A 273,345-nucleotide genomic window follows, 5' to 3' on the forward strand; every position below is an offset into this window, starting at 1 on the left:
TTCTTCTAGAGTAGTTCTTTCAAAAGTTGTTGTTCCCTTTGCAAAACTCAACGTTTTTTGGAAGCATTTCTGCTTTCTCCCATCCTGTGGTCTGTGGGTCTCACCAATAACCCTTTTTTTCTCATGCTCTGCGAGTTCAGGGCCTGTTTCAGAGCTACCGAGGGAGTTTCTTCACCCTGGGTTTCTACCTTAGAAATATCCTGCCGGGCTGTGGCTTCCTGCTGGGCTGTCCTGTGCTGGGAAAGAGGCAGGGCAATGGACAGACCTCTCGTGACCGATTGTGGGTGCTCATCCTGCCAGCAATAAGTACACCAGACATCCTGGGATAAGAAATGTTGGAATGACACTGTGACAGGGAGCTGTATCTTAGTTAGCCAGGAGCTTTGTGACTCTTTAAAAATTTTGTAGTGCACTATGTTTAATTAGTTAAGGAATTTGTGATTTTAGCTGGTTTTGATTTAGAGATGCGTTGGCTGAGTGACAGTAAAAAAACCCTGAGAAATTACCTCACTGCACCTGCAGAAAGGAACTCCATGGATCCATACCCCTTAGAGAACTTAATCAATAGCTGAAGGACAAAATTCAATAGAGAATTGTTTAATGGTTATCATATAACAACAGATTAATTAGATGTCACACAACAATAAAGTTAACTAGAGGAAGTTAAGGCATCAAAGGTCTATACACCCCAGAAAACTTGATTAATACATTGCAGGTGCAGTAAGGGACTAATTTCATAGGGTTGTACACCTCAGAAAACCTTATCAATCGTAATGGTCTAACCAGGACAGTGAATTTAATAAAGCACTGTTTAGCTGGATAAAACTTGGGTCATTCATTAAACAAAGATAGATGAGATACTCTGGTAGTAATTAGTAGAAACGAAACACCTATGCCATGATGCAATAAATTGGGCAGACTTTTGGGAGTGTTTATAAAAAAATCTTGGGTGTTATAGTGTCTATAAATGTGTAAAAACTGTAGTTTCTTTAAACATGTCTATGGTGAATAAATTCCCAATATGTTCCAAATTTTGACTCAAAATTGTTATTAGGAATGTTTGTCTAATAGCTTTTTGCTGTTAGATTTAAAACATTTTGTTTCAACTGACAGATGAAGTAGCAGATATTTGGGTTTGGGACTTCTACATATCCAAAAGAAAGGATAAAATCTAATGAAAGAACAGGCCCTGAAACACAGATGCATTCATCAATACACAATTTCATTCAACATTTTGGGCAAGGACTATCCCTACTTCCTTCACTGGGTCTTGCCATGCAGGCCACAAAGACCATAAAGGTCATCAGATATACATAACTGGGTCTCAAGAACATGTATTGGTTGGATGTGAGGAGAAATGCACACTTTGATTTAGGGACACCAAACCTCAGACTGGTTTGGCACAGAACTTTCTGCAAACAAAGACAGGTTCTTGCAAACCACCAGGGCAGTTTCATGGGACATCCACTTTAACACAAAACTCACTGTCAGAAGCTCCCCATTGCCCCCATCTACAGACTAGAAGCTGATTTGAAAAAAAAAAAAATTAAAAATGCATTCTTGTTGGATGGTTTCCCTTACCGTATTCCACTTGAACACCAGGAAATTATCTCACAGGAATTAAGGGGAGTTGCCCTGGGAAGGCGACACAGTTGGCAGCCCAGATGAGGTGCCTTTACACCAGTGCAGGCAGTCTGGGCAACCAACAGGAGGAGGTGGAAGCCAGTGTGGTGTTAGAACACTGTGATCTTGCTGCCATGACTGAAACTTGGTGGGATAAATCCCGTGTGCAGCTGTGGATGGATACAGGCTGTTCAGAAAGGACAGGGCAGGAAAGAGAGGCAGGGGGGGTGCCCTCTGCATCAAGAGGTGGATTGAGCATGAAGGCTGTCTTTGAAGAACAGCCATGAGCAAGCTGAAAGCCTGTGGGTAAGGATCAGGGACTGAGGAAACAAAGGGAACCTTGTGGCTGGTGTTTATTATAGGCCCTCATCAAGAGGTGCCTGTTGTTGAAGCTTTCTTGCTCCAGCTATGGGAGGCATCTCACTTGTAGGCTTTAGTTGTGCTGGGGCACTTCAACCTCCCCAACATCTGCTGGGAAGGGAGCACAGGGAGCTGTAAGCAATCCAGGAAACTCATGGAATGGAGGATAGCTTCCTGAGCCAGGATATAGACAGCCCTACCAGAGGGGATGTGGTACTGGATATACTGGTCTCCAATGCAAAAAAGATAATTGGGGACATCAAGAGTGAAGGCAGCCTGGGCCACAATGACCATGCATTGATGGAGTTTTAGTCCTGGGGGATGTGGTCAGGCAAGGAGGTAAAGGTTAGGAACTGAACTGAACTTTAGGAAAGCAAAGTTCCAGCTTTTCAGGGAGACCCCCTGGGACATTGCCAATAGGGACAAGAGATTGGAACAGACCTGTCAGAGGTTTAAGAACATCTTCCATAAAACACAAGAGCTAGCAATCACTAGGAGCATGAAGTCAGGCAAGGAAGGCAAGAGACCAGCATGGCTGAGTAGAGAATTGCTGGTCAAACTAGAGGGAAAGCAGATGCACAGGCAGTAGAAGCAAGGGCAGTGAGCTGGGAAGAGTATGGAGATGAAGTATGGTTTTGCAGTGATCAGGTAAGGAATGCCAAGGCACACAGAGAAAGGCAGGAAGGGCTCCTATGGGTGTGTTGACGAGAAAAGGAAAGTCAAAGGTGCAACCCCCCTCTATGTCCCTTGTTCCCCTTTGGCCTAGACAAGCTTGAGGGTTGGGTCCATGGTAACGTTATAAGGTTTAATAAAACCAAGTTCAAGGTCCTGCTCCTGGGTCAGGGCAGCCCCTGGTACCAGCCCAGGCTGGGCATGAGCAGCCCCAGAGCAGCCGTGCCCAGAAGGGCTTGGGGGTGCTGTGGGTGAGAGGCTGCACATGGCCCAGCCATGGCACTCCCAGCCCAGAGAGCCAAACGTGTCCTGGGCTGCACCCAGAGCCCCGTGGGCAGCAGGGCAGGGAGGGGATTCTGCCCCTCTGCTCTGCTCTGCTGAGACCCACCTGGAGCCCTGCATCCAGCCCTGGGCTCCCAGCACAGGAGGGACAGGGACCTGCTGGAGCCAGCACAGAGGGGAGGCTGCTGAGAAAATCAGAGGGCTGGAGCACTTCTGCTGTGAGGAAAGCCTGAGACAGTGGGGGTTGTTCAGCCTGGAAAAGAGAAGGCTTCAGGATGACCTAATTGTGGCCTTCCAGTACCTGAAGGGAGCCCACAAGAAAGATGGAGAGATTTTTTGCAACAGCATATAGTAACAAGGGTGAATGCCCCATCCCTGGAAGTGTTCAAGGCCAGGCTGGATGGGGCTCTGAGCAACCTGGTCTAATGAAAGGTGTTCCTGCCCATGGTGGATGAATTGGAACAGTATGATCTTTTAGATCCCTTGAACTCAATCCATCCTATAAATCTATAACCTGACTCACTGGCATTAATGTCTGCACAATGTACTGACAAATGATGAGCTCTGGCTATGTCCTTGAAGTTATTGTCAGACAAATCAGACATAAAGGCTTTCAATTTTTTTCTTTTTCTTTCCCTAATACATCTTTTCAGCCACTGAGTTCAAAACAGGGTCTCACAAAGGGTTGCACTGTCACAATCCACATCAGATGAACCGTGGTGCTAGGATTAGGCAGATGTTAACTCCTTAAACCAGCTTTATGACTGCAACCAGTATGTCATGGGAGGGTGCCTTCACGCATGTCAGAAATAACAACAACAGAAATCTCCCAGTGATGCCTACAACATGGGCCAGAGAGAGGATGCTACTGAAATGAGGGAAGAAAAAAATGTCTGCTGTTGAATATTCAGCCTGACCATTTACTGAGAACTCTATTCTATGAAGAATATTTGCAATAAGGCAGCATTAACTTGCCTTCAAAGACATGACTTAAATCTCTGGAGGGAACTCCCATGTATATTCAGGACAGCTACCCAAACTCACTTGCAGAATTTAGAAGTCTCCTACTGAGAAACATTCCAGCAGATGCTTCCTGACATTTAATGCTAAACATGTTATTATGGGGCTATAAACAGCCTTTCACTCTGAAACACATGAAGGAATAGCATAAGGCCCCAGGGAGAGACAGCTCTGTATAAAATGGGTTTGTTGTTCCTGATTAGGATTCAGACAGCCCTCCCTGGTGTTGTTAGTACTGGTTTGATTTGTTCTAAGGCATGTCGGATGTTTGTTGCACAAACAGACTCCCTGATGCTTTCATCATGATGGAAAATTAAAAATAAGAGGTGTTAAGTAAAGAACGGGTGCCACAATCTGAGTCTAAAAGCAGCACATGGTCATGTAGTCACTACAACCCACTGCTGTCATGAGAACTCCTGACCAAGGTTTCCTTTTTAACTTTTGCTATAGTGTGGTTGTCAGCTTCCTGTGAATTTCAAGAAGATTCATGTTCCTACTTCCCTTTGGCTGCTGTGAAAAGTCTCAGTTTCTGAGCAGTTTGTGAGAACATCAGTGACATAACCTTCAAAGCAACAATTTCTAAGGCTTCTGGGAAAACTGACATTTTTCATTCATGGCTGAATAGAAAAGAGAAAACTTCTGGCTCTCTGACCAGTAGTTAAATGTAGAGAACATTACAAGAAAAGGACATTAAAAGCCATGAGAGGCATAAGCAGCTACAGAACAGTAACAAAAAAATCTGGCCCAAATAAAGGTGAAACTCAACCTCATATAGGGGTTGATGGCCAATTCAGAGCTGATTTCGTTAGAAGTAAGTCAAGTCTTGTGCAAGGAAGGTTCATCTCACTTTTCCTGTGATTGAAATTAACATCATTAACATGAGCCGCAATTCACATCATCAGTGTGGTTCATAGGTAACATCATTAATGTGACAGGACTTTGAATTTGCAACAGGATCATAAATTAGAATTTGACCCTATGGGCCTAACAGTGCGAGCAAACAAAAGATCACGACACGTGTTAAGCTTGAAATCCTTGAACACACATTAACTTCTACAATGAAAACATTAAAAATATTATTGCAAGTGATGGCTGACATATGGCATCATCCACCCTGAATCGGTCAGGGAACTCTAGAACATCACAAAATACTTTTGTTTAACATATCCCACACACAAGCACAACAGTGTTCCTTGAGAACAACATAGTGCATACAGCTTTAATCCCCCACAAGAGCAGACTCAGACATACCAAAACCCATTATGGCAGAGGAGAAATTTTGGTGAAGGACTTCTAGAAGCTTAATGGCTAACACGTTTGTAATAAAACCTTTAAGTTAAAACACTCCCTCAGCATGACAGGCAAAGCAGAGTGCGTGAGACTCAGCTTCCCTTTGTGGAACGAGTTACTAAGGGCCATTTTCTGACCCCCCTGAAGTCAATAATGAAGCTAACATACTATGTGCTAACTGAAGATTGGCCAAAGGTTTTGTATTTTCCAGGCCACGTGTCTGTTTCCAACCTTCAGTATTAGGCAGTCAGTGCCAAGGGCCCCCGGTGAAACTGACCTGCAGCTTCACCATAAGAGAATACATCCCACTGCTCAAATTTCCCAAATTTACTGAAAACCTTATGCAGGTTTTGGCTTTTCATAATTTGATGTGTCCCAAGAGGTGCTTGAAGTTTCCAAGATTCTGGAATAGGTTTGGGGAGGAAAAACTAGGCAGGAATTATATCTTTCTAAGACTTTTCACATATTCCCACGTTTCCATCTCCTCCCAGGACAATTTGAGTTAAGGCAATATCACAGACATACCTAAAAGCTTCCCTTTAACCCAGTATTATTATCTATTATCTATTATCTATTATCTATTATCTATTATCTATAATATTACTTTGAAAAATACCATCTGACAACTAAGAACAAGAGAAATAATTGCAACATTGATAAACCCAAGTACAGTTTTAACTGTCAGGGGAGCAAGTTAAATAATGATGTTACCTTTTTAGCATCGTGTCCCCTTTTCCCTACATGTTTTTGGAGTGCCTCAGTATGTTCCTTGCATGCTGGGAACGTCAGCTGTTGAGAGATGCAAATTCAAAACCTCTGTGAAGATGTGTCTGATATCCCCCAGCTACAGAAATAGACTTTTGGTTTAGGTTTGCAAAATCATCAAACTTCCTGTTCTCTCCTCTCAAGAAAAGACAAATGCTCTCTATAATAGGTGCCCTACTTACCTAAGGCTTTGATCTCTCCCAACTCTCTGCTGGCAGATTTCTGGAGGAGCCCCAGCGTACGTGAATTTACAACACAGCGAGCTGCTGTGCTTTCCAAGAGAGCTGGTTTCAGCACTGCATCTGTAAGACTTCAAAGGAGAGGGGAAAGTTATTTTTCTGCTTATCTCTCCAATTTCCCCCTCCACTGCCTCTGGACACTGTCAGTCCTAGGAGATCACAGAATGGCTTGGGTTGGATGTGACGTTTTTCAGGACAGGCTCTATGCTGAACTTCAATGAGCCATATCCGAGGAGAAATACACTCATGAGATGCTTTGGGGTATTTTTTTATTTCCTTGCAGGAGTCAGAGTGTGAAATAGTACCCCTAGATATACTGCCCTTTGCTTCAGACACGCAAACACACATTTATGTGTTATCTTTCACTTTGAAACGGCTACCTGAACCAGTAGGCAAGTGTTTGACTAAGCCAGCACTCTCCTTCAATCTTGTGGGAAAGGTGCTTAGACCTTGGCAAAGCATGGACAATATTTTGAGGGCTTGGATTCCTGCCCCCTTATTTAACTGCAGTGACCAGTTCACAAAGATTATGTCAGTTGGGTCACCTGGGAGCCTTTCCAGGTCTCCAGGCACGAATGATGGCTGCATGCCAGTTCTTGCACTACTGAGTATTGCCTTCACCTGTAATCTCTCACCACCTTGAGAAACTGTGGATAGATTATGCCTGGAAGTGTTCAAGGCTGGGCTGGATGGGATTCTGAGCAACCTGGTCTGGTGGAAGGTGTCCCTGGCCATGGCAGGGGGCTGGTACAAGATGGTCTCTAAGGCCCCTTCCAACCCAAATCATTCTGTGATGACAGAGCCGCCCTTCCAGTTGTGCCTTCAGTTCTGGTGGTTGATTTCATGCCAAGCATTCAACACAGGGATACACACCATGATTGCACAGCCTTTGGCACCACTGCAGGCTGCCATGAGGAGCCAGAAAAGTCAGCTTGCCTGACAGCGTGAAAATTACCCAAAATCCGTGTCATTCTTCTGTTAAAATAGCACTTCATGCTATTTTAACAATTGTTATTTTACCAATGATTTTATATATGTAGCAACACTCTGACATTTTATTTTTCCAAGACAATCGTGATTTCTCATGATTTTCATCATGTCTCATGAGCCTTTGTTCCAAGTTCTTTATTAATGAACTCATTGTGGTGTGCTGCAGCAATAGCCCTGCCAGACCTGGGTCCAAAGAAACGTAATACAATTAACCTGGCAGGGAGAAGCCTTTGGCTGGCTGGAGGGGCAGTGGGCCAGCACGGCCACAGCAGTCCCAGGATCTGTCTACTGCACAGACCTGGACTGTGCACTGTCAGCCTGCCCAGGTAGGATCCTAAGAGAGACAGGACCTTAAGCAGTGATGAAGGATGTGTTAGTCCTGGCTGAAGGCCCACAAGCAGGCCTTCAGGCCTGCTGGAGTAGCAGGTCTGTAAGAATTCTGCTTATTCTCAGACAAAAACGAGGTTTGCTTTCCTGACATTGGACAAGAAAATTTTATCCTCACCAAATACCCAGCGTCAGTGTTTCTAGTTCTGCAGAGGGGTCCATTACATAGTTGCAAAACAGCTGCTCCATGGAAATGACAAACCTGGAAAGACCCCCAAAGGCTTCCCACAGACCTGTTCGATCTAGGTGAGAAATCCACCCAAATCAAATCCATTCTCCAAAAGTGACAAGATATGAAAGAAATGAAAGCAAAATTTCTGCTGTAGGAAGTTTTGCTTCACACATTTGTAGGTCAGTGACCTTTTTTTATTTGCTTGTTTGTTTGGCAACATTTGAAGAAAAGGGGAAATTAAAGAAATTCTTCCTAGGTTTCCTACTCTGCAGAACTCTCTAGTCAGATCAGATGCTCTGAGGAATAGGTTGGTGTAGATGAGAAGGTGGTAAGAACACAAACCACTAATTAACAAAAAATACCTCAGTTCTCAGAGACCTGACCTGATCATCCCATATGGAGAGAGTCCCTGTAAGATCTATTTATTAGATAAGTGAGTCCTTATGGAGAGAGTCCCTGTAAGATCTATGTGTGGGTCCTAGTTACTCCAAACGAGCTACAGCTGCAAAGTCCTTAGTTGGGCAGCAGCTGTAGCTCATGAAGGTAACTGGAATAAAAAGGGGTGGGTCGAGAACCCAGGAGGAGCCTCTGAGAAGACATGAAGGACTGTGCTGCAGGGAAGAACAGCTTGGTACAGTATGGGACTCGAGAAATATGAATGCAACAGGAAGACAACAATCCTGGGCAGTGGGATTAATTGATAGGCCTTCTGCAGGCCCGGCTTTTTCATGGAGAAAGCTTTACCTGGGACAGGGATGCCAAAGGAGCTTGGAAACTTACTTGAAGACAAGCTGGGTGGAAACCCCCTGCGTCTCCAGTCAACATGACCTGGAAGAATACTGCTTGCTCCCAAATCCATTAACCAGTATGACCCTTTGAATTTGACTGAGATGCCCAGGCCTGGTTCCAGCTGGGATCAGAGGGAGGGAGTGCAGCCAAGACATTGTGGAATTCAACACCTCTTCATGTCATTGTCCCATTGGGGAAAGGGACACTCACTTCCAGGAAGAAGGATGTTCCTTTCTAGCTGGGAGGAAGCCTTGGGTGGAGGGGAAGACAGGTTGGTATTTTGCCACAGGCTTTCTGTGTAAATAGTTTCTTTTTCCCACACCTTTTGTTATTATTATCATTGTTATTGTTCACTTTCTTATCTTGTTGCTTTTTCCAGTAAATTGTTGTTATCCTTTGTGTTTTGAGCTGGAAGTGTTTGCGAGTGTAAGTGAGTGGTAGTGGGTTTTTTGTTGTGTGGGGTGGCTTTTCGTTTTTGTTTTTTGTGTTTTTGTTTGATTTTGAGTTTTTTGCTGTTTGTTTGTTTTGTGGTGGGTGTTTGTTTGGTTTGGTTTTAGGTTTTGTTTTTTCTTAATTGAGACTACTAAATTGTGGAAAACCATTCCTAAACCATGAGACGCAGCAACCAAATGTCTCAGAAAAGGGAAGCTTTGAGGTGCCTATAAACCATGGAGGAGAGTGTAAGGTCAGCTCTGGTGCTTTACAGAAAAGGTAGGAGGAGGAAACCTGCATTTAGTTTTAGCGTATTTCCAACCAGCTGTTCAGTGAGATGGAGATGGGTAGGATGCTGCCTGATCCTTCCAGGAGGCTTCTAAAATACATGGCCTGGCAATGGAGTGTTATCTCATGGCATTTCTTTCTTTGTTCTGGACTGACTGGGTCCGTTTGGATTCATTTCAGCCTCTAATGCTGCTCTGGGAAACTTGCAGATAGACAACACCAGTTAAACTCCCCCATTTATTTGCTCTGAACACTGGACCTTCTACCACAAGTGTATAATAAAGAAGTTCTCAAAGTCTCAAGCCAAGTAAGTGAATTTTAGAAAACTAAAAGCTCCCAAACCATTAACCAACAGGGCAAAATACCAAGAGCTGATCTCCATTTCTTAGAGTTTTAGCAGCATGATAAAGAATATTTTTCTGGTAGAGTTGACAAATGCATCCAAAGCCACTGAGCTGAATTCAGAGTTCACTGGTGGTGTACTATGACCTGGGCAGCGCAGTAGATGAGGTGAAATGACGTGCTGGTCCTTCCCTTGCTCTAATTTTATGGATGTTTTACAGAGAATCATAGAATCACAGATTCTATGTGGTTTGGGTTGGAAGAGACCCTAAAGATCATCTCATTCCAATTTCCCTGTGGACAGAGATGCCACACACTAGGCCAGGCCTTGAACAGCTCCAGGAATGTGACATCCTGCAGTCATCATTGCTGAGGTGAATATAAGAAAAGCCTGCAGTGAGCTGGACAGATGGCAGGGTGCTAAATGATGAGAGAGGTAGTGGGCCCTTCTCTCACACAAAGTTGATGACCTTAATTAAAACTCATGCTAGCAACGCTTTCTGCCAAGTCCCACTTCTCTGTCAGTGTTCTCAAACCACATTACAGGACTCATGAACCCACAGCATGGGCACAATTGGCTGCAGCATCATTAGCTCTTGGTTTACTGTTGCTCACAGAGGTGGTGCTCTGCAGGGCAGATGTGAGCTCTTACCAAGGGTGAGCTGTTACTGCTTTGGCACCAGGATGGCACCAGACAGACACTGGAGACTGAGATGTATCAATTCCAAGAAGTAAACTACATTTCTTTATTTCCCATTTCACCATCCTATATTGTGCAGGGAAAACTAAAAGTGGATATCCTCAAGTCACATTACCCTTTTGTCCCTACTTCCCCTAAGTTCAAACCTCATACATATTAGGCAAAAATTTTGAAATTTCAGCAAAATGACTGATTGCTACAGTTAGTCCAGATGGCATGGAAGAATCCTGCTGACTTTATGTCAAAATCAAAATTCTGAACACAGGTACAACTCACCTTGGCTATCTGGACAAGAAAAATATTGTGACATACAAGATAAAGCCAGTAAATGACTGGTCAAGGGCAGAGAGGAAAAAGACTTCCCAAGCAAAATGTATCAGTCTCCTATTGTTTATTGCTGTTTTTAGTGGAAAAGCATTTGTTGACATTACTGCAACTGTGAAATTTAAGGGTTTTATATTGCTTAAAGAGGCATCTTTTTATTGTTAAAGATGGTGGACCAAATCTCACTAGCAAAGGGTGATCACCAAGTGCCATCATGCCAATTATCAGATGGCTGCTGGGAAGTGTGGCTTGTACCTGCTGGCTTATGGGAATCTGTGCTTTTACAGGCACAGAAATTCAGGAACCATTTGAACATATGAGGTTGTGAGCTGACCCAGTGGGAGGGGTTTGTTTTGTTTTCCTGGGCTTGACACACTCATGTTTTCCCTTTTTCAAGAGTGCTCCCTGGAAAAAAAAGTCTCCAAGGGCTACAAATCTGTGAAGCAAAACTTCCTCTGGCAGAGATTTTGCTATAATATCTTTGATAATTTGTCTCTTTCAGATTTGATAGTGTGCAGCACTTGCCTGGTGACTGAAGCCTTCACTTCAGACCTCCTTCATTTGGGGAATAATGGCAGGAGTTTAGCTCATTTGGGCTCCAGCTGAAAGAACAAGATATTGTTTTTCCTGCTTCCAGTGTTTTTCCTGCTTCCTTGTACTCCAAGGCGGGAGTAGAAGCTCCCTTCTGCAGAAAAATGTGCAAGGGCTGCTCTGCAGGGCTATCAGGTGCTGTCAGGAAAGGGTGGCCTGCAGGAATCAGCTGCTCCAAATGCAGCACTGGCCACGCCCCCCCACTTCTGCTCGTGGCTTTTTTGCTACTTCCAGTGGGGAGATGAAAAGCAAGGAGGAAAATGCCCCAAAACCTTCACATCTGTAGCACGTGGGGATTGAGGGTTTTTGTAAAAGGCTGTGTGGGTTTGTTGGAAAATGTTTCAAAAGTGAGCATGGAACTTTACTGAAACACAGAGGGTGTTTATGTCTTCAGACTACACACACACAGGCACAGAGACACACACAAATACACACAGGGGAATAAGCTATTGCTGCTGCCAAGCTTTGAGAGAAAACCTTGGTTTCTATTGTGTTTTTATTGCATCTGTGATGGTCATCCTCAGAAATTTCCTCCTTTGATGAAACTGATGACCTAGGCTTGACTCCAGGCACATGAAAATAATTCCAAATAAGGACCTGCAGCCTGACAAGCTGCTGTGCTCCAGAGAAGGATAAACTGACCATGTTTATCAGCAACTTAAATTAAAGAAGGGTTTTTGACTTCATCACCCCTTCCAGCTGCCAAAGCCATACACCTCTCTGCACCTCTAACTGTGATTAGGGAGGAGACAAATCACTGTAAATTGTATTTTCTGCTTCTGGGGATGCTGACAGACAAGGCTTATGTTCCTTAGTTTGCTGAACACCAGTGGGTCATGAGGGAGCCTTGAGAAAGAGCATCTCAAGGGCAGAGGGTGGGGGAGAAGAGAAAAAAAGATGCACAGCAGGCAGTGAGAGCACTTCTTTCTTTGTAGAATTCAGTTAATTCAGATGCACTACCTGTAGGCTCATTCACAGGGTTGGTGCTCTCATATTATCAGAATTATGGAAAATAGATGAAAATCTTTTTGGCTGACAATTGTCATTACAGGAAAACAGCATCTCAGCAATTGGTGAATAGCTTCTATTAATCATGGCACTACCAGATGTGACAGCTGACAGGTTTTGTCACTACACAGTCACAGAGATGATAAAAGGAGGTGTTATTCTGGGTTTAGCTCCAAGAAGAAGCAAAAACACTAGAATACTGGAAAGAGTAACTTATAAAAGCACTGTTTTCCAGTGAATAGTTACCTGTAGTTGATATGTAAGGATTAGTAAAGGGTTTTTGATTTCTGAAACAACAACAAAAGACTTCACATAGCAAAATCAAGTAAAGATAAATAACAATGGGTTAAAGTCCATCTGAGTTAATCTTGCCAAGGAAACAGAGAAAAATATAAAGATTCTTTGAGGTGCATAGATTGAGAGTACTGAGCACTATATACCTTGTCATGGCAGACCTTGGAGCTAATGTCTTTGTCTCAAAGTGAAACAATTATTGGACTAGAAAAAGTCTTCAACACAGTTTGTGACGAGTACTGCAGGCCTGTGGATATCCTGAGTGCTCAAAAGCCCAGACTTTCTTGTAGCATTGTGTGTGCTATACAGGTTTTATTGTAAAGTTGGTTATTTTTTATAAATTGAGATTTTGGTTTGACCGTCACTTCCCCCCATGTTCTCCCTCCTAATGGTTTGTTCCTCCCACCAGTTACCTGTCCATCATTGTAACCCCCTTCATTTCGAGAATTTTCTATGTCAATCATCCCTTACTTAACATATGATTTGTCCCCTGAGCCTTCTCCCTCCTTTGGGCCATTCTTATTGGTCCAGTTGTGTCCCTCGCTCCTCCCCTGGGCTTCATTCATTGGTCCCTCGTGGCTCCTCATGTCACGCCCTTCCCCTTCATAACTGCCTCCCCAAAGGTTTTTCCCTGACGCCGTTACTGGCCTTGCCTGGGTGAGGCAAGTGCCTCAACATGTACACATGTGTCTGCTCCTTCCTTCCTTCCTTTGCCTCAGTGCTTTGCAGTCCTGCTGTCACCTGCATCACCACACAGCAGACGGAGACACTATTCAGGGGTTCTCGCGGAGAACCTGGGAGTGCTGGGATTCGTGGTCTCCGCCGGTCACTCTGGGAGTGGCCAGCCGGCCCGTCAGCTCCTGTGGCTGCGGGACGAGACTGCATGTTACGTGGTATTCATTGGTCTTTCACTATGTGCTTATATTATTTGACACAAAGTGTTTTCTATTGTACTGAAATAATCCATGTTGCACTTGCAGACTTCTTGTCACTTTGCTGGCTGCCAAAAACCATCGCTCTTCTTTCCCAGAGCACGAGTGCTCTGATTCTCAGTGTCTTTTGCAGCACACAAAATGTGCAAAGGAATCAGCTCAGGCATCTCACAAACTTGCTACTGCTCAGTGTTAGGCAGGGTTGTGGTAGCAGAGGTCCCCAGGTGAGAATGACAGATGTCCCCAGGGTCTGGATTGGAGAAGCACATTTCACCTGCGTGCTCTTGTGCCCCTCTCTGACTTGCACGCGTTTAGGACAGAGGAATTTGCAAAGGCAGTTGGAGTGGTTCTGGTTTTCTCCTTCCTCATAAATCATCATGGCTTTTTGAGATTTTAAGCTTGCTGAATTGATGCTGGAGAGTTTCCTTGGTGTTTTGGTGTGAGGCAGTTCCTGGGGACCCTGCTGGGTGTAAAACCTCTTCTGTTGTCATAGTGACTGAGGGACAGGTTTCAAAGGGAACCTGGTGTTGTCCCTTCTGTCACATGCTCTTGGTCAGGAAGAAGGTGGGCAAGGACAGGCAGATGGAAAAAATGTCCCACGAAAGGACTTCGCATCAGACGTCGCCCCCAGAGAAAGAAACAGCCCGAAACAGAAAACGAGGAGTAGAATATACTGTGATATGGTCACCAGAAGTTCAGAGGGCTCAAATTCCCCTGATCCACAGGAAAGGATCACTTCCATGTTACACTTCTGCTAACACTTGACGCGTGGAACTGAAGGCAGAGAGGATCTACGCATGTGTGAAGGTGCAGCTCTTGTCCAAAATATATGCAATATCCAAGTGACTTCTTCTGATTTTTGCAGGTGATTTGAGCAGCATTTCAGGCTTTAGAAGTCTTGAAGAACAGTAAAAGGAAGGATGGAAAAGAAAGTGGAGATGCAACATGGCTTTGGCAGAGCTAGAATGTGCAGAAGCAGCTTAATCCTGGCTCTGATCAGTGATTTTTCTACACTAACCTGTTCAAAGTGTACATTTCTGAAAATTGGCTCCATTATTTCTGATGGGAGCAGTGGCTGCTTGCAGGAATAAATACATGATGGTAAAAGGCATTCAGTGTCATTTGTGAGCCAGCTGAATCTTCCCACACATTGTGGGTGAGCAAACTTAATTTCTAGGTACATATCTGAAAGCTCAAATCTAGATGAACTCAAAAAATCCCCATTGAACACAATGGGAAAAGGGAAATCCTGATGAAAGGATTATGGGGTGGCATAATAGAAATGTGCAGAGAAATATTAGAAGTCTACAAAGGCAGGGAGTGATAATGAACAGTACTTCTTAAAGCTAGGGGAAGGTGGTGCTAGAGGTTGTACATTAGAGAAACAAAAAGGAGTTATGCACATGGGACTGGAAATGGAGAGAAACTGCTTATGAGCAAAAACCCAGCCCTTGTCTGTTGCAGCAGAACAAAGTCTAGTGAAGATGACAGTGTTACCCAAGGAGACTTTACTGTGATAAAAAACACTGGTGCAAGAACAAATATTTCTACATTGGACGTAATACCAGGCAACAACTGAGAAGATAAAATACCAGAAAAATGAGATCCTGAAAAAAATCCTCCAGCATCCACACTCCTAGTTTAAAAGAGGGCTCTGAGGAATTATGTACCACAGCCCCCAGGAAGGGCTCAGACCCATGGCAAATGCTCCACCAAGCTCCAGGGAATACTGCCAGCCTCATCAGGCTATTGCAGATGTTCACAGAGCTGTGTCCAGAGACTTCTCGTGAAGGGAGGAAATGAGAGCATAAGAGCAGAAAAGGAGGAAGCTGACACGTCTGGAGGAAATCCCATTTCAGCCTGACCTATCCACTGCCATTTCACTGCCCACTCCCTCCCTGATGCTGTCCAGAAACTCAATCCCACATTTCAAGTGCTGTCTGCCTTCTCGGTGTCTATGCTGGTCATTCCCAGCCTACTTATCTCCATCCATCAATTTGCTAATCTCTTCCAGGAAGGCTGATAAACCACCCTTCCCACTCCTGCCCTTGGGTCCCTGCTCTCATCCATCACACATCCAGAAACACAACATCCTTTCCTATATGGACCTTTTATCCTCACCATGTGCTCACACAACCACACATCATCCCTCTGAGACTGGTTATCTCCCTCCTCCAGCAAAGTTTTCTGATGATGTCACAGACCCAAGTTAGCCACAGCTTTGAAGGTGATTTCCCAAAGATCAAAAAGTCTCTGAAATCCAAAACCCAGGCTTGTTTTCTTTTTCCCTATTCATACAAAATTATTTAATATTTTAAAATATTAGAAGTCTAGAAATGAAAGTATTGTCAAAAGATCTCAACCATTCACCAGTTCTCATCAGAGTGAGCTCTTTTTTTCTCAGCCTGACTTCCCAAGCTGCAGCAACCTCTTCAACTTCCTCTTTTGGGATCCTACGAAAGGTCTCTGTGTCTCTGGGAAGGTCTGACACCATCTCTGCACCTCCGAGCAGCTTGACAACACCCTCTGATGAAAAATGAAAGTGCGTTTTGCTCTTAAACTCTGATCCTCAAAAGGCTTCCTCCTGGAAGCTGGTCCACATTTTGCATGGTGGATGCTGTTCTGTCCTAATATTCCTGGTCCTCACAGCTCAGAAATGATCCTTTAAATGGGAAGGGCTCAAAGAAGGACAAAGACTATCAAAGGACACTGCCACCCTAAAAGAGCAATGGCTGGGTTGAGTAAGATAGAGATCTACAATATCTCCATTGCCAGGAGGACAAGCACTTTAGCTTCTCTTTGAAAAAAATAACAGAGGATGCCACATTAATTTGTTGGAATCATGTGCAAAATAAAAGATAGGTCATGTTCTAGAAGAACTTGTAAATCCATGGAACTGCACTAAGAGGGATAGGAAACAGATAGTTTAGACTTTATTGGAGAGGAATAATGGAGTTAGGAACAGCTCTGTTGTTAAAAATCACCAGCAGCACGAAGAACATCTGAAGGAAACCTCATTAAGTTTATCTTGTCCTTTCTTTTCTCTGGACAGCTGCTCTGGACAGTACCCACTTTTAGAGGCAAGGTTCATAGTCTGAAACCAGTCACAGGTCTCACAGAAAGCTTCTGGGCAAGAACTGTGAGAACACTGGCAGAATTCGCCTACCTGCTTCGAGCATGCAGTTCTCACCTCCTTCCTGTGCTGCTGAAAATTGGTGTCTCTGCATTCTGCAGATGATTCCTGCATGGAACAACTGGCCATTTACCACTCCCTGTCATCTTTGCCACAGTGCTCCTGGAACAGTCTTTTCCAGCTAAAGGCAGCCATTTCTACCCCAGGTACACCAGCATATAGATACTCACAAAATAAGTATTCTATCTGGTCATTTATTCATTATTACATATATTATGCCTACAGTGCATGTCCTACATCTAGCTATTATTTTGAGGAATGGTCAAAGACATTCATGTGCACACCACAGTATTGTTGCCATAGGTAGCAGCAGAAGCCTGGTTGTAAACTGCAAAGCTTTTCAGGCAGAAAGGAAATCTTCAAAGCATCACAATAACTGTGAACCCAAGAAATGAAGCAAGATGAGCCAACAATTTTAGGTAAACATGTTACAAAGAAATGCTTGTGGAAACTGATGCTATGATTAAAAAATCTCTCAAGCTTGGATGGCAACAGAAGTGGTAGACTAGTGGATAAACAGTACCTTCAGCAGAGTTGGGTGCTGGGCTTTGTTGTTGTGAAAGCCAGGCCTCTTTGCCCTGTCCAGGCCCATTCTCAATGGTTACAGGCAACCCTTTTTTCCTTTAAATTGCTTTGTATTGGTCTCTCTCCACTGCAGCACCTGCTGAAGTGATGACAAGCAGGAATTCTGATGAGTTAAAACCTGTGAACCACCTGACCAGGTATTGAATTAGGGCTTTAAAGTCATGCTTTAAAATACACACCTTTCAGGACATGCCATCAACTTCAGCAACTTCCCCATGACAAAGGCAAGACCTTGAGTTGCACTTAAGTTAGCTGAATTATGTAATAGCTGTAGGACCATAGAATAATTTTAGTAGGAAAAGACCTCTAAGATCATCAAATCCAACTATTAACCCAGCATTGCCAACTCCACTATTAAATGATGTCCCCAAGGGCCAAATCTACACATCTTTTAAATACCTTCAGGGGTGTTCACTTCACCATGTCCCTGGACAGCCTGTTCCTGTGCTTGTCAACCCTTTCAGTGACAAAATTTTTTCTTAGTATCCAATCTAAACCTTCCTGGGGCAACCTGATGCCATTCCCTTGTTACTGATTACCTGGGAGAAGAGACTGACCTCCACCTGCCTACATTCTCCTTTCAGGTTTGTAGAGAGGCATAAAGTCTTCCCTTGAGCCTGTTTTTCTCCAGGTAAACACCCCCAGCTCCCTCAGATGCTCCTCACAGGACTTGTGCTCCAGACCCTTCCCCAGCTCCTTGCCCTTCTCTGGACTCACTCCAGCACCTCCAAGTCTTTCCTGTAATAAGTGGCCCAAAACTGAGCCCAGGATTTGAGGTGTGGCCTCACCAGTGCCCGGCACAGAGGGGCAGTCACTGCCCTGTTCCTGCTGCCCACACCATTGCTGATACTTTCAGGATGTCCTTGGCCTCCTTGGCCCCCGGCACCCCCAGCTCATGTTCAGCCACTGCTGACCAGCACCCCCAGGGCCTTTCCCACTCAGCAGCTTTCCAGCCACTGTCCCAGCTGGAGCTGCAGGGGCTGCTGTGACCCAGGGACAGGAGCCAGCACTTGGCCTGGTTGAACCTCACACAACTGGCCCTGGCCCGTGGATCCAGCCTGTGCAGAGCCCCCCTGCCCTCCAGTGGATCAGCACTCACACCCAGCTTGGTGCCATCTGCAAACTGCCTGAGGGGGCACTTGATTCCCTTACCCAGATCATCAATAAAGATAAACAGGACTGGGCCAGCACTGATATATGGGGACACCTCTGGTGACCAGCAGCAACTGGATGCAGCACCATGCACCACCACTCCCTGGGCCTGGCCATCCAAGCAGAGAACAGTGAGTAGCCATGAGCAGCCAGATTTTTCCAAGAGATGCTGTGGGAGATGGTGTCGAAGGCTTGGCTGAAGTCCAAGCAGACACATTCCCAGCCTTTCCCTCACCCACCACATGGGTCACCTTGTCACAGGAGGTGGTCAGGTGGGTCAAGCAGGACCTGCCTTTCACAAACCCATCCTGGCTGGGCCTGATCCCCTGGTTTCCTGTGTGTGTCCATGATGGCACTCAGGCTGCTCTGCCCCATGACCTCCATGGCACTGAGGCCAGGCTGCCAGGCCTGTGGTTCCCTGGATCTTTCTTTTGGCCCTGCTGGTAGATGGGCTCTGTTTCTGCCAAGCTCCACTCAGCTGGAGCCTCTCTGGTGAGCCAGGGCTGCTGGTAAATGATGGGAGAGGTCTGGTGAGCACTTCCACCAACCCCCTCAGGGCCCTTGGGTGGATCCCATCTGCCCCACAGACCGGTGTGCATCCAAGTGCTGCAGCAGGTCACTGACCATTTATTTCCCTTTGGATCACGGGGGCTTCCTTCTGCTCCCCATCCCTGTCTTCCAGCTCACAGGGCTGTGTACCCCCAGAACAACTGGGGTTACTATTACAGACTGAGGCAAAGAAGGCATAAAGCACCTCAGCCTCTCTTATCCTTTGTTGCTATGTTTCTCACCACACCCAATATAGGATGGAGCTTGTCCTTAGCCCTCCTTTTGTTGCTCATCTATTTGTAGAAACTGTTTTATATGGCAGTAGCCAGAAAAAGTCCTAGTTGGGCTCTGGCCCTTTCAATGCTATCCCTGCATAATCCTACAATTACAAGTCCTTGCTGTTGTCCCAAGCTGGCACTTCTTCCAGAGGTCAGAAATTTCCCTTCCTTCTCCAAGTTCCAGCCCAAGTTCTCTGTTCAGCCAGGCTGCTCTGCTTCCCTGGTGGCTCATCTTTTGGCAAATGGAGATGCCCTACTCCTGCGCCTTCTGTCTGAAGATTTACTTCTTAAAGAATATCCAATGTTCCCTGATTCCTTTGCTCTTCAGGACTGCCTCCCAAGTGACTCTGTTGCTAAGCATATGCTAACCAAGGAAAAAAATGGCATTTCAGATCACAGAAATTCAGAGACCCACGTTATCATGAAATATGAGTCTCCAAGTTATCTGACCTTGTCTGCTGCAAATTGGCAGAATCCCCAAAAAATGAGGAGGGGGAGCAGTTTACTTGACATCAAGAAGGCTTATGCTTTCATCTCTTGTGCATGCCATCTAAAGAGTATTAATGTTCATAAGAGGCTGAAAGTTATGAATCAAGTTTGGTATATAATTATTTTTCTTCATCTACTATTTGCAAAGTATCCAACTGCCTTGTCTGAGCCTTTCCATTCAGCACCTTCAGGAGACGATCCTGAGTACAAAGGAAGTGTAACTTAAAGGCCAGACAAGAGAAAAAAAGTAAGTAAGCTATTTTTCATGCTTTTCCATGATGTCTTGGAGTATTATCAGAAGCCAAGGACTTCACGGAAAGATGTCCCAGACAGAGGCACCATGGAGGAGGGGGGAACTGTCTGACTCATACTCCTTGCTAGGCATCTAAAGCACTAAAGAAATCTACATGCTAAACCTGAGTAATTTCCAAAGATGCAGCAGTGGCTCTGCCCTCCATGGTTTGGGAAACCCAATCACAGTTACACTCCAACAGACAAGTCCAAATGCTGCTAAAAGAGTTTATTAAAGACCATACTAACAGTTCTCATAACAATGGCACGTACAATGATTCAAAATCATGACAAATAGTGTGGAGTTTTGAAGAGCATTATTATAACACACCATGGACAAGAACAAAGCAGATGTGCTGTCTCAGAACTCTACAAGCAGGCCCATGAAATACAGGAGTCACATCATACAGCTACACAAGTGTCAGAGAAAATAGAAAGGAAAAAAAAGTCATTCAATATGCAGTCCTTGAATTTATTGACAGTATTACAGTACTTTATGGGCAAGGACTGGCTTGTTCCAGCTGCACTTTCCAGAGCACAAGGGCAGCTGGAAAAGCAAAAATATCCCCAATAAAAACCCTCCAACAAACATGCCTCAGGTGCAATCACCATTCCAGACCTTCCTGCTCACTAATTTTCAGTCAGAAATTCTGACCTCCCTGCAATTACTTTGCTCAGGACAGTGTTTTGTTTTTTTAACTAAACAAAAGCAGGATGCTTCTTTAAGACAGTGCAAAAATATTTCAATGGTATTGTCAATGGTATTATAAGATTAATGACAATCAGCATGGATCAACCACAGCACGGCCAACAGCGTCTCCAAGATCAGAAGCAAACAGACGTGCTGCCCTTGACCAGCACTCCAGACTGAAGGCTTGCAGAGGGGAGGTGTGTTCCTCCCTCCCAAGCAAGCCATCATTTCTGGGTTCATAGTGAGGAATGGTCTTAGCTACTCCAGGGTAATAAAATGCTACAGAAAGCCTGCAATATTAAATTATCCAATCCTCTGTCAAGCACTAACAAAAGAATATTGAAGTGGAAAAAGCGCATAGCAGCCATGTGATTTGTAATGGCTCTAACTCTACAATTCTAATGCCGATCCCTTCCTGACCGTGTCGGTCACGGCAGCTCGAGCGTGCCTTGCGGAGCCGAGCAGCTTACAGCACTCCCACGGCCATCAGGGACTCCCAGCAGCACGTGGGGATTTGTATTCTCCGAGACACACCAGCTAATTACAGCTGCAGCCTGCTCCTGCTGCGCTGCCTTTGCAGCTTTTGGCTACGAGATCTCAGGCCCCACCCCGGGCTTGCGGCCCTGGTCTGGCCTGTGCTCACAGCAGCACATCCGTGGAGGTACATTCACTCGGTGTGCATCTTCAGAGCATCTGCAGCCTCTTCTTCTTTAAGATGTTGAGGTGAATGTATATCACGTTGGCATAATCTGTGTCAGAAGATCCCCAGGCAGCTCCACAGTACGTGTATTCAATGAGAGATAACTGTGCTTTGTCAAACCCCTCAAATCATCTCCTCCCAATTTCCACACAGTTGTGTTTGCATCGTAGTGTGATTACGCAGAACCTTTTTAATGCCTGCCACATTCAGAGGATAAAATCACAGTGCTGCATATCAACAAAACCCAGCAATTCCAGCCTCCAATATAAAATAATTTATATACACAAAGCAGAATTTACATCTTAAATAAGAAGAGATTGTCTCATTCTCTACGGTGTCTTACCCAGCTACTAAAAAATAAATAATTCACATCAGATTGATGGATTTGTTTCCTATACAGCACACGTGCGCTATCGGAGCTGACAAAGACAACATGAAAAAACCTTTTGCAATTAATAAAAGAATTGTTGAACACTTGCACATATTGGCACAAGGCAGAAGAGGAAAGAGAACAGCTCAGCTCAGGTGCCTTCCTCTGTGGAGCGGGACTCAGATTTCAGCTTCACAAATTCCTTGGCAACTTCATCATTGGTTCTCTGAGAGAGAATCCTCAGGATTGTGAGTCCAGTCTCATCCATGTGAATCCTGCGCCCGAGGGGGCACCAGCAAGCACAGCTTCCTTTGTCTGCTATGTCTCTGAGCTGCATCACTGCTATCCCCAGAACCCGGTCCTCCCGGGCAAAGCAGTAATCCTTCACACAGACTTGGAGCTCGTAGGCATCAGGACCATCTTCATTCCCCAGGATGCTGAAAAACACACACAAATTCACTTACAGTGTCTGGACTGCAAAAACAAAGGTGCCAGCACCTGACTGGAGGGCTGTGGTAAGTCACAGGAAACTCCTTTCTACAGAAAACCCTGGTCAGAGGGAGAGAAGTAAAACCTGCAGCATGTGGGCATTTTTGCTGATTTATAGCAGATAAAGAAAACATGGTTACTGAAGAAGAAAAAAAACAAGGAACCCCTTTCAAGCTGCCTTTGCAACTTGTGTGTTTGTGTGTGTGTTAAACTGTGAAACGAGAGGAGTGGGAAACATTAAAGCCATGCTAATCGATTTTCAACTCAGATGACTTTAAACATTTCTGCTTCTGCTAAGGATGGGTTCATTTCAGAATTACTATTTTAATTAGATGAAGTTTTTGTTAAAGATTCAGGACCTTCCATTAATGTGAAAGCTAACAAAAATAAATCCCCAACCCTTCTGATGTTTCTAAAATTAAAAGAATAAAAGGAAGAAAATCTCTTCACTTAGAGGAAGCTTGCTTTTCTTCAGAGAACGGAACAATTATATGAACACCCCTTTCTCTCCCTTCTCCCCCAGATGTTTATAGCCTTTTGCTGGTCAGTTCTCATCATCTCATTTTTATATGTACAGCTGAGAGAGTTCAAGCCTGCAGCTCCTTCTGTTAAGCCTCCCAAGAAGGAATATGTCCTTGTAGTAATGAAAGAAAATGAAATAAGAAGAGATCAATACTCAACACTGAGAAACACAGCAATTTTAGCAGTGCAACTTGCTACCAGTTCCAAGGGCTGTATCCTTGGAAACAAGTTCCGAAAGCATGTCCCACAGGTCAAGTTGGGATAAAAACGCACATTAAGATTAAGAAATAAATAAAAATGAACTTTTAGCCTCAACTCTACCAATAAAAAATACGAAGTTCATTAAAATGACAGAGTACAGTAAAATGTGTTCATAGGGCACACACAGAGCATTTCAGAAGGTGGCCAAAGGACACTGCTGGTATAGAACAAACCTCTGCGTCCCACCCTCAGAAAAAAAACTTCCATAATCCAGCTTTTCTGCCAAGACATCAAAGACAGCACCAAGCTACTGGTTCATGTTCTCTTCTTGGCCCTGTGCAGACGGTCTGGGGACACTGGACAACCCTATCTGTCCCTCTGCATCTGCACTTGCCATGCCAGATCCTCAGGATATTTTTGAGACTTACAAATGAAACGTTTCATTGTATTTTGGAGCCCAGTTGTTGCTCTTTGACTTGGTTGTGAACTTCCTCTTCTTGTCACTCTGGTGGGGCCCAATCATGGTGATCTCAACAAATGGACGGAACATGCCAGACGTCTGCCACTTCAGGTCATTGGCTGCCACAACTGCAAAAGAGAGTCACAACCTGGTTCACAGCAAATACTCATTTGTATTTTTTGCTCTGGACATCCTTCGGCTCTGCTCTGCTTTCAGTTTCTTGTTTCTATCTCAAAACATGACAGTGTCACAACACATATGGGCAGGACTTTTTTGTAATGCAAGGACATGCTTTTTTGATCTAGGTAAAGTTCTATGAAGGGAATTTAATGTGTGCATTAGTATGTAACTTCTGCCATACAGATTGTCAAGAAATAAACCCAAGAAAACAGGCATTCCTCCAGCTCCGGGCAGGCTGCCCTGTTCCATGCTTACATCACCATTATGTCTGGGATAAGAAAAAAAGGGGCATTTTGGAGGCCAATATTAAAGTCTCTGTTGAAAAGGAAAATGGGATTGCAGGTAAGAAAAACAAAGCCCATGAGCTGCGTGTGGTTTCAGGATCCAGAATTATTAGCTTTTAATTCTCATTCTATCTCAGGTCACTGCAGGGAGCAGACTGAAGCAGAGGAAATAGCTCTGAATACCAGCTTTTGCACTTCAGTGTAGATTTAACCAGAAGAGAGGCCCAAAGAACTGTTTATATAAATCTTCAGAGGAAATTGAAGTAGTTAAGTATGCTGTATTCAAGTGAAGGAGACGAAGGAGGAAAAGGAACCCTGGGATGAATCACTGCTTTGGTTGTTTCCAGAGTGGCTGTTCAGGGACCAGTGTGGCCTTCAGGACTGGGGAGAGGAGCCTCTGAGCTCTCAGGGCGTACACTGAGCAGTTTCGCAAGATCAGCCTGCCCCACAGACTAAACTGTGGCGCCTGGCGAGAGCCACCATCTGATTTTTGTTTACTCACATACATCACTGCCAATAAACAACCGGGCTGTGCGCTGCCATGTCACCAGCTGGACAAGCTCATTTGCTGTTTCCCTACATGTCCCTGATGTGAAACAGAGAAAACAATCCTGGCCTGCGATCCCACGAGCTAACACAGAAATGTCCTGACTGCCAGCTGGAGATTGGCCCCGTGGAGCCCGAGCAGCAGCACGTGCTCTGCCGTACCTTTCACCGTGACCTTGTGCTCCCCGGTTCCTGGGTGGGTGTACAGGTCGATCTGGATGGACACTTCTCCCACGGGATCATCCACACCAGAGCCTGTTGGGAGGAAATGGACACCCCCCCATGCACACATGGATTACCGGTCATTGGCACAGGTCTTTATGGCCTCAGGAAGACAATGTGGTGTTTTCACAGCACATCTCCCAGAGCCAGCTTTTCAGTCAGCCCCGAGAATGTCACAGTAGTGCAAGATAACATCAGGCTCACATGCCTAACACACATAAACACCAACACTTCTTCCGGGTCCACCAAAGATTGTATCCTATTGAGAACAGCAGTGAAGGCTTTTAAAGAATTTAAAAGACCTCAACAGTGGACCATCATGGGGAGCAAGGATTTTTCAGAGGTTCCTGCCAAGCTACTGTGTATACATGCAGGCATTCCAGTGGTGGACATTGGCATTCTTGTCTGCTCAGGGAAGAAGGGAGGACGAAAAAAATCAACAAGAACAGAAAAAGAAGAAGAGGACATCACACAACAGAGGAAATATAGGCAAAAAAAAAATATAGGTATTAGTGATTTGCACAGAGCCATAATGCAGTCTCACCCTACAAGAACCTTCCTGCATGTTGTACATCATCTACAAGTTGTCATCCTGACTGTTTATCTGTTTCCCTCTGGCAGATGATGAGAACCCCTTCTTTGTTGTGCATCAAAAATGATGAGAGAGAAGCACTCACAATTTGCATACTTATTTCTCTTTATCAATTAGCCAGGGAGAAAACAAGATGTAGTTTCAGAGGGAAAAGATAACATGTTCATAAAAGAGGGAGATCTCATGAACATTACAATTCATACATTATGATTTTTTTCAACTTTTAAACTTTTAATCATAATTATCATCATGTAATATATGGAAATGACATTTATTCTGGGTAATAAAGTTAAGATGTCATGTAAATTACAGAAAATGACTGCTTTGCAAAATGAAAATCAAGTTTTGAAAAGAGAGTGAGATTTTTCTGACTTTCTCTTTGATAACTGCCTGACCTCAGGTTGACAATTAGCAATGCTGTTGTAATTGAGATATCTAGAGGGTAATTGAGTACCTATGAATAGCAGTTGTTCTGTCAAATTTGAGGGTAAGATACATCACTAAGTGAAAAACTGGTCTGTTTGAAATTCTAGCTAAGGAGATTGAAGGATATCATTACACAAACATTTTGATTAGACTGATCTAACAAGTCAACTTTCACAAGAATGGTCTGCAGCAGCAAAAACCACTCATTTAAAAACCAAGAGGTTGAGTGCCAACCAGTGCAATTCTCTGAGGAAAACTATATGCCACAGAACTGTAGGCAGTGAAAGTCAGATTAATATACCAGTAAAAACATCTGAGCAACCAAAACAGAACCTCAAATTATTACCTCGGGGTAGGTTCTCATTCTTGACCTGAGTACATTAAATAATCTTCAGGGTGCAACAAATATGGTCTTGAACATACTGTTTCCTCCCCGCTTAGAAGGGCAATATTGCTTTTTTTCTGTGTATAAGCACAGAGTTTAAAAATTGGTAGGCTTAATTATTGACCTGATCCATCTGCTGGTGTGGGTCTGTCACTTCATTGTTGGCATTTTCCACAGGAAGAGGCAGAATTTCCATCAGTATGCAATGGCCATATCCACAGAAACATCAGCCACCAAACATTCAGATCTTTATTGATCTTTAGTGTAACTAATAGGTTTTAAAGGAGATGCTGATGCCTCAGAAGAATAAGAGCAGAATCATCCCACTACCTTTGAAGAAGACAAAACTCATACTACAGTTTTTTTCCTACCTTCATTCTTGTCTTTTCACATAAAAAAATCTTGTTCTATGAACTGATATTTTCAGAGACATAAAACTACTCTGAAGATGGCCAACAAAAATATTCTGAGCATGTATATCTGTGCACATACACAAACTTGTACGTTTAGTGACAAACACATTTAATTCTTGACATGAAAGCCTCACTGGTATTGCAATGCTGAAAGGTGAAACTGCAGAACTGAGCTTGTGCAAAGGGTTATAGATGTGTTTTCCTGAGATAATAAAAAGACTTTGGACAGCAAAAAATAAATTAAGAGATGAAACACTGCAAGACTTAATATATATAGGGGTCTCCTGGGCATTCAGACCTTTAGATAACCCCACTTCAAGCCAGATGGTTCAAGCTTGGCCATAACCTTGAGTGCATATCCAACATTCCCGTGTATTACAGTAGCCCTTCTCAGCAGACCACACGCATGCAAGCCCAGGACTTGAAACACACACCCCATGGTAAAGGGAAGGGGAACAAGTCTGCAGCATCTCCCAAAAACCAGTCCATTTTCAAGACAGCTTTCACATCCCATGAATAAATCTCAAGCATGGGAACAGGTTCTCAGGCAAGGTACAGACTTCCAAACCACACAACCTGTGGCTCAGTCTGTGGGATGCAGGCATTCAGTGGAAGTTCACTTCTGCAAAGGAACTACAGGGAACAGGACTCTGGAAAAGGTTTCTGAGCATGGGCAAGATGATTTGAAAAGCAAGGCAGTTGGGTAATGTTGTTATGGTAACAACATTAATCTTGAACATACCCTTATCAGGAAGAATGTCCTCATTAGCGGTAAACCTTATACCTTTCCCATCATGCACTGAGACATGAATTCAAAAGGCAAGAAAGCAAGCAGGATAAAGAGAGAAGAGTATGAATTACAACACAATTAGCAATGTCACTTAAACACAAGGCAAATATTCTAGCTCTTAACAGACAAAATATCCACCTTCTGCACCAGGATTTGGAGAGCAAGGCTGTCTGCAAGTAAGGCATAGTCTGGGTTAAAACAGAACAGAATTTGTGCTGGCATAACTAAACGGCAGCCCAGATCCAATCTGCAGAGCAAACGTTTAGCAGCACAGTGCCACATAAGCCTACTCAGTAATGACATGAAAGCAGTAGGTACCTCACAAACTGGAAGGTGCAACCACTGAGCCGGGAAGTAAGAGAAGCAAACAGCATTTTTAAATGATACTGCATGAAGCCATGTCCTCCCAGGAGATTGTGGCACTTATGCAAAGGGAAACCTCAGTCACAGAGCTCTGGTAAGCAAATGTGAGCTGTAAATAATAGTGCTGTCCCTTCTGTCCCTCCAACCTGTGTGCAGTTCTCCAAACCCATCTACCAGCCATAGTTAATGAGAAGAGTAAGCAATTAATATCCTTCTTTAGCCCTAGTGGGAGAGAGGGACTCACAGAATCACAGAATATGCAGAATTGGAAGTGACCCACAAGGGTCACTGAGTTCAGCTCCTGGCCCTGCACAAGACCATCCAAAGAGTGACACTTTCTACCTGATAGCATTGTCCAAGCATTTCTTGAACCCAGGCTTGGTACCGTGACCACTTCCCTGGGGAGCCTGTTCCAGTGCCCAGCCACCCCCTGGGGAAGAACCCTACCCTGATATCCAACCTAAACCTCTCCTGAGCACTGATTCTGCAGATATTAGGTGGCATAGCACAAATCTTTTATTCCCCAAACAGGATCCAAAATTCTCAAGCCTTCTAATGTACAAGATACTGATTTGGACCAGTGGCCAGCTGCCCAGTACTTGTTCCCTACAGTGGCTTAGAATTAGTCACAAAGAACTGTCATCAGTCAGCTTTGAGATCTAATTGATGACCTCATAACGTGTGTATATGATGCCCTAAACTGAGAACTTCATTCTTTCTAAGCTTCTTAAAAAATACATAAATACCCATGCACCCACTTCTGTGGCAGCCTTGTATATTCCTGCTTCTGAGAGGTAATGATAATGTTCCATTATCTTTGTGTTTCTGCTAAATACTTGCCCTCAGTGAAGTTTTACAGTCAAATCATGCATTGCATGAAGCCACTTTCTCATATCATCTTTGAATTGTCACTTTTGTGTCTTCAATGGAGCACTTTCTTTTCTCTAATTTTAAGTACTCCAGACTGTAGTACAGACTGCAGGACATCAGTGCTGCACACTTTCTTGTACCTTAGCTCAGCATTTATTTAACAGTAATTTAACAGTATCCACATAAAAAACTAGCTTGGATATCTAATTGGAAATATGTGCAGGGAACAGCAAATATTGTAAGCATTCACTCAAATGTGCACTCAAGTTCCCCATTAAAACGTGGTTTGTGTAAGTGATGGCAACCGCCAGGTTCCTGGAGTCCCTAGTGGATGCAGCAGTCTTTGACCTGTCTGGCCACTGGATGTCATCATTGCTCTGCTGGGACACAGTTGCAGGACCATTCTCTCAAAGGTACAGATTTTTAATTTAATTTCAGTGTTTTAATGCAGTATGTTTGAACATAAGGAAAACTAGACTGTGCTGCTTTGGGCAAAGATCACAGAACCACAGAGCCATCACAGCTGGAAGAGACCTGCAAGGTCATCTAGTCCAACTGTTAATCCAGCACCACCAAATCATCCCTAAACTATGTCCCCAGATTCCACATTCAGACACCTCTTGTACACTTCTAGAGATTGTACATTTCTCCACCACCTCCCTGGGCAACTTATTCCAATGTCTAGTCACCTTTTCGATGAAAAAATAAATTCTAGTATCTAACCTGAACCTCCCCTGGTACAACTTCAGGCCATTTCCTCTCATCCTTTACCTGAGACATGGCAAAAAAGACCAAATTGCACTTCACAATCTCCTTCCAGGTAGTTTCAGGTCCCCTCTAAGCCTCCTCTTGATGACTCAACCCACCAAAACTGAAGTAAACTTTCCTCTTTAGAAACAAACCCTGCTTTGCTCCCAGAATCTCTGAACTGTCTACACTGCTAAGGGAATGCCAGTATCAAGCAGCCTCATTTGCACACAAGGGAATGTATGTGAGCTAGGGAGTGCTGTCCCCTTGATGCTGGGACTTGGTGTGATGACCTGCTGGCAGAGCTAGTACAGTCTGTGGGGTTGCCAGCTCTCTTAGGCTTGGAAGGATTGAACAAAAAGGATTCCATTCAAGGAGATTGCAGAAGGACAAGCCAGGGAGTTGTATGACTTTGCTGCTGGGATGAAGTAGCTTAATACAAGGCTTTTAATTAAACAGCCTGAAAACACAAGAATACCAGGTTTTGTTTAGACCCAACCCTTTGTAGCATCTGTCTCCTCTTACTGAGAATAGTGACATTCACAGTCAGCCAGTGATGGTCCTTGACTGGAGACCAAATTATTCTGTACAATAATATGGAGGTGTTCGCATGGAAGCAACAAAATTAACTGTTTACCCCTCCACATTCAATGAAACAGCACCACAAAGCCATAAGACTTCTCAGAGAGTCACCAAACAGTTTGGTGACCCATCCTAGCAGCTTATTAATATGTTGTGTGAAAATCTGTAATCATCTAGCTCCCACATACCCTGTACTGGCTGCAGACAAAACAGTGCATTTGCTGCTCACCTCAGAGACTTCTCCCTTTACAGGCAGCCTGTAGCTCTGTGAGTCACCACGTTGCTGTCACTCAGCCTTAGTCAGGGCCACTTGGGCTGTGCCACATACACAGGTGGCTTGTGACACAGGCACTGACAGGTTTCTGCAGTGGTGTCTTGCTGAAATGGTGCCTCACACCACCGCACAAGCCTCAGTACAGTAACTTCAAATTTCATTTAAGCCACCCACCCACATTAATTCATGAAACGTGACTGTTAAGTGAGGACTGCAGAGAAAAAAAGACCACAAACACCCCAGGCCTTATGTTTCACATATTTCTGCTCTCCCCAAATGTAGTCATGGAGTGGCAAATAACCCCCTTTCCCTCTTTTCCAGTTTCACCAGCTCCAAACTGTCACACTTTCAGAAATGCTACTGCCAAAAGCACTCTTACAGACTGGCAGTACAAGGGAGAGGAATTATGAGCAGAGCCAAGAGCTCCATTGAACCCTGCCAACACAAAAGAGTCTTACCCTGAGCTGTCTGAGACTGGACAAACGTTTTGATGAGAGTGTCCGTGGTCTGAGTGTAGAGGGAGAGAGCATATCGAAGTGACTGTAGGTCTGGACTCTTCTCCAAGAAGGTTTTCTTCAGACCATTCCCACCAGCATGGAAATATTGCTAAAAGCAAAAAGAAATGGGAAAGGTACTGAGCAAGAACTGCAACCAGCAACCAACATGTACGAGCAGTTGTGCATACAGATACAGCTGGAAAAATTCACGAAATAGCTTCTATACTGGAAACCCAGCCCTCAGACCAGCTGATACCAACTAGTCATGGCATTCCTCTTCCAAAGCACTTAAATACGAATATGCTGACTCGCAGCACACCAGTCCCCTGAACCTCTTCAGGTGTACACATACATAGCAGTACTCACTTAGAGCCTTTATCACTGTGACAGCAGGGACAAACTCCTGCCATCTCATAAACCAGGACAGGCACTGTCCTCCCGAAGAAGACTTGGGGATGGAGTTGGGAACAGCAGAAACAGAAATGGAATCACTTACTTTGATTGTATCCAGTGCCAGGTCCAGAACAGCACACTGCTTTGGAGTGAGGCTCCTGGTTTCTTCTCTCACCATATGATCCTGCAAACAACCATTGTATTTGACATAAGTCAGTTGTCAGAGGCTATAGAAAAAGGAGTCCCCAGCATCACCACTTTCTCCAGATTCAAGCTGTATCTGCATGGTGGCAGCATTAATTCAGCTGTTCAAGGAATGCTTAATGGAGTCTCTCAGAGTCGTTTATTATAGCTTAACTCGGAAATAAACTATTTTTCTCTCTTTCTTGCAGGCACAGAAGACATAAATAAGGAAAGAACTGGACAAAGGTAAGCAGCAATTTAAAATCACAGTTTGTCTCTCGAGAAAACCTTAACAGAAGCCTGCCTGACACCACTGTCATTCTAGAAAAGCCACAACAAAACTCTCCAAATACCATCTAAATCAAGGAATTCTGAGAACTAGGCATTAGTGAAAGTTGTTATGTGTCTGTTGTTTGTGGATTTTTTAAACTCTTCCAACTACAGAGGTCACTAATTCATTCCATCATTTGTGAAAAAGAAGAAAAAGAAAATAGATTTGCTAAAAGAAGACATTGTTCCCATTAAGACCCACCAACTCTAACAGCAAAAAGCCAGTAATCACTTGGGAAAGAATTCCCTTTTCTGCAGTGGAAGCACATCCCTGCTAGAGTCCTGGCTGACTACAAGGATATGCCTTCACTAAGCTCTTTCTCTGATGCTTAGTCTAGACCCCAGGGGAAAACAGTGTATTTTAGGAAGCCAAAGCTTTGCACAAACCCATATTCTAACTGAGTAGCTGGAGGGTCAGGCCAGTTGACTTCAGGTTGGGGCCCTAAAGCATTCATAAAAAAGATGTAAGCCAATCAGGCAAAGGCTTTATCCCTACTTTAAACATGTCCTAGGCCCTCTAGACACTTCCCAGGAGACACATCTGCTAAACTGCCTCTGTGTAAAGCACACCTAGTGTGTGGTATCATGTGTGGGTTTCACAGGGACAAACCTGCTGGCTGTCTTGCAGCTTGCTGATTCTTCACACTGCCTGATGCTGTCCCATTCATTATCCACTGCAATCCATCTCCTACCTGATGGAGACAGGGCTCTCTGCAGTCTAGGGGCAGCCATAAAGCATTTGCCACACTTCTCACAGACATCTAGCTATCAACTTTACACAGTGAAGCCTTGAACTGCACTGAGGATGCCTCTCAAGCTGTCAGTTTCTCAGACAAGTTCACACCCTGCTTTCTTGAGTAGCAGAGATGTGCCTCAGTGTGCCTCTTCCGCCACACAGGATGTCCCTGGTCTGGGGGCTGTGTGCAGGGGCACAGTACTTGGTGAGCTGCAGTGTGTGTGCCTTCTGCTGTGATATGCTGTCCTGAGGGGAGCAATAGCTCTCCTCCTTTTTCTTCATGAGCTGGGGGTAATTCAATTGAAGATGATGTGGCTTCACACTTCAGTACACAGAGACTTTAGTGCACAGAGGGTAAAGTGTTCTTTTCTCTGTCTCACAGTCAGATTAAGCACAAAATCAGACAGAGCCCAAGGCCACATTCATGGGAAAGGCCAGTTTAGTCAGGGTAGCTGTGCTCCCAAGGCAGAGCTACTTTCACATCTGTTAAAATTACTTTCTAGGCCTGCCTGTCATATTGCCCCAACTGCCACAGAAACCAGGTGGTCAGCACTTTTCTCTCAAACACCTACAGAGCTCATTCGGCCCCACGGAGAGGCCACTCCACCCGTGCCCATGCTGTCAATGCACAGCAACACATCACTGCTTTCTCTGAGTTTCCCAGTGTCATTTCCTTCAACACATTATGTAAAAATAATCCAGAGACTGGATTGGTAATACTTGCACCTACTCAGAGAGAAGCCCACGACTGTCATTCCTGTGCATACCTGCCCTCTGCAAATCCCACACTGTTCCTATAAAGAACTGTGCACAGTGCTACCTTGTGCTCCCCAGACTGCCAGCCAGGAGCAAGAAACAAATATTTACATCAAATAATTATGCAAGTTCAAGCAGAAGAAGTAAAAAAACCCAAAGCTACCCCAAACAACCCAACAAACTTTTCCTGATCTCTCAGCCTCATCCTTGTACTCTCCATAAGTGTTTTCAGAAGAAACTCTGTGGTCGAAGCCTGGCTGTTTATCCTGGGGACAGCACAAGGGAGAGAAGGCAGCTGCTCCCTGCTCCAGTTGCTGGCTATTAAGTAAACTGAGCAGAAAGAGTTTGATAATAAGTGGGAGGCAGATATGTCGCACCAAGGAGTCAGGTTTATGGTTGGCTTTCTGAGCATTTTAAAATACATTGTGAAATTGATTTGTCATCAGGACGAGAGCCTGTGCTTGTCAGGTCTGTCAGTCTCAGTTTTCAGCTGAGTTATCTGATTCACTAGGGCTCTGTTCCCCCTGTCCTATTTAAGACCAATAATGCTTAAAATCCATCCCATAATTTTCCCAGGCTTTTAGTGGAACTGAAAAATGCAGAGGAGACAGGTCTGAAGAACCAAGCCTTCCCTGTTAGCTTGTATGTGCCTGCAAAAACAAAAGGATAAAAAATAGAACATCCACAATTCTTACACAGACTCCAACAATTCTTACTCTTGTAGCACTCCTATTCTACTGGAAATTTTTGGACACAATGTAATTTTCCTTATGGTCTCCAAAATTCAGGCACTTTCATACTTGGGCACAACTGTCTTGCCACATGTAAAATCCTGTGTACCTGTACTGCTGCAGTTCTATATGCAGATATGCAAATAAAGGCTTGAACACACACCAGGGTTTGCCTGATTTGAATGATTACATGCATTTCTAAAAATGCAGCCCAGAGTCACCAAAGTTAAGCTTTACAGTAACTGAACTGAAGAAGGGCCACTGCTGGGGGACAGCCTCCACCCAACCAGTGCAAATGGAAATCAGCAAAGCTTCCAACCCATTCCTGGCAAAAGGTGCCCTGTACACACTTTGAGATTCCAGTAATGAGAAAATGTGGAACAAGTAAAAATAACAGTGAATTTCAGTGGCCACGCCCAAGAATGCAAGCAAACCACAGGAACTCACAGACTGTCCTTGTGACCTGGGGGAAGAAACAGCAAATTCAGAGCTCTGCCCTCAGACACCAGGAGTACATGTGAAAGGCAGGAATGGCTTCTTTTTCATCATGTGGAGACATGAGTCCTTGCTGATGCTTTTGCAAGAGAAAAGGGAAACTCAGGAAACAGGAGTCTCATTTGGATGCTGTGCTTCAACTGCCACTCTCCCAGGCTGGCTACAAAACTCCTTTCTCCCCATTTTTCCCATGGAAGCAACAGACATCATTCCAGGCGCAGGAAGCGGGGAAGGAAACGCAATCCTCATGAGACACCATGTCACCAGGGATGACAGCCTGACCGTGGGAGTGCACAAGGCCATCACTCAGCACAAGTGACAGCTATTCCCTCAGGAGACACACTTGGAGGCTTATGCTAGGTGACTATTAACTGCTATGTACCAGCCTCACAATGTAGCTGGAGAACAGGTGCACATCTAGTGACATACCTGCAAGCCCTGATCACTTGCTAGATCTGCTAATCAGCACTGCCTTAAATGAGCTGTGTACTGGCGACATAAAATGGAAAATGTATCTGCTGGGCAAGGGACACAGGTGTATGAAGAGAGCTTTATTAGTGTGCAAGACAAAACCAGAAAACTACAGGAAGGGACAAATGCCTTTTCAAAGTGCAATAATCACTTAGGACAATATCCTTTGCACCAGGAAGATTTCCTTGGTCATGCTCTGACACAGAGTTCAGGTCCAGCTCCATTCCCTCGCAACAGCCTGTGCACTGTGACACTTGAGATTCAGACCTCCTTCTCTTGCACAACACCAGTCTTGTAGCACCAGTGCAACCACAGCAGAGCGCAATCTGAGCGCTGTGAGGCGTCACTATTTTCATACCATTCCTGTCGTGATCGCTGAATTAGTGCTTGATTCGCTTATGATGAGGTGGCGTGCACTTCATAATGCTCATGTCATGCACTGTCACGTCATGCACTGTCAAAACACATCAACAGAGCCTTCATGCTAAATGCCAGCTTGCCTGTGAAGGGAGCCCACGCAGAAGGAATTTACAGACACGGGCTCTCTTCCATAAGCAACAGTTATTTTTTTAACAGTCCATGTAATTCACCCACAGCTAACGCAAGTGTCTTTCCAAGCATTAGGGACTCCCTTTTATAAATGGGGATACGGAAGAGCTGGCCAGATATTGAGAAATTTCCTTTTTTCATTTTAAACTGATGTACCAGACTTAGCACTGTGTATGTAGAAGAGAAAAACTACTTTGATGATTAAACGCACAGTAAGATTAAATGTTAAGCACTATGCTAATGTTAGTAGAATGCATTTAAAAGCACATTTACTGCATTTAAAGGCATTTCTCTACAACTGCATTCAGCGACAAACCACTGGAAGCACAGGACATGCTATGCACTACCACATTTCCATGCTTACACACAGGGACATTAACACAAGCCATGCAGGACAATACCTTCAACTTTGACAAGTGTCCCAGTTCCTTAGCAGCACTGAAAATCAACTGTGTGCCCTATGGTTGCAGAAGTTAGAAAAGAAAGGAGGGGGGAAAAAAAGGTTACAAACAAGCTTCACATATTTTTCCTTTGAGCAAGTCAAGTCAGTTCACAGCCACTTCACATAACCACACCAAGGCCAGGCACAACAACTGGACTCTCCTTGCCAGTTTATTACCTAGTACAAACTCTGGCATTTCTGTGGATACCACAAAAGCTATTTCAGAGCACAATGTCTTGCTAACCAGCTCACTCTTGCTTACAGCAACCACGCACACAGGATGAACCTTCAAATGGGCTGCACAGGGTTGGAGTGAAGGCCATCTCCAAACTCTCCTCTAGATTTCACATCTAAATAGATGCAAAGACTGCAAAGACTGGCCACAGCAAAGGATCACACAACCCCAAGATGATGAGAATCTGTCCACAGTCATCATGGTGGGAGTAAGCACAGATCAGATCACAAACAAAACTGGACCTCAGCTGCTCAGGGATGAGAGATTGCCAAAGTCTTGTGAATACTACAACAACACCTTCAAATGCTCTATAGCTTGGCCAATGGCTCTTCTTCCCCCACTGTGCCTTACTAAAGCTGTATAACCAATGAAGAAACACAAAGGGAAGATGAACCCAGTGACAGGAAAACTTGCTTCAAGTCACTCCACCAGTCCCACTGTAAAAGATCTGTTCCTTTTATCTAGCCTAAATCTACTCTCTTCTGGTTTAAAAGCTACATATACCTATGTACCAACTGGTTATTTAGGCATTTGGAAAATAAATGTTAACAGATAAAACGTGTCTCAACTAGCTCAGAGCTAGTTGCTCAGAGCCCCATCTAACCGGTGATGGTTTACCTGCGGTAAATCCAATTCTCCTTCCCTCTCCATTACTATCCTTTCTTATCTTAACAGTCTTCAACACTCCCACTTAACCACAACAGCCTTGACCACACCCCACCCCAAAATACCTCAAACTGTAATGAAGTAAGATGTAAACCCAGAATTATTATACTGCCCTTTGGTAATGTCATTCAGCTTTCCTTTACTGCCTTCCTGGGTATTTGTTCATTGCTCGTTAGGTCAGTACTCTGGAACAAGAACTATCCCACACAGAGATTTGCAGAGAAGACTCTGTGAACTGGCTACTATTGCAAAGATCACTGCTGAAATGAATTTTTTTTAAGGATTAAAATGAATATAGCCCCTCTAAAAGTTTCCCTTCAGCAAAAAGTCTCTATACCTGTTCCCTGGGGTACCAGGAAAAAAACAGACAGCTTATAGATGTAACACTGGAAAACTCAAGACTTGCTCTAGGGCGACTGGACACCCTCTGCTAATTACAAGAGCAGCCCATAACTGAATGTTTAAGGTGAGGAAAGGCCTTTTCTTTAGTTTTTCCAGCTTTGGAAATTTCTTCAAGCTGAAAGACTCTGTGACCGGAAACCAGAGATCACCTCTTGATTTGCTCTACTTGTAACCACCAGCTAGCCCTCACTGTTTCACAGCCTTTTATGTTTGTTGAATACAAACTGACACAGAATGAACATTATTGATTTTCTAGCTAAACAGAAGCTCTTGATAAATGATTAAATTCACAACTTTTGGCAGGGATGGAGGGGAAAGTGCAGGCAAGCACAATGAATCTACAAAGGAAAGGTCCTGAAATGAGAAGGAGAGCTTTTCTTGCTGTCAGTATCCAATGGGTAGTGTTGAAGAGAACAGCCCTCTAATCTGAAAGAGCACAAATTTCCATGTATTTCCAGCAAGGAGGGCTGAGCATGACTGCACACCAGCAGCAACAGAGAGATTTCACTGTGGGTCATGCCAAAAAACCGACCTGAATACAGGGTTTCACCAGCCTCTTCTACCCAACAGATGTGCCTGCTGTTGTGTACAATTTGCCATGAAAATCTGTTGACTTACAGGGTCTTAAAATTTAAGGTTTTTGAGTCTATTGACCATGCAGTAAACAAAAATGAAAACATTTTTGTATCTGGAATTTTGAAAAAGGGAGTAGTCTCAAAACACAGTAACATCAACCTTTCTTAATTCAGTATTTTCAGCATTCACTGGACACTTTTTTTAATATACATTTGAACAACAACATTAACCAGCTCAGGCACGTAGTCTTCCTGCCTCAAGCTTCTAAGGAGGGCAGGTCAGTAACACTGAGCAATAGCTTGTGACTGGACATGCTTCGTGGAACAAAGCTGCTCAGATAACTCCCAGCTCTTGCACGCTAAGAAAATCCTTGTCAATCAGTGCCAATCTCTGTCAATGCATCTGCAAGGAGAAACTATTTTGCTGTTACACTGAGTTTGTCATCAGTGCTGGCAACATCTAATGAAAATCTGGACAACTCCTTCCTCTGCCAAATGGCATTCTTGTAAACAAGATGCCATACTCCTCAGAGAAGTTATTTATGATGGAAAACGTATCACAAAGCTCTACAGACAGCACTTATTCCAGTTGTGCCAGAGAGTGAGAACAACTGAACTTAAATTATCAGGTAGCTTTGAGAAAAGCTGCCCACAATGGAATTGATTAAAATGTCAAGGATAGAATATGAGGAAATTAAATCCTTATCATGAATCATGCGCAGCTCTGCAGCAAGCACAGCTGGAAAGGGAAGGAGCCCTCATGCTGGTTTTCCTTGCTCTTCCATGATGTTACTTTTGTAAACTCTTCAGACACAAGAAACACACCTATAGTCCCACCACATAGAGATTTTAAATTCCTTGTTAAGGTTCTGGTGCTTTTTTGTGCCTTCAGTGAAAGCATGCAGAGAAAAATCATCTGCTGACTCAAGTCTAATTGTTGGAAGCAAGAGGATGGCACAGATTTACACTCCAACTGACTCAAACCCTCAAAGCTTAACTGTCCTACTGCTCAGCTGACAAAGCTGGGAAACAAAACCCTACTGCAAGTTTTTTGGATTCCAGTCCTTTTTTGGAAACTGTATTATATGTGATGCTTATTTTTCTGAAACGCAACACTGAAAGGAAGTTTTATCTCACATTGTACATTTATTTCCCATATTTTTGTAATTCCTATGTTCGACAACAATGAGATCTGATAATTTAACAACATTTAAGTTCATTTTAAAAACGCTGTTGTATCTGGCAACATCTGTTAGCACACATTAAGATAAAACTATATTTTAGTTGTTGTGGTGTATTAAACCACAAAAATTGACAAAATAAGCTTAAAAGTGGGGATGAAAAGAGGAAAATAATTACCTGTCAGTACAGAGAACTAGGCACATATGCAGTTCACAGACCATAATTTTATTCAAGGTTAAGAAAGCTTTTTCTCCTCACAGAGGCAGCCTTCAACTTTTCTGCTCCAAGCTAGCACAAGGGAGAGGATGCATTTAAAATAACAGAAGTTTGGAAAGGTTCAGTAAACATCTTACAGCCACACTCTCCTCCACCACACAGCTCTGGAGCAGCTCAGGCAGAGGGGCCTGAAAAATAGGCAGTCTGGAAGTCAAATGCAAATTCTGTCCTCAGCTTAAAGAAAACTTAGTTTTTATCCTGGAAGATGTTCTCATTTAGTGACGACAAGTCTGACAAGTAGAAAAAAGTACAGCAGGAGCAAGCACAAACAGAGCCTCACGTGAATGGCTGCAGGGTACTATGTGAAATAAATAAAGGAAAGACTCCAAAGGAATCACCTGGGTGTAAACTAAGCACTTCTTCTCTCACCCGACTAGTCACTGATGGCATGGTACAGTTTCATCGTAAGCAGTTGAGAAAGAAATGTATAACTGTTCTGTTAATATCACCGAGCGTTGTGCACTGAACCCCAAAATACAGATTCCCAGAGTGTATATCCACTCAACCAAGACAGAAGGTGTTTAATTACATGCTGGATCTTAAAATTAGTGAGGTGTGAATTACTTGGTGAGTTACTGGGATCATATTGCCGCTAATCTCACAAGCCACAGGCAGAGAATGCTCAGAGAAGTCACCCATCTGGAAGCCATGAAGGAGCTGCAGATCAGGTCGTCAGAGTGGGAGGCTGTAAAACTGCCCTGTCCCCGCTGGATCGCTCACAGTGCTAACACTTTCTCACCTGAGCCCCACACCACAGAATCTTCCAGAAGCGGATTTAAGTGGAATTGTTAAGTGTGGAGAGAGGTATTTAAGCACTGTGCAGAGGCAGGGTCACGCAAGTGAGAGGTGAGGCAAACTGCAGGGTGACGGGAACCTTCTACCTAGAAGGTTTCCATGACCTCCATCTTTAAAAAAGACTTCTGCACCTCCAGCAGTTTTGCAGAAAGAAGATAAAATATTCCATAAAAGAGATTCTTTTCTGTCATGAATATCTGCTACTTCTTAAGGGCTGTACATGAGTTTTAGGATGGAAATCCCCATCAGTGGTCTTTCAAACACAGAGAGGCTCCACTAGGGCATTCTGTTGCTAAGGGCTGGGAGGAAAGTGTGTTACAGTGCCCGAGGCTATTTGTGTCTGATGTTCTTGCAAAAGAAAACAAAAAAAAAGGAAAAAGAAAAAAAAGGCAAGCCAAATTAGCTAAGAGTGGCTTGGCACAGAAGTAGAAGAGCAAAAAGAAAGTACTGCTTCTGCCCATGCTGGCAGCCCCAAAATTTTCCTTGCCTTGCCCAGCTAGCCTTCACTGAATGATGAAAATCTGGTGGTGACAGAATAAATGGCTATGCCCCAGAGAACAGTGGAAGCAGCTCTTTGTCCTTGCAGCTCACCCAGCCTCACCACCAGTGCCCTGCTCAAGGACTGCAGACAAGGCCACTTTAATCACTGCATTGTTCGTAACCATCTTTCTGGAAGAGCAGCTCATTTCCAGTTTAGACTAGATCAGCCTCCTTGCTACCATACAGCTAATTAGACACCAAGAAATCCAGCTATGAGCATTTTGTGTTATCTCAGACAAGAAAGTATATGCTTCAATTTGCTTCTCCATTTGAAACTGAAATGATGGCACCAAGAAACTATGAAAAAAACTTTAAGTGGCTTATGGCAATATCCTGCAGGTTGGAAGAATTGGCTGATCACAGTTATTGCCTCCTTCATGATACAAGTACTGAATCACTCTCCTACTCTGCCTTTGAAATCCAAAACTAGCAAGTATAAAGCTCAAACAGCTCCTCCCTAGTTCTGAGGCCCTTGATCTCAGTGATTCCTTTCCAAATGGGTTATGTTAATGCTGCTTCTACATGATGATTTTAGCACCTGCCCCCAAAGACTCCTTTTTAAAAGAAATTCAACCAAGACAAAGAAATTTCACCTCCGTAAACTTATTTGCTTTTTCTTCTTTACAAATCATAAAGGCAAGCAGAAATGATTACTCCAAATCTGAGCTCAGAGAGAGCAGTCTTCAGCAAATTACACCTCATGCTAATTTAATGGTTGTAGGTATAACAGTGCACTTCATCCCAGCAGTTCTATTTAAAATCATCATCATCAAGGCCAGAGACAACGGCCTTCCCTCTCAGAGCAAGAGACACTTATAGTAAGAGGCAGGTTTGCATCACTTCCCTGGACACTGCAACCCAAGAATCCCAGTGCAGATATGTGAGGGAACTGCTGAATAGTGAAAAGTACTATTGTTCTACCCACCACTGGGAGAAAAGTAAGGCTGCATAACTGAACCACAGACTGCAAGTTCACTCTAACAGCCAGATGAAAAGAGGTTTTGGATCATCTGTAAATAATGAGGTTACATCCCAAACTTCACACTGCTTCCAACTGAGTGTCATCCCCCAGAGCAGATAGGCATGCATGACTGACATTTAATCAGTTTCTCTGGTTTCTCAGAACTGGGGAGGAGTTAATCTTCCATTGTTAAAAGCAGCACTACATTCACAACACACATCCATCCAGCATGTCCACACAGCTGAACAATTATATAAAAGACTGCCTTTGAAGAAAAACTATCTGGACTCACTTCCAACTTCCCAGCATCACAGAGAAATCCTGCCAGCCAATCCTGGCGTTAAAACCTTCTGTGGGGGTAAAATGGGGGATGGTTGATTTTAAAAATCAAGCTGAAATCAACCACATCTATAGAGAGAGACTCGGGCTAACAGATGATAGGGCAAAAGTGGCTGCAGGTCATGACATAAGGCCATGAAGCCTAACTGTTCCATAATTCCCACATACACAGACAGCTCTCCTTAGAGGATTGCGAAACACTAATCAGTGCAAACTGATACACTGGACAGAAACTCCTTTTGGATCATGGATTTTGAATTGTGTTTTCTTCTAGAGCGTGCTCTGTATCTTGAAGCCCTACCATAAATAGAGATGCTCCCTTTCTTTACCAACTTACAGACATGTTTTTCCATCCTCAGGCAGGCTACATGCAGACAAATTTACCTGGATGGATGACTCACCAGGTCAGGGGGATGAGTTACACAGGCAATGGCAACACTTTCTGGTATGAGTCAGGAAGGATAAAAAGCTTTACCGTATGGTCTGTAAGAGGAGGCAGCACAATCAGCTTCTCCATGGTGTTCATTACCACCCTCCAGAGCTCTTTCAGCACCCGTTTCAACACTGTCTTTTCACACACAGTTGCAAACAGTGTCAGGCTGCAGGGAAAGAGCAAGAACTGAGTAAGTTCAAAGAGCACAATACGCATTGAAAAAGGAGCTGCATATGGAAGATTCAGTGCCCTATCCAAAGCAGTGTCTCGTAACAATTGCTTTAAGGGTAAAAAAATACTCCCTTTTCTAAAGCATAGAATGTGTCCTCACTGTTGGAGTTCTAGCACTAAAAACACTAAAACCACAAAATGGATGATTGATATTTTTGATCTCAATAATTTCTGTTTCTTGACCTGGGGATTACAGAAGGTGTCACTTGGTGATAGGCAGAATAATACATATAATAATAATTGGAATAGTACATATGATCCAAATAAGAGCAGTTACCATTGAAGAGGATCCCTTTAAGAAGACATATTTGGTTTATAGAGTATACAGAAAAAAATTATAAATATAGAATGGTATGTTTTAAGCTTCAAGGGGTTACTATAATGATTTTTGATGAATGCCTAAATTAACACCTCCCAGAGTGTTGTGCAGAAATTCTTGCATAGCTTCTGAAAGCTGCTGAAGTTTGCTAAATCTTTCACCTCTAAAACCACCCCAAAATATTTCTTAGACAACTCCATATTTTGTCATGACTGCATTCACCAATCACCTGCCATGTGTTTATCTGCTCTAACACAAGGAGCTTTATTTCCCTAGGTTTTCTTCCTTTATTGTTGTACAGGCAATAAAAAAGGCCAAAAGTGCTAGAATCTTCTTTGAAACATTTGCTGAACTTCAGCATGTACTGATCGCACTATGAACAGGAACTCTGTGGCCAGTACCACTAAGACAGCTGACTCCTCTCCACTGTGTAACTTCTTCTCCCAACTTCCCTTCTTCCCACAGCTGGTTAGACAGTAAATGAACAAAACAAACAGGGACATGGGTGGGATGCAGGAGGCACTAAAAAGATACACTCCTTCTCTAAAGGAGGGAAGAAAATAATCCAAGCGTGGATTACTTGCTCCACAGCTGGATGGCAAGCCTGTAGCAAACCACATTCCCAATGGTACAAAGGAATATGGATTTTTGGGGTTCATGAAGGCAGGCATGGAAAATGATCAAATGAGAAGGCTCCTAGATGTAATGACTGCTGCAGAGAGTCACTTAGAACACAGTGACCCAAAAAAAGATAGGATAATCAGCACTAAGAGCAACCAAACCCCTTATGTTTTAAACTTGTAAAGCTTCATATCTCTTGCAGCATTTATTATGAAAATTGCTGGTCATCCCTTACTAAATGAAGAACTGATGTGCATCAGCATTAAGCTTAGCTTGTACAAAGATAAAAAACTGTTTCTCTTTGCAGTTCAAGACTTGGCTTGAACATTTAACTTGTCCAGCTGAATCATGCTGCATGGCACTAATGCAACAGTTAATTAAAGCAATGGATCCACCATGTTCACGTCCCATCATTCAGAAGCTTATTTGCTAGTCAGAACAGCAGCAGCAGATATGACTAGAATACACGTCTGACAGGACTGTGATATGAGTAGAATATATATCAAGTACATAAGCACTGTTTGCAATATGCTTGTTAATTGGATACAATAAAATCTCTGTAGAAAAAACCCACAGCTAGAAAATTTAGAATTTCAGTCTTTTTCATTCCTTGATCAGCAGTGTGTTTTGCTGATTGCTATAATTGCCAGAGGCAGAAAGAATAACTGGAGTGTGCTTTGGGTCATAACTGGATTGAACGGAGGATGAAGAGCCCATCCATGGCTTGTGAGAAGCAGATATGGGAAGAAAAGCTATTGATTATTCTTGAAAATTTGGAGACTGGAAATCTCAGTGACAATCCAAGAAAATGGAGCTATTTTCCCCTCTGTCTCATTCTTGTTCCAATCCAATGAACTGTATGTGTAGCATATATTTGAACACTCCCTTACTTTCCATCCAGGAAGTCCATCAGTGGCCTCAGGACATTATCTGCATCTTGTGCAACTGTGTTTCTGGCATTAGCAGCAGAATTTGCTGTCCCTTTCACTTGACAGAGGATATCAGACATTTGCTTGACACATTCATCAATCCGTGTCTGAAAGCTGCACAGATAGGAGAGAGGCAAAAACAATTATTAGAGGCAGAAATACAAGGTAAAAAATTTCAAGTTCACTCAGTCTCACACTTTTCTTTCACAAGACTTGCTGCTCTTTTCCTTACTGTATTTGTTACCAAGGGGCATGATCTCCAGTTCCTTATGCCCGCCACCCACGCACAGCTGACCACCTCTAAACAGGAGACACAAGTATATTTGAGAGAAGTTTGTTCATTCATCTTGCAGCAAGAAATGATCCTTTTCTGACCTCAAGAAACACTGTTATCCCTAGTTCAAAGCACCCTGCTGCACCCTTTGCTTTCTCCACCACAGAGACTGGAATATCACATGGAGCAATGACAATGCATGCCCTGCTCTGAGCACCCAGGAGTCCATCAGCAGAAATCCAGTTATGACCCATCATAGCTTAAGTCTTTAAAATAACAGAGAGAGCCTGAAGGCAGGCACCAGCTTAAACCAGTCCACTGCCATACAGCCCATGCCAAATGTCAAATTGGGATGTGGGGCCCAGCTGTGCAAAGTGCAGTCTCCCTGTAACGAAGTGACACACAAGGTATTAAACCACAATTACTCTTCCACCTCTTACTGCTAAGAGGAGATTCAAAATTAAATAATGCAATGATTAAAAATTATGAATAGATCAGCAGAGCTGACAACTAATCAATTCAGCAAATAAAGGAAAACGCTTTGACATTTAAAAGAACAGTTACTAACAACAGGCACTACAAGTGACATTTAACTATCCATTAATGGCACAGAGGTTTGAAGCCAGGAAGAGAAGCCAGTGTTAGGAGCTAGGGTAAAGATTTAAGAGGAGGTACAAAAGTTTGGAAGCCAGCTTTACATCTGCATAAATGACCTGAACTTCACCAGGACAGCTATGGGTTGGGTGTGAATGTCCCATGACTCTCACCTTCCTTCTCCACCTGGTCACCTTTCCTGCTCTGCTACCTCTAGCCTCGTGGTCCTTCTTGCTCAATTCTAGCTTGCCTCTCCCTGGAAAAAATCCAGAGCTGTCTCCCATGTGCCCTCTTTCTAGCAGAAAGAGTCCTGCAGCACTCAGTTGTGGCTGCAATGTCAGCTTAACCAGAGACCTAAGCCACATCAAATAAAAGAGCATAAAAAATTTCCTGTGCCATTAACAGTTCCTGCTCTGTCACAAGCCAATCCCACCCCACAGTTCTCCCACTGCCTCATCAATTGCAGGGCCTTGCTTCAAGATGCTTTAAACCCCCCAGGTCAAGGATGGAAAATAACAATGGCCTCATGGATAAAATGTGCTATGAGTGAAAATGGTTGCCAATTTTATGAAAAATAACAGATCAGTTACTGTGGCAACAGGTTCACCTGAAAGTGAAGCTTGTGTAAATGTACAGCTTAACAGGAGCCCTTGGCAGCAGCAAGCTAAAAAAACAATTTCACCTATGCTGTCAGACAGGCCCTGCTGCTCCCTAATTCCTCCAGGAATTCCTTCCTTCACTCCTACAGCCTCCAAGAACAAACAGGAGCTAGCCTTGCATGAAGGATAAATCCTTCCAAGACTTATCTCCCCTCAAAGTAGAAAATGCTTCTGTGTCCAGATGAAATCCTCTCTCAGCACAAGGGTAGTGAGGCTCTCTGGACATGTGCTGCCTTCTCATCAAATACAGCTAATCTCACACAGAGGAAGAAGAGTTAAGATCTGCAGTGTCAGGTGTGCACGGAGATGAAAGAGTACCTGTTTACAGACTCTGCACAAAATATTGCAGATATCTGCCTTATCTCCTAAGTTTCTATCCTTTAGGAGATCATGCTTGTATAGTGAACTGCAGCTCTACTTTTCACTCTCTAAGACTGTTAAAGAATAAATTAAGCACCTGAGACATCTGACTGGCTGCATCTCTGGCTGACTCATCTCTCTAAAACACTCCCCAGTATGTACACTGATACTGGATAATCTCTTTAAATCATATTATCATATGTCAAGATTGCCCCCAAATTGTTTTGTAGCAATGGCACCATGGAGACAATATTCAGATTAAAAGAATTCACCTCCTAATCATTACTTCTCAGTCACTCTGTGCCTAATTATGAACTTTGCTGATTCCATTCAGTTACAGTTTGAGTCTTTCCATTTCTTGCTGTAGCATTCATTACTGGCCATGGGAACTGCTCACTCATCTCCCTGCTTAGCTTTGTGTGGTGAAATTCAAACAGTTTTTGACAAATCCCACTATGATTTTTTAGCCATATGAATTGCAAACCTGTCAACCCCAGGAGGCCAGGTTGGTACAATTTTCTCTGCCTAGCCCATGTTCAAGCTACACTACAGTTCATGCCTGCATTAATCCTGTTATGCAGCACAACATGAAATGAATGGGGTTTGTAATGGGAAGTGGTTGTTTTCAAAAATCAGTCAGGAGTTCTGTATTTTAGATTTCACTTAACTGATATGCTCTGTAGTTCACTACTAAAGTCTTATAATGTTGAGCTCATTTTATCCTCAGGTAAATGAAAACATGATTTGCAATAAAACTTAATTCTCATCAATTTCTCTGGCAATGCTTAAGACAGCTCCCTGAAACACTAGATAACATTTGCAGAAGCTTTAGAACAGGCCAATCTCAGATTCTAAACCTGTTTCCTTCTTATTCCATTATTCATTTAACAATCAGAAATCAGTCAGCTGTTTCATACATTTAGAGCAGAATGTTTAAACAAGAATGCTGCTCCATAAACGCTAAGCTGGAAACTGCTTTTTGAGCAGTAAAGGAGCAGGAAATTCTGTTACAAGAACTACTTACTGAAAAAAAAATCACTCTGTGTAATTCAAATAACATTTCACAGTTGAGAGATCTCTGTGCTACATTTCCAAGCAGAGAAATACAGGAAGAGAAATACTTCAAAAATGTTTTTCACTTCTATAGATAGTCTCTGTATATTAAAGGCCATAAATTTAGGAAAAAAAGAAAAATACAATGCAGTTCACAGGAGTTTCTTTTCTTTTGTAACCTGACTAAATGAGATTAGATAAAAGAAAGGAATGCTTCAAAGACAAGGACTTTGTAGTACTGACCTGTTACCAAACACTGCACTGAGCTCATCCAAAACATTGTTCAGCTTCACCTGGAGCTCTTTGAGATGGTCACTTGCTTCTGCATCCAACTGTGGATGAAAAAAAAAGCATTTAAGTTTGAACACAGAGGGCAGTCTGCTGTCCTCTGCAGTGCTTCCCTTCACTGTTGAGGCTACACTTAATAAGCAGGTGAACTATCCCCACTGGACTCTGCCAGGTAGGATGCTCTCCTCCACTGCGTGTTGCTGCTGCTACAGAAGCTGTGGAACAGTCAGCAGATATATGCCTAAAAAGCAGCAAGTAATTTCCCCAGGCTCCTATAACCCTTCAATATCCTTACTGATGTTTGTGAAGTTGAGGAAGAAAGGGAATGTGAACTCCCTGTGGCCAAGAGTGTATGTAGGGCTGAGAATCCATCAAGTACTGTGCTCTGCCCTGGGCTCACAGGTCATGTCACCCCTCTGAGTCTAGAAGGACACAGGGCTTTGCAGACTGGTTGTTACTACTTGTGCATTTCTCCATGTATGATCTTGAAAGAAGCTATTTCACCTTCCTTCCTGCCATCAAGTGTTTTAACTGAAGATTGACTCAGTCACTGCTTTCAGAAGGTTGGACCCCAGCTGTTTTGAAAATCTGGCCACGATATCATGGCAGGAGCTGTTGTACACTTTTGTTGATCATTTTTGGAAAGTAAAATCTCAGCTACTAGTATTGAGCAAACATAGCCCTACCCGCACATGGAACCAGACAGCTTTTTGTACACAAGTGTTCAGAGGAAAACAAAAAACAAGTTCCCCAAGCACTACATGAATGCTGTTGACACCTTAGCAGGTTCTGTCAGGAAGTGCTTCCTCCATTCTTATCAGTGCAAAGCCACCTGTTTTTAAATTGAACATTATTTGCAGAGTCTTGTATTCCAGCTCCCCTCCAGCCATCACCCCTCCAGCCTCAAACAAGCCACTTCTGAGCAACATACCTGTGGGTACACTTAGCAACACAGGATGAATGCTTTGGCATCATTTGCTCATAAAAAGTAACTTGTAAAACAGATTTGCCTGTGTATGCAGGCAAACAAGACGTTTGTAAAACAAAAAGCTTCCTCCTAGGCAGAGCATCTCTTCAGGAATGTAATGAGCCAGGTACCAGTACTGTGGTTAAAAATCAGTTTAGACTTTTATGGTATATCCATCTATACAGGATTTGAACACAACAGGAGTTCCCACCTCTAAAATCAGTGCTGAAGCCCTCTTCATATTGCTTCAGCATCTGTCAGAGAAAGCTGAGCCTTAGGGGATTTGGAATCTGATCTGCTCATTTTCCTGTTGTAAGCTGGCATGGAAAATTGACTCTATTATGCATTTGAACCTGTGCTAATAAAACTTCTGGATCAGAATTTTAAAAGTAATTAAAGTAAGACCCAACAATCAAGCAAATGATGATTACTTAGGCGTTGTAACTTTAGGCATTCCTGCCTCTGATTATTTTTCCTTTATTAAATTTCTTTTCCTATCATCTTTGCAACACTCTTGCGCTCTGACGGCAGAAAGAAGCTAATGTCATGACAATCAGCATTCATTCTAGCCAAGCTTGTAGGTAACAAAATAAAAACAGCATTTGGTGGTGGTGGTTTCTCTTGCCCTTACATTAATCCTTCCCTCCTACTGCGTAAAGGCACAGTGAGTCACAAGCTGCCTGATTTGCTCTACTATTAATGGCACTGAATTGCCCTCTGATTTCAGCCATTTCTGACAGATTTGAGGTAGGACCAGTTCATGATTCATCAAAACATTTCAATTAACTGCTTTTCCAGTCAGGGGAAAAAAAAAGCCAGAAGAATTTGGCACAAGACAATTATTCTTCACTATTCACTTCTACTTCATTATAAGCTATCAGATGCAGAGCCTAGATGATGTTTGAGGTCAGGATTAACAACTTGTTGCCCTGGTTCGTGAACTGCACAGTCCATGATTTATTTTACTGTGAGGTGGCCTGGAGAGCTCCCTGGCTACCTCGAAGCTTTCCCCTCACTGTTATATTTCACTGCAAACTGATCATTCTCATAGCAAATGCATTGTTGTCTCAGTACTGCAAGAAGAGACAGATGACACAACGCTTTGCCAAGGGGAGCTCCACTGTCTGTGGTAAAGAACTCTCACTCCTCCAGAACACGAGCTCACACACAGCTCTCTGGGTACAACTGGCAAGACAGCTGCCCACATCTAACTTTGAGGTGCCCAGCCTCATTCTCAAGAAGCCAAACCCTGGTAGTAAGCATTCTAAGTTCCCTGTCATGCTAGAAAAGCTGTTGTCTTGTCAGCAACTGCTTCTAGGGAGCAAGGACTCCACATAACACATTACTGATGGTTAATGCTTAGGGACTGGCCTGCTTTGGCTCAAAAGCAAAGTCTGGGGAATTATCTGAGTGTGATATAAGTTCATTAGGAAGGTGCTGGTAGGTGTGTACTGCTGTTTCCCACACATAAATCACATGTCAGTTACTGAGTACTGCAGCATGTGGTATTAACTGCAAACCTGGCCAATGTGGTGAAGCACTGATAAGAGTGCTTAAATGAACCCACAATGGTGCTGCTGTTGCTGCTCAGTCAATGAATTTTAAGCATATCAGCTATCACTGATAGCAGGAAATGTACTTGGACTGCATGATAAATCTGGCTGGTATAGCAGAAAACAGGATTAGGCAGCTGGGTCACTGCCACATGTCATATCCACATCCATTTCTCTCAGAAGGCTTATGATCTCTATTCTGTGGGTATATGAGAGATAACTCAGAGGAAGAATGAAAAGTTCTCTGTGCAAAACATGGGCCAGTAGCCACACTGAGGTAGCTTCTGATCTCTGAGGAAATGTTTCAATTCCAGTAGAAATAATGTCTGGCATAGCTACAGTTCTGTGTCTGAGGCTAAATGTGTGATGCTGAAAAGTGAGGTGCAAAGAGGGAAAAGCTAATCCCATATTAAACTGCAGGGAAGAAATCAAGTCTCCGTTAATTTGCTGAAAATATTTGGGATTTGGCTTTTGAGAGAATCTGGGCCTCAAAGTCTCATCTGAACCCATTTAGAGCTGGAACCTCAAGTCCTCTGCTCATCTGAATGGTGGCATTTATACCAAAGCACTATCAACTTGAATTTAGGATGATCTTCTCATCCTTTCCTCATGCATGAAAAAGAACCCCTGGGCCTGAGAATTTGCAGTGATGAGCTTCCAAATTTTCCAGGAGATGGAATTAGTTCTTCTTTGGTTTCCGCACACACTGGTGAAGTGCGAGTGGCCAGAACTGGAAGGCTTTTCTGTAAGTGGTGTAGGTGGAGAGACATGACTCTTGCCTCCTAGAAAGCTAAAGATGTTAATCAATTCCTGTCTATAAAAGGCAGAGACCATATGAAATCATCAGGTCTGATCTGGCATATCAGCAGCTGAAGAATTATGCCCTGCTAACATATTTTAGCTTTAGCAAGTTATGGAGTTCATCTGCCTCCAGTTTGAAGCTGCTGATTTTTGGTCTGCCTCCCTCCACCAGCCCCTGGGAGCTCAGCAGCTCCAACTCCCCTTTAAGGACATGCACTGAATTTTCAGGCATCTCCCCACTTTCCTACAGGATTCAAGAGTAAGAAACATGGAGCACTGAATCCAAACAATAGCTGCCAACTTCTCAAACACTAGGGCAGCCTTACTATGGCATGCGGGATGCTAAAGAGGAGCAAACACTAGATATCACAAATCCTTTGAGTATATTTCTATGTAAGTCTTGGATGTTTCTAAGCTGTCCCGCAATTTGTTATTCAGGTGGTGAACTCAGGATTTAAAATGTGGGCTCACCCTTGCAAAGCATTAAGAGGAGAGTTTCCCGAAGCTTTAATTGTGAAGATTAGTTTTAAGCCAAAGGCATGAAAATTGTATGATGACAATATGCTGCTGCTCAGCAGCTAATTCCTTGGGTTCCTTAGGCAGTGCTTGTCTCTGATACTCAGCTCACATGCTTCCCTTGCAGAAAAAAGGTGTAGAAATGTTTTAAACTAGTCTTTCACACTACATGTAGACTCCAGCAGTGTGCAATGCAGTACAGCACCTTTTAATTTCACTGCCATGAGTTCATTACTCATGAAAAGCTAAGCAAAATTATGGACTGCAGGCTGAAGTCTGATGGAAAACCACAGAGGTGGGTAGAAAATGCAAGTCACATTAGGTTTTATTAGGTAAAGTATGAATAATTAAATAAATGGGGCCAAGTTCAGGCAAACACTACCACTGAATGTGTGTAGCCCATCCCAGCAGAGACCTAAATTATAATCTCTGCTCTGCTGCTGTATTGGAGATGGTTCAGAGAAATAAAAGGTTTCAAAAGATACCCAGGACTCACCCCCAGTTTCACAATTTTCATTACGCTTTTAATGCTATCTGCCGCTTCATAAACACTGCCTTTCCAACACATGCCTTTGGGATGTCTGAGAATGCTCCTGAGTCATGATGAAACAGTTCTGATCCCATGAGATCAATACAACTCAGAAGGAAAAGAAAAGCATTTATCTTAATTCCTAAAATTTATTTAAGGTATTTTTCTCTGTGTATGCATATGTGTTTACTCTATAAATATTTGCCTCGACCCAAGGGAATCCCTCCAAAGAGAGTTTCCTAAAGCTCTGCGGCTGTCCTTACTGCTTCTGAGGAGTAATGTTCACAGACCACATGATGTTCACATTAAACTCAGAGATGCTGGGCAATTTTTGCCCTGTTTTGAGTACTACAGTTTAGAAAAGAATAAGAAAAGTGAGGGAAAAGGTACCATAACTCAATGGGGGCAGGGGGTGGAGGAGAGTGTAAAGAAAGGCACTATATCCAGGGCCCAATCCCAATAAATAGTATTGGGCAAGCACTTGTGTTCCATGTTATGCCACTACACTGCAGGGTGACCACAGGTGAGCCCTGTCCCTTCATTTCCATCACTGCAAAAGGGAATAAGTGACCTGAATTTCCCTAGGGGTGTGTTCTAGACCCACTGGCAAAGAACACCACATAGCAGCAGTATTTCAGAGCTTTCCAGAACTGTGCAGTGCTACAGCTACAGCTGCAGATGGAGATGGATCTGGGAACCAGAAGCAGATGAAGCCACAAGCACACAGTAACTGAAACCAGTCTGAAGGTCTGGCTGCACACATGGCACAAGGAACATACCTGCCACAGGAACAACAGAATATTTGGTACCTGGCTTTCAAGAACACCTTTGAGAACACAAGAAGTTGAACAGCTGAACACCAGGGCACACCACTATGGTAGTTTCTTACTCTCTCAAGGAAGTTTTTTTTGCATAGAGCAGTCAGAATAATGTTTACTTTTGTGCAAGCTACTGTGTCATGGACAGATGACCATGGAATAAATCTGTCACAGAAATTAAGAACTGTCCTTCCTGAAGGAGGACAGAACCCACAGATGCATTTCCAGTCAGTTCTATTGTCAAAACTGTTGTCTCACCTATTGTTACCCAATTGTCAGGTTCAATCTGCAGCCAACAGACTATGCAAACTAGGACAAGACCTTGTTTACTCTAGCAAAACAGAGAACCTGGCAGTTTTTGAGTCAAGAAGCAATGTACTACACAGTCACCAAGTGGGAAACCCCCGGGGACAGCAGATAGTGCAGGCACCTAACACAACACAATTTATTTCTGGTGATCAGCGGCAGGCCTATGAAGTGCAATAAGCACCATTTGAAAAGAAAATGAAAAAAAAAACAACCAAAAAAACCCAGCTTCTCAGTGTGTTTGCCACATTTCTTCCTGTTTTACTCTTCACCCTCTGGGTTTCTCTCCCCTTCCAGTCTTTTGATTCCACAGTGGATTCATTACCCCTTTTTTACCTTACTTACACCTCCAGTGGAAGGTTTTAAAGGGTAGAATGCAGAGAAGAGATTTAGTCTAGGGACAGTAGCCAATAACCTCAAGAAACACCTTTTTACTCTCTTTATTTAATACAGTATCAAGGGATATTTTCAGTTTTAAATATAGGGAAACCCTCCTTAATGGCTACCACTACGGAAAATAGTAGCAAACTAATTCCTCAAGGGAAATTATATGCACAGGCATTAAACTTTTATAGGCCACTTTGCAAACATTTCATCACAAGTTTATTCTTTTCCAAAAATGAGTATTTAGCTACTGCTGCTATTACAGCAGGAAGCATATAATGCTAGTTCTTGATGCGGGACTCAGAAATTAGGATTATTGAGGTGACATGTGAAAGAATGACAGCAGTTTTCCTTGCCTCATGGGGTAAATCTATTTGTTGAGATTTTTGCCACTTCACAGAATTCTGCCACTGAGCACAAGCAAGATTTAGAAAAGCAATATAGGCAAAAACTGAGCTGTCCATCAGCAAAGCTGATGTTTCTCTTGGCGTACAGGTCATAGCACAGATTCTATCACAACACAACCAAAGAAAATGCACTAGAAAATAATTTTTCCTAACATCAGCATCAGCAGGCTTTTCTTCATCTTCCTGAATCTTGAAAAGCAATGAAAAAAGAAGAGAAAAGAAAAATATACATATATTACAGCAGAACAAAAACAGTGACCTGGAGGAGTAAAATATTATTTCTGTAAAAATTACCATCTCATAACAAATGGACACATCTGAATATCCCTCAAAACACAAGCAGAGAACTCATTTGCATGTCTGTAATGTATTACATACTGGACATTTCATGCTAAAGGCACTGCCCCACATTTATATGACATCTAAAATGATTCAATGCCCACAGTACAGAGACCTCCACCAGCCATGCCCATGTGAACACAATAGCCAATCTTTTCTTTCCTTTTCTATGCTATTCTGTACTCCAAAATATTTGCTCCTGCATTTGATGACAGATTGTGTCGGGAAGCCTTCAGTCATGGCTGTCTCCCCACACTCACAGTGCCAGGTGTCCCAAGGCTCTCCTCATGACTGCAGTCTTCAAACAACCCAGCAACAACAGTGCAGAGGAATGAGGATAACACCCAGACTCTGAGTTCTCTTACCTCTTTACCACCCATGGCTTCAAACATCTTCTCCAGCTGCACCCGCAGTTGTTGGATGTTGTTCATCAGGATGCAGGGCTGAAGGGACAAAAGCAGGTGACTGCTCAGGATGCCAACACACTGTCACCAGTGGGAGACTTTGTGCCTCAAAACCCTTTCCCAAGTACCACCAGATCTGAGAGTTACGTAGGAGGCACTGCATGCAGAGATTTCAGCACTCACATGTATTTTAAAAAATAATTTAAAAAAAAAAAATTTTTTTCCAGCTTGAAATGGTATGGTCAGTTCCCATTTTCAGAATACCCAGATGAAAAGACCTCTCTAAGTACCAGACCTACAGAGCAATCGTGCCCACTTTTGGGTTTTTTTAATCACACAGTGTGTGATTAAACTTCCACACAGTGTGGAAGGTAATTTCGAGGGGACCTGACAGTCTCCATGCCCTGCATATCATCTTCAGGACCTGTTTTTATTTTAGGTCCAAGCCAGAATTTGAACTTCAAAAGCATCCAGATGATGATAAAAAACAACACTGAAAATATTTACACCATCACCACGGTCAGGTGCAGTGTGTGTCTGGTTTCATCAGGACAATTATATGATTCTTTGAGGGAAAAGGGAAGCTCAGCATAACTCACCAGTTTCTCCTTGGAACAGTAGGACTCAAAGCTCTTGGAGAGTATGTCAGCATACTGCATCAGCACTTTCCCAATAGTCTGTGAAGAAAAGACATGAGCACTGTTACTTGTCCTCTACCACTGCAGAAGAACTCCAGGAAGCAGAAAAAAAAAATCATACTCTCTTACAGCCCATTAAGAAAAGATAAACATCTGGATGCTGAGGGTATTACCTTTGCAAATCTCCTATTGTAGTGGGCAACAATGACAGGGTCTGGGCACTCCAGCTTCTTAATGATCTCAAAGCTCTGGTTGAGCTGGGTGAACACATCCACCACTGAGCAAGAGAACAGAGCGTGCTCGGATGTTTGCTGGAACTAAAAGAGAAGCACAGAGAATCATTGTCAAATGGAAAGATCTAAAATAAACCCACCCATGGGTGTTTCCATCATCTGCCACACTGAAGGCACAGTAACTTTACCAAAACCTACATCTTCCTCAGAATTAGTAAAAAACTCTTAAGAAGACCTAGAGGAGATAAATAGCCTATTTTGGTTGGATTATAAATTTACTGTCCTTCACTAACTATGATCGTGACAAGCACCAGGGAAATGTATGAGGATGTTGAGGTCCTTAATGCAATGCATGGTTTGCCTGCCAGTTAATGAGGAAAGAAGGAGAGAGTAAAGAGCTATTTTAATTTTTTTTTTAGATTTAGCTATTAAACAGAATGTTGCATGAGTATCACAGACTACAGTACCAACAGTCACTGAATAACAGGAAAGCTCTTCTCTGCATTGGCAATACTCAGCAAATTAAGAGTAAGATTGGTCTGTCAGTGGATTAAGGTCACATTCTCACTGCATGACTAAGTACCTGCTAAGTGCCTCAATTTTCAATTTCAATTACTTCTTCCTAACAGAGAGAGCTGAGAGAGCACCAAACCACTGGCTGATAGATTAACAGCAGCAGAACAGACAGAAATGAATGATATGCACCTTGCTATTAAAAAGTTCTCTGTGACCTGTAAAGTGCTAAAATAAATGAGTTTCCCTGTTGTCTAGGTAGCAAAAAGGACCACATCCTCCATTTATAAGACAGCTGAATTTATAGTGTTTTATTTGGTTCTGTGCACTGTATGATGTAGCACCAAGTAGTGACCTACATACCCCATCTTTTTTATCTCTCTCCAGAGCACCGTGCAGGAAATCTAAGGAAACTTCTTCATTTTCATCCAGCCACTGCATCACAAACTGCTCAAACCACCTGCAGTGGAGCAAAGACAGCAAGTTACAGCAGGAAGAGGAGCACCTAAGCCCAGCAAGGCTTGTGAAAGCTGCTGTCTGAATGCTGCTGCCCATGTGTGCAGTCCAAATTCCCAAATATATTTGCACCTCTACACAAGTTAACAGGGCCTGTTACCATCACTTGAGCTGTTCTTGTCCTTCTTCCTGTCTGTTCTCTTCTTGATACCTTCCCTTTTAACTTTGCTTCACCTCAAAGCACTTTGTCATGTTTTTCCCTTCCATCCACGTTCCAGACAGCACAAGGAAGACCTCCAGACCCACAGGCACCTGTCCTGCTGCTCACTTGGGTGTACCAAACAGGCAGTGTGAAAATAGGCAAGCTGAGAAGCAGCTTCAGTGATGGGATCCGACAGCTGGTCGCTCTGTCCTCGGCTCCAAGGGACACACAGAGTACAAAAGGATGTGTGTGTGTTTTTGTTGCCTGTGTTTAAGCAGTAACACAGCACTTACAGCCTTATTTATATGTCTGTCTAGAGGTTGTTGCATGCAAGTGCCAACACAGCACAGCTGAAGCAAATCTTCATTTCAAATATTACTAAACAGCATTCACAAACAAGAGAAAGAAGTGTTCACGTGTAATTCAGTCCAAACAAAAGATTATTATATGAGCTTTACAGAGTACAGCCTTCCCTACACAGGCAGCTGTGTTCATAGAGATTGTGCTAATTGTGGGCTGAGTTTGCAAAGAACATGAAAGCATGTGCCAGACATGAGAGGGAGATCAAGAGCAAATTCACAGGCAGAGCATACTAGATAGCCTTAAATAATCTCTACACTTTGAAATATAAAGCACATCAATGCTAATATTGGAAATTGTAACTGACACTGTTAAAATGCCAACAGCAACCTTTCTATGTAGACCTATTTATTATAGACAGCAACAGTGGAACAATGTCACAGACATATGGACTTCCTGTATTCTGGAAGAATTCCTTTTGAATGGCACTTCAGGCTCCTAAAAGTCAGCATATGTTGAAGTCTGCTGCAAGTTTCTCAAGCTTTCAACGTTTTCTTTTAAACTGCAATTGTGTATTTTAAACAGCTTAAGCCTTACAAAGGAACTCAGGCGCTTCACAAGGAAGCAACTATACATCTTCCACCTGTTTCACAGCTCCCAGGCTGTGAGCTGCTGACTGCTTCACATGTCACAGGTCAACGTGCAAGGAAGATTACTTGCTTGTGCCATAAGCCACAGTTTTCACTCTGAGAAGGAGAGCAACTTCCTGATTATCATTCATCCTTAGTTATTGCACCACATTCACAAGAAAGAGCCATTTGCTGTTGAGAACACTGCCCATTTTTATGGATAGCATATGTTGCTACACAAAATCAAGTGCCTAGGTATACCTAACTGTCTTGCCAAATCGTCTAAGCAAAGGTGGTAGAGAAAATTGTACTGTTGGGTGGGTAGGAGTGGTGTATTTGCTTCCCCCTCTAATAAAAGGAATCATTACCTTCAGGAAGATGTTTATTATGAATGTTGAATGAACCACTTAGATCAGGAAATTCTGTAAGTACATCTGCAAAACCAGCCTCAATTTTGTCCTCTGGCTGACACAAAATCCTAAGAGATGCAAATAATTTACAAATACTTCCAGTCTATGTCTACATTCAGGGCCAAACTATGCTTTGAGCTGTAACACAGACCTAGAACTATCTTTGGCCAAATACCTCTTTTACTATCAGCTTGGGCCGCTGAGCAAGTCAGGGGACTCCGAGGACTGTGAAGGCAACATACCCAGAACAATATGCAAAATTATCTAGCACAGAAATGAATAAAAATAACCTGATTTCATGCAGAAATAGCTTTGAAATGTTGTTATATGGCAAATATCTTCTCCTTTCTCTGCTTCACCTATTGGTCAGGAAGCAAACACTGAAATGACTCACCCACCAGCACACACAGCAGTGGCTCAAGGTGCTGCTTCAGAGACATTCTGTGCTCACAGGGGTCAGCACAGCCTGGCTCCAGATGGCACAGTCAAACACTCAAACAAGGTCTGCACATAATACACTTCAGTCTTGCCTGCTGGGAAAGGCAGCAGCACTTCAGGATTAAATGCAAGTTCATCTTTCCTGGCTGCACAACAGTGAGGTAACACAAAAGGCTACCATTTCAGCTTGGCCATGAGCCTGGCTCCCTCATGGTCACACACTGCAGGTGAATTAATCTTGCTCATTTGCTGTGAGTATCTAAGGAACAATCCCTGTGCCTCAGCAAAAATGGAGGCAAGAAGGCAGGTAGGGTTCCTATGAGCAAAATAATAAATACTGTGTTTGGTGAAGAGAGCCAGAATAAGTGAACAGGATCTCAAAGGAAGGAATATCTTCCCCCACCAGAGAGGAGGCAGTCTCCAGTAGATCCACAATGCTACCTGCACACTAGGATCAGTATTTAAACATAGCACGTATTTACACACTTAAAAAGCTGGGGTTTTTCAGGAAAACTTCACAGCTTTTAGCTGGCAGACAGGAAATTTTGAAGATACACTCCTAGTTATATAGCTACGTCCATTTCAGAAAATGCTTCTGAGCTTCTGAAAATACAGGGAGTATAAAAACTTCAATTTCAATACTTTGCACCCTGCACTTAGTTCAATCATATCTCAAGGCTACCAGGAACATGGTGTCTCAGAGTTTATAAACTGGAAAAGTGAATTTGTGGATGGCCTTTTGCCTTACAAGTAGACAGACAGCAATGCCTTGTAAAGGCTGATCTAGAACAGAGGCTGGATGGAGTTAAAGAATAAAGTAGGTATTTATTAAAAGGCCTCAATGGATACACCTTGGGCAGCGCAAGAGCCCAGCCAGGCTACACCCAAGATGAACCCAAAATGGTCATAAAATGAAAGACCAGTCACAAGGTCTCTCACTTTTAGAAGTTCTGGTCCATTAGCATATTGGAGTTAATTGTCCAGTTATAGCTTTAGGTTATGAAGTCCCATGCTTCTTTTTTTTTTTTCTCTTCATTCTGCCATTGTTTGTGCTCTGGGGCCTGAGATTTGGATCATTTGTCCTTGGTCCCCAGCAAGAAAAGGAATTGTTTGGTCTCCATACTCTGTGAAGAGAACTTACTATCCCCTAATATGAACCTCAGATCTACACACTAAAGCAGTACAGAATCTGAAAATATAAAAGCTAAAACCTGAGGCATCAACAGCCTAACCATTGTCTGGAGAGCAGCAATTTAGTTTCATCTAAGGAGTTTACCAGTATGCAAACCTGATGTGTGGACTCCTTTGTTTAGGGAAGTTCTGTGGCTAAAAATAATTGTGATGAAGCAAATCAAAGGACAGTTCATATCAGGGGGATACTTTGTGAGAGGTGAAGGTTACAGTTGAGATAAACATCACCTATGTCTGACAATGTGGCTATTGTACTGAAACAGGAGGTGAAGTAACAAAGCCAGTGGCTGCAAATGCACATGAGCACTGAAGCTCTACCACAAAGGCCAGCAGAGCAGAACAGACTGCAGAACAAAACCGAGCATCATTATCCTGATTACACAGGAGAAAAAGAGAGATTAAGAATATCTGATGGCTTGCATGAGACTGCCCTGACTCAGAGGCACAGCAAAGAGAAAGGGGCTTCTGAGACTGCCACTCTAGCATCCTGCTCAGCGAGCAGCTTATGTCTCTTGCTGACCTGATTTCTTAATCAGGCCCACAGCCCACACTGAGCAATTATGCCCAACTGCCTCAAGTCTGATTAGCATGCAGCTAGCACCAGGCTTGAGGGACTGCATGCACAACAGCATGGCAAGAGAATTCAAAGTGCCAAACGGGAAACACAGTCCAGGAATAATGTGTTTGTTAAGAGGGGTAAAGTGCTGCATTTAGACAGCACAGAACAGTCATGTACGGGGTGGGAAGAGCAGTGTTGTGGGGCACAATGCTGAGGGTGCCAGTGGCCCACTGGGAGCACCACTAGCCAGCAATATCTCTCAATAAAAGAAAATAAAAAAGGTTGCTTTCAACACAGCACATGACACATGAAAGCAACAGCACTGCCTGCAAGGCAATGCATGGCAAGGTCTAGATGAAACATCAATATTTAAAGCCAGCTGTTACGTTCAGACACAAATTGTCCTGAAAGGGTGAGTAAGCCCCACTTAGAAGGAAAGCTAGGAACAAACAAGAACCAGCAGAAGACCATAAAGAAGCATGAGAATAGCATTTTACTACTGTAAAGCAGAACAATTTATTCTCTATGTGCAGCCTATATACAGGCTATAACAAGTTCAAACTGAAGCAAGAAAGATTTGGAGGGGGTGAAAAGGAGAGTGTATGTTAAATCCTTAAACCCAGTGAAGGAGTAACAGTGAAGCACAGGATAAAAGGAATTGTGAAGCAAACATCACTGAAAGCTTCTGAAAACCAGATAAAACACTGCTAAGACCCAGGATACCTGCTGTTGCTTGAGGCAGGGGTGGGACTCTAGCTACACCATTTTCCCCAAGTTGTTCAGACAACCTTCTGGTCTCATACACCTTCTCACAACCTTTTGGTCTCATACAACTTCTCCAGGTCTGAAATCTATTGTTGCTCTTTTAAAGTTAGAAGCTGCAAACAACTGCTTAGAGCTCAAGAGCAACAGCTTATCTGAAGCTTCCAACTAAGCCACCCAGTCTTACTAAGAAAAATATTATCTTTACTTACAAATCCTGTTGTGTGTGTACATACGACATCCATGTACAGTATATATTCATAAAGCATATGGGTAAGCACACATCTTCTATTCAAGAACTGCCCAAACTGCAGGCACAGAGTAGCGTGAAGTCTGTCCATGCCATTGCTGAGCTTTGGAAATGTTGGGAGATATTGTACAATAATGGATTGAGCTGGGTGAGGGGCAGTGGCACAGAACACCACAGGGGAAAAACATGCACACAAACACAGAAAACTGAGAGGTAAGAAACGATGTATCTTGAAGGCAGCCACAGGAGATCCAAATGGCCACCCTACCGCCAAGGTAACAAAAGGAAATAGATAGTGGGGATTTACTACAGGAGACTTAAAACACTCACGCTGGATATTCAGGCACTTTTCCCTTGAAGGCAGGCAAATCACGAACGTATTCATTGTACAGCCACTTCACTTTGAAGTGTAAATTCATATAGTCCGCACTTTTGCACAGTCTGTGTTTCTCATGCTCTGTAAGGAAGGGGAAAAAAAGCAGTTAGGTCTGAATTCACCACTGTAACCACACCAGGCATGGGAGGGACTCATGAAGCAGGTCTGCAGAATGCAAGAGTGTTGAGGATGAAGCACCTATAGAGCTACAAAATCTTCACAACACAGGGTTTTTGCAGCAGGCAGGAGTTCTTGGAGGTTGGGACTATTGGGGCTCTAGAGATTTTTCTGTATCTCTAATTAATACTTCCATTTGTTGAACATTTTTTGTTGTCAAAGCAATAAAAACAGAGCAATGTCTCATGGCCTTTTCATTTAACATATCACAGTTGAGACTCCATCTTTGCAGGGGAAAAATCAAGGCGAGCAAATCTGTTCATTCTTGGATATAAACAAAGGCAATAGCAGCATGTTACATTACATTCCCAATGAGATAACAGTAGAAAGCACCAAGAGTTTGACAGTGTGACTCAAACAAGATCAAATGAGCTACACAGGAACTGCAGCCTTCCCTGCTCCCGCTTGGAGAAATTAATATTTCTCTTCCACAAAGCAGGGTCTGCTGCTGAGCTTGTTCCTCCTGCCAGGTTTCCTTATGTTTTTGTACCCAGGAAATGCTGGGAAAATGCAGTTTCTCCCTGTATAATGCCCGTACCTCCACAACACAACCCTTCCCACACACCTACACCACTAAAGCACTGGCCCTACGTTTCTGCAGAGATCATCTCCACAGACCACCGTTCCCCTTCCTTATCAGGAGAAATGTAGGGTCCACGTCTTTACTCTCAAGGCTCTTCACAGCCTACGTCCACACTACCATCTTTCAGTAATTGACTCCCACCTCTGATCAGCCAACAATTATGTATTTAAAATACTTACTAAATTCTCCCAAAATCAGCTCAATGCTTTCTCCCAAGCTACCTCTCATTGCTTACACAGGCAGATCCTTTTACTTGCACTGCTTTTCTTCCAAATCTTCCTTGAAGAGATTAAAATTAATTCCTTTTTCATGATATGAGGACTCAGCAGCTGACTTTTCCCTGCACTGTGACCCTGCATCATCAGGTGATCAATTCTGCACTGCTGCTCCCCTGTGCCTCCTGTTTGCATCCATCTCTTTCTTCTGCCAAGTTTCACAGCAGGAATACATTTTGTGCCAAGCTTCTTTGTTCACTCTAGCACCATAGCAAGCTGCTAGTCCATGACTACAATGTGAGATATTACACTAAAACATACATGATTTTGGCTTAGCCTCAGGTTTTTACCCCAGTATTTCACTTTAGACTCTTCTTTTGACCTTTAACGTGTAAACCTCATCAATGATGTAACTTTCCAAGGGCATCACTGCTCACATGCAGACAGGTTTCAGCTATGTTAAAAAGACTGAGTATTTTTCTTAACTCTGAATGGCTTATTAACTGATAGGCATGCCTATCTTGCAACATTATCTATTTTCAGGTAAATGTGAATTCTTGCAACTAATTCAAAACATTGAGAAACTTCCACATCTCTCGTGAACCTTCATCAACATGACAAGAATAAAGTCCAAATCAAGTGTGAATTACCTAACTGAAGACACAAAATCCAGAGAAATGTTCATGCCAATATTTCCATAAACTTTTGTCAACTATCAAGCAGTTGAATGTTCCAGTGGTTTGTTTGCAAGCTTTTGTAGGAGCGTAATACACATTTTCCCCTAGCTCACATCACAGATCCACACAGATACAATCTCAAAAAAAAAAAAAAAAAGAAAAAAAAAGAAAAAGAATAAAAGAAAGAAAGAGAAACCCAATCTTTGTTTTGAAGAGATTAAAATGCCTAATATCTGAGACATAATCCTCAGGACTGATGGTTCAATGGACAAATTACATGTACTATGGTCCATTTCACTCCACAGGGAACTGTGTGAAGTCCATTCCTGTTTTATATTAATAACCTCATATCTTTCTTGAGCACTAAGAAAGCAGAAGTATACTCAGCATCTGAACTGCTGACCCTCTGCTATACTTCGAGCAATGGTAGAAGAAAATGAGAACTCCCTCTGCAGAACTAAAACTGGAAACAAACAGAGCAATAACTGTGCCTGCTCTGCTCCCTGTGAGTGAGGAAACTGATGGACAATTTTAACTTCATTAACTCGGATGTGTGCTGCTGCCAGCTGCTGCTCCCGCACATGGAAAGTGCTGTTCCTGCTGAGGAAAGGTCTGACTTGTATGTAAAAAGGACTTAAATCAGATTTAGTTCCTCAAAATTAAACAATGCAATAAAAGCAAGCAATTCAAGCTTCTTCCTGTTTTCTAGGACATCTAAAACACTTCTAAGCTGCAGAAGAAGAAGATGCAAAGCAGTCACAGAAGCATAAACCCAAGTACAGCTGCTAGGACTACCTGGCTATCTAGGCACTAAAGGAGACACTTGACACTAAGAGATAAATCACAGGAAACTAAAATAAAGGAGAGGTCTTACCACCATAGAAGAGAACTTTACGTATTCGAAAGAAAGGAGGGGCTTGTGACAGAGAGAAGACAAGAATGAATAGCTCAAACGTTCTGGAGGACAACGAAAGCCAACAAAGACCCAACCTCCCCCATCCCCAGCTTGCATCATCTCCCCTTCCCCTTTCAATGGACCTCACACAGTTTTGATCAGTTGCTTCCTTTGTAAGTGGAAATGTTTAAGACCACCTGAAGGTGACATCGAAACACATCAGTCAGAGGCACACATTGAAAACTCATTTTAGAAGAAGTAAAGTGAAGATCATGGCAGCCATCAGTCTTAGAACATTTCTGTTCTGTTCTATAACCTGCTGGCTTTAAAAGAGCTTAGCAGCAGCAGCAGCAGAACAGGACACAGATACCGTGCAGCAACTGCTGTGTTTTAACCTGAAAAGACCACAGAGTTCTGTAAGTCTCCCACACTTCCTTAGCAGATTTCAGCTAGAAACAGCCTTCTTCAGAGAAAAGCTTTTGGAGTAACCAAGGCCATATTATTGAGGCATTAATAGGGAACTCATGCCTAGTAGCACACTTTCTGGTATTATGTCCACTTCTCCTTTTCAGGCAGAGAACAGGACTTCTACCTACACACTCCTCAATCACAGATTGCTTTTTTTCTTGATTGTTAGCCTATTTTTTATGGGTTAACATCCAGCAAATAATGCGAAATTTCTGTACAGAAACTCTAATAGGTATCAGGGCTGTTGAAGTGTCAACACTTTAGATAGCTGGCATCTGTGTGTGCCTCTGATCCCTTTCTCCTTATTAGAAGTGAGAAAGTGGCAGAATGATTTATTTCAATCCTGCCTGCCAAGTCTACTCAGTCTCTTTTCCTATCAGAGATGTTTCCAATTTGCAGCTCTCCTAATACTAATGTGTCCAAACTAAGATGAAATGTTGCTGTCAAGAATGACGTTGATTTTCTATTACTATCTTTTAAGGTGTTCTAGCAAAGAGCAGAAGCCTCTTTGCTTGGGGTGTTTGTGATTTCTGGGTGCCAGAGGTTTCAGGGAGGTCAACGAGAAAACTACTAACTACAGATAGTGCGCTAACAGAGAGGATATCCAGCTGCTTGAGCACTGGTCAGTGTCCCAGGGGTGGAGCCAACTGTACAGCTTGGAAAATCATCCTCTACCCTACAGTGACTCCAGGGTGACATGAGCCTGCCAAGCAAGTCTGGGACATGTGTATCTAACCTGTTTTACTCTTGGGCTGATGGGGAACAAGGCACACTTCTTAAAGACCCAGCAAACAGGGAAATGCTGTGCATGGTGCCTTGAGTAGTCACTGCTTTGGGGGAGAGAGAAAACAAATGGGGTAGATCCTGGAGATTCTGCTGTGCCTCAGACACTGAGGCTCCTTTGGACAGCCAAAGGCAAAATATCCAGCAGTCAAGCACACTGCTGCCATGCCTACTGCTACCAGCTGCTGATTTATACAGAGAATAGGTGTTTCATTTTTATGATTCAAAATTTTACATAATAGCAATCTGACGCTCCAGAAGGTGCCAAAAGGACACACTGCTGCAGCATCCACAGGCTGGCACGAACTCCGGGTCTGAATCCCTCCACATTCTAGGTATAAATTAGGATTTATACATTGTCCTGCACAGGCCGCATGGTGTATCTGGGGGTAAGCTCCAGCTACTGGAGAGCAGTGTGGAAGCAACAGGCTGGATGCAGGGAGGCAGGCTGGGAGGGAGGGAGCAGTTTCACGCAGCCAGGTCTGAACTCCTTCTCCTCCAGAGTCTCCTTACAGCACATGCCCTCCATTTCTACAGCAGCAGTATGGTCTTTCAAGTCTTCTTTGCAAGTCTGTTTATTGCTGGCATAAAAACTACAGAACTCTAGAGCTAGTGTTACATACTACATCCAAAGTGCTAAAACTATGGGTAACAAATAAAAGTCTTTGTCTACTCACAGCTACAAGCTCCATCCAGGAGCATGAACTTACCACTTGGTGAGGTGAATGAGCTCATGTTATCCAGAACTTAGGAATAGAACATAAGGGAAAACACCATGAAGAAAATTAGGGGCAAGTAGTGTACTCTGTGCTTATGTGCACATATCCCCAAAAAATAGATTATTAGCTTTTATTGCACAGCTCCTGATCTCAGAGCAGACAAGAAATGTACCCAGGGATTATGCCACAAATTGGGAAAAGGAATATGAAACTCTTGGTGCAGGTTAACTGGTAGGAAAACCAGCAGCTGAACCTGAGAAATGACAGAGCCAAGAGCTGAGGCTGGCAAATCTAATTATCATCCTACACATCATTTAATCAGTTTCCTTTAATCCCTTTTCCCCTAGTTTAAAAAAATGCAGCAAGCTAATGCAATCATCTGTATTTAAAATGTATGTAGTAAGGCCTGTAATTGAATTATTGTAGAGCTTGTTCTAAAGGTTATCTTCACAAGTTTCTGGAGAGCAGAGCAGTGTGAGGAATCACACTTGCCTCAAATAGAATTCTGCACCCTAAGCATTTCTTGAATATATATTTGGAAGAGACACATCCTAACACAGACTCTATCACTGTTCAACCCTCCTGCAGAACTTGAACAGTTAGACTACAAATAAATTACCAAGCAGTTTTTAGATTTTTGTTCAAAATGCAAAATCCCTGTCCACCAGCTGCATTTGTATCTACTTCTGTCACCAAGAAATATTCTGAAGAGGGATGCTCTTTTCAACAAGCATTTACTATGCACCGAGGAACTCATTGGTGATACCAATGCTTGTCTTAAGAAGCTCACAAGTGACCAGAAGGAGATCAGGAAAAGGTAAAATAAGCCCAGAGTCATCAGTGGGGACATGGTATGAGACATGAAAAGAGAAAACTTGGGAGACCAAGCTAATCTGGGCACTGGCAACCAAATAAAGAAAAAAAAAAAATAATGTCCCCTTTGACAGTCATACAGCTGCACTTCGGATGCAACAGGGAAAGGGATTCTTAGGAAGGTGAACAACAAGATCTGGAGACATGCAATTGCAATTCTCACTGCTGCAGACAAAGGAGGAAGATAGGGCACTTTTAACATGTATGAGAGGAAATTGCATTATAAATTCCTGAAGAAGAGCACACAGGAGTAGAAAGAACCATAGAGTGGCTTGGGTTGGAAGGGACTGTAAAGACAATGTCATTCCAACCCCCTGCCACAGGCAGGGACAATTTCCACTAGACCAGGTTGCTCCAAGCCCCATGCAACCTGGCCTTGAACACAGCCAGGAATGGGGCAAAACCAGCTTCTCTGGGCAACCTGTGCCAGTGCCTTACCACCCTCACAGGGAAGAACTTCTTCCTAATACCTAATTTCAATCTATTCTCCTTCAGTTTGAAGCCATTCCCCCTTGTCCTGTCACTATACACTCCTGTAAAAAGCCCCTCTCCGTTGTTCTTGTAGGCTCCTTTCAGGTACCCCAGGTAGGTCATCACCCCAAAGGCTGAACAATTGCAATTCTCACAGTCTTTCTTCATAGGAAAGGTGCTCCATCCCTCCTAGATAAATAAGGACAAAATTGAAAGGGGAGCTAAAATGGTTTGCAGGAGCAAATGGTTTCTAGGGAAAAAGACCATGAAATGATCACCATTGCCTTATCTCTAACACATGAGCAAGCAGTGACAGTCACTATAGAAGAGACTCTTCAACACAGTTAGTAGGTCACAGTCCTTCTTCCCAGTCTCTGTTCTTACATGAGCTTGACCTCACAAGACAAAGGCACTGTGGGTTCAAGGATATATAAAATGTTCCTAACACAGAATTGAGAACATTTCATCCAGCCCTGCAGCATGTCAGATTCAAGCCTTCACCTGGCAAAGAGTGTTCCCCTACAGCACAGTCTCCACATCTGTTGCAGTGACAGAGATTAATAAAATAAATGGAGTCAATCTTTTCACCTACAGAGCAACCCCACAGACTTGTTTCCAAAGAACAAAATGCAGGCAGCTGTCTTACTGGCGGCATTTTTTCCCAAGCAATCTGAAGAGTCTAATTGGCTGTCACTCCTGTAAGTGAGTTCAGGTCACAGTGGGGACAAGTGGATTGAGCAAAATTTTGTAAGTGGTCAAAAGTAGTAGCTTGACTTCAGTTTGGAATATAAATACAGCTAGCACACTGCAGACAGCCCTGGCACTTCTGTTTTATCACAGTCTCACCTTACGAACGATCATAAAGCCCAACCCTGCAGGAACAGTGGGAGCTGGATGCTCTCTGAAACTTGTGAAAAGTTGGTGAGATTGTGAAAATCAACATATAGAACTAAAGTCAAGTTCAGAAACCAACCATCAGAAGAGTACTGCAAGAAGAATTCTTTTGTGGACATTTGCTGGGTTTTGCATGCCTAACTCATTTTCAGAAACAGTAAAATTTTCTCCTTACTTGCAGATGGAATTATTGCAAAGACTAATTGGAAATGAAGATGTCTGCAGCAGGAATTATTATAACAGCATCTTTCTGCCAATGGCTTAGACAACTTGTGCTGTATTATCCAGGGAACCAGAGCCATGGCACAACTCAGAGTGCACCAACTTCTCCAACCCTTTCTACCACAGCACAATGGAAGATGAAGCTGCTGCTGGCTGCTCATCCAAGCCATCGTAACTTCTAGGCCAAAGGGAACTTCTGATTTCAAACCAGCTGGAATGTCATTGAACAGCTTGCAACACAGCCTGACATGGAGGTCTACAGCTTATGCAGATCTCAGCCTCAGTTCTGACCATAAACCAGCTGTGCACCAACAAACAAACCACTAAAAATCCCCACTCCCATCAGCAATGCTACTCACAAGCTTAAGCCTCATTTTCACCAAATTGATGGAGAACAAGAGACCAGCAACAAGTCAGCTAACAGCAGTGAGACATTCTCTTACCTTCCATGGCATATTTCATATCCTGGGCAAAAAGACTCCACATCACCTCTGCGCTGATCTTCCCAACTGCAAGCTCCTGAGGAAACCTGAGGGGATATTTGGAAAAGGCTTTGGCATATGTCAAAGCAAAGGGCTCTTCCTTATTTAGCTCTGAGCTATGCTACAAGCTAAAAAGCTCAACTTTACAGATGCTTCTTTCACCCTAATGGACCAGGTGAAAATCAGAGATCATGGACTAGACTCTGTGGTACACATAAAAAATTTATTTAACTCAGAAAGACAAGTCGTGCATATCTTTCCTAGAAGAGGTGCACACAGTTATTCTGGGAATGTGATCTCTATGCCCTTGGCACCTTTTTCCCCTTCCTTGTCCATTTTTTTTTCTTTCTCCTTTTTGAAAGGAGAAAGAAAAGTTACTAGGCTGAGAGGTGACTGCTAATCATGTTAGATCAATGATGATTAGGGCACAATCCAGGTCTCTGTGTGTAATACCTTGTAGGATCTCTGTCTCTCTCTGCCCTGTGGGACTGTAGGAGAGGTATCCACCAGCTGAACAGACCCATTTCAGGGTCCTTTCCAGTGCTATGCAAACTCCACCCAGTGCAATCTCCCAGTGCTGCACTGAACACCACGTTCCTAAGCCACAGTGTAAGGCACCACAGCACTACTGTGTGCATTAATGTGCACCCCAGAACTGCTCAACATCAGAAAAAACCAAAAGAGCTCTCACCCCATTTTCAGGTGCCTCCCTGAGTTCAGGATTGTAATAATCAGGGTGTTTGTGCTCGAACGCCATCGTAACTGAACCTTTTGAAACTCTTCCATCCCAATCAAAAAGTTATTTATATAGACAGAGACAGATAAGACAGAAAGACAGACAGACAAGATAAGTACTTCTATAAATGCACAAGTGACAGAAGAGATAGAAAGCAGTTTAACAAATAAAGCAGAGCAGACACAGACTAGCATTAGCCAAACATGCCATGGAGGATTCTTACTGATTCAGGACTGGGGTATAAGAATTCTTGTCCTCTTCTATGATGGAAACTATCAAAGTGATGAGCTTGGGCCAGAAATCAAGGTTTCTGATGCTGGGGCCCTGTTCCTCGGCAGGAAGGTCCTGAGTTTTGTTCTGAGAAGGAAGCCAATGGAAAACCAGCATAAAATATAAGTGCAAAGAAAAAGCAATGGTAATCTGGTAAATGCGGATCACCATGCAAACTCCAAGCACACCTGTGGACCCTCTCATCCAAAGAGCTTAAAATTATTAATGATTGCTGGCAACTTGTCTGATCTAATGCAAAACACAGTAACAAGCCAAACCACGTTGCTGACTGGTGGCCTCAAACCCACCTAATCCCTGTTTTATCATCTACCACACCAGGTTTGTCATCTACCTCAGCCAGGCTCCAGGAGACCTGCTGAGACATCATTTGCCCTAAGCCTATTCCAAATACTTGCTCTTTAGGCACCTGGTTGGTGACTGTATCCCTGTTGACATGTTGTGTATGCATTATTACAGAGAGGCCAGTGGAGCTCTCACACACTTGAGAACAGTTTGTGTCTAGAGGCACCTCCTAAACCCAGTGCAGGATACTGGGTGCCTGAAAACAAGGCAAAATCTCACTGCTTGAGGTTTACATATGCTAATGACAGCTTCCTTGATCAGCCTACATTTGTGTAATTGGCTTTTGCTCACTCAAAGCTACATCAAACCTTCCCTTCACAAATAACTGCTGAGGCTGGCAAAACACATCATAATTAGTTAGTGTAAAACAATTATCATCCTCCCCTTACTAATTAGTGCTCATTAATTGATTACAGATTTTCTGCATTCAGAAGATAACAAGTCACGCAACTTTGTTTGGGCTGGCTTTTTGTATCAATTATTATTCTTGCTATTATCTTAAGAAAATACGAAAAATTAAATTTCTGCCTGCTTATCAGCTACTCACAGGATCTGTCTGGTACTCCCGACTGTACAGCTCATGACAGTTGTTGAAAATGTACTCGTAGGTGGAATTGAGGCAAGCTTTTACACAGTCCTTCACCACCTGGCTAGCTCGGGGTGGACTCTGAAGCTCTTGGACCTGGCAAGGGGACAACAAAGAGAGTCAAACAAAGCACAGTTCGTAAATCAAACAGGGAAAGAACACATCAGTGTTTTGGAAACCACTCAAGGCTTGGTGGATCTGCTTTAAGCAACTTGTGACCTGAAACCACAAACGGGTCACTCTCCACAGGCATAAAGAAGCAGCGACAACACTTATCTCCCCACCGACCATTTGAAGCATAAAAGAGATTTTGATGTGCCAAGGAAGATTCCCCAGAACAGACAGATCATGTGGCTCGATATGTGTATAATTTGAGCCAAACACACAATTTCTGCTGAATTTATAGGACTTTGTTACAAAGCCTGCAGGCAATCTTCCACAGCATTGGAAGAATGTGCAACAGGCCAGCAGAGCAGTTTACATCTGATCTGCAAAGTCTTGTCAAAGACCATTCGTCTGCCTTTAAATACAAAAAACTTTCATTAAGGACATCTTTCATCACTTTATTGAATTTTAAAGCAACCAGAATCATTAGGGACATGCAACTGATACGCCTTCTCCTCTTGCAACAGCAGCTGTTTTCATTATTTCACTGTTACACTATTTTAGGAAAATGCTGCAGAGGTACTATAAACTAAACTGACAGGCAATTGTCACCCTGCAAATACAACTATAACCTGACAATTTTGATATTTTCAGTACCTCTAAACTTTTCAGAGTATCTCTATAAATCAAGCTTCCAACACAGACAGATGTCTGAATGAATACTCTTAAAATAAAGATCTAAATCATCATTTACACTAGGGCTTATGTGTAAAAATTTAAGCACTTCTTGAAGTAGCTCAGATTAAGCACTTGCTTTGTTTTTAATAAGATAAACATTTTTAAGTGGCATGTACTAACCAACAATATTAGGTTGTAATCTTTTAAAAAAGTTTAGAAGCTAAAAATCAGGAATATAAAATAATCTCATTACATATTGCTAGGACAATAAACTTCATTCTGAAACCAGCACATTAGCATTCATAACAACCCTCCTGGATCTGTACTGAGATATATTATCCCATTTTAGTATCTCATCCTCCACAAGAGAACTCTAAAATATTTACTAGATAGTGAATATCTTTCCTAATGTTATTAAAAAAGCAAATTATCTTCTTAAAACTAGACAATTCCCTTTATTCTTCCTCCTCTCCAATTTTTTTTCTGTTTTTTTGCAAGGGAGGGTGGGAGAGAGTTGTGCCATTTTAGGGAAAAAGCAATTTACATCTTCATAATGCAAAATACAGAAAACTAAAGACAAAATGTGGATGTTTATACATGGTCAGCAGATTATTTCCATTTTCCTTAAGTGTCTAAAGAAAAACAACATGAAACAATGGTTTGAAAATGGGAAATCAACTCCTGGGGGGGAAAAAAAAACTGCAGAGATGCCATTCCCATCCCCACCCATATCCCTACCTTCATCCTGAAAAAGGTGATGCTGGTCAGCAAATCCACTGTAGACTTCAGGTCCTGCAGCCGCTCACGGCTGCTGGCTGGGAAGTTATTCTGTTGACAGAAAAGGGAAATCCTGTTTGAAAGCACAGTCAGATCCATGCAAGGCTTCAAGCATGTGCTAAATAAGGAAACTGTCTTGGAAACATTTCCTGCTCAAGAAGCCTGTACCAGTCAAAACAATGCTCAATAAATAAGGCCTTTTTGCTGCAGAAGCTTATCTGTTTGCTTAATTAAATAGCTTCTCGTATAAATGTAAAGTCTGTGGATGCCAGGAGACTGACAGGCCTTGGTGGCAGGGATGGTCTCCTTGGCTGCAGAAGGAGCAGGCTGGGAACAGCCTCACCACTGGCAGCCCTGGCCTTTTGCCTGGGGTTAAGTGAGACCTTTCCTTTCTGCACTCAATGCTCCGTTTTTTGGCTTCTCTTCTAAGATGCCAAGGGGTGTGGTGTATTCAACAGCTCTCCAGAGAAGTAAACAAGGCCAAAAAGGAAAAATTAGCACAGTTCTCATAAGACAGTACTGGAGCTAGAACCCTGTGAGATGCCATATGTAAATACATATGCTGAATGCAGCTAGCTTTGCTGTTTGCACAAAACTCTTCCCTTTCCAACCTCAGGCACTGTGCCCTTTCCAGCATTCCCACTGTCTCCTGTGGCTATGTGTCCTTTAACAGCATTCATGTTCCTCAGCATGTTCTTACATTCAAGTTCATGGGATTTGTTTTGCTGCAAGTAAAACAGCAGGAGCAACCTTCTCTTCACATAATCTCATCATATCTGCATGTTCAAAAATTATTAGATATGAAGGTGAAAAGAGCAGAAGGAAACAGTTTTCACTTTTTACTGAGGACTTGCAGAAAAATATGCTGTCTCTTGACAGTAATAATTGAGTATTACTGAAGTTCAGCTAACCACTGAAGGCAATGTGATGCTTTTTGCAGTCATTTGTAGATGGTCCTTCTCAGACAACTCTCCTTTTAAAAGTTAAGCTGTCCACACATGGGTTCTCTGGAACTCAAGTTATTTACCAAAATCAAAGACTTCCATGGTTAAAGATCTAAATACAAACTATTTGAAGAATATAAATTGCCATCTCCTGTTTGGAAAGCTGCAAACTAACACTTTTTCTTTCAAAACTTAACCTGCCCTTTAGGGTTTTAAAATAATTACTAAATGCTCCCATAATGCTTCAGCCATTTCTCCAAATATAATGTCAATTAGATTCCACCTATATTATTTAAACTACACAAATCTTTCCTGGTCCTTTATGTAAGATCTTGTTAGTGCACATTTCAGTTGCATTAGCCACCAAAAAGCAGCTTTTACTGAACACCAAGCAAACAAAAAAGGCAGCACTGTTACAGATTCCTATTGTCATGGGTTGATAATTTTCCCTCTGCTATTCCGTGGATCAGTTGCCTCTATTTAGACCTTTCCTTTCTAGTAATGTAGCTTTAGAATAGCTCTTCACACAATATTCCTTTTATCTTCTTTTGCACCTTTCCCCTTTTCCTTTTTTTTTTTTTTGTCTTCCTAATGCACTTCTCTTTATCATCTCATGTTTTTCTCCTCTATATATTTTTCAGTGTTTCAGATAAATGCTAAAATCAGAAATGGATAACTAAATAAAATCTAAGCTCACATTTTGCCACAATTTTTAAACTTTTCAATGAATTAGTCACAGACTGAAATTATATAGCAAGGAATTTAAGGGAAAAAAACAGCCAAGTCACATGATAAGATAATATTGACTCAGAAGTAACAAGGAAAGAAAGTGTAGGGTTCATCAAGCTTGTTGGACTAATGCTAATATCTGAAACTCATCTCTTCACAATCTGCTGAAGTGGGATCTCAAACCTGACCTTACATCGTGATTCGAGTTCGCCAAACCTTAAGTAACTGACAACACAGTGCTCTAAAATATTTCTTTCATAGTAGGGGAGAATAAGTCTATTTTCTCTTTTTACATGATACTTGAAGTAGCTGATAAGAATAATTCAAATTATTTTATCCAATCCAACTTGGATTGGAAACTTCTGGGGAAGTATCAGAGATAAGCACAGTTCATAATGCTCAAATTATTTCAAAAGTCTTGAGCAAATTACAGTGGAAATAAAAAACAAGGTCTAAGCTCGATCCATGAACAAAACAAAATTTGAACAACAACTTTTAATGACAATTCCTTAAGACACAAACTACGCAAGAAGTTTGAAATGTAAGAGAACTCCAAATGGTGTGTTTCCATTCTGCCCACCAGAATACCTGAAAGGATTCTGTTTAATCCCACTCACCCTGTACATTGAGAGATCAATCCGAAGTGAATTATGAAGCTGATCCAGAAGTTTCACAAATCGTTCTTTCTGTTGAGCAGAAAGCACCAATAAACATTCACATATCACCACTGGCCAATCCATGTTCAGCAAAGTATCAGGTAATCAGTGTCAGATCTCATGAGAGCCGGAGAAAGCAGTATGGATACATGGCATTGTGCAAACAGTATTTTCTTTCAATTCTTGGATTTACTTTAAAACTGTAATTATTTCTGTAGTCTGTGAAACATCACAATTGTCAGAAAAAACACTCCATTGTCACTCTGAACTAGAGGCAGAACAGAAACCATTCTGACTTTCCGTCTGCAATTTACACCAAACTTGTATTTGAGAGAAAATACTTATTCAGAGATGAATAAATTACAGGCAGAAAAGGGTCTAACTTTTGAAAATACTTTTCCAGCATACTCAAGTCCACCACAAATTATATACAAAACATTTTAATCATTAAGGGGATAGACTTCTTTTGTGGTGGTGCTTTTTTTCTCCTAAAGCAGTTTCTGTTTTCAAAAACAAAGCTCTGAAATTACGAGATCACATGGTATATTTTACCAACAGCACTAACATGCAGAGTTAGTATTGTTTGCTCATTCCATACCATCTGTGCTCCACTGTAATGTGAACACAAAGAATCAACATCACAATTCATTACACTGATTGATATCTGAAATGTGTGATGATGAAGACAATAAACCCATGGTCTTTGTCTGGTGGTCTTTGTCTGGTATAAGAGTTCCACTTCTTCGAATTCCTCAAAAATTTAATGTTCTTTAAACAGAACGAATCAGTTACTCAAGGGTGGAAGCACTGTAGCAAATTAAAGAAGTCCAATCACAACATCACCAAACCCACAAACCTACCCCAAAATTGGAGGCTGCAAAGCGGTCCGAAGCAGACACATTTGTGGAGGCAGTGGTGTGTGCATAATAAGCATTGATATTGGCAAGTAAGGTGCTCATCACAGCTGGCACGCCTGGGCACATGTATTTAGAGGAGAGACATGCAAAATGCCTGCAAAAGGACAGTGATAAAAGTCATTCTGGTCTCTTTTGTGCAGCAGGACTTGACTTTACCCCTTTAACAGACCCATTGTGCTGGTGGGCACCATGAACAGATGGAAGTTACGTTTCATTACGTTACAGAACTCCAGCATCTCAGAGCTTTATTCAGAAAGGTGCCATCTAGACAACAGCTCAAAACAAAGAGAAATCCCTTCACTGCAGCCATTTCCAGATCATAAAACAGCTTCTCAGCCATTTGCTGCCGACAGTACGTGACTTAGTGATGCCCTGGGTCCTGATGCCAATTCCTAGAACCAAGCCTGACACAAGGAAATCGACACGATTTGCTGCTGCTTGAGGCAGACACAGGTTCTGAGGTGTCATGAGGTGGCAGCAGCTGGAAAGCATTAATGGCCACTGAGAGTACATGCTAGTACTTCTGTGCTGCACTGATATGTGTGATTCCTTATGGCTAACCCATTCAGCCTGCAAGAAGTGTGCACGCTCATTTGCATTTTCCCATTCTCTCATTAAAATCAGGGAACCCTCCTTCAGGGAATCTCAGAATTATGCTAGGAGCATCCAGGCTTGTGAAATGATTGAAAAAGTTTAAAAAAAAATAAAAAATTCAGAGCTTAAGAGGTCTTATATCATGGGAAATGGCAAGTTCATTTCAGTAGCCAGAAGAGATGGGGCATCTTTATGCAGAAATACTCACTGAGAAATTTAATCTAATTGGGGAACCACTTTACAAATGTAACTTTCTCCCTGAGGGACTCATAGAATCATAGAACAGTTTGGATTGGAGAGGACCTTTAAAGGTAATCTAGTCCAACCTCTGCAGTGATCAGGGACCCACCGCTCCAACTACACCAGGCTGCCCAAAATTCCATTCAAGATGACCTTGAACCTAAGCTTCCAGGTTAGGCAGGACATCTACCACTTCTCTGGGCAGCCTAGCCTATCCATGCACTGTTTCACCACTTTCACTGTAGAAGATTTTGTCCTTTTATCTATCCCAAATCTACCCTCTTCAAGTTTAAAACCATGCTTGTTACATAACACTTACATACCAATTGGTCATTTAGGCAATTGGTAAATATAAGCACATGAAATGGATTCATTTAGCTTTAAGAAGAGAAGCTGTGAGGAATGGGGGTCTAATCAGAGAGGCTTCCACCTTCATCCTTGGAAATTTTTCACATCCCTGAGCAGCCTAGTCCAACTTTCAAGATAGCCCTGCTATAAGCAGTGACTAGACCTCCAGAGAAACCTGCCAATTCTTTTCCATTTTGGCTTAAACCAATAGGCAGAAAAGCTGCTTGCAAGGTGACATAAATGCAGCTCATAACTCATCTAAGGACTCATAACCCAAAACTTTTAGCTTCTAATGTGAAAAAGTTCACTTTTGTGTGCTACATTTTATATTACATTTGAAATAAGAAATGAGCTAAGTATAGCAATACTAGTCTTTAAGAGGAAGAATGACTAATCCCAAATCCAAGTAAAAGTATAGTGACAAGGAAAAGGGTCTTTGAAGATACAGAACTGCATTAACCTAGCTCCAAAGAGGACAAATCAGTGGCACCATTACTGAAACTTTCTGGAAGTGATTCAGCAGCACCTGGGAAATCAGTGTCTTCAAAGAACTGTAACATTTGCCACAACAGACGTACAGGATAAATGTTTCCACAAAACCTCATCCCTTCTCATATCATCAGAAACCTTCAGTGGGAACCTTGAGCAACACCTTTTTAACAGAAGAGCTCTCAGAGAGATTGGGGAGTCTCAAAACAGAAATGGCAGACAAATAATTTTTAGACTTTGAGGACACTAGTGATTAAAAGACAGGAAGTCTCTTCCCATTCACAGTAAGACCCGTAAGGAGCAGCTGCCACTGCCAAGCTTTCCATTATAGATACACTTCATCTGCTAAACAGTGAGAGTAACATCCATCAGTTACACCAATTATCTGCACTAAGGAACACAGGAAATGCATCTTACGTCATGGCCTGGTATATTGACTCAATGCCATAACGCATTGCAAATTCATCCACGATCTCTTGGGCTGTCTCATCAAAATACACCTTCCATGCATCATCTCCTTTGGCATCAGGGATCTTCACCACCCCATTCCCTTGCACATCTGTGAGATGGTGAAAGAGATTCTGAAAAACAAAACAAGGACAAGTCTGTATGTGAGGCTGCTGAAGACGCTAAGATTCATGAAGAGCATGAAACTGCTGATGTGGTGGCACTATCACAAATTTCTTTGTTCTCCTCCTCTTTTTTCCCCCTGCCCACTCTGTATTTTCTGCTTTTACCTTCCTTTCTTCTTGAACGAATCTCATAGCTGAATTTTTCACATGCATACCTACAACTTTACCCAGCAGACAATGTGAATGATTCAGAAGAGTGCTCCAGTGCACTGAAACCATACACTAATTAGTTTTCCTGAAACCTACGCATTTCTGCCCTCATCATGAAAATGCCTTAATATGGACAAGCTATTTAAACTAGCTGACGTTACAGCTCTGTATTAGCATTGTAATTATTATCATACAGAACAGTCCAAACAGATTTCTCTTCCTGAAAAGGATACCCTTAAGATTGCTCCTAACAACTAGAGACTTGCATTATATTATTCAACATAACCTTTCACTTTATCTAACACTGCAAAAGTTTTCAGCTATCATTGCTATGCAGAAATAGCACATTCAGCTCAGTGGGCTTCTCAGTAATCCTCAAATTCATGTCACTTACAGATTCATCAGCCTTTCAGAGAGTGGCTCCCTACAGTAAGCGAGGCAGAAGTCTAATGATCTCATTAGTAGCTAGAGGACTCTGCTTTACAGTACTATTTTTCCTGATTATATTATTCTTGCTGCAAATCATCTTCATTTTAGAATACACAAAAGAAAAATGTGATAGTTAAAAAGATACCTATTTGCAAAAAAAAAGAGCAGCAAATGAACATGCATGTTCAAAGACAAAATCGAAACAGCTTACCAAATAGTAGCCATCAATGAAATAAAAAACAATAAATATGTATTGAAGGATACAACACAGCCTACTAAGAGAAGCCTACTTTCTGAGCTTCATATTTATCTTAAAAGGGTTCCCTGGTAAGGGCAGAAGACACCACAGAGCTCCTCCAGTTCACTGGCTGGATAAAAATGCTGTTCCTATAGATGAACATTCCTGTCTGTGATACAACTGTCCTTCTCTGTGTAAGATGAATTTGCTTAAACCTCACTGACCTCAGGATATTCTTGTATACAGGGTTCTGACTACCCTTCCTTATTCAGGCACTTTTGAGTTTGACCCTGCTGCCTGCCTTTTCTTTGACACAGACAGACTGGGCATCTCTCCAAGACAGGGTTTTCCCTTTAGTCTTTCTCACAAGTCATCTTTGGATTTCTCCCAACTTCTGCAGCACTGCCTGTCTAGCTCAGTCCATCCTGAGCAAGTCAGTACCAGAAACCTCAGCTTATTCTTCTGCATCCCAACAGCTGTTCATAACTACACACCACTGCAGCAGGATAAAAGAATTTATACCACCAATACCTGCATCACCTCCCCAAGACAGAGACTCCTCAATCACAATTTACTCATAATGCATTTTAATATGCTTCCTCTAAAGAAAGACAGAGATACAGTACATGCTGAAAACATCACTCAAGGAAATTCACAGGTTTCTCCACCTTAAACTCATCATGGGTTCTGAGTGAAACCAAAGCCTGATCTCTGACAGTAGCACAGCTGTGACAGTGGGACACACTGAGCCAGCCAGTGTTGGGGAGACAGCTTAAAGCTGCTCCTTGACAAATGTGGGTTTGATGATTCAGTGTGTTACCACTGCATGGCAGGGAAAGAAAGCTCACCTAGGGTAAGGAGGAACATTTCAAGAAAATAAAGATCAGAAAATTGTTTTCTCAATAGTCAGAATGAACAGATATTCACACCTCTTACCTCATGAAGGCAAGTGTACTGAACATGATATGGAGCCACTTTCTCCTCGCCTTTGATCTCCACACTGATTTGTAGGCGAATAGCCCCGGACACTGCAGACTTATCTGTTCGCTTCTCTAGAAGGCAAAACCACCAGCAATTATTGCATTGTTTATGTTCAGAGCACGGCCATCTCAGGATGACAATACTGGTAAAAGAAACTGCTGGAAACTGCTGGAACCTGGGCTGAGTCATCACAGTGAAAACTTTCTCTTTTCTTTCAAAACATTGAATAATACTAAGTAGACACGAGCAAAACAACTGCCATGATACACCCTCAATATGACACATCTAATTAGAACTATGCACACTTTTGGACATAAGACATCCTTTCTGCCAGCAAATGTGCTACAGGCTCTTGGATTCAGTAAGCTGAACTAGAACCACCAAGGACAGATTCCTTTCTGAGAACAGGGCTGACTGATGTGGAATTTGTCCCTAACTTCACCACAGTCCTGAACTCCTGGGAACTGCTGGAAGAAGATTTTGGATCTCCTAGGAGATGACAGGTTCATGTGCCTGTCAACTCAGCACCATCTGGTTGCTTGCTGGTACCCTTTACAACAGTCACTGGAAAAGGTCTCAAGAACTTGCCAGCCCAGTGCAATGCACCTGATGTTCTTACAAAGTGCAAAAATGCTTGTGTTGACACCAAAAGAAAGAACACAGGACAGCATGTCTCCAGCAGAGGTGGAATAAGAGTCTTGCTGCAAGCATTTCTTCCATTGTATTTTTAAGTAGCTGACAGAGAAAAACCTTCTGGCAGGTTATACTCAATTTTAACTGAGATCAGCTTTGCAGCTGCTCTGCAGCAGCATCATATGCCACTGAAACCATGTAAACTTTTTTCCCTTCTTGTAAATTGTCCACATGCATCCAAGTGCTCTCAAACATTCCCAAACCAACATGTAACAAGTTTTCAGCCTCAAGGCCCTGCTCACCAAGGTTGTACCACACATCCATTTCTCCACTCAGAGTGCGAACTTCAATGATTGTTTGCCCCAGGAAATCATCTGACTCGCGTTTCAGCCTCTGCTTGACACGAGACTTGATGTCATCATCTTCATCCCACACTCGCACCTTGATCCGGTCAGAGGAATTATGGCACTCACTGCAAACAAGAGAAAATGTAATTTTAAGAGTGTGCAATGCAGCCAACATTTATTTGCTACATTCTCTGTACTCCTCTTGACCCACTCCTCCAACATTAGAGAGATATATTAGCAAAGTGTAAACAATGTGCATTTATTTCAAAAGTGGAGTGTCTGATATGAACAACACAACACCTTGTTGGTGCACTCTAAATGCTCCTGTGACATGGCAAATACTCCAAATGCATGCTGAACAACCACCCTGCCCCAACCTCAGCCACCAATTTCTGACTTCTCATGCAGTGTGACTCTGCTGCTTGTCCTCACTCTCAGCAGCAGCTCACAGAACTTGGGAATTCTCTTCACAGCTGTCAGTTTTGCTGTGAAGCCTACAGAAACCAGGGGATAGCTAGGCTGGTTAATGCCAGCATACACCCCTGCAAAAATGACAATCATCATCTAACTGGTTTCAACAGCTCTCTCCATCAATGACCTCCTGCTCAGCTGTAGGCTGTAAGGGCTACCTGTCTTTATGCAGTTTCTAGGTTAGCACAGTGAAGACCTGTGACAAACACCCCTTGTGCTGGTTTCTAACAAAGGAAAAATAGTTCAGGTGGAGGTAGATCTCTTTCTTCAAGACAGTCACAAAGCAGTCTTATCAATGCATAAGACATTACAATCAGATGATACACCACACTGCCTGAGGAGAACGGGTGTGATACAGTAGTTACAGCATTGGTATTTAATTACTAGAATTGATTCTGCCTATTATTCACAGCTTAGACTGATACTTTGTGCTCTGGGCAGATCAATAAAGACATTTCCATTAAAAGAAGCAGTTTACTGTTTGATGAATCAGCACCCTCCAGTTTAATGCACAGATGGGATTTAAAGACTCTCCCCCCCTTTTCAGGTGTTTCAGATATCTTTTGTATATCCAAACAGGCTCTTGGATGTCAGAAGTGGGTAGAACCATACTATAACAGCTCTGCTCATTTACAGGGCATGCAATAAAGCAATTTGAATGCTCATATGAGACCATGACAAGGGTGATTACTCACCATAACCACTACAAATGTCTACCCTCAAGCAAATAAAACCTATGAAAACAGGCAACTGCTGCTGAAGGCCTGTTTTCCAGCCTTTTTAACATTAACATGCTGTATCTGTTACTAAGCAACAGGGAGAAAGAAGAAATGGGTCAGAAGAGCTCTGCTAAGCCTGGTCAATAGGATGTGGCAGTGGCTGGTTATGAGCATGCTCTCTGCTAAGAAACCATCTGGGTTCTTACTGCCACCATTGTGATTCAGGACAATGTTTAACAGACATCCATGCAGCTCCTACTGATTTTTCCAGTAGAGGGGAATAGCTGGGAATTATATGGAAAGGTTAGAGGCAATTCCATGCAGCTCAGATCACAGACAGAGCACATCACTGTTCCCTGCCTTTACTGTGCAATCAAATCTGTATTTAGAGTTCAGAATAAAAGAGGTTCAATGGTTGTCTCCCATCTTCTGCACTCTCCTCTTCCTCCTCTTTTACTTCAAGAATATCTTCCCAACAAAACCATGCAAACAAGTGCTCACAAGCAGGGACTGGTTTGAATTGCTGCTCTTTGTAGCTCTCAAATTTATCAGAGTGCTTTGTCATGTCTGCCAGCAATACAGCCTAAGCATGTAAAAGAAATCCTCTTTTCCTGACACAGTGCACTACTGTACAGCCTGGCAGTATTGTAGAGGCTCAGTGTTCAGAAATGCACAGTGCCTCAAAACACAACTGGGACACAGAGCCATTTACCAAGCATCCGTAAGTTAACTCCTGACTTCTTCAGACATCACCTTCTGGCAGACAGCTCTTTGCTAGGACCACTTTAGTCTTTTTTCTTTGCTTCCAGTGGTCCTTCCTCAAGGAAAACGTTCACTGTTCAAACCTAAATCTAACTTAAGCAGCCCCACACGCATCATCCCCTGCTCCTGAGATGTCTGGCTATCATCCTTCACTCAAAGACAGCAGCACAACTCACTGCAACATCCTACAGGAAGCTTTCCAATAGCATTTACTGAGCGATTAAAGCTTCTATTTTACCACACCTTTCCTTGTTGTTTTTAAGAGACTGCTCAATTTGCTTTCTTTGTATTAGTGCCATGCCAGAGAGTGAGCTTTACCACTTGCTTACTGCAGCTGAAGGCCTCGAGCTGGTAGCTTACTATCAGAAGGGTAAGTCTGTGGAACCATAGTCCTTGATTTGGAGAAGCAACACAGATGTGTCAAAGCCAGTTCACTTTTCAGTGAGCACCAGAATCATGAACGTTGGAAGACTTGGCCTTGCTAATGGGTAAGAATTTTCTAATTAATGATAAATAGCTTCCAATTTGTGACAGTGACACGACTCCATAAGACTGTGGCTAACAAGCTCTGCTGCTAGAAGCTCTCCTCATCATTAATACAGCAGCTGGTATATCTCTCAAGATGCCTGCCCCACTTCTTGTTACGTTTTTATGAAGCCTGATCTCACTGCACACATATGTCTGTCCACCCTCCTACAGCTGAGCTCTTACAACTTTTCCCAAGAGGATGCAGAGAAAAGAAACACTCTGTGACCCCACCAAAAGGAAGAAAATACCAAATACTTTCAGGTCCATTTCAGAGATCAAGAGACTGGAAATCAGGTTTGCTATGTACATGGCTCAAACCCTTTATTTTTTACTCATATTGTCTCAGTGTTTGGAGTGGTGCCATTTTTATAAAAGCACTTACTTTTACACTTCAAGCTACCAAATGAAGTAACATTTTCCAGAAACAGCATACAAAATCTAAAAGAAAAACTAAAATCAGATTTTTTTTTTGCATTAAGATTTTCTGCCTTAAGCCAGTCGTTGCTGCACTGGAAGGAGCTGAGCCCGGTTCTGCTGACTTGCTCACTATCCCACTCTCTACCTCGATCCATTTTGCCACATTCCCCTTTAGTCTTACACAGCACCGAAGCCCCAGCACCCACACACATCCCCTGCACTGTCAATATTTGGGTCTCTTCCCATGCCCAGCTGAGGGGAAGCACGAGAGCACACGAAGCTGTGGTTAATTCTGGTCTGCTCACACAGTGACATGCCCACACACACAGTAATTAGTATATTGGTGGCTAAACAGAACAAGCAACTGTTGAATTTACACTATAGTTCCTCCCACAACGAAGTTAGTAATTTGTATCCCTCCAATGTAGCTCCAACTTCTGAAAAAAAACTGTAGGAAATGATTCTTAGTTCTGAGATCTCTGCCAGTCTGTAAAGGCTGGACCAGATGGGCTTGGATGATGTGAGGGGTTTGGGACAGGGCATTGACCAGGCCTCATCTCCCTCAAAACGTGGAGGGAAAAAAAAAGGAGAAGTGTCAAAAAATGACCAGAGTACTACTTCTGAACCAATGATCCATTCTTCGAAAAAAAACCCCAACAATATTTGTGCTGAATTTGCTAATTCTCCTGTAGAGCTGACAGGCCAATAAAGACAAAACAACACACAGATTTACAACAGACAAGGAAAGTAAAAGACCAGAGGAAGCAACAGCATTTTGCAGATTTTAACGTAGGTCAGTCAAGCCCAGAATTAAGTAGTTTTATTGTACTTCTGGGGTTTTTTTGGTATTGAACTAAAAATATTTATGGTTCAAAGAGTCTAGTGAATGTCTGTGTGTTCATATTCTGTGAGCAGTTTCCTTCCTGCTGACACAGTTCTGAAGAAGGGCCTGTAAAGTTCCAGTGCAGGCAACAGTTCATAAAATGCTAAAAAAAAAGAAAGAAAGAAATTGAAGACCTGCTTGCAGAAATAATGGATGAGAGTACCGGACGTGGGAAAATGCAAAGGAGAGAACAGATCAGCATGATGTTAGGACCTGTGGTCATTTGAAGAGTATAGTTCTGCTTCTGAGGAGCAAAGTCGAAAAAAAGGTAGTGATTTTGTGGAAAATGAGAAAGGAAGGGGTAGTTGTAGCAACCAGTATGTGAAAGACCATAGTTGCAACAACACACAGAGGAGAAGCAGAAAAAAACGTTGTTTTGGGAAATGAAAAACAACTGAAAAAGCAGGAGGACTCGAATGTGGTTCAAATGAAGTGTCAAAACATTGCAGGGTCCAAGTGGCCAAGCTCAGCTGTGGCCAACCATAGCAAGAATGGAAGGCAAAAACTTCTCAGAAGAGGCTCATTTTTAAATGATGACAAGACTCCTCTTTTAGGGAGAAAAAAGGACAGTGGAGAAAACACCTACGGCAAAATCAGAGTGGAAAGAGAATGAAGGAAAATCCTTAGTACTTTGTAAGTTAAGCATGACAGCACAATAATATGCCCCGAGAGCCCGTTGTTGCTGTCTAAGAACAAAGAAATGAGTTTTCACTTCTTACTAGCACAAAGCTTTTTCTTAGGAGAACAAGTACAATCATTTGCTGTTAGCAATGTTACAACACCAACTGACAAATTAATGGTGCACCTCATCTAACTACAAAGAGCAGATGAAGTGATTCTGCATTTTATATCGCTAACTAAATTAACTCAGCTTTCCAAGTGGTGCTTGCCACGAGGCATCAAGTCTGCATTCAGATTTAAGTCTCATGATGGTAACTGAGCAGGAAAACAAGTGAGATTTTATCAGAGTGCCAGCTTCAGTATCTGCAGTACCTGGAGATTAAAGAAAGCAAGACAAACTGGATGGCCTCTGCCACACAGTGGAGGGAGTCTGAGGGGGACAGTTGCAATTGTTATAAACACAGTGATCTCAGAAGTCTAAAAGCTCTGGAACAGCACATATAATCACAGAGATAACTGAAAGATTAAAAGCTTGACAACTTGCTCAGCAGATAAAAGGAAAATTTTGGGAGAAAACAGAAGCCTTTGGGTAACTAGACAGTGGTTACTTGAGAGTAACACCATTCCCAAAGGATTAACAGGTATGTATATCATGTGGGCTCTGCACAGTAAAATATTTGCTGTCTGCTAGCAGGAGGCCCTGCATTCATTTTAACTCAGTTATTCTTCTGCAGTGAGAAAGAATAAACATGCCTCTCGCAACCTGTTCAGAGACAATGTAATCTGTTCCAGACAATGACTTCACACCCACCATTCAGAGCTTCAAACACAGCTGTACTCAAACCATACAACTTCAAGGGGATATTACTGTAAAATGAACAAGTAATTTTGCACCTATGCCAGAGAGAACAGTAACATCTAGTACTCACAGTCTTTAAAGACTATGGCATTCCCTGAACAAAAGGTATGGACAAGCAGCCTCCAAACAATCCCAGAGCTCTCCCTTTAAAACTGAAATTGCCCTGTGGTCAGCTTTATCCTCCTAAGCACTGTCTCTTATTGTAACCCATGCAAAATGATGCTCAACTTCAGCCTTTACAGAAAAAAAATTATTCCAGGAGCCCTGTAATTTTCACTGACAGTCTAAAACATGTCCAAATGGGGAATTACTGTCTTGTTTTAATTGCACTGAATATGGCAAAAATAGCTTCCTTCTAATATTACTGGACTGCTTCCTAAGGAAACAAGAGTTATGCAGACTTGTGATGAAAGCTTCTATGTTCTAACAGGTTTTGTGAGAAAAAAACAACAGCTAGATTGAGAAGAGAAAGCCATACCAGCTGCTGTCCCTGGAAAGCCTGCAGCCAGCTGGCTCTCATGGACCAACCACTACACACACCTCAGAATCCAGCTGCAGGCAGGACACATGCTGCCTTCTGTCCAGCCAGAGCTGAGGGCAAGGGAAGAGAGCTCAGGGCATGGGGAGAGAAGTGCATAGCAAATGGAGGAGGACATCTATAAGCCTGCTCATCACAACTAGAGGAAAGAAATCAGGATTTACTGCAGGAGGAAATCCAAGGAAAGCAGGGTTTCCTTAGTGCATGTTCACAGAACATCACGCTGCAGCAGTGGCTGGAGTCCCCCACCAAGCTTCCTGCTGCCAAGCACCACATATGCAGAGTCTGCATCAAGCCTGCAACACTTTGAACAGAGCAGAAAAATCAACACCTTATGTTTTCAAAGGTCTTCAAACGCTGATGAAATATACAAAAATCTCTCCATAACAACCTATTTCCTAGAGCTATAGATGTAAATATACAAAGAGATAATTTTCAGAAAGAAACAGCCTGCAAATTGCTTGCTCAGGCAACATGAATACACTGCAAGAACTGGTGATTAATCAAAGCAGATGCCTACAGTTACACAGGCTAGTAATGACCTAAAAAGCACTTATAATGGAAACCCAAAGCATTTTGAACTTTGCCTTTTCTAAAATATGATTCTAAATCTGTACTTTAGAATTGGGTCAAACCTACCACATTTTTTTTCTGAAAATACATGGAAAACGAACAAAGCCATTTTTAGGGAGAGATATTTAAGTTTATATACTTCTCTGTCAATCACTGTAAATAAGTACAAACCTCCCTATTTCAAATACCAGACACATAAAAATTTTAGAATCTATTTAAGCTGTTTTTAATAAACTTTACTGAGCTTGCAGAAAGAACCGAATCACTAATTTGTACAATGTGTGCCTTCATTCATGCCATGGTTATAATAACAGTGTTATGATTTTAATGACTGATGCACACAGATTTCTGGCTCTACATTCAACTGTTGAAACCACATGGGAATAGTGATTACATGGAAGGCACTAGGCACCTAATGAACACCAGCAACAAACAAGCCAGCACTGTTGACACACATATTAGTAACTGACCTGACCTCTCTACTTACACATCTTGCTCCTTTTTAATTGTTTAACCATTTTGAACATCAAAGCTTTCATATATCTACTGCAAGGCTTTCAGTAACTACCAGCACACCTTTCTCTCACTACAAGAAATTAACTTCATTTCAAGAATCAAAGACACCTTCCCATCCAACCCCCTAAAATTTGACAATCTCTTGATTGACCTGACAATCTCTTCTAAAAAAGCCTGGTATGTAATGGGTATTTTGGGCCTGAATGTGTTGATTTAAATTTCCATTTGATTATGGGTTAGAAAATTTTAGAACCTAAAGAGATGCAAGCTGCAAAAAGATCCATAAATGCAAAACAGAAACACGGGTGTGCAGAAAACCAGTGCTGCACACACTTCTAAATTACTCTCTCCTCATCCAGCAGAAGGTGAGCTTTGACATCTACTAATGAAACAACACGCTGATTGCAGTACTGAATGCTGTCCAGCCATCAGTATGGAAACTATGCTCATTTCCTTCATCTCCTCTTGCTTTGTCAAGGCAAAGAAGGCAACCACCACAGGCAAGACAGAAAGTAGCATCAACACCAATGCCCAAGAGCATGCTATCTGCTGAATCACAGACATGGCCATTAAGTCTAAACAGTGTCACCATTAAAATGGTGACATTTATCACACACGGCTATCTATCTTTAAACAGAGTATTTGCTGAGGCTCCTAAAATTAGAAGGGAGCACACTGCAAATACCATGGTAACTACTTGGCATGGTAAATCAAGGTCCTTAAGGCACCCACACAGACTTGCTGCTATTGTGACTAGAGTTATCCAAATGGCACCTAAGCATTCTTACTACTTACCAAGCAGAAATGTTACCTCGGATTAAACTAAGAATAAAGCCAGGGGCTTACTCACTCAAAATAGCAGCAGGATTTTTATGATGTTAATGAGTAGCTCAAAACTGCTTAAAAATAATTTTGTTTTTACTGTACATTGTAAAGACAAAGCTGGACTGATATGAAACTGATTATAAAACACAAACAAATTGCACTTTGCAGAGAGAGGTCCCCCTCAAGCAGTTTAGGAAAGAACAAGGAGGAAAAGAAAGGAAGGAGAGAGATGGTACAATGGAAGACCTTACACATTAAAGGAAATAAAGACTGTTGATGTTGAATGAGATCAGCCAGAAAACAGTAGTTGGATTTCATGTCTCCATTTTGGTTTTTAACATCTTCAATGACAAATTGAGGGTATATATTACTTATTCAATAAAAGCAGGATGGAACAATGTTATCTAAAGAATTGTGCCTCCGACTTTGCTTTAAATTCAGACCTCAATACATTGGAAATCTTGGAAGCTCTCTCTTGCAACAATAATTCTTTTGAGTTATTGTTACATTGATGTTCCAAAACTGAAAGAAGAGGCTGCTGGTGTTGCAGACAACTGAAAACTAATTACCTATAAATTTGGTTGCCAAACACCAGTAGAAGATCCCAGAAAAAGGTCACAGAAGTTTTCTTAGTCTTTTACACGAATTTTACTCTCATGTTACAAGGAATTTTTTTAGCCAGGAACAATAGCTGCTGATTTAAATATTTTCCTTTCCCTTTAGCATTCTCTCGGAACATCAGCATAGAAGTGTTCATAAAGCAGACAATTTGTATATACACAAGGAAGACAGGCAGGATAAACAGGTGTACACTACATACATTGTTAGAGATGTCAACCCTTCACACACACACACACACACAATGCTGAGCAAAAATAGAACCATCCCAAATTACAGGTGATGTGGGAATGCATACAGAGAGAGAAGACACAGCTGTCAAAGCTCAAATCATAAAACAGATGACATGGATCTGAGACTCCTTGTCAGAGCACTTACAAGTAAAACTTCTCTTCCCATACAGGGTTCAGATTCCCAAAGATCGTTTTTGTCCTCTTCTTCGTTTTACCCACTTGAACAGTTACATATGGATCACTGGACCCCGTCTTGTCTTTGGCCTGCAGACCCTGAGCACACACCACTGAAAGGAAAACAGAAGGGTTACCACCATCCTGCAACAAGACAATGTATCTGACCACCACCTGAAGTATCAGCTCATAATGCCCAGAGAAACAGGAATATCCCTCAATGAGAGCATTTCTGATGAGCTGCAGCTCATGGTGCACTACAACACCTGCAATGGGGGCATCGGCACCTGCTACCTGTATGTGCACTCAGCAGAAAGACACAGAGGTCAGAGAAGTCCTTCCTCTATGTTATAATTCCACACTAACTCTCTTACTTGAGGCTCCCAAGTGAGACCAAGAGACCCCATGACTATCCCATCCCACTCACCAGTGATCGTGATCTTTGCTGACCATTTTGAGGTACCATCCAGCACGCTCTGTTTCACTGTCTTCATCTGCTGAGCATGTGTCATTTTGCTCTCACAAAACACATCTCTGATCAAGTCAAAGATCTCAGGCTTGTTCCGCTCCCGGATTTTCATGCGATCCTTCATGGCCATGATGAAATTCTGGGTCCGGTCTTCAGCTCCATGCTTTGAGCTCTTCTCTGCTGCTCCTGTGCACCAGAAAATACACAATGCTCATCAGGAACAAACACACACAAAATCATGTCTCACTGAATCTGGACAGGGCGATCAAAGCTACAAGTTACCCTTCACATGATGGCTCCTGATACTGACATTCACACTCTGTTTCCCCCCCATTCCAACATGCACAGAGACCTTGGGCCATTTGGAGGCAGAGGGAGTAGTTCCTCTATAATCTGGGATCAGATTGCCCTTCTAACAACAGGTTAATTTAATAACCTTACAGCTGAAAAACACCCAGGACTGACATTCTTAACAGCATGGCCTCTGCTCTCATCACCTTGCTATGAACAAATAAATCCTTGCTTAGGCAAGTGCTAACAAGAGGACACAGGACCCCCATTACAAATAGTAACTATGAGCTTGTCTCACAGAAGAGAAGCTCAGATGGGTCTCCAGCGTCAGCATTTTCAACCCATGTGTGTCACAAAGATCCCTGCTGAGCTCAGAGTCAAAGCAAATCTATGTCTCCTGCTTATCTGGATGCCATTCTATTTCATCAGTTCACACAGAGACAACTCAATCAATTTCTAGAACTGCATAGGTATATCAACTACAACAAATACCTGTAGGATAGCAAACTCAACAGTTCAAAACCCGAGCCATTATAAGAATGTAGTGTCCAGCAGCTGGAAACACAAGAGCCAGGCACAGAGTCTATAACGGCACAGGGAGTCAACTCCATCTGACAAAAGAGAAGCCTCTGGTCGCTTGCATACCTCAAAAAATTTCAAAGTTCATACAATTATGAGATAAGACTACTCCCACCACCAAATACTTCCTACTCAATTCTGACAATCATTTCTACTGTCAGAATTTAGAAATTGACTACTGTGTCAGATGTGAGACATGCATCAATAAAAGCACCAATGTGAGCTAAGAGGGCAGGTAACTCAGGTGTGAAATGAAAAGCAGGAACTCAGGATTGCACACAGTCTCTCAATACGCTGTCTGCAGCAATTTTATATTATGATCTTAAGTCAGATTAAGTTAAACCAGTAGAAAAGTCCTATGAACACATTCAATCATAACCTTTCTGTTTAATGTAATATACTTTTGTTTGTTTTTCTTCTCTAGGATAGTTTAATTAAAGTAAGCGTAGTCCCAGGAAAAATGTCCTCAATTCAAGTATTTACCAAATATTAAATTACCTTAAAAATATGTATTATAGCACGTGCAAGGTGTGTGCAAAGGGAGTCATCAATCCACAAAGATCCATGACACTGTTTTCTTCCAGAAGTGAGCAAATATGATATCTGAAGTACCCTTGCTATAAGGAACTACAGTTTTGCATATGGTACTGTTTCAGCAAGCAGTGACTAAATATGAAAAAAGTCCTATGAACACATCCACACACACACACACAGAGAAGACCAGCAGTACATAATCAAAGAGAATAAAAAGAGTTTCAGCTTGCAATAGACTGTAACTACTGAAGTGTCAGAAGTTCATTAAGGACACCGCATACCAAAGCGTGTTATTAAGGACCTGGGTGTGAAACAAGCCATAATTTTACATTACCTGAGTACCTTCTCATTTTCCTTGCTAGAGGCCTGATGTTCGGTATTTCACTAAGTACAATAAAAAGTACATGCCCCAGAGTTTCCTGTTGTTGGCTTAAGATGAAATGAAATCAAAAATACTGAAATTAATTACACAGTCCCTGCTGTCTCTACTCACCGGTGATGCACCTAACATTTATTAAAGGAATATGAAACCGAAATGATACCAGGGGCTATGCTTTGAACTTCAGATAAGAAGTGCTATTCAGCTTTAACAGAACTGGGTCTCCTGAGGATGGAGACGGACTCTATGCTTTATATGCAGAACTACAGAAAACTACTGGGAATTTGGGAAAGGCCAAACTGAACAATTTGCCTTTCCTAGCTGGAATTCTGAGATCTGTCATGATCCAAATAAATCAACTCTGCCCTGACCCTTCTGACTTCAGGGAAATTAAGAACCAATTAAAACTCGCCTTAATGCAAGCACTGCAGGACCATCAAATGAGGCCTTATAATGCAAGTTGAGACAAATGAAGGAATTCTAATAAAAACATGTTTAACATCCCCACAACCTCCAGAGACCCTGCACAGTGGATTTATCCCTCTGCAAGCCTAGCAGCAGTCCAGGGCACCCTGGGTTGCAGGATGTTCAAGCCATGACACACAGAGCCCAACAGCCCTCCAGCCACCTCCAACACTTGGCTCTGCCTCGTGACTCCAGAGGAAACCCATCACCTCCACCCACACTGCTTCCCCACTATGCCCAGATAATTTGTCCAGGCAGCTTCATTATTCCTTCCTTGGAAAAGGTCCCTCTCTGCCTGCAGAGACTGTGCCTGAATTGCAGGGCAAAAGCCTGAATCAGACAGACACCTTACTTAACAATACAGACAAAGAACAGACAATATCTGTTCTGCTGTCTCAACAACACACTCGGTCTTAATTTTGACACCTGCTTCTTGGTACAAAACCAAGAGGGCTTCTAAACCAACTATTGGGGGACTAATTAACTATCATGTATGTGTTTTAAATGCAAAACATATCACTATATTGAGTGGCAGAGGGTACTTTTCCTGCTCTTGGACTCGGATTATTTCTTCAAGCTGCAAAGACGTTTTTGGTCAATGGATCAGCTTTTCAAATCCTGTGAATGGCAACAGAAAGGCACTGGAATACACAAGTAACATGTACAGCTTTTGGGCTTTCCTTCTTCCTCTCTATGACAGAATTATCAGTCAATTTATGACTGGAAACAGAAAGCAAATAGATCTATATTGGGAATTGTATTGATACAGCTATTAGTATACCACCAGTGCTGTTATTCTATGCTTAAAGAAGAATTCAAGAAAGCAACACTGTCAGGATAGAAGGCAGCTGTTCAGTAGGCGGATAATGCTTAGAAATTATATATTCTTGAAACTTAAAATAGATATTCAAGTTTCAAATAAAGGTATCCTTCTTCCTTCTGTGCAAATATTTTCCTACATAGGACTCTGGGAGCAAACAACTGTTCATCACCATGGTGTCTAACCATCATTCAACTCCGAAGCCAAGATGATTAGCACATGACTTAATTGGTCTGACTAAACCCCTCACTCACTGACTCGGTCTCAGAACTGCAGACTCTGAACCCAGAGTACAACACACACAAGTTTCTCATCCAAAAAGCAACAATTACACCTGCCTCACAGTCCTGAGTCAAAATGCATCAATTAAAAAAGCTAGCCCAGAACTGTACAGGCCTCTTACAGGCTCTTGCTCACATAATGTTCCTTCCTTCCACCCTCTTGGTAATTACTCCTCTGCATTTGTTCCTCTGTCTCCTACTCATCCAGCTCCAGATTTACTCTTTCTTTGATACCAGAATTGCCCAACCCATTGTAATTCAGTTAGTACTACACCAATGCTCAAGGCACGAGACAAAAGCTCAGTTTCCAAAAGCTTTGCATGCCCTGGGGATGTTAAAGAACATCCCTCTATCCACTCTCACGCCAGTAAGAAAAGAAAAGTAGCCATTCAGAATAGACTTCTACTCTTCCAAGAACAGCAGATGGCTAAAAAGAGAGCACTGTCCCTGGAGTAGGTATTTATGAGCTTATGATAAAAAAGGTAAGTGCCCTATCATCAGAATAATAACTCCTAAGCATCTACAACACTATGAACCAGGAGGCTGCAGTACACATACTACAACTGATTCCAGACTATTGCACTTCAGACACCACCAATTCATGGAATAGCCCTGCTGAAGCAGTCTGCAAATGGGCTTTGATTCAAATTGCAACAAAGCATTGCTGAATTTTTCACCAGTGCAGTCCTACACTGCTGATAAATTTTTTTAGTGTATCAGGTAATAAGTTTCTTAAAAACATAGAGACAAAGAAAAATACCCTCAGAAGAGAGAATCAAACTTAATTCTACAAGACTTGGGAGAATTACTTTCCCCAGAAAGGTATGAAGGATGGAAAATGGATAAACAGCACATTCTAAATCTAAGGATTAAAACCCCAGGTGTCTACCCAAAATTTTAAGGCATAAACAATGGAAAAGTACTTGTGACCAGCCTGAACATTCATTTTACTCCAATGCAACATTTTCTGGAAGACTTACACAGATTGAAGTGAATATATATCCCGAGGCATCAAGGTACAATCAATAGAATTGTATTTGTTACCAGTCTGAAAATTCATTTTACTCCATTGTAACATTTTCTGGAAGCCCTAAATAGACATAAGTGAAGATATGTCCTGAGAATGTTTTGGGGTTTTTTGCTGACAGCAACAATAAAGCTTCTGTTAGGAAAAAATCCCTTCTGAGTTCAGTATACAAGAAAGTTCAATCTTGAATTTATGGGATCTCTAAAATATTGTTTGTCCCCCAGACACCCTGTTTCTCATTCCTCAAGCACAGACTACGTTCTTCAAATATATGTATAAAAAGAAATTAAACTTCTCCATTTTCCTCTGTTTCTTTGGGTTCCACTTAGAAGAACTTTAGCATGAACACACCAAAGTAAAGAACACAGTTGCCTGAAATTGCCTTTTAATATGTTTCTAGTATTGATAACAATGGTTTTCCCGTTCCAGAGGCACATTCACCCTGTTCTCCAACTCCCACCACCATCCTCTGTCTTTTCTATCTTTTCATTGCACATTTACCATCGCCAGCTTCCTCTACATCTCTACCCCAGCTAATGATATCTTTCACATTCACAGTGGGTAACCCTGCAGACTCCACTCACCATTTCTCTTCCTTGATTCTGGACACCTCACTAGAACTCAGTAAGGAAAATTTTTGTTTGGTTGGGTTTTACCTTTCCACATGCTTCACACTTTTTAAGCCTGGTGTACTCTCCGTTGTTTCCTCTCTGTTTCTGTAACTCTGCATGATGAAGTATCCTGAGTTTACATTTTGAAAGAAAATGTGAAAACATCTGCAACCCCTTGAATAAAATAACAAGTTCTTACTTAATGCTTAGTCATATATGAAAAGTTATTTCCAGTTGTTTCTTCTATTCTATGAAAAAACACAGCATCACATCCCACAGCCCATTGCATAAGATTATGTAATTACAGCTAGAGATAAGAAAATCTTCCCCCATGGTTATTCTTCAGTGTCTCAGCTCCAGAGACTCCCTGTTCCCAAGGAGTCTGAATCACTGAAGTTGTCTTCTACCTTTAATTTTCTCACATCCAACTTAGCCCTTTTACTCTTTTGTAAACAATGAGCTTAGAAAGATCATCTTACTCCCTGTAGCTTATCTCCCTCTTCCCCAACATGGTGAAAGCAAAAACAGGTTCAAACAAGGACTAAACCAATTCACAGAGCCACTGCTGCCAGCTATGAAACAGTATCTGCTGCCCAGAATGGCTTTAAGACATGGATATCTGTAAACTGTAAGAGTAAGCCAGAGTAGTAGCAGGTGCACTACATGCAGATCTCCTACACCTCTGCCCTGGGCTCCAAAACATCCTTTTAGAAACATTCTATTAGGGAAAACCTAGTACAGCTATTTTTTTTTTTTTAACAGCATGATTCCTTCCCTCCCCTCCCAGACTGCCAAGCATCTCCTTTGAAAGATTAACAATCTTGTATCATCCAAGACACTCCGATATTTCTCCCCTTAGTACTGAACTCTCTCCAGTACCCATTCCCATCTGCAGTCTCCCTTCTTGAACAAGGATAGCCACAACCCTCCTATGTGGGAACATACCTTCCTCTTAGTCATTAGCTATTTTTTTAATACAGAGGTTTTTCCCTGTTGTTTTCAACTTCAGGACCACTGCTCTGTACAACAACTTTGTGCCTGTTTCCTCTCCGCTGCTGGTGCAAATCTAATCCTCCTCTGTTCACAGATTTCTCTCTTACTGAGATACCACAACTCCCTTGCATTACAGCATCATGGGTATGCATCTGAATCCAGCCTGGATACCTTGAGATTTTCACCTCAAATACCGAAAATCAGCAGTTAGCAGAGAGTTCTGGTGAACTCCAGAAATAGAAGGGTTATTCTCAGGAACTGACCCTCCACATCAGACTGTGACAGAAAACTGAGCTATGACCAAACTACATTCTCCTGCACCAAATGCTCTTTACTTAGTCACAGAAAGGTCTCAACAAAGCCAAGGTGCCAATGATGCTATAAACTCACCTCCCAGCCCTCAAAGACAAATCTAGGACTGCTGAGCAACTGGGAGACAGAGGGGTTTGGCCAGGATCAAATGTGTCTTACAAATCAGCCATTGTAAAAAGCCCTAACTAATGGACAACTTCAAGACTCTGCACTCATCAAAAATACAAGTATAAACAACATCCATTTGGGTGTTAAGAAGAGTCGTAAGAAAAAACAAATGACCTATGATTCACTGGTATCCCTTGCTGAATCACTCAGTCTGGCTTTCCCAAACAACTGCAGCCCAATTCAAATCACAAGATCCAACTTTTCAAATTTGTAGAATTGCTGAAAGGAATTTGCAATAAGTCTCTTCATACTTCACAAACTTTTCTGATTCCTTAGACTTAGTCCATCAAGTTACAATGACAAGAAGAGTGAACAAAAAGAGTCACACCTTCCTACTCAACATTTAACATACATGGAAGGACTTTCTATTCTATTTAGACTGAGGTATTTTGCTCTCAAGCAGGAATATATATAAATTTGAGACTGAATTAAGAAATGGTATTTCAAGCAAATAAGAAAAACTGGACCAAGGTAGATGCTTAAATGAATACTTTTTTCTCTTTTTTTCCCCCTTTAATAAAATTCCTTTTAAACTTCTCCATTGTTGGTGTGTCATTTTTTTCTGCAAAGTTACAGAGTTCCTTGAAGAGATGACTTGTTTTTTACTTAGTTTTTTACACCAACGAAATAATCAGAAATGCTAGTAGGAAGATTAAATACTGCCCATATACTTGAACAACACCTTTGTGTCTGACTCACCATCTCTGTTAACTCAGCCCTAGGTCTCTAAAGTGGTTCAGCCAAGCAGGCCTACTGTTGAAAAGACAAAATGCCTTCCCAGGTTGCTGTTGGTACAGATAATCCAAGCTAAATCCAGGAACTCTATACCCTAAGCACGAGCCCCGTGCTGCTCTAAAAAGCTTAAAACAGGGGCACAGACTGATGGTTGGAACAAGCAACCTGACTGCAATACCAGGACAGCGGGGAGAGAACAAATGTCAGAACATTCAGCCTCATAGCCTCTTCATCCAACCCTTACTTGAACGCAGGACATGCTAGCAAATACACAACCTGAGCTGACACAAACAGAGCAAACAAAGCAAAAAACCAAATCAGCCATCAAAAAAATCAACCAAAACCAACAAACAGATGTGAAAGAGTAAAGAATTAAACCTTCTTTAAAAGGACATCAAGCACAATGCTGCAAAGCTTTTCTGCATCAGTAGAGCTGTCTGTGCCCCAAGGAGGTAGGTTTAGCCCAATGGCACCTTTTCAGAAAACACACAGTCACTTCAATCACTGCAGCTTCACTGATCCCTGAGATATCAGCAGTACACTTAGGAAGGCTCTGGCAACAATTTCTGGAGCAGCCACACTCCACTGAACTCTACTCACTCTGCAGGCAGTCAGCATTGAGCAGGTCTTGGCACTTCTCATGGCACTTGACCCCGCACTCCCCGCAGCGCATTCCCTGCCGTGCGATGCCCCACAGCAGCCCCTCACACTCGTAGCAGTACGTAGGAGTTGTGGCTGTCCACACTTCAAAGTTGTGTGGGGTTGTACAAGAGATGGGGTAAATTAAGGCTTGCAAGGTCTTCTTATAGACATGAGATTTCTGAAAGGCAAGAGCACATGTAAACCAACATCCAGCGAGGTGACTGAGCATATTTTTTCTGGTTAATGCAAGGGCTTTACAGGAAAAGGCATGACCAGTGCTATAAAGCTACACATTTGAGGTGGACAAATGCATGAAATTTTTACATGCAGTGTCAGAGGACACTCCTTGCCTTCCGAAAGTGTCTCCCCAGGTGCTAAAAAAACTGGAAGACAACAATTAATGTTTGCGGATGGGAAATACCTTGAATAAAGCAAGTTTCACACATTGTCCCTTATGGCACATAACACAGAAGGAAATGGTAAGATTACTGAAATCAAAAAGTGTTTGACAGCACCATCAAGGCAGATGATGCTTCTTGTGGTGTCCTATGCAGGACCAGGAGTTGAATTCAATGATCCTGATGTGTACCTTCCCAACTCAGCATATTCTGTGATTCTGTGTTTCTACATTTTTCAGGATCATATTGATACATTAAATATTACTTTTATGTGTTTAGTTTCTTTGACCAAATGATACAGGAAGCTTTGCATCTATATTTCCAGACATCTGTGAAGCTGGCTCTGAATCTCAGAGAGCCAAATCCCTTTAATTTGCTTAGTCAGCATTAAGAGAAGTCAAGTAACCCTCCCACTTACCAGCTCTTCATCTTTGAGAGATGTTCTAGTAGCCATCGCTGAGGTAATTCCGGCTTTTCGGGACTGAACCAGTGACTAGGGAAGAAGAAAGTTTGTTATTCACCACCAACATTTACAAGTGCAGTGGCATTACATGCCCAGAGATGTGAGCAAGGGGACTCTGTCATGCCAGACACCAAACCAGCAATCTACTGCATTTAAGTTGGTTTCTTAAATGACTGTTCACATCTCAGAGGAGTCAAATGTATACTCTGAAAGGTCTCCAACTTGTTTCCATCTGTCTATAATCAGTCTCACTCTAGTAAATTTCTATTTGTTTCTCTGAAAGAATTGCCAATGAAACCTGGGTTCCCATCTCCACTTTCACTTTCTGGTAGCAACAGTAGCCCTTCTGCTGTCTGAGATCACTACAACAGACTCACTTTTGTGTATCTAACTTCATTCATATCCAAAGGGAGATTATTTCACCCACTTTACAAAACATACAACACCCCAAAATGTGACAGTAAAGAGGTTGCAAGTAACAAGAATAAAAGAAAGGGGAGTGAGTTGGGAGCAGAGGTTTGAATGTGACAGTGTATCACATTCATCAGCCATCACTGAACACAATGAACTACATTTTTCCCTCAGAATACTGTCTTTCACATCACGCCAGCACTGCTTTGCAGCTGTGGACAGCACAGGGCACTGTCTTTGCAGCACCTCACAGTGGCATACAAGGGATTTCTACAGCCTCTCCAGTAATATGAAGGCAGAGAAGGATACTTAAAGATAGCAGCATTTGCTTTGAAATCATCCAACTCTATCAGTTTTGTACCACTTATGTTCTGGTTTATGCTGTTTCGAGAGAAACTGAAAAAGTTCATTCCAACAGTGATGGAGCAGGACAGAGTATTGGATACGCATTCACTGCAATAAGGTAGGTTCAAACAAAAAGCAAAGAAGTAGAGGGGGAAATAACATAAAGTAAGGGGTTTTTTTCTGGCAAAGACTTGATGGATAGTCTTCACCTCCACTTACCATGGCCTGTGAACAGAGAGAATGAATGCATTCAAGGGAAGTAACACAAGTTAATGCCATTATTGCAACGATTTAAGATACAAGCAGTTAGCTAGACACATGCCAAGCTGCCCATGTATAAGCTGGCAGACAAAATTGTATGCATCTTTTCACATGAATTACAGGATATAGAAACTTTGGTCTTTCAGCTGTTACAGCATTTCTGTCAAGTATGAAATCGCTACGTGTACTGAATACAACCAACAGAAAACCATTTGTCCTGCAGAAGCTTTATCATGCAAGCATATGAAACTTGTCCTCATTATTCACTTGGTTCACATGCTTCCTCAGTGCAGAAGTCTACTGGCAATTTTGCAAATAGCTTTTAAAATCCAACCACATATGCTCATTTATCTATCCTCTAAAATTCCAGCCTTCTGGTAAGCTGCCAAACCTCACACGGATGTTATAACTTTCCCTAAGGTATGTGATTTTTAGGAAAACCTTTAAAATTCTGCAGGCCTAAAAATAATAAAATATTTTGTGTAAAATAAAAAGGATGAAAACATGAAAAATACCCTAATTCTGTGAAATGAATGAAATTGTCTACAAAACCATAGCTATTTCTCACTGAGATTTTTTAAGCAGTACTCCTAACCCTTTAGTATAGTAATTAATTTGATAAAACGCTTGAGATTATTGAAGTGACAATGAATGTGCCCATACATCAAGAATGTAAAGCCAGTTGTGTAAATGCTGTGTGGCAGAAGAGAAACAAAGAAATCTCTTACCAGATCACTGACAAGTGGAATTGGCTTTTTTTTGCGCAGATCAGGCATGCTATCGATGCCATAGAGACCACCTGCAGGCCTGGAAATTCAGGAGGAAAAAAAAACCAACAAAACAACTAATTAATTTCGGGTTGGGAGGGGTGAAGAGGGTGATGCTTTACTGCAGCAAGAAAAACAGCCAGAAGATTATACTTAAGAAAGTACAAAGTTAATGCTAAAAAACAATTAAGTGTTTATCTTCTTCACATGCAACAATCCAGACATTCCTGCCTGGTGTTGGTGGTTGGGAGGGAGCACAACAAAGAGGATCAGCCCCAGGGCAGGATGCTGCCATCTTCTGATTCTAGTCTAGAACACACTTAATACTGGCCCTTGAGGACCATATAATTGTTAGGAAAAAACTGACATCAGAGGAGAAAATATATTATTTTTATTTCTATAAAAGAGACTATTTGTGGTGCTCAGCATTTCAAGCCATGTAGACCTGTACACACAAGAGATAGCATTTGCTGGCAGAAGTGACAATGAAGCAGACTGGTGATTACCCCAGCAACAGTCAGAGCCTGATGAAATAAAACACTCTGACCTACTTCCCCTTCCCAATGAGACCAGCCTGAATAATTGTACCTGGATCCTACCACTTACTGGTAACACCACATGGATGTACCCCTGTGCTTGAAGATGGTCTACTAATCCAGCTTAAAGGTCTTTAGAAAATGCATCCATCTCTAAGGACTATCTAAAAGATAATGCTTTTTCCTAAAGGTGGAAACTGAGCACACAGCTCTCTGCTGTAGCTTCCTCCCCACAATGAACACCCAGCCCAGCAGGCAAAATCCACAGCACTTCTCAGTGCCTCTCTCACCCTCCCCTCCTCCACTCTGGTCGCAGGCCTTGCTAACATTAAGAATATGGCTTCTGAGGTCTTCTCGATTACAGAGACTGCAAGGGAACCCTCTGCCTCTCCATCTTTAGCCATTTTCTCCACACTCTGCCACTCTGGCTTACATGTTTTGGTATTTGTGTGATAAACTGGCTGGCAATTTCAGCCAGGTTATTTTGTTGATTTAGTACAACACACCCAGTCAAAAGGTTCTGCAGGAAAATTATAGGAAAAAGGAATGTGGAACAAACTGTTCATACAGCCATAAAAACTACCTTTCCAAACAATCTAGGAAATCAAACTGCCACTACAAATTCGCACATGCCGTGAAAATTATGAGGTTGATAAATGACAAGAGGCAACCTGCAGCTATTAGAGAGCAGGGCCTACTCAAGCCCACTTAAATACAGCCAAAAGCAAAAAAACACCAAACAACAAAACACCCAGACCAAACCCATGCTACAGCTTGAGAATGGACAAGGATGCCACAACACAGCCTAGCATGAGGCTGTAACAAAGAGGAAAGTAGTCCATTATTACAGAAACATGTGACAGAATTGTAACAGTATAATTGACTTTTTTGATGGGGCGTAGGAGGGTGACGTGTCCGAGCCATGGCTGAGCTGACAGCTGCTGCTGGCTGAACAAGCCTGGTGGGAAGGTGAGCAGTCATGTGTAATTGCAAGAGCCATGTCAGCTTCCCAGTTTTCCAACAGTGCAGTTTTCCAATACTGGAAATCCTCACAGCAAGGCCATGCTGTGTTTTTTCACTAGAGGCTATCATCACTTCTGATAGAGAATTCCAGAAAAACTTTTTGACCAAGTCATACTGCAAAAATCCCTTCTGACTTAATATACAAAAATCTCACCCACATAAAGAAGTAAGAAATATGTTTATATTCCCACATTTGTCTGCTGCCCTCATGCCACAAAATCTTTCTGATGCTGGTGATAAATAGGTGTCATGGCAGACTACTCAGATGATGCAAAGAATCCCGGGATTACCTGAACCACAACACAGCTTATTGATAAGCTTTGAGTCAAGGATTTGTGTAAATCCCTCGAATTATGAAAGCATATATAAAATTGAAAGGGAGAGTGTATAACCTGAAAAGATTCAACAAAATTATCACAAGTAAAACTCCAGAGTTAATGCTCCTGGCTAACAGCTTTTTCCTACCTGATTTCAAATTTTTTTTCTAATTTAATTGAAAGGAAACTGTGATACTCTGACATTTCCCAAGAAAGAAGAGAAACATTAAAATTGCATGCTTTATAAATTCAAGATGAGCCTATATAAATTATTGTGCATGTCTAGTTACAACTTGGTTTGTTGCAAAATACTTTTGATAGATTGAGGTTTATGACAGAAACAGTGGTAAGCCAGGGTGATAAATGTATTTGAAAGGTGCTTGTATTTGTCACTGAAGAGAGCTGTACTAGGACATACATAGTTACACACCCAGATGACCTGCTTTTAGCTTGTTAATATTAATAAAAAAATTCAACAACAATTCCTGATTTTCAAAAGTGTTGTGCTTTTAGCTACCTCAGTCCCTTTATTCAAGCACAACTGCTACCTCACTTAACAACAGAAGAATTGACAGTGCCTCAAATGTGCACAGTGCAGTTTTATATGTAATAGGATAACTCTCCTCTGCAGTGGATGTAATATTTATAGCATTATAGAGAGCTGTACTGAAGAGTGAATAGCATTTCTGTATGAGAAGATAATGTGCACTAATAAATAAAAGATACAGATATGAGATACTACACTCAGAGACTGATCCATAATACCAATTGTACATTTTCTTTTGAAGTGATATCTCCAAAGCCAGTGATTACAGACAGGGAGCTCCTGTTGCATTATACTATAAATGAAAATTGCTTGAAGCACGTATTCATCTTTTAATACATGTTGTATCACACAGAGGTTTCCATTAAATCTTGACAATCTAAGCAAGCTAAGGTAGCTTGCCATAACAGAGGAGGCCTACTTCTTTCAAAGGACACCACAACTGTAATCTTCCCATTGAAAGAACAACTCCAAACATAAATAATTTAATATTCTTTGAGGCTAATAAGCCAAAATGTGGCCAAGGGTTGAATTAAAGGTTTACATCCCACAACCAGCTTCTCTGGGGATTCTCTGGGAATCCCTTGCATGGGATGAGTGAGTATGACAAACTTTCGTCAAAACTACATTAGCCAGACTGTTCAGCTGTATCTTGCATAGAAAAGAAAAAAATTACAGACTAGAGCAAACAATGCCTCGAATTGACAACACATGTTTAAATAATTCAGGACTTGTAGGTGTATCTACCTTTCAGGCTAGGAAATAATTTGATGCACATGAACCAATAAACTGAGTACACTGTCTCCTTGTTAAAGCAGGAGAAGGTGCTGTTTATAGTTACAATAAATCACTGCCTCCTGCTCCTGCAAATTGCCAATTCTCCAGCAGCCCACTCACTAAGTCCCAGGTTCCTTGGGAAAAGCAGAGGGTTGCTAGGCAGCTCCAGGCATCCGCAGGTGACGATTTGTGGGAATACCAACACCACAGAACAATGACTCCAAAAGGAGAAAGCCATATAATGAAGCCTCCAATTTAACTTTATGTTTTATTAGGGAAGCTTCCTTCAGTAGTATGAGAATTAACTTCAGCAAGCCAACGTCTGGCTGAGATTTCAGGGTAAATCTTGCTGCTGCTGACTGACAGCTCCCAATGGGTGCCCCACCATCAAACCAAATCACCTTGACCATGTACCAGGCACATAACCTGTAAAATGTGTCACTATTTTTTTCCTGCCAGAGGATCTCAGGGAAGCTACCATGCTGGCACCTAGTACCACAGAGTGTCACGCTGCAATTACAAACAGAATTTGTCTGCTTCATTTGCTGCAAGCAGTGTGTTGTGGAGAGGACGCACAACCTAATCACTCTTCATCTGTGCAAAACAGGCATGATGAGCAATGCTTTAAAAATACAACTGCAATAATTTCTAGAGTTAGTGCAGTTTTAACTACTACAAGGAATTGCTGCAAATACAGAAGACTCCCCCAAATCTATCATCTTCTTTTAAGAGCAGAAGACATAGCACTCCTTCAGAGCTACTCTTTCCCTTCTGCTGCCACCAATGAATGATCCAGGAGAAAGGATTTCATGGGGACCACTCTGAGGTGCTCAGCAGCAATTATTTAATACTGCTGCCATAAGCACTTGCCACCAAGACATTATAGACTATACATTCCAGCTATAGCCTTACTCTTAATCACAGGTCTCTCTGGAAGAGCTCCATATCCCACCTCCACTGCTTGAGAAGAGACTGACATACAGCAGCAGCTTGGCCCTCAGTGAGGCTTGGCCACTTGATTATTTAATTAAAAACATCATAAATGCTATTTTTACTTAGACTGAACTGCAGACTTCTAAAGTACACTCTGATTATAAATACAGGAATACTTACCCTCCTTTGAGCCATGGTGGTTTTGATGGATCAGCCTCATCTTGGCCCTGAAGTGGGAGAGGGGAAAAAAAATAACATGAAATTAGTTTCCAGAAACACCAGTAAAAGTGTTTGTATTGTATTCTGCAGAAAGGGTAACAGACCACACTGCATGCAGGCAAATGCATACAGAAACTTGTTCAAGCACCTCCAATGACCAAGATGTCAGGATAAGTCCTACAGACACAGACAGACTATGCAATTTCATTGAACAGCCAGGACTAGAATCTGAAGAGCCTGTTCAGTGCAACTCCACATTCAAAAGGCAGTCTTGAAGACAAACGTTTTCTTTTTATCCAACTCCAACAAGTTACTGGAGAGCTCCCGTTACTACAGGTCACCACTTAACATAAATGTGGTCACAATGAAGATGTTATAAATTAAAAGCGCTTCTATGAAATGCACAAATGACAGATTAACATGAACCTCTGTATGAACACTTGTGAGCTTTGCTCGTGCCCAAATGCAAAGACTCTTTAGTTTCCTAAGCAGAGAGGTCCCATTACAGCTTCACTCATTTATTTAAAAGTATTTCACTTCTAACAGACATGAAACAAGGGCCACCACCTGCAGGTCAACTGGAATTCTACAGTGTGATGGAAAACATCACAGACTGCAAATGTGGGGATTCATATTTATGAATTCAAACCATGTTTTTATGTTCACATTAAGACTACATTCATAGAGTGTTTCTCTGCAGATCTTGAGTGGACTTAATTAGAAGTGATAAGTATTTGAACACTTGCAATGTACCTGGAAGAAACAACAGGTTCTGGATAAGGGGAAAATAGCTATCCACAACTAGAAACTTCTACGTTTCAGCTCACAGGTCATATGTTCTCCTGCACTCCCTCAAAGATATGCTGCTTTCACAATGGACAAAGCAGGTCATTATGCTAATAGCTAAAACTCCAACCTCAGATAATGACATGTGCCACGAGAAAAAGGAGGCTGCAAATTGCACACAGTGAAAAAGAAAGTATTTCCAGCCATGGAACTCACAACCTGAGAGTCAACAAAGTAAAGGAGCTTGAGTCAAATAAGACCCAACTCTATGCAAGATAAAGGAGCACAGCCCCAGAACAAAGTTCTTTTTGCTTTTCCTTTTTATTCCAACCTATGCACTGTGTGAGTTTTGCAACCCCACACTGTTCACAGGTGACAGATAAAGACTCCTAAGAAGAGCTGAAATAAGCAAGGAAAGAAGTTCTCTTTGACGTAACAACATGAACAGAAACAAATGTCCAAACTTTGTATTTTTGAGTCCTACAAATTAGGGAATCTGCAGATTTAAAGACTACCTATTAGTAATGTTTATTCTTATGTATTTAAACAGATTGAACATTACAATGTTATCCATAAGGAATGCCTGTTTCCCCAAAGCTGCAGAAGCACACCAGGCTCCACCAAGCTTTGCTACCAAAACCCCTCAGCCTGAAGTCTGCATTTTCTCCAGAGGGATCCAAACCAACTGCTGGTCAAGAGAGATTTCATGAAGTAAATGCAACCAGATTCTTCTGAGCACACAGGGGAGGACATCTCTACCTTCGCATCTGAACACTTGGAAGAGCTGTGGTTAGAAAGCAACACTAAAATGGACAAAGCTTTCATACTGGACTGAGCTTGGCACCAATCCTCAGCTGTGCTGAATGACAGAGAATGACAAACACAAACGTGGCAACATTGATGGCAGAAGTCACTAATAACAAGGTTTTCAATCATTTTACGTGAGAATGAAATGTGACTGATATTTGAGACGTTAACAGACCACAAAACGGTGTGTTCACTGCAGATTGGAGACCACAAGAGCATCAAGAATCTAGGAATAAGGGGGAAGGAAAGATAGAGGGAAAGTTGTTACCTAGTTAAGCAATTTCCTACAGGCAACCACAAGTCAACAGAGAACAGCCAGGAATGTGGACGTGGGGAAGGCAGAAAGTATGATCAGGAAACAAACCTACATCATGTCGCAGATTTGTGATGTGCAAGTAATACCTGCCAGGAATTCCAGGTTTTTTAAAAAATGAGCAAAAATATAATTTATTTTTACCAAGTCTTTCAGACATGCGAATAAAAACAAAAGGCAGAGCTTCTCTAGTGTCAAAATTGAAAATCATCTGGGCATAATAGCACAAAACAAAAGAAAGAGCTTTCAGTAAGTGGCAATATTGATGCAGGGCCAAAGCAGGTGATGGCTGTGTGAAAGCAGGAGTTATCACCTGCTGAAAGCAAAGTAAAGAGCTAATTTGTTCCAGGCAGCCTTCTCCCTGAGAAAATGCCAAGAGAACCAGCATCTGACATCCATCAAACGAGGGCTGATGCCTTGAGACTGTAGAAGAGCCAATGCAGTATTTACAGTTAAAGTGTGTATGTGTGGAGGAGGGAAATGTGATCCAGATTAGTGTTGGACCATTAATGGCTTCCAAAGCTTGAAAGGGTTCTGAGCAAACATGAAGGAAGGAATTAAGATGGAGGCTATTGAAAAACAGGTTTTGTTTCACAAAGCAACTATTTTTCTCTAACTATAAAATGAATGATGAACTGAATTTTCATTTCAAAAAATACCCTTTTGATGCAGTGCCATATGACGTTAATAAAGACCGGATAAGCTGAGGAGGAGGAAGGAGCTTTCAGGTGGATAAACAAGTAAGTGTAACTGAGCCAGTCATGGACAACGCAATAAGGAAGCTAGTGGGAGTAAGTAGGATCTGCTGATAAAATCTGGAAATGACAAACCCAGGAGAATTATTGACACTGAACTCATAGGTCTGGTAGAAAGAACTGATAGCAGTAAATACTGCAACAATGAAGGATCAAACATGGAAAAAATGGCAAGGTCAAAGCCCCAAAGGCTGCCATGAATTTGACTGATACAAAGTGCTCCTCAGTGGAGAAAAGCAGGAAACAATGGATTTGAGTTCTAGTCATCACACTGACCATAAGCCTCTATGATACAGCCAGGCAGGAACAGAACATAATCCATAGAATAAGTCCAGTGAAATGTCTACACAGAAGTAAAAGTATAAGTACCTTTGTACTATGTTGGCAAGATTTCTTCAGAAAAGCATATGAAATCTTTTTATTCTGCATCAAAGTAAAAAATAATCACAAAGGAAAATGGCAAAAGCAGCTGGAGTATGTAAACACAATCCTATAAGGAGAAGAACAAAACATCTTGTTTACTCTAGCAAAAAGAACCTTTTCCTGTGCTTGTTCAACAGGCAGGTGAATAGGAGAAGAACTACAGCTAAACAGAGGATGAAAATTCAAAGGTGCGTCACAACGACAGCTCTGTAGAAGCCCTTCAAAAGGAGCAGCAGACACCAAACCATATCAGAGAATGACATTGGGAGGTTTATATTAAAAGGAAATGGCACAAAATATCACACAGTGGCAGCCACCACAAGTGCTCTGCAGTCTCTTCTTGCACTGACAAAGTGCAAGAGTACTCAAAGAACCAGAGGCTGTACTAGCTACACATGCTGGCATGTTTAAGACATCTCCATCAATGCCAGCTAAACAAAGTAATCCACAGTGTGCACCCCTCTTGTGGGTAAGAATTCTTCATATATTCCTCCTCATTTAAAGAAAGCACACACTAGTATTGTCCATCCAGATGGATTTGCTGCAGGTGGTGAGTTGCCAACTCTCCAAAGGCAGCACTCACGCCAGGACACAGCAGGGCTCCAGCAGCTGCCCTGGTACTTATCACCAGCCACGGGTCTCCTCCAGTTCAGCCCATGGCAGCAGCCTGAGCTGGTCAGAGCCAGGGCAAGCAGCAGAAACAACAGCCAGGTGAGAAGAGCACTGCAACACCTGTGAGGTTTATAACATTGTCTTTCCCAAGAACAAATGGGAAGGCAAATGGAAAGCAGACACATTTAACACCCTGCCATCCATCCACATGCTGCAAGTCACAGAAAGTGTTTTGCTGGCTCATGGCCGTGTCCGCACAGCTCTGTCACTTGATCTTTCCTTGAAAGCAGCCACATCAGACTGAATCTGAAATTTAATATTTTTTAACCTCCAGTAAGCACATATAAGAGCACTGAAACAATGGAGAAACAAACATGTAAATAAAACAGGCCATCACATCCTTATTTGATTTTTTAAAATTTCTCATGCTGGTGGATGACATTTTTATAGCTACTATCCAACAAATATTTTAAAATGGGGAAGTGCTTGTCTCCCTAGTACTGCAGTATATTCACCCACAGTAAAGCTGTATAGTATAGTGCAACCACCTGCTGAAAGGTCTTCTCCAAGTAATTAAAGTCTCTGATCAACAAAGAACCAGTAAGAAAAGCTATGTCAGTGACAGAGCAGCATAAATTGAAGGCCCTGGATTAAACACGGCAACAGACATGGTTATTTAAGGCAAAGTATTCAGTCATAGGGAAGTCAATGTTTGGTGAAGCCTATAAAGGAAACAACAGTTTTGCTTACTAAGGAAAAGCAGCAGCTGGGCTTACAAGTAACTTGAGAAGTTATTTAACAAAGCTGCAATTTTAAAATTTTGCAAATTCTCTCATACACAAGAAGATACTTTAATGGACAAAACAAACAATTATGCATTTCTGTAGAAAAGAAAAAAAAGAAATAAAATAAATCACAAAGTCTGGAGCATCACAAAGGAAAGAAAGAACATCCACAGATCTGTTAGCCTTTTATACATATCTAGCTCTCCACATAAAAGGCTTCCTAACAATGTAATTTTCCATCACATCTAAGTACTGTGTCTAGCACATTATCCTCTTAAAATATAAATCAGATGTAAAACATGTAAAGCTGCTTTACGCCGCTTTATTTAAACAGATAAAAAAATCAATAATGACATCTTATTTGTTTTGAAAATAATCCTAACTTGTTTTCAAATACCATGTTTTATTATTAAACCTCAAAACCCTCAGTTAGATATAGGTTAATCTGAATAAGGCTAAAACAAGGAGCAACTGACTAAATTAAACTTCTGGTCATGCCTAATTAGTGCATTTCTTCAGCGGCATTAACAGAGTCGGACTGAACTAAATCTTCCCAATTAAGTCAGTCCTGTGGTTCAATGTCTTCATTCACTCAAGCATACTGCATTTTACATGGAATCCAAAGCTTCAACAAGTCAAGGGATTATTTTAAATCCATTCTGTATTCTGCAATAGGATCCATTTATTAAGGGCTGAAGAGCCCCAAAGGAGGCTCCTTCCAACTGATGTATCATCCAGTACCACCTTTCTAGCTGCCAGATGAGCAGTTTAAAGGAGGTTTACAGTGGTTTTGCCCTGAAGTCAAAAGGGGACTGTATTTAACACCAATATTTGACACCAGGTATCTCTGCATTCCTGAAAAAGCATTAATTGACAGATATTTACCAGTAAGAAGGAAACAAAACTGCTGATATATGAGCCAATAAAGCTTAGAAATGCAAATTCTTTGGACTCAAGGGATGACATCTGCATGGAGGCCCAAAAATCCATGCAAGGTTCAGCTTCTCCTGGAAGCCAGTTTTGCCTTATTTATACAGCTAAAGGAGAGGGGGAAGCACAGCAGGCACTGAATACACACAGCACAGAGTCATGAAAATAAAAGAGCTGAGATTCCAAAGCCAGTAATTTCTCTATGTGAGATACAGTTGCTAACACAATTGTTGACAAAGCACACAGCAGTCAACAAAATAATTATGCAGACCCTCCTAGGAGGAAAGAGTTACCTGTTGCTCACAGGATAATGGGCAGAGGTAACCAGTTCATGACTAGAAAAACAACAACTGCATGTATTAAGGAGAAGGTTCTGTCTTTCCCATCGGGCACAGGGCTCTGGCTCAAAGCAAAGTGACTACCTAAAAAGGCACAGGACTTGCAGCAGATGTCTTTCAGCATCCAAGTTTGATTAATCTCACTACTACGGTCCAGATGTATTTTTGACTTTAATTGATGAAAGTGGATAAGCCAGACAGAGATGAAATGAAATAATATAACTGAAGAAAAATGAGGAAATACTTAGTTTAAACAAGATCCATGCAGAGGAAGACTGGAAAAGACAAGATGAACAACTTGTCCTCTACTAATGCGGTGCCTGTGCACACCACACACACCCCATGGAGCACTAAAGGGAGGAGATCACTCCAAGCATTCCTGTTTTCCTCTTTGTACAAGGTCATAGGCACTGAACAGACTCTTTACTCATACACAGTGTTAACAATGCCTCAGACAATCACGACATGCTAAATGGAATCTCAGTGCCTCAGCAGGACCAACTGGCTACAGAAGATGAGACACGCACACACAGGGGTTTCAGAAAGAGATGCTGGTTACAAGGGAGAACATGTACAACCTGGAGCTCTCCTCTACCTCCTTCTGCAAAGAAAGAAAAAAAAAAAAAAAGACAAGAAGGAGAGGAACAAAAGTTAGTAGACCAGATTTCCGCCATGAGTTCTGTATAGTGATTTTTATAGAAACAGGGGCAAAGGTTTGCCTCAAGTTGATAACATGTTCGTGCAGCAGTTTTCCCATGTGCTTCCTGGGACATGCACCAGACAATTAATCTCTAACAGACAACCTCAAATTAAACTCATCCAATTTTATCCATAACTGCACATGCATTAAAATACATGCTTTTGAGAGCTCTTTTTAGAGTTACTGTTCCTGTTTTCTTAACTGAAAAATTTTAAGTAATCTTAACACAGAATTGGAGGTGCCATTTATCATACAGGAAAAAAACCCTGGATTTATTATAAGGAGGAACAAATTTGTTCCCCTCTCCCCCAGACTGCATCCACTGCCTGCATCCCTGCATCTGAAGCATCCCCCCTGATCCCTTCCTCACTCCCTGTATATTTTGCCCAGTACGAGGAAACTGGCAGCTCCCACGGAACACATTTTGCTTTTGCAAATATCATAATGCAGAGAGATATTTTCTGAGTTTATACATCTAGGCAATTTTCCTCTGATCAAAAAAAAAAAAAAAAATCCTGAAGCCTCCTACACAAAATCTCATGTTTATGGATAGGCAATTTCAAGGCTAGTAAAGTTACATGAGAGTCATACTCAAAACTTCCGGTACAGACATGATATTTTTTAAGTCTTCCAATCAGATAATTCTCTATCTGCACAGAAGAATCCTATTACTCATTTGTGTATGAAAGATGGAGGGGAAGGAATATCTTCATGGCAACAGGAGACACTCAAATTGGTTTAAAAGCAAAAATAGTTTTTGAAGTTACTGTCTATATGGGTGTAATTACAGACATGCAATCACTAAGACAGGAAAATAGAGAAGCTATTTTAACTCAATTGCTAAGGAGAAGTCAAATTACTTTAGAAAACAAAGTGCTGGATTGTAGCTAAAATAAAAAATCCTGTTCCCCACCTTAAGACATGCTTGCATGGGTGCTCACTAGGACAGAAAGTCTCTGGGCCACCCTGCAGGCTTCACCTTTGGAGCTAACAGAGGCGAAATCGCAAGCAGCGGGATGCTGCAACCACCCGTGTGGCACAAGGGCTTTGTTTTGGCAATCTGCTCTGCACAGACCAGCTGACCTGGAGAAACTGAGGAAACCTGCAGTCCCTTCCAGACTCAGATGGGAATGTGTTTTGTTTGGCATGGACCTTTCTGACTGTTCTCTGAAGTAACCCTGCCTGTCCTGTTTAATTAAGCAAAACCTTCTCACCTAGACAGACACAATTCCACATTAAGTCATTTGGTTTTGTCCTTCTTTTTACACAGTCACCCCAAGCCCTTCCAACCCATGCCAAATCTCTCCTGACTTGGTCCCTGGGGTGGTTTCAGTGTGTCTCAGGAAGATCCAGGCATCCCTCATTCCTGGGTTTTTAATTCCCTTGCATTTGAACTCTACTCCTTCCTGGCCTCTCCTGAGGAGTCTTGAAGCACAGAAGATGCGGGAGACCCGGGCCCGTGTCCCCTCTCAGGTCTGCTGTGGCTCTCAGTCACGTCGAGCAGGGAAACCCTGCTTTTAGCCCCCGGCTGGAAAACACTGAGGACAGATGGAGTCTCTGGCAAAGCAACAGCTCAACAGTAGCAAGCTACCAGTGAGCATATGCAAACTACATATTTTTCAAAAGTGTATTCACTCCGCTCATTTGGGGTTGATTTTCCACAGAAAATTCCTTGACACAGGCTAGCACTGCCAAATTTTAAGACCTCAGGGCACTAGAGCTTCTCAAATGTAGGTCAAATTTATTTTTATACAAATACAAAGCAATGAATCTTTCATTAGACTAATTTTTGGCTAATTAAAAACAAAAAAAAACCAAAAACCCATTTTGGCTTAAAACCCATATTCATCTTTGATTTCTGAGGCCCATCAGTTTAAGGCAGTTAGGGACAGTTTCAGGCCAAAAGTAAAATTTGGCAAAGCACTGAGTAACTGCAGACAGATTTAAAATCTTGTGTCTCACTTCAGCACGTGCACTCACAGCTTCATCAATGGTGACTAACTTGGCTAAACCCTGATCACAGAATTCTTTCACAATTTCACTTTTGAGCAGTTACCTTAAATATCATAAAATCTCTAGCATTGCAGGGCTTTACTTTAAACAAATTCAAACTATCATCATCTTCGCTTACACTTTTTTTTCTTTTTTTTTCAAATTCAAACTTTAAAAGCTTCCTCAGATTTTCAGGGGATATTTTTTTTTTCTTTTGACTTCCAATTAAACACAACAATTATTTATATGCATCTGCCAAGTTCCAAGTTCTTTCAGTAATTTGCATCTGTGTTCAACTATAAATAATTTAAACCTTTATGCCAGTGCATCATCTCTGATTCACCAAAACATGCATATTTACCAACACCTTCAAACTTATCTTCCATTCCTTTGCTGGAGGCTGCTGCCAACCACATTTAAGAAAATACCTTGAACTGAACTATTGAGCAAATGTGAGGTTTAGGTTCAGAACTGGGTTTTCAGTGGATCTTATCTGGGAACTAAAAAGGCTATTAACAACAAATGACATTTTTAAAGTAAGACACAAACACTCATCTACAGCCAGGGAAAAAAGCAAATCAACATAATTTCATTGCATTCCAGGTATGATGCTTTTTCGAAAGGAAGAAAATAAAAGCTTGGCTCAAACTTGAGTACATAGAAACAGGACACAGAACTGCAGTTTCTCTTTCTTGAAAAATGCATGCCAAAACAACACTGTTTCAGAGAGTCACAGAATCATAGAATGTTTTGTGTTGGAAGAGACCTTAAAGATCATCTAGTTCCAACTCTTTCCCTTTCTAGCTGTCAGGGTCTGGGCTGCTCTGCTTCCTGGCATCTCCAGGGTTTTCTCCCCAAGGTCCTTCCTTTCTTATCGTTCATACACTTTTTTCCACTATCTTTGACTCCTTCTGTCTCTCAGAGTACATTTCCTACATTGTGACTTCATCACACACTTATTTTTATAGTTTCAACTGCCAAATCTACTATAGATCTTTCCTTATGGGAGTGGCACACAAGTACCACCAATTTTTTGTCACATCAATGGATGATGTTCAAGAGAATTGAACTGGGGAGGACAAGGAATCCCAATTCATCCTGGAGCCAGATCTGAGGTACAAAGCGCAGCTCTGTTCCTCCTTCTCAATTGTTTTGGCTACTTCTTGCCTTGTGAACATGCCTGCGCTGCTCAAACTCTGCTGAGATGAGCAGCCTCCTCTCACATTCAGAAACAGGCTATTTCAGTACCTCTGCTGTACTGTGGCACATGCTAATCCAAACCACTGCCTGTTCTCTCAGGTTCTAAAATTAGGACATATGTCCAGGACTTGAGCACCACACAAACACTACCCAAGAAAAAAATGCATCTGTGCCAAGCCCACTAACAAATCCCATCGTTTCCCTCATTAAAAACTTACTGTTTGAGCCAACTCTATACTAAAGACCTTGCATAAAATAATAAAGCAGAGAGCTGATTACCAGCTTCATGATCTGCATAACTGAGAGGATGACTGGTACAGAAATCAAGTATGGGTTGACAGATTGTTTCTTCACAGTGAAAGCAGCGTAACTGGAAAAGCACTTGGCATTAGATGACTCCTTCAGCACAGAGAGGAGCCCCCTGATCATTCTGACCAGCTTCCATGACTACAAGAGTGAACTCAGTATTTGCTACAAGAAAGTTCACAACAAGATTTCATGTTCACATGAAGATTTCAAGATGTAGTTAAAATAACTTCCAATCTCGAAACAAAGCCTCTTTCCTTAACTGTGTAGTGACTCATAGGGATGACACTGAGAAAGCCTTCTCACTGCCTGGAGAGGAAGGGGGAAGATGGACCTACACTTCAACTTTAGGTTCTGTTTTACCAAATCAAGGCTGTCAAAACATGTCCCATCAAAAGATGCCAGTCAGCTCTATCTCCCACAGACTCAGGAAATGAGTTTAGCAACACTGCTCCACCACTGTATCAGCTCACATCTGCTTTGGTCACACATTTCAAAATCTGTGCTGGAAATAAGGGATGTAGTTCCCCAGAAACAATAATTTTCCATTTCATAGACAAGTTATGGAAACAATACCAAAATAAAAGTTTAAGCGTTCCAGTTTTTTAACTTTTATTAGTAGTACTATTTATTATTTTAAAGGTCTCTACTAGGATAATATCTAGAAGTGATTAAACACTGAGAACTCCCACTTTGTGACAGAGTCACTTGAAGTCTAGATCCACTCAACTCTCAAAACTGCAAATCTGGCTACTTATAGCTCAAATGCACACTTTGTTATCACATGTCTTAGCTATTATATTTAACAAGAAACCAAGTCACGAATTATGACGAAAAACCTCAACACCTGCTATTTGGAAGAAGCAGTGCAAATCTTCCTCTCTCAAACAAAAAAAAAAAAAGTTGAAGCTTGCTAACTGGCATTTCAGCATGTTACACAGTAAATTTTAGGGGGTTTTGTCAGTACTGTTGTACAGCACTGTTGTACTTGTCTTTGTAACTATGTGCGCACAACTTTTAATAAACTCACAAAATGTTTACAGTTCACCCACAGAATGAAGTGTTGGCCACTGGCTGCACAAATACCAGATTTTGACATCTCCTTAAAAACATTTTTTCGTTTTACCTGAATTTGTCTCCTCAGCAGAAATCCAGTTTCCCTCCTGTGCTAATTCTTTTAAGAGTCTCCTACGCATTTGTCTCTTTTCCCTCAGCACATTTTTGAAATTGTTGATGCATTTGTTCAGGTAGATGGTCTCTGCGCACACCTTGTCAAGGCTCATGGGCCTGCCCTCCTTTCCTGGCTCAGGTAGACAGTTCCCATCTTCTCCAAGCTCCTCAGGAGGTAACTGCTGCCTAGCAGGGATTTCACAGACAGATGATGGCAGCACACTGGAAACGGGAGGCTCTTGCGAAACAGAGGAAAGACTGGAAGGAGCAAATTGCATCTGAGCAGATGCTTCACTGTTGGCATTTGCATTTGTCTGGCTCTCAGAGGACTGACTAGGAGGGGTTTCTGCAAAGTAGTCAGAGCTGCCGCCCATACCTGAACTGGTCAGCATAAGCGTGTTGTCATCATCCATCTGTAAGCCACTATCATTTTCCAAAAGGATTTCAGAATCACTTGTCTCCAGTTTATGGAACACCACTTGCAGAGCAGACCTGAAGTGGTGAATAGCTTTCCCAAGCTTATTAGTGTAAAACTTCATGTCTACAAGATCAATGTTGTCCCGGGAGTGGTCAAGGAAATACTGGGAATTTTCCAGGACATCCCTAAAGACCTGATCAGTTGGATCTTGATCATTCAGGTCCATTTGGATCATATCTTTCAAGCTGTCACTACTGTCAGCCATTTCATCTGTTGTATGATCATAGCTAATGGTTGTCACCCCACTGGAAACATCTTCTCTTTGAACATCACCTTTCTCTGCACTGGTAAATTTGCAAGAGTTATCATAGTCTGTTTCAATTTCTTCTGTGGTTATCCCCTCATCTTTTTCTAGAAGAGAAGAAGAATTCTCAGTGATGCTTTTAGTGTCAAGCCTCTGCTCACTACCATTACTTGAAGCACACATCTGGCTTGCATGGCCCGAAGAGTCAGATGAGCAGCAGTGATTCCCATCACCTGATTTAGGTGAAATTGTCACTTGTGGAGGTTCAGCAAGGTCCCTGTCATCTGAAGGCTGCTCACTGCAGCTTACTGTTTGTGCTTCCTTTCCAGTTTCAAGTATCAAGGTGTCGTTCTTGGTCAAGGCTGACTTCTGCTCAGAATCAAGTCTGTCCCCTGCACACTCTGCTGTCCTACTTGTGCTTTTATACTTAACCTGGCATGAGTCAGTCTGGAGGTGCCCAACTGCATCAGTTCTCTGAGCTCCATCAGGATTCACAGAATTATGATTGTTTTTCTTCAAGCCAGACTGCGAAGAGACTGAATCTGTTTTCTGGCCCCTTTGGCCATTCTGCCTCTTTTGCTCCTCACTAGTAGCAACCCGGACCCCTGAGCTCTGCAGAAGGATAGACTTCTGTAAAATAAAGTCTCTCTGTTCACAACTCACAAGTTTCACAACTGCTGGTCTTGGCGTTAATGGCTTGCCTGTACCAATATCTGACCTATAAGCATCTTTTATATACTTACTGCACTGAATACCATTGAAACAGTGATATTCAGACAAAAGACTGCAGATAAGATCTACTGTGTTTTCATCATCTTTCTCTGGGATGCCATAAAAATATAACACTGGTTCTTCCTTTTGTACATCCCCTCTTGGCTCTCGAGCATGTGTAGCCTGGGTTTTTCCACTGGAACCACCTTGCAGGCCTTCTATCTCACTCAAGACAGTGTCCACACAGCTGGAGACTTCATCCACAGAGCCTTTTATCAAGGTGAGGTGCTGACGGAGCTCTGCAATCTCTGTCTGGATTCGACTTATTCCCTGTAGCTCTTTAACTATGTAATCAACCACATCAGCTGACCGGTCTCTTGACTGCCTTCTTCGACTCTTGTATGCAATGGTCTTTTCCTTGGGAAAGCACACTTGCCTTTCAGCTGCATCCCTCCAGCTCATGGTAATGCTCAGGGAAGAAAGGTCCTGCCCCTCAGACACTCTGCCCTTTATTTCAGAAGAGGTCTGCGTGATACCACCAGAACTTCCCTGTAAGTCCTTCTTGTTCTGCTGAACTGAACATGGTATTTTTACGTAGCCACCCCAGTTCAGTTCCACCTCACCAACACACACTTCACTCACTCCCTTGGAATCATGTCCTCCATCCTGATGGAAGTCCCCTCCAGCCATGGAAAACTCAGTACTTGGAGAGCTCCTGTTCATTCCACAAACAAACATGTCTGACTCAATCTCCACTGGGGAGAGCTGGCAGCGATGTGCATGGTTTGAATTATCATCTACCTGGCCTTGGAGAAGCCTCTTCATTTTGTCCCGCAGTAACAAATGGAGTTTTTGCTTCCGGAATTGCTTCCTGCCCTGAAGTTTTATAACAGGTTTTCTGTGCAGAAGTGAAAATTCATTTTCTTGCTTTTTCAATCTACTTCTAGCAAACATCATCAGCTGCACCTGTGTTTCTCATAGTGCTACAAGCTGCACAAGCACACATCAATCACTTCTCAATGCACAACTTGCATCCAGTTTTTATTCTGTCATGAGGCAGCTACCAAAAGAGGGGAAAAAAACATTACAGTTTGGTTCAGATAGAAATATCCGAGGTAACTTAAGCAGAAGAATTAAAAAAACCCCAAAACCTATAACCAGCATACACATAAAATCAGACAGAAAGAGGATGTGCTATTTAAAGTGTACAGACATTATCATGGTTTTGGCCACCTCCCCAGATCAGGTTCTTGTTGGAATAAGTGTTCCTCACTCCCTCTTCTATTCAAGAGAGTGTAAAAAAAAAAAGGTCAAATTCTAAAAGCAATTCTGTAGCCGTTTTTCTACCAGGTTTGCAAATTAATCTCAGGCTTGAGCTCCTGGCAATTGCACACTGTGTGATTTAATTACCCCCCAAATGCGGAGTTCTGACATTATAAATTCTATCCTTGCACATTTCCTCTCCTTTCAAGTTCACAATCTTCATCCTTTCTTCAAACCAAAGCAGAAATCAAATTTAACTTGGCACAGTACCAGCTAGCCCACAGGAATTGCACCAAGTGATGTAAAGTGGCAAGAAAACTGGATGACAGATTTTAGGAGTAAAACCTTTCTGCTATTTTAGTATTTTCATCTTAATATTTTGCTACGAAGCAGTAAAAAAAAAAAATCCAGAAAATGAACCAAACAAAAAAAACCTCAAAGCTTGCAAGCTTCCAAACTAACCTGCAGTTAAATATGCTACACTCAGCATATGCACAAACAGGCTGAGCTGACAGCATGAAGCTTCTGCATGTCACTTCTACTCCAGCTCTGGAGATTTTGCAGTTTATTATTTTCCCCAATTTAAATACCCTCTGTAATGAGCAAAATAAAAACAGAAAACCCCACAATGTTAAATACTTTAAACTTCCATGTGCTTTTACTGCCTTACTTACTAAGCAACATACAACCAGTTTTTCCTCCAACGAGTAGGGCACACAAGAGACCCACACAGGATCCTCCCAGAGGCAAGGTGACTGGAGAACACAACTGTATTTGATGATTCAGTTTGGACTTGCTGCCTGAAGCACATATTCTTTCTCATATTCTTGTTTTATTTAAGACTTACGGTAACTTTCTTTCATTTTTATTGTTTCACTTTGTGGGCAGGATGGGAGAGAGTGTTTTTTGATCTGGAGGAAGCAGCATTGCAAATACTAATCTGTATAATTAGAACTAAATGAATATGCTATAAAAGAGGTAGCATCTGTGCTTCAGGTTTAAGTTTCCTCATCAAGCATCTCAGCTGAACTTCCATACCAAAGGCAATACCTGCCCTTTTGTAGGCTAAACAAATTCTCTGTGAGACTGATTATCAGCTTCTTTAAAGAAAGTTAGTCTTAATTTTCTAGAATTTTCAGGCCATTGTTTCAGAAAAATTAGTTGGGTTTTTTTTAGGGGTTTTTTTTGTTGTTGTGTTGTTTTGTTTTGTTTTTTTAAATCTAACTATTTCCTCATAAAACAGGGCTAACATAAGAAATATTTTCTCAGACTCTCTTCTTCCACCACTTACACAGTTTAGCCACTTTGACTTGAGTGGGTAACTGATATTTTAACATAAAAAAATCACTTCTGTAAGAAGTGAAGAGAGAAGAATTGCTTGGAGAATCTCAAAGAATTGCTTGGAAAGCAAGCAGTCAGATTCAATGGCAGCCAAGAAAAAGAGCTCCACAGTTGTGGCTCCCTACACATGTTGCTTGAGGGTAGCACACAGAAATGCTAATTTCAAATATTATCCAGCATATTGAACTCCAAGTGCTAGGAGAAAAGCCTACATATGCTTGTGCAAGGTTTCCCTCTGAAAGCTCAGTCTTCGTCATGTTTCCTTCTGCATGCAGCTTTCAAGGCACCAGAGCGGCATAATAATAACTTTAGTTTTAAAAAAAAATCAATTCAAGACAGAGCTCGCTCTCCCTTTCTTTGTCTGCTACAACACCCAAGAGCAACAGCTTTTTACAGAAATCACCTTTTCCTGCTGAACACTTACTTGCAAAATTGCAGCCATTCCAAAGCTGGCAGCTCAGAGCAAACAGTACAATGCTGTCATTTTTATTTATATACAGCATTTGTGGCATATGTATAGGTGTGTATATATACATGTGTGTATATGTGTGTGTGTATCTGTGTGTGTACACAGAGGAGTATCTACTTTGTTGGAGATTTTCAAAAGCACATCTTTGATTTAATCAAATCCCAGCACTACCTTTCCATCTTTCCCCAAGAAGGACAGAAACTGCTTCCTCCAAAGCCAGGAACAAGGCCAGAGCAGAACACGTGGACAGCAGCTCTGGCTCAGAGGGAAGCCTTTCTACCTCTCTCTACAGTGGGTGGAAATGAACGGAAATCACTGTTTACCACCAAAGATCAAATCACTGCCCACTGAGTGGAAAGCCAAGAATCAAGTAATAGAATCACCCTCTTTGTTCCTCTCCTGCAGGCTTCCTCTCTCCATTCCCCACCCCAAGCCCCCACTCAGACCTGAAGCTCAGAGCATTCACTCATTCTGTGGGCTGGTCCCAAAGTGTCTCTGCACCTCCTGTCACATCCTCTCCTCCTCCTCTCCAGCCAGGGCTGTGTGCATGCTCCTGTCCCCTGCCACGCTCCAGACTAGGTGCTCTGCAACTTGTCTCATATAAAGATCCCTTATTTCTCTCGCGTTGTCTTGTGTGTTAGAGCCATGCTTTTTTGTAGCACAGACATGTGAAGTGACAACAAAAGTTAATGCCGGTTCACCCAGGAAAAAAACCCAAAACCTAATCTAGATGCAAATCCCTGCTGAAGTCTTTTTCTCTTCCAGAATCACTCCAGGAGTCACATTAACACACAACAAGAAATCAAGTCTTTTAGAAAATAATATTTGGATTCTGGTGTTCTGCCAGATGCTGCAAGCCTTCACTGACTACACATGGTTTGTTCTGACTGCCTTGTTAGCAGGCATTTCCTTCCAGGAGAATTCCATGCTCAGTTCAGTACAGCTGTCTCTGGATGTGCTAGAGAGCAGTAGGCACAGGCACCACCACTTCTATGTTCCTCAACTTCCCAAAACATGGGAAAACAAAGCCAATTTCCCAAAACAAAATAAAGCCTCAAGTTCAACATGAGGAATACACTGCTGCTTTACTTGGAGATGTTTGGGTTATTTTGTTATTCCCATGAAGACAAAGCTGACATATTAGGATTTTAAAGAGGGGACACAGGTGAGCTACTACAAAAACTTCACATCTCATTACCTTGTCACTGGACACACTTCTGAAATAGCCTTGTAACACATAAACACCAGATACTTTTCCTCCTGACGTACAGATTTGCCATGACAACAGGAGTAAAAGCATGTCATGCCAGCATCCACGAATAAGAAAAAAGAACACAAGAAATCCCATGAAGGAATAAAATCCAATTATGTTATCTCTACTGATCAGCTGGGGATCAGCTATGTTTTATGCTTACAGCATAAAACAGAGAGTGAGGCTCTCACCAGGGAGAAGGGAGGTGACTGCAACCCCCTCTGAGCAGCATGTTCAGTTCTGTGAGACATTGGACCAGCATGGTTAAGAACAAAGGCCACATTGTGTGCCCTCAGCACTGGCCCACACTGCAGCGGGCTGGCTGCAGTCTGGTGGAAGAAAAGGGGGTGAGAGCACAAAAACTCTGCAAAAGTGAGGTATGCTTATCTTACAGAATCACAGATTTGTTTAGGTTGGAAAAGATCTTTAAGGTCATAAAATCCAACAATTTACTCAGCATTGCCAGGGCCACCACTAAACCATGTACCTGAGTGCACATCTACATGTCTTTGACATATGTCCAGGGATAGTGACTACACCACTCCCATGGGCAGCTCAACCCAATGTCTGATACCCCTTGTTAATGGCTAACTGGCTTTCATCACACTAAGGTTAATACTGAGATACCTTTAGCCCACAGTGTCATGTTAGAAGGTGCTGGTACCTCAGGGTACATGAACCCAGCAAAAAGATATAAAAACAATTAATGATGATCAGAAAAACATTTCACAGCAGCCTTTATGCCTATTGACTCATGCTACTGAGTGAAATCTTTTTGATTAGATTATATTTGCAGCATCATCCACACAATGTGGTATTGCATCACCTGTACTAGCAATTACACTTGGAATAGCAACAATAAATAAAATGGCTGATAAACGGTTTTGCTACTTTAAAAAGTGCCATTTCAACATGAAGAAAACCAATAACTAAAATGCAGGACATTGTGGGGAAAAAGATTTTGGCATTTAAAAGAGAAAGAAATCATGGCTAAGGCTGCCATAGCAACATCGCCCCAGCACTCAGCATGCTGAAACATTGACTCTTCCCGAGTATATTACAGCATTTTAAAACACAATAATTGCTGAAAGAATCCTAACAAGGCTTGACAGAGATATGAAGAGTTATCATCAGTTTTGCTGTTTGACATCTGGAGATGAGCCTGCAATTTTCTAATTAGTATCATTAGATTTAATTTTGGGTTGGATCATACCTGAACATGGCATTATTGCTTTGCTGCTGAGAATGTGTCTTTCTTCAAACCTTCTTTTGATAATTAACAAAAATTCTAACTTTTGAGTCCTAGCATGGATGATCAGATCAACAAGGTACTGAGCTGAGCAATCCTGGGCAAAAAGCAGCAGAGCTGGAGAACAAAGCACACTTGCTGAGAAACACCTTCACCTCAGGACATTTAGGCTGAAAGTAATGTGCAGAAGAGACACATGGAACTCCACAGTGGATTGAAGAGAGAATACATTCATGCCATTGAAAAGACAGCAGTTACAAAAGGACGACAATAATTTTACACAAAACAATGTGAGGAGAAGAACTATTACCCACCTACTAGGGTAACCTACTTGATAACCCTTTCACAGTCCCTCTGCTGCCAAGCCTCAATGCTTCCTGTTAAGGAATTACTGCTCTAGCAGCAAAACCACATCCCAGACATATCTGTAGAATTTTCTTAAGTTTTTAAACACTTCCAAATATATTTTATAGGTTGTATTGGTACCTACAACATTTATTTCAGTATGGCTAAGCAAAAACTATGACAAATTTAACCCACAAGATTTCAATGCAATGACAGCCAGCCTTCACACCTGACACGTTTCAGAAAAAAAAAACACTTAAAACCTTTCTGGAGCAGTTTGATAGAAATGACAAAAGGTCAGGTGAGGTCAATCAGTCATCCTCAGGGTGGAAAACTGATCCAGGGAACACTGCATATAACACAGTTCTGCATCTCCCACAGCACAGTTATTTCTCACCTTTTATACAAGGCCTGCTGACTAAGGGGAAAAAAACCACATCTGAATAATACTCTGCCACACCAGCAAGTTATCAAGGTAGCTACTAAGTAAAGGAACAGTAAAAAGCCACAAACTATGAGGGTAAAACACCCACAGAAGTGTTTTGGGTTCATGGCATTCACCAATACAAAAAGTTCTGTTGCAAAACAGCATAAAATTAGACCAATGTAATAGAAGAGTATCGCTGTGTAGTAGATCAAAGAGATAGCACTTTCTGCCTTAACTCCTTAATACCCTCTTACAAATTTAGGGGATACCCCAGAAGTCAAGTGTGTCTCAGCTTTTGGGGGACTAATGTCTGTCATCCAGACAGCATCCCTTCTGTGAGCACAGATGGAGTGGGAGTGAGACACCCACACTTTAAGTCCAGCTGCCTTGGGAACCCCTGGGAGGCACCTCAGCACCAGGCAGCCCTTCCATTCCTCATATGTGCTCATTCCCTCTGCATCCTTCTATCCCAGCTCTTCCTGCAGGCTGGAGGCAGCAGTGCCTGGCACAGGATGCATTGCCTGCAGTAACAAATGAGGTCTGTCACCACCTGGCAGCCAGGAAAAGGCAGCATCCGGAGACAGAAATAGGGGCTGTCCCCAAGCACAGAGGGAGGCACAGGCTGCAAGCTGCCGACCATGGCAGTGCAAAGGCTCATGCCTGGTGAGCAGAAAGCTAACTCTGAGGCACCCACCAAGCTCTGAGACAAGCCTGTGCTGAGGAAAAGGTAAAAGGGATAACTGACTACTGAAAACAAACATCACAGCTTCTTCTGTCTATCTTATGTAAAAGGTACTTCACTTCTTTCCAGCAAATATGAAACCTGAGCAGCAGCTATCAGCAGTTTAAGAGCAAACGGGGAAATAGTTAAGTTCAGCAGTACCCTGAACTGAGTAGTTCCAGAGCATGGGGGTTTTGTACACAGCTGAATCAATCAGTAGATGGCTTGTCCTTAACAACCTAAAGCATTATTTGTTCCTCAAAACAGATTTATCCCAAATCAGGATCCTAAGAACAAAGCATTGTATTGAACATACGGGGCAGGATCAAGGAGCAACTTCTTGTTTAAAGGAAAAAGCCCCAAGAACTGAAACAAAATTATCAGGGCATGCTGAGAAGTTGACTGGCCATGGGATGAAAACTCTAGAAATGTCTTCCAGACTTTGGGGAAAGGTCTCTGATTATTCAGCTACCTCTAACCAGAAAGAAAACAGACAACACTGACAGTACAAACAGAGTACCTCTGGCTTAAATGAGGTTTGCATGCACTGTTATGAAAATGCTGAATGATGCTAAAAGCTCTGCCTAGACTAACAGAAACAAAATGTGCTGTGCCTCTCCTCTGCTTGCAATCCAACTTACAGCCCAATGCTGAACTGCTGCTGGACCAACAGTGTGAATTCTCCAAGTCCTGCATTTCTGACAAGAACCACCATGAACCACTCATCAGTTAGGATTTTCTCAGAACTCTGATGACTCACTGATGATGTTTGGAGCTGGTTTTTCAGGCGGCAGTGCCTCAGCTTACAGGGACATTCAGGCAGGGAAGGGACAGGCAGCACTCACCAGTACAGGGTGATGAATAAGGATACCCTACTTCTGTTGTCAGGGCAGAGAAAGCACAGCCCTGGTACAGACTGGTTCTACACAATCTTACTCACTGATTTTGACCTGTTCTGCACTCCCTTAGGACAGACACTTGGCAGTGTTCAGCCAGGCTGGATCAAGGTACCATATGCAGCAAATGGAATAATTAGGGTTTTACAGCTCATGATATTAAAACGTAGCACGTGGCAACTAAAATCCTCCTGGACTAAAACTGCAGCTTTACTTCTATAAGCTCTCTTCTTTTCATCTCAGGGACTGAAGACCTTAGCATTCTGTATTAAGTCTTTAGGTTTATCCCCGAAAGGCTTGCTCCATTAGCAAAAGAAACCTGCCCATATAAATGGAAAGAAAACTGAAAAGATATCTGAAAACAGTCACACCATCTGCTCTGATTCACGAGCTTGTACAGCATCCTCATTGCTCCTGCATGCCAGTCATTCCATCTCATCAACTCACAAGCTTCTCAGCACAAGATATCAGGCCAATGACAAATACTGTGTTTAAAAAAACCCCTTTCTTAAGTGACATTTAAGTAAGAATCAAACCAGTAATTTATTACTTCAAGTTATTTGCTTCTCAAATGATCAAATTTAAATTATCCCCAAGCTCCTTTCTCGTTTACTCTTCTTCCCATAGTGATTTCGATGTCAAATTCCAGCTGAGATACAAACCCTCCTTACAGAGAAGTACGAGAAGTAAACAGACACAACCTCAATTCTACCAGTCATAAGAAATCTACAATTAGTGTCTAATGGGTGAAAACAAAAACTAAGAAGCAGAGCATACAAATGAACAAACTAAGTGTAAATTGTTTTACAAAGCACATTTTTAAATTCAGTCAGCTTCCAATGGAGCTATTGTATTGCTAAAGTAAACACACACACATGCACACAGAGAGCTCACTCTAAAAATAAAGAGCAATTCTCCTTGGTTGCTGCCTACTTGCAGTTTATACCCAGGCACTTCATTTGTTCCAATCTCTCACTTACCTTGCTGCTTCAAAATAAAAGATTAAAATGTAAAGGTAATATATAGAATTAATAGAAAACTACAGAATACAACAGCTTGCTCTCATAGAAAATACAAGTCCTGAAGGATTCCTATTGTTGTTAAAGGTTCACCGGATAATGAACTTTTACTATGGAGATTATCAACATATTGTTGGTGTCCCATCTGAGGTATCAGGGAAAGCAGTGTTAAAGGCACCGAGAGTTTCCCGTTCCACAGCAGCACTAGGATGAGAAATCACATAAAGTTGAAGGCATTTTGAAGGGAATAAAAAATGCAAACAGCTACTAAAAAATCCAGAAAGCAAAAACCAGCAGAAGCTAATGATTGCAAAAGCTAAAAATGCAGAAATCCTTTTGGTTTCCAGGAGCATCCCTCAACAGAAATTCTTTAGTTCCCCACCACAGTGCATCTTTTCCCTTTCTCAGGCTGTACCAAGTACAGTTAAAACTTCATCCTTCTCTTCAGATGTGACTCAACAGAAAATATTGTACTTCAGAGGCAGAGAGAAAGCTGTGCAGCTACTTTACTCCTCCTCGTCAGCTGCCTACTGCCTAGCTCCTCACACACGCAGCCTCCCCGCTTCACTCCTCGCCTCAAAATGATTCTCCACTTTATTATCCATTCAGAAGGAAATACGAACTGATGGAGCCAATCTGACTAAAGACAAAACGCACTCCTTTGGCATTGCGAGAGCAGGCAGCGCAGCGCAGCGAGCGGATTTCTGCTGGAAAAGCGCTCTGGCATCCAGCGGGACTGTGGAGAAGGGGGGCTGGGGGAAAAAGCCCAGGACTCAACATAATTAACCAGCTTCAAGAAGATTTTTTTGCCCAGCTCTGAGATGGAGGTTTATTTTTATCTCTCCTGTTCACGCCCTGACTAACCCACAAGATTCAGCTATGCCCTTGCTGAAATGAATCCAGTTTCCAAGGAAGACTAGTACCAGCTCTGCTACAAGTGTGGGGGATTGAACACCCGTTGATCTCTCATTTCCCAAAAATAAAAGTCACATTGTTACATAAAAGAATGACTGCAGAAGTGTTGTGCACAGAATCAGATCCACTCACGTTGTACTGACACTTCTCTCCTGGGAGTGAGCAGCAGCAGGCACTCATCCTGCAAGAAGTGCCTGAATTAAAGGCACCATTTATCTGCCCCACAACCTGCTCCAGAGGCATCCAACAAACTGCCACTGAGAAAACCTTGCTGGCCAGTTGATCCAAGTTCACATCCCCCTTTCCATAAATGCTCCCTTTATGCTCTCCTCCCTCTTCGTGCACCCAACACAAACACCCACCTCCTTCCCAAATACTGTTTCTCTGCCTCTAGCATCAAAGGCACTGTGTGAGTGCTGGTGTTGCTCAAGAACAACTCACTGCATCTTTCAGAACAGTGTCTTTTCACAGTGTGGGGTGGGATTTTGAAGAGGCCTATATGACTTAGCTGTGGAAATGCCACTATCCTCCCATCTGTTCAATTACCTCCTACCTCCTCATGAGCCAGCCTTGCTGTGAACGATACTTCCCCTTCAATATCGTACCTACACAAATATCAAGTTTTATTCACCACTTCTTCCACAAGCATCACTGTGCTCCCTGTCCTGCCCTCACCTGGGGCAGTGCAATATTCAATGCAGGAGAATATCCAATGCAGTGTATATTCTCCTGGCACTTTCAACCCTCTGCTCCCACTGCTCCATCCCAGCACCTTAATGTAGTGCCAGCTGGTAGCAGCCAGGCTAGTGTCCCAGCTCATTTGTTTGTTTTGGCTAACAGGTTTCACATATGGACTAATGTCACAGTTCACAATACTTTGTCTCAGCAGCACCACTGGTGAACTGTACCCCTGTTCTTTCCGTGTGCAGCCACGGCACTGCCCCTTTCAGCCAGGCACAGAAATCATGCCACCAACCTCCTTTCAGATCCTCTAAGAAGCTGATGTTCCTCATGGTCACTTGCATCCTCCATCTCCCAGAACACCCTCTCATTTTTGCTCTTTCCCTTGCTGCAGGGCAGGGAGCATAGGTCAGATTTTGAAAAGTGATTTAGCTTTAAAGGATTTTAAGAGTCTGACCCTGAGCATCTCAGGGTTATATGTTTGCATTCTGCCAGGAAAGCAGGATTCTTGCCCAACTGAAGCACTGACTCTGACTGCAATAGGAATGATTCTACTAAACGCAGCAATTATAGCCCTTGAGCTCAGAGTTGAAGCTCTGCATCAAATTCATCCACATAAGGATGAAGACTGCCCATCTGAGAAAATAAAATGCAATCCAGGGTTTGAACAGCACTTAGAATCTTCAAAGCTCTGCCTATGAGTAAGATGAGAAAGATCTTGAGAGAGGTCTCTTACACAGCAGTAGTTTAAAAATAAAATAGTAGGTATGCATCAGACACTTTTTAATTTACATTAACACTCTACAGCACCTGAAGCATCCACTAGACAGCCTCACAGGCTTTTAAATGCCTTACTCTTTCCAAGAATCCTACAATAAGTGGAGCCAAATCATCTTGCCATCACTGCCTTGGTCTTTCCCATCTTTTCCTTCCTTGGTCTATGCCCATCTCTGCAGCCATCAGTACAAGACAGTAATACATCAAAGTCAAAAATATACTGGAGTCAAACACAATGCTCCAGCCACAGTTCCTGAGACACAAGGAGCCCATGCAAATTTCCAAACACCACCGCATAAAATACCAATGTTCCCATGGCTGTCTTACAGGAACAGGAGAGAAAAACACATGGAAAAGTGAACAATTCTCAATAAACAGAATATAGAGACATTACTAAAGGAGGTCATGAGCAATGAAGTGCTGGGAAATGTCACTGCCCTTATCATAGCTCACAATGTGGCTAAAAAAGATAAAAAACCAGGTGCCCTCAGAAAAAAGGAAGATGACATCTTTCAAATATTTAGAACCCCTTACCTAATGCGCAGGATATTGAGACAGACTCTGTTTGTCAGAGATTTTTTTCTGAAATAATTAAGATAATTTCATGAGTAAAATAGGCATGACTTGCACATAAAAAAGTCTATGAGAAAGTGTATGCTTTACCTTAAGGCTCACAGCACTGAGTTATTTGTTTTCTACTAGAGAAATAAACTTCCACTTAAAAATTTAAATACTTCTTCGGCAATTTTTTAATTCACCAACAGATTTTAATTTTAGGTTGAGCCAGCAGGGAATTATTAAAACTGATAAAACCTGGCTTAGCTATATAGGCCAAATGCTTTGATGTCTGCGAGGTATATGTTACCCTTTCTTCTTTTTTAATCCTCATTATCTTTTTCATTCCAACTTCCTGTAAAGTACTGAATTACTGATAAAATTGTAAAAAGTAAGCAATTCCTTCATGAGCACGAGTGGATTAACCAAAAGAAAATGAGCACTCTTCAAGCACTCTTCAAGGTACTGCTTCACCCTCTCACACACTTAGGCCCCTTCTCCCTGCAGCAAGACAAGCAAGAACATTTCCACTTGGTCTGGGGCAAGTAGAAAAGTAAGTGGCTATGGAAATTAGAGGATAAAAACATTTCACAGAGAGATGAAACAAAGAAACAAGGTGGGGGAAGTCAAGACAGAAAAGTCAATGGAGAAAAGCTTGTCTAGAACTGCAGAGAAAAATGCCCAACTCACTCTCAGGTTTAATTCATCTCACAAATGGCCTTGGACATCTCTGAGCCAAAAGCTCTCTAAAACAAATTTTTTACTTCACTGAGAAAATATAAGAACCATCTGTCCCAGATGACACTGCCTGCTGCATCTCCCTAAAGACAGAGCTCTCAGTAAGGCAGCCTAAGTTTAGGGCTGCACTAGACCTCCCAAGCTCAAATACACAGAGTAAAGTTTATCAATTTATTCAGCAGTGAAAACATGCTATTTATTATCTTCTTCAAAGGCACAAGAAGATTAAATCAATCATGAGTCTAAAGACGAAGTGTTAATGAAAAAGCAGTGACCTCCTGCTGTTTGGCAGCTGTCCTCAATGAATACCAGCTCTGAGGAACTGTGCATCACACAACCCAAGCAGTGCTGCTGAGACAGAGCCTGGAAGAGATGAGACTGTATATTCTCAGGCATTTTAAACTGCCCTGTCAATGATGCTGCTGTCATTACAGCAGCTCCAGAATACATTCATGAAACATATACTTAAGATGTTGCTGTCAGATGAAAGAACAATTTAATAAAGTGCCATTCAAAGCACTAATGACTTTCTTTTCCCTCTAGGAAAGGCTAGGGCAAGGGCAACATACAAACTTGGAAGGGAAGAAAGGCACAGGTACTTCACACAGCACCTTGAGCACCATGGAAACTGATAATGGCCTGAAATTACATTGAAGGACTTAAAGAAAATTAAGGAGATAATCTTCCCCAAAGTTTCCAGGATTCTCACCCTCTGAAAAGTATCTTTTTTTCTCTCATACAAGCTAATTATTTTCTTTATAGAAAGACAATGAGAATGGTACTAGCTCATTGAAAAAAATGCTACAGATTAGAGTTATTAGGACTTTTTATGTTCCAAAGACAGGCAACCTCAGTTCACTTGTTGTGAATGGCTGAGACCAAACCACTGGCTGACTCATCTCTACAGTAAAGATGTTTACACTCCATATGTAACATCATCCAACTGTAAGGACATCTCCTGAACCCTGAGATACCAACATATCTGAACACACAGAACCAAAGACTTTAACATACCTGAGAATGAAGAGTACTTCCAAGGCCAGGAATGTAATAAGATTCAAAGAGTTGGATTTTGTGAAGTTAATAAAAAAAGTAATTAACACTGCACTAATATTTTTTAGGAGCTACAAACTTTACACCTTCACAGATTAAGTTTAGGGCAATCTTTATCAGTCAGGCAGCAACCAGAGACCTTTGAGTTGCCTGCAATGCATTCTCCCATCTGTCCCTCTGAGGCTGCTGCTACTGCACCACTCAAAAAACTCCTCCAGAGGCTGAACAGATATAATCTCACACAAGAAGTCCTAATGTGCAAAATCCTTAAGAGTATTGGTCATAAAGTCAGAAACCCTCATATTATCATCCTCTATTTAATTTGTTTACAGCCATCATAGTTACTCACAATGGCAATGCCTTTCCTCAGAGATGTGAGGTTTAGCACTTTAAAGGCAAGTGCTAAACCTGCTCATCCCCTTCTTGTTCTTGATGAGGACGTTTGCATTTTTGATTTTGGGATACAAAAAACCCCAAACACTACCAGCTCTGCGCACTTACAGAAAAGGCTACTTTATTCCTCATTCAGTAGGATCCAACAAGGCTTGGCTCCCAGACACAACGCTCCCTTCAGAAGCTGTCGCCGACACAATGCCAACCCCACTCGTCACAGCCCACACCAGCCTTCAAAATCAGGGTGATGAGACTTTAAAAGCAGAGCTGTCTCAGGTGACAGGTTGTGGGAAGCATGTTGTCTCCTTGTGCCCCAGCAAAGACAGACATAAAATCTTCTTTACATACTCCTGAAAACATCAGGATAACCCCAGACCTCTTGTCCTGGGTTTTGGCTGCCCATCTGAAAATATAGAAGCTCTCCTCTAGCTGAATGATCATTCTCTACTTTTAATTATGAAGTACAATTAGAAGATGGACTCTTGAAAAAATGATGGTGCCTTCTGCAACTCAGACAACTTGAAACTTTTAATCAGCTGGATATCCCCATTCTGAAAACAGCTATTAAAATATTATGCTGGTTTGTAGACTAGAGTCAGCTTAAGTACCTTAAGTCAACAGGCAGCATAGAAGCATTTACAGCAGAGAAAACTCTCCCTCTGCTGCCTCCTCCTTCAAATTACATGTCTCTCCCCTCTAACAGCATCCAAAATATAAGGACTTGATATCCTACGAAATTGGAAAATTACAATCAATGCGTTAATTGCACATCTAATTAAATAATCAGCATCCCTAAAATGCAAAGGCATCTGGGCACAGACATGTGCTGTGTGTAGAAAAAAAAACTGTAATTATATTCTCAGTTGGAGCTGTAATTGCTTTTTTGATCAAGAAACCTGGGAATGAAAGGTTGCAGATTATATGAAATGTAGACCTCAAGCAGACATAACAGCTTTCCAACATGAACTTGAGGCAAGCACAAGGGAAGTAAACTATTCAGCATTTCTATTGTAAACACAGAAAAAGAAATAACAGACTTAACTTGCAGCAGTGGAAAGCTAGGTTAGACACCTGGAAAAGCTTTTAATCAACAGTGAGATTGATTATCAAGGGAAGCTAAAAAATCTCTTTCCCAGAAGGTCTTAACGAGTGGAAGTGCACCCATTTTAAAGGGATGATTTTGAAGAAGATAGATGGTCTGGTTAATCTCTTCACACCTCAGCTTTGTTGCTCTTTATCCTTCAGAGCCTATCTGTACGGTAACACATACAGCTGGCTAAGAGGCATGAGGGTACATTACTCCCCATGGGTGGTCTGCAGGACAACCCTGCTTCCCACAACACAACAGCTTAGTTCACACACTGCAGAGCCCATTTTTCCAACCTGAGCTTGACAGTGAGAACATGGAAATTGCCTCTCACAAAACTGTCCATGCATTCTGCAAGGTCAGTCCAACACACAGGGATTTGGCTGAAGGAAGTAAGTGCCTTGATCCTCTATGAACTTCCACAATTCTTACTCTGGTTGAAGGTAAACCTCCGTTCTCAGCTAGAAGAGGGTGAACTTCTGCTCACTGAACAAGAAACTATTTAACATTGTTTCCTTGGTGTTACTCAAAGCAGGATGGCATGCTTTATTAAATCATCACAGCCAGACCCTACCATTACAGTTACACCACCATTACATGCAGTGAGCTAAGGGGCGCTCCTCATCATATTACTAAAGTAATTCAAGCTTAATTGGTGTTTTGACAGCATACCTGTGAAGTTAAAAAGTCCCACTACAACTGAAGTACAAGGGCAGCATCAGGTCAAGAGCTTCTTCTCTGAACACTCATCTTAGGACAACAAACCCCAGATTTCTCACAGTAATTAAGTTGGGAGCATATCAAGCACTAAAAGTCCAGCTTTTCAGCTACTTCACTTACTGCTCTGACAACTCATTTCCAGAATCTTACATCAAATAACCAGAAATCAATTCATGGATCTGAGAAAGAGGAAATGGAAAATACTTTCAAAAGCCACAGTGGCTTGTCCAGCGTCATGTAATAACATGGCAGGGGAATAACAACTAAAAACCCTACAAATCAATGTCCAGCTACCTCTGCTAACAGGTTGTGTCCTCTACCAGCACTTTCCTTCTCATTGCTACATATGCCCCAGCTTTCAAAAAATAAGGAAAAAACATTGTTTACTATCCTACCTTCACCTTTATGTCTCCTGGCTTAAGTAATATGCTTTTCTCTTGGTGGGAATAACTTTGTGTATTTATATTCCCTGCAGAAGGCAGCAGTTGATTAATGAACCCAAATGTCCCACAAATACTTGCTGCAAACCCCACACAAGCCTCTGTCAGTCTCTGAGGACACCATTAACACAGACATTCAACAAGAAAAAAAGAACTGCCACATCAGGGGTCTGACAAAGTCAACTCCAGCATATTAATATTAACCATATTAATAAACTCAGACACACTTTTCACACCACCAGTGAAAGCATTTGACAAGCTCACACTGGACCTGAATTAAGGGGCTCTGGAAATCCAGTCAGCTCAGCTAACTGGGAGGGGCAGAGGAAGAAATTTAATGCAAAAAATTAAAAATGCCCGGACTAAGAAAGCCTTTGCAAGAGGATGAAAACTACACTACAAACCAGGCTTTGATAACATAGCTGACCTGAGTCAAGTCACTGAGAGGCCAATTGGCCCCTGTGGCAAAAGTCTGTGATGGGAGGGGCAAGCACAGCTGGACCAAAGCACACACTCAAATACTGATGGGGATGATGGGGTTATTCCTGTATCTGCTGCTCCCAGGACACAGAAACCATTCCAAACTCCCAGAGAAACAGACATAAAGGCCAGATTAAAAAGGGATGATTCTGGCAGCTGTAAACAGTCGTATATTAACAAGCTATTACTGCTGCAAGCTAAAAATAGTGTGATATAATTTGGAGGAGTAACATGTATCATGTATCCATGTCACAAAATATGAAGCAGAATTGTACTTGCTTAAAATTGAGTTCCTTAAATTAGGCATAACAAGATTCACAGTGAATACACCAGCCAATCCATAGGTATTTGTGTAGACAAAACTGGATCCCTCAACTACCCGTTTTATGAGATACCACAAAAAAACTTGCATGATTTCAATCTGTTGCACTAACATAATATACTGAATAAAAATAGAAAAATATAAATAAATTGCATTAAAATTTAGCACTCTCAGTTTCTCAATAACAGTTTCTCAAAAATGTGTTTGCTATCTTAAAATACAAGGTGAATATTGACTCATTAACAAAAATAAAACCCAGATGGAGACATGGTTAAAATAAACTGATCTTTCACATAAAGCAATTTCTATTTGTATTTCAAATACTCTTGTATGCAACAACCTAAAGCATTAACTAAAGTAAGGCTAAATGAATTGAGTCTTGAACTGATTTATCTAAATTTGCTCCTAGATGGACAGCTCTATTATATCCTTTTTAGTGCATGTCCCTCATTTTGTCTCTATTGCTTTTCAAGGTCTCCTATAAAACAATTTTCAAGTGCTAGCTTTTAAAAAACTTTTAATGACTATGAATTCAATTGCAATTTACTGCCTGAAAAAGAAATTGAAATCCCATAGGGAATTCCTAAAATCTGATTTAAGAACAAACCTGTTTACAAAGTGTACCATATTTTCTGAACTGTTACCACTTGAATATTTGTCAGAAAACAAAATTGTATCTGTGACAGGTTCATTACCAGGCATGAGTCACTAAGAACACCCATTCTTCAAGAAACCCCTCACGCAGTCTAGCATCCTTAATATCTGCTGTGAAACTGTATGGAAAAGCCGCCACTCAAGAAGGGCTGCAACATTATTTCCACAATTTCAGTTCAGTGAGAGCTTCTAAGCAGCAAATACCTTTCCTACACACCTCTGGTTGTGTTTGGAAACCCACAGGGTCCTGCAATGTGGCAGCTTGGCAGGAAAGGCAGGCAGGTGGGTAGAGTGAACACAGGGAGGCCACGCTATGAGGAACAGTGACGGAGGCTGTGGTTCCATGGACATTTCTGACAGCCTACTAAGAGGCTGTCTGGATGATGAAGTCCCTATTCTTTGCTCCCACAGGCAACTGTCATATAATAGCATTCATAAAAAATCCTGCTTTTAGATTAATTAGAAAGGCCAAAGAAACCAATTTGGAAGCTGTTCACTAACAATTAATAAAATTACTTTCTGATTTCTAGCCTGGGTTTGTTCTTATGGCCTTCTGTTCTTGTGCTAACATGAACCTCTAACTTAAATAGCTGCAAACTTGCCAATATTTACTCCCATGCTCTATTAGTACATGGCAGCAACATCTGCTCTTAGATTCCACTCTACTAAGCTGAGCTATACTTGTTTGGTCTCATCTCACACAACCTCAGCACCTTCCCACCCTGAGCTGCCCTCTCCAACTTGTATTCTCTGATGTTTGCAAGAGTCCCCATTTTCTCAAAATCATTTGATTTGATTCATACATGTCATATTACAAATATTAGAGAAATACAGACAGAAGAGACCTATTGCCTACCTTGCTTGCCACAGTGTAGCATGGAGCATAAAGCAATTAATTTTAGTAATTTCCCATTTGCCAGGAAAAGTTTTCTTTTCATAACTATTTCTACAGCCCTACTAGTGATGGCAGACTAAATGAGTTTACACTTACCCAGAAGAGCCCTTCCCTCTCTTATTGATCCACTGCATAAACACAGCTTAAGCAGGATACTCCCGTTTTGAGTACATATCCCCATAGTCAGAGGGCAGCACCACTGCTCACCTGGCACTACATCATCCTGCTAACCTGAAAGCAAAAGCCACCCAGTCAGCAAGAGACACTCTGCCTAGAGCACCCCAGTAAACTGGCACTCAGATTTCCCTCAATCCTTACAGCCTCTGGTACCTGCATACTTGGGCAACAGATGAGAATCTCAAGCTACATTTGGGATTTCACCCCAGCTTTATGCCTAAATTATCTTTAGTTTTACAGCACACAAAGGATAGAGCTGTCAACAACCTCAGGAAATTCCTCCTGCAGAACAGAAATTGATACACTGATGTTCTCAAGTGCCTTTCAGCAGAGGAGGTGTGTTATAAACCCAACTTAAGGACTGCCAGGAAAGGCTGCAGGCCTTTTCCTACAGATTCAAAAACCAAGGAAAGGAAGAACTTGTCCCACCTTTACCACCTCCAGATTTCAAATTAAACCAACAGGGAACCACTGAAAATCCCTTTTGAAAGTGTCAGTCATTAACCATCAAAGCAATAGAAATGAACACACAGTTTGACCCAAATCCAGCTCATCTGATCAGTCCTCCACAATGTCACAAAACTATCCAGACTAAATATGAGCAGACAGCAGACAGTACGTGTGTGTCTATTAGATGGCTTAAAAATCCCATCTGAATGCCATGAAATGAGTCTGGATGCAAAGAAAGTTCTTATTAACTCAGTAAGGGTTAACTCAGTAAGAACTACATCCTAATAGGCAGCATTTGTTTCCTGCATCACAATTTGCTTGAATGCTATGCAGAAAATAAAAATGCTACTCTGACATATCTGAACAATGGGATGCCACCCAGAGGGACCCAGACAAGCTTGAGGAGTGGACCACGGGAATGTCATGAGGTGTAACAAGGCCAAGTGCTGGTGCTGCCCCTGGGCTGGGACAGCCCCTGGTGCCAGCCCAGGCTGGGCATGAGCAGCCCCAGAGCAGCCGTGCCCAGAAGGGCTTGGGGGTGCTGTGGGTGAGAGGCTGCACATGGCCCAGCCATGGCACTCCCAGCCCAGAGAGCCAAACGTGTCCTGGGCTGCACCCAGAGCCCCGTGGGCAGCAGGGCAGGGAGGGGATTCTGCCCCTCTGCTCTGCTCTGCTGAGACCCACCTGGAGCCCTGCATCCAGCCTTGGGCTCCCAGCACAGGAACCACAGAGACCTGCTGGAGCCAGCACAGAGGAGCCACCAAGGTGATCAGAGGGATAGATCATGGCTGAGAGAGTTGGGATTGTGCAGCCCAGAAAAGATAACGTTCCAGGGTGACCTGACTGTGGCCTTTCCAGTACCTGAAGGGAGCCCAAAAGGAAGATGGAGAAAGACAAGTGACAGAACAAAGACACATGGTTTCAAGCTGAAAGAGAGTAGGTTTAGATTAGGTATTAGGAAGAAATTCTTTACTGTGAGGATGGTGAGGCACTGGCACAGAGTGTCCAGAGAAGCTGTGGGTGCCCCCTCCTTGGTGGTGTTCAAGGTCAGGTTGGATGGTGCTTTGAGCAACCTGGTTTAGTGGAAGGTGTTTCTGGCCATGGCAGAGGCATTGGAATTAGATCATCTTTAAGTTCCCTTCCAATGCAAGCCATCTTATGATTCTATGATTTGATTTTACATGCTATGTAGCACCATGCAGAACTGGAGTACTGATGTCTTCAGGCATTGTATTATGCAATTTAATGGCTTTTTGACCTTTGAATATCACTTCTACAAAGCAATCATCTTACTTCAATCTGGATGCACGGTACTGGAAGACTTCAGTTACACAATCCATACAGGACTTCAAAAATGGGCTCAGAAGCATGCAAGGCAACCCTGCCCTACATCTAAACAAGTTGTGTAACAACACAGCTTGGAAAACAAGAAACAACTAAGAGAAAAGCAATACTAAAAGCAAAAATTGTCAAGTCCTAGCCCTTTTATTTTGGCCTGCTGGCTTTTCCTATGAAGTTATGTTATTATTCAGTGCATTTGCTAGCATTGCATGAATAGTTATTGCTTCGTTTATGATGCTCTCACTCAGTGCTGGTTAGCTCATCTTTTAAACTCTTGTGCTTTGTAAGCTGAAGCCCACTGCTATCTCTCTGGTGCAGCATTTCTTGTACAGATTGCTTCAGTAATACACAGAACTGGGAAATATCCCCTCCTCCCACACAGATCCTTAAAAATAAGAGTGTGAAGTCTGGCTCTCCCAACAGCCAATGCTATTTTTAAGGGCTGCGTATGTGGCAGGTAGGAGTTCCCCCACCCACCTCTCCCATTGCACCCCTATTTTGAGCAGAAGCAACTGGCTTACTCCAGTGTCAGATGAAACTCTCAAAATTTTTCCTGATAAGTACAGGCATGAGTGTCATGTCGAGGTGATCAGGACACCACAGGTTTCTGTGCCCCATTTCAAATCAGATGCAACCTCTATCACTGGAGCACACTGCTGTAATTCTGTTCACCATTATAGCCACAAAAAAAGGTGCAAAGGGAGGAGTTTTGCATAAGGTGGCAATGATTGTCTCAGCTCCATTTCTAGTGCTGTTCTATGGCCTTTAGAGGACTCAGTCCACTCTTCATACAGATTTGGGTTTCATCTTTACTGAAAGATTCACCACTACAGCAGGTCCTGAGAAAATACTATCAGAAGGTTTCTGGAAGAGTCTTGGTACAAATGCGAATGCAAGCTGGGCAGCTTCAGACAAGAGAAAAGAGCTTACTGTAGTTTACCTCAGTTCAGAGGGATGAGCTATGTGCACACAGCCAGTTCCTTCAGCCTACCACACTCAGGTCATTTCTGTACACAACCGCCACAGAAACTGCTGTCACCTGACAGCCTATGAGAAATGTTGCCAGAGAAAAAAAGGCAGAAATCATGGATACACAGTCTCAGCAAGAATCTAGGAGTTGTACAAGACAAAGGTCTCATCTATCCACCTCACCAGCGCACTGCTGCCACCCACATCTTGCTCTCTGATCAACAGAGATACACTTGCATTGAGAGGAACAGAAGTGACTAAGATACCTTTTACTTCAGAAAACACCAACTTGTCACAATCAAAACTTGCATAACAGGACCATAACGAATGTGAATGAGAATATTTCTTTGGTCTAAGATGTTCAAACAGTTGAGGGAGTGCAGAGAAGAGTCGCCTGAAGGAGTGTTACATCTTAGCAGTCAATGCATTTTTGTAAACCAGGGCAAACCTAGCTCAAAATCTCAGTGTCACTCAGTATTTAGATCAGGAACGAGAGTCCTATTCCTCCCTTATTCTAGACATACCTACCTTAAAAAAATTAATAGGTACATGACAGTCCATTTGCAACCAGTGCTGTCATTATGACCTTAGAGAAGCACAGAGTTCAGCAAAGTGGATTACCTGAACATAAAGTGCAGTACTGCCACAAAGAAAGAGATGCACCTGATTGTGGAACACACCATGTTTGCAAACTGTATCCCAGATATTGCACAAACACCTACTCTTTTTTTTAAGGAAATAAATGGAATAAACTTCAGAAGAAAAGCAAACTGATATTGGATTCCTATTTAAAGGCTTCAAATTAATTTTGACTTACAGATTATGTGCAGTTTACAGCACGGGTCTAAAAAAGCAAAGCCCCCTGAATTCATTTGGGATTTTTTCTAAATACCAACAAGAAGATATTGAGAAAATTGAAGGGGACCGATGCCCAGTGTGCCAGGGGATACAGAACATCAACACCAAAACTGGGCTTTAGCAGAGATGTCAATATATTGATATGTTTGGAGAAGCTTGCAGAAAGAGCAACTGAGCAGGCTCCAAGCTGCTGTGGTCACCATGGAAAACATTCCACATTGCTTCACAAGAGACTATTTCTCTTAACTACTCTAAAAGGGGAAAGGCTGCTGATCTTTTCCACTGGAGGTAAGGTTATCAAACACCAGCTCAAAAATCACAACAGTAGCTAATGAAGGCACAACACTATTTTCTGGTGTGTACATCCAAATAATTATTGCTTTGCTCTAATGTTCGTTGTAAAAAATTATATTATTTCCTATAGAGTCTTAGGGAATCTCAGAAAGGATAAATAAAAATGGCTTTTATTCCAAACAGACGTGAATATGTATTTTATTTAAGACATTTGGAGAAGAAAGAAGCTTTCCCCCATTTGAGCACAGCCTGTCAGCTGAACTGTTCCTAACAGAGACGCAACAACAGACATAAATTGGTCAAACCCCAGGGAATCACCCCACACTAAAAGCTGCTTCAGGAAAGGCACAGAGGGCTTTGGAGTGTCTCAAGACCTGCCAGCCTGCAAACTCAGATGCAACAGAGAGAACCAAGATTATGGCATGAGGAGATAGTCCCCAGTACTTCTGTATTTGAATGCTTTCTAAATAACTATTGTTGTGCAATCCCTAATAGATCTAAAAGCTGCATTTTCAGAAAGGATTTGACTACTATAGCCACCTAACAGCAGACAGCCTGCAGTACTGCTGGCAGCAACCCTCGGATCATGCCTGACCAACAGGATTTCCACCTGAGGGTAGGAGCAGCAGATTCATGACCACCAAAAAAGTTCTACAGATCCCCACCAACACTGATCCCTAAACAGTTGATCAGGAATGTTGGTATTTTGGTGGAGGTTAAGATAACCTCCACAGATCATTAGATATAAAAGAAGGAAGATATTTAACTGGAGATGTACTTTTTCTGCATGAAGAGAAGTTTCTAGTAACTCTCTGTTAAGAGTCACAGTGCTTCAGTTTGCTTCTTTGCCACTGCGTGGGAGGCTTTGAAAATGCAGAGCTTACTCATCTTCACGGGACTGATAAAGAGACACCTAGGCAACAAAGCTTAAGGAAAATAAAATGCCAAAAGTAAATTATTGCATGGACTGCAAGATTCATGAGAGGTAGAAAGGGACAGCTTCCAGTCTTTTACTGAGTGGCTCAAAACAGTTTGTTTTCCACAGGTGCACAGTCCTTGGTTTTACAGATCAGAGTGCCTGGGTTCAGATGTGGAGGCTGATTTCACACAGGGACAGGCAGACAACATACAATCAAAGTTGCAACCAAAACTGGCACCAGACCCTGCTGGTCTCTTCACCATGACTTTAAGTCCAGCAAGGACTCCTTAGGACATCCCACCATTGCTTATCAAGGTAATAGTGATGCTTTGCATCAACAGCTTGCTTTCTCAAAACCAAAAGAGAGTTCACACTACAAAATCACCAACACATCACCCTCCCAGGACCAGGGTTTTAAAACTGAGACCCTCATGGTTCTTAAATATTTGCAGGTGCTTGATCAGAGGCGAAGCCATAGAGCATGAGAAAATCAGGCGAAGGATATGACTGGGTACCTCCAACACTACAGGAAAACCCTGTTTAGAACCTGCGACTGCAAGTGATCTTCATATTCCAGAAAACTACTGTCATGAACTGCCTCTGCCATCTCAGCTTGTGACCTGATTAGGTATCAGTCAAGAGAAAAAGACTATTGATATTTAAGGGAATAGGGAAAAGACAAAGGTTAAATCAAAATAATTGGTATACAATGGCATTACTTAAAAAAGGAGGAAACACTGCTTCTGTTACGTTGGTTTTGAAACAAAAACAAGTCAATTAATGTATTTAAGATGCTGACAAAGAGATGAAAATTATGCATAAGACTTTTTCCCCCTCAACAAATTCAATATAAGTGGAGAAAATCCCAGATCCCATCCCCTCGACTAATATTTAAATATACTTAAAACAGCTGGTAAGAGAACTAACTTGATGATTTAACTGAATTTTTGCTCTTCTTTGGTCTGCCAATTCTTTTGTTATACAAAAGTCAGATTCAAATTTGTATAATTTTAGAAGTCACATAGCTGTGTCCTTAGCTGGAGGCTATTTCAGTTACTGAGGGCTGCAAGTTGAAGATGCAATAGCTACGTGTTTGTTCTTCTTCTGGAAAAGAAGCTCCCACTGAGGGACTGCAGCAGATGAACTATCAATTAATCTCTCTTTGTAGTCAAAGTTCTAAGTGTGAAGGTGAGGATTACTGAGTCATTCCTTGCAGGGCTGAAAACCCTAGTTGATTCTAGCATAATTAAGTTTCCTCTTCACAGAGAAAGAGAACAAGAAAAACAGCAGAAGTGAAGAACAAAACGTACGTGCATGCTACAACAAAGCTTTTTAAACATGCACAGTAACAAATTCCTGTGCCATTTTGTAACTGTCACGTCTTAATTAAAATACTACATTTCTCTGACTCATGGTCAGAATGTAGGATGCATGTACATTATTCACATGAATATTAATCTTTTCCCAGGTAGGAGGCTGAATTGCTTAGGGGATTTATAATCATATCACGTATGGAAACTTCTTGGGTGTCTTTTTCTTTTTTGGACTTTTTCTTTATTGTTTCAAATTTCAGTCAGATCATTAACAATTAAGGGTTGCAAGAATCATTCCAGTTGTCTATGTGATAGGAGTCCAGCCCCTCAGATCTGTGAGGTGGAGCTCTATGCGTGTTCATGAAATGTTACAGCACATGGAGAAGGAGGAACGCAGAAATGTGCTGGAGACATCCGTTCCAACACTAAGGAGATAACCACGTGCTCTGAAGTGCTGGAACAAACAAGGATAGTCCTCTTGAAAGGTCTTAGGCACTGACAGAAGATGGAAAGATGTTAATACAGTGACCAGAGAAATGAGACAGGGTCTTTTCTAGCTACCAAGAGAATTACCTGCTTAGACTATCGCCACAGGGACCTTTAAAATCCTGATCCTTATCTGAAAGTCTGCCTTTGCATCACTGACTTTCAAACAAAATCTGTGGAGAAACTGATGACTCAACTTGCGCGGAAAGCAAATAGCAGAGATGCTCCTCTAGATTTGAGCATAAGTGCAGAGAGAAATGAGGATGCAAATAAATCTGAGGAAACTGTGAGAGTCACCCTGATACCTTAGAAGGAAAGGAATTAGACAAGCTAGAAAACACTAGGTGATTCAAGAACACAAACTAATAAAAACTGAGTGTCTGGAGCTCAAGAGAAAGACGCTTAAAGGACCAGGGAGTTCAGGAAGCTGATGAAACAGCATCACTGGACAAAAGTCAGAACTTGCCCCAGTGAAGAAATCTCCTGCCTTCTAGGAGGGCTTGAACTCTCTTCCTGAGGAAGTTTTTAAGGACAAAAATAATTGCACAGGAAAGAAATCAAAAGGCTGAAAATTAAACATCGAGCAACGAATACAAAATATGACAAATAAAGGATGGATGCCATTCATAGGAAAAGGTATCATCAGGTGGCATTAAGAATGCTGGAAATTTGATGCCCTAATTGCTTCAGGTCTTTAGTGAAAGGGACAAGCGCAGTCAGGCAGGTGACAGAATTAATAGTGGATTGTTGTGGGGGAGTTTTTAAAGGAAAAAGGTTTAGAAAGTTATTAAAAAGAGGCTGCAGTAAAGAAAAAAAGAAATAACCACCTTATCTCTGTTTAGTCAGAGGGCTCTGATAAACATTTATCCTCAGGTTCCATGTTGCAACACTGATAATCACTAAGCACTAAGAACTTGAGAAACAGGCAACACGCTTGAAGATTTGAAAAAGACAAAGCAACTATTTATGCTTAAAAAATAATAAGAGAAAGCCTTGTATAATTATAAAAGCACTAACTTCACACACTCCAGGTCCCTGGGGATTGGAGACTGGAACAAATAATCAATTTATTTGCAAATCTTCTAGAACATGAAAAGGAGAGAAATAACTGTGAGCAGGGTTTCATCAAGAGTAGAACTGTGTCAAATGCATTAACTTCCTTCTATGACATGCTAAATTATTCTAAGGGGTAGAGAGAGAATAATAGAACCTTTATACTCTGTGATCTGGATGAAGCTGTTAAAATAGATGCAAACATACTGGTAAAAAATTGATAATCATGGCAGCCAAATTCAAAGAACGTATGGAGAAAGATCCCTCAGGCAACTCTGGTAGCTCACAAGCCATCAGCTTTGGTTTTGTCACAGACAACCTGAATTATTTATTCGAGTAAATGGTAAAGAAGATACAGACAACAAAGTGCTTACAAAATGGAAAAAAAAAAACCAACAAAAAACATCTTCTGTAAGGACAAGGCAAAGCCATAATTTAGCTGTAATCCAACACCAAGATAGGCTATGCAACAACAGACAAAACTCTTTTTCAGAAGGAACCTCAGTTCTGCAAAGTGTAAAAGGCTAACTATACATCAGTAATAGCCTGTGATAAAAAAAGCACCATCACAGCAGGACAGCCAGTATATCCTGGAATATCAGGACCACAGACAGGAGAACAAAGTCTTGGTTGCCCTATAGTGCACATGAGCAGGCTTGCAGCTGGATTTCTACATTCAGCTTTGGACACTGCACTTCAGGGAAAATAAAGAAATGAGTAGGAGAGAGAATAAAAAAAAAGCCAGGCTGATGGAAAGTGCCTAAAAATCCTGTCAAGAAAAGACTAAAAGAAAAAGGGTCATCTAGTTAACACAAGAAGAGCAAGTGGGGCTTTGTCCTGTTTTTGCAGTAGCCCTTTATTATTCCAGTATTCCGTGTCCTAATCACAAGACATGGATTTATATGGAACAAGAGAGACCTAGAGCAGAGGTAAGGAAAAGTCTTGGGACAGAAAAGGCAGCTAAGCCCCAGAGCAGCCTCCCAGAAAGCTCCAATTCCTACGTTTTTTGGTTTAAGGGAAAATTTGATCCATAGTCGTCAGCAGTGGTCAAGGCAAAGCAAATAATGACATTTTGCTATCCAAACTAAACTACTGTTTCAGTATCATCCCAAAGCATGTTATCCTTCCAATTCAGCAGAATCACAAACCAATGGTGAATCACCTTATGGCCCTTCTATTCTCTCAGAAAAAGAGAGAGATTCATGGATAGGTGGTGTGGAATCTCTTGTCCCTTGTCTGTGCACTTGTTTTCCATATGGCAGAGAATTAAACTGTTTTGTTTGCATACTCTACAAAATCATAGCAGAAGCTCATTTCTTCTTAAATACTAGTGGTGTTCTTCACTTTCCATGTCATACTGAGAGTTTTTGATCCAAATCCTCTCTACTCAGAAGTGAAGCCATTGTTAGATGAAAAAGCATTTACAATCCAGATAAAACAAGAGAAAATCTATTTTGCCTCCCAAGATGCAAAGTAACAACAACAATCAGTTCTTGAAAATTTGCAAAAATCCACAAGAGAAAGTCCTGATTGTGACAGATAATGTAAAATCTTTTATAAAAACAAAACAAGTGATCTCTAGAAGAAAGTAGTATTTCTAAGTGAAATATATTAACTCTGCACTTGGGCTAGCAGGCAAAATCTAGAGAACATGAACACCATATGTTATCTTTCTGTGGGCATATAGATGGATAAAACCATAAGAATTTTTTTTTTTAATCCAACTTTTTTGGTTCTCAAACAGTGTTTTCTAAAACAAGAGTGTTTATACTGTTATAGAAAATGTCACAACCTTTTCCTTTTGACTTCCCAAATCAAGAGTATTTATTTTTAAATCTTACTTTCATGAGATGGAAATACCAAGACTTACTATACACCCACTTTCAATAAGTATATATAAAAATATTTGATGCAAAGTTTCCCAAGGAACATTTTCACACGACAAATAATACAGATAACTCCTACTAAACTAACAAGCTATCCTCAAGTTGCCTTGAGAAAAAGTCTTAATTTCAAACAATTTAGAATAAACCACTTAAGTCCTAGACACTATGTTATTATTTACAAATTCAGAGCTAATTTCTCAGCTTCTGCATATTTTCTGATATTCAGCTCTAGTTCCACACAATAATGTTAAAAATGTCTGGTAGAACCAGAGAGCCCTAAAACCATCACAACATGCTGCAGTCCTACACAATACATTTGATACAATTTTTGTCTGCAAAACATCAAAACTGTAAGAGGTGCCTTACAGTGAAGAAGAAGTGAAATCTTGGGCCACAGCAGCTCAGAAAAGGAGAGAAGCAATACTCCATCCTACCTGTTGAAGCTGCAGTCGGACTTTGCTAATGGCTCTAATCCAACGGGCTCTTGCTGGAGGAAACGGCGGTGGCTCGATGTCACCCTGGTAGCTGAAAAGCAAGAAACAGGAAATCACTACATGAAAGATACTTACCTGTAGCATTAAAGATTCTGGTTGGTTGGTTACAGCTTCAGCTCTGAAGGAACCAACAGGCTCCAGTCAGCACAGCTGTGCATGTGCTTTGGGAAGTGAGCAGCTAAACGAAAGGTTTCCTTAAACTCAGGAGCCACCCTGGGAACTGATGAGCTGAAAGATATGATCTGCACACAATCCGAACCCAGGAGGAAGATGATGTTTGTGCTAATATGAGGAAAGCAGTCAATGACAGCAGACCAAGCCAATGCAACACAATGGTACTGTAATTACAAATATAAAGAGGTGGATGGAAGATTTTATACCTCCATGCCTGTTGCAGTTTTCTTCTAGCCACTGCCCCTTCCTACTCCTCCTGCTGCAAATGTACAGCCCCTCTTTATTGGAAACACTGGCAACAGGGCTCAACCCTTAGTTTCCTCTGTGCATTGAACCTCTGTCTCTCCACTCCTTCCTACAGCTTTTCAAGAGGACAGGCAGATCTGTCACCAACGTGCCACCTCAGTGCCCACAGCACATCTTGCAGTCCCTAAGCTTGTGATACCTTGGGCCTTTGGTTGCATTCCTGCTTTTGTATGTTGCTGAGGTGTAAATCACAAAAACAAACACCTCCTGCCTGCAAAGCACCTGCCCCACAGTGCTGAGTGTATAAAACAACCCCATAGATGAGACCAAAACACATCCATGCTACAGATCTAGCTCAGGTGCAGCTCTAGGGATCAACACTCAGAGCTCTGTTCCATGACTATTCCATGGAGACAGGAGAGCACTGCCAGAGGGTGGGGAGAAAGGGAGCCAGTGAGGCAGGAGCATCCAAGTTAGATGCCTAAATTAGCCTGAAATAGACTATGTGAATAACCTTTCCTGTGAACAAATATAGGCCAGCCATTCTGGGACAAGACTCCTGCTGCTCTGTTAGGAAAAGAGGAAAGTGAATCAGAGTTTAAAAACAGTTTAACACTTCTCTCGTCTTGTTTTCCTCTTTTCATCTTTAGTGTAAGGCTTGCCTACACATGAACTCCTGCAGTTAATTCTATCATCCAAGCACTGTGACACCAGATGTACCCTCCAAAGGGTACAGACAGGCAGACATCTTCCCATGGGTCTAACTGAACTAGATTAAAAAAAAATACCTCATACTTATGAAAGTAAAACCACATACAGGGGCTGCAATGACTTGATTATTACCTCAAGGAAAAATGTCACTCTCAAATTTAAGGAGTGAAATTTGAAATTTCTATAAAACCTGTGCAAAACCCAGTACTCTACTTGCCCAAACTTATATTACATACTTTTGAAGCCTGTTTTCAGTACTGTTGACAGCTTGGAAAGCCAAACTACAAGGACAAGAAAAGCTCCCACAATGAGTCAGACCAACATGTCCATTCATGCTGTAATTCTCTACAACTTACAACTACATAACACTCACTCCAATGATGGTAGTCTACAAGAATGGAACCAGTGAAGCTCTAACCATGAAAATGCAATTCTTGATTGTTCAAGCATAAACTTGATCCCACATGAGCAATGGAAGCAACTATTTAGGTGCTGGGGCATGTTCATCAAACCAGAGACAGGAAAATCCACCAAATGAGCTCCAAAGTGGTGTTCCTCTTTACACACACACAAAAACCACAGTTTTAGCAAGTGTGCCTCTTTGCACACAAGGCAAACGTAGCTTCAGCTTAGCCAATGTCCCATAAGTAACTGGTCCTCCACAACAGATGTTTCACAGACCAACAACATCAACTCAGTTGTCAGAAGAGGCTGCAAGAACAATGTCCAGCAAATAGAATAATCCTCTTTGAACTAGCTGAAAATAAATTGGTAATAGCTTCACCTACCTCATTTGGACTCCTGCATCAACATCCTTGGGCTTTTCAAGTTCCAGAGGTAACTTAGCTGCAGAATGCTCTGCAGGCTTTTCCTCAGTTTTGCAGACCTTCTCCTCCTCTCCTTTGCCATGAGGCTCCTCTTGCTCCTTGAGCCACGCCTGACCATCCTTCTGGTAGCTGCTCGAACTGTGGTAAGAGTGATTTGACTGCCTTTCCTGGTGATCATCCTCCTGCTCAGAGCCATGGGCACTTTCATGGGAATGTTCCAGCTCACTGAGGTGAGAGCTTTCCTGGCTGACATTGCAAGAGGAGCCGTATCTACTACTGCCAGCAGGACTGTGAGAGAGTAAGAAAGTCCATCAGAAAAAACAGTGGCTTGGAAAAAAACAAAACAACCGGCACATGTAAAAAACTGAGCAGTACACTAAATATTAGTGAAAAGGCATGCTATGAAGTCATATTTAACTATTATATTCTTATGATTATTATGTAACTATAGATTTGTGAACCTCAAAAGTTTGGTAGGCAGTAGAAATACTTCATACACAATCTACCAGTATATAGACCATATTTACTTCTTGTGTATATACAAATATATATATACACACATTCGCATATGCTCTATACATTGGTCTTTGTTGCACCAACTACTGCTTCACCTTACACCAGCTACAAACTGCAGTGAAGATACTCTAATAACCAGATAGGAATAAGAATGGAAACACAGCAATTCAGAGTGAAAGTGCTTCTGTCTTCTGCAGTTTTGCTGCAATTGGGGGTCTTTATCACATCTATTTAAGGTGACTGTTGTTAAAAAATAAAGTTAACTTCACTTTTATGCATTAAAAGTTTATGATAAAATATGTTGCAGTCAAGATTAAGACTGTCAAGACCTTTAACTTACAACGTTTTACAAAAAGAGAAAAATTTTTCAAAGAAAAGCCAAACATAGGGGTGTGACCTCTGTGATTCAAGACACCACTTTCAGGACTGAATTCCTAGAATCCTCAAACAAAATACAGCAGATGGAGATTTCTCATGCAGTCAGGAAAACTATGGCCAAGAATTAAGCAACACTCATATTTTTCTCTTGCAGTCTTGGAAGAATTTGGAGCCAGGAAGTTCTGTGAGTGCAGAGCTGCAACTGTATGATCAGAGGAACAAGTTTCACTTACATTACATAGAATTATATATATACTTAAATTTAAGTTTAGCAGGGCTCTGTTTTGATTTTTAAGGGCAGCTATAACTTGGCACATGCACAGGACTCATTGCACTCATGAAATATGGGTATCTTCCTCTAGGGACTTTCATAACTGCATGAAATAAATTTTGCACCAATTTTAGGAAGACCAAGCATTAGAATATCTTCACTGATATTTCTGAAAGTGTTATAATATATTCATTAACATGAAGTAAACCTAAGTAGTTCTATAATTTATCATCAGTAAGTCAAATTTCTCTCTAAAATTTAAAGTATTTACCTTACATTTTGAGAACAAAATGTTCCTCCCTACCAATACATTCTACCTGTTACTTTTTTTTTTAGCAAATACAGTAATATTATTCCTAAACAAGAAAGCAAAGTTAATTGTATGCAGCAGAATTAACACACAAAGATTATAACTTCTGAAAGGCTGATGAAATTAGCCTGCTAAGAACATCTTGTTCAGTGGGACACTCTATAAGAACATGAGAAATTCAATTACACTTACAGAAAAGGAGTGGAAAAAGGGGAGAAATGGTCTAAAAGCTTGTATGGAACTAGGGACTGCAGTCTGCCATATTGTCTGTGACAGCCACCAGCGATACCACAAACACTGGGAGGGGACTGGGACTGAGCTACGAACATCAGACACCAAGGCCACTCTCTACTGCTGCAGCATTGCATTATAAATGGTCAAATCCCATTTATTATGCCTCATTTGTAACTAGCCTTTTCTCATTCAGTTGTTCCACGCCATGCAGATCTGCAGCCAGTGTGTCAGGATGCAGAGGTGCTCCATCAGGAGCAGAATCAAGCCCAGTTTCTTTCTCCTCAGGCTTCTCTGGCACATGGTCCTCTGCCTGATCCTCTTTCTGCAGTTCACCTGAAATCACATTCTGTTGATCTTCCGACTCTTTGTCAAGCTTCTCTCCCAGCTCTTTGTTGGATGTATCATCAACAGTGTTTGCACCAGATGGCTCTTCAGAATGTTCATTGTCTACAGCGTCAGGCTGCTTTGAAGACAACTTCACTTCTATATTTGCGTCAGTCACTTGTTCCGAGACTGCAGATTTTGAGTTTTCTTCTGAACTGAATGTTCCTAACACCTTGTCATCTGGTTTTGACAAAGCCTGTGGTGGTACATGTGGTTCCTTTTTGGCAGAGGTCTCCTTGATGTCTTTTTGCCAGGGAAAGGAGAAATCTAGCTTTTTCCCAAATACTGCTCCTGGGGCACTCTCTGGCTTACTCACCTTTTCTTCACCACCTCCTTCAAACAGAGACATAGAGAGTTTCTTAAAACTGGACACAAGGCCCTCATCTGTTCCTGCTTTATTAGCAGAAGGTGGTTGTTGAGAGAAGAATGACCCAAAAGGTTTTCCGCTATCAGAAGATGACATAAAGCCGAATTTTGGCAAACTGGGTATGCTCGGTATTTCAAAGACAGGTTTACTATTGCTTGCATCTGGAGCAACATTATTAGCTTTACCCTGTTTCTTCAAGTCAGATTTGGAAGCAATCACTTCTACAGGCATCCCCTCAACTGTTAAATGCTTTTCCTGTTCAGCAGTTTGCTTTTCTACCTCACTTGTCTTCTCTTCCTTCAGCTCAGGCAGATGAACACTGGGCTCATCAGCTGGAGCTGTGGGTTTGCTATCATTACTACTGGTCAAGTCCTGCTGATCAATACCAGCATTGGCCTGATTCCCTGTAACAGCAGGCTCTGATTCAAGTGTAGCACTCTCATCTAACTGGGAAAGGTTTGTGTCTGCCCTGTTAGTTTGGGCTTCCATTTCCAGTGCAAGCTCATCAGTAGAGCCAGTGTGAAGGATGTCAGAGGCTGCCTCGTCTGCAGGAGCAGCTTCTTCCTCTGCTACACCTGAAGTCCCCACAGCTGGTTGGAAAGTACCTACATCAGCCTGGCCAGTGGCCCCAGTCTGCACTGCATCAGCTGCACCACTGAGATCAGACTGGCATGGCAGAGCATCTACCACCTCAGAGGGCTGTGCTTCACTGTCCTGCTGCAGCACCTCAAGGGCTTCATTCTCACTAGAGACTCCTGTTTCTGGAGTGGCACTCAAAGGTTCCTCTTTAGAGGTTTCCAAGCTCTTTTTCTCCTCAATTTCTGTTTTCATAGGAGACTCTTCTGTGGAGTTCTTTTCTGTTGAAGCAGCTATTACATCCTTCTTCACAGAGGCAGAGACATCTCTTTTAGACTCTCTGGCTGCGGCTGTATTTTCTGGCTCCCTAGAGTCTTTTGCTGAAACAGACCCAGTGACATCTTTCACACCAGTGCTGTGAGGTTTAGGGGTGGATTTTGGAGTCATCTCTTTTGGAGATTCTTTTGGACCTTTGAAGATGCCAAATATATCATTCGTGAAAGTTGGTGCTGGGCCACTTGGGAGGGATGAGAAACCAAAGAAAGAGGAGCTCCTCTTCTGTGCAGGTGGAGGTGCAGTAGCTTGAGGTTGAGAAAAGAAACCAGAAAATGTTTTAGGTGCTTTCATTTTTGTCATGAAACTGGAAAACATTTCAACTGAAGAATCCAGAACTGATTTTTCACTCTCAGGTTCCTTTGGTTTGCTTTGCAAATTAGGTGCCTCTGGCATGTTAGGAGGAACATGTGGCTGTTGTGCCCTTTGTAATCTGTCAACTTGTTCAGGTATTTTTTGTTCTGGGAACTCATTCTGTACACGTATTTCTTCAGACACCACTTCATTTTTCAAGTCACTCATACTATTTAAGTCATTTAGACCCTGGGAATCCATCTTTTCACCTGAGGCTGCACTATGATCAACCTTTTCAGAAGTTTGCTCTTTGGAAGAATAAGGCCCTTCATCAGTAGGAAATGCAACGCTGTCCATTTTCTCCACATTACCCAAAGCATTTTCTTCTGCCCTTGGGGAAATACTCTGTTGGTCCCGAGAACCCTCCTGCACAGTGGGAGTCTGAAGGCAAGGGCCAGGAGCAGACATGCTGGTTACTGCAGTGTCCTTGGCCTGTGGAAGCTTTCCTAAGCCACTTTCTTCACTGGCCTGTGGAAGCTTTTCTGAGCCACTTTCCTCACTGGCCTGTGCAATCTTCTCTAAGCCACTCTCTTCATTGGCCTGTGGAAGTCTTCCTAAGTCACTCTCTCCACTGGTCTGTGGAAACTTTTCTAAGCCACTCTCGTCAGCTACTGCAGCAATACTTTCTACATTGCCCACTGCCAGCTTTTCTGATTTATTTTCTGGGATTATGAGGTCATTAGATGTTTGTTTGCCAGTCACTGCTGCAATAATATCATCAACTTCTTTTTTATTGTCTGCATCTTGTTGCATGGTAGAACTGCTGGTTTTGACACCAGAGTCAGTGGGAACACTTTGCTTAGTATGTGGTTTAGCATTCACTGTTTTAGTTGGTTTTGTATTACTCTCCTGTCTGGGAGAAGTTGGTGGCTTAGAATTCACTGGTTTAGTTGTTTTTTCCTGCCCTGGAGTAGTTGGTGGCTTTTCATCCAAAAAGGATGTCAAATTGAAGAAGCTAAAACTAGTACTTCTTTGAGGTACACTCTTTTCAGGAGCTGGACCACTGGAGAAGAAGGAGGGCAGATGAAACAGCCCCTCTGTTTCTTGTTGCTTCCCACCAGCAGGAGCAGCAGCAGGCGCTGAAGGCTTTGGTTCATCTGATCCAGTGAAGAAGGAGAATATGCTCTTATTGGCAGGCTGGGATTTTGGAGCAGTGATATCAGAGAAGCTGAATGGCAAACTGAAACCCGACTCTTTGGGTGTCTGGTCTGGCTTTGGTTTTGCCCTATTAGCTGTGTCTCCCACACGACCTCCCTGTTGCTTTGGTGTGGCCGGGGGTGTGCTGCTTTGCTGCCCGGCTGGCTGGCCCAGCTGGCTTCCCCTGGGACCTACACTCACTGGCTTCTGTGAAACATTTCCAGGAGGCCCTTTTTTACTTCCAGGAGACTCCTCAGATTTTTTACTTTGTTGTTCCTCTTGCACCCTGGGGCTAAGAGAGACCTGCTTGTCCATGCCTTCTGTTTTCACCTCTTCCTTGGGGGTGGAGGACAGACATGGCATACTGGCACTCTGAAGACCTCCAGTCTTCTCAGGTTTCTGCCTTGGCTCAGTCACAGTCCTGCTGTTGGGTTTTGGCAGAGTAGTAGGACTTGAGGTTGGTTGAGAAGACACAGGCTCCACTTTGAAGAGATCTCCAAGGGATCCAAATAAAGATGAGATGCCAGAGGTTTCCTTCTGTTCTGGCTGTTTCACCTCTTCTGGTTTATTACTTTGCCTCTTCTCGGGTTCTGGTGATGGCTGTGGCACTTTGCTTACTTGTGTTTTAAAGAAATCAAAAAATCCAGAAGATTGGGGTTTGTTGGCAGTTGAGGTTGCAGGAGAATCTTCTCCAAGACTGAACAATTTCAGAGCACTTTTAAATAATGTCTCCTCAGGCTCAGTGGCTGGTTGGCTCGGAGTTGGCTGTGGCTGACTTGGTTCATTAATGGCTGCATGCCTTTCAAGACGCCTGGAAGCTGGAGCTGCTTTAACAGGTCTCTCTTCCCGTATGGGCCTGCCATCTGCAGCAGTTTGGCTCAGTATAGAAGGAGATCTTGTTAATCCTGGTTTTTTAACATGGATGTTTTCAGTCCGGTGTAATTCTGGCTTTTCGTTTCTAGCAGCCTCCAAATTAAGTTCTGACGAAGTATTTCTTCTTGGTTCTGATGCAACAGGAAACTTCTGCCCAGTCTGTTCTTCATCTAACTTTTTATTTGGTGTAAGTGGTAAAATATCAGCCTTACTTTCAGATGGTATTGACCGTGTGTCTGTTCTCTTTGAGGTAGAATCTTCTGATGTCTCAGAGCCAGGGCTTGTAGACTTTCCAATTAGTCCACCCAAAGCAGAAAATAAGGAGCTAACTTTGTTCACTGGTGTTTTCTTATCTTCCTCAGTCTTTTTTGCTTCTGTTGCTCTTTCAGTAGATGCTGCAGTTTCTTCAGCTTTAGGAGTAGACTGAAACAGCTGGAATCCAAAGAATCCTGATGACCCACTCCCAGAAGTTGTCACTGGGACAGCCTTATCAACTTCCTTGGTGTGGGATTCCTTACTCAGAGATTTATTGAAAGATGCCCTGGAATGTGTTCTGAGATCAAGGGTTAATGGAGGCTCCTCTGAATGACTCGGGGTTTCCTTCTCAGGTCTGAAATCCACTTTTAGTTTTTGAAGTTTATAACCTGAAAAATCTAACGGCTGCTCTCTCTGATAATAAATTGACTCCTCAAACATTTGTGAAAAAGTTTCCAAATTCATGTTCATTAGCTGGTCGCTCCTCTGCAAAGCTACTGACAAATCCAGGGGTTTGTTTGTTGTATAATCATCTAGACACTCTTCTTCAGCAAACCAAAACAGTTCATCTTCACTGCCAAGAGGCACTTTGAAACCACAAACAGCAATTGTGCTGTCTTCCAGCACAGCTCTTGGAATGGAATCCATCTGGAAATTATAATCCCAGCAGTCCATGTAGGAGTAAGTTTCAGGAGCACACACGTAGACATACTGTCCAGTGGGATCAGTGAGCAGGGAATACACATACTGGTTGTCACTGTACATGTAGTATCCACAATCACCATCTTCTGACGGCCACCACACGCCCTGCTCAAGCATCATTATCCACTCCTGATACTCCCTGCTATAGGATGAGTACATTAAGCCTTCATCCATACTTAAAGTATCTTGGTCAATTAGTGTCCACATTGTTCCATCACAGCCAGAGGAGTAGCTCAAATCCATGGGCAACTCTTCAAATGAGTAACTGCTGTCTCTTTCAAAGGGCTGAAAGTTACTGTAACTTTCACTGAGAGAATTAGCAGTCCATGCATCGTTTTCTTCCAAACAAATGTCTTGGAACATTAACTGGTCAAATGATTCATATGATATCGCACTTAAATCTAGACTCTGTCCATCAAAATTGGCATTAGTCTGCCAATCCATCACATTTGCATTCCCATCCTTTTTACAAAGATTCATTACGATATCATTTTCAGGCCAGTCCAAGAACTGAGGGGGCAGAACAGGGTTCTGGTTTAATACGTAGTAAACTGGTACTGCTATTCCATGAGTGTCAGCCAGTCCCCCCGTTTCATATTCCCATTCAAAGCTAGAATGGCTCCTTGTTTCCTGATAAGCTGAGTACTGCTCTGTAGAGTTATAGCTTTTATTAGTCAAATTGAGTGATTCATTTGATCCTTTGTTTAAAGGAGTTGGAAGAATTTTAGATTCTGCATCCTGGTGAGGAATATGCCTGCTATTTACAGGCTTTCCAGACAAGTCCTGTACATTGGCTTGCAGATTTAGGGCCTCAGGGAGCACAGGATGTGCACTGTGAGGAACATGAGACTCAGTTGTTTCATTTACTCTTGCACTGGATAGGTGGCCAGTAGTGGAAGATTCCGCTGTTTTCACATTATCCTGCTTCTCCTTTGGTCTTGGCAGCAGATTTTTTAAGAAGCTGGAAGCTTCCTGCTTTTCTCCAGTGCTGCTTTGACTGTCAGAAGCCGTTCCCGAATTACTGGGTTTCGTCTCCAAGCTAGAATCCTCACCTCTATCAAAAAGCTTCATGAAGCCCAGAGAATTTGGTTTTGTCTTCTCTTGCTTACATTCAGACAAGTTTTCACTTGAGGCAAACCTAAATAAGCCAGAAAATAATCCAGGAGAAGTGGTTTTCTGGCTATCATCCTCACTTTTAACAGTTGAATCTTGATTATTGGCTGTATTTTCATTTGAAGAAATGTGAAGAAAGCCAGAAAGAAAACCTGTTGTGTGCTTCTTCTGAGTATCATCTGCACTTGGAGCTTCTGGCCCTTTGGCTGAAGAGGTGGATTCAACTGAGCCTTTGCTTAAGTCTGCTACATTTACTCTCTCTTTCATCTGTCCTCCTTTTACATTTCTAGGTTCTTCTTGAGTACTCTTAGATTTTTGCTGCTCTTCTTTGGCCTTAAAGGTAGCAGAGGCACTATCCTGGTGTTTTTCTCTGTTTACCTGGACAGTAGATAGGTTTTCTTTAGCCACGTTTCTCCTTTGTAAAAGTTCCTCCTTATTGTCTGATAAATTTGGAACTGAGCTAGATTTTACTGAAACAGCATTTCCTGAATTACTGTTTCTGCTTTCATGCAGGGAACTGCTACTAGAACCCTCATGACTTTTTTGATGCTGTGTAGGTGCTAGATTTTCTGCAGAAGAAAATTTAAATAACGATGACATAAAGCCTCCCTTTTCATTCTTCTGCTCTTGCTTTGCTGATGAACCCAGCCCACTGATAAAAGGAAGTTTTCCAGTGAAAGGAAATGAGTGCTCTTCCTTTGATGAACTACTTTGTTTTATATCCTCCTCAGACTTATGGTCTTTAAAATGTTCAGACGTACCTTCTCTCTTCTGTTGTTCAGCAGAAGGAAGTAGCAATTGACTGAAAGACTTTTTGAGAGGGCTAAAAAAGCTTTCAGACACTGTACCCTGATCTTGAGGCTGTGACTTAGGTTCCACATTACCTCTGTTTTGCTTGTTTGCCAGTCCATGGCCTGCAGGATGCTGATCCTCTGAGTGATTTGCAGCAGGCTGGTCCCTAGCCATGGGTGCACCCCCTACCAAAGTGGCACCTGGCTGACTTGTAATAGGATCCATATCTGGTTGCTTTGGTGGCACATCTGGCTGCTTCGGAGCCAAGAGACCATCAAGATTGGCTTTCAGACTGAAGGAACTGACTGAGTTTGTGAGCCTGCCAAAGATGGAAGACACAGAAGTGCTACTTGCATTTACCTCTGCCTCACTTTTAGTCTCACTTTTCTGTGCCTCTGGAACAGTGCTGCTGGTCCTGGCTGACATCTGTCCAGATGGTGCTTCGCTCCTTTTTGCCTCCTCAGCTTTCACAGCATGGCTGTCCTTGGTGTGCTCTTCTTTTGTGACTTCTTGTTTTGGCACTTCCTTCTCAGAGAAGATCTTTAAAGGATTAAACATGCCTAGAACTGAATTCACAACTGAATGCTGGTTCTGCTGGCTGTCGCCAGAATTTCCTTGTGTTTGCTGGTGAGGATGTGGTGCAGAAGCCTTACTGTCTGTCCCAGTGGTCTCTGGCTTGCTGGAGTTTGTGTTCTGGGCTCTTTTATCACCACTCACCTGGGATGGTAGCAAAGACTGAATGGAGAACTTGGTGTCAGATTTACTATCTGCTGCCCCTCCAGAAGCAGAACTCTCACTTTTAGCCTTACTGGTAAATACATTCAAGATTCCACCTTCTGATGAGTTTTTGTTTTCTGTACTCTCTGGAGTGGAAGACACAAGTTTTTCAACAGATGCTGTGAGTTGCTTTGTGCTTGACCCTACCTTCTCTGTGAAAGAGCTAAAGAGGGAATTCACTGTATTTTTCACACCTGACAAGTCTGGAAGAGATTCAGATTTGCCTTTGGTACTCTCCTCTGCAGCAAGATGTTTGGTCTGCTCAGATTTTTTAGCTTCTGCTGTATTATCAGCATTATCCTGCTTCAGTGGCACATTCTCAACGTTTTTTTTTGTTTCTGGCAATGTACCAAATTTGCTGATTTCTTCCTCCTTTTCAGCCAAATATTCAGAGACTGATTCTACCAGACACTGAAGTTCATCCATTGTATCTATGTACTCCTCATTGGGTTCCTCAACAGGTGACAGTGTTAAGTCTTGCACAGGATGATCACGCTTGCTCTCTTTAGTTTTATGGTTTTTATCAGTGCCATCTTTTGACTGGGAGCCCATATTTGCAGAGAAATTAGCAGTTATGTTTCTCAAATGGCTGATGTCAGAATCATACCATCTTCTTGAAAGTTCCCCCATTTCCTCATCTGAAACAGGCGAGTACTGGAACTCATCAGAAGCACTGCTATCAAATTCCTCAAGGACATCAACAGGCACAAAAGTGTTCTCTAGCATCCTCATGTGTTTCATGTCCTCACTGTTACTCAGGTGAAGTGAGTCCTCACGGTTCATCCCCTGCTTGTTGGGCAACTTGCCACTTTTAACCATTAACCCATTTTTGTATGGACGCAAGACTGGATAAGCAGGCAACCCCTTACCTTCACAGTTCCTGGTATATTTTCTAACTCTATCATATACTGGGAAATCATCAATGGGTTCAGAATCAGCTTCCACACCATTGAAATAAACTGTTTTCTCCCCAGGAAACTGCAGACTTCCATTTCTTTGCAGGCTTATTCGTTCCCTCTCTTCAAAACTGTATCGCAGTTTCTTTTTCCTTCTTCTATCAATTGTATCATATTCCTGAGGATATCTAGGGACATCTACAGACCCTGGCTCCAGACACACATTTTGGCAGTACCTTGATCTTTCATAGTGATTTAAATTTTCTCTTTTTGAGAGAGTTTGTATCTTTTTCCCATTTTTCTCATGCCAACTTCTAGTTTTATGATTTTTTTCTAGGAAATCCTCTATTAACAGTTTTCCTAGCTCTTCATAGTTATTGTCCTGTTCTTCTTCTCCATCTTCAGTGTCAAATGGAATGATCCTTACTCTTTCATTTCTAGCTAGGGATCCTTGTCTAAGATGAGAAATAAAGGGAGTGGGAGGGAAAGGAAGAGAGGCAGCAAAAAAAATAGGAAGGGAAAAATAACAGTTTTAAAAAAAGCTATAGGAAGGACAGAAAAAATAGTAATGGAAAAACATGCATTAAATAAACGAAAATTAAAATCAGAAACATTCAGGAATAACAAAATTGAAAACCTTCCAATCTGCCACCATTACACTTCAATCAAATAGTCAAAAAAAGCAGCACGGGTTGTGAGATTCCATTGGTTATGTCTGCACAAAATTTAGAAATGCCTTTTTGAGGGAGAACAGCTTTTTGTGATCAAGTGAGGGCACACAGCCTTGGCAGTACCAGTACTCTGCTGTTGCTTTTTTAGGCATGCTGAAAAGAAGTCACTTATTGCAGCAACAGGACTACTTTGAGATGCAGTGCCCACGTGCACCATTCCACTATGCTGTGCCTGCATTTCTGGGCTGCAGACTTTGTTTTAGCAGTACTCATAAAGCCTTCAGGGACCTTCTACCTCCCAGAGGTGTCAACAGAGCAGAGATTTCATCTGGAGACTTAGGAGCCACTGGACCCCAGGCAAGTGAGGACAGGGGACAAAACGTAAACTGTGGGCATGAGCAACAAGAGGAGTTTCAGCTATTTTACCATTCTTCTTTGCTGGGAGAGCTCTTGCTGCAGCTAAAGGCCTCAAGGTGCCCCTAAACAAGACAAAATTAAGATTCTCAGAGCTGTTACTGGACCAGAAGGAAAATCCAAACACTGGTGCTAGATATTAGCCCATCATAAGCCCCAGATGATTTTCAGGATCTGTATTTCCCATTTATAACACACTTGAAGAGATCCAGCAATTTATAATTGTCCATTGTGGGAGAATGGATTAAGCTGCAGCAATTAAGCTGAAACAATCTGATGCTTTCTAGAAACCCAAGTAAATGACCCTTGGGATTTTGGGATTAATTCTTATCCCCTGGTCAGCAGGATAATCTCAATCGCTCAACAGCCCCAAGGGTAGTAGCAAGGAAACTTCTTCACCTAAACCTCACAAGGACAGCTTCTGACAATCTAGATACAAACAGGTAGAAAGTGGATGCAAAAACATCAACATGATCATTTGAAAGATGAAGCTTTGCCTCACATCATCCACTGCTGAGAACTGAGGAGCATGAGGGCATGTGTGCCCCTGACCCCCTAGTGCCAGAGAAGGGCAAAGATAGCAGGAATTTTATGGATACTGCTAATCCAAGAGTCTTAACCATGAGAGCTGCATGGAGCATGCCAGCATAGGATATAGATGGAACAGTCCTGAAAGAGAGATGGGTCATTGCATTTTCTACTGCTGCTTTAGTGCTGCATTTCCAACAGTATTTGCTAACTTATACTAATTGGAAAGATGCTCATTACTTTAAATGAATCCTGTTATACACAGTTTACAACACTTATTACACTTCTTGCTCACTATTTTAAGCCAGTAAATGAAATAATTTTCTTTCAAAAGATTCCCAGGGCCACCACAGTTACTGGATCAAGCCCTTCCAGAGCTCAGCTGAAGACAATGGATGCTACATGAATGTCTGAAGAGCCATTATCTGTAAATGCTGAACTGAAAAATGTACTAATTTAGGCATAAAGAAAATTACTTTTCTTTCTAATCTTTATAAATTTCTTTTCTTTCTTTCTTTTCCTGTATGTGTTTTCTCTGCTCTTTTACAAAGCATCCCTTTTATTAGAAATAATGATGAGAAACCCAACACATGAGAGGAGAAAAAGACATCAGCCCAGCATTTAACTACTGCAGACCTAAAAACAGCTGAGGCAAACAGCGAATATCAGCTGAAATGTACCACAAGAACACTTCAAAGCAGCAACACTGGGGAAACAGGCAGAGAGGGCAACCCACTCATCTGACAGATCTTAAGACTCAGATGTGGACTCTCATAGTGGAATCTATGCTATCATACTGAGTAAGACTAGGGAGGTATGAAGGACAAACAGTTAAAGAAAATTAGCATTGCAAAAAAAAGTTAGTGCTTAAACCAAAAAAAAAAAACAAAAAAAAAACAACAACAAAAAAAACCCAAACCAACACACAAAAAACCAAACCAAACCAAACCAAAATGCAAACAAACAGAAAAAGAAACCCCACAAACCAAAACTGAGGGAAAGATGTCTGCTCTTCTGAAGCCAAACTGGTTGCTGGCAGCAAAACACACTCCAAGGACATATAACAATATTGCTTGTCATCCTTAGGAGAGGTTGGAAGAAAATACATTACTTCAATCACAGGAATATGATCACATGTAACAGCTAATAAAGAGAAGTAGAACTTGTTCATCCAAATATTGTAAGAAAAAAACTCAGGTGCTAGAACAGACACTTTCAACTGAGGCATTTCGGCACTGACAACCTTCTGCACAGTTCAGCAGGCTCTTGTCTGGTTCTTCTGGGTCTGCCCAGGAGACCCTCCTACAAGCCCTCATTTTCACAGCAACCATCAGCTGCAGTCTGCCAGGAACACTGATTTCATCAGGTGACTGCCTGGCACACAGCACTGGAGCTGCTAGGAACAAAAGTCAAATACAATTTGTTCCTGCAATACTCAGCTACAACTTTGTTTTGAAAATATTTCAGATCTACCCACATGCTTCTTTTCAGCTAGCTTGTTGGAAATACCTTTCTGGTAAGTAAAAGAATCCCACATAGCCTCTTTGGAAAGCTTATTTGCATATTTTATAAGATCAAATTTGTAGCAAAGAATCTTGTTGGGCATGTGGAAAATGCACATGGGAACAGGAACTCTCAGATCACCATTGAGGATCTGCATTTCTGGACTGAAAATAATTTTAGACCATAGCAAACTACAAAGCTCACAGCTTTCAAGTAAATTTTATCAGTCAGATCCTTTCACATCCATACCTTAAGGAAACTGGGGGGAAAAAAAGAAATATATTCCAGCTTGGTATTCTCTAAAAATTCAAACCAGCAGCGGTTCTTTAGAAGGTCTTTAAAACACCTCTATCTTTCAGATACAGATAAAAATTCACATACACACTGACTCCTAGGAAAGTGAGCGATGAAAAACTACCTGTATTGTCAACACCACTCCAAGAAATCACACAACTCCAAAAATATGTCACCAGCATTGGCTTCCCCTGACTGGGGGTCCAACATCACTGTTCAACTCAGCTCTTCCAAAAAGAAAAAGCCTCAGCTCATCTTCTCAATTAGATCTTCAGCAATTTTACCACTGCAAGCCAGCAGCACAGATTCACATGGGAAAGGGAATAACTTGCTTATATATAAGACATTTAATGAACTAGGAATAGAGCACTAGGAATGACACATCACACTGCAGTAAATGCATTTTGTTGGCACATTTGCTTCTATTCTTGAAACCTCAGTAACAGTAACAACATTAGATGTTACCATTAAACTTCACCCTTTACTATTAAAGATCATACATCAAGAAGGGCAAAACTTAACCTCAGTCACCCAAGATAATAACTGAATTTAGGTTCAGACTTTAGAAAACAAGAACATTCGCACCAAGAGAGATAAGGCAAAAAAAAATCAGTTATAATACAAATAGAACTGTGCACTTCTAACTGTGATAGTGCCTCTTCCTTCCTCCCCAAAGGCAGAAGTAGCAGCTTAGCCCATTCTACAGAAACACTCAGCAAGCTGACCAAAATCTTCTGCTTTCACCTTGCACAACTAGTTCTAGCTCACAGTCAATGATCCCGGTAAGTTAGTGCAGCAATGCTCAATATTTCAACAAGCTAAAAACACTTGTGAAAAAACATTACTAATTTATGGTAAAAAAAAAATCAGAGCAAACAAACTATCTTTCATACAGCTGAAAGTATGGAAGACAAAACACACCATTCAACAGTGTTAAATGATAACAGGAACAGAAGGAAAAAAAACCCCAACAACTAATCTGTTACAGACTTCCTTCTTGAATACATTGTTTTGGCAGATGTAATAGAACTGGAGCTAATCCAGAAGAGAAAATAAATCTGCACCAAGGAAGAAGCTCCCAATAGGATAACTCTGCTAGAATGTGTTTCACTGGCTTGAGAGGAACACCCACGGCACCAGAACAAGCAACTATCCACTATTCTAGCCTTCAGAGAGTAAGGGGAAAGTACAGCCAAGAGCAAATGACCCGAAGTTGAGCATATCTGTTAAGGTGACTCCCTAAACTGCCAGATCTGGTGTAACACATACCCTCACGGGTTTTTCCTGGTTCACAGCAGAATCCCAGGGTCAACAACACACGTAACACCTTCCTACCCGAAGACTTCCAGAGCCCTTGATTTGCCCTCCTCTGCCAGCTCGGTACTTTCATGGTCTGCAGTGGAAAAACAACAGGGCAAGGAGAGCTGCCCATAAGAGAGCACTCACCTGGCGGCCACATGGTCCCGATAGTCCAGATCGTAACTGTGGAGGGAGTCGGCACAGGAATCCCGCAGGACGCCCTGCTGCTGCAGGCGGGCCGGGCCCGTGAACTGGTGCACGGAGGCGTTGGGCTGCACCGTGCTGTGGTACCGAGGGGGGAGGCTGCTGCTCGTCTCGCTGCGGTAATCGCTGTCCCGGTCATCCACGGCACTGTCAGCATCTTCAAAGGCTAAGAGACAAAAGCAATTTAAGGGCACAGCTCTGTCGAGTTGCCTTGCTGGGACAGTGGAGCCCATTTAGTTTTGGAAGAATGACCAAAAAAAACCACTATTTCTGCTGTGGCTGTATGTCCATCTGGGAGCTGGCTATAACCTCCAGTTCTCTCAAGTGTGCACCAAGGAACTGCAGTGATTAGATCCTCACCCTCCCTTCCCCCTTCCCATTACAGTTTATTTTTCTTTAATCATTACTAATAGGCAGATTAAGACATCTGTATTTAAAACAAAACACCTTCACCCCCTCCAACAAAAAAATAATCAAACAAACCCCAGCACCCAAAATTTCAGGTACTTTGCAGCTGCCAAAATGAACCTTTAGATATTCAAAAAGAGAAAAAAAACACAAACTCAAAAACTTTGCGGAAAGGAGCTCTTTCTGAAAACTTTTCAGCCTTTAAACTGTAATACTTCTGTCCTTTCTTCTGAACACTCCTAACCAGAACTTTGTGCTTCTGGATTTTTTAATGCTTTTGCTTTTTCTTTTTTTTTTTTTTTTTGGAAGTATTAGTTTAAGTTAGGAGAAATTAATGGAATGTACTCAGTATGAAAATCAGAAGAACTGGGAGAGCAGTTCTGCCTATAAACAATTACACTACCTGTTATAGGGGGAAATTGCTACATTTAACACATAAAGGTAAATTTGCTTAAGCACAGTACTTAACACTAACTATAACCTTCACAAATGAAAAAGCTCCTTTCCAGCGAGTCCCCCTCCCTGCAGCAACATTTCTGCTTGGTAATCCTTCAGGAAAGGAGAATGCCAAGTTATAGTGAGGTAAGGTATGAAAAATATATGGCTGTGTGTGGCTGTGCAGGATGCAAGGTTATCTTTGCAAGCTTAAAGTGAAAAACACACACCATAAGGCAGTGGAGTGCGCCCTTAACATGCTTGAAACAAAAGAAAATAATCAGCCATTATTCATTCTCTCTGCCACCAAGTCTGTCTAAAAGGGACAATCAAATTAAAGCCCTCTCTGGTAGGTTATCCAGTGGTGTGTGTCCTACATAGTCATTCATCATGAGGCTGAACAATGAAGTGAGAGTGCTCCTTACATGCCAGATCCTTAAAGAACCCTGCATTTAAGTGCTGAAATTCCAAGTGGGTGGAATGCAGCATCAGGGAACCCCCTTTTCTTCCATGGGTGCTTCCCATACCCTTAACTCAATTTCCATTTTGTTTTAATTTGAGGTAAAATTTGTTCTTGGTGATCTTTTCAGTTCTTTCACAACATAGTAAGATTAGCACTCTAAAGTGGATGGAAGAGGAGAAAAGAATAGCAGCAGTAAACATCTGCAAAATATGGGCCACTTGAAAAAGCCCTGCTCTACACTCTGAAGTGGAACCAATTCAATTTGATTGTCCACACCGAAAATGGAGTTAAGCCTCCTGCCTTTTAGTAGTTTAAATGCTGCAGAACTCTTATCAGTCTCTAGTCAATTAAATAGAAAGGAGTATCAATCATATGCTGCTGTATTCAGCTTTATGAAAAGCACAGTGTCCATCAATTTTATCCCAGCTCAGTGCTTAGGAAAAATATTCAATATTTACTACACAAAAATGCTTTCATATGCCAAACTCCACTGAGGAGCACCAAACTTCCAGCCTGTGGAGCAAAGGCTGATCTATTTGTCAATCACAAGGCTTATATTGACCTCACAAGAATAACAAGCTATTATTCAGCTGAGCAATGCCATTGTTACTGCTCAACACTTAAGCCATTGCCATCTAATGAATAATAATTACTTCTACTGGACAGAAAACACACCGCTCCAAAGATTCTCTTAATGCCTCACTTTACTGCTCTACTAATTTCTTGGTCCCATCAGATGTAACTGTCATTTAAGGTAAAGCCTAAGTAACTCTGGTATGATGGAAAGTTCTTCAGCTGTGGCTCTATAATCATCACAGCACTTGTAGAGGCTGAAGGCAGCCTCAGTGAGATACAGGTTTAAGATCTGGTAAAAGTCACCAGACCAACAGCTTTAGGAATAAACAATTTAGCTAGCCTCAAATGTGTAACAAAAAATACAAACCAGTAGTAAAATTATGGGTGAAAAAAGCTGAATCCAGTGACTCACTGGGAGCGCAAAGATTTACACAGTTATGTTTATTAGGAAGCAGAACACTGCTTCTATGGGTCAGCAACTCTGACCAGCTGACAGGCTCAGAGAATTCCAAATGAATCAGACTGTTGCAGAAGCACTATCTGGATTTGTTCACCAGTCATCACATCTCACCTCTGCACTATCAAAGGAAGATTTCTGACATACACCCCAGTATCTCTAAGCAACGTCCCAAAATAGCTGATTTGCATAAATGTTAATCAAACATTTCGAGCATATACGTTTATAAAAGCTAACACCACAACTTCTCAGACTTCTTACTGGTTTATAGCAGCAGGAAGCCTCTTTGAGGTCACGACACAAAATGCCTCCCTGAGGCATGTTTAAAGGATGAGGCAGGAACATGTTTTTTCTCTGATGTATGCCCCATGAACCTAACAGCATCCACAGATGTTAATATCAGACAGAAATCCTCAACTCATGAATAAGAGTGAACTCAAAAAACTCTTAGTCATGCGGAACTGCAACATCCCTGTGAGCACTCTCACTTTATTTAACAGAAGTGTTCTCAAACAAAGACATTGCTCAGCCGGATAAAAAGCATTAAAACCTGGCCCGTATGTGGCTTACAGCACACATTACCTTGGCAAGAAAGTGTTTTCTGAAATGCCAGCATATAATGATGATCCCATTCATTAACATACTTGACACTTAAATTTTAATTAAGAGACTGACAAGAACTTGCAGAAGTGGCTTTGGGGATGCAGCACCCCTTCAAGTGGAGGCATTACAGCACATGTTTCAGCAAAACATGCCTCATAACACACGTGGTGTAATAAATTCAAGAAGTTTTCTTCAAACAGGTGATAAAACAAGTCTTCTATAAGCAAAGTTGGAGCTTAGCCTCAGTCTCAGAAGATCAGTAAAACTGGTAACAAAACATAACAATTAACGTAAAAACCCAGTAATTTTTTTACCCCAGATTGAGAAATTTCACATATACCAAAGAGCTGTCAAGGGATGAAAATTGTTTCTTTGTCACTGGACCTACTGAGTAGAGAGCTGTGGGTAAGGCTGCAGGGCAGGAAAGAAGCATGCTGTTCATGTTTCATCACCGAATATTCATGCATATAGGGAGCATAAGAAGAAAACCCATTGGGGCAGTCACATCAAACAGTAGGACTTCACAGAATGGGGAAAATCAAGGAAGGAGATACCTCCTGTGACTGTTATTCCTCCCCCTAACTCCCACCCCCAGAAGTTATAACATGACTGCTGCAGGGTAGAACACATACAGATTTTAATATCTTGACCTCAAAAACACTTTGACAGTCCTGCTATGCCAGCTCAACTAGGCTGCTTTAGCCTCTGGCAGCTTTCTTTACATCAAACTTCAGGACAGCAAGGAAAACTAGCAGCAAAATTATTAGAGATGGCTGGATGAAGGCACTTGAAGAAGTGGTTTTGCCTGGTTTAAGGTCCCAAGACACAGCAGGAGCTCCTCTCAAAACGTATTCAGTTGAAATTGCGTCCTGCTTTTCCTAGCACACTGTGTCATCAGCCCCTGGGAGCTGACGTCCAGTCCCCCAAACTTAGTTGTCCTCTACAAACTTGAGCAAAATCTTGGACAAAAGCAAAACTCTCATAAGTTCTCCAAAACAAGCACTGAGCTTTTCACAGCTTTTGTCTATGTTAATAATGGTAGAAGAAAATAAATTGTACTAACTGAAGGAATAACTTCCAGGTCAGCTAAAGTCTCTGCCCACTCTATACCATGGGCCTTGCAATTAATTCACCTTCCCCTCCTGTCATCCATTTAAACTTCTTCTCATCATAGCTGCCAATAGCTTCTTTCCTTAAGTCTCAGATCCCACTGCACCATCATCTACTGAACCACTGGTCAGTTCTGACAAATACACTTTCTAAAATCTTACAACCAAAATGCATACTAGCTGAAAGAGGACTACCGAAGTAAGAAGGAAGGAAAAAAAAATTCAAAAGCACACAAGGCTGATTTTGAGGCTCTTCTGTATCTTTTTCATGCTAAAACTGCCTAGATTTTGAGAAATTATTTAAATGGAACTTTGCAGGTCATGAGTTCATTGTATTGTCCTCACAGCTTAAAAATACATTTGAAATTTGCATATTTTTAAGACAGTATGTTTGCAATACCAAGTCTCCAGTTTAAGAGCTTTCATAATCCTGTTTTTCTCACTTGAAAATACTCTGCTGCTGAAACATCCATCAGCCAAGAACAGAACTGACAGGCTGAAATGCAAAGACTCCCTTGAACATCCACCCTACTTCTTCAAGCCTTTCCCTTTCCTAAAATGAAACTAGGTCAGCAGTACAAGATGCCTCTTTCCTAAAGCATCCTCTGCCCAACTAACAAGAGTCTGTGCTACAGCACTCCTCTTGCATAAAGCTCTCACCAGGAAGAGGTCTTCCAGCTACCAATATGCTGTTTCTGCTGCTTCCTTCTCAGCTGCTTTTTAAACATTACAATTAGAAGCATGTTTTTCATTTGTATTGTTTTTCATATATATCAAGCTAACAGAGCTCACTTGGAAACACCAATAACACTGCCCCAAGGCAGACTGTAAGGATGCTAAAATGACTTCAAAGAGGACAGCACCGCAAGGAAGAAGGGGAGGGAGGAATGAAGGGACCCTCATGAATACAAGTACCTTTTAAAGCAAAACAACCACACACTGACTCTCCAGATAAACAGGAGAAATACATGTACACAGCCTTCCTAGACTTCCCATTGACTAATGCCTAAACATCCCGTTTCCCTTACATTAGTGTCAAAAAGTTGATTAGTTACCTCTCAGTTATCCTACCACACCTCCAAGAATAAACAATTGAGAGATCCAGCACTGACAGCACAAGCGAGTTGGTCAACACTGACAATGCACAAAGAACTTACATTTGATCAAAGACAGGAGAACAAGGAGGACAACAAATGTTGTAGGAGAAGAAATGGGGAGGTCACTAGTGGAAGACTTCTATAATGCAGAACAGGTCCACATATGAAATGCACTGTAACATCAGATGGACATTACGCTCAGAAACAGTAAGAGCATCCTCTACAAACTCCATTATGTCAAAAATGGAAGAGCATGAAGCAAAATCTCTGCCCTGCTGGAGGCAGCCACAGTGATCTTTCTCTGCATGCTTCCCTAAACAACACTCACATTCTTGTCTTACACACAGGGAACAAACACCTTTGCTTTAAGATTGATAAATCAACCCTTGCATGTTCTAAAGACTATGAAAGCCACACACTGTATCTCGAGCTTTTGCTCAACCTTGCCTGTTAGCATCTGTAGCACCTTCAGAAAGTGAAGGTACATTTTCTAGAACAAAGAACAAAAATTTCGCAGCATAACCAGAATTTAACACAGCAATCTCCAGGTGTGGCATCAGCTCTACAGATCACAGACAGCTGAAGTATCTGAGTTTTTCCTCAGCACTAGTGAAAGCAAAGCCCTGCAACTTTTGCCATGATATACTTGTCCCACTGAGGCTGAACACAACACAATACCTACAACCTCACTGGTGTGCAACAGTCCTTTCTTCTTTCAGATTTACTCCTATTTTAGTATTTGGAATATATTTCCACCTTATCTCATCTTAGTAAGACAATGACTACAGATTTCCTTGTGTTTTTCTATTACTTCAAACACTGATTTGGGCTCACATAGGTATGAAGACCAACATAAAAGACACACACAAGTAAAAAACTAGAATCACCTTTATAGGACAAGAATAACAGCCAATTTCGCCATCGTGTCCTCAAATTCCAGCAGAAGGCACAAGCAACTCACATAAAACATGACCAAAACAAAGCTAAAAAGTGAAAAAATGAACGGCCATCCATCCACACAAATATGAAGACTAAGAGAAAGTAAAATAAAATACAACGGAACAGACTTTCTATATGCATGAATATTTCCACTTTTCCTTGTACTGGAGCATGCTGCATCACTATACGATTAGAAAGCTTGCAAGAAATCAAACTGTTACGTACTCAGCTGCTCTCCCCATCCGAAATAACTCCAGTTGCCTGCATGTAACACAAATGGCAGAAAAGGATAGGAATGGAAAAAGAAAGCTTAGAAAAAACAAACCACAAGCATACTTTTCATGTATTTAAAATGCCTTACAGATTGTGAACTTGAAAATTTAAGGGATCTTTTTCTTTATAAATACAACATTAAGTTTATGTCGGGGCTTGCACCTCATGTCCAGTTTGTTAATAAGACATTCTGAAAACTGAGATCATTATAAACTCTTGGAATTGATAAGCAATCATGCATTTATTAACACAAGTAGACAAAATACTTATCAGTCAACCTAGCAAGAGCAGTTAAACATTGTTATTCCCTAGCATACTCAAATGTCTCAGAAACCAGAGCCCAGCTTAGAGCAGTATCTGATTCCAGGCTAAACTCTGGAAATCAAATCGCAAAAGTCACTTCACATTTCCATTTCTGCCCCCTTTCCAGACCAAAGTTAACCCAGTGATGAGTATCACTTCAACAATAACAGCATGAAAAACTGTGAGCATGTAAACAATGTGAAGTGAAGAGTAGGCAGATAAGCAGATATACACACTGGTAAAAGCTTAAGGGCTCTCATGACATTCTGAGGCAAACACCCATTAAGTTAATCCTGCAAGAGTAAGCAAACCTTTCCATGTTAAAATTGAAGATGAAAACAAATTCATGCTAAAGCTGCACAGCAAGTTCGTAAGACACTGAAGTTTTTACTTATCAATACCCATCCTGTCGCCCCAAGGTCATACTCAGTACCATGGATTCAACAAACCAGTACATACAGCCCTCAAATCACTTCAGAACCATACACACAACTTGCAACTCCAAGAAATGTTTCAGAGCCAGCACTTCTAGAAGACGGTGTAAAAAACACTTTAAAAAGTTACATTTACAGGAGCGTTGATGCATGAAGTGCAGCTGACAGTAAACAAATTCTTCACATGCAGACAGAAAACGAGCAAGAGCTTTATGTCCTGGCTACCATCTCTAGCTACCAGCCAGGCATAGAGATGCATCAGAGCTACAATCAGATTACTCCTTTCTTTTCAGAAACAGAAGGTCTACAAAGCAACACAGCCCCTCAGAGGCACATCAGTACTTCCAGGTCCCTGGATTAGGCTCTGACAAACACATGTGTGGTGCTTTGCACAGGCAAGGGCATTGCTCAGGTTCAAGTGGCACTTTTATATCTGGTAGAATTTCAAAGGTAGGTCATTACCTTCTGGTTCCTATAGCAGTAGTCAGAAAAAAAAAAGGCAAAAAAAAAAAGCAATAAACGTATGTTTGCTTTGGGCATTAAAGGAAGCAGCCCCAACTAAGTGGAACAAATTGAATGACAATTTTTATGGTGCTGAAAGAGCCACTGATAAAATGCTGAACACATGCAGTTACCATAGAGTACAGAAGGTCTATTTCTCTGCTGTGTAAATTCTTGTTTTCTGGACTTAACAACAGAAGAGAACTGAAGTCCATCAAGTCAAGCAGCAACAATCTACAGCCTGAGATAAGACAAATGCCACTCAGCAGCAAGAGTGACAATGCAGCTGAGCTGGGTGTGCTGGTGAGATGAAGATGTATCCAAATGCATCAGAAACCTGCCAGGATCCACCTAACATTGTTTGCATGATCCTGACCACAGAGCCATCACCTCAGGCTTGTTTTTCACAACAAAAACCTAAATACCAGGTTTGACAGCGGTCTGACTGTTATTTCAGGGGGGAAGGAGAAGAAAAAGAGGAATGCAAAACCAAGCTGGCAAAAAAAAACAGAAGTAAAAGAAATGGCGAAGAAATGAAAAGGGGAGACAACCAGGAGAAAGGGTATGGAAACCAAAGGCAGGGACAGCACAGACAGTAGAGAGGGACATATGAAAAGGGACTGAGGAAAGAAGGAGATGTTGACAGAGCCCTGCACTGAGCTTTGATTTGCTGTAACCAAGAGTTCCCATTAAAAATAATTTCCTATTAATGCAGAAGATGAACAACAGCTTACATGTATCCCATTCCTGAAAATCTCAAGACACTAACACATGTAACAGCAATGCCAGCACATCCTTCCATCAAAATGTCTGTATCTCAGGTGAACAGTAAGAGGCAAAGGAAGGAAAATTCAAGTATTAGCAGCTTGTATTACTATCAAAGATCCAGAAAAATTCTGTAGTGACACAGCATTATTGCAGTCAGGCCACATTGTAGTGAAATGCACGTCATTATTCACAAATGAATGCACATGTAAAACCCCAGAGCAACTGGGGAAGAAACACCAGACGATAACTATAAATTTCCAAAGCTGGTATGGAGATCAGAAAAACCACAGAGGAAATGGAGCTTATCTGTCCTCCAGGTTTCACAAAGACAAAAATCCCAGACTGCCAGCCTCTGCATAAACCACCGTACTCAATCTGCATGGAGAAATGAGTGATCTCTGAAACCAGCTGAGAATGTTCCTAACCACTAGGACAGAAAAAGGCCTGATGGTTGGCACAACACTACTCATCGTTTGAAACTGCAACAAGGAGAAAGCCACCAAGTGCTAAGACAACCCTCATGGATACAAGGTCTGTCCTTGGAGGAGAAGCATTACCACTTCCCACAGGCAAAAAAGTCCTCAAGCTGACAGTGATGACCTTGAGCCAGCTACTTACCTGTCCACCTCAGTGCTACCAAGTTCCGTATGAACAGCATGGAAATCCCACAGACTTTCCACGCCCAAGGCAAATAGCAGCCAATGCCAAGCAGGGCAAGGCAAGGAGAGGAGCAGCTGCCTTTAGACAGCAGCTCCTTACCTTGCACATTTTCTCACACTGAGAAGCTGGGTTTGGCTGACCAGGCAATGCTACAGCTATAGACTGGGGAAAGCAATGCTGCAGGAGCAAAGAGAAAGAGATGCAAAAACAGAGTAAGGGATTTTCAGTCAGAAGCTCAAAACTCCGTTTTGTTTGTTTTTACTAACACCCACTTCACTTTAGTGTCTAACATTTTGGAAAAAAACAAGAATTTATTAAAGATTCAACACATATGCTGCTTCATTTAAGATTCAGGAGCTAACAGTATACATCTCAGTCCTTCAGCATAATCGCAGAAGACCTGGGTTGACAGTCTTGATATTTTGAAGGTTAATGAAAACAGAATTTCTTTTTAGCCTTTTCAAGTTGTTTTTCTGCTTCATAAAAGAAATATGCATAACCATGATTTGTTAAGAAAACATCCCTTCCAGATCACCCTTGGAACAAATTTAAACCTGTGCAAACTCAAACTAAAAACACCAAGAAGTCCAGACAGATAGAAAATAGGAAGCTGCAATTCCAAAACCATACAACGACATACAGCAACAATGGAATACGTGGTACAGACAAGTCAGACTAGTCACTCCATGTGTTAATAAATACCAACAGTGTGTGTCTCAGTTATCACATTATTTTGTATCTGTAAGTTTCAGTACTCAAAAAATGAGGTTTCATATAAACCTCCAATTAAGGACTAAGCAATGCAAGCAGCCGGGCGTCTTGGAAGCTAAAACATTTTTGTCATTAACACATTTTATAAAGCACATCTAAGTTCCCACTGTTAGCTGAATATAACATATGCTTGTTCTGTGCCTCAGTTATGCAACCATTCAAGGAGGAACTCCTCCTCCCCACTTCACACTGTCAAGCCTGGATCAGCAGGGACACTATAAAAAAGCAGAATATTCCAAGTTTTTTAATGCCATCTAATTTGACTGCCTGTGTGCCACTTTGTTTCATTTCTGTTCACAAGCCTCTGAGATTGGTTGGGACCTGCTATCTCTGTCAGAACATAATCATTTGCTGCTGACCACTGCTTATAGTCATGCTGGTGAATTATTCAATCCCCCTGTTGTATCCCGTGTTTGGCACAAACAGAAATCATCTAAGTAAGTTTATAAAAGCAAACTAAACTCCCAATAGTATATTTGCTTCTGATACAGTATCATTTGCAGAATGATCCGGTCAGTTCTTTAACTGTGCTTAAAAAAATCTCCTATTCCCATGGCTAATACCCTCAACATAGTGTGAACAGATCTCAGATTCTATAAAAATCTACATTCTTCCAGTGTTCAATGTACTTCCCAAAACTAAACAGGTGGTATTTTAGTGGAATAAGCTTCTAAAATAGAAAACATACATTGAATAGCTTTTTAGAAGGAAGTCAAGTTTTCAGTAAGCCAAAGAAGGTTTTATAACAAATACCACCATTTCCAGCTCAGTTTTGGAACACTCCAGATGAGGGCTAAGGCCTCTGCATAAAAGGAGATAAGAAAACACAAGAGGCAAGTGAGCTAGAAGGATCTGACAGAAACAAGGACAGGTACTGGAGTGTGACACTGGAATGCTCCCCTTGCTTCCCAGTTCACCACATTCAGCTTATGCTGAAATTTTTGAGTATTTTATTTCACTAAACAAAATGGCCCTTCTAGCCACTTTTATGTTGGCTAAACAAAATCAGATTGAGATCTGAGAATTTAAGCAGAGCTTGGATCTACATAAAATCATCCAATGTACCACTAAGTTATTACAACCTTGTGCATCTCATCAGTAACCATAGTAAAAAGGCACTAATTTTATCTTCAATGAAAAGTTGTAACATGTCTACCACTGCACTGATGCCTAACGCAGCTGCTTTGTCTTACAAATTTCCAGGCTACCAAGTCACACAATATCTGGCAAAGAGATTTAAACACATGTTACAGACAAGATTTATATACCCCTTCCTGAAATACAATTTTGGACTATAATTGATCACCTAACATGACATACATGCATAATAGCAAAGAGGAATTTAATCTACAGCAGCAGAGATAAAAGATTTGGTGCCTTTTCTTCTTATGACTTTTAATCTCAGACTTTAAGTACAAGCCGCACTGCTGGAGGACATGTGCATAAAGTGGCCCGTGCATAAAGTTCAGGAATCATTTTTCTACCAGTTTAAAATCTTTAACTTTCAAACAGTTTATATTTCACTGTAATAACAAAATTCAAATTGATTTGCTCCTATTGCTATGATATTAAATGACGACTAATAAAGTTTAAAGTCCTTAAAAACCTGCATTAGAAAAAAAATAAGCTTTCATGGAAAGCACTAGACAAATTATGAAAGCTAGAGTGTTTAAATGAATATTTGCTTTGTCTGATCACTGCTTGTAGAGACACTTGTCAGTATAGGCAGTGTTCAACATTTCAATAAGAACTTTACATTCAGGCTTTATTTAAAAGTAAAAACTATTTCCTTGTCACCACCTTTCAAAGTGCAGCCCATACTCCAGGAAAACAACAACTAAAAAACCATATTTACATGATCAGCAGCAAAATCAAAGCCCTAGAGTTCTCTAGAGTTCAGCAGTACACCAAACTTTGTTACTGTATCATCTCCTAATATAACCAGTATTTTTATTTTTAAATTCCATATGCTGAGTGCTCTTCCTTAGGCATATCCAGTCCTGAAGTAGCAGCTTCATCCTGAAATTGCAGGCAGACATTTTAGAATAAAACCTTGAATCTGTGTTCCTTTCAGCAGACCTATCATGCCTTCAGTCAGCCCAGAGAGTGAGTGCCACAAAGCCGCAGGAAAACAAGTATCCCAGAGGGGATTTATCCTAAACGAAGAGAAATGGGAGCTGCCAGTCACCCAGAAGCAGAGAGGCCAAGGATCTAACTTTCCCAGCTCAGCAGTAAACTATCACAAAAAGCTCATACAATGGTTCCCCTTGTATGGGCTAAAACAGTTTTTCCCAGGCCTAGCTTAAATCAATAAATAAATAAATAAAGCCATTCATGGGTGCTGTTTTGAATTACACTTACACTGAACAGTCTTTTGAGTTGTAACTACACTGCAGCCAGAAGTTCTACTCCCAGTAGAGCACAGCTATACAATGATTGCAACACGATCTTCAGGGTCACCTTGAGAAGGGTAAAATAACCATTATTATGATTACTTTACCCTTCCCAAAGTGGTGTGGACTAGAGATGCTGTAGGTGGCTGCTGACCTCTGTTGTTTAAGTGCAGAATCAGGCTGGTAACCACAAAAAAACAGCAACAATCTTGATGTATAGCACACACCTTTACAACAAAGAGGGCAGCGTCACCTCCCACCATTCTCAATGCTGCCTGACCCTCCACTGTCACGGATCATGCACCTCTGTGAACAGTTAGGAGTGGCATGTTCTGGTCTGTTTAAGTGTTTTGATGCTGTCTGGCCTTGAGAAACTGGTAGAGCAGATAACTTTTTTATAAATATACCATTACCAAAGAAGAAAAGAAGCAAATTCTCTGCCATTTGCTGCAACAGGGTCATTCACCCCACAGCAGGGCTGGACATCCCCAGCCCAGTAACACATTAATGGCAGCAGAAAATGCTGCATCCACAGCAGAGCACAAATATAAAATCAGTGTTTGGGGCTTGCTGGGGAGGAAGGGGCAGGGAAGGCAATCATCTGGCTGTTAGGCAGACAAAACTCCTCAATAGTGCCATGGGAAGCATCATCATCTCAGCATTAGAACAGTCTCTTCAGGGGAATGAATAAGCCTTCCCAATGTATCAGTGGAATTTGAGCTCCCAAAAAGAAAACCAGTGAGCGTCAGGAATGAAACATCTCAGAGTCAGCCTTTGTGGTACCTTTCAAATAGCAGTGCATGCAAAGGAATTAGAAGAATTTTGCAAACCCAGATTTCTTCAAATATCAGTGCAAAGAAGGGTCACCACAACAAACTGATCTGGCATCAAACAGCACCCATTCCTAAAATGTGTATAAAACATTTTGCCAGATTTTAAGTAGATAAAAAGCTGCTTATGTATCTAAAACAACTGCAGCATTTTTTTTCCCTGCATGCATGTGCACACACACATGTGTTCCAAAGAGCATTAAGAGATGTAATCTTGTATTTTTTCTCTTTCAACTTATGGCAGACCAAGCACAAGCTGGCTTTGATTCTTTCTACTGGTAACAGAGCATATGAGAAGCTATTGCTTCTTTTGTTGCCAGTACCAACCTACTGTGGGTACCTATCCAGAGCCAAGCAAAATTGTTACCTTCTTCTGATGATAAAGAAGCACAACAAAACCTACAATAAAACACACACACATACACACACAAAAAAAGAAAAAAAATAAACCACCATGCACACACACAAAAACACAAAACTCCAAAAATAAGAAAATCCAAAACAAAACAAACAAATGTATAAAGAAAAAAAAACCAAACCAACCAATCAACTAACAAAAACCAACCAAAAATAAAAAAACAAAAACAATAACAAAACAATCCCCCCCACACAAAAAAAAAAAAAAAAAAAAAAAAAAACAACAAACCAACCCCACCAAAACAAAACCCAAAAATATAAACCACAACAAAACATCAAGACCCACCACAACTCTGGCAACCAGGGATTTCACAGAGCAAAGGACTAAAGGAAATGGAACAAAAACACTGAAGCATAAAAGGGAAAATAATTGACACATAAGTTATCTTTCCTGAGAATCATACTGAACAAACTTTGTCTCTTCCAGATTTGTAAACTCCCTGACAAATGGTGTAGGGTAGTATTTACAGCAGCTGATATTAACCAAGTCTGCCAAATTGATTCTGCAAAGATGCAGAGTATCTTTCTCATCCCAGTTTGCACTGAAACTGATCCAAGTCAGAGCTACATTTAAAATACTCACAGGGTGACTCACTTATGGATTAGAATGGACTTCTACGTGTCCAGAAATTATCTTAAGCATGCAAGGAAAACATTTCTGTAACTCCTCACAAAAAATAACTTAGAGCTTATTGACTCAGTGCCAAAGTAATCAAATAATATGTTTGCAATCTGCATCATTTAAAGTGAATTTCCAGACAACAAAACCTTGCTTTCTTTTCAATTTACATTTAATTTCAGGCTGTGGGTAAAAGCCAATATGGAGATGCTGCAGTTTTCTAACATTGACACACCAAAACTTTAATAATTATGACTACATTTAATAGAAAGGCAAACAAAACTGGATGCATGGACACTCCAGTGCTTTGCTTACTGCTTGGGATCACTGAAAGTTAAATCAATTGGAAGCATGTGATCGTTCTGGGGCAGGAGGAATACACAGGGAGGCACAGCAGTTGGGAGTTAAAAATGAAATGGTTAACTATAATGAAGGGAAGAGGCAAAAGTGCCAAAATCAGCAGGGCCTAGAAAAGACTGTATATGCAACAGAACCACCTGCCTCATTTAAGAATAGGTAGGAAGCCCAAATCCCACAATACCTCAAAAATTATGGGTCAGAGTCTTCTAAGAAAAAAACAGCATTTAAGACTGTGAAAAGGAGCCTGAAAGCTCAACATCTCTTGAAACATTAGAGCTCCCAGTGTGGGCTGAGATTTCCCATGGCATCAAGCCAAGGCAGCAGCCCATACATGCCCAGGGACAAAAACCCACCCTCAGATCACAGGCTGGCTTTCAGATGGGGCCACTTCTCTCACATTCTGTTCCATCCTTCTCCCCCCTCTGCTCAGGGGAGGTAACAGAACAAGCTGCATCCCTGCAGGAAGTGGGAAACCACCACAAGAAAATCTGGTTTGGAAAAGGGAAAAGATGTGTGCAAAGTACAGATGCAGAAGAGAGCAGAAGCGTAACCTAATTTTAACAAGCAAGGACATGTATCTTCCTAATTAGTGAACCTGAACCTGCCTGCTGGCGTAGTATTTTCTCTAGCTGGAACAAGGACATCAAAATGGTCTTCTGAGAGTGGCCAGAGCAGCTAAGCAGGACACCAGTGGCATGTGCAGTTATGCACAATTATTTTTTAAGTGCAAGCTATGTGAAATCTTTTGCAGAACTCTTGTTCTATAGTGCCTCTGGTTTTAAGATAATTTTGTGGTTTTTGAAGGATTGGGAAAACATTCTTGTGGAGTAAAACCGACTCACACTGAGCATGTTTTTTTCTTTCTTCTAAATAAATGCTTAGTTTGCTGTCCTGTTCCAAACAGTAACCATATCTCATCTGGCACATCGAGAAGATGAAAATGAAAAATGATGCAGTGGAAAATTGGATGAGCCTTAAGTGTTCTTAAGGATGTTTTTATTTTATCTAAAAATATACCTACCAATTACTTACCCACATGGTAAGTAAGAACATTCCATATTGAACACATTTTAGAGTGGTAAAGGACACCCACCCTGCTCCTGTGTAAAAAGGGTTGAGCTCCTGTGTCACATGCAAAGGTCAGGTCAGCTTTCAATAGAGATGCAATCTGTGCATGTTCTGTGTTAAACTCTTGAGTCTCAAAGGACTGTGCTGTATTGAGGCAAGCTGATAACTCTTATGCACAAGTTGATGCAGGCAGAGTTCATTTTTCAAAAGTACCTCTATATTAAATGTCTATTTTGTATTTTTTCCATGTAAATAGATATTCACAGGCATCAGATACTTGCAGGCAGTAAACAAGCCAAAGTACATGCAGTGCCATCAGCTTTATTGAAAATTCTTAAATACATTAACAACAGACTGCTATGAAATGTTTAACATCCATTCTAATGAGTGTTTTAATCCCATGAATGATTATATTAATTCCTATGTGACATTAATTGTTCAAACCACAGGGCCTTCAACTGAATATTGCAAAAGGTCACTTTCCAGCAAGATGCAGGCTGTTAACAGGCAGCACAACAAGGGTGGCCATCGTGCTGCTTCTCATTGTGTCTGTCTGCAAGAGCCCAGCTGGCTCTCCAGGGGAGAAACCAGCTACAGAGGGCTGTAAAAGCACCCTGATGTGGGAGCAGGTACAGCTATTTTCCCCACACAGAAGCATTACCTCTAATTCACCCATACATCTCAATACTTGGGAGATTCAATCAAATCAGCCTCCCTCAAACAAAAGGAAAGCCCAGGGCACAGAGCCAGGAAAATAATTTCAGCAAATAACACATTCATTTCTTGGACACTTCATACAGCAGACAGTTTTTCTCTGACTTTTTGACATTATGGGTTCTGCAAACTATGTTGGTATGATTTAATTAAATATTAGTTTCTCCCAGTATGTTTCTTATTTACAGGCTTAGCAAATCAACTGTACCCTTTTGACCATTTAAAAAAACAAAACAAAACACACAAAAAAAACCCCCAAAGCAGAACAAGAACAGCATAACAACAATAACAACAAAAACCCCAAAACCAAAAACAACAAATAATAAACAAAACAAAAACCCAAACAAACAAAAAGAAACACCCCACCAAACAAAAAACCTCTGCTTTATTCTTAACATACGATTTTTTTTCCAAAATGGGAGGACACAGAAAGTGTCACCTAGAATGAAAGTATTACTGATAGAGTTCTACATGTTCCAGCTACACAGCACAATCAGGTTTCCTAGGCAATTGGTTAATGTCTAGAGTTGTTGAAGATACTTTAAAGATAACACAACAATAGTATAGAGAGAAATTAATTCTACTCAAAAAAGGTAAACAGTAATTAGCATTTCCTAATATTATCAGTTTTGAGGAGATCCTATAATCAGCCTAATGGATAAACAGCCTGCAATGTGTAATATGCACATCTTAAAGGATTTGAAGTAGAGGATAAAAGATTTGTTAAATTATGAGGCTTGAAGTTTATTAATGTTGCTGCCAAAAGTAGATAAGACATTCACAAGAGACATCACTGAGCTTTCATCTATTGTATGTTAAAAGCAGTGTTTCAGAAATCTAATTTTGCAGATCATCAGATACAGTAAGTGCTATATTATTTTTCCATCCATGTTTTCAGAAGCATAAAAAATGCAAGACAAGACAAGCAGAAATTAGTAAAAATATTTTTGCATCCATCAACGCAGCATTGAAAAGTAATAGTGAAGAAATTAGACATCAAGTACACAAATCGCTGGTGCATTTTAAAAGGCTACCAGTAGTACTTGTCTCCACCTATTTTCTGCCTCTTAGAATTTCATTAAACAGTAATAAAAATTATATTTAATGCAGGAAGTTTTAGCAGAACATAGCCTAATACAGTCACATGAAGAAACACAGCTTTCTTACTGGTATAAATATTACAAGGGTCTGACAATCTTAGTGACTTTGAACACATTTTCTGTGCCTATTGCACACAAGGACAAGAGCAAGTGCAAGACTCAATGCCTGATTTCACTTCCTGGCATCAGAAGCTGCAGAGCAATATTTTGAGGAGCACAGCTTTTCATAACTGCACAGAAATTTAAGTACTTCTAATAAGAAAATGTTGGTCAGATGTACCATCACTTGACATCTAACCACAAAAGGAAATCAAGTACATTGAAAGAGGAAAAAATATTGAGAAGAAATAAGTCTAACTTACAACACTGGGAGGCAGCACTGGGCAATGGTTTCTTCTGGACTTCCTCCTGAAAGGGATACTAAAGGAAGGAAAGAAAAAATAGGAAGGAATATAGAGAGATAAGAAAGCACGTGATAACTTTAAGACAGCATGCCACACATAAGAGAAAATATCCCTGGTATTATCAAAGCACAATATCTATAAGCATAATATCTGTAATATAATCCCCATTATATCTGTATTTAAACACATTCCCAGAACTGTCCTCTTTTTTCATGCCAAAATCACGTTACAAAGTGCACTTATGTTTAAGGTGAGGTCTGCTTTAGAACAAGCACAGGCCCTATTACCAATTCTGAGACCTTCAATTAGACATTGAAAAGACCTGACTTTGCACACCACAATGCCAGTGTGATAGGGAGCTCCAAACTGGGAATAAGCCTGTTTACATTTAGGCACTCCAGCACAGCCTCAGCAGTTCAAATCTCATGTGGGCTCACACCAAATCCAGAGTAGGAGATAGCAGCAGTGAGGTAATTAATGTGCCGGGCAAGGCAAGAACACAATGTTTGCCCAGCCAACACTTGCAAACTCTCCTGTGATCCACTTCACATCCAAAGTGAAGAATTTTTCATCTCATTTAATACTAAATTAGAGAACACAGGGATATTTCAATTAGCCAGCTTTGACTTTTTGCAAAGCTGTTTGTTACAGCATCAAAGCGTTCCCTAGGGGAATGCCAGTGGTTTTATTTTGTTATTCTCTTCTATCTTGTATTACATAAAGACATGAGAAAATTAGGACAATTGACCAAAATAATGAGAATGGTATTTGCTAGTAAAAAAAAGATCTGACAACAAAGGAAGTGGCAAACTTAGCAAGCTGGTGCTGCAGCCTGTGCAAAACACAGCCACCAGACAGTCTCTCCTTGGATTTGGTAGGGATAAATGACCAGTTCTGTGCATGGAAGGTGACAGCAGCAGACTTCCGCTGCAGTTATCTTTCAATCTGTGCTATTTAAAATGCACAAGGGATCCTGAAAGGTGGTTAAGTCTTATCATCAGCAAACTGCCAACCCACTGAGTTAATCAGGACTGTGAAAACAAGAACTGCCGGATCTCACAGCACTGACTGGTTGACAGAGTGGTGAAAGGAAGTCTGCTGATGAGCAATTTCAGTAGCACAGGACAGCAGTGGGTTCTGAATTATTATCCTCAGAGATCCCAGAATGGCAGCAGTTTGCTCTTTTTAAGGCATCAGCTCAACGGCTATCAAGAGTCCCAAAATGAAAACGGAATATTAAGTGTTTGTAGGAAGAGAGGCTGGAAAGTTTCTGACACCATCTGAACTCCAAATGAACCTGCTCTTTCAATACTCCTCTGCAGCTTTTGTCTTTTCATTTATTATCTCAAACAGAGATAGGTGCATTTAAAACAAAGAAGACAAAGGCACAAAGTTGTCTTGTGCTGAAAAACACTGGGCAGACCAGGATTCTGCAGCCCAAAAGGTGAGGTCTGTAAAGCTGAGTGGCAGGGACTGAATGCAGCAGGATCAGTCATTAAATTTCTTCAAACAAACCTGCCTCCAGCTGGTTTCTCAAACACTGGGTTTGTTTGCTCAGAGCAATTACGATATTTCTTCAGGCAATGCACAATTAAGATGGTGAATTCCTTTGCAAAAACATAACTGACCTGGGTACATTTAAAGGGCAACTGGCATCCACAAAAGAGAAATCCATTGAGTGCTGTTCAACACAAGGATACTGCCTGTGGCTCTGGAAGTTCCTGAGCTACAAGTCACTGCCACTTAGGGGAATATGCAAGGAATCATCCCCATTCTGGTTGGCTGGCTAATGTGGAGAACTAGGGAAGAACCACCTGAGGCCCTGGTTGGGTTTTTTTCGCCCTGGTCAAAGGGAACATCCATAATAAATCTGAAATCACTAGGTCACAAATAGGGAGATATTACTTCATTACTGGTATTTGATAAGAGCTCGCAGTTAGCAAGCAGATGTGTGGCACTGCAGGGAAAGGGGAGACCCAGAAAGCTCAGGGTATCTTTCAGCACGTACCAGCTCAGTGAAGCACTAGAGGGCACCTGTGCCTCGCTGAAGTACCTGAACTGCTGCTCCAGCCCGCGGGAGTGGGGAGGCACCACAGCAGCATCACTGACAGCACAACCGACAGACTGGGCTTTTCATCGATTCTTAGAGGCTTTCAAACTTCTAGGAAGGCAGGAGAGGCTGCCCTGAATTCTTTAATTTTTTTTCTACCCGATATTGGTCTGTTCTCAAAAATATAATCCACCTTATTTCCTTCATCTGCACAGTAAACCAAATCACTCACATAATGAACAGAAAAGAATAGATGAAGGATCCCAGAACAAAAATCTCCTCAAGTCATTGCATTGGCGAAGTATTTTGCAAGTTATCTTGTTATGGAAACACTCGCTATGGAAAGAGACCTGTCAAAAAGGCCTCACCAGCACCATAGTCTTACTCAATGATGTTCACATCAACACGAGTATTGGGGTTTTCTATATACTTCATTTCTGGTACAGGCATTAACATGCTAAATCTTATTCTGCAAACAGTAAGAACTGCAAACAAAATTTTAGTCATCCAACAGTCTCTCTTAAAAATAAAAAAAGTAACTTCTATTTTATAGCTGCTTAGCCAAGTACACACCAGAGCTAGGGAACCAAAGCCATAGCTACAACTTATTCTAACACAAGATACATATAAACTGAGCCATTAACAACTGCATTAGGACAAAAGTCAACACATCCAACAGTCCTCAGTTCAAATAAAGAATCATTATCTTGCTTTGTCATCTACAAAGAAATAGTGAACTGCAAAAAAAGTCCTTTTTGACTTGATTTCACAAAAAGAACCTACCACAGCCTGTCAAAAATTGTTTCACTGTCTGCTCAGGTAAAGCACGGTGTTGCCTTTCCTTTGAACATATCTGCATAAACAGAACATTATTCAAGCACTTCCAGCTTGCAGAAGAATATTCTCCTCCTTAACACTAAACAGCATGCTTGAGAAAAGAGTTCTATAAGCAGTATGGAAAACTTGCAAATTATCAACATTCAGTATTTACACTAATCACAGGGATCCAATACAAAGAATAAAAGCTAGTTATAAGACATTCAGGGCTACAATATTCTTTCAATTTAGATATTTACCTCATCATCTCCCAGTGAATTTATTTGTTCTAATTTTCTGGTCCAGTATCTGGCCTCTTCTTCAGGGATATCTAAGTCAAAAGAGTAAGTCACACCACCTTATTAACCCGGTAACTTTGCATTCAACACCATTGTTATTAAAGATCACACACAAAAAGCCCACATGTGATTTTTAAGAAAAATTACTGTCTTATGTTACCATTCAGATGGAAAACAAACATTGTAAATAGCAGCACACTTCAAGGGCTTACCTGCTTTCTCGTTTAAAGCTGATTAACCAAATGCACACTTACACAAAGGTAGGAAAGAAAAAGACAAACTAGTTCGCATTCATTTCAAGTATTAGTTTGATGGAGAGCCATTTCACAACAGCAAGCGTATTTTAATACACTTGCATATGTTTGGTAACACATAACAAGAGCATCTTCTGGAGGCTTTTTGTAATTTTTATAAGGCAGAACAAGGGCTGCCTTTGAATAGCATACCTTATGCACACCAATAGCACACCTCCTGATGTAGCACAAATTAGTTACCAAAAAATAAACGATCTCTTATTTCTTTGCCAGCAATAAGCCAAATATTTTGAGGGTATAAACAGTGTTATAGGCAGTCATATTCACACATGAAAGCACATTCTTACTTTTACGCCACACTGCAGCTTCACTGTGAAAGGAATCACAACATTTTCACCGTCGAGAAGAGTTACCAAGCTGACAGCAAGCAGCAAGCATTATCACTTTTATTGTGGTAACTATTTTCTATTTCACACCCTGAAGTAATATACTGTCCTAATGGAACACTGACTTCTGCCACTCAAAATTTCGCCTTTCAAAGCACATGCTCAGAGATGCAGATAACCTGCTGTGAAAAGCTTAACACAAAATTATTTCGGGATGGAGTGGTGTGAAAACATTGGAAAAGGAAAAAAAAAAGGATGTAGATTTGTTTTGTTTGCATTTTTTTCTAGCCACTCAACATCCCAGAATGTAGCAACTTCTGAAATCTGCCTATTTATGGCCTGGAACTGCACCACTGCAGAAACGTCAAAACTCACAGAGGAAGGAAATGGAGGGAGTGCTCCAGCTAAAAACACCACCAGCCCTGCAAGCTGACACAAAGATAGTGCTATACCAGTTCAGCTGGTTTTCCCATCTCCTGTAACTCTTCACACTTTCAGGTGGCCTCAAAAAGTTTTCTTCCCTGCAATGAACTGTATACTCCGTGGACACCACCACAATGATATGCTAAAATATGCATTGGCAAGAACGGGAGAAGCAGGACAGGGTGGCCTCCTGATGAAAAGGTCATTCTAAAAGTTACATCCACTTTCATTCCTCACAGAAAAAAAAAAAAAAAAAAACAAAACAAGTTTTATTGGCAGGTGAGCATTCCACTGGAAGCCAAAATGCTTTTAGAAAGGACCAAGAATTGCTTTATCTTGTAACTGAGAGAATGTTTGTTCTACATGTGGCCTCTCTCAGCGACACAAACCATCATCCTAGGAAAGCAACAAGGCCAAAATCACTGCAGGTAACAGAACACAAACCACTGTTAACAGGTACATGCCAGATTTAGTGGAATTTCAAGTTTCAGCAGTAGATAATTTCTTGGACTATGAACTCAGGTCCACATCTTTGTAACAGAAACACCACTGAATTTTTATGGAACTAGCCTCACCCACACAAGGTGTTAAAATACTCTGCAGTTGAGAAAGTTTTATGGAAGCTTAGGATCCAACTCCAAAAAACCTGCAATAAGTAGAAAAAAAGACAACCCATTTCTCCTTGCTTGGAGGGGGACCAAAGTAAGTTATTTTAACCAAAATACACAAAGCCAGCTGCTCTTTCTGATGTACAGTACATTACTTTGTTGTTAAAACCCATCAGAAAACAAGGTAAGAGAAACATGAGAGACTCTTCCACAACTACAAGAGTTGTAGAAACACATACATGATTTTGATCTTCAGGGCTATGGATCACGGCTTCACAGATTTATTAGATAGTCTGTGCAAATTAAGGCTGGCATTCAAAGCAAATGTGGACAGAACTGATCTAGAAAGAAGGCATCAGTAAAGTGAATGGCTATCAACATGCAACCTGATGAGATTTAGGAGAACAAACTCCAGCAATGAGATGAAGAAATCAAAAAATTATAGCAAAGCCCATGGAATTGTCTTGGAAAGACATCACTTCTCTAAGACGTAAAGAAAAACTCATGAAATGAGGACTAAAAGTCAGAGCTCAAAAAATTCAAATCTGGAGCCTGAAATCAAGACTAAAGAGACTGAGGAAGGGTGAAGCAATGACTACCATCAACAGTGCAGCAATTGAGGATGTCTCAGGGTAGAGGCCTCAATGCCTTCCTAAAAACCATGATGTAGTGGCACACCCAGACATCAAGGAGCAACACTTGTCTCCTGGATTTACTGCTCTTATCTTATTTACAGCCCAGCTGCCCATTTCATAAACAGGGCTGGCAGATTTTTACTGCTGAACTGCTGCTCCTATTGAAACACCTTCTTACGCAGGTCGGCGATAAAAATCAGCTACTGTCCAGATAACAGCTGCTGTAAGGACATCTTCCTGATGTCAGTGAAACTCTTGTCATCAATACTAGTATCAGTAAAATTATTGTACAGCACATTTTAAACATGAAGCAACTGGCTTATGATCTTGAGTCATTACCTGCCCAAAAGAAATCCCAATGAGTTTTGTTTTTTTTTTTGAGGAAGCTTCTGTTGTGTTTTGCCTCAATCAGCAGTTTTGTTGAAGCTGCTTCTCTGGAAAGCACAGAGTAGAAATCCCTAGCACAGAGATCACAGACTGCTTGCAAGGCCCCATTCCCTGGCCAGCTCCTGCATCACTGCTCAGCTTTTGACTACAATGGAAATTACTGCACTGCCTTAACTTCTGCATAAAAGATAAAAAGATGAACTAGTCCAGAGAGAGGGCACCTGAGGCCTCAGCCATCTCAGGACTCCACTGACATCATGCTTGGTGAACACAAGGAGTAGGGCTTTATGTCAGTGAAACAAAATTGCTGAAAAACAACCGAGAGGAGACAGACAGGTAGAGTCAGTATCTTTTGGTGCTTATTAATTTGAAACCCACACAGAAACACTGCAAGCTTTACTGTCCTTGCTCTCACTGCCATCCTCAGCTGGAAGCTGAACCCCATCTTCTCTGAGCTTCTGAATCTGCAGGGTCCATAAGCAGGCATAGACATGGCAATGGCTGGGGTGGGGGATGAGCAATTCCCACAGCACCTCTCAGGACTGAAGGCTCCAAGCTGAGCTGATGTGGGATTCCTGGGCACTGGAGCAAGGGTGTGGGTGGAGGTCCCAGGTGGGGCTGCTCAGGGCAAGTGCATGCCCTAACACCTGGAATGGGCACACAGCAGTACAGTGACTTGTCAGAGTACGAAAGGAAAAAACAGGAGAATTTGGTGCATCCATACAGACCACTTCACTCAGTTAAACCCCTGAGGAAGCTAAATATGACAGCATTCCTGCTTAGAAATCTCTAGCTTGGCAACAACCAGGCACTTCAGTCCTAAAGCTTTTCTTCTCCTGAGATTTTCTGGTCCTTGCTCTGAACCTTGCACATCACCTTAATCCTTCTGAGCTTTCCCAAGGTGGCTGGAGCAAAACCTAGCTGGCAGGAGTGAGAAAAAGTGCTGAAAGCAGAAATTATATCCTCTCTCCCCCTATTTTCCTGCAAGTGTTCACCAGGCTTTCCCTCTTCCCAGCCCAAATTTCCTCCCTTTTCCAATGTATGGAAATCTTCCTAAGTTCTCATTGAAACGACTTGGCTGAGCTGAGTTTTTTTTTTCGTGTTCAGTTCCCAAGACACTAAAATAACAAAGCACATTAACCCTACCTCATGGTTAGATGCAGATCAGCATGCTCCCAGCCTGGGAGTGTTGAGAACACTAAAAGCATCTTCACTCCAATTATGAACTAGAATCTGCCTGGCACAGAACCAAACTGTTATAGTTTGGGAGCCAAAAGCATTTTTGAGTACTGCATCCTGTGAGGGATTTGCACAGTCACTGCACTTCTAAAAAGGGGGGACAAAGTAAATTGCTATCAAGCAGAACAATTTTACACTTGGAAAGCAGCATACTGAAAAATCTGTGCCAATGCACACTCACCACATCAAAACAATAATAGCAAGATTATCTTCTGCCTACCAGAAAATTTTCTAAATCAACCAAGGATAGCAGTATCCCTCCACTGTCTCTCTTGTTCCAAAGAAGAAACAGATATTATCAGAGGAGAAAGTGGCTCCAGCCTGTCTCAGCTATCAACCACTTCTTTCCATGAAGAAGGCAGTTTATGGCCATTTTTAATAGACTACCAAGCACAAACCTTCTCACTCTACATGTTAATATAATGCTCACATTTCCCATCCTCACACTATTTGTTACATTTTTGTAGCAGAGGATTTGCAGCCGTTCTGTTTCTGAGACTGCACATTCAAGAACAAGGGGCTGGCAGAGAGAGCATCGTATGCCAGCCTGGTGCCCAGGACTGCAGTCCATCACACAGAGATGTGAAACACAGCAGGGCCCACAGAGCTGCCCTCCCTGCACAGCATGTGCTGGTGTCACACTAGCTGACCACAGGGCAACAGCTGCATCTGGAACATGCCATGGCGCACACACATCTGGAACATGCCATGGCGCACACACATCTGGAACATGCCATGGCGCACACACATCTGGAACATGCCATGGCGCACACAGGGCACATGAGGGCCACCATCAGTATTCTCTGTCCCATTACAAATCTGGCCATTGACAAAGTTAAACTCCTGCACGACCTCAAAAAAGCTCATTTTCTATCACCCAAAGCAGAGACTAAACTTCCACCAGCCTTTGCTAGGAGACAACTGCTTCCCAACTCCATGCCTGGTAAATATTTGAAAACAACATTATATGAAAGAAAAAAATTTAAAAACCTCTAAGCTGTCTCCATCATGTACTACCATTAACAGCATCAGCATGTTTTGCACTTATTTTAGCTTTAGCAGCTCCCGTCTCCAGAGTATCAGCAGAAGAGATACCAGGAAGGAAGAATCTTGAATGTATCAAGATTCAAGGTGGAAGCAGAACCAGCAAACTAATCTGGGATAAATGCAAACAATATTTTGCTGCAAACAACAAACCAGTTTCTAAACCTCTTTGCATACACCATAATGTTTTACATCAAGGATTTCAGCTTTTCTGGTTTTCAAATTAATTTATTCTTTTTTACAAACCCTTAAAAACCTCTCAAGCTCCACCTAAATACAATGAAATATTTTAAATACATTGAATAACCTGGGGTACTGCTTCTGTGTGCATCTAAATGAGAGAGCAGCCAGAAATTATAGAAAAAGCACAGCAGCACAGCCAAACAGGAGAACACACACCAGGTTTTTTAAAGCTGGTATCCCAGACAGCAATATTTTACCCAACTTGAAAAGCAGCACAAGCTGTACATGAGCTCACACATCACTCTGGTTCTCATGCATCTAGCCCAGAGATCTTCACCTGGGAAACAAAACATGACACACAATGTTCTTAAGTGTCACTCCAAACCTGCTGTTGGTAAAATCTTACCTCTATGGCCCAGCTGCTGACTTAAGAACTTCCACAGCACATCAGTGATCCATTTACTTCCCTGTGTAGGGATAAAGCAGCAGCTCCCAACTCATATGATAAAGGATCTCAACATGCAGGGCACTAAGAATCCATGTTGCTGCCATCCAGCTAAAGGGAAACTGACCTGCAAATCCATTGGGAGAGATGCAGAGGCAGTGCTTTGAGCTCCATGCACCCCTCCAAGGGAAAGGAGACAGAGCCTAACCCATGGTGCAGAGTCCTCCTCTGTCCCAAAGGTGATGGCAGGAGACACTCAGTCATGGTGTGAGGGGAAGCACCACTGGAGTAGGGTTGATGCCACTTTCTAGAGGAGTATGACACACCCTTAGTGCCTCCTGCTTTTCAACCTGCTTCTGACCTTGCCATGGCACATCAGACTGAAAACGGAGATCAAAGCAAAAACTGCAGCACTCTTCTAGGGAAGAGCAGCCTTTGAAGAGCTAACTCATGCATCCATTTTTTCCTGGACATTATGAAACTCTGGACAGGCAGATAACTTTTCACACTCTAGAACAAAAACCGTTCAACACAACAGTGCAGAATCCCTGCTATTTCAGTATTTGGCATGGTAAGCAAAGACATAAGAATTGCGAAAGCACATTATTACCTGAAATACTTTGATTTTTAAAATTCATATGTTATTACATATCTACATGGAATCTGGTTTCTTATGCTTGAAAAAATACTTCAAAACGCAATGCAGTCCATAATATGAATGGCAAAAGAAAGTAAATTCTCTTTTGGACACTCTCAATACAAAGGAAGACACCACAACTTCATTTCCTTTTAAAGCAGCGACAGTTTACAAGCAAGTGTGGCAGAATTAATTCAGATGAGAAGGCAGTGGCTACAAGCCTTGCCTTCAGCTCTGTGTGCTTGTTCTGTCCCTCCCAGAAGCCTCAACACTTGTACCAAATAACCAAGATTTGTGGTGAGGTAAAACAGGTTTGTTCCTCCTCTTGCATAAAAAGTAATTTCAGCAATAAACCTCCCATGAACAGCAGCAGTGGAACCAGGATATTTCTCTGGGGAAGAGGGATGGCTGCTGACCAGCATCACACAGCTGTCAGGACAGCTGAGGTGTCAGGTACCTCTTCCCCTTTACACACTGGACTGTATTTAAAGAGCAGTGCCACTGCTCCTTCAGAACACTGTGCTCTCCCAGAAGTGCAACTATCCAGGGCACTGTGCACACTCACAACAGTGCACTCACAGCACAAAACTTCATTTGGATTGACTCCTCACCTGCAGGGGCCAGCCTGCACCATCCCCTGGCACCAGGAAGCAGAGTATGAGACCCACAGGTGTCCTAAGGTCTTCCCACAACAGAGGGACAATCCTGACAGGTGCTGACCAAATGCCAGTGCCTGCACAAACGCTGTACCCCTGCTTAGAGCTGGATACAAATTGCTCACACTGACTCGGGCATTGCAGCAAAAAGGATGCAACAGACAGAGGGAGAGGGATGAGCCTTGCAAGGACAGAACACTTTGAAACACTTCAACGCTCAGTGAATGAAAAAAAAATAGCACAAATCCCAAAAACATCATCTCAAGCATCAGCCAAGAGCTGGAAAGAGAAGTTATGCAAGCTTAGGATGCATTCTAGCATGGTCTTACTTTTGGGGTTTATTTGGTTTGGGAGCTGTTTTTGTTTGCTTGAGTAAAATAAAATTTTAAAATTACACACATCTTTACTTGAGATCAGTTTGCTCCAATTAGCTGCTTTTCTGTATTTTGCATTTTTCAACCATAAATAATTGCCAGAAAGGCAGCTCTTATAACATTAAGTTATTTATATACTCTAATGATGATGTTCAGGAGCACTAAGCATTCATGTTTCACTAACTGAACTGCACATGTCTAAGAGGGCTACGTGCACTCACCACAGCACAGCTCTAACAACACACTTGACCTCCTCTAGAGCCAAATCTGTCTAGATTCAAAGAAGCAAATGATCTTGCTCAGGAAGAAAATGTGTGACTACACAATCCTGAAACACTATTAGAAGAAAAAACTGCTGCTAGTCCAAATATTCCAGCAACCAGGGACTTTCAAATATTTCATACTTATTCATATATTGTTAGAAAGAAGCAAAACAAAAAATTAATACTAGCCACATGACCTCTACTGAACTATTCTGACTGAACTGACAATGAACACAAAACACAACTTAATAATAAAACTGCGGTTATTCTCACTTTCTCTCCACTGTCAGCACCCTGGGTAAGTTATGGAAATGCACTTACCAAAAGGTAATTCAAATCTTGTGTCCAGCAAAATTTTATGAGGAGTTGGGTTTTTGGTTCCACAGATTTCATCATGTTTCATTACAACTTCTGCCTCCAGCGTAGACCATTCCCCAGGACCTTCCTGTGAATCAAAGGCCTTAAGTGAACAAACATTCAAGTCTGAAGAACTTTATGCACCAACTCTCACACATTTGCTAATACAGTCCAAAAAGACCTTAACAGAATTATCAACCCTATTTTTACATCAACTTACAACCATTTAGCATGCACTGGCTTTTTCTTCCAAACTGGATTTCTTCCAAATCTCAGAGGCACCTACCAGAGCAAGCAGCAAAGAGAAGTGCTACCTTCTCAGTGGAACTGCAAAGGCAGACCCTCAAAGGCAGGACTGAGGAGCATCTGGACAGTGAGAGGAATTGAGAACCAGCCAGACCTCATGCCCCCACTGCAGAGCATTCCCACTCTTTTCCTTTTAAGGAAAATATAATCTATCTCTCCCTGCTCAAATACAATAATCTTCTAAGTAAATACTCTAAAATTTGAGTTAAAAATGCTTAGCTGCAACAACTGCCAAACTCAGTAGTTAGGGCAGTTATAGACATTGAGACATCCAACTTCCCACTTTTGTCCACATACATTAGCATAAGGTTCACCTAACACTACCATCAGAAGCCCTAAGAAGATACTGCATATGTGCTCTGGGCCTACCTTGTCAGCTGGATAAGACAGAGGTCTTTAGCACCAAGTCATAGGAATCTGACCATCAGACTAAGCAGTCAGCTCTTAAGACTTCAGACACTTGGGTCTGTGTTCCTTAACAGACCAGGCCCTAGTTCTTGAGTCCACACAAGTGAAATGAAACCAAAGAGCCCTATGTGAGGGCTCTCAGTTGTGATCTCACTACAAAATCAAAACTAATGTGATGAGACAACCCTCTCTGCTCAATCAGCCTTCCTGACTTTGCAAGTGGAAGTTTTGCTGAGGAGCTCAGTCTGGGCTGCACCAGGCTAGATCTGTAACGCATTAATTAACAACATTAGAAACACAAATACAAGTTCTCTGTCAGGTTAACCTCATCAGATTGGTGAATGGCCTTCAGAGCAATCCACACAGTCCCAACCAGGGTGTCCCATATCAGTCCTTTGTTCCATACTTCCACAATTAGGCCCAGGTCCAGTCGACTGATCTCACTGCAAGAAAAGTAAAAGCAGCACAGATGAGAAAAAAGCAGAATACAATCTAATTTTGTTTCCTGTTCTGCATTACCACCATGATTATACCAGTGAACTATTTCCACAGAGCCATGTCAAGTTACAGAGAGCTCCTGGAAGTGTGTGGCTGAGGCAGCTTATACTCACAGGTAACACCAGTTTCTAATAACTCAAAGTTTAATACTAATTACACAAAGAGTGCAAACTAAAACTCTGAACTATGTCATGCAAGAAATGCCAGTAGGGAACTCATCACTGCAGCTATGTACACAGGAGAAGGAAGTGTACCTTGGACCAAAACCTAGAGGTGAACTGTTCTTTGTCATCAGGCACCCCATTCCTAACAAAGTGAGTGTCTCCCTTGGCAGCACAGCAACACAGGTGTACTCTGGCAGGTGCAATCATGCCAATACTTGCCTGTGAGTGGAGGTACTCCCAGCCAAAATTAACAGTCCCACATCCAGCACAGCTGCATCAGCAGCACTACCTATTTCTCAGGGCTGTGTGTCACCACTTCTGCTCCAGCACCAGCTGCTTCCACACGGCCACTGAGTGACAGGTTCTTGGAAATACTGATCTGAAAGCTTTCACAAACATCCTTCCTCTCATTAACAAAAGGATGCATCTCGAATTTGCTTCTTTTCAATGTTTTATAGCTTTTATGCCTCGCTTCTGCATACTGGTTTGTAACATGCCTACTTCAGAACAGCCTAACACATACATGGCAGACACTGGTAAAAACAACAAAGTAGAGAATAATCCTGAGCTGTCTGTTGACATCACAGCTGTCTCACACTTATCATGAAGAAAGGCTATAACCCATAATATTTAGAGCTCAGGGCTTCCCTTTATTGCAACTGTTAATCCCCAAAAGTAGGCATCTTGGACATTCAGTGCTGCTGCTCTCTGCCCAAACATATTTATGTTACAGCTATCAAGGAAATTTAAAAGCATGTTAACTGTCTTATTTCTATAGACTGCCATCATGGCCAAAATAAGAAAGAGCTGCTGCAAATCCAAGCATCCACTAGAACTTTGTCTCCTTCTCACGGCTGAAAGAGAACATCATATCTACAAGGTTCAAGACTAACCCTGCAGTTACAGTAAAGCATATAAATGTCTATTTTAAATCCAAGTGCTTCTGTTCTTGTTTAAGACACAGGAATTGAGGTTAGGAGTGTCCAGTGCTTGAGTGTCTCTGTCTGCAACAGTTCAAAATCAAGCTGTTACACAGCCTTCTAAGAGTTTATTGCTAGCATCTTGTAATTGAGTCTCCAGCATCCTCTGCTCTGATAGGGTTACTCAGTATGGCAAACAGCGGTACCAGCACTGCTCTGCCCTCACCCTGCTTGACATTCATCAGATTGCAGGCTGATGATGACTGGCTGACTGCTGGCTGGCACAGTGTGAGTCCAGAAAGGGAAGGGAAGGAAGTAATACTCTATTTTCAGTCACAGTGTAAAACCATGTGCTTTGCTTCAACATACACTCTGTAGAGCAGGACACTGGTCATGACACACCCAAAGGGCTCCTCTACAGATCTCCAAAGGACAGGTCACCAGGCAAGAAAAATAAATAAAAAGAGTTTCTGTACAGTGGCTTTGATTGTCTTTGTGTCTCCCTTTCTCCACCTTCTGGTTAGATGCAGAACAGCTTCTAAGAACAAAAGAGCTGAGACTGAAATTTGGTGTCTATCCCTTTCCACACACACACAGGATTTATATAAAGGCATTTCTCACAACTTCAACACCAATTTAATCACTGTGCTCTAAACATCAGTGGGCACTTTCACTCGAGGTGTTTCCTGCAAATATGCAGCAAATACACAGTTGTTTTAAAGCTCCTTCAAAATTCAAAGATGACCCCAGGGAATACACTGAAGTGCTTAACTGGTCTGGTACATAGCCAAATCTCAAACAACCCCAGAGACCCAAATTCTGCAGCACTTTGTCTCACAAGGAGTTTGTGAGCAAAACCAACAAACACAGACAGGAAGCATTTTTTTTGCTTATGGTCTATTCTTCTACTATGCCTCATGAAAAAGGTAAACACAGCACAGACAGTAAAAGCAGCCTTCCCTTGGGGAAAAACAGCTGTGCTCAAAATCCTTCAGCTGTGCTCAAAATCCTTTTCCAACTCCAGAAAGAAAAAGAGCAAACTAGAGAACAGCAGTATTGGAATACCAGCACTGTTTCCCCTAGGGCAACTTAATGTACACAGGATCATGCAAAACACATTCGTTCCCATATGTAATATTTCTGTTATAAGGAGACACCAGAACTACTGTAGAGTTGCCTGGCTAAAGCAGGGACAATAATGGCAAGGTAGTTCAGCTAATATTCTGCTTCCTTATTCCCTAGCAACTAATTATGGAGCGTCTCAGTGACTTTACAGCACGCTACCTCAGCTCTCAGCTGATACCAGAGTGCAGCTCCAGGAGCTGCTTGAGGGGAAGGAGGAGAAGCAACCACAGGAGCCTTCATCCAACACATTCAAGTGCTTTCTTAAATCACCACTGAGAAGCCTCCTTCATAGCTGGCTGGGTTTAAAGCTAGCTCCTGCCCACAGGATGAGCACAATTACAGGCAGAAAGAGTTAGTAGTTTGAGTATGGGCATGTGACTTGAATGGTAGGTTCAACTCCTTGTCCCAGCCTTACCCAGTCCTGAAATGTTTTACATCAGTGACAGCCAAGGTGTCTGTCTGACCAGGAGCTGCAGAACTGAGCAGATGTTGGTGTTCAGGAGCGTGTGCATTTCACCAGATGCCAAAGGACAGGCTCCAGACTCTCCGTGCAGGAGCACACACCTCTTGAGCTGCTCCAAAAGCAGAGCACTGCCAAACAAGGGAGGTGGGAGCACAGCTATGATGAAAATACTGTACTGACCCAGGTGGCCTCCTTAACCTGAGGCAACAACCTCCCACTTTCAGCTGAGGAGAAACAAACTGCTGCTGGATTAGGAAACACATTCACAAAATTCCATGGGGGGATGTCTCCTACTGCAGATACTATGTAAATACCTCAAACACATTGAGAAACAGTAGCACTAGCTTTGACCCCACAAGATGAATACAACATCATTTCCCTCCCCCATCATTTAGTAAATTTAGTTCAATTTGCCTTACAAAGCTATAGAAACAGAAGCAGATGCAGTATAATCAATAAATCATTCATTCACCAGAAAAAAAATCCACCATTCTAAAAGACAGTGGGAAATCCTTGGCTGTATGTCACGTCTGTGAGAACCAAGGCAAATCAGAAGTGCCAACTGCATGAGAAGCCCCAGGAAAGCTGGAATTAACTGGTTCCGCTGCTCACGGAGCAGTTCCCAACTGAGGTAACCAGGATCACCTTGTAGAGGCCCTGAGTGCACTAACAACAGCCTTTAATTGCCCTGACCAGCCTCTCCAGCCCTCTTCCCACGCCCAGGAGCTCCATTTAAGCTCCGCTATGGGCCTTTGGTCCTTGGATAAGCTATGTTGTAGGGGTGTGTGTGTATCTCGGCTTACAGACACAGCTGTGCACATACAGGCCAAGACAGCATCAATCTAGACCCAACCCACACAGTAATTTCCCAGTTCAACCTCAGACTCAGCCTCTCACTACAGACCTGACTTGGCAATTCCATGGCTCCAGCCGAGACAATCTCCCAACACACATCCTCCACCACAGCCCAATGCGTACAACAGAAAAGAAAATTATTTAGGTTGTCACCAGGCTTGTGCATTTTACCTACACAAACATTACGGTTCCTACACACACTAGCAGCTCTGTATGAACACCAGGGCCACAGAAGGACTCAACCACGAGCACCTCCATAGCACCATGCTGTGCACCACCATACTTACAACATAAAATCCTGCTCCCAGCAGGGCTGGTCACCGCGCACGGCCACCGTTGTGCTCTTCACATTTTGCACTTTCAAGGTCACATACGTATTGAATTTATCTGGGGAATGAGACACAAAATGTTACTTCTACCGTCATACTCCCTCATCACATCACCTGCAACACTGCAATGTTTTCAGTTCATACAGTGCATCCAGGGAGGCCTCAGATGAAAAGCCCATATGGGAAGATATCACTAGGTTTGAGAAGCCAAATGTTCAAGATGTTTTCCACATGCATCAAATTTTCAGTCACAGCCTTTTTAGAAATTCAAGCACAAATGAACAAAAACTCCAAGCATTCACTTGCAGTAAGACAGGGACAAAGAGAGTAAGATCCTAAAGATCACAGACACTTAGTATGATGCTGCTCCTGAAATGCAGACAAAAGGAAGAAGAGACAGTCCAAAGGCACAGGACCCATCACGAATACCAAACTGTGGAAAACAAACTTGCAAAACATACAAGCAAGAGATTGGGTTGGTCATATAATCTCTTCCCTCCTGACCCAACTGCTTTCCTAGTCTCAATTAAGTTGTCCACCCATGAATCTACAAAGAACCTTACAGACCAGTCCGGGGCAGAAGAAAAATATAGATTTATTAGTAAGTGCGCTGAAACGGATCTGACCTAGGAAAACCACATCACACTCACATCTAGACAAGACAGTCTCTGTTTAGATGTTTTGCTCTTAATTTTAAATCTGAAGAAAAATCTTGAAAGAATTTTTTTTCCTAATTTCTGCTATCTCTTTGCTAATAAAACCAAAAGCAGCAAAGCACAGACACATTCAAAGTTTGAATATCAACATGCAAGAAGGAACAAACTCTCTTGTAAGGGGAGTTATCACCTCAGGCCTATCAGTTTCAAACAGCCTGCAACAAGACATGCTTAATACACAGAAAGCAGTCTACATATTTTAATACTTGAATGTTCTGCTACATCTATTCACTGTGTTTGATCTCAAGTCAATTTTGTCAATACTGTCAAAATTTCATATAAAAAACAAAGATGTAACAGCCAAAGTGGCTTTACAAAGGGGAAATCACAGCTGACAAATCTGATGACCTTCTAGGGCTATGGCACTGTTGGATGGGGCAGCGTAACTGACGCTGTCTGCCCGGCCTTGTGCACAGCACAACATCCATCTAAATCAGAGAGCCATGGATTTGATGGATGGAGCACTCTGTGGATAAGGAACTGGCTGGCTAGCCACACCCAAAGACTTGTGGTCTTTGATTCATTGTCCACCTGGTTACCAGTGACAAGTGGTGTCCCTCAGGGGTCAGAAGTGGGGCTGACACTGCTCAGTGACAGAACCGTGGGATCAGGGACATCCTCAGCAAGTTCACTGATGACACCAAGCTGTGTGGGGCAGTCGTGCTCTGGAGGGAAGGGATGCCATTCAGAGGGACCTGGACAGGCTGGAGAGGTGGGACTGTGCAAACCTCATGAAGCTGGCTGATGAGTAACTAACTCAGCATAAGCCAGCAGTGTGTGCTCACAGCCCAGAAAGCCAAAAGTATCCTGGGATGCCAACCAAAGGAGTGTGAGCAGCAGGTCAAGGAATACAATTCATCCCCTCTAGTCTTGTGACATCTCCCCTGGATTACTGCACACAGTTCTGTCATCCCCATTATAAGAAGGACACAAAAGTGCTGGAGCAAGTGCAGAGGAGGAAACAAAGCTGGTAAGAGGAGTGGAGCACCTTCCCTATGACGATAGGCTCAGGAAATCAGGGCTGTTCAGGCTGGCACAGAGAAGGCTGTGTAGAGATCTCACAGCAATCTTCCAATAGCCGAAGGGGCCTACATGGAATCCAAAAAGTGATTCTGGAAAGGGACCAGAGTGATAGGACAGGGAATAAAAGGTACAAATTGAAAGAGGGGAAATTTAGTCGGGTATTAGCAAGAAATTCTTTACTGTCACGGTGTTGAGACACTGGCTCAGGTTGCCCAAGGAAGCTGTGGATGCCCAATCCTGATAGTGTTTGAGGCCAGGCAGGATAAGGCACTGGTCTAGTGGAAGGTGTCCCTGCCCATGGCATAGAAATAGATGATTCTTTAGATCCCTTCCAAATCCTTAATATTCTATGACTGTATAGTTGTGTAATTTTTAAGCATCATTGCTGTGGGTTACTATAGTACATCTCAGCATCTAGCTTCCAGTGAAGGAAGAAACAGAAATTATATGATCCAGAAGCTCAGGAAGGAGTCAGAGTCACTGAATTGTGATTCCTACATATCCAGTTATTCACTACTACATTACCCCTCCCTGTCATTTTACTCCTGCATCCTCCTGGTACACTGAGATTGTCAGTGAAACCACACACTTGGCTGAGTTAAACCTAGTCTAGAGGACAAATCTTTTGCATTTATGAGCAGGTCTCTTGATTAGGGGAAAGATAAAGTACACACTGCCTCCCTTCCAGTCTGGGCACTCAGTTTTCCTTCCCTGGAAATTAAAGGTTGGTGCACAGACAGACCTTGATCTGCCACGGAATATGCATGAGTCCTGGAAAGTTTTCTGCCATAATCTGAGGACGGCTATATCCAAAGAATTAAGCCAAATAATTAAGTTAAAATACAGTAACTGGGTAACTGTTTCAGATCTAAACACTTGAATAGGTGTTATGCCAGAAGTTTTTATTAATAGGAATTGTGTAAAAGTGCTTATTCTTTTGTAAACTGTACATCAAATTTCAATTGATAAATCGATTTGCTTGCTAAGGGATTCTTTGCTGGCTTCTGAACCACAGTGAAAAGAAATTGCCCAGACTGTAAATTCTGGGTGTGACTAGCTGTTGCAGACACAAAACCAGCGGATGGGATTTTAATTCCAAGCACTTCCAGCTATTACTGACTGCTGACTGACATTCAGATTCACTTCTGCAGTTCCATCCAGCAAACCCAGTCAGGATTGAGAAGGCACTAAATCCGCAGACACACACACACACCAGTTGTGCTTAGTGGACATTTTCAGACCCTGTTTTGAAGAGGGAAAGAGGCAGGATGAGATGAAAGGGCCAGGTGGGTGGGGAAGGGTGACAGTTAAGGAGCACATTTCCTCATCCATCACCTGCTCAGGCCAGGTTGAGCAGACAGAGGTTTCTTACCACTGTGACACCAGGTCACAGCCTCAAGTTTTCTACTAACTCAAACTGCCTGGATTTTCAAGGTAGATTAGGTCACTCCTAAGAAGAACATGAAGGAGCTGAGATGAGATGGAGAAAAACTGGAGGGAGCAGCACAAACAGCAGGGAGAGCCAGGGTCCCCACTGCTGCAAACAAGCAGAAGAGCATGACTTACCTGGTGGTCCATGGAGTTTAGCTTTTTTTACTGTAAAGAGAAAAAAGGGAAAGAACAAAATAAAATATTGTCAGTGATTTTGTCCTGCTATAGCTTCCTTTGAGTTAAAGCCTCACAGTGCATTATATTAACAAGACAACATCCCCTGCACAGAGTGGTAGCTGGAAATTTACACTCAGTTAAACAGATCTGGGGACAAAAACTCCGTTGTACCCCAAGGCAGCTCTCTAAAGCGAGGCATTTAAAAAAACAATCACAGGCTTAATGTTTGGAAAGCAATGTGATATGTCTAATGCAAAGCAATCTCAATATCACCCCTTTGCAACCAGAAGTTACTGCTGCTTAGCAAGATGTCATTTCATACCACCTCACTTACAAAGTTACTTACTAACATTCTAGAAGAAATAAACAATTCTTTATAAACAAAGAAATTCTCCAAACACTGTATAGCAGAGCACAAATTGAAAATAATCAAGCCTGAATAGCAGCTCTCTAAGTAGCTCTATACTATGACATTGTCAATTAAATTAAATAAGCCAAACAAACAGCAGTGTAAACTCAAATGTCACTTTTACAAGCTCTACTCTGTTAATTTAATTCCAAGACAGTATTTATATATAAAAATAGAATTGTTAAAACATAAAACAGTATTGGCTCTTATCTCACCAGATGGAGAAGGTCCATGTCTACCTAGGGGAGATTTTGTTTACATTTCCCTTTTGCAAGCTCATATCCTCACTAGAGCTGTAAGTGTAAGCACTAAGAAAAGACATCTCTAGGCTCCAGCTAGCTGTCCCAGAGGAAAACTAACTCTAAGAAGAAAACACACTTAACAAGCTAGGAAGCAAAATGTAACACAGAACAAAAATATTTAAAAGCTGGTGCAGTAAAATTTCCTCCAGAAAACAGAGCTACCAATACTTATTAGAGACTCACAATGTCCAATTTTCAATAATAAAGTTCTAGAAAGAAACATTAATTTATTTTTTTTTACTGCCCTGACATCGCTACACTCAGAGGTGCGGCAGAGTGGGATAGCAGTCTATCGAGATTGCTATTTGAGAAATTCTCCTTTGCAAGCATTTACAGTCCAGGTAGCTGCCTGCATGAAGGAAAATGCTGCATCAGGTACTTTAGGAACTGCTGCTGTTAAAAGGGCTGGAGCTTTCACCTAGACTGACAAGGCCACAAGCCCTTAGGTCCAAAATAAATGGGTTCATTTTCTTCCAGATTCAGAACCTGAAGCACTCCTGATGCTGAATGTAATGGTGCAAGCAAAACACAATAGTGTGGGTCAGTGTTCTTGACTGAAGATACAAATGCCTTTAAATCTCCAAATCAGTCTGTTTAAACACTGAGAAATATGCAGGGCAATCTACCCACTTTCTAGGTTCCTTTGCATACCACACAAAAGCATTTTGTGAACATTTAATGAAATACTGCCCTGGGGTGGGCAGGCACCAGCTAATCTCTGAACCTCCCGCTCCCCTCCTTTGGAAGAGGCAGGACACAAAGAAACAAATGCATATGCCTGGGGAAAAAAGGCAAAAGCAGGCAGTGGACACACAGGAAGGTTCTGCTGGCCTCTCCCTGTTTGTGACAAGCTCCACTACTGTTACAGGGAAGCAAAGGCAACCTCAGTGTAGAAATTTGGTATTATTTGCTAAAAAAGCAGCTGGAGAGGGTCACGGCTCCTAAACAGAGAGAAGAGACACAGCCTCTGCTGCAGCAATATGCAAACTAAGAGACAGATGCCATTTGTACATTGTGGTCACAGCCCCTAAATATTCAGAGGCTCGTTTGATGAACGGCAGCAAACCCTGCACTGCCTCAGCAGCTGAGAGGGGTGCCTGTTTAGGGCTTCAGCAAGAGCTGTCCCACAAATATCCCAGGGAAGCAGCCAGACTAAACAAAGATCACAAGCCTGATACAGACCCACATGTCAAAAACTGAATCCTTAGCAACTCCCAGGAATGAGCACCATCCCTCTAGACAAAGTGCATGTAATAAATTACACTTTTAGCTGCAAAAATAGAACTTATAACTAAGAGCTGAATGACAAATCTGGGAGTCTTATCTCATCAGTAATTCTTCTGCCCTATCAGCAAGCCTGCACAGCATGTCCAAAAAGTTGCCATGAAAAATTACCTGGGTGCGTTTTTATTTTGTTAGCCCTACAGGAAAGTACTTCATAGGGGTGTTCAGAAAGCTTTGCAAAATTGCAGCTCCCAGAACATTGCCCAGGACTGAGTGGGAGACTGCAGGATTCCCCATATAAGAGTTTGAATTTCTGGTAGTTTGGAGCTGGAATGGGCTGCTAGGCACTGCTATGGCCCAGCCTGTTTGTCAGCCCAGGGAACTTGCAGGTCAGATGCATTGCACCCAACACCATGCCATGAACAATGTCAGCTTTCCAAAGGAACTCTACTAAGAAAACTTTTGTACCCAAACCTGCTCCTTCTCTCTCGTTAGAGCTCCTCTGTGCCAAGCTCTCAGGAAGGACTCAAAGTTGAGTCCTGAAGCTCTACATTAATTACTGATGCATTAGTTACTCAGCGTTACAGCAAAGGCTGAAAAGTCATTGCTGCGTGACGCAGCATTAAAGTACTCTGAAATCAAGCCATGTGTAACAGTGCATTTTTATAATATAAAATATCATTTTTATAATATAAAACTTGTACCACAAAGTGAAATTATTCTCTAGGGAACCCAGGAACACCAGGTTTTACAGGTACAGCTGCTCCTCCATTGCCACAAAGCAAAAACCTAAACATAACCTAAGTTAAAGGTCTAGATCAGGTATTTCCTGACTCACTCCCAGTAATCCCATAGTACTCCTGCTCTCTGGGGAAGGAGCATTTCTAAACCAGCTGGATATGTCAAATTCTGTTCAGTTTCAAATGGCTTCTCTCAGCAAACTGAGGGCACACCAAGTGCATCACATTCAGACACAAACATCAAACTGTGCCGATCCTATGCCACTGCACAGGATGAGCAGGACACCAGGGAGGGAACAAAAATTATGGAAAGGCAAGAACTAGTGCTTTGCACTGCCATGTGCAAGCACTTCATGAAACAGATGCACAGAGATACACCTGCTCTTTCTGCACACCAAGATTCATTTAATCTCCAAAAAAGACTTTAGCATATCAGAGATACATCTATTCCATGGAGTTACTAGAAAGCAGACAAAACTTGATGTAAACATTAAATTCATCCAGAGATTTTCTTCCTTCCTCTAAGCATCTCTTGCCATTTTGGTGCTAGTCTAATAGATATAAAATAGAAATTAACTTGAAGCCTTGCCAGCAGCTTACAAAAAAAAAACCTACCATTAAAAAAAAATATATATAAATAAAATAAAATAAAATAAATTTTTAAAGAAGCCATAGAAAGATTCCAGATGCTCTACAGCCATCACTTTCAAAGGACTGGAGGATCAGACAAACTCCTAAAGACTAGAAAAGGAAAACACAAGCCAGAAATTAAAAAAAAATAAAAATGTCCATAATCATGGTGAGAGGACAAAAAAACAGAGCAGAGCATACAGCAGGATATTCTTACACTCAGTTCAAAGGAGAAAGCCTTGTTATCCACATATTTTTCAAACTGTCTGAAAGAGGATTTTTTTCTGAGCAGGGGCTACATACACCAGTGAGATAATTAAAATTAGTCATGCCAAATTACTGCAAGGCTCAGAAAACACTCTACTCAAACCTCCTAAGCAGGCACATGGTCACATTCACTTAAAGGGAACCCTGTGTTCTGAACACCTGCACATCGCAGATCACCTTTAACACTTGCTTGCCAAGGAGAGGAATGCAACACAGGGAGTGCCTGAGCAGATGGCCAAAAGATTACATTCTAACTAAATCCAGCACATGACTTACCAGCCGGTCACTCCCCACACTAGAACAAAACCTACATCCCTTCACAGGGGACAATAAAGTGCCATGGACGGGCTGTGGGAGAAATTAGAAGAATGGAAGGGCGCAGTTTTAATTACAACTTTTAAAAAGCAATGCAATGCTGAAAGCAGAGCATTCAAAATGCATTTTCCTGATCAGCTACTTGATAAATAGCTTCCTCCTCTCTGTGAAACACAAATGCAGCATTAATGTGTTTTTGAGAGCACTCTAACTTCCACAGCAACTTTCCCCAGCTGAACAGCAGAATCGATACATATTTCCATTTCACTCTGCTCCTCTCACCTCTTCCAGGTGCTCAGACTTCAGTGTACAGTGACACGCAGCACGAGGTGCAAAGGTTGCTTAAACAACATAAATAAGAGACCACAGCAATACTACCCAAGACTAAGTCAACACACCAAATTCACACCCATGTGCCCTCCAGCAGGCACACAGAAAGGAAGGGGAACCCTCCTGTGAGGGATGGAATGGTTAGGCAGCTCCAGCCCTTAACTTCCTATAACTCAGCCCTTAACTTTCTATAACTCAGCCTTTGGAAACAATTTTGCTGCCTAAACTCTGCACCAACAGCTACACCCCCTAACAGAGCCAGAAAATCAACACCTCCTACTCATTTCTTGGAAGTTACCGATAGAATCCACGACAGGCTGGCAACTGGCTCAAGACTGGCACCTTCAACAAGGACTGCTCTGCCCCTGGAGATCCCACCCTGACAGACAAGCCCCTTTCACAGAATGGGTCATCTGGTCCAACCTCCCTGCTCAGCCAGGGTCATCCCAGAGCCCACAGCACAGGATTGTGTCCAGAGGGTTCTTGAACAGCTCCAAGGAGGGAGACTCCACAACCTCTTTTCCTGTCCTGGAGATCAAAACACGCACAGCCTTTGCACTCTCTCATCTTCCACCTGAGGGTGAGGAAACCTTTTCTTTTCCACTACTCGAACCCAAAAGGTGTTCGAGCCTGGAGGAAGCAGAGGCCGTGAAGTGATCTCACCTGTGATTTTAACTCAGCCACTGTTTTGCTTCACACTATCCCTATTAAAGCCCAGCAGCATCATTTATACCATTAACTGCAACTGCAAGTGCCATAGCAGAACAGCAGTACTGACTGTGCCATGAAACTCTTCTCCTCCCCTCCTAATTCCTAAGAAAGGAAAAACAGAATAAAACAACAGTTTGGTGGGTTTCCAAGCCTGCTTGGATTCAAAGATTCAATGTGACAAAGCTACCTTGATATTCCCAGCCTGAGACAGGTGTAAGGCTCCACTGCATTCTCAAACATTTAGAGTTAAATTAAGTTCAGAAGGAAGAGATTTCCCTGAACTAGCTCAAAGGAAGGATAATTGCACAGGAGGCCCCAGGGAGCCACCAGCACTCAGCAGCACCTCAACAACTTCTGCTGTAACTGCAGAGCCCAGAGCAGTCTCCAACTTCTCCCAGCAGAGCTGGACTGGTTACTGCAGAAAGGCTCCTGCAGCCTCAGGGGCCACTCAGAGACACAGCACCTAAGTCACATTCATTACTTCATTCTTTGTTTTTCTGCCAGGCAAAGCAAACCACTGGTTTACATATAAACATTGTTCCACTCAAGCAGGGAACAGAGTACTTTATGCCCCAGTATTCTCTTTGAGAATGACGTGATGGAAACACAGTGGGTACCTTCATGGACCAGCAGTCCTAAAAGCCAAGACTGAATTCACAGTACACTGGGGATAACATTCTGTTATTGCTTAATGTGAAAGGCAGGCTGGGCTGATCTGAGACCTGCTCTGCTGCCAGAAGGAAGAGCCACTGTGAAATGCCACTCTGCTTGGTAACTGGCAGAGAGCAGGAAAACAGCGCAGATTTTCAACAGTGCCCAAAGAACTGAGGTTGCTTCTAAGGACAGAATTTTTCTGACTTAGTACTTGAAACAGTCCTTCAAAAATCCATTACCTCTTTGATTGAGACAACTGTGGGGGAACCCAGATAGTCGAGTTTACCTCAACTGAACCGAGGGATCAATCTGCTTTAATAAGTAGTCCAGAATAAATGGAAAAGATGTGATATGAGTTCATTAATTTTTAATAGTTCGTAGAAATTTAAAAAAAAGAAGCCAAACATACCACAAAGCACTCACATACTGCATTTTCCAATCATGTAGCAAAGAGCTTTCTTCAATTTCACCACTCTGAATGCCCATAGGACAGATTGACTTGCCCTTCCCAAGGCCTTGGGAACCATGTCAAACAAAGGGAAGGACATATTTCCTTCAGCAACCAGCCATTATTCACATTACTCAAGGATTCTTCTTAGGAAGGGGGTGGGCAAAAGAGAGTTTTTAATCTGTAGTCTGTGATAGCAAATTGATCTACCCAAGAGATTTCTGTATTGCCAGATGTCTTGAAAATGAATTAGAATCCTTCCTAATTCACATGAATTAGCATCTTCCTGCTCAGATGATCTGCAAATTCATTACCCTGTCCAGAGGCACACAAAGCTACTAGGTTTATTTGATTTATGATACAATTTCCAACAAACAGCTTTCCACCAGCCACTCCACCCTTCCTGCCCACTGGACAGTGACTGATAGCAGCTGGAACGTGACTGCTTGCAGGGTTTTCCAAATCTCTGTGCTAAGGGGACACATACTCATTATTCCCATTCAAGGTTCAGCACAATTTCATAAAGCATTTCCAGGAAAGCACTACATAATGTACATACATCCCATACTGCCAAACCTCACTAAATGCTTCCCTGTGACTCTGTAAATTCTCTTTGGTCAGTTAAGATCCAGGCTTTGCACACACATAGGAGTCACAATCTGCAGGAAGAGAGCACCCCTTGCTCCACTCCAAACTTGGGGCTCACAGCTAAGTCCCAAGGGGACATTGTTGCATGTTTCTGGTTACTAAACTTGACTCAAACATTTGTGTCTCGATAGAATTTTCACTTGTATACCATGAACTTTCATCAGCAAAGTATTAAAACCTGAGCAGAAAATGTTTAGCATTTTTATGTAAAAGCTATATATTATAGTCTTGTCTAAATCTCTGTTACTGCCACAGCCCATGAACATCAGAGTAACACAGCACAGTAAATGCATATCTGGACTACTCCCCAGTATTTCATGCACATGAACTTGGGTGAGCTTGCAGAACAATATGATAGCAAACCTACACAAACCTGAGCAAGCCCACAGTTAATACACTGTGCTGATCCAGTTATAAAATGAAAGATACATACAAATATTTTGCTCAACCATCTGATCCCCTCAGTGAAGCAGGTAATTTCATACCTCCAGCAAATATTGTCACTTTTCAACTCAGCTTTTGCATAAAACTTTGTAAATGTGTACAGCACAGCTCAGCTTGCATCATAGCTTCATAGCATTCCACTTCTTCCATCCCTACCAAAATTACTATATAATGTGAACAGAGCAAATTTAAAAACTGTATAGGAAACCCTTTCTGTCATTTCCACATATTCCCCACATTCTCACAGTATACCTGGAGGAGTAGAAAACTCTGCAAATCTTCTGGCAAGAGCTGCTCAGCTGTGAGGGTTATTTTATAATAGAAGTCAGTCCTCATCAGCAAAAGAAGCCTTCTTTTAAAAGGTTCTACTTCTCTAAAAGGTACTTCATGCAACAGAAGGGGTAACAATTTACTTTCTATTCTGGTTTAATGTACTAGGCAGCTAATGCAAGTAGACTTCTAAACACTTTCAATGACAAAATAGATTTAGACAGTTAAGAGACACATCTGGGTCTTGTTTACAGGTTAATCTGTTACCAGATCTGATTTGACATACTGACTTAACATCGCACAGGCTTTCAACTTCCTGAACGAAAGGGTTTCATACATTCTTGTTTGTTGCATACCTCAAGAACTCACCTGCCTGAAATATTCCTTGAACGATTTCACCAACACAAATTCACAGGTGAAGAAAATACTACTGAAATGTAAAAAAAAAAAAATATACAATAATGCTGCAGGAGATATGGGGATTGCAGTTGTGAACAGTTTTTGGACAGAAAAATTAAACATATCTCAAACAAACAATTTTACTAGGGAACTCCAGAACAGGAAAAGTGGAACTTTAACTATGTATGCAACTTGTAGAAGGCAACTGTGACAGAGGACTAAATGCAAAAGGAAAACTAAAGAGGTCTGCAGCTGATTCCTTCCTTGACACAGACATCAGACTGCTCTCCCAAATTCTTACACCAGCGTTTCTCAGGAAAGTAGTATCAGGATGCAAGGTCAGGCTGTTGTTTGTTGGTTTGAAAACAATATTTGAAGTACAGCAACTAGGACAGGGTTCACACAAAGGAAGAGAGGGAGGAAATTCACAAAATAACAGGTCCCAAAACCCAGAAGTACCATAATCTCTGAACTTTTAAGTAAATATGTTGATTTTGCTAAAAAGCTAGCACAGAACAGGATCTACACTGCCAAAAGATTACAATACATCATGACAATTCAGGACTGCAGAAGAAATCTAGCATTTTAAAACATGCAGATCATTTTATCCAAAAAAGCCTCAGGAGATCATAACAATAAAATGCTTAAAACATTGATAAGCTATTTGGTAAACCACAGCTCAAATCTTTATCACATTAAACATTAGCACTTAGTGGAACTTCTGCTTTGCAGTAGAAGCCAAAAGAAGTTTACTTACAGCTGATCCCAGAAAAAGCTTCCTGAAAGGCAGTAGGAAGCATTCAATTGATTTCAGATAAAGAGCAGCTGAAATAAGCAGAACATTATTGTTTTTTCTGTCCAGGAGAGGGAAAAAAAAGTGCATTCATGAACCGTACAGCCAAGAAAGCTAGAATCAGATGCTGGAAGCAATAAAAAAACTAGGAACATGAAGGTCTTGAACTTTTAAACCTCCTGAAAAAGATCTGCACTGCCAGTGAATCCAGAGTGTCAACAGCCCATTAAATATTTTCCAGTTTTTACATTAAATACACTTGGAACCAGAAAAAGTGCAGAAGCTTTTATGTCCAGGCAGCTTGTGTGGTGAAACGCTGAGCAGGAGAGAGAGACGAGGCGGCAGTTGAGGAGTGGAATTCACAACACCAGAATACTCTTCCGAAATTCCCATTATTGCAGATGCTCTTCCAAGCTCTGAGTGTATCTAACCCCCTTTCTCCTGCTTGCATGGACCCTCAGTTCAGCTGGCAGTCAGGACACCTCTCTGGCTAGCATGAAACAGACAAACCCCCTGAGTTCAAGTCATCTTTCAGGTAATTACAACAATGATCAAGAAGCATAAGCCATATTCTGTCTGCTTAGGGACCTGCTGAAATGACAGCCTCCCAGTGCCCAGACAAAAATCTTTCCTCTACACAATGCATCTATTGTCCTTAAAGGCTGTGCACAAAATGTTTGCTCCAGCTCTCAAGAGCCCCACAGCCAGTGCTGGAGTACAAGGTGCCTCCAGCCTGCACACTGCTCTGCAGAGAGCCCTCTACCTCATTACTCACCTTTTCGACTTATCTAGCAACAACCACGATCTCAGTGCAAACTGACAAGTCAATTCTAGCAAGGCAAGAGTCAGCATCCTCAGATGCTTATTCAGAATTGTGCTTTGCTCCTTCATAACCTTCCCATAGACACGTTAAAATGTACCTGAAATTCCACTTTGCTCCTAGCTGTCACCTCAACAGCCACTTGCCTGAGCCAAAGACCCAAGCTCTGAGACACAGTGGACCATTCAAACTACCTTCAGATGGTTTTCTTCACTGAGAAAAGACTCTGAAGTGTCAGTTCTATTTCTCCACAAAGTACCACAACCAGGTAACACAAGAGTATTCACAGGCAAGGTGCCACAAAGACCCTTTGTCCTGTCTCACAGATGTTTGCCTTCTGGTCACCACGTCTCCCCCTACCAGCCCCATGACAATACCAGTCAGATTTGTAATTCATTGCCCCCAAAACATTGGCTGCTTCAATAAGTCTGACAGTCTCACTGCTCAAATTAGATGCTAGAGCTTCCAAAAACCACATTGACATCAATGATATCTTGCACTTGGGTCCCAAACCAGATGTCTTCTGCCCTGCAGACCAAGGGGCTCCTTCTACACCTTCAGCAGGAGTTTGTATTAAGAGAAACCATACCAAGAGAGTGAGAGCTGCAAAACAGCACCATTAGCCTGTATCTCATCCATACAAACATCTAGACAATTCCCAGAAAAGAGCATAACATGATGATACAGCAATACTTACCCTACAAATTAATATGCCCCTAGGCTTAGGACCCAGGTGACATTTTTGAAAGTAGTTTCATAGAGTCTGTTCTATCACCAAACCTCCTCTATCACCTACATCATCAACAATTAAGGGTGTCAGCAATTACAAGTGAATTCCACTTTGGTATTTCTTCAAAAGCAAGAGGGAATACATGCTTCAGACACCTTATTTCATAGTTTAGCTTTTTTGCTATACATATTTGTTGTCACTTGACAGCAGAATTGAGTGTTTTAAAGTTGACAACACAAGCAAACCCATATTGCTCTGTGTCAAGAAGAAAGGGACTATCAAAGATGTAAGATGCTTTGCTACCTGTTTGACACAGCAGAGTCTGGCTTTTTTAAAACTGAAGAGCTTCTTCCCTAGCCACAATACACAAAATAAAATCTTTCCAATTTTGTGGGCTCTAAGCAGAGAGCTAAGTACCTTATTACTACCACCACCAGTCCTCAAGGGCAAACACATACACCTCAGCTGACTGAGTAATCCCTCCTGGTTTTGGCGTGACCTAGCACAGGCAGGTGAGCATCACCTCCAACTGATTGGTCTGGATCAGTTATACTTTCCTTGAGAAGTAGGAAAACAAACACAAACTGAAGTTTTGTTATTATGGGCTTACAAGACTCTGCTTTTGTTCAAAGTTTGCTCCCCAAGGGGCCGGGGAAGCAGAGCATGATGATGGAGAAACAGATTTGATACTATTTGTGTAACAGAACACCTTGCAAACAAAAAGGAAACTGAGGACTTAGCCAACTTCCCTGATTCCAGAGCTAAATCCACCCATATACATTTACCCTACAAACATTTAAATCAGTTGTTAAAAAGCACAGCTAGGAGAAATCCCTGCAACATAAATTTCTTCCTTTTTGAGTTGACCAACATAGACACACTTCTGAAGATCCCTGAAGTTTCTGCTCAGCAGCTGCTTTGAACTGAGCAGTGAGGACAGGAACAAAATCTCTTATTCAAATCACAGAGATTATAAAAGGTTAATCCTCCTGACGCTGGCAACACAGACAGCTCTGTCAGGCGACCTGGTTCCCCAACCAAGAGGTGAACTAAGCAGTAATCCAAGCTGCCACGCCTCTCCAATATTCTCCTGCAGCCTTAATATTATTAGTCAAAAAACCAGCTTGGGCGCAGTGTACTACAGCGAGTTATTTTGTGTCTGACTCTCACAGAAGATGCATTCTGTTAGATTGTGCTTTGGTACTTTGCCTTAAGGGGTTCCCTACAGGTTACTGATTTCTCCTGAAATTTAGCTGGTTTATGATGAAAAAAGACAGCATCCTACCCCTGAATCTGTGCTTTATCATGGAAAAAAAATAAACAACAACCAAATCTTACAGAATTTTTAAATGTGTAAGATATGCACTACTGGACAGAGTAGTAAAGGAAGCTTCCAATTTTCAGTGGCATAATATCCCCTTCTTTCAAATTCTGCAAGGTTCAGAAATACATTATTTTAAGTTAGTGGCAGAAATATATTATTTTAAGTTACTGGAAATGCCTTAATTGATTAAGGGAACAAAACCCACACTACTAAATTTTACACAAAACAGACTGCAACCCACATATGCCTCCAGCTGCCAAACACTAAGGAAATATGCATAATGAAAACCATATCCTTGGAGCAGAAGGCAGGAAAAGAGATAGACTGATAATGTATCAAGCCTGCTAGGAGCCAGTCTGAGCTGGTAAACTGACTTTGATGACAAACCAACAACTCAACTAGTTTACAATAAAAGCGTCAGTGGGGGGAAAAAACCAAAGAGCAAATAAAAAATATTTTAAAACTCCAAACATAACAAAAAACCCTTAATAGTAATTCAGAAATCAGATGAATGGAGAAATTGGTTTCTTCAGGTGTGAGGGGGTTGGGTAGGTGTATTTGTTTTGAAAAAATATACACCTCTCTGCAGAATCATTTCTTCCAAGACACAGCACATGCAGCTTCTGCTCAGACATTGTACACAGAGGTAAAGGCCACTTAAATTACTAGAATCTTGCCAGAGTTATTAGGTCAAATCACACAGACTGGTCACAGCCAAGGTAACAGCTGCTAGAAGACACAAGTACTGGGGTACCAAAGAGGAAAGAGCAGAAATGACAGAACAAACCCACTTGTGTGCTTGTCCTTTGGCGTGTGCTTTTCACCTGTCAACAAAAGTCACCTGAACAGTCTCCCCGGTGACTCAGGCTTCTGCACTCCCTGTTCAGACTTAGTGTAAACAAGATGCACCCTGGAAAAAGAGTTGCTGACTAACCACACCAGTAGTGATTGCCATCTAATCACAGCCTTGGTCTATTTTCTGGTAGTTTCGATTTAAGTTACAGGATTGCAAGCACTCAGCCAACTGGAACACAGCTACTTGTGAAGCAGGACTGAGCACAAGCTTGTCCTGAAAGGCACCGAGATTAAAAAATGGTGCTAACAAATATCACTGTTCAACTTCACTGGTACAGCATATTCACCAAAAGGGAAACTCAAAAATAAAGCAACAGCACATTTGTGGTGGATTCAGTAAATTCTAATATATATATTTTTTAAGTAAAAACATCCCAGCACGCAAGAGTAAATTATAAGCTTCCGGGAAAAACAGCACCTGTGTTTTCCACACTGAATAATGAAGGAAGATTGGTCTAGCATGAAAAATATTTTAAAGTAAAATATTAACAAAATCTTATTATTATATTACTTAATATTTACCTGTTTGGCTTCACAAACCAGAGAAAATATTAGTATCTAGGAGACAGAAATAACTTTGACTGTAACAATTAAGAAAGAGTAGAAAAACTTGTTAGAGTATGAGTTATGGTGTAACTGAATGAGATTCCAGGCAGGAACAGGAAACCTAATAAAAAAAACAAACACTCTTGGCAAACTATACCTCTGGCAGTCTGATTTTAATCTTCACATTCACAAACTGCTCAGACAATACTGATTCCTGGAGGACACCCGCAAACTGCAGAAACAGGACAGTCAGATAGATTGCCATCTAAAAGAGGTGCACCTCACAAACACGTTAGCATTCACCTGCCCATACTTTTCAAAATATTGTTTCAAAACAGCATGTATACAAAGAACTGAATCATAAGAAGGTGTTACTATTGACAAGGAGTGTGCTCAAGACTGTTCTCCTGAAAGTCATGCTACTTGCTTGCATTTGGACCTCCATAAACAATAAGGTGAAAATATACCAGGTTAAATAAGAATCAAAACCCTTAACCAAAATAAACAGCCTTAGGTGACAATTGAGTATAAGCAGGTTCCTTCACATGTAGGTTCTTTTCCTTATTATTAACATTTATAATTAATGAAGATGCTACATCAAAATTTTACCTTAATATACAGTTTGTCGGCATATACAGCAATTAGTTGTCAGAACAGTAACTCACTGCACAAGTTAGTGCAGTGAGGATCACAAGACTGGAAGGGTCCAACTCTATGCTGCTTCTCCCAACACCTGGACCACTTACACCATTCAAAATCATTCCTACTTTCCACCTAACACTTTAATTAATGGCATGCCTTCTATATCTTATGTCAACACTATTCGCCCTCTCCATGTTTTTCCTCACTCCATGTTTAATTTCCTGATGTTTTTAATGAACACAAGTCACAGATCCCATCACCTTCTGTTTACAAGCATGGTGCAGTGACACAAAGACTGCCCAACATCTCTCCTTTCAGTAAGTTTCACATTTCTCAGCAACGCTTGTCATTTGCCTCTAAGTGTATAGTTTTTGTACAGAACATCAACTATTTTCATTCTCACTCTTCTCAGGGGTCACTGAGTCCTTCCTGCATTATATTTATTTGCTCCAAAATTTACTATATAATTAGAACTTCTCTTAAGAACAGCTTTGACACACACATTTGTATTCTTTCTTGCCATGACAGAAGTGGAAGATATCTATCTGCTTCTCCCACTAGTCTTAGTAACATTGCTAGCTTCTGCTATAGTCAGCTCCTTATACTATTTACACGTCTTTTGCCAATTCCGAATTTCTTTAAAAATAAGTCTGCTATAGGATTTGTGAGATATTACAGAAATACAAATAGCTGCATGTTTTCATGTAGAAACAAGAAGCTAGCCCAGAACAATCTTCCTCTTGCAAACCTGTGTCACATTTCATATGATACCCTTCCACATCGTTTCTACCTGTCTAAAAAAAATTTATTATTCTCTCTTAACAGCCTACTTTAAACTTTCCATGTTGTTACAGACTCGTCTGCTTTTGAAGTCAAGATCCATATTTACCCATTTATCACTCATCTCCTTTATCTTCCCACCTATCCACAGAAACCACATCTATTCCTCTCCAGTTAGGCGATGTCACTGCTTGTTTGCAGCCACAGTTAAACTTCTGCTGGCAGAATTCAGATTCAAAGTGTTGCATGTTTCAGCACTCTGGGATATAGACCATCAGACTCAAATGCAGGATATTAAAATTTTTTTCTCCCACGCTTGTCCATCATTTTCAGTTTCATAAGAAACAATTCCTATAGTCCAGGGACCATAACCAACCCATCTTTACACTTCCCTGTTCCCGTGCACAGAGGTATGATTCCTTCCCCTGTGGAGGCTGGCTGTTTCCCCTTTTCATGTGACCAAAGCTCCACCTTCTGCTACCTGTTTTATTACCACTTGCAAGATGCCACCTTGTCTGCTGAGGTGGAAGCCCCTGCCTTAGCCTTGGACTTTCTGATCCTCAACACACACCTTCCTCTATGAACTGGTTTTTTGCCCACACCTCTCAGAGGTTCTCTGTTTGCTTAGCATATCCTGACGTAATGAACAGGTGAATCATCAGCTCTGGGGTAATTTCCTAGGTGGAGCCTTTTCTGTTATTTGAGATGCTAATATTTACCCCAGTAGCTTCCCTGAATTTCCTGCCCTCCTCTGTATCCAACCTCCTCACTTCACCAAAAAGCTTCTTCAGCTTCCCTGAAGGCTTGACAATTGCTAACCTACATATTCATCTGTTTACCTTAACTTAGCTTCAGTTGTGATCATTCAAACCAAGTTCACTTCCATGTCCAATTTCCCTGAAGCATCTTCTGTGCCTCTCAAAGTCACATCTACAGTCCACTCCACCAGTTTTATGGCTGTAGTCACTGTATGATGGTAAAACTGTCAGATGACACAGCTCCCTGTACCCCAGGAAGGACCAACAGGATATATTCTCTGGTGTGGGGAGTCAGTTTTTTACAGTGACAACACCCAGAAATACTTTGCTTTAACCACGTTACAAGATTTTTACCCACATTTAAATCCTGGACTACGTGCATTAGATCTCTTGTGCTATCCCAGCAAAATCTCTTATCAGCTCTTCCCAAAGCAATTTCAGCCCAGCTGGTTCTCTTTTATCCACATTAATGCTGCTTTACAATTTTGCATCACCAAACCACAGTGGAATTTTCCCAGTCACCTCTATTCCTCTCTTCCTAGAGTAGGAAAACCCTTCCAACACCTCTGTTCCTCTCATAACCCCCACTCCTCATTACTCCTTCTAACCTTTTGGGGGCTGGTTCTGAGTCCTAAACTAACAGCCCTCTTCCCACCACTTTAGCCACGAGCTTCCCATTCTGCTTTATAACACAAATGTCCTTGCACCCTCTAGGAAAACTAACTCAACACTACTAATTCAAATGTTTCACTTATATTATTTACTTCATAAAACTGTAGCACTTATCAGGGATCCAGTAACCCCAATTTCATCTGCAGCACTAGCTCTTCCACATCACTCTATGAGGAAAAAGAAATATACAATCCAGGCCCTCAGGAGGAGTGCACAGGGTTAACTCATATATATTCAAACTTCTGTCATGTGCTACTCTCCTCCAATACAGCCTGAGCACATTTCTACATCTCTGACTAAAGTGTCAGGTTTATACAGAACAGTAACTTCAAACTCACGTTTACAACAGAAGTAAAAGGTCTGTTGCTAGAGCTCTGGTACACCACACTCCTCCCACCAAGCAAAAGTGTAACAACACACTGATTTAACACGGAGATCTATTAGGGCATGGCATGTCTTAATCTTTTTTTAACCATGGAAAAATATGTAAACACCTGTCATTATAGTCAGATTACTCAAAACATCTACTTGCCTCTAGTCAAGTGATAGACATTACCAAAATCCGTTTTTTCCAATCCTTAAGTACTGGAAGGACAAGGAATACAACTTTCGTAATAGCTTCTCCAACCTAAGGAAAAGCACACCAGATTCTGCTCTTCTGATGCTGAAGCTAGTAAACCACTACAGCATAGAAAGCAGAAATTTGTCACATATCAACATAAAGCTACCAAGAACCATAGAAAATCTTTCATCAATTTTAGTTCAGAATCTGCTCTTTTTCTGTTAAGACTCTAAGTTACATTTAAAAAATACTATGTACTACAGAGGGTCATACTAGATGATTACAAAAAGCCATTCTGGCCTTATAACTATGGAGTTTCTAAGCAGTTAATCTCCTCAAAAAATCTCCTACTAAAATGGAGCATACACAGACTCCACTTACTCAATTTGACAGGTCAAAATCTAATAAAATTCTGCACATGCAGCAAGTTACACCAGGCGGGAAAGGCTGAAATAAAACTACTGCTTCATGTCCATTTTTCCCTTCCTACCAATCCATATCCACGTTGCAAGCCAAATTCAAGTCACACACTACAGGTTTAGATCAGGTTCAGATTAGGAGCTCAAGATTGGGGGATGTCTGAACTATAAAATACTGAGAGTTTCATTTAAAACCATGACTTCATTAATCTATGAAATGACATTATGATTTTGGTATGGTCAGAAATCCCAAATCCAAAAACAAAGGCTAGCTCAGCTTTCTAGTAATTTATGACCTCTCTGACTCTCAAAGCCAAGCCCCATGCACAAAAAGGCCAAACAATCTCCTGAAGAACACCACCTGATTGCCTTTAAAGAAATCTTGCAATGAAGAATAACACATGAAATTTGGAAGGGGAACAAATGGGGAACAACAATTTTCTACAAAGTGTGTAATAGGTTACTGAGCAGCCGAATTCCTTCCTCACACAAGGCTGACAAACTGCCCTGGCACCGTGTGTCTGGTACTCCTGGCCCTATAGGAAGAAATAATTACTGAAGATTTGCACAACAAGGATTCGTAGCTCTCCAATGTGTAATTGCAGCTATAACACTCCACAAGGACTTTGTTTGCAAAGGACTGAGGTTGTTGGAACAGAAGAGTATGTGATAACTACAAGCAAATAACCACAGGTACTGAAAATCTGAAGTCCCTGGACATTTTCTGAAAACCTGTTCTGAAGTTTATACAAGTCTTTTAGGAAGGAAAATGTCTCTAATAGGTTTCTATCTAGAAATTCAGTATTTACATATTCATCAGCTTTATGGCGATTATCACATGTGACGAATTTCTGGTTTTTATGCTGAAGTGGTTTACCAACTTTAGCATTAGAACAGCAGAAGCTGGTGTGCCTTTCCTTAGACTGGAGACACTATTACTGAAGTTGTACTCCTTGCCCTTCCAGTACTTCAGGATTGGGAAAAATGGAGTTTGGTAATGACGCTGGATAAAAGCCGTACATATCCTATATGTTCCAGGTGATGCAGTTCCGTCACAGTTCCCTTTGCCTCATCCAAGCATGCCCGAATCCTTGGCACATGGACTGCAGCATTGTGCTGCCACAACAGCTCAGAAAAGTGAAGGCTTTCATGGGCCACCACATTTAGCTCCAGATCCAACATCCTTTCAGCAGATGCCAACAAAGACAACAGCAGGTTGGTTATAAGGTGCAGATTTTGCCTGAACAGAGCAGCAACGCAAAAGTGAACAGACAAAGCATGTTGGGGTTTTTTTAATGAAGCTTTTTAAGCTGAGTATTAGTACATTGGCCTGAGCAGAGAAAATAGAAGTGTGCCAATACTTAGAAGCATAATTCTGCAGTTACTTTATACCTAATAATTAGGTCTCTATGGTGGAAATGTTGGAGTCTGTTTAGCAGAGCATTTAGGTTGTAAAGATTTAAGCGAGTTAAGTCACAAGAGCTTTAAGTAATAAGGTTAAAACCAGTATTCCTTAAAGGGACACAGTCAAGGCTTGAAGCCAAATTTCTTTTCAAACTCGCCAACAGATTTAGGCTAGAGATTATCCTGAACAAGACACCTCCTCTTATCCTTCATCAGACAAGACATCCCAGTCCAATTCACTTTCCATTTATACAGTATGTTCAACTGCAAGGAAGAGCATCAAGAAACTGAGGTCAGCACAAAGCTGTTGAAACGACACATTTTCTTTCTGTTTTTTAATGCTCCAACTCCCCAGACGCAGGCAATCCAAAAGTGAACAAAATCAGGATTTTTAATTCCTTTAACATAGTTCCTACCCCTACATGCATCCTGCCCAGGAATTTTAAGATTTTTTACAAATTTAAGTGTGGCCAGAAAAATTAAATCCTGCAAACTAAGCAGGCAACATTTACTCATACCTGATACTGTCTCAATTTTCTCTCAGCACCGGGTTTCCATGAGCTGAACCTCTCTCAGCAAATGACTCCATGCTGAGTGCATGGACCCACCTCCCACACAGGTCTGTCCAAAGCCCACCCCAGCTCATCTGACAAAGGATGAACATGCACTCAAGAGCAATATGGCAGAGGAAACATAAACGAAGACACAACCATTAGCTGGCAGCATTCCCTTTCATTTTTAGGATGCCCACATGTAGCTATCAGAGAAGCAGCATTCCTGCCAGTGCTGTGCTCCAATTCCTTGCCACTTTCCTCAACAGCAGGACATGAATCCGAGCCATAATATGGCGCTTAGAAAGTTCAACCAGCACCAGTCAAAAAAATTCCTCAGCTGAGGACATATCATCTAACTTGATCCTCTAGCCACAGCTGGTCTCTTGCACCCCACGCTACACAAGGATGGAAAGGCTGGTAAGATCTGTAGCTATTCAACATTTTGGGTTTTTTAAGTGTAATTATTCAATTATTCAAAGTTCATAATGGGGAAAATAACTTAAAAGGACAGTAAGAAATCTGTTTTGAAAGCCTGTTGAAGGAGTTAGATGTCACTAATGTGTTAGAGATGTGTTAGATGTTTATGATGCACCAAGTAAATCATATTTGCATCTTTTAATGAAACTATCAACCAGAGACTTCTCAGAGTTTTTTTTTTTAATCTGCATTAGACTTGAAGCTTTCTTCTCAGCTGAAACAGACATATAGATGCACATAATGTATTTCATAATATATTTAGCTGAAATCTGCTCATCACAGAAGACAGCAGTACTCATATAAAGACAGTTAGAGAAATGCTGAAGAGCTCATATGCCTGCCAGTACTACTTCAGTTCTATCAAAACTTGCAAATAGCATTCCAACTCATCAACTGTTAAACAGGCAGAACAACTGTTTTGGATCACCACTCCCCTTTTCTTCCACAAAGCAATTATTTAATAGTTACATGCAGTGGCTGTGATCAAATCAAATAGAACATGGGCTGTCCAAAAACAATCCCTGCAATACATGAGGGACATTTCAGAGAGAGTTAATTTCATAATGTTGAGACTAATTACTACCAACTGACTAAGAAGAAAAAATATGAACCAAAACCATCATAATCAGATTCAGGAATTGTTTATTAGGTGTTTTCCAGGGGACCAAAAAGCCACTACTCCTCAAGCAAGAAGGACAGCTGAATTCCACTCCACTTCAAAGAGCTATCAAGCCATGGTAAAATATAAGAAAGAAACTATTGACACAGGTTGTGTGGCCCAAGATTTAGGAAGTTAAATGCACAGAAAAGCAAGAGCCTTAACAAAAAATCTGAATAGAGACAAAACGCCAACAAGGGTACTGCCCTCCCAACTCATCAGCTGATTTAACTGCTGATGGCGAAAAAGCATTAAGCATCCCATAAACATCTGCCACATGCCCAGGAAGAAGCAAGCACTTGTGAGATCAGGTACTTTCCAGCCCGTGGCAAGTGAAGATAATGTTAAATATTTGACGCGCAAGTAATAAAAATCAGAAGGTCTAAAAAACTGCAACTTGCATGTAATTGAGGTAGTCTGTAGCCCAGTGACCTTTGTTTTGAATGCATCCAGAGAGATCAGAAAAGAGGCTCCAAGAAGAGCAGAGTATGACACCCGAGGTGACACTCAGAGCACACCTGTACGTGGTCAGGTACCTACAGATCCCTGAGCACTCCAGACAAATGTCTGAAATGTCTAAGGAGTTAAAGTTCTGGTAAAAAAAAAAAAAAAAAAGATGCCTATTATTCAGCACCAGCTTGGAAAGACTCACCCAAACTGTACACACATGGAATTTTCTGAGACACACAACTCACTTAGGGTAGAACAGTGTCTCAATAAAGTGAAAAATGACACAGTATGGGTGAGTATCCAGTGAAACAGTAATAGAGAGTCACTTGAGAGGCTGGCCATGATCAGTTGTGTTCCCCATCCCAAAGCGTGCCATATTTCACTCTTTCTCAACTGGGCTTTTGTCACTTACACAAAACCAAGCAGGACACAGAGGCCAGTCAAAAGGCAAATAATAAAAGCAGAATTATGCACAGCAGCCTAGCCAGGTATAAGGAGGGCCTAAGAGAAAAGATAATCCATCTGAAATCTTTCTAAATGCAAAGAAAGCTGATATAAACCCCCAGGATATACCTATGGAATAGGAATCCATGTCACAGAAGGCATTTGCCAAATTTTACTGGTGACAGTTTACAAGCAAAACAACACTTCAACAAAGCTCTTGGTAAACATGGCTAAAGCAGGCACAGAAAAGCACACACCAACAACACAAGTAAAGAAGATTTCATTTCTCTGACAATGATTAGATCAACACAACAATATTAAATGCAATTTCACTACTAAACAAACTTTTGAAGTACTGTCAGAAAGCAAAGACAGCAAAGAAAAGCAAATCCAAGTGCTAAAGAGAAACCATTTAAACTCATGACTCCAGAAGTCATTCTAACAATCAAGAGGCAAGAACACCAAGTTGCTTACATACACTTCCACACCAAGAAAATGGCAGGTATTAACCAGTAAGCTGTAATGTAAGACAGAGGCAGAATTAGTGAAGACCCTACACACTTTCACAGCAGCTCAAAATCCATTTGCAAGACCACACAGGGAATTATCAGAACAAAAAAGCAACAGAGAAAGAGTTGTTAGACACATCCCCCAAGTTCAAGATCTCTTAGAAGAGCAGCAAGAAGAGCTTTTTTTGAATAATTAAAGTATTTTTCAAAACATCCAGTAAAACTGACCACAAGGCACAAAAAATATCCATGAAAAATTATTTTAAAAATTCAAAGGAAATATATAGAAAGATGATTTGCCATTGGACATACGCATTTCACATGCATTCAAGTCAAGTATTTGAAATAAGGTCCTGGATTAAAAAAGCAATTTAATTTGCTTGGACTTTCATTGCTGCTGTGTAAGCTGCAACTAGATCTTGGACGGTTAAGAGTTTAAAATTAGATTCTTTCAGCATTTAGATTAAATGCAGCACTTTATTGCATATTAAAAGAGTATGCTAATAACAACTTTAACAAGCTAGGCCTGGCAGATCTCACATTGAAGGAGTCAGCTCAGGAAGAACCTCTGTACCATCCCTTCATCCCACTGAGAAATATAGGGAGATTTCAAGTAGTTCATAGTCCCCTAAATACCTAAAAAGTAGATTCCACACTGTTTGCACTAACAGTGCCCAAAGCTGAAAGGGTGAGGATTTTAAACAGGAAATCAGATGATCACCCATGCATCAAAAGCCAGACATGGTTTGCAGGTTTTACTGAGCAACAGAAAAAGCTAGAAATCTTAAAAAGTTCTCTCCAATTACACCTTTATAAACCTAAAATTAACTCTCAACACAAAATGTTCTTTCAGTAGAGAACACTTTGTTCTTAGCCTTATTACCCAGATTCCTAATGCACTTTATTGTGCTCCAGCACTACTGACACTGGTAACTTCCTGACTAAGGACAACTAGTGAAATGCAGTTCATAATAGTCACACAGCAAATTCTAAATGAATTATTATGTTATTTTAATATCCTAGTGTTATAACCTTGCATTTCTGCTACTACTTTTAATGTTCAATTCTTCATAATTTTGACCTACAAAAAGGTGGATATGTTTTTTTTTCAATTCTACAACCAGTTCAGAACAGTCCTAACAGCATTCAGTCTTTCAGAGAACACTGAGGTAAGTTGAGGCCATTCCCCACTAAGGTAGGGGAAAAATCCTTTAAAGAGAAGTTCCTGACACTTGGCCACTTGTAGGTATAGGTATTTCTCAGTATACCACAAGACTGAACATGTTTTCATTTCTTTTATCATTAACATCCACTTCCATTCTCTTTCTTTGTCTCCTTCACTTGGAAGTCAACACAGTTCAATTCAGTACTGGAACACAAATTTTTCTGGCAACGCAGGGATGGACAGTTAATTCTCAGAGTGGTATTCCAACACTCCAGCTGTTTTGACAAAAATGTCACAAGCTCTTCTAATTCTTCAGCACAGCCACAAGATAAACATTAGGCAAACAAAAAAATATCATTCCTAACCTCCAGACAATGTCATTTGAAAGAGCAGTCAACCTGAAATTCTAGAGCGCAAGAGCTCACCCAAGTAATTCTTTCATGTACCTCTGGCAGCCAAATCTCACACAGATATCAGACCCCAAGATAAAGGCACACTACACAGAAGCACCATGACCTTATGGGACCAAGTCAGGCACTGTGCACAGGGATGAGGGAAGAACCCCACTGCCAACATCCTTGGCATTATCAGGTGGACCAGGCAGGTCAAACACTTTGGAATACAGTGACAGTGAAGATACAGCACAAGCTGCTATGAAGCAGAGAGGAGAAAAACTAGAAGAGGACCATCAGTCTTGAGGTAGCAAGGGCTGGGGACAAAGAAGGATGCAATAAAAGTGAGCAGGTCAAAGGGCATGAACTATGTGTCAGGACAGCAATAAACAGAGCCAGTGACCGAGTGATCCAGCCTCAGCAGGGCCCACTTTGCTATGACCCCTGCAAGCTGTGCTGAGACAGCAGTTATCCCCATCACCAACTCAGGAGACAGGAAAGATCAGGAAAATAAATTTTATCTAATTTAGATGTGGGGTAAAATCAACAGTTAGAAGAGAAAGCCAAGAAAGTTAAAAATGCAAGAGTGACGTGAAAAACTAGACTGCTTCCCTGGGATTAGTTTTATTTAATATGTACTATTTTCACAAATACAACACTAAATGCAAACTAATAAAGCAAACTATGCCAAGAGAAGATTATCAGACATAATCCAGACACAGCTGCTCTGAACAGGAGTGTATGCAACCTCTCTTGCACTTAAGCAGTGGAATCAAAATATGAAGAAGTCTCCTAAAAGCCTCAATCATGTAATATTCAGGATTTCTTTTCTCCTTCACTTCACTTACACACACTGCATATTTTCCTGCTTCAAAAGAATCCCTTAATTTGCTCCTACAACAGCCCATTACCACTGGCTTATTTCACACATCCCCTGAACTGCTGCAGACAAGCCCAGACTCACAATTCCTCTGAGCTTAGATTTTCTGTCAGGTGTTTCCTATTTCTATGGCAGATACAGCTCAATGGTTCTGGAAAAAACAGAACAAAGCAAACAAAATACACCAAAGAAACGAACAAAAAATGCCACGTAACAAAACAACAACAAATAAAACAAACAACAAACCAAAACAAGCAAAGGAGAAAAAGAAAAAAGAACACACACACAAAAAATTATTTATTCTCCAAGAAAGTAAGAGAAATGTAGCACTTGACATCAAGAAGACGTATATGTTAGCTGGTCTTTCAGGAACAAAGGCAGCACCCAGACATGTTTGGTCACAAACACTGAGCACTGTTTTAGATTAGTGATTCATTAAAATACTATTAATGCGCACAATTCATGGGGGCTGCAAAATAAATCAATAAATTAAAACACTATCCTTCTCCCTGGCAGGCTTCTTGTGCTGCTGACACTTACAGCTTTTTCCACATTTTTCTTTATATGAAAACTGCAATCCAGATGCTATGAACAGTGTCCCAGTCACCTACATTTATTCCATGGGGGTTTTTGTTGTCTTTCTTTGTTAGTCTCAGCTCTACATCATCCAACCCCACACTACTATGTAGTCTTATATGTGTACCATTTTGAATAGAAAAAAAAAAACAGCTTTTCCAACTTTTTTACTAACAGCTCCCTGCTGTCTCAACAAGATTAGTTCATTTCGGTGGAAAGGTAAAAGAATCAAGAGAAGTGCCATTTTGTTGGGCTTTTTTAAAAAAGTAACAATTAATAAAGCTGCTTCCTCCTTGCCCCTGTTGTTTTATCTCAGCTCCTGGTATCTGTTTTGTTTTTCACACTGCTCCACCTCAACATACTTCCATATCATGTTAGATAGTTGCTTCTTGCGAGATCTCATCAGCTCATCCTTTCAGTCATGCCTATTTCAGAAAACATGTTTCTTGATGTTTAGTAAATTGACTACATTCTGCAATCTTATAACAAAGTTGTTCAGTATCATCTATTTAAATGAATTCTCGTGTCTTCTACTGCCTTCGCACAGCAGATGGAAACAGAAGATAAAATTTTCACAGTAACTCTTCACACAAAGTCACCAGCCACCTCAAATTTCTTCTTTAGCTCTTCACACAAACAAAGAATAAAAGAAACACAAAAGCACACCATTCCAGGCTCCTGAAATGCTTTTATCCTAAAAACTCTACAGATCAAGAATAAACACCTTGAAAACAGAAGACATTTTCAGCAGCTCAATCATTCAGTTCATGTTCTTTCACTATTTCTCGTGAACAGCATGTAAATACATTCTTAAGACAATCAGCTTCAAGTGGTATCAAACCCATAACACTTTAAAGGACGCTCTCGAAACATTTTGAGGATAAACCACCAAAAAGAATTTTTAAAACCCTGTAATACACATAAGCATCCTTCAGCTAATAAGAATCAGCTTCAATGAAGAAATTTTGGCAAAACCTTCAAAATGGGCTACACAAATCTGCACTTCACAGTTTACACAGAAGTGTACAAAAAGCATATTTAAGCTAAACTTTGCACTTGCGCACATCTCCTAAGCCCTTAAACAAAACATGTGTTTAATAAAAGGGCTGAAACTTAATTCAGGAACACTCCCCAAAAGCAGCGCTCTCGCCAGAAGAACACATCTCAAGATGCTCTGTTGGGCATCTTACACCATCTCCATCTACACAGGGCTTTTGACTCAAAAGAGTGAAGAACAACTGGATAGGGCGCTGTTATCAATAAACCCGTGTGTGTAAAAGAAGAGCTGAACTGCCAGCAGTGCCAGTTTTTTTATCATTCCTGGCAAAGGAGCTGAGAACATTAAAACTACACTTTTAAGCCGCAGGGCACGGCTGCGCTCGGGGACGCCCGGTGACCGCGGCGTTCAGTGCAGGGAGACACGTCCCAGCAGCGGGAGCCCTGGCAGATGGTTTCCCCCACGGATTTCCTTATCATTATTTTTTAGCGCTAGGCAGCAAGAAATGGGGAACCGGAGACAGCACTATAATCCGCTGAGCAGAGAAAGCGCCGGCTTCCCGCAACCTGTTCAGCAAGGGGACAAGGCTCGATAGCAGCATGAGGAGGTCATTAGGAATGTATGCGAAATAACAATGCACGCTCTAGAGCGAGTGTACGGAGTGACAGCAGCCTGCTTCCTGCCCGCGCCGTTCACTGGGCAATTCAACTCGTGTCCGAGCCAACTCCCAAAGTCAGCCACGGCTCCTCCCGGAGCTCCGGACCTTCCCGGCCGGGACCGCCGCTCCTGGACCCGCACCTGCTCCCTCGCCATGCGGCACCTCCGGCCCAGGGGTGCAGGTGGCGGCCCGGGCCGCGGCCGCCCGCGGCTCAGGGCGGGGAGGCACCGGCACGTCCGTCCCCGCTCCGGGGAGGCTGAAACCCACTTCACCCAGGACAAAGCCAAACCCTGCCCAGGCGTGTCCCCCCGCTCCGCCGCCGCCGCCGCCCCGCTCACCTCGCACGCAGAGCAGCGACATGGCGGCCCCGGCAGCCGCCCCCGGCTCTCCTCATGCCGCCCCGCGGACACCGGGCGGCGGCGGCGCCTCAGCCGGGGCGGGGCCGTCCCGCCGGGGCAGGGCCGAGTGACGACGGACGCGTCGGGGGGAGCCCGCGGCCGGCCGGGCGGGCCGCGCTCGGGTGCGGGGCTGTGCTGCTTGGCTCTCTTCTTTTCAGGCTTTTGTTTCGCTCCCGAAAGGTGAGGGAACTCGATGGAGGAGGACCGCTCTGCATGTGTCTTCGCTGGAGTGCTCGGACAGGTTGTGGTGTGCTAGCGTAAGAATTATGGATTGTGTTGAGAGGGACCTTTAGGAATCATGGAGTCCAGCTCTTGGCCCCGCACAGATCAACCCAAAAATCCCACCATGTGCCTGAGAGCATTGTTCAAACGCGTTTTGAACTCTGTCAGACTTGGTGCTGTGACCGAGTACTGAGGACCCTGTGCCAGTGCCCAACCACTCTCTGGGTGGAGAACTTCTTCCCAAAACCCAACCAAAACCTCCCCTGACACAACTTTAGGCCATTCCCTCAGGTCCTGTCACAGGTCACTGAAGAGAACAGATCAGTGCCTGTCCTACTTCCCCTCCTGAGGAAGAGGTAAACTGCCGTGAGCTCTCCCCTCAGTCTCCTCCATAATAAATGGACCAAGTGACCTCAGCCGCTCCTCACATGGAGGGCTTCCCCTCAAGGCCCTTCCCCATCTCCACTGCTGATGGAGGAGCTCAGCTGATGATGAACAATCTCAACTGATGCACAGCAGCAGCTGCCTGTATCTCCCCCACACATGGAAAAAGCCATAAGCCAACATTTAGGGAAAAGCGGGACAAGCAGATGTGATTACTGTGTCCTAAAGCTCTGTCTCCGTACCCTTCCAGCTACAATGGCCAGCCAGCTCTGAGGATTTCCAGAACCCTCCTGTTTGTGTGGCTGGTAATGCCCAGTCCAGCTCTCTGCCTATCTAGTCTATTTCAGACCCCTCCAGAAGTTTGCACCTTCATCTTCTGATTGAGCAGCTCACAGGTCAGCTCCCTGTTGCAGAAAGAACCTCCTGAGATGGTTTCCCTTGAGTCCAGTTCTAGCAGTTTTCTCTGATTGCCTCTAATGCTTTTAGTGCTGCTTCATCCCAAACTATAAATAGCCACAACACTGCAGAATGTGCTTCTAGTTCCAAACAGAAGATCTAGCAAATAATTTCTGAAATTGAAACTCAACAGCAAAATGTAATATAATGGGATTGCTATTCAGTTAATATTTAGAACAACTCCAAAGTCTGCAGAGAGTGTGAAGGACAAGACTCCTGTTTCAAAAACCAATCATCCTTCCCAAGATTGACACCTAGACAAGGAAGATGTAATTTCTGCACAGCAGATATTTCTGCCTTTATGTTTGCTGCCCAGAAGTGCATCAGTCAAGGGAATGTGTCAAAAACATACATATCTCTGAGATACCAAGAGGAACCACTTGTAAGGATAAACTATGATATTCCTGCAAACAATCAACCAGACTGTGTGCTAAGGGTGTTACCAAAGGCAGACTCGAGGGACTGGGAACACTTCCACTTAGCAGTGTGAATGGGAACTGTCAGTGCAGGGAGCTGCAAGAGCCAGCACTGAGGCAGCCAGGGAAGAAATCTCCTGTTCTTGCCCCTGAAGTGGCTTTAGTGCTGCTGAAATGCTGCTAGACTCCTCAAAAGCTCTGCTTTGCTTCTCTGTGAGTTCATCACACGCAGCAGCAGCAGCAGACTCTGCATTGTGGCAGTACCTCATCCCAGGCTGCCCCACCTGTGAGCTGGGGCCTCTGACTTTCTAGTTAACTTGAAGAGAAGTTATTGTTTCTCTCTGCAAAGTCCATAAGTATTTACCTCCCATGTGTCTCAGGGTATAGTGCCCTGGCCCTGGCCTTTTCAGATCTCTACTGCTCCTTTGCATTTCTTCAGAGCCTCAGAGCTTTTCATTAGCAAAAGGTGTGCTCAGGGGTCCATGAGCTGCCCTGATGCCTTTCCTTTCCTGTCTTCTTTGCAGCCTTGTTGCAAACAAAATCCTTTGAACTGTACATAAACTAATTTCTGCCACAACCACACAATCTCATAATGACTGCTCTCCTCCCTTTACTGGGCCCCATTGCTCTGCCTGTCCTAATTTAAAAATTAAAACATTCGAGGCCATAATTGTCACAGAATGCGTCACACAGCACCTGGTACAGCAAGTCCCTATCTTGCCCACAGCTTGTAAATGCTACCAGAATAGGAAAATTATCTCATCAAGGGCAGATGATGTCATATGCATTTTAAAATCATAGTAATGGGTTATTAGCAAGTGCGGCAATTAAGTGTCTTGTAGCTAGGATGAGATCTCTAACCACCAGCAGTAACGGTGAACACTGGGGTTATCACAGATGTTATGATTTCCCTGCAGTTCTGAGGTCTAATTAGACATAAATGTTTTACCAGACTTTGTCTAATCAAAAGAAATCATTTCTACTTGTGTGTCTGTCCATCTCTCCTCTCCTTTCCATCTCAGATAGGCTGGAAGAGAAAGTCATTGCTGCAAAACTTCTGCATGGTAGAGTTACCTTCTTCTACATTATGCTTGCTCTTTGAAATCAACTTCCTTATGTTTTCCCAGCTGAAGTGACACTCCCCAATGGATTTTGCTCTGTTATTGTTTTTTGTTCTTCCTCTGGACATTGTTATCATAAATACAAAAAATAGCTTAGAGATAGAAAAGCTGCAGTAGAAAGAGGGCTAAAAAAACCCCAAGGTCTGTGCTGTTCTCAAGCTGTTAAATATGGCTGATCTTTCCAAGTTTGTTTCTAAAAATCCACAAAAGGGAGTGCCAGGTTCACAAATGCTTAACTAGGAGCAAACCCCTAAAACCTGTTGCAGCAGACCAGATCTAAATTGTGCAGCTGACAGTGTGTTCTGGTAGCACAGGCAGCACACTCCATCAGCAGTGTACTTTTTTTTAAATTGGTGGCTTCTGCTAAACTAAGGAGAAAAAACACAGTGCAGTAAGCACACTACAGTAACTTCTATACACACTGAGAATATCTGCCTTCCTGAACAACAAAAGGTACTCTGCAAACACAAAACAAAGGCATTACTGTCAACTCCAAAGTGACACCTGATTTTTTTACTCCCTGAAGAGCAAGAGTTAATCTTCTCTGTTACTCAGACCCCAGCCATTGTTCTGAGTTCACCTGCTGTTGAATAGGAAAGTAATAAATGGGTGATACTCCAGTCACTGCAGCTTACCAGCTGTTTTATACCTGCCTATTTGCTCTACTTTCCCTGTTCAGAGAGCAATACTATAGTTATATTTGCAGTCTGCATAAACTGTGTTTGCTTCTTCTCTTCTTGTTCTGCATTTTTTTGAGTTTTGTATTTATTACTAGAGAATGGGTCAGGCTGAAAGTCAGTGTATAGCAAACCCGCATGGGCTTTATTTTAAATGAAAGGGTTTACATCTGCTAAACCATTTTTACTGTTACGCAACTGACAAAAAAAAATCATCTCAGACCTGGTTTTTGGGGCTAAGCTCTAAAGATAAGGAAAAAAAAGCTTTTAATTTACCCTATGACATTTGGCAGGAATTCAGTGCTGAATATAGACTAAGCAGTTGATTGATATTCTGATGTTGGGAGGCAGCCCTCAGATTTATTTGACTGTAAAATAACTGGCTACTGAAATGGCTTTCACTGGTATTTCTGATCAATTTATTTATTAATAAAATGTAATATTTGCACAACCACTAGGGGACAACATGATGTGGTGGTTTACCTGTGTGCAATACACATTTGAGTAACATCTTGAAATGCACCATTCTCTGGGCTGGATTGCAACCTTTAGTCAGTGCACTAGCTAAAAAACACCATATGCATGCACTGAAATGTACAGGGAAGCAGCCTGCCACCCTCTCAACTATACATGAACTATAATGTTGCTTTTAACACTCAAAAATGTTAAAACAATTTAAAGGCTAGGGAATGGGTAACATTCTGCACCTGTAGCAAGGTGGACAGGGCATCAGCCCCTATCAAACAAGCAGTCAAACTTTGGGCTGCAACTTGGAACATCCTCTTTTCAGTGTCCCAGTCTTGTCCTTTCCTAAAGATTGATGACATCTAGAAGTGACAGTGGTCTGGAAATTTGAGGCATTAATCAGTGGCTTAATTTTAATTGCCTCTTGAAGCAGAGCCCCTCCAACTGTCCCATCCAACCCTCAAGTCCCTGTACTGAGCCTTTCCTTTTGGCATGCTCAGGAACTCTCTGCAGCCATTTAGCTTTCCTCCATGCACAGCATGACCACTTGGGTAGGCTTCAGTTTTTGTGCCTTAATTTTCCACCCACAAAATGGAGGTGAGGATTATTTTTAAGGAAGCAGGTATCAAAGGGTGTCCTGATTATAAATACATTAGGGATGATGAGATGCATGAACATTGTCACTGCATAACCATTTAAAACATCACAAAGAGCCTTGCCAGCTTTTAGATTACAAATGCATATTCAAAAGGCTGGAGAAGCAAGAGGGGTCCTTTCATCTCAGGGCAAAACCCCTCTACATGAGAGTAGCTTCCATGGGAACTGATCTTTCAATTACAGCTGCTCTGCAGAAAAGTCTTTCAACTGCTCATGGCAGAGTTGATAGAACTGAACCCATTTTTCATCCAATTATCCCAAGCATCCCAGACATGGCATTTCTTGTTCATGTTGAGGCAGTTTTCCTTGAGCAGTACACTAGGATTATACTGCAGACTACACCCAGAGCTCCACACATGGGTAGCCAACAATTTCAACTTTGTCTGTCCAAGCAGTGAGCTGCAAAGCAGAGACCCCACCAGGGATAATTCCCTGGCATCTAACCAAACATGCTAGGATTGATCCCTCACCTAGCCAGCATGCAATGTGCCACTATTGCTGCTTTTCCAAAAGCAGGTATCACAGAATCGTTAAATCAATCAGGTTGTAAAAGACCTCTGAGATCATCAAGTCCAGCCTGTGGCCTAACACCACCGTGTCAACCAGACCATGGCGCAAAGGGCTATGTCCAGTCTTTCCTTAAACACCTCCAAGGACAGTGACTCCACCACCTCCCTGGAGAGCCCATTCCAGTGTTTAATCTCCTCTTTTGTGAAGGAATTCCTCCAAATGTCCAACCTAAACCTCTCCTCAAAGAGTTTGGGAATATGTCCTCTCGTCCTGTCCCTGGTTGTAGGGAGAAGGGACTGGCCCCCACGTGGCTACGCCCTCCTTTCAGGTCACTGTCAGAGCAATACCACTCTTATCAGAGATAAGCTCCCTGTGTGCCTCCTTTTCTCTAGGCTAAACACCTCCAGCTCCTTCATTTACTCCTCCTCAGACTCCAGACCCCTTCCCAGCTCCAGCTGGACCCACTCCAGCACCTCAATGTTCCTTCTGAACTGAGGGGCCAGAACTGGACACAGGACAGAAGGTGTGGTCTCACCAGTGCCAAATACAGAGGCACAATCACTTCCCTGATCCTGGTGGATGCACTATTTCTGTTGTAGCATATCCACAAGCTAAAGGGCACTCAGGTGCCCTGAAAGCCTCTGCCTTAGGCTGAAAGGATCATTTTGATCAGCAAAAATACTGTACTTTGAGCAATATTTATTCTTGGCTGCATTTAGCTTAATTATCCCCTCCTCAACACATACATACTGTCTGGCAGTCTGATAGTGCCATGGGACACAGGACTGAAGAGACCCCTGGGATCAGAACCCCTGTTCCTATAGTCACACTGCCCCTGTTCCCCAGCTCTGTCTCCTTTACAAACAGTTTGGGTATTTGCCATGGCACTTTACAGGAACTGCTCCAACATCCCAACATACTCATGTTCATCATTCTGCCAGCTTCACCCTTCAGTTAAAGTAGTGTTTCTGTCTTTCTAATATTTAGACATGAGCCAGCAACTCCATCTTCTAATTTTGCTTTCTCAAATTTAAAAAAAAAAAAGTATTTTTTCAAAAAAAGTCTAGAGATTCCTGTTTCTGACTGTATTGTGTTTTCACCTTTTCAGTTTGAGTTAGCACTTCTCAAGTACAAGTGGCATGTCTTGTGCACAGCTGGTCACATTAGGATAAAAGCAGTGTTGCCTGGTCGTGGTGCCACAGATCAGCTACACGGATCTGTGGAGTCCTGTGAGATGGTCACCTTCTGGTTCTACAGGAACAGGTGACACCCCTTCTGTTGTTCCATACTGCTCTTTGACTGGATTCACGTCTAAATTGAGTCATGGCTTTCCTCTTAAATGGGAGTCAATAAATATTTTATTTCAAGTAAATCAGATATTTTCCCTTTCCAAGAAGAGCCACTAGTAACTTGGCAAGGTGCGAAATCCCCTTAGCCCACCTAGGCTTGTTCCCTGGCTTACAGTTGTGTCTTCAGTTACTGTTCTGTTCACATTAGCAGATCTTTGAGCAGTGCAGAAGGTTATTCTTCAATAGAGGAGCCTAGGGGAGTAGCTTTTCTCTTACTTTTGCGGCTTTTATTCTTTGAAGATGAACATTTGTCAGATATAAAAGAGGAGCTATTTGTCAAAGTTGAAATTGTTGGCAAACACAGCAGAAGCAATTGACTCTGAGGAAGAAGCACCATGAGACCACAAAGGGTTCTTCTGGCATCACCATCCCAACACCACAGTCAAACACCACCAAGTCAGTCAACCTGTAGGAAAGAGTATCACAGGCAGAAAAGTTACCCCTCAGGAATACTGGATGTCTTTCACTTTGCTGTGGGGCAGCTGAGAGTTTCTCCTCTCTGGCGTGATTTTTTATCTTAATGTACCTGAGAGCAGCAGGGCAGAAGAGAGGTTTCTATATCAAAAGCGAAAAAAGGGCTTTGGCAAGACCCTTGAAAAAAACGGGAGGGTATTTAACTGTATTTATGAATAACAAGGTTTTTGTCAGAGAATTTTACAAGAGCAAAATAGTGCTCTTGTAAAATTACTTTCTGGAGGAATAAAGTATATCGCAGGGAAGGGCCAGCCTCACACAGCTCTGTAGAGCCATCAGCCCTCTAGATGAGGCCAAGTGACCAACACTTCCTATGCAAACAGGCTGTTTAACCTTCCAGCTAAATTTTTCCATAGTGCTGGAGTTCAAGCAGTGTGCACGTGTACCCTGCCTTCCTGCTACCTGAAGAAAAAGGGGAAAGCAGACAAGCTGGCCCTCCCTCCTCCAAGCTTCTGGAGCTGCAATAGTGGAGTAAAAGCCCTGTTGTGACATTTTCGCCACCAGCCTCCTCAAAGGGGTGTGCAAAAAGCAAGCATTTTGCAGTTCTGTTCTCCCCAGTTCACCAGGAGTCTCTCTGGTTCACATTCTCAGTCCCCTTTTTGCCTGTTTCCAAAGGATTTAGAAAAATCCTTTTTAAAAGAATTTTAAATGCAAAGATAAGAGAAGCTTATCCATTTCATTAAATGCCCATGCAATGTCTAGCGCTCTGCTGCTGATTGCTGCAGTGTAAGACAAGCATTAACAAGTAATTAAGAAATATCTCACTGTCCACATTGTAATTTTTTCCCATTACTCCCTCAAAGCTTTTTTTAAACAAAAAATAAAAATTAAGGATTCTTCAGATTTTACATACCTGTTTCCACAATACAGTATGCCTGGCAGCTGTGGGGCACAATTCCCTTAATAACAGAGCGAACTGCAGGTGAAGATAAGTCACAAAACATGCAACAATACAGCCTGAAAGTTGTTTTATGAACCATAACTCTTTATTACCCTGTTCCTGAACTTCACCTTCTATCTCTGAAGGCAGGTCTGAGAGGGTGAGTCTTGAAATAACTGAAATAGAGGATCCTCTTGAAATCTTCCATTTAGAAGCACCATTAATAGGATGGGTATCATCTGGGGACTAGTTTGCATCTTTGAATGAAATAAGTTGATAAAATGCAAATACAAAAGCAAAACTCAAAACTGTAGCTAACAGTCCCAAATTTCTTGTGTTTCTTGGGCTGGATATTATATTTTTATGTTGCAATAAGAATGGACATCATCCATTAATTCTTTGAGCCTCTTCTGAGAGCCAAAGATAAAAAGAAATAAAATGTAATTAAAAAAAAAAAAAGAAAACTGCTCTTCCAACTTTCTTTTCTATCATAAAACAACAAAAAGGGTCAATAAGCCTTTGCTGTGTGCTCATGGAAATCCAGCCCAGCTGGTTACATAAAGTTGCTTAGGAAAATCAGCAAAGGTTGGAGGGAAGCAGCCTGGGACAGATAGGGTATTTAAACATTGGCGCTGTGATAAGGGGTCTGCAAGGATCATGGTTTGCCTTGGCAGGAAGCTGTGAAAGCTGAAGGGTAAGCAGTCCCTGCTCACTGGATTGTAACTGTGGGGTGATGGGGCAGCCCTGTGCCTCACTGCACCATGACTCCACAGCCATCCCTCAGCAAACCTGGGAGACTTGTCTGATCCCACTCAAAGGGAAGGAGCAGGGACCACCAACACCCTCAACCCCCATCTCCATGCTAAAGAGAACCTGCTTGATTCCAGGGCTATCATTTCCCTCCTTGCTTCTCTTCTTCCTCATCCCTTCCCATCTGCCTAAGAAGGGCTCAGCTGCAGCTTCTCTCAGAGCCTACAGTCAGAGCAGGGATGCAAGAAATGCCTTTAACTGACTTGAGTTTGCCAGGTCTTGCCTTGTGCAAGATTCTCACTGAGGAAAGGGACACACACAAAAGCAAAACAATCCTGGAGGAAAAGGCAGCAACACAGTAATGCCATTGAGATACGGCCAGATGCCTCAGTGGAAAGCAGAGTGGTGTAGGAGGGATTGGAGAGCTGCTCAGGTCTAGCCTCCCATCACCTATGGGAAACAAACTTTCCCAGTCTGCTCAGATGCCATTCTCTTTCCTCATTGCTGAAGTTTCTCAAATCTGGGCACTGAAGCCATGCAGTCTGCAATGACATCCATCAATATAATTTGATAGGATCATGACAGGGATACCCAGCAGAAGGTTAAGCCTTGGTCTACCATCTGAACCAAAAGCTGCCCCTGCCAGTTAATCCCTGGGGAGTCTAAGAGCTGCTGGAAGGCAGAGGTGGCTGTCTAATTTCTAGAAGTATGAGGCTGTGAAGAAGTAACCAACCTGCAATATCATTTGCTTAGCCCAGAGTGGCTTTTTGGCAGTACCAGGCATGCTTTCTGCCCCTCTACAATTCCTGCTAAGTGTACAGAGCCAGGATCCCAAGTGTATGCACTCATCAGAGACCCTAAAACCCTTTCCTTAGGGTACTACTCGCAGTCTCAGCATCCTGGCCAAATTCCAGTTGGGTAATTAGACTGTGATTAGGTAACCGTTTGCATATGCCATTACACTTCCCTAGGGAGCCTGACTCTAAATTATTTGATGGTTTTAGGATTTCTAGTAATTTTCAAGGCTGTTTCCATTGCCAGTGGGAGACTAAATGCTGCCAGAGATTAGGGAATCAGCACAGGCTGTGGAATGAAGAGAGAGCAGCCGTGCCCAGAAGGGCTTGGGGGTGCTGTGGGTGAGAGGCTGCACATGGCCCAGCCATGGCACTCCCAGCCCAGAGAGCCAAACGTGTCCTGGGCTGCACCCAGAGCCCCGTGGGCAGCAGGGCAGGGAGGGGATTCTGCCCCTCTGCTCTGCTCTGCTGAGACCCACCTGGAGCACTGCATCCAGCCCTGGGCTCCCAGCACAGGAACCACAGGGACCTGCTGGAGCCAGCATAGAGGAGCCACCAAGGTGATCAGAGGGATGGAGCAGCTCTGCTGTGAGGAAAGGCTGAGAGAGCTGGAATTGTTCAGCCTGGAAAAGAAAAGACTTAGGAGTGACCTTATTGAGGCCTTCAAGTACCTTAAGGGAGCCAACAAGAACAATGGAGAGGTATTTTTCATAAGGTCATGCAGTGACAGGACAAAGGGGAATGCCTTCAAACTGAAAGAGGGTAGGTTTGGATATTAAAAAGAAATTCTTTACTGTGATGGTAGTGAGGCACTGGCACAGTTGCCTACAGAATTTATAGATGTCCCTGGAAGTGTTCAAGGCCAGGTTGGATGGAGCTCTGAGCGACTTGATCTGGCGGAAGGTGTTCCTGCCCATAGCAGTGGGATTGTCTGGATTCTGTGGTGCTGTGAATGGCTTCACTTCACACGGCTTTCCTTTAGGATAGTATTGCCTGTGTGGCCGAGGTACTGCCTGTGGTAGTGGGAGTCCTTCTGCCATCTCTCCGCTAGGGAGGTGCTGATTGAAGCCTGCTCATAAAGCCGAGGTAAGCAGCAAGACCCCCAACCAGGAAAAGAAACATAGTGTCATTGTCATGCTTAGTGGGTAGGAAAGAAACAGATTGGCGGAGTCATTTACATGTGCTAGGGATCATTTTGTGGTTTCCAGATTGAAATTCTTAATGGCACTCGTCATAAGTAGTTTGCTTCCAGATGTTGTTTGCTTTCATGTTCAGAGCTACATGCATTAACACAGAAAATTCTGCTTGGAAAAATGGTCACTTGCAACTACACAAATCTAAGAAAAGTCAGCATCCAAAATGCAGGAAATTTTAGTCAGATACCATAATTTTCCCCTGCCTTTTTATCCTTAATTGCCAGTCATTTATGTACCGTGGAATATTTGTGTCATACAAAAATGCTGATGTCTCACAAAGATGCCAGATAAAGCAATTTTTGCTTCTATCACAGGACTTTTATCCTTTGTCTGCCTCTTCCCATACCCAGCAGTTCCCCTCTAGTCTACAGCTCTCATCCAGCCAGCTATCACCTCCTGTTCCCGTATGGTGACACTGGTGCTGTATTCTTCATCCAGAAGCTCCTTAAAGCCAAGCCTTGGCTGACACATCTACAGGGGAAAACCCAGTTCCTCAGGCTGATGGCAGTAGGCAGCATCCATCACCCATCACAAGCCTGACTGCAAAAAAGCCACTGATATTCTGGCACTAGGGTACCCTACAGAGACAACACAGATGTAGAAGAAAAGCATCCCTATCTAAATACACCTTCCCATAAGGTAGAGAAGTTTCTCTAGAGGTCTCCCTACTACTGAGCAGCCCAAGTTCTGCTTTATTTTTGCAAAAATCTGTTAAGACAACACCAAGCAGCAATAAAGGGTATGTTTCCCTGCAGGATCTGGAGGTTGAATGGCTGGATGTATCTAGGAGCCTTGTAGGTGGAACCTAATTTGTTTCTTGGGGGTTGCTTGTAATTTGAGGATTTATCAGAAAACTGCCCAGTTCTGGTGTCATTTAGTGCAAGTTTTGCCCTGTGGCCTCACCAATTCCACGCTGGCAGAGTGAATGTTCACAGACCAAAACACATAACTGCAGGGTGCTCTGAAGCCAACCCCACAGGCACTAAGTTTTAGTACTAATTACTTCTGAATGCGGGGATGGGGGAGCTGGCAACTGTTACCATATCTTATCTTTCTGTAAGGAAGGGCAGAGCTTTTCTAGTGCTTTAGGTGTATGTTGGGCTGTCAGCCAAACCAGGAGCCCCTCCCAACAGCAAGGAAAGGGGGGCTGTGATACACTCCGGAGTCTTGGCCGAAAGCCAAGCAAGCAGCACAGCTGGGAGCTGACGGCTCTCTCACAGCATCAAAGGAAGACAAAGAACTTCCCCTCTGCACACAGGGGCTTCTCCAAACTCGTCCTTGCTCCTTATTCCAAAGCCATCAGCTTTGGATGCTCTCAGCCTCATAATTTCTATGTTTTTGAGTGCTTATACCACCACTCAGGCAGCTTTTGCTGTTTGACAGGTATGGGGTACGCCAAGGCCTTGGCCATGGAGCAAAAGCAGGAGATCTGGCTTTATCCTGACACTGATTTTGTGCAAACGTACAGTTTTGGACGATGCTCTCAGGCATATGGTATAACTCTTGGGGTGTCCTGTGCAGGGCTAAGTGTTGGACTCAATGATCCTTGTGGGTCCCTTCTAACTCAGCATATTCTCTGATTCTGTGATTTTGTGAACTGCTCTGTTCCTTGGCAAAGGTTCTGAGAACATTTTCTAACACTGTCTTTGTCCTGCTGCAGTCCTGCTGCCATGTTACAGGGTGAGCAGATGCTTTGTCCTCTCTCATTTGTCACCTCTGGGTCATTGACCACACTTTTCTCCTGGAGACCCTGTTTTCCATCAGATTCAGTGTTTTCTGTCCTTATTGCTCATTTCCTCATTGTTCTTTGGATCAGGAATGCCCCTAGGCTTCTGTAAGATTCTCTCTGGGTCAGGATTTAGCAAAAGCAGGTGTCTGCAGTCTGGGTGTCTCTGAGCTCCCCCATTGTGTGCGTCTTTATAATCCATGCAAACACTTTTTCATAACAGTCCTCTTCACCCTGAAAAGAATATTCAAACTAGGTTAGATGTCCTGAAAATACCTCTTTTTACTGACCATTAGGGAAGCCTGGGAACCTTAGCTCAGAGGAAGGCAAATGTCAGGTGAGATGAATCTAATGCTTTTCCTCTGAATATAGGCACCACCTCATAAAGCATCATGGTCACAGATTTCTTTTTGTCCCAGACCAAGATTTCTTTGTACAAAACAAACATTGATATCCTACAATTTTCTCCTCGCAGATACGTCCTGTGGCCTCAAGTTCAACCCAGCTAGAGCAGAGCTCTTCATATTCACAAAGTCCTTCCATGGTGGAGTACAGAATTATTATACTGCCAATTTTTCAGGCCATAACCAATATGTCAACTTCAAACCATGTCCTCCTGGCCAAGGTCTTGCAGTGCCTTCCTTCAGAATACCACTACTCTTTCCCCCTTCCCTTACACAAATGAGTCTGTTCAAAACTCCAATCTGAGCTATTCTGAACTCTGTGGCAAAGGATCTTTTTCCTGCCAAATGTTGGACCCATCTGGCTGATGCAGTCCTAAAGAGAAACCACATGAACCTCCTATATTTTTCATCCAGCTCTCCCAGTTCTCCACTATCTGCCTGTCATCTCTGGGGTTTTTAGCATCCCTCCACACTCCTCTTGCAACACTCCCAAAATGTAACCTGACTGGTTAGCTCAGCTATCAGGCACAGATCCATGTGGCATTGGCTGACATTTTTCCCAATGCCCCTTGGCATTGTCTCTACCTGCTGCTGTGTTTCAGATCCCAACCTCTCAAAGCCACGTTTGTGCTTTCATTGTGAGCTGGCACAACAGCTGCTGAGGCACAGCCTCTCTGGAGAGGGCTGTTGCTGCAATCGCTCAGACCAGAGGACTCTTTGTCTGATTAAATCTGAATGGGGATTAGTAGCAGAGGAGGAAAGGGCTGTAACTTTAATTCATGAACATTATCCTCTTTTCTTCCCTCACCCATTCAGCATTAAAATGGATGCAAGGCCACTGAGCAACATTTTTATGAGAACTACATGCACCCCTCTGCTTCCCTGTGTGTTTATTCCAGCTGCAGTGAGCAGAGATGAAAAAGGGCCAGCCCTGCTGGGGCAAGAAGCCAGCTCCTGGAAACAGTTTGTCCCTGTGGAGCATATTTAAAGAGCACAACCTGGAAATGACTACCCCAAAAGTAGCCAAGTGCCTCCCACTGCAGTGCAGCCACCTGTACCTGGAGCAAGAGAGCTGATCTCTTCCTCCCCTGGCCCTCGGGCATTCACGCTGTAAAGCTTTTCTGATGAGAACTGCATTGTGTGTGTGCCTTTCAGCCTCCACAGCCTAAAGATGGTGCACAAAGACTCACTTAGTGGCATAAGGTGACGTAACCTGTCACTTGAGTGATCATCATCCTGTGGTGACCAGTGACAGGACCCAAAAGAATAGCCTTAAGTTGTTTTAGGAGTGGTTTATGTTGGATATTAGGAAAAGGTTCTTCACACACAGGGTGGTTGGGCACTGGAACAGGCTCCCCAAGGAAGGGGCCACAGCACCAAGCCTGTCTGAGTTCAAGAAGCATTTGGACAATGCTCCCAGGCATGTGGTGTGACTCTTAGGGATATCCTATGCAGGAACAAGAGCTGGTCTTGATGACCCTTGTGGGTCCTTGTAGGTTCCAACTCAGCTTATTCTGTGAATCTATGTTTTAGCAGTGCTACGTCACATATGGGATGTAATGATTTTTATCTCTCTGAACTAAAATCAAACCAGCTCTACTAGGGGGAGCTTTTACCTTGGGCTTTTTTACTTTTCCAGATTTGAGTGTGAAAGATATGGAGGTAGGTCATCCAGGCTGGAAATTTCTTCAGGGAGCCCAAAACCACTTCCCAAACACTGCTGTCACTGCCAGCATGGCTGCAGCATCCTCCAGCGGTGTAATGCACAGCCCATGGGTGCAAGAGCTTTAGTCGGCCCCCAGGCCCCCTTGTGCCTCTCCAGCCCAGTGCCAGGGATCTGCACCCTGGCAGGTGCTCCTGGGACAGGGCAGCCGTGGTGCTTGGAGCCAGGGGCCGTGGCTCCTGCCTCCCCCGTGGCTGTGACCTCGTTTCATGTGCACTCGCCTGCGCTGAGCCAGTGAGACTCATCCGAGAGCCCCACGCGGGCAGCTGGCAGGGATTTTTGCATCGTTTAATTCTCAATCCTCCCAAGAGCCTGGTGAGGGATTGAGTGTATTCCCTGAAATGAAGGACAGGCCTGAGGGGCAGAGCCAGGCACTGGGAGCTGGAAAGACCCAGTTTGAGAGCAATTTGTTCCTAAATGTCCCTTTGGGTGAGAAAAGCTAAGGCAGAAATAACAGCCGGTGTGGGCATTTCTCTGTCCAGCAAACCAGCTGGAGCCAGCAGCTCCCATTGTGCCTACATGCAGCATGCTGAAACCCTGGGAGGCGTCCCATCCCAGTGCAGCAGAGATGACAGGCCAAGAGCCGCTGTGATTTGGGGCAGGGATGTTTGTCCTCTCTGCTGTGTGCTGGCCCCCAAGTGCAGCGATGCCCATGCTGTGGTGCTAGGTGTATTTGCACATCTGAGCACACTGAGCAGTTGTCTGCACATGGATGCTCAGAAAGGATTTTTCTGGATGCTCACAGGCACTTTGGAAGTCCAGCAGCTTGCTAGTGCTGCCCAGCCCACCCTGATAATGCTGGCAGGCCTTCCTTCAGACCAAAAAATCACAGAAGGGATCAGGTCAGAAGGGACCTGAAAGATCATCTCGTTCCAATCTCCCTACCATGATCAGGAACACCTTGCATTAGACCAGGTTACTCAGATATGGCCAATGGCTCTAAGGGCTCCTTCTGACCTGGTTTCCTCTATAAATGTAGATGCAGATGAGCTTAAGATGTGCAGAAGGGAAGATCAACTGCTCAGAGAGGCATATATTTCTGCCATAGTTTTCTACAGAAGCTAGGGGCAGCTCCTATCACAAAAAAGGTTCTTAAGATAAGGGTGCAGCACCTTGAAATTGGGGCCCTCCAAAGACAGGAAGGGTTGGGGGTGCTCAGCTCTCGGCCTGAGGAAGTCAAGGCTCAGATGATGAAAACAAGGCATAAACAAGTCTGGCATGAGATTTGACTGTAAACCCAAAGGAAATGTAAATGGGTCTCTAAGAATCACATCAATGGCATTCTCATGTGTCCCTGTTACAGATGAGCAAACAAAACGTGAAAGGATGCACATCAAAACAGAGTCAGTCCAGCAATGCATGCACAAACAACAGCTTTGGCTAAACCCCAAAACTGAGCCAGGCACTATCAGGGAGACCCCCTGAATGATCTCATGTCAGGAACTTCACAGATTTTCTTGTTCTTACAAAAATGCACCTGCAGGGCAAGCACGGATGGAGGGAAGAAATGGGAACGTGCCATGCCTCCTCACAGCTGTATCATTGAACATATTCACAGGGAATTTCAGGCACAAACCAGCCTCTAGCCTGCCATATTCAGAGGGAAGCAACAGGATATGGAAATGTAGTGGACACCAAGAGGTAAGAACTGGTGGCAAAACAACGGAGTCCCCACAGCATCCAGACTTGTAAGAAGTCTCTCCATCCCTTTACTGGAGGTGCATGGGCTCATGAGGGTGAGAAGTCCATGAACAGTCTAATTGCTCTGTAACACCCTCACCTTGGACTGGTTATCACAAATTCCAAGGTGTCCCTGCCCTCCCACGAGGGCAGAGAAGAACCCATCATTCCCTTTTGCTGTGCTGGCTAATTTCCTCCATGTTTACATTGCTCCTTGCTCAGAAAACCCCTCAGAAAGAAGATTCTGGTAGCAGCTGTGTACCTGGTGTGGCCTCACCCCAAGCCCTCTCTAGCCCAGGAGCTGAAGGATTGCTGCCCACCAGCATGGCCCTTGTCCCCACATCCCCTCATAGAGAGAAGGTACAGCAGAGCCAGGACAGCCAAAATGCCACCTCTGTATGCGCATGGGCAGGGCTGCCCCCTGCAGCAGGACTTGTCCCTCCTGTAATTCTGACCCCTGGCAGGGTGAGGGCAGCACCCCGTGGGGGACACACACCCCACATTTGCGGGACAGGAGCAGGTCATTCCGGAGCCCAGGTTCCCCTGAAAGGTGCTGCTGAAAATAAGCTGGGCTGGGCTGCCACCTTGTGCCAGCAGGCAGCATCCACTGACCAAACCTGGCAATGGGACCTTTCCGTATGGAAACCAAAGATTTTCCATCACCCCACATTTTCAGTGACCTAAATGGGGATATACTCTCAATGTATATCCTGGAATATACCAGTTTCCTGATGAAGCCCATAGAATTCAGCAGCTCCCTGCTGAGCAGGCAAGGGATTTTGCTGTCTCTCCATGAAGTCATCTTCACCCACACCTCACAGTTCAAAACTCCGGTGTTTGTGCAGATCATGGCCCCGTCAGCCAGCAGTCAAGTCCTCGGGGAAATGCCTGGGAGCTGGAAGAGAGGGTGCAGCACCCCAGGGTGCTGGCACTGTGTGGGGCACAGGATTCCTGCGAGTGCTCCGAGTCACAGAATTCAGGAGAAAGGCTCCGTCCCAAATGCTGAGCATGGCCAGGGAGAAATGCCAAAATTCCTAAACGTAGGTGCAGGCAATGAACAAGCAGCCTCGGCTGCTGGTGCAGTCTGCCGTGCTGAGAGGCATTGCTGGGCGGCCCCAGGCTTTGCCACCTCACCAAGGTGACGCCAAGGAGACCTTTGCCTTGTGCTATCAGCCCTGGTTTGCGCGCTTGGCACCGGCGAAGGCTGACGGGGCAGTCGGGGGGCAGCAGAAAGGCTGAGACGTCACTGCCCAGCTCGGGCAGCCCTGGCATGCACCAGACCGGGCACGGCCCACACCGGCCGGCTCTTTGGAGCCGATGTTATCTCGGTGGGTAAACGGAGTTTATCAGTTCCGTCAGGTTTTATTTTTTTATATATTTTATTTTCAAGGCAGGCGTGAAAGAAAGGAAGCATTTCTGCAGGGAAGCTGTAGGGGAAGAGGCTTAGGCGTGAAAAGGAGCGAGGGAGGGGACCATTCACACATCCAGTGGTGCGGCCAGGCACTTTTCTTGCCAGAGCCCGCCCAGATCACCGGCATCCTCTTCAGGGCACGTCCCTTATGCCACCTTAAATCCACAGCCCCTCCCACATCTCCACAGCTGCAGGTTAGGGCAGAGGGCCATTAAGCGAAGACGAACTGTCCAGGACAATGGGTGACCCCGAGGGGTAAAGTGGCAGCACTTGGAGCTCTACATTTTCAACAGGAAAAGAGAGCAGGGATTATTTCCCTGGTGCTGAACAGGCACATGCAGTCCCAAAGTGTTGTTCCAGCCTTGGTCACAGGGTGACAGAGACAGGCAGGGACATCTCCAATCTGACCTCCTGCTCAGAGCAGGGTGCAACCAATACAACATCATATTTGCTATGGCTTTGTACTTCAAATCCCCAGGTCTGGAGATCCCTGCCCTGGGCTGTACAGAAATTCTTCTTGCTGAGCATCCTCAGCCTGCCAAGCTGTAGCAAACAGCCCTCACCCCTCATAACACAGCCTGCCAGCAGCTCCAGGATGGATCACTTGAGTTTTACACGTAGCCAAGACCCCTGTTTAATTCTGGAAGTCCCATGTGTGTCAGATACAAAGCAACAGTGAAGTCTGGTGGCCGTAGCACTGGGTTAACAACCTGTGTCAGGCTCTAGATAATCCATCCTTTGTTCCTTGGTCTCTAAGGCCCATCGTGTCCCTTGGGGGTCACAATGCTGCCCTCCTCTACAAAGGTGCTGGGAGACAGCTGATGGGAGAGGCAGCACTGGAACTATGAGTGTGGTGTCGGTATGGGAGGGAAAGAACAGCCCTGCCTGGTCCTACCACCCAGTGCTTGTTAAAGTGATCCCAGTTCCATTGTTCTCACTTGTCCCTTTCCCATCAGGACTCTGAATTCTGTCAGACACGCCCAGTTTGGGATGAGGCTTTGGTGGGCACTGGGACTCAGTGTACCACAGTGACTTCATCTCTGTTGTGATCCCAAGCTCTGCTTGGAGCTGTACCAGAAGGGATTCCCACAGTGCCAAAAGAGAATGCCACCTCTACCCCTGAGAGCAGTAAGGCTCCTCCAGCAGGAAACTCTTCAAGTTTGATTTCTATCTTCAGTTTTACAGCCGTTTCAGTCAAACAGGTAAACCAAGCACGTCATGGAAACAGGTTCTGGCAGGGGAAAGGTCCTGCAGCACTGGTTCACACTCCCCCAGGAACACTCCCTGGCTCCAACACGGGACCATGAGGCACTAAATTGTGCCTTGTGACAGTCTCAGGGAAAGAGGGACAGGCTTTGGCCTTTGTCTCCTCTAGCTGCAAAACACAAGGAGGACAAGAATCATGAAACCCCTTTGGAGGCAGGCACTGCAGGAGATCAGTCTGTGCTGCACGACTAGGGCTGGGGCTGCAAGTGATACAAAAAACCAAACTTTTTGTGGCAACACACCATTAAGAACGGAAGTGACACCCAATGCTCTTCTAGTATCTGTCCTTTTGGCTTTCTCCAGCTCCTCTGACAGTTGGGATGAGGCCATGAGTCACCCCACAGTGCCTGGTCCAGCCCTGCCACTGCTGCACACCCCACCCAACCTGGCACCACTTGCCGGGGCTGCAAAGCAACGTGACAGCTGATTTCCACCAGCTTCCTCCAAGGTCCTTTTAAAATTCCCTACAATCTCTCCCTGGCAGGACTCCAGGTCTTTCCAGGCTGGCTTCTGCACATGGGTCCTTTATTGCTTTACCTACCTATGGACTTGGACCAGACGTGCATAGTATGGCACAGCCTGCTGGCACGGGGAGCATACAGGTGATGCAGGGGTAGCATCACCTCTATAGAGGCACATCCTGCCCCATCAGCACTGGGAGATGATCCATGTACTTCTCAAAGGTGCTTCTATGATTGCGAAACCTGCCCACGCCAACAAAACGAGTGTGTGCATGGGAATGTCACTCTTCCATGATGAAAAACATTAAATTAAATTAAATTAAAAGTGGGTCAGGAACCTTGCTTGTGTCAGCATCCTGGAGCTTGGCACATGACGGCCTTTCCGGTGGGAGCAGCCAGCCAGGCAAACAGGCTGAACAGCCCCAGCCCGCTGCCGGCAGGTCGGGGCAGCGCTGGCAGCTCCAGGAAGGAGGTAACCCAGGGATGAACTCACCACCACTCAGTCACCTCACCAGGGCACCCTTCAAAGGCAAGCCCTGCAGGCAGAAGGGCTCAAGACGGAAAGACGTCATTCTAACATGTGCTGCTTGGGACACCTCATGTTCCTGGGAAAACACCCTTCTCCCGGCCCTCCTGGCAGGCGAGTCTCTGGAAAGTGGCCAGCTGTGGTGCAGAGCCATGCCTAATGTGCTTAAACCCCTCGTTTGCCTTCACCAGCCCTTGTGAAGCCCTTTTCAAGCCCCTGGGGTGTGTAAGGAATAGATGAAGCCTACTCCTGGCAAGGCCCAGGGTGGGCCCCTCTGCAAAAAAGTAGCATAGCTTGTGCAGTAAGTCTGCCTCATCTCTAAACCTCCCAAGCCTCTGGAAGTTTTTCCAGATGCTCTCCAAACCACCACAGCTTGTGTTACTGTGCCCAGCAAATGGCCATGGTGGAGGTTCTGCCCCATGGGAAGAGCAGTGGGAGCAGCCTCACCCCATCAGACTGCTAAAAGGGGCTTTTATGTCCTGCTCCTTAATCCTGCTTCTGGAGCGAGAACATGTTTCAAAAATCAGGGGAGGTTGCTAAGGGACAGTGTGCTCAGCAGGGACATCGCTCACAAACCCTCAGCACTCAAAAGCAGGAGGTAAATAACTTGGGATATTATTAATCCTTCACTGCCCACACAATAAACAGAAATGTATTATTCTTGTCAAGGACAAAGGAGCCCATATTTCCCCCTAGCCAAGGAGCTGAACCAGCAAATTTTTTTGATTCAGCTCCACAGTGGGTTCAGCTTTGACTGAAGTTGTTCCAGTTGAGTTCCTGTTCAGGCCAATAAAGGTTCATTAACTATTTTTTAACTGTGAACTCATTTCAGCCAGTTCACACTGGAAAACACAGCCTGTGGAAGCAGCTGTGTGATGGGGAGTGAGCCTTTTTCAGCCCATCCCTGGTTTCCATGGCCTCTGCTGACTTCCTGGTTGGACTCCAGAGCTTCTTGCGAGCTCAGCAGAGATGACATGCAGGGTCAAAAGGCAGAAAAGCTAAATTTTGCCCTGGAAGTCTGTAGGAAGCCTGCACTGTGAAGGACAAGTTGGCATGTGGGGGAACTGAGCTGCCTGGGCTCTTCCTGACACCAGCAACTGCACACATGAAGTTGGAGGCAGTGGAAACTAAGTCACTAGGAACACTGGAGAATTGCATGTTCCTTTCATTACACTCAGAAATTAGAATGTTCCATACATTAAATACCCTTTAGTGGCTCGTGAGCTGAACCTGAGGACAGCCAGGGGTTATTTAGCAAGAAATCTCCTGGAGCAGCAATCTGAGGCCCCAGGAGGAGATGAGGTCCTGTGTTGGCAGCTGCTCCATGGCCACATAGCTGTCCATAGGACACTGAGCTGCCATTTCTCCCCGCAGAGAGGCACGTGCAGGGCACGGCTGTCAGAGGACCGTCTGTCCTGCTCGCGGCTATTCCCAGACAGCACCAGCACAGCTTTATCCATGACAGCACTTCCGAAAATAATGCCACAGGATCAGCAGCAAGGCGAGGGGAGCGTTGGGACTCAGCAGCCAGTGCACTGCAGGTTCACACTAACACTGTCAGAAGACGAGATCTTGGTTATATTTATCATTTGACGATACTGGTCCCCACTATTTTTAGAGTGGTGTTGCAGCTGCAGCTCTCTGAGGAGCGAAGTGAGTCAGCTGGGGGGACTGATCTTTACCAAACTTCACCCAAAATTGGTGAAGTCAAGGCATCTCTTCCCTGACCTGAATGGCCCGTGGTGGTCAGGCTGGTGAGCTGTGGGCTGCTTCCCCGTGGGGCAGTGGGTCCTGCTGGCATCCCCACAGGCGGGTGGCAGTGCCCAGGAGCCCCACGGCTGCTGGGTGTTTCAGTATCTCGGGTCCAGCATCCGTGGTGGGCTCTGGCACAGGCCGACACTGCTATTTCCCAGCCCAGGATGGCAGACCCGGCCTGCCAGGCATGGGCACCACCTGGGGACTGGGGAACACCAGAGTGACCCCACTCCGGTCATGAGGCAAGGGACACAGGAGAGGGCCTCACAGGGGGAAGGCATACCCACATGGCCAGGGAGGGCCGTCTTTGAGGCTGGCACAGGTCACACGCGTGGGGCTGGGCAAAGGGTGATTCTGGGGCTGGGACATGCTGTGCCTGTGGGTGTGTGCACCGGTGGGACATGCCGTGGAGCCAGGGGCACCTGTGGGGTGGGATGCGTTAGGGATGAGACAGCTGCCCGTGGGGTGGGACACGCCACGCCCATGGGGACATGCCGTGCGCGTGGGGTGGAACACGCCGTGCCCGTGGGGCCATGCAGTGCCCGTGGGGCCATGCCGTGCCCGTGGGGTGGCACTCGCCGTTCTCGTGGGGCCGTGGGTGGGACATGACATGCCCGTGGGTGGAACATGCCGTGCCCGTGGGGTCGTGCTCGTGGGTGGGACATGCCGTGGTCCTGGGTGGGACATGCCGCGCCCGTGGGTGAGACACGCCGTGGCCGTGAGTGGGACCTGCCGTGGGTGGGACCTGCCGTGGGTGGGACCTGCCGTGCCAGCCCCGCCGCGGGCCAGGGGTCCCCCCTCAGCCCACAGGGCCAGGGGCGGCAGTCCCGCCCCACGCCGACCCTGGCCCCGCCCACGTCGCCGCTGCCGGCCAATGAGACGCCACCCCGCCTGGGCCCGCCCCTTCCCCGCTGTCATCACACTCCCGCACGTGGAGGGGGCGGGCTATAGGCGGGGTCTGGGCGCGGTGCTTCACCGCCCATTGGCCACGCGGCTCCGCGACTCGCCCCGCCCCGCGCCCTGCCCCGCCCAGAACACCAATCAGCGCGCGAGAGGCGGGCGCGGGGGGCGTGTCCCCAGAGACACCCGGAAGGAGCGGAGGAGCCGCGCACAGTCGGGGCCGCGGCGGCAGCGGCGGAGGGGGCGCTGGTGGGTCCGGCGGGGCCGCGACGGGCAGGGCCGGGGGGCGCGGGGCACGACTGGGCTGTGGCGGGGACGGGCGGCCCGTTCGGCGTGCGAGGGGGTTCGTGCGCCCCATCTCCGCCGCCTTCCCCCGGTTCCAGAAGGTTCGGGAGGGCCGTTGGGACCGGGGGCCCAGACCGCAGGGGCGAGCGGGAGCTGGGGGAGGCGCGACCAGGAGGGGCCGTGATCGGGTAGTATGGGTGAGGCGTAAGCGGAGTGGCAGACTATGAGCGGGGGAGGGGGGGGACCGTGACCAAGATGGGGGTTTCTGAGCTGGGGACATCATGACCGGCGTGGGGGTCTGTGAGTCTGAGGCACTGTGACCGAGGTGGGGAGCTGTAGCCGGGACACTTGGGCCAGCAAGGGGCCTGGCATCGGCGGAGGCTGGGGCAGGAGGTGCCGGGGCGGGGGGGCAGGCGGCGGTGTGACCGCAGAGAGGCTTTGGGGCGGGGGTAGGGGGTGGCGCCCGGGGGAACCGAGGCTTCGGGAGGGCTGTGTCTGGCAGAGGCAGGTGTGGGGGCAGGCGGGAGGGACCGAAACGAGGCGCAAGCTTTGCTGCGGGGTGTCCCCGATCCTGGCCACCAATTCCCCGGCAGCTTAGGGAGGCTGCGCTGCCCCTGGTCTCGCCCACCAGGGCCACGTCCTCTGCGCTGTGACATGGGCAGGGACAGCCCGTCTGCAGCTCTGCCCGCACGGTGGGGCCTCCTCCTCCTCCTCCTCCTCCTCTTCTTTTTCTTCCTCCCGCGGCATCAGCTCCAGCCCAGCTGGAACGCGGTGGGCTGTCTCCGGAAGGGCCCGCGGCGGTGGGGCCGTACCCCGGGGGCGCGGGGGGCGCGCCTCGGGCGGCACCTGCCCCGGGGGTCCCTCGGCAGGCCCCGGCGCGGGGCTGCGGGGTGGGCGGCGGGGCGGATGTGAACCCCGGCATCCGCCGCCCTCTGGTGACAGCCAGCCGCGGGCGGAAGGGCCCGTCGGGGGCACTCACCCACCCGAAATCAGCTGCTGCCGACCTAGCCAGCTTTTCAAGCGTTTTGCGGGTTTTTATACAGAAATCGCGCGGGCGGCGTGCGCTCGGCAGCCCGGGTGTCGTGTTTGGAAAGGTGGCCTGTTAGGGAAGTCAGAAGGAATGGCTGCGTGGTGGGTGCTGGGGAGGTGGGCTTGCTCACAACCCACCCGTGAATCCATCAGTACGAGGGCCACACGCCTCCGGGGTTTCCACACTCCTTTTATTATTTTTCTTTGAAAGAAGGAGTGTGGAATTTGCAGCTGCTGTGGAAAATGTATGGTAGAGGAATGTTGTGCTCTAAATTTAAATTTTAAAAGTAATTTCCACTCATTGCCTTTTTAAAAACATCAGACAAGCATAGATCTGCTTACAGACCTGCCCTCTCCCTGTGTCCTGTCTGTTGGCATCAGCAAAGAGGGGAAGTTGGGAGATTGTGGAGAGTGTAGCAGGCTTGAACCCTGACACAACGCAGTGTCTTGGCAAGCTTGGCAGCACGAGGAGCTGAACAAGGTCCGGCAGGTGACACCGAAGAAAACTCCCAATGTGATAGTGCTGGAGTTACTTTTGGCAGGGCCGGGCTTTAGGTTGAGGACGGGGAGAATGAAGTCATCCTGTAAAGCCTGGTCACCGCCTTGTTTCCCAGCAGCAATTCCCGTGGTTCGGGTCTCGGCGTGCGTGAGTGGCGGGGCGCTGATCGGGGCTCTGCTTGTCCCAGCACGGAGTCCCTGCGCTGGGGCAGGGCCCTGGGGGCAGCGGGCAGGGCTGAGGGTTTGGACGGGGCTGGTTCCGAGGGACACTGCTGCCACAGTGTTTGTTGCCAGGGAGTCAACGCTTGCCCTCGCCTGACCTCCAGCCCCTGCTCCCATAACATTTAACCGTAACACTGGGTTGCTGCTGACTCCAGTGGGGCCTGGACATGTCCCTTTCCATGGAGTCTGGCGTGGTCAGGACAGCAGAGCCCTGCTGTCACCATAGCTGTACAGCTGTTGCCCTTGGTGAGCTGGGCTTGTGGACTGAGGTCCAGCCACAGTTGGAGCAGTGCTGGGGCTGTTTCAGCTGTGCCACTCGCCTGCCTTGTTTCTGTTCCCCTTGTGAGAGGTTTCTTACCCACTGAAAGTTTGAAAGCTGGTGGGGTCACTCTGTACTGTGGGAACTCTGCTGTTCAGAGGCACAGCTTGCTGAGGCGTTCTCTTGCTTCCCTGCTTTTGCAGCAAGTTGTGCAGAGCAGCTCTCCATGCTCTAATTTTCAGGTTTGCCCTCTCCAGAAGTGGCCTTTAGGGAGTTATAGATAATTTAAATTTTACTGGTAGGGCTGCTCTTTCACTCCAAATCGGATGAAGGCGCAGCCCCTACACCCCCACTCGGCTGGTCCTGAGCTTTCTCAACCTCTCTGCCCTCAGCTCTCTTCTCTCTCTGAGCATGCAGAGCAGGAGGAGGAAGTTCCCTCCCTATGTTCAAGGGACCTGTGAGGGCAGAGGAGCACATCTTTGCCCCTGGTGTTCCTCTTTGTTGTCTGCTACAGGCTGCTTGCCCTGGCACATTTCTGCATGAGTGTGCTGAGTACCAGAGGCCAGAGATACCCAAACTTTGCTCTTTGAGTCTGAGGTTGATTGAAGGGGATGATTATTGATCTGAGTCTTCAAAGTCAAAAACTCTTGGCTCTTCCCAAGTCCTTTACGTGTTCTTACTGCTCTGGGCCTGCTCATGTTTGTCCTCTTCTAGATCTGGTTGGCACCATCGTGTGCTGTGTGGAAATGCACCATGCCTGAGGGCCAGGACACTTCCTGATGCAGAATAAGAAAACCTGTTGTTGGTGGGTATGTGACCACAGACAAGAAAGGAGAAAGTGAAGCCATATGGTTAGAAAAGTGGTGTCCTCAGCACGCTGTCAATGGAGCTGTAATCAAATTATCAGAGGCTTTGGTAGCTGGAGGAATTAAGGAGTTGGGTTTGAAACAGGACAGATGTGAAGGGCAGCATGGGAGAAATCCTTGAAAGGAGATATTTGTATGCTGGCAGATGGTTTGTTGCAGGTTACTTAGTGAGATTGTTGCAGGTTACTTTGTGAGAATCTTCTCTGAGAGGCTTTTGCCTTGCATCTCTCCACATTGCATAATTCCCAGGGACCACCTTCTTCCAGGGAACTGTGTGGGTCTCTGTGTCCTGGTAATTCCATGTTGCCATGTTTCTGATCCTTGCTTCTGTCTGCGGTACCTGGCACCTCTGCTCCTTGGAGCTTATTTTCTGACCAGCTCAGTTCTTTGTTATTTCATGATGTATTGCTTGTGAGCCAGGTGAATATAACCGCCAGAGAACTTGCTCTCACGAAGTTTGAGGCCTGCTTTAAAAATTATTTTCTTTGACAATGAAGTGTCTCTGTTCATCCTCCCTTTGGCTTTGCCTCTCTCTTTCACAGTCTCCCTTGCTGGAGACACCCAGCTGCCAATTAACATGTTTTCCCCCTGTTTCCGTCTGCATCTTCAGCTGGTTGTGAATCCTGAATGAAGAGCAGCTGGGCTCACATGCTCTGCATTTCAGAGAGCCTTTTCAGGACTGGCCAGTGCAGTTGCAGTCATACTTGCCTGTGGCCTGGACAACCCCCCAGCCAAGCAGCATGATGGTAGAACAATACGTGTATGGGAAACCTTCAAAGGAGTCCTGTGTGCTGCAAAATGGGAAGTTAGTGATTCAGCTGGAAGTGCTTTTTAGTAATAAATCTATGTCCTGGGCCAGGGGTGAAGTCAACGCTGAGATTCTTGTTAGATGTGAACAAAGATGCAAAGCCCTTTATGCAAGAGCTGAGGTGGTAATCCAGATCTCCTGGCCTGAGTCAATTTGGGGTAATTGCATTCTTCCTGGGTAGTGTTTTCAACCCATCCCTGTCAGATACATTGCCATTGCTTCCTGTGCTGCTGCAGTATGTGGGTGGCAGTACTTCAGCCATGTCCAAAGCAATTCTTGTCACTGCTCAGGCTTAGCGCCTTTTGAGCCTTCTCTGAAAGACAGTGTGCTAGAGGAGGGACTTGGTGGAGGGTTTTCTATATATGTATATTTATGTCTACACATGCTGCTTTTACTGGGGCTTGTTCTGCTTACAAGCTCTCCAGACCGATAGCCCTTGTGCCTTGCTGGTACCATTTCCAGGTGGGCCTTCTCCTGGGATGCCAGTGCAGGTGTCATTAAGCACAAACTTTCTGGGTGCCCTCAGGACAGTTTTAAGGGCTGAAGCCCCAGTGTGGTGGTGTGGCCTTGCCTCCCTGCACCACGGTGGGAAGGCTTGTTTCTGGGGCACTGGCAGCCTGCCTGCCTGCAGTGCTCTGCTCCCCAGCACAGCAGCTCTGGTCGTGCCTGGGCTGTGCTCTGGTGCTGCTGCAGGGTGGTTGCCTGTGGGGATGATCAAGCTGCGAGCACGGACTGCCTCACAGCAGCTTTTGCCCATCATGCCTGCGGCCAGGGGAAGGTCAGACCTGATCCTGGGGAGCCTGATGCCATCCTGGTTTTCAGGACCTGCTCTGCACGAGGACCTAGCCCACACAAAGTGTGATCTCCAGTGGTCTGCAATTAAAGCACTGGGAGCCTGGGGAGGAGACTTAAACAACATCTTTGTGATGGTGTTGGCAGGCTTCTCGGAGATTTCTATTAAGCAATTGTCGTTTTCTCCCTTCCCTGTAGCCTGGGAAACGCTGTGGTGTTGGATTTGTCTTGGTCTGTTTGGGTTGTTGGGAGGGGTGTCTCTCCAGCAGTGGAGTTTGTCCCTCCCTGCCCTGGCTCTGTGTCTCCATGGGGTGGCTCAGCAGGTGGCCTGTGGGGACCACAGCCAGCGCCTGTTCTTGCAGATAAACCATATGCCAGCGCACCCACTCGAGTACAGCAGAGCCTGTGTGCTGGAGAAACCTACAGCTGTGTGGGTGGACAAGAACAAAGCCAAAGGCACAGAAAGGCCTTTATTTTCCACTGAAATCTGGGCAGGGATATCATGGATGTGACCTTAGCAGCTCTCTCTGGAGGGCCAACTGTGCACCCCCTGGAGTCGTGCAGGGAACTGGGGGTAGTGGAAGCCAGGAGGGAGTCAGGGCTGCAGCTGGAGGGGCTACCTCAGCACTGGTAAAAGATGTGCTGGATCTTTGAGCTGGTGGGGTGTTTGGGGTCTCTTGTTTCTGTGCACAGGCCACTAACTCACTTAGCTTGGGTGAGCAGTTACTGCCCACCCAGTGTTCCAGCTGAACCTGTGCATGTGGACTTGTCTTTCCAGGTGACCCAGGACAGCCAGAACAAGCAACCTCAAGGCCAGACTGCGAGGGCTGACAGCTGAGAGCTGCCTTCTCTGTCTGCTTCAGCCCTACACCGAGGTTAGCAACATTCACACATCACTGATTTCCCTTGTCTCATCAGGGCTGTGTGAAGAAACAGGGAACTCTGTGCTCTTCTCCCCTTGGATCACAGGGATAGCTCTGTAAGGTAGAGATCACCCAGGTGAGGTTCTCCCACAGCCAAAGTTTTTTGAGTGCTCCTGCATCCCACCTGGCTGTCAGCATGGCAAAGGGAACCTGGATGTGTGGAACCAGTGCTGCTAGGACTGTTGAACCCTGCACACAGTTGTTGGGAGCTCAAGGGTGATGTGTTCTTGGGAACTTGCAGTCTGTGCTGTTGGCCACACTCATCCTTCTGCATGCCAGCAGGATTGAATTGGGAGCATTTCCCAGCTGCAGGCCCTGCTGTCCTTCACCTGAACCCACCTGAGACTTTACCTAGAGCTGGTGGCAGATGTAATCATGTTCTCTATTAGCAGCATTTGTTTTTTTCCTGCATTTTCCCAGGATTTTGTAGCTTGGCTTTGATGTGTGAGGCTCAGAGGAAGTATTTTAGGAGGACCAGCAGTTTTTGTATTGCCACTGGCAAGAAATATTACCTGGTCCAAGGCAACCAGCCTGGAGCACCCTGAGATGGCTGTGGGCTTCCTGCCCTGTCCCTGGATGCTTGTGTGCCTGCCTAGAATCCAGCAGTGCTTGCCCCACCTGCACGGTGTGCTCTCACCTGAAAGGGAGCCCTCATCAGGACTGTGCCTCTGGCAGGGCAAGATGAACCCTTCTCTCACCCCAGAGCTCAGGTGTGATTTGGCCAGGAGAGAATATATGAGGAAGACATAGTTTAGGATGCATAGCTGCCCAGGCTCTGCAGCTCTTCCTCTGAAGTGCCTGCCAGGGAAACTGGGAGCAATCCAGAGGCAGCTGGAAACTGGGCTTCAGGCCATTTCATCCTTCAGCCTGATGCTGAAGTGGTACCCACAGAGGGTGATGCAGGGATAGATTTACCTGTGAAGGTGGAAGGAAGGAAGGAGTCCTTTGCTCATGCCAGTGCCCTGTGCTGCAGATTACCAATCACACAATGCAGTGAGAGCAGAGTGGCCCCTTTATCCAGCTGGGCTGTGGCATTCACTAATACCTGTTCCATGGTGGGATTTTATATCTCTCTTAGTGGTGAGAGGCATGACAAAGACCAGAGAAAAGGTTTTCTCTCAGTTTTGCTGGAGCTGCTTGTAGATTCCAGTCAGCTAAGTTCACAGCATGCTCTCAGGCCTCCCCTGCCTTTGGCAAAGGCCATTTCAACACAGAGCACAGAATCATAGAAAGGCTTGGTTTGGAAGGGACTATAAAGATCACATCCCCACCCTGCTGCCATGGGCCAGGGGAGCCATACATGAGACCAGGTTGCTCAGGGCCCCATCCAACCTGTCCTTGAACTCTGCCAGAAATGGGACATGCACAGCTTCTCCAAGCCACCTCTGCCAGTGCCTCACACCCCTCTGGCATAGTATTGGATCCAGTTTTCTCCCACCCCTCCTTGATAACCAGTTAGCTTAATATCTTAATAGACAGCAAATCTCCCATTTATGTGTAAAGCAGCAGCTTTTCCTGTTGCTTGGCCACAGCATGAAGCTGTTCTCTGGTTCATATATCACCTTACCCAGGTGATATAAGTGAGTTTATATTTGGTCTGAATTAGCAATTTTGGTTCTATTTAGTGCAGCTGGTGGTAGTCTGGAAACTGACGCAACTTGCAGACCTGTGGACAGAATTGCAGTGCCTCTCTTGGGAATGGGATGGAACCGTGTGCTGGGATACCTAACTGCTGGGCAAAGTGGAGTTTATATCTTCAACAGAGAGCAGTCAGCCTAACATCCTCCAGCCTTCTCTTGGTGTGTGTAGGCTGCCCTTGCCCCAGAGTCTGACCAGCTGATGTAGCACTAGATCATCTTTCCACTGAAAACCACAAGAAAATGCTGCTTCCTCCTTCAGAACTGGAGCTCTGGGTTCCTTGTGGATATTGGCACTGGAGTTATGCAAGGAATCCCCTATTTGCCCAACCATCTCTGTTGCCAAATAGGTTGGGCATTCAAAGATCCCGTTCATGGGAGTGTTGGGACAGCTGGATCCTTGTTCAGTTCTTACTGCTCCCAAGAATGGAGCAGAGGATCATCTGCTGAGGCTATTTTAGGTTTCTGAACATTGCTGGTGTCCCTCTGAGCTCTTATTTGTGTGCAATCCTACAGCTTCCTGCTAAGATCTGTGTGAGAATCACATATCCTCATGTGTGAAGATTTTGCTTGTGCACAGTGTTCCAGGGATTAGGAAGAACTCTGAATTCCTCACTTACCTCAACATCTAACCCATCTCAGCTGTATCTATGACTCCTTTTTCTAACCTTTAGCTCTGAACATCCCTTGGACCTTGCTTTGCAGATGCCCATGTGTTGCCTGGTGGGAAGCAGTCTGCAGCTTCCCAATGTTTTCCTGCCAGAAGTGTGCATCCTTCTTTTTGCAGCAGTTGATTCCTGTTGTCTCAGATGGGAACTTACATTGCTGAAAACAATCTTCCACACAACCTCTAGGTGTGGAAATAGTCCAAAGCCCACAGCTGAGTGAGATGGGATCCTGGTTCTGGCCATTTCTGCATGGTTGGATGGCTGCTTGCCATCTGCCACCACCATCCTCCAGCGTGGCACAGGGTGGGGCCTCCTGCCCTCTCCCTTCTTGGTACACCCAAGACTTTTGGCTTCCCTGCACTTTTTGGTTTCTACCTGCTCAGGTAATTTTTCAGCAGTGCTGAGCATTGCTGAGTTTCATGTTGAGGCAAGATGTGGCTCTGCAGTTTTGGCCCATCTTTATTTTTAGCTGTGTAAGGCATGGTTGATGGTATCAGAAGGAAGTTGCACGGCCTCCGGAGCTCCATGACTCATCCTGGATCAGGACCGAGGCTTTGCTAGCTTCGGCTATAACCCTCAAGTGATGTAACTGGTTGTGGGAAAGGGCAGAACAGAGAGAGAAGCAGAGCTTTTAGAAGTTTGGGTTTTTTTTTTTTTTTTTTGCTTGTCTGCTAAGTTGTTGAATTTACATGGTGAAAGATATTGACAGATATCACTCCTGAGTGTGGTTCAAGAGAGTCCTTTGTCTTTGTCTTGTGCCTGTGTGAGAGAGGTGAAAGGGAAGAGAGGTCTGCTTACCATCCAGGCTGGATAACTGTTTAGTGGCATGTAGCAATGGTAGGGGAGAGTTTTTAAGGCAAGAAACAAAGCAGGATCCTGTCTCTGATTCAAGCCACAGTGAGGTTTGATGCAGCAGTACAGACCTCCCTGAAGTGGAAACTGGAACTGGAGAGCAGAGGCTTGGGAGATACCTGCCAGGATGCAGCAAGAAGAGTCTGAGGCCCCCATTTCCATTAGATCTGGTGCTACTGCAGTGTCGAAAGAGCTCCTGGGGCTTTCTGACCTGCAGGCAGCTGTGTTGGGCTGGACTGGAGAGGAGCTGCATGACACCCCCATGGAGCAGGCCCTGTGGGACAGGTGAGGATGTTGAAGCACCCCTGCCTGCCACAGCATGAAGGAGATGCAGTTAAAAAGACAGATTCCCCAAATCTGTCAGCGTGGCTCTCCTGTGCCTTGCCTTGAGAATAGACAAGGTGGGGCGCAATGCACCTGAATCTGGAGTAGGGTCATTGCTCCTGAAGTGGGCAGGGATGAGGGCTTGTGGGACTGGGCTTCCACATGTATCCCCTTTTCTTCCTTGGTGAAGGTGCTGCCTTTTAGGAGTATGTTGAAGCTTTTGGGTGTTTCATGTGTGGGGCAGTGGGAGAGGACAAGCAAGGGGGAACAGAGACAGGGGAGCATGCTGGAGGGTATTGCTATGGTGACTTGCCACTGGCAGTGTCACTGATAGGGCAGGAAAGCAGTCAGGCAAATGTGGAAGGTGCCACAGCCCTCAGTGCAGCCCAGTCCCAGCTGTGCCATGGGCTTGGCACCCCTGAACTCCTGCCTGATAATTTGGCATCTAGAGCTGTTCTCCTCTGGCAGCAGCCTCAGGGTGAGTGGTCAGGGGTGTTTTGTCCATCTTCTCCCTTCTTTCGCCCCTTGCTGGGGTGTGGGCAGGCAGCTCCCACTTAGACCTGTTTGTTTTGAAGCCCTGAGCTGCAGAGCAGGCCCAGCCAGGAACAAACCAGTCTCTTGATCCCTCTCACTGTACCATGGTAGAAAGCAAGTCATTCTGCTGCCCTTGCTTATCCTCAGTTAATCAACATAAGTGGCTCCAGCCATGACTGCACCTTCCCAGGATGCCTGGCCCTGTGCTGTGCTGTTCTGTCCACCTTGCACAGCCAGTTTGCCTTGCTTCAGGGTATCTGTACTCAGGGAGAGCAGACCCTCTTGTGACCCCTCTGATATGGTCTGAGACTGTCCTCTGGGGCAGACAAAAGAGAAGTTAAACATTTTTGAAGCTGCCTTTGGGTAGACCCCTTACCAGGTACTGTTGAGAGAGCTGGCTCTTGTTGGTGAAGGGGCAATCATGCACTCACTAGCAGAGGGAACAGCTCAGGAAGCCGTTTCCAGCCTGGTCATAGTGTGAGTGTGACTGAGACCTGACCTGTCATCCATGATATGCCTAAAGGCCTGGATGTAAGCCAGGGAAAAGGACCTGCTGGCGGCAAGCGCAGCTTGCTCGTGTCAACATGGATGGCTGTGTGAGCTGTAAACCTCTCTCATTACACCTCTCAAAGGTCACTGCTGGCAGCGAGCTACAGCACCCTGCCCACAGCTCTGTGCCCAGCCCAGAGTGAGAGGGAAACAATGCCCTTGGAGATGTATGGAGGCTGTTTGTGTGGGCTTGCCATGGGGTGGCACACACTGCTCTGGTGCCTGTGGCCAGAGTCTGTCTGGGACTAGGGTGTTCAGTCAAAAATGGATGGGAAAGGATGCCTTTGAGCTACTCAAATAGCCCTGTACGCACAAATGTCATAATCCTTGCCTGGGCTGTGACCTCTCCTTTCCAGGGTACAAGGCCTCATGTATTGCCCTGAAAACCATTTCACCCTTTCCAGTCTGCTCTAGTGTCCTTCTGTGATGTAAGGTTACTGTAAGATCTGCATGGACTGCCCACTCCTCTCCAGTTCTGCAGTTTCAGTAATCTTAAAACTCCTGAACAGTCTAGACTTGTTTGCACAATATTAGCTGGACTCCAGACCCTGGTGTTCCCAAGGGAGAGCAAACAAGGAGGTGGAACCTGGAACATGGAGCCTCTGGGAAAGCCTCCCATGGTAGACAGCAGTCTGTTTCCTCCCTCTCACTGCCAACAGGTTCCTTCTGCTTTCAGAGGAGAGCAGCTTGCCTCTGCACTGAAGGCTGGAGCTTCCTTCCTATGGAGGAATCTGGGACTGTAGTACCTGACACTGAAGGCAGCTTTGGGTCAGCAGCTTGAGGACTGCTTTCCATGTATGTGACCTTCAGCACTTGGTGTGAGAGTTGGTGTTACATTATATTATGGGTGCAGGTGGTGGCAGAGCATGGTAAAAGTCCATTGGGTCACACTGTAGTTCCCATTGACCCCACTTTCACAGCCAGTGGTTTCTCATCTTTCCTCTGGACCAAGGCCCCAAGATGTGCTATGGAATATCATGGAGTGATGCAGAGCCCAGCACATGAGGGGTGTGGTGTCATATGTGTGTGTTGGGGTGGGAATTGCCATTTTCTAGGCCAGAGAATGTTTTCTCTTTTATCATTTGTAAACACCTTGCCTGCCAAGATTGCTGCCCAAAGCTCAATCTCTTGGGCACTGTGACCCCATGAGTTACAGCCATGTCATCACTGAAGTGCTGCCCCCCTTTTTCTGTCTTACCTCTTCATACTACACGGTTTGAAGCACAGAGTACCAAAAAAGCCCAAAGGTAGTGGGGTCATATACTCTGCTGCCAATTTGGAGAGGAGTTAAGATAGGCAGTGCTGGAATAAACATTTAGGGAGAGGCAGCCAAGAGAGATTTCCTCCTGGCTGAGCCACGGTGTTGAAGCTGGGAAAGTACTGTGTGGGTTACATGCTGCTTTGCTTTGCCTCTGCCATTACCTGAGGCAAGTCCAGGACATGCCTGCCTACTGGTAATCAGGTGGGGACACCATCCTGAGCAGTCCAGGACATGCCTGCCTACTGGTAATCAGGTGGGGACACCATCCTGAGCGGTGTTACTCTGAAGAATTGGACAGTGCCCCGTGGGACATCAGGACCAACCTGCATCCTGCTGCTGTGGGGATTTCACCAGAGAGGTGGTAGATAGTGAGATCAAGTGGAAATTTCGACCCTGTGGGTGTTTCTGCCTGCATTCCCTAAATTGTGAGAGGGTGGCTGGGTCCAGCTGTGCTGCACAGATTTTCTGGAAGATGCATGAAGAATGGCTTGCAAGAGCCAACCCTTAGCTCCCGTCAGGCTGGGAGAAAATGCCTGGATGCCATGTACCAGGGTTTGCTTATTGCCAGTCAGCGCTGCTGGAGCTGTCAGGCCAGCACTGCCACTCAGCCCTTTCTATACCAGCGTTTGCATTGCTGATGAGATTAGCATAGCTGGGCCAGCAGTGGACAAAGGGCGTAATTCTCAAGATCCTCTCTGCTGTGGCTGCCAGCAAAATAAAGCGGCATCAAGTAGGGAGTCTGAGCTTTGTTTTCAATTCGTCTTTTAACAGCAGCAAAAGCTAAAAATATAAGCTGTTTTTGAGGAACTAGAATATTCTCAGGCTTTTCATCTAGGTCTGCCAGCCTCTTTCCTAGGCTGACAGTCTGGGATCTTAAGGTATTTGCAATGATCTGTTCTGGCCTTGTAATAAATATGGAGAGAGAGAACAGAAAAACTGGTGGCATTAATCTGCCACCCTGAAAGTGCTCCTCTTGCTGCTGTGCCTTTTCCCTGTTACCAAAGGCTGTTTTGTGGCTTAGATTTGTTGAGGAAACAGACTTAAAGCTCTTCTCTTTCTTCTGTGCAGCAATTTCCCTGGCAGCTCAGTAGGAATGATTTATTACAGATTTCAGCTGTTTAATTCTGTTTCCCCACAATATGACAGTGTTGGAGTAACTGAGCAAAAGGCAGTGATGTTTCTGGAGGAAGGCTGCTATCAGAGGCCACCCTTGTAGCAGAGGCTGGAAGCAAGGAGGAACAGTTTACCATGAAATTCCTGTGTTGGTGTACTGGGCACTTTTGGGAAGGAACAGGCATGTGACCCTAAAAGCTTCCTCGCTACAGGACTCCAAACATTGCTGATGAAGCTGTTTGAGCAGCAGTGAGAATGCTGCCCTCCAGAGCCTGGGAAAGGTCTGACCAAAGTGGTGGTCTGGAGAGAAAAGGCAAATTCTGTCCTTAAGTGAACCTTCAAGTGCTGTTTTTGGAGTGTAGGTTTTCTTTTTTTTTTCTTTTTTTTTTCTTTTTTTTTTTTTGTTTTGTGGGTTGGGGTTTTTTAATTACTTTTTGATGGTGGTTTGGGCTTTTTTTGGTACTGAAGAGGAATCGGTTTTGCAAATCCCTGTAAGGCAAGAGAGAATTTCCTTTGGAGTGAGCTGGCCTGAAACTCGATACGTCTCTCATGTGTGCTAACAGAGAAATTAAAAGATAGTACCATAAAGGGATAGGAGATAATGAATTTCATCTAGTATTATGTTGTTCTGGGAGATAGAGCTAGGCAAGGGTATTGCAATAATGTTATGCTTTGCATGACAATAACAGGAAATACACCTTAACCCACTTCCCCAGGGAGGGGTGAAAGGGTCAGTTTTCAGAGAGTCCCCAGGAAGGTGGAGCAAGGCAATCAAGAAGACAGAAGCCTGAGAAAAGATGCCAGGAGACTTACAGATGAGCAGTGTGTAATAGCTGTGCATTTTTTGCAGTTTGAGTTCAGTTTTCCCATTCTTTGTCCCAGCTGAACTGGGCAATGTTGGGCTCTTGACCTCACTGCAATCTTGAGAAACATACTCAAGAAACCATAACTTTAATAACATTTGTGATATATCTGACCCAGAGCCTGAATTAACAAATCTTTAACTTATCTGTCTCCCAGGCAGATAGATGAGTGGTGGTTTGTTACTGCACCAGTCAGGGATTTCAAAGGGTCTGCTGTGGGTGTACACTGCTGTAGACCTGGTCCTGGGAAGCTTTACTGGTTAGCAGGCCCTCAAAAGGGTTTCTTTAGGTGTGTGATAAAAACAGAGAGCCTGAGGTCAGTACCTGGAAGCCTACCAACTCCTAGAGCTGGACCAGAGTATCAAGTCTTTACTCAAACACATGAATCTTTTAAGGTAAAGAATGCCATTACTTGTTCTCAATGAAGTATCTAGTGCCCTACCAGCCTTTTGAGACCTACAGCACTCTTCTGATTTATTACACTATATCTGGGTCTCTTTTTTTTCTTTCTTTTTTTTTCTTTTTATTTTCTGGGCTATGCTAAGTTACTGCATATGCTGGTCCCCTCTGGTGGCAGAGAGCACATGGGTCAGGTTGTGTAGCCCAGAGAGCTGGGTGCAGTGTGTATGGCCAGCAGCAGATTGGGGCCAACTCCTGCTTTAGGAGAGGTGGGAACAGAGGAGATTGACAATTGGGAAAACTGCTTGATGTAGAATATGTGGGTACTTTTTAATCCCTCCCCGTCACTGGGGTTCTCAGAGGTCTCGGTACCACTCTTGCTCCACTCCCCACGCTGTGCCAGGGGCTGCCCAGCCATCTCCTTACTCAGGGCAGGGTCAGCATGCTGTGACTCAGTTTCCCTGAAGCCTGGGGAGAAGGAAGGGGGTGGAGCAGGACCAGAAGGAGGCAGAGAGAAAGTTACAGCAGCTGATAGGAAATGGCATTTTAGGGTGCTGCAAGGTGGCCCTACCCCATCCTGTCTGCTGGGGTGGTGTTTTGGGTTGCAGTGGTACAAGCTGGTTCTGTCTGCCATGGAACTGGTGTTTCAGGATGTGCTTGGGCAGCTCTGTTCCAGCTGCAGAGCTGGCGATTTTGGCAGCCCTTGCTCCATCCTGCCTTTTCCTGTGCCAGGGATCATGCTAGGAAGTGAGATGTGGCTGTACCTTCCATGTCCTCTGCATTCCTATGTCCAGGGTGTATAATTATGCACAGTCCCATAGTACTGCTTCCCTAGCTTGTGACTTTGGGCTGCTGGTCTGGATGTGGGTCTGAGCTTGTCTCAGACAAGGCAAGAATCTGCGTGCAGGCTGTGTAGTAACAGCCTGGCATCCCTTGCTGGCTCTGATTTGCTCCTGGTCATGGAGCAATGGCTCTACCTGGGGACAGAGGAGTCCTTGGAAGACTGACAATGGAGGTGCCCAATCCCAGCTGTTTCCTTCTTCATCCCTATTTCTCTGTGTAACCCCAAATCTGCATGCATGGAGCATGTTTTGTAGTAAATCTGCTGAACTGAGGGCAGGCAGAGCAAAACCAGGTGACTATAAAGAAGTGCAAGCCCAAAACCTGCCTGTGTTGTTACAGCAGTGTGAGGCACAGTAGTTTGTAATGATGATGAGCATGGCCAGAGGCATCCCTCCCACCCTGTTGTGTGTATTTGGTGCTTCCTTCAAGCCACCAAGCCACCAGCACATTTTCAGTACAGCTCTTTTGTAAGTGGAGGGTAGGTCCAGCTTCCCCTGGATGCTGCAATCCACCTTGCTTCTGTGAAACTCTCTTCATTTGAGGCAGTGCTCTAAGGGTTAAGCCATGGTTGTGGGATAGGGTTTGTATCAGGAACAAAGAGGGCTTTTAAGGTCTGTGCTGGCCTAGGAATAGAATTGATTGAGCCTTTCCCAGTGTGTTGAATTACAAAGGTCATGGAGACCCTTTTGCTGGGAGGCAGCAGCCTTTGAGCTCCCTGCTGGAAGTGGGGCAGAGAGAAAAGAAACTGTGAAAGTGAATGAGAACAACTTAGTGGAGAGCTTTAAGACCAGGTGAAAACTGGAACTGTATCCTGGGGTAAATAATGTCTGAACACAAGGCTGGGTACCTTCTCCCTGAGATTTTTGGGTGGTTTGGTTTTGCTCCACCTCCTTCCCTCCCCCTTATTGCATTTGCAGCTGATCCACAGATGACACCTGAATAAGCAGCACCTTTGGTGTATCCAGAACTTGGGCAGGCGTCTCCAGCCTGCTCAGAGCTGGTGAAGGCAGCAGAGGGTAAAAGGCAGTGCCTGTAAGGGAGGATCTTTCCAAAATGAGGAAGAGGAGCGACTCTGGTGCCTACAGGGACATTTTGCCTCAACAGAAGAGGAAGCTTCTTACCACCTGAACTAGACCTGGATTTTTCATGTGGAGCTGAGCAGGAAAGCCCAATTCTAGCTGGTTTCCAAGCCCCTCTTCTTAATGTTGTCTGCTCAGGGTGTCCCATGGGGCACAGCAGCAGAGGGTCCAGCAAAAGGAGCTAGGGAAAAGAAGGATGGCAGAAACGTCTGCTTCCCTTCCTGCAGCAAGATGAAGAGAGGACACAGGTAGTTTCCATCTTGAGCTTTGGATGGGATGAGCCATCCAGCTAGTCCATCTAAGACATACAGAAAAATGTGGTTTAGTGGTCTAGTCCTTAAAACTTTCAGGTTTTAAGTACCAGCTTATCAGGCATTTGGCCATTCAGCTCCATCCACTGGCACAGGTGTGCTCCACCATCTGATTTTATTTAAAGTAATTCCATTTCTGATCTTTGTGTTGGATCAGCTGACCTCAGATGTGATCTTTTGGAGCAAGGACTGTTTAGGCTCTGTCTGGGAGATGAAAGCTGATTCCAGTTAGTATCCAATGAGGGTCTCTGCAGCCACCACCTAAGTTAGCAGCCCAGAGGATTCTCTACTTTTTCAAGCACTAGAAGGGCAAGACTGTGGGAGCACAGAGCTGCATGAGAAGGGGGACTTGTTTTGGTGCTGTCAGAAACCCAAACATCTGCTCAGCTTGGTAGCCAGCCTATTATTGGGGTCATTCTCTGTGTTATCTGTCTCATTAACCAGGAACTGTTTCAGCAGAAGCATCAAGTTCATGGATAAGTTGCTGCTTTGGATTGACTTTGAGAAGGCTTGAATTCCTTCACCTATTGTTGCTCCAAATCCTCTCTTCTCACCCTGTCCTTTGGCATCACCTGTGCTACAGAAGCTTGCCAAAAACAAACATAAGGTGGATAACTGAGCTCCTCTCTGCTGGTAGTTCCAGGTTGCTGACCTGGAATGCGCTGTTTGAAGACAGCAGAGTCTTCTCACTGTATTTTAGGTGAACACTCTGCCACTCTCTTCAGCCACCTGGACTGCAGAAGGGGAACATGAGGCACTTGCAAGAGTTCCCCTTGGTGTGGGAAAGATGTCAGAATCAAGAAGAGCTTGGCTGTCTCTGCTCTGCTCCTTCTCCCATCCCAGCTGGAGAGGAGTGTTGCAGATGGGATGTTATCCCTCTGTTAGTCACAAAGAAGGGTGTGGCAGGAAAGTCTGGCTCAAAAGTCAGTCAGTCTAGCTCAAATTGGATCAGTCCCCAGCTGCTTAACTGGATGTAGAGCAGTCCCTCAGCTTCCTGTGTGCTTGGGGACCATGTTAGGGAGCTGACCATGCCCAAGAGCTCACACAGGTTTGTTACTGCTCTCTCAGGGGCTCCCAGAGTTTGTAGACAAGCCCACCTTTTCAGTGGTGGTAGGCTGATTTAAGCATGTGCATTTAAATTGCCAGGTCCATCCTGCTGGTGGCTGCTGAGTTCAGTTCAGGAGCTTGCCCAGTTGCTGTGGCCTCAGTGACACTGTGGCCATGGTGTTGGCTCTGCTGACACGTGCTGAGCACTATGGATCTTCCTCCTGCTTCCCTAGAAGGGACCTGAAGTACTGCAGCATCCTGATGAGAGAAGGGGTGCTGTGCAGAGGAAGCTGCTGGAGCCCATAAGGATGCCATGGGGCAAAAACTTGTGTTTTGTTGTCCTGAGAAAAGAGGCTCTGTGTATACATAGTGAGGATCAAAAAAATTTAGAAGACCAGGGAGAAGCAGCAGTTCTGGCATACAGTCCTGAGTTTTGGCAGAAAATCATTCTTTGTGCCTATTAATATGTGACATTCCAGCCCAAAGTGTTGTCCCTGGCTCCCTGGCCAAAATATAATTTACTTTGGCCTTAACTCCTGGGTGTCAGGGCTTTCTATCTAAGCTGGGGCTTCATGACCCTGTTGAAGACATAATGCTTGATTGACTTGTTCTTTTGCAGTATACATTGCCCCAAGTATCCTGTGTGTGGCTGCAGGCAAAACGCTACAGATGGCCAAGGGATCCTGGGAGGAAGGGACCAGAGTCCCTTGTCTGTGCATGACTGTGACCCATGTGATGTGGAGAGGAAAGAGTGAGAGAAGAGCCTGTGTGATGCCAGTAATTTTCTGTTGCAGCCGATAGGAGATGGATCCTCTAGCTCCGACAGGCAGGGGTGCAGGTCTGTGACTGGGTGTGCTGCATGGAGCAGCATCTCATGCTCACAGCACAGCTCTCCTGTGCTCAGACACAGATGGAGGTGCTGAGCCCCTGGGTGTGCCACAGCTCTCGCTGGGCTTGGCACAGCTGCACAGTGCCATCTTCCTCTTGTCACCTCTGTCTGCTCTGGTCCCTCTGAGGAGACTGAGGTGACCTGGACAGCCCTTAGCAGGTGGAGGCAGTGTGTGTGGCTCAGGAGCAGGCCAGCATGTGGAAAAGAGGGGAGGGAAAGGATGTGGGGCAAAGCCTGCTCGAGCCTCAGCCCCAAGCATCAGGGAATTGCCAGTCAGAGCAGCAGCCTGCAGAGGATCTGTGTGTACCCAGACCATGTGTGTGACTTGCACTGCCCACACTCAGGAACTGGCCAAGCCTGCGTGGAACTGGGCCCTGCGTGCGCAGCAGCATTAGCACAGCTGACTGTAGCCATGCTTAGAAGAAATAATTTTATGTCTCCCAGGAATCTGGCTACCTTGGAGAGTAAAACCAGGAAGAGGCACAGCCTGGAGGAGCATGTTTGGGTGTACCCAAAGGCAGCTTAGCTGGCAGACATCTTGCCTGTGGATCTGAGCTGTAGCAGTGTTGGGTAACCCTCCCACAGCCAGCAGGGTTGGGCTGATAAAGGGAATGGGTTTGCCTGGAAGGCAGCCTCAGAGCCTGGAGGAAGGCCTCCCCTAGCATTGCTCCTTATCTTGGCAGCACTCCCAGCCTGCCTCTGCCCCTTCTCCCGACAATGGACTTGAGCCACTGGTGGCACTCCTGCCCTTTTTGGATGCTGTGGGGGCGATGGTTCTGGCATGGCCAGGCCAGGCTCCCTGACCAGTTTGCTGCCTTGCAGAGTCTGTGTGTGTGTCCAGAATTGCCCATTTTGCACACACACACACACACACACACACACACACACACACACACACACACACTCCCTTCGTGCATGGGGCTGTGGCAGAGATGGGTTAGTCAGGAGGGGTGAATCACAGGGGAATGAGTCAGTGGGAAGAAGAAGGCAGGTGCTTGTGCAGGACAGGGCTTTAAGGGAGCCCAAGGGTCTGGCAGCTCATGCTGAGTGCCTGGGAGATGGGCTGAGCTTGCCAGAGGAGAACTGGGAAAGCCACAGGGCTTAGCAGGCAAAGGCAATGCCAGTGCCTTGGGAGCAGGCCAGGATCTTAGCTACATGCTGAACTCCAGCTGGGGGTACATTGCTGTCCTGGAAAGGCTTGGGGCATCTTTGGTGCTGAGTCTTTCCCAAAGAGGAGCACTGCAAGGGAGTGCAGGCACCAGGTATGCCTGCCTCCAGTGAATCTTCATCCCCATGCAGGCAGTGGGGTGTCCAGCCAGCCCTAGGCAAGCTGAGCACGTCTCTGTACTGGTCAGATCCTGCCCAATGGTCTGAGAGAGCAGATGAAGTATGGCAAAATGGATGATACTTGTTGGGGCTGAGAATGATAAACAAATAGCTCTGGATTGAGTGAAGACAGCATGGAGGAAGAGCTGGGATGCAGATAATGCACTGGAGATTTGTGGACATGGGTGGTTGTTGGCTCCAAAACCCACTGTGTGGCCTGAGCTCTGCTGCAGACCCTTGAGGGTATTGCCAGGTCTGCAGATGGCTGCTTCTCTCATTGAGGGACCTGCTCTGGACTGCTGTGTTTCCATCTAGCACAGCTGGTCTCTGCTGAGTTGGCCTCCTAATTGTCCTGCTCATCACTCCTGCCGACAGGTCCCTCATGGGCATGGTGGAGGGAGCCTTGGTATCAGAGCTACAGCAGCACAACCAAAGCTTTCTGTGTCTGGGACCAAACTTCTTGGAGCTGGTACTTGGGAATTCTGTCTTGGAATAATGTAGGTGTGTTGCAGCATGCACTGGTATTGCTACCAACCAGAGCAAGGATCAGGTACTTGAACACAAGCAGCTTCTGCTCATCTCAGGCAGAGATGAGTCTCTTTTTTCACCATCCCCAAGGTAGGCAAGTGCACGTACCTCCCACCCTCCCTGGTGGCACCCTTGGCTGAGCAGGGTGGAGCCCAGCAGGCTCCAGCACTCTGCAGAAATGAGCTGGAGCTCTGGCTTCTTGTGTGCTGCAGTGGGCAGAGGCTGAGAGTGGTGGGCTTGTGCAGCCTGGGGGAGGGCAGGCAGTGAAGGGGGCTCTTCCTGCTGCTGCAAGCTGTGGGTTTGCAGCTTGGCTCTCTTGGGAAGTGCCCAGGGGCAGGATGAGAAGCAGTTTCACACCAGGGAAATTCTAATTAGATATTAGGAAAAATATTTCCCTGCAAGGCAGTTGACTCTGGAGTAGGGCCCAGAGAAGGGAGACAGTTTCCACACTTGGTGACTTTCAGCCCCTGGCATGGGCAAACCCCAAGCAGTTTGCTCGAACTTGGCCCTGCTGTTAACACAATTGGACCCAAACTCTCTGAGGTCTTTTCCCACTGTTGTTTCTCAGTTCTGCAGTTCTCAGGTTGCTTGGCAATGTCATATCTCATGGACTATTGGATTGACCAGCTTGGAGGTACATGGAGGGCTCAGGGTCTTGTTCTGTCTGTCCTCTTCTCACTTGGACTCATCTGTGTGGTATTAGCAGTGGTGGGAGATGGAGGCACTGCCTCATCCTCAGCTCATTCACTTGTCCCTGCTTCTCTTAGCTGGAGCACCCATCTCTCTCCAAGTCTGCATTATTTCCTTCCCACATGAGCACAAGAATCCAGTGGGCAGTGAAGCACAGGATGCAAAGCATCCTCCTTGCTCTGCTGGAAGCACAGAGCTGTGATGTGCAGGGGGGTGCTGGTGTTTTTGGAAGACTCATGAGGATTCTGGCCTCCAGCCCTCCAGATGGAAAGTTTATCTTCCCCATGGTGCCTGTCCCAGAGATAGTGGTGATTGGAAAGGAAGCCACTTGGTAGCTTTTTTAAAGGTTGCAGCTGCTTGACCATCTCAGCAGATGGATGCTGAGATGAGCCCAAAGGATCGTCTGGAAAGAATTATTTGCTCCCAGTATTTTCTGTTTCTTTGCCAGCCTTTTATTCTCATGGCTGCTCTTTTCCTGATCCTGTCCTTTTGCAAGGCTGGCTGCTGGCAGTCTTATGAGCCTTGTCTTCAGGAACAACTTTGCTCTGTGATTTATTGTGTCTCTGAGCTTTGACCTGGTGTCTGATGCTGCAGAAGCCCATGTCTGGTGTGTAAGTGTTCAGAGGGTGTTTACAGTGTTTGACCCATCCTGTCTGCAAGAGTAATGAACCAGAACAAAGGGGTCTGCCTTAGCCTTGGTGCCTGGGTTAAGCTGACCTGCAGCAGTAGCTACATCTGCTTTCTCATCTGGCAGAGGCTGGGTGGGAGTTTGGGCTCCCTTCATGTGAGTTTTCAAGGTCTAGAACATTTTCAAAAACCATGTTAGTCCCCAGATCCCTTCTGAAGTTGCTCCTTTCAGCCTTTCCCTTGGGCTTGTTGACACTGGGCTGCCATCGCCCTGTGCACTCTGCTCTCCCTTCCTTGGCAGTCCACACATAACTCAATACTGCTCTGGGCATGCTGGCTTTACTTGGATATCTGTGTTACAGTACCCTCCTGCACATCAGGAACAGCCGGGTCTAGTGGTTTGGGCCAAGAGATCCCTGAGGTCTGTTCCCAGCTTTAGGAGCAAGTGCTGTGTGGCAGGAGATGAGCTGGTTTCTGGTAGGCCATGGAGAACTCTTAGGTCTCTCAAGGCTTTGTCTCCCTAGGAGGGTCAGGTCTAGAGGGACGTCTGTGTCTTCAGGGCATGGATCAATCACCAGGGTGAAGATGTTTTTGACTTAGCTGCCTCTGCTGTCTGTGGGGCCCCAGGGGTGGATCACTCTTGTGGACCAGGAGGTTTGCAGTTTCATGGAGTGTAATAGGAGCTGGATCGTGTCTCCTGCTGCCCTTCAAATGGATACATCTACAGTCCCTCTTACCCCCATGTTTTCCTTCTTAGGGCCTTCTGCTCATGCTGTCTTCATTATGGGCAACATTGTGAATGTTTATATGACAGTTGTGTCACCCTTTTCCTAAGTCCATCAGGGTGTTTCACCTTCAGTCCTACAGGAAAGAGAGGTTTTCCTTTCCTATGACAAAGTGCAGGACATTCAATTCATTGTGAAAATACTCCTTCCCTGCAGTAACCCTGATTGTGTCAATCTTCTTAAAATCAAAGATGGACAAAGCCTCACCCTTGTGGCCCAAATACCTGTGCAGCACATGTCATCACTCTGGCCTGGGCTAGACTTGAGCCTTTCTAAATTACAGCTGGAAATGAGTTGGGTGTGTGTGCACAGCCGTGTATGTGTGTGTGTGTGGTATCTCCTCCCCCTGTGCCACGTACATGTCTAGTACAGAGAGTGGAAAAGATGCTGAATGTCCCCACAGCTGCTGCAGCCTTATCTGCAGGCTGCAGCTTGGTAACCAAGCAGGAGGCCCGAGTGCCTGTGCTCAAGCACCTCCCTTGGAGGGCTCTTACAGTAAAGGGAAGTGTATTGCAAGAGGGCTTGTGCTGGGGAGGGGCAGTTCCACCGGGCAAATGCTGCCGTGCACAATCCTTGCTGCCCTCCCCACTGCAAGCCATCTGCCTACTCCCTCTTCAAACGTGTAGCTTTGACACCTGGAGCTGATCGGAGCAATTCAGCATCCCTGGGACTTTCTCCACTGCCATGAGGTGCCTGGTGACTGTTTGGGGAGGTACAGAAAGGTGATGGTGCTGTGGGTCTGTCGGGTGTCAGGGACTCATCAGGGGAGAGTGTGCAAGGAGCCTTGGGCTGGTGGGGCTGTGGGTGTGTGACAGTCGGAATGGGAGGGGCCTGGGGTAAGTTAAGGTGTGAACTGCAGCAGTCAGGAGGCAGCAGAGCACAGGTGAGAGCTGGGGGCTTAGCTTGGGGGTTCGTGGAAACAGGATAGGGTCTGATGGTGAGGTGGGAATAAGCAGGAGCACACTTGTGGGGATACAGAGCCCAGCTACCATGGGGGAGGGGCAGTGTTGTGCATCTGGGTTTAGGCAGTGTGAATGGCTATAGGGCATCAGGTACAGAAGGAGGTGGCTTGGTAAGGAAGCTTTGTATGCCTGTAGATATATGCAGTGGTGACAGAGGGAGAAGAGAGGAGATGGCAGAGCTGGGAGCAACAGGGCTACCATCACCTGCTGATTTCTGTGCTGTCTTCTCCCAGCCTGCAAAACATCACCTTACCACCCCGAGCTCTGTGTCAGAGGCTTCTGTTTCTGTACCCAGCTAATAGTGCTGGAAAAGGGGCTGGGCTGTTCAGGCTGCACCCCTAGGTCATGCTTCCCATGGTGCACAGCCCAGGACAGGGAGCTGGCAGGAGGGGAGTTACTGTAAGTGATTGCCTTACCACTGGAGTTGAGTTAAACAGGCTAGTATACAGTTTGCAGGGCTTCTGATGCAGACACCAACTGCAGGGTGTTATTCCTCCTCTTGGGAGATCAGATAAAAGGGACTCCTGGTGCTAAAATTTGTAGATCACTTAGAATGGTGAGGGCCTCATCCAGACTGGGTCTGCGGAATGTGTCCCTTGGACAAACATCCTTATTGAACTTGAGCTGTGCCAGTGCATTGGTGCCTTGGTCATGGCCAGAGACCTCAGGTATCATGCAGTGCAGACCAGAATTGGTCCCTGTCCTTGGCCAGATCCACTTGCCTCCTCAAAGCCATTCTATGACTGGCTGCACAGGCATGTGACTGGGTAGTCACACGGTGGAAAATTTTCCATTGGTTTCAGCTGGCACCAAGCTCTGGACTGGAACAGCCAGTCTGCAGGGTCATCAGTGGCTGAGGTCCCCTGGGCCTGTTCCTCAGGCTGCCACCCCTGAAGAGGGACAGGAGGTCTGGAAGGGAGCTGGCTGACATGTCCCAGTGCCTGGGTGGCCAGGGGCTTGCTTTCACATTCTTTCTTGCCACAAGGTGACTGCTGAGGCCACTATGCTGCCCCAAGTCCAATGCTATGGGTCTCCCCAGAGCTTTCAGGTGCAGTGCTGGCTGCACCCTTCCCTGTGCAGCAGCTACCCCGAGGTGAAAAGGCACGGCTTTTTATGATGTGGAGCCAGCACAGAGAAATTTGCTGCTTGTGGACAGCTGTTGTCCTGGGCCTGGCTTGTGTCCTCCAGCACTTCTCACCCGGGTGCTGCCTCGGGGAGGGGAATAGAGGCTTGCCCACCCTCGACTCCCTGTGTCAGGGAAGTAGGTGCCACCTCGGGCTAACGGGGGTGAATAGCTGCGGTGGAACCTAGCAGCATCCTGCTGCCTCTGCAGGGATCCTCTTGGGC

At 43.3% G+C, this 273,345-nt stretch overlaps 1 protein-coding gene across 1 annotated transcript; it reads right to left on the reverse strand.

Moving 5' to 3' along the window:
* Positions 1 to 20,251: 20,251 nt before the first annotated feature.
* UNC13B (unc-13 homolog B) lies at positions 20,252 to 226,855 on the reverse strand. The gene is made up of 40 exons (XM_059492372.1): positions 226,767 to 226,855; positions 200,531 to 200,560; positions 197,184 to 197,283; positions 193,197 to 193,314; positions 192,122 to 192,245; positions 184,228 to 184,298; positions 181,060 to 181,117; positions 163,343 to 163,565; positions 148,180 to 148,506; positions 146,201 to 146,291; positions 104,740 to 104,786; positions 100,391 to 100,469; positions 98,601 to 98,675; positions 97,743 to 97,962; positions 89,906 to 90,133; positions 89,450 to 89,591; positions 80,697 to 80,866; positions 79,717 to 79,832; positions 77,749 to 77,912; positions 75,604 to 75,754; positions 74,705 to 74,773; positions 72,376 to 72,465; positions 70,816 to 70,950; positions 69,859 to 69,992; positions 68,861 to 68,946; positions 61,395 to 61,521; positions 56,231 to 56,327; positions 55,295 to 55,438; positions 55,083 to 55,160; positions 54,445 to 54,522; positions 47,415 to 47,503; positions 44,193 to 44,345; positions 42,174 to 42,297; positions 35,687 to 35,743; positions 31,138 to 31,218; positions 30,603 to 30,750; positions 27,261 to 27,317; positions 24,643 to 24,735; positions 23,439 to 23,598; positions 20,252 to 22,235 (listed from the first exon to the last, which is right to left on the reverse strand). The coding sequence occupies exons 1-40, from the start codon at positions 226,786 to 226,788 to the stop codon at positions 21,950 to 21,952; spliced, it is 4,842 nt and encodes a 1,613-aa protein (XP_059348355.1). The 5' UTR covers positions 226,789 to 226,855; the 3' UTR covers positions 20,252 to 21,949.
* Positions 226,856 to 273,345: the final 46,490 nt, after the last annotated feature.

The sequence above is a fragment of the Ammospiza nelsoni genome, chromosome Z (assembly GCF_027579445.1).
Source record: "Ammospiza nelsoni isolate bAmmNel1 chromosome Z, bAmmNel1.pri, whole genome shotgun sequence".
NCBI lineage: Eukaryota > Metazoa > Chordata > Aves > Passeriformes > Passerellidae > Ammospiza > Ammospiza nelsoni.

Coding starts and splice junctions, on each gene's coding strand:
- UNC13B (XM_059492372.1), bottom strand. CDS start 226,788: ATGTCGCTGCTCTGCGTGCGAG. Junction 163,566..181,059: donor CAGTGCTGCCTCCCAGTGTT/GTAAGTTAGACT, acceptor TTTGTCTCTTAG/CCTTTGAAGATGCTGACAGT. Junction 22,236..23,438: donor TACAATGAAACGTTTCATTT/GTAAGTCTCAAA, acceptor TGTGTTTTTCAG/CATCCTGGGGAATGAAGATG.